At 38.5% G+C, this 288,358-nt stretch overlaps 20 protein-coding genes, 1 long non-coding RNA gene, 1 other non-coding gene and 1 pseudogene across 46 annotated transcripts in view; 12 read left to right on the top strand and 11 right to left on the bottom strand.

Moving 5' to 3' along the window:
• LOC103696628 (CAAX amino terminal protease family protein) overlaps window positions 1–3,115 on the top strand; it is a 10,134-nt gene extending 7,019 nt beyond the window's left edge. For both annotated transcript variants that reach the window (XM_008778312.4, XM_088719543.2), the window contains exons 3-4: window positions 317–388; window positions 2,118–3,115. In XM_008778312.4, the coding sequence (XP_008776534.1) occupies window positions 317–388; window positions 2,118–2,786 (741 nt within the window). In that variant the 3' untranslated portion in view covers window positions 2,787–3,115. The remainder of the gene's footprint in view (window positions 1–316; window positions 389–2,117) is intronic.
• A 9,521-nt stretch (window positions 3,116–12,636) lies between these two features.
• Window positions 12,637–15,721, top strand: LOC103696629 (ACT domain-containing protein ACR4-like). The gene is made up of 7 exons (XM_008778313.5): window positions 12,637–13,029; window positions 13,173–13,218; window positions 13,323–13,437; window positions 13,520–13,587; window positions 14,074–14,676; window positions 14,827–14,931; window positions 15,019–15,721. The coding sequence occupies exons 1-7, from the start codon at window positions 12,956–12,958 to the stop codon at window positions 15,361–15,363; spliced, it is 1,356 nt and encodes a 451-aa protein (XP_008776535.4). The 5' UTR covers window positions 12,637–12,955; the 3' UTR covers window positions 15,364–15,721.
• A 6,847-nt stretch (window positions 15,722–22,568) lies between these two features.
• LOC103696632 (photosynthetic NDH subunit of lumenal location 5, chloroplastic-like) lies at window positions 22,569–37,396 on the bottom strand (the record flags this gene model as incomplete). The annotated part of the gene is made up of 5 exons (XM_089930321.1): window positions 22,569–23,623; window positions 24,691–24,783; window positions 35,678–35,766; window positions 35,885–36,035; window positions 37,091–37,396. Coding segments are annotated over 5 exons (792 nt in total), but the record flags the coding sequence as incomplete, so codon positions are not given.
• Window positions 37,397–54,150: 16,754 nt separating this feature from the next.
• On the top strand, window positions 54,151–58,234 carry LOC120113011 (ACT domain-containing protein ACR6-like). 3 transcript variants are annotated; one of them, XM_088719542.2, is made up of 8 exons: window positions 54,151–54,429; window positions 55,151–55,196; window positions 55,319–55,433; window positions 55,546–55,613; window positions 55,796–56,392; window positions 56,495–56,599; window positions 56,685–56,984; window positions 58,106–58,234. In XM_088719542.2, exons 1-8 carry the CDS (start codon window positions 54,356–54,358, stop codon window positions 58,217–58,219), a joined length of 1,419 nt encoding a protein of 472 aa, XP_088575668.1. In that variant the 5' UTR covers window positions 54,151–54,355; the 3' UTR covers window positions 58,220–58,234. The 3 variants fall into 3 exon arrangements, with proteins under 3 accessions (XP_088575668.1, XP_038989334.1, XP_038989333.1); XM_039133406.3 differs by lacking the exon at window positions 58,106–58,234 and adding an exon at window positions 57,461–57,954; XM_039133405.3 differs by lacking the exon at window positions 58,106–58,234 and having other exon boundaries at window positions 56,685–57,356.
• On the bottom strand, window positions 57,606–57,709 carry LOC120113191 (U6 spliceosomal RNA). Its single transcript, XR_016409069.1, has one exon. It is a non-coding gene; the product is annotated as a U6 spliceosomal RNA (small nuclear RNA).
• A 39,167-nt stretch (window positions 58,235–97,401) lies between the features above and the next one.
• Window positions 97,402–99,709, bottom strand: LOC120113012 (uncharacterized). Its single transcript, XR_005514742.2, has 3 exons — window positions 99,359–99,709; window positions 99,147–99,263; window positions 97,402–97,866 (listed from the first exon to the last, which is right to left on the bottom strand). It is a non-coding gene; the product is annotated as an uncharacterized LOC120113012 (long non-coding RNA).
• A 369-nt stretch (window positions 99,710–100,078) lies between these two features.
• On the top strand, window positions 100,079–106,206 carry LOC103697712 (Tetratricopeptide repeat (TPR)-like superfamily protein). Of its 5 annotated transcripts, XM_008779625.4 has the most exons (4): window positions 100,080–101,809; window positions 103,748–104,125; window positions 104,445–104,621; window positions 105,251–106,206. In XM_008779625.4, exons 1-2 carry the CDS (start codon window positions 100,132–100,134, stop codon window positions 104,053–104,055), a joined length of 1,986 nt encoding a protein of 661 aa, XP_008777847.1. In that variant the 5' UTR covers window positions 100,080–100,131; the 3' UTR covers window positions 104,056–104,125; window positions 104,445–104,621; window positions 105,251–106,206. The 5 variants fall into 5 exon arrangements, with proteins under 5 accessions (XP_026657151.1, XP_038989335.1, XP_008777851.1 ...); XM_026801350.4 differs by lacking the exon at window positions 103,748–104,125 and having other exon boundaries at window positions 100,079–101,809; window positions 105,379–106,206; XM_039133407.3 differs by lacking the exon at window positions 103,748–104,125 and having other exon boundaries at window positions 100,079–101,809; window positions 105,271–106,206.
• Window positions 106,207–110,670: 4,464 nt separating this feature from the next.
• LOC103697711 (uncharacterized) lies at window positions 110,671–115,984 on the top strand. 5 transcript variants are annotated; one of them, XM_088719537.2, is made up of 5 exons: window positions 110,671–110,871; window positions 111,064–111,362; window positions 112,420–112,489; window positions 112,607–112,703; window positions 115,796–115,984. In XM_088719537.2, the coding sequence occupies exons 1-5, from the start codon at window positions 110,814–110,816 to the stop codon at window positions 115,836–115,838; spliced, it is 567 nt and encodes a 188-aa protein (XP_088575663.1). In that variant the 5' UTR covers window positions 110,671–110,813; the 3' UTR covers window positions 115,839–115,984. The 5 variants fall into 5 exon arrangements, 4 of the variants coding, with proteins under 4 accessions (XP_088575663.1, XP_088575662.2, XP_089786127.1 ...); XM_088719536.2 differs by having other exon boundaries at window positions 112,420–112,495; XR_015976964.2 differs by having other exon boundaries at window positions 110,678–110,871; window positions 111,064–111,406; window positions 115,796–115,810.
• A 10,266-nt stretch (window positions 115,985–126,250) lies between these two features.
• LOC120113013 (mediator of RNA polymerase II transcription subunit-like protein) lies at window positions 126,251–135,027 on the bottom strand. Its single transcript, XM_039133408.3, has 2 exons — window positions 134,286–135,027; window positions 126,251–127,345 (listed from the first exon to the last, which is right to left on the bottom strand). Exons 1-2 carry the CDS (start codon window positions 134,930–134,932, stop codon window positions 126,712–126,714), a joined length of 1,281 nt encoding a protein of 426 aa, XP_038989336.3. The 5' UTR covers window positions 134,933–135,027; the 3' UTR covers window positions 126,251–126,711.
• Window positions 135,028–135,893: 866 nt separating this feature from the next.
• Window positions 135,894–141,446, top strand: LOC120113014 (catalytic/ hydrolase). 5 transcript variants are annotated; one of them, XR_016400133.1, is made up of 10 exons: window positions 135,894–136,105; window positions 136,195–136,265; window positions 138,277–138,356; window positions 138,625–138,724; window positions 138,806–138,859; window positions 138,988–139,065; window positions 139,145–139,622; window positions 139,718–139,775; window positions 140,613–140,734; window positions 141,175–141,446. XR_016400133.1 is itself a non-coding variant. In XM_089929999.1 (10 exons), exons 1-10 carry the CDS (start codon window positions 135,919–135,921, stop codon window positions 141,317–141,319), a joined length of 993 nt encoding a protein of 330 aa, XP_089786125.1. In that variant the 5' UTR covers window positions 135,898–135,918; the 3' UTR covers window positions 141,320–141,446. The 5 variants fall into 5 exon arrangements, 4 of the variants coding, with proteins under 4 accessions (XP_088575659.1, XP_089786125.1, XP_088575661.1 ...); XM_089929999.1 differs by having other exon boundaries at window positions 135,898–136,105; window positions 139,525–139,622; XM_088719535.2 differs by having other exon boundaries at window positions 135,903–136,104; window positions 136,201–136,265; window positions 139,525–139,622.
• LOC103698016 (pentatricopeptide repeat-containing protein At1g74630 pseudogene) lies at window positions 141,327–146,024 on the top strand (annotated as a pseudogene). 2 transcript variants are annotated; one of them, XR_016400132.1, is made up of 3 exons: window positions 141,327–141,374; window positions 141,567–141,616; window positions 141,706–146,024. The product of XR_016400132.1 is annotated as a pentatricopeptide repeat-containing protein At1g74630 pseudogene, transcript variant X1 (transcript). The 2 variants fall into 2 exon arrangements; XR_015976962.2 differs by lacking the exon at window positions 141,327–141,374 and having other exon boundaries at window positions 141,561–141,616; window positions 141,706–141,756; window positions 143,266–146,024.
• Window positions 146,025–148,216: 2,192 nt separating this feature from the next.
• On the bottom strand, window positions 148,217–164,311 carry LOC103698013 (uncharacterized). Of its 6 annotated transcripts, none has more exons than XM_008779962.6 (11): window positions 163,885–164,311; window positions 163,230–163,292; window positions 162,139–162,233; window positions 159,955–160,818; window positions 155,618–155,717; window positions 155,420–155,554; window positions 154,451–155,293; window positions 152,035–154,302; window positions 151,882–151,954; window positions 148,930–149,081; window positions 148,217–148,777 (listed from the first exon to the last, which is right to left on the bottom strand). In XM_008779962.6, exons 1-11 carry the CDS (start codon window positions 163,958–163,960, stop codon window positions 148,461–148,463), a joined length of 4,986 nt encoding a protein of 1,661 aa, XP_008778184.4. In that variant the 5' UTR covers window positions 163,961–164,311; the 3' UTR covers window positions 148,217–148,460. The 6 variants fall into 6 exon arrangements, with proteins under 6 accessions (XP_008778184.4, XP_008778185.4, XP_088575654.2 ...); XM_008779963.6 differs by having other exon boundaries at window positions 155,420–155,545; window positions 163,885–164,307; XM_088719528.2 differs by having other exon boundaries at window positions 152,035–154,104; window positions 163,885–164,259.
• A 1,520-nt stretch (window positions 164,312–165,831) lies between these two features.
• ARP2 (actin related protein 2) lies at window positions 165,832–177,942 on the top strand. The gene is made up of 15 exons (XM_039133410.3): window positions 165,832–166,004; window positions 166,471–166,581; window positions 166,665–166,799; window positions 166,990–167,061; window positions 167,203–167,281; window positions 167,535–167,584; window positions 168,275–168,378; window positions 168,473–168,541; window positions 168,631–168,694; window positions 171,644–171,712; window positions 172,687–172,770; window positions 173,598–173,656; window positions 175,566–175,632; window positions 176,997–177,080; window positions 177,429–177,942. Exons 1-15 carry the CDS (start codon window positions 165,963–165,965, stop codon window positions 177,507–177,509), a joined length of 1,170 nt encoding a protein of 389 aa, XP_038989338.1. The 5' UTR covers window positions 165,832–165,962; the 3' UTR covers window positions 177,510–177,942.
• Window positions 177,943–178,639: 697 nt separating this feature from the next.
• Window positions 178,640–180,094, bottom strand: LOC103708112 (uncharacterized). Its single transcript, XM_008792892.5, has one exon. It carries the CDS (start codon window positions 179,999–180,001, stop codon window positions 178,790–178,792), a length of 1,212 nt encoding a protein of 403 aa, XP_008791114.4. The 5' UTR covers window positions 180,002–180,094; the 3' UTR covers window positions 178,640–178,789.
• A 1,744-nt stretch (window positions 180,095–181,838) lies between these two features.
• Window positions 181,839–192,102, bottom strand: LOC103708113 (uncharacterized). 2 transcript variants are annotated; one of them, XM_008792893.6, is made up of 10 exons: window positions 191,826–192,102; window positions 191,529–191,701; window positions 191,276–191,434; window positions 190,306–190,455; window positions 187,971–188,114; window positions 186,831–186,987; window positions 186,045–186,217; window positions 185,393–185,448; window positions 182,981–183,083; window positions 181,839–182,129 (listed from the first exon to the last, which is right to left on the bottom strand). In XM_008792893.6, the coding sequence occupies exons 1-10, from the start codon at window positions 192,085–192,087 to the stop codon at window positions 182,040–182,042; spliced, it is 1,467 nt and encodes a 488-aa protein (XP_008791115.4). In that variant the 5' UTR covers window positions 192,088–192,102; the 3' UTR covers window positions 181,839–182,039. The 2 variants fall into 2 exon arrangements, with proteins under 2 accessions (XP_008791115.4, XP_038989340.3); XM_039133412.3 differs by lacking the exon at window positions 182,981–183,083.
• Window positions 192,103–197,356: 5,254 nt separating this feature from the next.
• On the top strand, window positions 197,357–200,519 carry LOC103708111 (omega-hydroxypalmitate O-feruloyl transferase-like). The gene is made up of 3 exons (XM_008792891.6): window positions 197,357–197,514; window positions 197,900–198,337; window positions 199,314–200,519. Exons 1-3 carry the CDS (start codon window positions 197,389–197,391, stop codon window positions 200,169–200,171), a joined length of 1,422 nt encoding a protein of 473 aa, XP_008791113.4. The 5' UTR covers window positions 197,357–197,388; the 3' UTR covers window positions 200,172–200,519.
• Window positions 200,520–200,614: 95 nt separating this feature from the next.
• LOC103708133 (auxin-responsive protein SAUR71-like) lies at window positions 200,615–202,912 on the bottom strand. Its single transcript, XM_089929998.1, has one exon. The coding sequence runs from the start codon at window positions 202,304–202,306 to the stop codon at window positions 201,860–201,862; it is 447 nt and encodes a 148-aa protein (XP_089786124.1). The 5' UTR covers window positions 202,307–202,912; the 3' UTR covers window positions 200,615–201,859.
• Window positions 202,913–226,764: 23,852 nt separating this feature from the next.
• On the top strand, window positions 226,765–236,871 carry LOC103708108 (glutamate-1-semialdehyde 2,1-aminomutase, chloroplastic-like). The gene is made up of 3 exons (XM_008792887.5): window positions 226,765–227,074; window positions 233,413–233,586; window positions 235,558–236,871. Exons 1-3 carry the CDS (start codon window positions 226,898–226,900, stop codon window positions 236,623–236,625), a joined length of 1,419 nt encoding a protein of 472 aa, XP_008791109.4. The 5' UTR covers window positions 226,765–226,897; the 3' UTR covers window positions 236,626–236,871.
• A 380-nt stretch (window positions 236,872–237,251) lies between these two features.
• On the bottom strand, window positions 237,252–238,786 carry LOC103708107 (Pollen Ole e 1 allergen and extensin family protein). Its single transcript, XM_017843052.5, has 2 exons — window positions 238,452–238,786; window positions 237,252–238,367 (listed from the first exon to the last, which is right to left on the bottom strand). The coding sequence occupies exons 1-2, from the start codon at window positions 238,612–238,614 to the stop codon at window positions 237,478–237,480; spliced, it is 1,053 nt and encodes a 350-aa protein (XP_017698541.5). The 5' UTR covers window positions 238,615–238,786; the 3' UTR covers window positions 237,252–237,477.
• Window positions 238,787–244,951: 6,165 nt separating this feature from the next.
• Window positions 244,952–250,169, bottom strand: LOC149753596 (uncharacterized). Its single transcript, XM_089929997.1, has 2 exons — window positions 249,806–250,169; window positions 244,952–249,253 (listed from the first exon to the last, which is right to left on the bottom strand). The coding sequence occupies exon 2, from the start codon at window positions 246,981–246,983 to the stop codon at window positions 245,658–245,660; it is 1,326 nt and encodes a 441-aa protein (XP_089786123.1). The 5' UTR covers window positions 246,984–249,253; window positions 249,806–250,169; the 3' UTR covers window positions 244,952–245,657.
• A 2,102-nt stretch (window positions 250,170–252,271) lies between these two features.
• Window positions 252,272–255,542, top strand: LOC103708129 (GRAS family protein RAM1-like). The gene is made up of 3 exons (XM_088719526.2): window positions 252,272–252,683; window positions 252,762–253,423; window positions 254,309–255,542. The coding sequence occupies exons 1-3, from the start codon at window positions 252,272–252,274 to the stop codon at window positions 255,410–255,412; spliced, it is 2,178 nt and encodes a 725-aa protein (XP_088575652.2). The 3' UTR covers window positions 255,413–255,542.
• Window positions 255,543–258,633: 3,091 nt separating this feature from the next.
• Window positions 258,634–265,944, bottom strand: MUB4 (membrane-anchored ubiquitin-fold protein 4 precursor). Its single transcript, XM_008792886.5, has 4 exons — window positions 265,583–265,944; window positions 265,248–265,497; window positions 262,831–263,001; window positions 258,634–259,073 (listed from the first exon to the last, which is right to left on the bottom strand). The coding sequence occupies exons 2-4, from the start codon at window positions 265,375–265,377 to the stop codon at window positions 259,018–259,020; spliced, it is 357 nt and encodes a 118-aa protein (XP_008791108.1). The 5' UTR covers window positions 265,378–265,497; window positions 265,583–265,944; the 3' UTR covers window positions 258,634–259,017.
• Window positions 265,945–270,792: 4,848 nt separating this feature from the next.
• LOC103708104 (Pseudouridine synthase family protein) lies at window positions 270,793–282,667 on the top strand. 2 transcript variants are annotated; one of them, XM_026805028.4, is made up of 13 exons: window positions 270,793–270,837; window positions 270,917–271,010; window positions 271,100–271,143; window positions 271,273–271,350; window positions 272,147–272,247; window positions 273,428–273,515; window positions 274,679–274,757; window positions 274,925–275,007; window positions 276,983–277,048; window positions 278,230–278,286; window positions 279,351–279,476; window positions 280,513–280,751; window positions 282,120–282,667. In XM_026805028.4, exons 1-13 carry the CDS (start codon window positions 270,808–270,810, stop codon window positions 282,247–282,249), a joined length of 1,215 nt encoding a protein of 404 aa, XP_026660829.4. In that variant the 5' UTR covers window positions 270,793–270,807; the 3' UTR covers window positions 282,250–282,667. The 2 variants fall into 2 exon arrangements, with proteins under 2 accessions (XP_026660829.4, XP_038989341.3); XM_039133413.3 differs by lacking the exons at window positions 270,793–270,837; window positions 271,100–271,143 and having other exon boundaries at window positions 270,890–271,010.
• Window positions 282,668–288,358: the final 5,691 nt, after the last annotated feature.

Genomic DNA, 288,358 nt, shown 5'->3' with positions numbered 1-288,358 from the left:
TTAGATTTACTGCATGCTTGGTAAGGAATCACCAGATGTTAACTTATGGAAGAAGTGGTTATACTTTTTGTCAATATAAATGAGTCTTTCAACTTCAGGGCTTAAAATATCTGCTGAGTCAGTTTGTTTGGCTATTTTTCAACCATGAAACCCATATTTTGGGTTACAAAATCAATTCTTTTATTGATTGGTGATTGAACTAGTTCATGTAACAATTGGTTTAATCAGGTGTAGATTGAAAAACAATTTAGTTATTGGTTTCCGTGGTTGTTGTTACGCTGCATCAGGTCAACTAATATGGAGATTGCTATTGCAGGTAGCAGACAGAATCTTCACTTTACATGGCAATCCTTGGATGGTACCGTGGACAGCAGAAACCATTGTCCAGGTAAGTAGTTTCTTATGTTGTATTCTTGGGTCATGATTTATTACAATCAAAGGATTGCCGAAAAAAGGTTAACCAAAAAGAGAATTTTGATCTCAATTAGCTGGTTGCTTACTGGTTGAATTGTGTAAGTACGATTTGATCGTTTTTGTTTTGAATCTTAATACATTGAAATTACTTGCCATGTTAAAAATTAGTCGGACCAATTCATTATTTTAAGGACTCGTTTGGTTTGCAGAAATTTTTTTTTCTTATTAGAATGTTTTGCCTGAGAAGCTGAAGCTGGGGTATATGATGCCCGAGAAAGTGGTTTTTGTATCTTTGGTTGACCATGACAAAATGCTATATTTAAAAGTGACTTATGTTTGTTTGAGCATCTACTTTTCTGGAAAAGTTGTGTAAAGTACTTGTTGTGCCCTTAATAAAGGAAAAGATCTTATCCCATTCTATATAAAAGCTTAAGGGCACTTTTGAAAAAAAAAAAGCTCAATTTCGAGCCCGGGGAAAAGTGACTTTCCTGTATCTCACGTAAGTGTTCTTTTCCATGAAATGCATTCCCATAGAAAAGCTACTTTCCTATCTCTCTTCTTTGAAAACTCCAACCAAATATGAGGCATTTATTTATTTTCATGCTGACCAAACTTCCCCCCTCCTCTTCCCGCGAACCAAACAAGTCCTAAATTCAATTCCAATTTGTGATGTACATTCAAATTGAGGTTCCAGGTAGTTTTTTAATTTGTTTTTTTATCTTTAACATAGTTAGTCTTAGGAAACTCTTGAAACATGTTATCGAGGTCTGAAGAGATGTATGAGGCTATCATAGTTCACCTAAATGCGGTTGAACAACCATTTGTGCAGCTGGGAGTCCAGTCATAGTCTTAGGTTTAAGCAAGAGCCGTTCCATTTGTTTATGTAATCTTTATTGATTTATAGTGTGATAAATTAAAATCTAATTTTATTTTCCTTTTTATGATTTGTAGTTAATTTGATATCAGCTCTTTTTCTGATGGTGCTGAATTTCTGACCAAGTCAATTTAGGTGGGACAAAAATCTACAATGAAACAGAAGACGGTAGTTAAAGGGTAGGAAGAACCACCTTGTTCATTACAATCACATAACTAGGCAGCAAGCCTTCAATCTTTCCTTGAAGAAAGAGGGCAGGAAGGCAGGCTTGCTATAGGGAACTGCATTAACCTGTGGCAAAAAGTTGAAGCCTAACTGATGTGAAACACATTTTTAACATGCAGGATAAAGAAAACTTCCAAAAATTACATTAGAAGGTATACAGATATGTCCCTGCCATCTTTTACTCGATACATGGTTGTTAAGTTGTATTCTGTATTGAGGATCATTTAATCAGGATTACTATACTTTTCAACTCAGAATGCCAGCTTGTATTAGAGGATAGGTGATCGGGAGTCTCTCTCTCTCTCTCACACACACACACACATTCGTTCCTGTTCTTCCATTTAGCTAGCGAACATCGCCATGCACAAGGAGGGGGGCTTGGGAACATATAAAACCTTAATTGTTGAGTTAGGGCTCTAGTTACCTTTTTCAAAATGTGTTTTCTCCTCTTGAAATCATGTTGCGCTTTCCATTTAAACATGACCATAGTTCAACTCCATGATTTCAGTCATCTTTTGCTTAAAGAATGTTTCTGTAACCAAACTCACAGTATTACATATCTGTACTTAAAATGAAATTTGAACAATATGTTATGACTGTGCAGGTCATGCTTCTTTGGATTGCATCCTTCTGGCTTGTTGGATCTTGGATAATTCCATTTTTGGTTCATGCTGCTGGTTTCAGCAAGGAATCTTTTACTCACAGAGGTCAAGCCCTATACAGCCTCCTTACTGACGTTGCTGAAGGCCTAGCTGGGATCGCGATCCTTCAGCGGTGCCTTGCTAGATTCCACCCCCTTCCATCTGGTTGGTTCCGTTTCAGCCTCAAAGGTAACTGGCACTTTGATGTAGGCTTGGGATGCCTGCTCTTTCCATTGGTGAATCTCCTATCTCAGATAAACATCAGCCTGGTTCCGGTTCTCCCTGCCCCGCCTGTGGGGATCTCCAGTGTGGAGCAATCAATTGTGGCTCGCGATCCTGTGGCCATGGCTCTGTATGCTGTGGTGGTCTCAGTGTGTGCCCCGATCTGGGAAGAGATTGTGTTCCGTGGCTTTCTTCTCCCCTCACTGACAAGGTACATGCCACTCTGGTGGGCCATCGTGGTGAGTGCAGTTGTTTTTGCTTTAGCGCACTTCAATGTGCAGAGATTGTTGCCACTTGTATTCCTTGGTGTGGTAATGGGGGTTGTGTTCTCAAGATCACGGAACTTACTAGCTTCAATGCTCTTGCATAGCCTGTGGAACGGCTTTGTCTTCTTGGATCTCTTGAAATGATGAGACCATGTTTGTACTATTTTCTGTATATCAGGTGCTGATTCATCTATCTTGTTGATCTATGCTGCCATCTCATGAAAAAATGGTCAGATTGTTTCACTGAAGAGAGAAGCTAACCTGCACCTATTACTATACTAAAATTTCCGGCAGAACTTTATGCTTTAGCTGAAAATACTTATTCATGCTTCCCAGACAATTGATCCATAAGATTGTTGGGTTTATATTCTGGTTCCTGTGGCAAGATGCCCATTCAATTGTAATCTAGCAACATTGCATGTATCAGTTTTGACATTGAAGAGAACAATTAATTAAAAATTTTTGAATACTCATGATTTTGTTTTTGTTCACCTGCCAACTTTTTTTTTCTGAATACCAAATATTTGTTGCGTAGAACAATGTTGGGAAGCAGACATCTTATCAGATAATGCTTGAGATTTTAGTCTGGAAATAATATATGTGTATGCATGTGTGCATGCATGCATGCATGCATTCATGTATGTATGTATGTATGTACCTGTATGTCGAAATTAAAGCAGTGGGCTTGTAAGCAAGTGAACCCAACTCAATTGTGCTGGTCCGGCCTGACTCAATTGGTATCCTCTTCTCCACCACCCCACCAATCAAGCCACAGCTCTGTAGAGGACTGAGCAGGAATTGACTGATGCCTCAATTTGGTCTTGCATCTTGGTACTAGAAGTTTTGTTTCCTCTAATTTTTTCCCCTTCGCTAGTGGAGTAATATCTCTTCAAAGTAATCTCTTCCTCCTTCACTTTGGGTTTTTAACATGGATTTATTCATCCTGCAGTGGTTCTAGTTACTGGTAATGGTGTTGGAGCTTCTGATGGTGTTAGCATGAGAGATTCCCCTACTACATATGGGCAAGTTCTGATTGTCTACTCTATCAAATGGTTAATGCCTTTTATCTTTTGTTTAAATGCCCCAAAGAAGCTTCAGACCATGCATATGCAAGTTTCTTTTGTTTACTTGCTTCTGTTAAATAAACATGGGTTCTGTATAGTTGTCTAAGCACCTCAAAACATCGGTTCTTTACTTCTTTACTTGCTTGCAACGATGTTGTGTAAAATTTGTTTTTTATTATTTTTACCATCATATACAAGCTATTGAATAAGGTTATGTGACTTCTGTTTTTTTGGCAGTTAGTGTTATCATTTCAATACTTGTTTGTGCTCAAATTGGAAGCTAGAATCCTAGATTGTTACTCAAAAGTATAATGCAGGAGGCTTCTTCTTCTACCCAAGAGTACTTCCTGTGGTGGTTATGCAAGATGTGTTAATTAGTCCTTGCTGAGGTATAAAGTATAAACAATATTCAATTATCTTCATGATACCAAATTGATGTTTATAATCAACTGGACTAGTGTGCGTGTTTGTGTATGTGATTATATATATATAATATTATTTGAGGTAAGACTTGGCTATACTTGATTGGATCTTCACTCGAGATCTGTTCAGATCTAAATCGGATGATGGGAATTGCACATTGAGCCATTGGATCTAATATACTACCAATCACATATATATATATAGATATACCCACATACACACACATATATATGCACATACATACATACATACATTTGCATACATATATCATGTTGCATACCTGTACAAAACAATGGATCCACTTCAGAGCAAGAATATTTTCAGGTAGTGTTCCTTTTGAAATTATGATAAGGCAGTCTTTTACTACTGCTAGGAACTTTTTATTTGGTTTGTGCAAACTATGAATCTTGCAGTGTGGCTGGATTTCTTGGACTCTTCTTCACAAGGAAACTTTATTGTAATATATATATATATATATATATATATATATATATATAATATTTTATTAGCTAGAAGCTTTTGTATATGTCTAAACCTTGTTAATGCTATTTTATTCTTGTGTTACCATAAAATCCTATTAATGGAAGTGCAAACTGTGTTGCTCGCATGTCTGTTCTTGGTTTGCACATCCTGGATAATCCAAATGCTTAAACTTATGAGACATTTTAGAAAGACATGGCTAAATATACCCATGCTTGTTATCGTTTTATATCGAGTACGCATTTTAACAAAATCATACTTTACACGCATGTCTATTATCATTATTCATATTCTAAATCATGTCCTATGATTTTTATTTCCTAGTAGAATCTTTTGATGTAAATAGATATTCAATATCATAAATCAAATTTTATTTGTAAGTTTATTTTTTCTAGCAATCAATCAAATGTTTTGCATGTGCAAACTGCTAGCTTATCGAACTAGTGTAACTGAAAATAGGGTGGACCATGATACCTTCTCATTCACTCTAGTGTTCTTGGCAGTAGGCATCAATATGTTTTCCAATCTTATGGGATGATTCCTTATATCAGGAATTTTATCAATCTCGTTTCCTATGTTCGGCCGAATGCCAGGCATGAAAAACAACCACCTCAAGAATGAATTAGATCCACAGAGATCATTGATCTTATTCTCAAAAGAGTGTGCTAATAAACCTATTATATCCATGAAGTGACCAATTCACCATGTACTAATTCTTTGTGCCAGTATTCTTTCTTTCTTTTTGTCTTTATATCTTTTCAGTTTCCATCTCTTTCATCACCATACAGGGGATGATTAGAAGCTCAAAATGAGAGCAGGGAGCATCATAAGATATTTCATTCCTCCAATTTGAGTAGGTACCCATATCCAATTTATGCATATTTTACTTAGTGAAGGTATTTTTCCATCGTATGTGGGTTGGTTACCATCCACAAGCAGAACAATTTAGGTCGAAATGTGGGTCAAATTAGGTGCAATCTAACGCAGTCCATTTGCATCGATCCCGAACATCATTCATCTTCCAACAACCAGTTTTCGATGTGTCTTGTAAATCAACCTGCAGATTGAGAATTAGGTCAAGTTTGCCGTAAATTAGAGATAATCTCTTGTAATTCTAAGCAATATATATTTACAGAAAAGGAAATCAACATGCAGATTGATCCAAAAAGACGGTCAGATGAATAAGAAACATTTGAATGGCGACACGGTCCATCGCACGTGTCAACAAATGAACAATGTTTATGAGATGAGATCTTTGTATGTACCATAGAACTCGGTTACAAAAATGTCACTTAGGAGTGAACTTCTTTTAGGTTGGGTTAACCTAATACCGATCCGGGATTAGCAACAGTTTGGGACGGGTTTGTTGAACAAATCCCTAATTTGGACTGCATTTGGGTGGAAAAACTTGTGCTGGTGTGACTTCGACTCTTCAAGTCAATATACATACCTAGCAAGACTTGGCAACCCAAACTAAGCCTTAATTTCTATACCAAGGATTCTACTCGGCCTAACCCTAATCCTGAAAGGAAACAACTTGACATTAATGTGCCCAGTCCAATGCAGTGATTGGGTTGGAAAAATTGGAGATGTGTTGGGTCTAGGGTTTCACTGAGTTCTGTGGTAAAGCTGGGCTAGGTTATATTTGTGCATGTTATTGCTCGGGGTGGTCTATGTTAGCTAAGCCAAAAACCCATTTACGCTACTTAAACGGCCATAAAGGGTCATAAAATATTGAAAGAGAATCAGTAAATCAGTAGTGATAGAAAGATTAAGAAAATTGTAAATCAATGTCTTAATGGGTGAAAAATAAAGGATAAAATCTCGGACACTTCACATAAATCTAAATTAGACAACAAATGGCACGAGGAGTAGCTCTTTTTGTTATGGTTTTTGGAGCAAGAGTTGGAAGGCCTTCGACAACATTTGTAAATGGATATTGTTGTGGTTGAAATTTGGTGTGAAGGTGACCACGCCGGAGGAATCCGAGAAGGCGCCGATCGGGATGGAGAAAGGGAGCCAACTCTTGAATTCCGGTGTACCTGTACAAAGCCTTGGTCAGAGATTTCGACGAAGGCCCTTTCATGGCTAAGTAAGTTGATCCAGAATTTTTGGAAAAAATTTACGAGTGCTTTCAATGGCCTCTTATGGCTTACCGAGGATCCTTCCCTACCCCCTTTTTATAGGATGAGGGTGTTGGCCGTTACCTGAAATATCGGGCCGAGCTGTGATCAGCTGGCCATTAGCCGTTACTTGAAATCTCAGACCGAGTTGTGATCAGCTAACTATTAGCTGGAGGCGGCGCGAATCATGGAGATCAATCCCGCGGGCAGAGGATTTGAGAGATATTTTCTTAGATTTGTTTGAATATGAATTCTGAGGATCTGCGGGACCTTTGACGGGATCAAGGTTGACAGGGCCGAGGTCGGCTCGTCCTTCGGCAGGGTCCGAGATCAGCCTGGCTCTTAGAGGGACCGAGGTCTGGCCTGTTCGGCTCTGAGGTCTACTCGGCCGGAATTGGGTGGCTCCATGCTGAAATAGGACAATCCATTTTGCCTCCCATCAGATATGAAGATCAAAAAAGTTTCCAGAGGTTCAAACCTAATAGTCTCAGCATCTTGACCATTGGCTGCAAATGAAAAAGAAATCGATCATAATTGTAAGGTTCCTAGAGACCTTTGTTGTGGTTTGTGGATATATATGAAATCGATCACTAGGTTCCTAAAGGCCAGAATTTAATAGTATGGCCATCTTCACCATAGGCTACAGATGGATATGAAATTGATAAACGAAGTTTTAGTGGCCCCAATCAAATAATGCCTACCCTCTCCATGGGCTACAGATAAATGCGAAATCAATCGCAAGATTCCTAAGTCCGGATCTAATAATATCGCCACCTTATCTATAAACTCAATTTGGACCTCATCTATAAACTCAATTCGGCTGCAAGCTGCTTTTCTGCTCTCTCTCTCTCTCCCTCTCTCCCTCTCTCTTATTTTTTGCTAATAAGTCTAGCTACATTATGCTAGTTGAGTGATAAGAGAAGTCATGGAAATCCAATTAAAAGCATAAGGTGTCTTACGGTCCAATTGGATTTCTTGCCTTTTCATATTGGATTGAACTTCAGCACCTGCAATGTGCATAGGAACATATTGGAAGAATATTTGATGGATGGTAGTAATTAAAGGAGGAAGAATAAAATTGATTTGACAAATGGACGCGTCTCTAGGAACTCGCAATGTTTGAAGATGGGAAATCTCAATTTTTTCTTTTATTATTTTCGAAGAAGAAGAGAAGATATCGTCGGGCTTTAAGAATTTTTCATCTCTCTCTCTCTCTTTTCTACTTGCTACCTTTTTTTTAATTAAGGCTAAAAATGGATTGAATACAAATCAGATGCTATTATATTATATTTGTATATATTCATATTGGGTGAATATAAATGCAGAAATGCATATAAATCAGCTACAAAAATTTATGTTCATATTTATTTCAAATGCAGATTGATACATATCAGATACTAAAAGTAAGAATAGATATAGATACAAATCTGATTATTAAACTTTGTGACCATAAAATTAAAGATATTATTAAATGGAAGGTAAATTAAGTTAGTAATATATTCATACATTCATTTATTTCTCTTAAATTTTTTTGAGTTATATATAAGATTAAACGGGTTTACAAATCGAGCCAAATATTCTGATATGAATAGAATAATTGTCTATCCATATTCTTATCCGTTCTTCTTTGGCGGATATAGATACAGATATGAATATTAGCTAAATGTTCAAATTATACAAGAATATATCTGAATGGATATTGTTTGTTCTATCTATTTTTAAGTTTTAACCAATTAAAACAAATAGAAGACAGACCATCTACCTCAAAATTAACATAAAATCATAAAAATTATCTCTTCTCCAACTTGCAGTTACTTCTCTCCTTATATTTTCTAAATACCACGTATTCAAAATTTAAAAGAAAATAACAATTTTAAATAGATGTTAATTGTGCTTACTCCATCTCAACGTATCAAGAAAATCTTCTGTATGGATCCACTTGGCGACTTCTTTCATGGTGAAATACTGGAGGACTCACAGCTCTATTACTTCACCTATAACCAAACGTGATATAGTTGCTCTAATTTGTGGCACCATAATAACAGCTCAATTGCTTCACCTATAACCAAACATGATATAGTTGCTCTAATTTATGGCACCACATTTTATATAGATTTATAAATTATATAAAAATAAACTTAATAATACTACTATATCATTGTTATGAGCTAGAAGGTGTACTTATAAGTTATAATGGTCATTATAATAAATTTATCTATGTTCTATGCTAAGAGCACTCTTAAACCATCTATCAGCCTATTTATAAAAAAATTGTGATGAATATGAGATGAATTTAAGGGTGACTTCAAAGAGAGAGAGAGAGAGAGAGAGAGAAAGAGAGAGAGAGAATATGGTTATTAAATATTTTCTATTCAGTATAGTTCGAGTTGTGTTGTAGCTTAAGCTATAGTGCAGCTCCACTAATACAGCTCCAAACATGCTATTCTATATCTACTCAATTTTTAATAGTTGACTCTAATTAAAATCGAACACTAATCTTGGGTCAAGTGGCAAGAGATGCTACCATCTGAGCAAACACTCTCGAATGATTTTGATATATTTAGTTATTTAACTATTTTCTATATGTAATTTTGAAGAGTGGTAGACGGTCATAGAGAAATTTTAGCATATCCTCTCCACTATAGTTTTAAATAACAGGGTCAGACCATTATAATGGTCATTAAAATAATAGTTATTGAGATAAATAATATGAAAAAATAATGCTCGTTATTTTTCATTAGGTTGGTCTTTATAACACAAATAGTGGCCATTATTTTTCCAGGTTCTTTAATTCTTTTCCATGAAATAATATCTATTTCAAAATTTGATTTTTTTTTCTCTCAAAATTCCCTCCAAACGTAATTGTACGTTTCCCAAAAATATAGTAATATATCTAATAAAACAAAGAAAATATCATAATGTTATTTTTCCATCATGGGCCATTATTTCCTGGTATTATACTATAATGGTAGCCATGGTTTCAATGGTTACTCTAATATTAAAAATTCAATTTTTTTTTTAGATTAATAATAGCTGTTGTGACCATTAAAACGGCCAATGACAATTTGGGTGGAGGGTCGTCACAACGTCGTAACACACACTATTTCAAACTATGAGCTCCGCTTCTTGGTGATCAAAGAGAAAAATAAAATCCTTTAGAGCTCTTGGTCTTTATTATTGTTTGGCCATAGTTTGTGAATCGTATCAAGCTATTCATTCATAACAAAGGACGCATGCTTATAGGATTCTATCCGAAAGAAAGAGATTACAACATGATCTTATTCAAGATCCAGTCAGCAAAAAGATTGAGCCATTGTACCAAAAAAAAAATAATCCAGGCATTATAGCTTCATGACTGTTTTAGGAAAAAGAATCGGAACCCGAATGTTCCTTATTAGGCCTGGTTTAAAGAAAATTGGATCAATTTAGAACAGAGCTGAGATGACTGTTTGCTGATATTCTAACATGAGATTTGGGGCCTGTTTGAGTAATCTAGCAGGATTGAGTTAAATTTTCTGCTGAATTGGTGGATTGGGCCACCCATTTTAGCATAACTTTATCAACCAAAACACCTCTCAGTCCAAATTCTATTGAAAGAAAAAAAATTTTGGAGCCTGTTTGGATATTTCTCCAGGATTATACGGAAAATCTTATAAGATTCGTGGATTTGAGCCGTCCATTTAAGCTGGCCCTGTATCAACCAAATACCATCCAGTCCAAATCCTATGGTAAAACAAATTAAAACCTCTATGAATCTTTTTTTCTCTCCCTACAATCTAAAGAATCAGGGCTAGATTTGGACTAACTCTTAGAAAATGCAAGATAGATGGACTAACAAGCCAAATTCCTACATGCCATAGGAACATCCAAACAAGCCATCATAGGGTTTTTTTTTACTTTTCTGCAACCTAACAAGCCCATGATTGGGAAGATGTGAGTTAGGACGAGTCAACATGCCCGATTTCTATAGGATTTTTAGCCTAATCTTGCAGAAATATCCAAACAGGCCCTTAGTGCTTGTTTGGATATTCCTAGGTAATCTGGTAGGATCATAGGCCGAGCCAAGCATATGGTTACAGAATGTTTATGACTAGTTTTAGAGCAGGCAGACTCGAATCCTATAGAGAGAAAAAAAGACCTCATATCTTTTATCCTCCCTGCATAAATGGGCTGGGAAAAGTCTGGTTAGCATTAGCTGGACCAGGCCTTATATTCTATAATACCACAAATCTTGTTTTCCGAATCCTGAGGATTCAGCAGGATTATCCAAATAAGCCTTCATATTTTTTTTTCTTGACAAGGAGGAACAATGTCTCGTATGATCCATGCAAATGAAAGTTTGCCGTTGTAGCATTTTGTTTCTGTCCAATGTTTAGAGGAGAACTTCTCTAGGATTTCCCTAGTCAAGAACCTTGCCTTGAAATAAATAGCACGAACAAATACCAGGCACAGTCTTCATGTCTCAACCCAATCTTATAACATAGAGCAAAATATATCTAAATCTCAACCAAATCATAAGAGAATCATGGTTAAGTATGCATATGACTTGCCCTAAATCATATTCACCCTTATGTTTAAAATTCACTTTTTAATTGGGTTTCATTTCCATGGAGAGAGATAAAGAGTGGACCATATGGTTTTAGTTGCAATGGGAAGTTTTGCTGCAAGATAGAAGTACTAGACTACTCTAGGATGGGTGGTCTATGTTTGAAAACAAATAATTTCCTTTAATGCATACTGTGATGGCATGCTAGAATTTGAGAATGTACTTCTATTTTTTTCTTTAGAAAAACTAGCAACCAACAAGGTGCAAAGCATGTTTGGAGAAGAATAGAAGGAGAGAGTTAAGCAAAACAAAAAAAAACAAAAAAAAAAGAAAAGAAAAGAAAAGAGGGAGAGTGATAGAGTATATACAATCTATTTAGCAGTCAAATCTAGAAATCCAAAATATTTCTATCTTTCAATTTATTTATGACTTTTATGAAGGAAGTCATTAGAAAACGAGAAGAAAGTAAAATTAGTAGTAACAGTGAGAATGATTGTGAGATGATTAGTGTATTTATTTAAAATATATAAAAATGCATTTTTGATATAAAAATTGATACAAAAGAATCAAGAGAGAATGTTTTTTGATTTAAAATTATCATTTTTACATATAGCTTAGATAAAGTAGTACTGTAGTAGGAAATAAATGATTTGAATTTTTTTGTCATAACTCAAAATAAATATTTCTTTAAGGAGGGCTAAAAGCCAAAAACAAAAAGCCCAAAAGCACACCCAAATTAGCTTTTATTTTTTTTCAAAATATAAATATTTGTTATTTATGTGCAAACATGTTTGTGTGCACATTATTTGATTAGTGTATTTACATTATATTAAGTTCATCAAGTCTGTCCATTTTTTAATTGAAACTTAATTCCACTGGTTTTACGCTTTTTTTTAAAAAGAAACACATTTAAATGGAAAACTAATGGAAATATAGAAAACTATTCATTTCTTAGGCGTTAATACATTTCTCTCTTTTTAATGCATGCCCTCTAAAACCCAATTAAATTGTCAATAAACTTTAAATTGCAAAGGACCATGAACATTTAAAATATCTCATTATATCATTGCCTTATTCTTGTAGTAGTTTAGATGGCAACATAAGAATGATTCTATGTATGCAAACTTCATGAATCAAAGTTATACAAAAATAAATGATGGAAAGGAGTGGATAACCGAGCAAGGAAAGCTAGTCCACAGAATCCCACATTTCATGAGGGTTGCATGAATAAAGTGGAAAGGGATGAAATGCAGGCCACCTTACCCAAAACCCTAGGGGCATTTTGGGTACGCTAATAAATGGGGCCCATCTCTTCTCCATTCCCCCCCACATAAATATACACACTAGATGTTGCACCAGGGGTCCAAAACAAGACAAACATCTCTCTCTCTCCCTCTGCATGTGTGTGTGAGCCTTCTCTCTCTTTCTTTCTCTGGGTGTGTGTGAGAGAGCCTTCTCTTTCCTTTCCCTCTCCCCCTCTTGGGACAACTGAAGAGCCACCAAGGCTCCTAAGCACACACCAATATAAGAAGACACAGAAGCCATGGCCTTTTGAGAGGGAAAGGAGTGAGATATAACAGGACAGGAGAAGACTTTTTGTTTCACAACCTTGCTGCTCTTCTCCTTTCCTATAGTCCCTGTTCTGCTGCTATTAGCAGTTGCAGTGCTTCTCACACTATGATGGATTATGGGCCTCTTGTTGACGTTGATGATGAGTATGGGAAGCTGGTGATTCGAATGAACCCTCCAAGGTAGAACTTTCTTCCATTTCCATCTCCCCTGTCTTAATTCAAGTTTATATCTCGTAGTCTGGAGGGATTTCCAATCTATGTGGGGGGATGCTGGGAGTATTTTGATGAACAAAGGCTGTGTGTGCTCTGTTTTTTGCTCTCAGGGTCACTGTGGACAACACTTCCAGCAAGAAAGCCACTTTGGTGAAGGTCAGCTGCGTAGTTTTGGCCTTTGTTTTTGGGGGTGGGGTGGTGTTTGGGTTTATGTCTTATTAGGCTTTGGATTTGAGAGGTTCGGCTCTGTTTCAATGCAGGTGGACAGTGTTAACAGGCATGGGAGTTTGCTAGAAGTTGTGCAAGCCTTAACTGATCTCAACCTCACCATTAGAAGAGCATATATTTCCTCTGATGGAGAGTGGTTTATGGATGGTAGGCCTCTCAATTCCCTTCTTTCGTTTTTAATCTTCTTTCGTTTTTTAAAAAAAAAATTCTTTACTACTGCCATTTGTAGTGTTCCATGTTGTCGACCAAGATGGGAATAAGCTACATGGTAGCGAAGTCATCGATCGAATTCAACAAGTAAGACTGTGAATCCCATTTGTCATTTAAAATTGCTAACTCTTTATTATGTTTTCAAGAATATGTAACTTCTTTTATAGCTGTTTACTCTGTATTGGGCATACAAATGTATATTTGTCTTACTAAACATGAGGATTTTTTTTAGATTAGAGTCAAATGAAATGTCTTATATTGGTCTTCAATTAGCACGCAGATGTAAGGTTGTTCTTCTATCCAATACCTTGTCAGGAATTATGACTCAGTTGAGCTGTTTCTCTTTTCCTAAAGTTTTCTTAGATATAAGGGAATATAAACAAATATTTCAGAGCAGTGGTAATTGATGAGAACCGAGTGTTTTTTTTTTTTTTTGAGCTTTTGTTGCAAGATACTATTTTAGTTTGGCATGACTCAATAGTTCCTTCCATTTTGTTGTGGATAGTAGTTACTGATAATATGTTCCAAGCTCAGGGGATTTAACTTGTTTCAGTGCTGACCATCATCTTGCAGTCACTAGGAGCAAAAGCATTTGATTTGTGGTTATTAAGAAGAACGGTAGGTGTCCAAGCCTCTGCGGCGCACACAACGATCGAATTGATCGGCAGAAACCGGCCAGGGCTGCTCTCTGAGGTCTTTGCTGTTCTCACAGACCTCAAGTGCAATGTGGTGGCTGCAGAGGTCTGGACCCACAACTCAAGAATGGCATCAGTGGTATACATCACTGATGAAGCTACTGGAGGAGCAATTGATGATGCTGACCACCTTTCTAAGATCAAGCTACTTCTTCGCTATGTGCTGAAAGGAAATCCAGACAAACGAAGCGCGAAGACTGCCATCTCCTTAGGGGTGACCCACACTGAGAGGAGGCTGCATCAGATGATGTATGCCGACCGTGACTATGATCGGGGCGATGTCGATGAGGAAGAGTCCCCAAGTGATCGGAGCAAGCTCCTGGTGACCGTCGAGAATTGCAGCGACAAAGGATATTCGGTGGTGAATGTGAGGTGCAAAGATCGGCCTAAACTGCTTTTCGACACTGTTTGCACTCTAACTGATATGCAGTATGTTGTATTCCATGCAACCTTGATTGCTGAAGGGCCAGAAGCATATCAGGTTTCCCTCAAACTCATTGCAAACAACCCCCACTGTTTACATCAAGAGGAAAAGAGCATTCAGCATTATGATCATCATGTCATTAGCTTGCATGTGATGCCTATGAATGAAGCGACATTGAATGAAATTTATGTGTTTCATATGATGCAGGAGTACTACATTAGGCACCTGGATGGATTCCCCATTAGCTCGGAAGCGGAGCGGCGGCGGCTAATTCTTTGCTTGGAGGCTGCAATTAAAAGGAGAAACACAGAGGTATGTGATAATAGAGAATTGGTAAAGAGTTCTCTTTCACAATGAAAACTATCCTGAACTGATGTCAACATTGCTTCCACAATCCAGGGTGTGAGACTAGAGCTCTGCTGCGATGACAGGATCGGCCTACTCTCCGACGTTACCCGAATATTTAGAGAAAATGGGCTCACAGTCACCTGCGCAGAGGTCTCCACAAGGGGCTCTCAAGCTGTGAATGTGTTCTATGTCATGGATGCATCAGGGAATCCAGTTCAAAGCCAAACAATTGAGGCTTTAAGGAATGAAATAGGGGAGACAATTCTTCATGTAAAGGATGACATGTATTCGAAATCTTCGCCGCAGGATGGTGGGAAGTTCTCATTAGGTAACCTTTTCAGGTCCAGATCGGAGAAATTCCTCTACAGCTTGGGTTTTATTAGATCAGGCTCTTGAGATCAGGTAACCTTCTGATTTGCATGGAATTCGCATGTAAAAATAGCCAAGTTAAGCATTCAGCATGTACTAGTTTCCGAACATAAACTAGTTGAACTTCCTTTCATCTTGGCTTAGGCCTTGAATGAATGCCAATGGCTCTGTAAGATTACAAGGGAAAAGAATTGTTGGATGCTGTAAATAGAATGGATTCTCTTCCTTGGTCCGGTCCCCTATCGATGTGAACACTAAAGGAAAAAAAAATTCTGAAACTTTTTGTCTAACTATGCTATTTTGCAACATTTCAGAAAACTTCTTCCTTGGCTGACAAATATTAATGTAGAAAGCTTCTTATGGTTTGAGTTATAAGTTCTGTCAATCTCTTTCCCTGCCTTGTCCAAATATTTTCATGCATTTTTCTGTACATGTGGTAATGAATGGATAGAAAACAATAAGTCAGCTAAAGCTTTACTGGATCTGCTAGAATTGAACTATGACAATACCATAGACAGGAAAGGGATTTTGAGTTACTCCAGTAAGTATGTGGAATGGAGCAGAAGGGTAATGGAAAGTTAAAATCTAAAACGTTATATTCTCTGGATAAATAGTTGGAATACTTGAACAGGTAGAGACTGCGGCATAGGATACTTGAACAGGTAATTGCTGAAATCAGCAAAAGCATTGGATGGAATTTCCCTCCCCCTTCACTCCAACAAAAACACACACATGAAGTTTTTTTAAAAAAAAGACAGAGCAAAAGCATATTTCTGAAATAATCATAGGCCTTCATACTTTGATTAAAGGCTAGTCCCCCTCCTCTTAGGAAGAGATAGCCATGGAATAAATATTTTTGACCAAGGAGATAGGCATCGCAATTCGCAAATCTGTCCAGGTTTAATATGAAAAACTCGACCCCGCACCATGTTCCTATATCTTTGCTTGACATTCCTTCTTTTCTTAAGTAGCCATCTTTGATGTTTTCTAGTTATCGTCTTCAATTAAGACGGGTTAGTTGATGCTTTAAAGACGAAAAGCATGGTAGACAAAGCATGCATTAATATAACTTTTCACATTTTATATCTCCTTCTCTTTTGAGATTAGGAGTAAATTATACTTACACTCGATAATTTAAAAAACTTTCACTTATCCCTTGAGGTTTATTTTTATCCGACACTCTAACCCATAACTTAATAGAATATTAATCAAATTGTTAACCTTAAATAGAATCCAAATACCATATTAGAAAAAGATTTAAAAAATGATTGAAATAACCTAAAGTGACATAACAACCACCTTACGATATAAGAAATCGTGTGTGTCCTCCTTTTCACACAAAGCTCAACGGTTTTACTAACACCATTAATTTAGCTGGATACTTTACAAACTATCAGATGTAAGCGTAACAATTGTAAATCTCGAGGAGGTTTTTGTAATTTATGTAACAAATTATGAAACCAACATTCCAAGCAAAAAATGTGACACAATTTATTCATCAAATGAGATATCATATCCATCACCAACATTTGACAATCAATGGTATATGAAATCATGTTGATGTCATCTGGTGACCAGTGAGCATGTGAGAAACTCAAGATGGAGATCATGGAGGGGTCAAGACCTTGATATGCTGATGATTGCCAACTATGGAAGGAGGCCATGGTGATGGATATATGCCACCCTCCAGCCAATCACATCACATCCGGCTGCTGGTCCCCCATGAATGCATGTCCTCTTCATCTCGTCTCACACGTGTTGGGAAGGGTAACTTTTTTCGTGTGGCCTCTTGTGGGGTCCTTTTCCCATTATGGAAACCGACCACCTACCAAGAAGACCCCCCCAAGTCTAGCCACCTAATTGGGACACCTTATCCTCCATGCGTGCAAGTTCTCCCACCAACCACTGGGCTCTTCTGGAATATACCCTTGCCAAGGAGAGACTCGCCTTACAGTAATAAACAGGCTCCATTTTGTGATTCTCAATCAAGCTAAAAATTCTTTCTGAGCCAGACCAATTAGGATCCAAATTGTTGAACAGCATACCCCACATTAAGCTAGCAGAGAAAAAGGACTGCGTTCCTCCTGAGGTATTGTCCGCTTTGGGCACTCCGGCCCGCGCATCCAGCGCTGACAGGGGGAGACTGGTGCCTTCACGATTTTGTCCCACAAAAGGGCCCTCGAGAGGAAAGGATTTCCACCTCTCATTTAAGGCACAGAACATTTCCGCTACTAGCCGATGTGGGACTATGTTTAGGTTCCCCCCGCAACAAGTACAACTCAGGAGTTATATATACTCGTGTATAGACTCCATAAATGAAAAATAATATAGGCTGAAATTGGTTGTCATGTGATCCCTAAAATTACTCTAACAAAATTATACTAACAAAAAAAATTAATATAAGTCGAAAGCTAGCAGCAGCAAGGGCAGTGAGCAAGCAAGGAGAGCGGGCTTTGGAGAGAAGATGCCCGAGACCAAGCTCTAAAAAGGCATGTAGGATTTGCTCCCGTTGGAGCCCCTTTTTTTCCATTCTTGTTTACACAGAATCATACTGATAAAGAAAAATATTATGAGTGATGAGGTTGTTATGTGATCCCTAAAATTATTTTAACACAAACTATCATTAAAAAATAGTCACTATGATTGGTTTTCGGATGGATCACTATGATTGGAGGTAAACTGCAAGATTTCTTATATTATTACAAGTGAGGGAGCATAGTTATATATTGTCTGGTAGCCGTTGATGTGAGAAATGAGATTCTAAGTACAGGATGGCTAGAGGATTGTTCAAGTATGTCATATTTGATGATTATTTAGGTGAAGATACTACTAGTCTGTAATCTCTCATTAAGTGGTTTGAGCTACCTAATCTTATAGCCTTACTTTGAGACATCTATCACCCTTTTTTAAAAAAGAGAAAAGAAAATATATATGAGGATCCTCTTGACTAGCTGGGGCTTGTCTTGTTATCATGGCCATCCATGGTAACTTAATAGCCATGATTGAATAAAACTGGTGTTCTTCGACGAGGTGCACTGCCCATGGATCCCATCTAATCATGACAGTCATGTCAATCAAGGATGGCTGTCATTGGATGATAGATAAGCCCTCCATTGTCTAAGTTAAGATGATCAAAATCCTATATATATATATATAACAAGATTAGTTGCTAAAGGATACTATTAAAATTGACATAAGTTAATGAAATAAGCTAGAAGATTAAAGATAGGAACCTAGCTAGCCTACCATCCATAGAAGAATTTAATCAAGCACCGATATGAACTTGGGAATCAAATACAAGACTAATTTACTATTTATTTATAGGTAGGGATTGGATGTGACACAAGCAGCAAGACAAATACTGGTATGATGCATGTGTTTGTTTTTTTAAAAAAATTAGGATTTATCGAACAAATAGTAAATAAAAAGACATTACTTATGCAAATAAATGCTAAATAATATTTAAACAAATAATAATAATAAAATGTTAAGAAAAAGATTGTAACCTTCGATCAATTAGGGTTTTTACCTTTTAAAATATATAGAGATAGCAGAAACATGAGATGCAAATGCATGGAAAGATAGATAAATAAAATATTTAAACAAATAATAATGATAAAATGTTAAAGAAAAGATTGGAACCTCCGAGCTATTAGGATTTTTATCTTTTAAAATATATAGAGAGAGCGGAAACATGAGATGCAGATACGTGGAAGATGGACGGACAGAAAGATCTCATGAACACACAAATTATGAGGATTGGCGTTGCATTGGAATAGCTATATATATATATATATATATATATATATCCAAGATTGTCATATAGTTTACATAACGATATCCCCCAACTAGCAAGTGCATTTTCCTAGTTGTCACCTAATTGCTTTATGGATTATAAATAAATAACAACAATGCCATGAGAACAAATTTTTAATGAACAACTGGTAGATAATTGTCTCAAAGAATCATCCCAAGGGTCATGAGAAATAAGCACTCAAATCTTTTTACCATCTGTTTTTACCGGATCCGGGTCAATCTTAAATTAATGGACCGAGCCCGGTTCGGTTGCCCTTCAAGATCCCAATGCATAAAAGTGATATAAAGCAACAGGGTGGACCACTGTTGGGTCGGATTTGGAGAATCGGGCACGATAAGCAATAAAGATCCCGGATCCAGCGGAATCACGTGATCTGGAGCCCCGGGGTTGGGAGGGCCGAGATTGGGACACGCGTAGAGGGCCGAAAGGGACGGGTCGGACAGGGAAGCGGTGCTACCGCCGGAGTTGCGTGTCCGCTTTTCCTGTTTGGTCGATCCTGTCGGCCCACCTTTCGATCCGGTGCCACCTCATACCAAAACCAACCCAACCAAATATCTAGTGGGTGCGGTCCCTTTTTTAATTGGACCACATGTAGAGAAAGATACGAAGCAACTTGCAGCCGGATTCTTGTCTTAAAATCTAGCTAGCATGTATCTTTTTCTTGATGTGGTTTATGAAAAGTTAAGCTAACAAACCTTGTGTGCTAAGTAAATTAGTATTACTTAAGAAAAAGAGAAATTAAAGTAAATCTTCAATTAGTTTTTCACAATTTAGTTCCTAAAATTATCTATATTTGCATATTAATTCCTGTCTTTTGTATGGTTATATTTTTATTCCTAAAATCTTATAAATTATACATCCTTTGGATTAAGTTAGTTAGATGGCAATGGAATATTATATTTTTATTCCTATATTTTTAGGTCCGACGTCTATTTGGTGATCAGTTAGCAAAGTGGATCCTAGTTGTTCTGGTGCCTAAGAGGGGAGGACCCGATAGTAGGATATGAAGCTCAACTTGTAGATCTAAGGTGAGAGTTAGCGACCTTGGGAAGTTGTATAGAGTTGAGGCACCTCAGTTGATGGATGGTGCCCGGCTTTGGAGGCTCCATGTTCACCCTTGGATCGTTTTATTCCTCTGAAAGGTGGCGTGGGGTTGCCACCTAACGAGGGGAGTGTTGAGTAGGCGGGGTGTGTGCATCCATCCCACTTATGACTAGTTTAGGGAGGAGGAGGAGACCGTTGAGAATGTGCTCATCATGTGCCCAAGAGCAGCTCGGGTGTGGCAGTTGGCAGGCAGCCATTGGGGATTCTTGCAATCTCCGACGGCAGTGGCATCTTTCCTTAATTACTTGAAGGGATCCATTAGCAGTCCAGTCATGGGATTTGAGGGTGTCACTACCGCCTATGTTGCATATCGTACATGGTTCGATAGGAATGCCAAGACCTTTGAGGGTCAAAGACAGAGTTTGAGGACCGTGGTTGCTAGGACGATTATTCAAGCAAAGGAGTTTGCCCAGCCTCAAGCTATCGAAGGATCTGGGATAGCTAGGAACATTTGAGCCCCCACTCATTTCTTGGAGTGATTCAAACGACTCTCATCTTCTAGGAGCCTCCATTCTCGAGTTTTCTCAAGATAAACTTTGACGGAAGTGTGCTTGAGGAGGGAGGCCGAGAAGGGACTGGGTTTGTGATTAGGGACGCTGAGTCTAGACTGATTATAGCAGGGGGGTAGTCATCTTTATGATATTTTTGTTCTTGGAGCCGAGCTTAGAGCTGCTTGAGAAGGAATCACTTATGTGCAGGACAAATTGGGAGCGGAACGTATCCATATGGAAGGTGACTCAGCTCCTGTGATCAATGGATCCAGAATTATGTGAGAGCAAGGGACGAGCACCCGCTGCTATGGAACATCAAAGATCTCTTGAAAGATTGTATTGCTTTTCAGGTCGCTCATGCTTATTGTGAAGTGAATAACTTAACTGATTGAGTCGTCTCATTCGTTGCGCAGCACTTCGATGGCTGATTTTGTGAGAACTATCGCTCTACTCCACACACACACACACTCTCTCTCTCTCTCTTCGTTTTTTTTTTTGTATTTTTTCTGAATGTACTCACCCGACAAGAATAATATGATGTATTCTGCTTATCAAAATAATAATAATAATAATAATAAAATAGGGTAGTCAAAGTAGGGCAGGCTTCCGGCACGGTCCGGTCTAATACTACGGCGGGGTCAAACTTTCCGCTTCCTGGAAACCGATGTGGTACAACGGCAAGATATCTCGCAGGTTTTTATTGGGCGGAGGGAGAAGCGCGAGCGATAGGCTTTTGGGCCCTACACTAAGATTTCGGTGTGGTGGCGACGGACAGCTGTTCGATGTAGGACCACCGTAGGATGATGTGGGACCCCCACTAGCGGCCGTCCATCTCGTGTCACGAGTGACGTTACTTACTTGGGCCCAGATTTGGAGATCCCTCTGGCACTATCAATCATTAGCCGGACCACGGCCGTCCAACCGGGAAGCTTCCACCCCAAACCTCTTGAGTTTGGCGGCTATCTGATCCGATCTTTTGGAAAGAAATGACCTAAATGATGACAGCCGTTCCATCGATGCTTCCTCTAGGGGATAAGATCTGATAGGATGCCTAAGAGCAAGCTGTGGGAAAATAAAACAAGACAAGAAAAATGAGTGTCTCCTCAGTTCAAGAAAAGAAGTCCAAAGAGATGAACCTAACGTTCTTGCACCTACTTGCTGCTAGTCTGTGAGCCACCTCACCTATTGTTCAATTACTCATTCCCTGAACTGAGGAAGAGAAGACCTTTTTCTGTGCTACAACCGCTAAAACCAGTCCTTGACCGAATACATTCGATCATAAATGGACAAAAGAAGAGCTCTGAGCTAGTCCTGTTTGCTTCAAATATTTGTTATTTTAATAAAAGAGATTATAAGATAGGTTTTGGAAGAATATGTACGTCCGCATTGATTGAATAGTTTGATGGTAAGCATGTCAAAGATACTTTCAATCCAAAGCACCCTTTGTAGATTGATGTCGGCAGCAAGCATTCCTTCCCGCCAAAAGCTGGAAGAGCATGATTGCTTGCGGAATAAGTGAGGCGCCAAACATTAGAAAAAAAAAAATATCATAGAGGAGGAACTTATACGGTGTATAGGCCTATACAGTGTTTGTCTACCCACCAAAATGGTGCATACTTATACCTTAGAATACATCTGTTACTATTCCCTTTAATTTCCATTTTACCCTTACCCACGCCGTAAACACTGAAAAAAAGTGAGTGCAATTTAATCTTTACGATAAAATCTAAACCATCCAAATGCCCTACCCCTACAAGGAATATCTTCCAAAATCGATTCCACAACCAAATATCCACTCAAAATGTTGCAAATAATTTTAAGATAAGAGGGTTTCATTATGTATGAATATTCAATCAAGTTCAATATTCTTGGATTTCTGAAAAAAAAAAAGAAAAAAAGAAGAAGAAAGCAAAAGGCGAACCAAACAGCCCTAAACAAACGGCTTCTATTCATAAACCAATCAGAGCCTCGACAGCACAACGCATGTTCAATGTGATTACTCCAAATTCAATATTCAGTCCAACTACTGAAGCCTGGAGGAAACATAGTTTGGTTGGTTTGGCTCCAGCCTGCGATAGGATATTTGTCCCATCTCCAGAGAGATACTTTGAGAAATCTTTGAGCATTCCAATGATGTTCAATAAGAATAGTCATAGTCCAAACGATACGATATAACCGGGCAAAAAATGCAATCCTGTATCAGGAACAATTTACTATTTTACTGCTGTGAAATGCTTACGATTCATCAAACTTAAAATCAGCTGACCTCCAACATCAGTAACCGTATTTACATGGATCCAAATCCCCTCATCAGCTTCACTTCAAGAATTTGAACCGCAATATTCTGTGGGGGTCTTGGGTTCTGATGACGAATGACACCAGCTCACCAGCTTCTGTCCTCATCCATGCGTGGAACTTCCACCAGTCAACAACAGAACTATAGCAACAAAATCAAATTTCATATTTGATTTGCAATTCCAAAAGATTGCACAGTATCCCAACAGCAGGCAGCAAGTGGATCATCACTTCCAACTATGCTCAGCTTAAAATCAACAGTATTTGCATTTTGGAAATACCAATGCTAGTTCGCATGAGGCCACTGAATCTTTTGGAATGACATGCTTAGCGGATGAGATTTGAATCTAGAAAAAAATTGGAGGATCATAGGATGGTGCCCCGCTTGAATAAAGAAAGGTGGGTAGGTCCTGTACTCAAGCCTTGCTCAGACCATTGGAAGCTCACCACATTCACTGATGACCGCTTTATTTTTTGGCCGGTCCCCCCGGTCAGCCTCTTGTGACTCGATCACGCTCGCTACATCCATCCCCTCGAGTACCTGTCCAAACACAACATGCCTCTGGTCCAACCAAGGTGTCTGCACCAAAATAGTATACACAAGTTGCATTGTCAGCTTGATCAGCAGCCACCATGTGCCCACAATCAGCACAAGCACATGCTTGCACACTACTCTACCAGAGCCAGTACAGGTCCCGATAACAATGTGACCAACAAAACTGAGGCTTGAACAAAGCAAAAAAATTAATAATAAAGGGTTTCCTGTAGCCAAGATAATATGAAATTTGAAGGGAAATTTAAAACTGTACACGAAACAGTTCACTAGAGCTAGTACATGCCCTTCAAAACATGATCAAAATGTGCCTGTGCAATAAGCATATGCCAGTAATTTTTATTCAAATAGTTCTCCAAAGTCAGTGATTCAAATTTCAGGATTATTCTTTTCTCTTTCTTTTCTTTTTTTTTTAAGGAACCGAAAGCACATGCAAGAGCTTCTTGGTCAGTGTTCCATCTTTCCGTATAACTATGACATAAAAATACAATAGAGAAGTTTTTCTAGACTTATGTTTTCAAGATATTTGATAGCAGGGGAAATAAGGCTTGCATTATGGATGCTTGAATGTCTGATAAAGTGTCTTTAAGCGTCCAGAGGTAATAGATCAGCCTCCAAAATCTCAGTGGGAACCTTGGGAACCACACACATGTGCGCACACACAAGAGCTCACTTATTCTTAAATATGAACCATGGATCATGAATTTGTCAATGTAAAGTTGAATAAAACCTGCTCAGGATTGCTATTACTTAAATACAATACTTAAAGGAATTAGCTTTATAATGTGCATAAGGTATGTACACTATACTGGCTAACTTGCATGACACTACCTAAATCAGAATTTTGAAACTGAAAATTGCCGTATCATGTTTAAGTGTTGAAAAGCTGTGACGCTTAGAAAGTGACATCAAGGTAACAATATTAACCTGCACTTTACCACACCATTTAATGGTATAGTTCCCAGTCAAGATAAATTAGACCCCATAACATGACAAAACAATATGATGCATCCAAAAGTTGCTGGAAACCAGAACCAAAACTAGGATACAGATTTGGAACATAATTTCAAATGAGTAATAATATGGTCAGTTACCTTGACAGTGCAAATGAAGAACTGGCTTCCGTTGGTGTTGGGCCCGGCATTTGCCATGCTAACCACTCCAGGTCCCACATGATACAGATTTAAGTGCCATTAGCACAGGGGGGTGCAGTCAGCTGTCCAAACAGTACATATTACTAAACCTAAATATGATAAATAAAGTAAAACAAATAAGGATGGTTCTTGAGCCTTTTTGGCTTGATACTAGGACATATTGACCCAGAACCAGAACATGTCAATATGAGCTAGCACTTCATATCGAGTGGCTTGCCTGGTATCCAGTACCAATCCAATGCCAGGTGGTAGTGCTGGCATGAATTGGCATGAGCAACACTCAAAACCACGAAATGAGCTTGGAATTTTTGAGATGTTTAGTCATCACTTGCATTTCCCAGGGCATCTTAAAACTTGAGACTAATGCTGCCATTAAGATGGAATCAAAGAAAATAACAGTCCAATACTATAACCCACGATAAACGAAATAAAGGGCCATTACCTAGTTATGGTCCCAGCAATCCAAGGCCCTAGAAAGAGAGGATAACTGGATAAGGGGTATTACCCCTAGACATGTGCATCCACAAGCCTAGAGAACCCAAACTTTATCCAACATTGACACACGCAACTACAAACATTCTGAAACTTAGTTTAAAAGGAAAGATGGTAACTACTACTTTTTAATGTTTGCATGTGCATGTGTCTGCATGTGCATATGCCCATGCCCGTGTTTGTTTATGTGTGTTTAAGAGACAAACATCTGCCAAAGGCCGCATAATATATTCTAAATATGTGCCATCAAGAGCAACAGGACAGTAATATTTCGGCAAACTTATTGCATGGTTATAATCCTGTTCTCAAGTAAATGATTGCCCAAAGATACACAGATGCATACAAACATATTGTGAGCTACTATATTTGTCCACGCATAAGCTGGTTATAGTTTTCACTTTTCAGTAATAGATGCACACAACCTATAGCAAGATAGGATCAAAATGGAAATACTTGTTATGCCAGATTGTGACTACTTCATCAAACACAATGGAAAATGGACTTCAAACTTTTTAGCCTAAACAGCCCTAAATCATTAACCATTTCTACCAACTGATATAACATACTTAGCAAATTAGTGATGCAGAATCATTAGCAGATATGATGACTTGAGCAGAGTGGAATACAAAAGAGAAATGAGAAATGTCTAAATAAAGAAGATTTAACACTGAAGAAGACCATGAAGAAACGGATATATTGCTGAAGTTCTCCCAGACAAAACAATATTCTATATCTTTCAAGAATCTCAAAAGATTTCCATACAACTCTTTTCTTGACATGGATCAATAGGGGTCAATATGGGGCCTGTATCTCTTTGTGCCTGTGAGTGTTTCTTTTATCTGAAACACTGTGATTCTTCCCCTCAAGAAAGAAACAGTACGTGATTCTGACTTTGCTTTCTTTGCTTAACTTTTTTTCAAGGATAATCAAATTGCTAGATCTACGATTTTGGAGTGCGGATCCTCTGTTGCCTGGAGGTTATTACCCTCCATGTGATGTGTGTTCAATTGGAATACGCACCAGACCTCACACTGCATCAGTAAGACTGTGGGTCCATACTGGCCACTGTGCAGTGGGAGCAAGGAGGCGTGCGAGAGGGCAAATGGTGTGGGTAACAAGGGGGGTAACAACATACTAATGTGATCTAATTTAGACAGCCAACTTTATATCATGGTCTCATCCACCAAGATCTACAATAATGAGCTAGCTAATGAAACTATTTTCAGAAGGATCAAGCTTTATCAATTCCCACGCAATGAGATCAACAACTCGAGCTCCTCATGGATTTCCTTACTGATACGTGATGCATGTTGCATTGTTACCAATCATATTTTACTTTACAATTGTCACATTTGAATTCTTGTCACAAATGTAAAGTTACAACTTTTTTTTTTTTACTAAACATTCTCAGTGCATATTGCACATTGTTTCTTTGATAATACTAAAACTTATAGAATTTTACTGTTTGCTCTCTTAGATAAGTTGAGTAAATATTTTGGGTTGACAAACTGGTACACAATGCCATATAACATGATGACAAACAGAAGCAACTGCATACCATATATTTTATAAGTGGTCAACAAGAACTGAAAAACACATTCTTGAAAAAAAAATATATATACATTCTGGACTTGCCTTAACCATATTTATTTGGTTGGAACCCCAAAGAATCGGAATATTTGACTATAACATCTTTTTTGTGAATCAATAAATAACTATGATACTTGGCAAATAATAATTCCTTAAAAAATTAATACAAAAGCAATTTTAAGACATTCATAATATGACAAAGGTCGATGTTCACCAAATTTTGAATGTTATATGAGATAGACCTTAGAAAAGAATTACTGTTTACTTTCTTAAATAAGTGAAAAGCACTGTACTACCAATTTATAAGAAGTGATATTCAAATTGTTCTAATTATTTGGCATTACTCATAAGCTATACTATGAAACTTTGGAAGAGGGTGATTGAGCACATATTGAGATATAACATAAAAATATTAGAGAACCAATTTGGTTTTATACTAGGAAGATCAACTATGGAAGCCATTTTTTCGCTTTTGGAGGTTAATGTAGAGGTATAGAGAAATGGGACAAGATCTTTATATGGTTTATTGATCTAGAGGAAGCATATAATAGAGTCGCTATAGAAGTCTAGGTGTTAGAAAAGAAAAGAGCTTCCATTAAATATATTAATGTGATTCAGATCAAATACGATCAAGCGGTTGCTAGTGTGAAAACTACTAGTGATAATATGAGTGAGTTTCCGATCACAACAAGTTTACACTAGGGAACTACTTTAAATCCTTAACTTTCTGCATTACTTATGAATGAACTAACTAGGCATATTCAGAACGATATTCCTCGGTGCATGGTATTTGGGGATGATATAGTCTTAGTGGATAAAATTAGGTCGGGTTTAATTGTAGATTAGAATCATAGAGCAGTGCATTAGAATACAAGGATTTAGGTTAAGTACAACCAAGATAGAACATATGAAATGTTATCAAAAACAGAGATGAAGGTGGAGTGAAAATTGAGGATTATGAAGTTCCTAAGAGTGATCATTTTAGGTATTTAGAGTTGACTATTCATAAGGAAAGAGAGATTAAAAAGGATGTTTTCCATGGAACTAAGGGCTCGTTTGGTTCGCGGGAAGCATTTTCCTTCCTAGGAATATGATTCCTGGGAAACAAATTCCTAGGAAGAGGATGCCTAGGAAAGTATTTTTGGCATGTTTGGTTGACCATGGGAAAGTGACAAATTTCCAAGGTGCTTATGTTTGGTTGGCCATCCACTTTCCTAGGAAAGTTATATATAATTCCTATTATGCCCTTAATAAAAATTAGATTTTTAATGCCTCTTTAATGCTTCTTTAATGCTGAAGGGACTTTTTGGGAAAAAGTAAAAATAGAGTGATTCCCGCCTCATGGGAAAGTAACTTTCCCATGTTTCTCATGGGAAAGACTTTCCCATGAAATGTGGGAATCACATTCCCATGGGAATATAACTTTCCCTTCTCTCTCCTTTGAAAACTCCAACCAAACAAGAGGCATCTCATTACTTTCCCGTTGACCACACTTTCCCCCCTTCTTTTCCCGCGAACCAAACGAGCCCTAAAGCAAGATAATAAAATGAAGAAGTGCAATTAGGATATTATATGTTTATAGGATACCTACCAAGTTGAAGAAAAAAATGACAAAACAGCCATACGACTAGATATATTGCATGGTATAGAATATGGAGGAGTTAAAAAACAACATATATGCAAGATGAGTGTAGCCGAAATAAGAATGTTGAGATGAATGTGTAATAATACAAAAAAAGTTAAAGTAAAAAATGAAGTCAATTTGCAAAAAGGTAGGAGTACCAATTGAGGACAAAATGGAAGAACGATTTAGATAGTTTGGACATGTACAGTGTAGGCCGAGAGATACACCAGTATGGAGTGATTTCATATATGTAGAAGGAAAGAGAAGTAGAGAAAAAATGAAATCGCATGGGATGAGGAAGGACTTGGTATCTCAACATTTTTCAGAAAATATGGTCCTGAACTAAGCAGAATGGAGGAAAAGGATTCGTGTAGCCAACCCTAACTAGTTTGGGATTAAGGCTTAGTTGAATTGAGTTGAGTTGGGTTTCTTATATAAGTGAAATAAATACTATAGTATTATATATAAAAAATAGGACCACAACTTAGTACCATATCTATAAACAAGGGGGGAAAATAAGCTTCATTTGTGTCATGAGCAAATAGCAAAGTCTAAAAACATGCAAGAACCTCCTAAAAATATGAAGTCAAAAGGCACATACCCTTCATAAGAATTCAAACTATTGGAGGCAAGGTACGCCGTCTCGGTACCAGGCCCCGTACCAGCACTAGCTATTATTGTATCAGTATGGTATGGTACAGGGCCCGTTCAACATACCGAGTGTTGGTACACCCTTCATACCCTATATTGGTACCGAATTGGTACAACATACACTCCATACCATCCAATTTGGTATGGTACGGCGTACCATAATAGGAGGATTTACATATTTGGTTACAAAGTTCCAAAAAATCAAAAATACACAAAAAGTTCTTTACTGAAATGATATGTGATTATAACTTTGTGTCAGCAATGATTCTTAAATTCATGTAACATAAAACAAAGAAGCATGTTGAAGAGCAACATTCCATCTTATATAACAATATGAAGGGATGGGAAATATGAATAGTCACAATGTTTACAACTGAAAGAAAAAAAATACAAAGGCAAAATACAAGCAGTACAAGTACTCCAAGCTTGAGATTCACTGAATACCAAAATATGTTGGAGAGGTGTGAAACTCCTTGCTGTTTACTTCTGAGAAACAAGGTTGTGCACAACTTAAGCTGCACTCTAGTTACAGCATGTGCTCGCATATGCAGAAGAAGTGAGTACAGGAGGATAATTTGAAATTGTTCTTAGTCAAATATAATGCACATCATATTATATAGAGTATAAGGTCGTAGTGAATAAATAATCAGGCCAAGATGAAAGTGAATTACGTCGGTGGGCATTTAATCAACTATCATTTACCCAGATTTCAATTGGGACCCTACAAAAGTAACAATACCAGCTTGAAGGAGATGGGTTTTAGGTGATGGATTTAATAGTATAATCCCAAGCCCGCTGCAAGGTTTGAATCAACCTTCCCAGTAATAGGGGAATTGCATTATTCAACTAAATTAGCCAAATACAACTGGTGAAATTTTTTTATTCAAAAAAAATGGACATTAAGAAAATGAATAGGAGTTCTTAAACACCACATGGAAAACGTGTGCAGAGACAGGACAAACATAGTAAGAAGAAGTGCATGGCATTGCAAGATGAAATTGAAAGTGTATTGTACTGGAGAAAAACAAAATATCCTATATTTTTTGTGATCTAAATTGTACTTGCCACCAATTGTGAAAATTGATGCTCTTGTTTAAAGTACGGACAGTTATTTTAATGACCTATTATTCTTTATGTATTTTCTTTATATACATATATTATATACATATCTATGTGCGCACATGTATGTATAAGATACATACATACATATATACATAGTCATTGATGTATCCTAGTAGCAAATCTTACATTTTACATCTTCAAAGTTTGTCATATCGGTGTGTCCATAACATGTCATATCCGTATCTGTTATCCTTGTTCATGCTTCATATATTTCCTCATATGGCCAAGCTAGGATTTTTCCTAACTTGCACCATATTCACTCTACTGCAAAAGAAGTAAAAAGGATGGATTTTGAGATGCAACTTATGCTGGCAGAAAACAAGGAACAGTAAATCATACCATATTAGGTGCGTGTTTAAGTATGCCCATATACATGTATATGTGAATGCATATATATGTATGAACTATGTGTGTACGTGTGTCATTATATATATAAGCAAAGGCACAAATTATATATATAAGCAAAGGCACATAGGGCAAGGCTACATCGATAACAAGAACAATATGCAACAATTGTTTGCTCTGTATGCTTACAAGAGTTGCCCATAAAGCATATATTTAATGGGCTGCTGACAATATCTTGAGGCAGCTACCTCACAAGATTTTGTAAATAAGCATCAACAGATTTTTATAGAATTATTTACAATTTTATTTTAACACCATTATCATTAGACTCTTCATCCCTCTTTTCTTCCTCCTGTCACTTCTCCCTTATTCCTCATGCTGAAAAACAAAACCTTTCTCTATCCCATTTTCCTCTAAGGGCTCAGCGAGGAATTTCCAATTTGACAAGCACCACATGCCCCTCATCCTTTCATCTACCGCTAGTTACGAAAACTAACACGTTTCCCTTGTTTCTCCAAAACTTCTCCAAATCTTGCTCCAGCTCTTCCACCAGCCTTAAGTTTCTCTCTCTCTCTCTCTCTATCTATCTATCTATCTCTCAAATACAGGTAATTCCATTGCCTCTTAAGTCAGTGTTTTAAAAATCAGCTATTACAGCAGCTTTAGTGGTTTCAATGAAAACTGCTATGCTATGTGCCATGGAAACTTCATATAGGACCTATAGCACCCCAGTATAGGGAGTGAAAATACGCTATAGCAGCTGCTAAACTAATTCTCTATAATGGACACTATGTTCCATCAAGTCATAAATTGTAGGGGGCTAGATTGGAGCTAATCATGGATCAAATTGTGAATCATAAAATTTTTAATTTCTTAAAAATTTAAAAATATTAACAAATATTAAACATTGAAGAATAAGTAAATTACCATGTAGATGAATGAAAAAAAAAGGCCATCCATATAAGTAGTGTAGATTCCATCATCATAAATCCGTATGTAACATGTCCAACAGGGCATTTAATATGTCTAATTATTTAGAATTATATATATATATATATATATATATATATATATATATATATATATAACAATCAATTTAAATATCCTTTTAGGTAGAATATTTTAGAAATAAAGTGTTCAAGGAATGGTAGTAAAAATATCAAAATCGCCTCTTGATTCTATGAACTCTTAGTTTTCTTTATTTTTATTTTTAGAAGTTAAAAATTGTAACAAGTTTGCCAATTTTATAGGCTTGAATCTATTAGAGATGATAATTTATGTAAATGGATTTCCGCATGATTTCACATGCAAATAGCATGATCAGTTTGGTAATTATGATCTAAGGGACTCAAGATTGTTTAGGCCATTTTGATTTGGATCATAAGATCCTGATCATGGATCGTAAATTCTAACAACGTGTTCAAATGAGGTTAGACTGGTTCTAATAGGATTGGTTCAACAACTAAGCAGACCAGTTCAGAAGTTTATTAAAAGAAAGGTCAATTCACTTATTTGATGCCCTATTTAAAAAAAAGAGTGGGAAAGAAGAGGAGAAGAGAAGAGAAGAACAGAGGCATTCCTCCTAGTGTTGTGCCACCAAAGCTCCAAAGTTGAAGCTCCATCATTGGCGTTCCGTAGCTGGCACACCACCAAGCTCATTAAAGAGAACAGAGGAAGGCTTTCACACTCATAAGAGGTACACAAGGAGGATAGTTAGATCTAAAGATGTTGGAGCTGCAGCAACCACAACTTCATCTTCACAATCAAAGAAATCAAAGAATCAAAATGTAAAGATTGATGAGTTTGAGTTTAAGTTATCAGAGTCATGCGAGGCAGAATATGTTAAAATGGACGACCCGAATTCCTCTACTTTTGATGTTAAAGGAATAGATCTCATTGAAGTGGTAGATGATTGATCATTAAGATAGCCGACCATCCATTTGTCATTTGACTTTTTTTGTCTAGACTCCAGTGGAGTCTCTTATCCATTGATAATAATGTTTTATTTGGTGCATTATATTATATGAATATGATTGTGGAGTCGTTTCTTCTATGGTTCATGGTGTGTAATTGTGGACATCTATCTTTTGAGTGATCTTACTATCTGTGGTAGACGATGATACTTGTTATTAGATTGTGGACGTTTATATTATATGAATGTTGATATCATATTATGATATTGCATTGATGATGTTTTATAGCTTTGCCCTTGCTTTCTTGTTTCGCGCGAAGTTGATATGAACTATTGTTTTTGATAACAAAAGAAAGCATTGATCTGTTTTAACAACCTACTTCGGTTTTACAGTGCCCGTTATCCTATCCTCTATGCAACCTCCCAGCCGCTACATGCCCGTGATCTATTTTTTAATATATTGCTCACAGTTGATTTCAGTAATTTCGTGTTTGTAATGTTGGGACAATGGCTGAATTTCTAAAACCAGATATACTTATAATCTCCTAAAATTCACAGAAAATTAATTCAAGCATTGAGTTACTTCTGCGTCTCATAAACATTTAAAAACTCTTACAAATCTTAAAACAGCTATTCTGTTAAACAATATGTAAATATTTACACAAATATTATCCAATTAGAAAGGGATCACAAAGAAGAATAACGGGCTTAGTATTTTTCACAATCGTGTGACTTTTACATGATCTTGTTATTCCACCTTCTATAGCTTTTTTATGAGTCTTCTTCTCTTATTAGTTGTTGGTTATGCTTCTCTGCCCTATGTTTCTCAACCATGCCACCATGTCTTATTGCATTAGACCAAGCAACGAGAATCCAGTCTTGGGTTGTAAGTTGAGTTAACCAGTGTTTGAAAAGAGAGCAACCCCTTCCTTCAAATACTCCCCATGTCTCCTCTCTGATTGCCTTTCCTTCCCTCTTCCTCCTTTCCTCCCCTCTCTCTCTCTCTCTCTCTCTCTCTCTCTCTCTCTCTCTCTCTCTCCCCCCTCCCCTGCATCTCTCTCTCCCCCTCCCCTGCATCTCTCTCTCCCCCTCATAGCCTCTCATATCCTTCTCTTCTATGCTCAAACCCAGCAAACGGAATCCTTGAACCCCCAATGGCCTTGAGAACTCATGCTTCCGACAACCTAACATTTCCCATAATCCTAGAAACCCTCGTTGCAAAACAAGCTTTGCAATGTCAACAGCATCAGCATATCCACACAGTGGGTGTGTACGCTATGCCAACCCATGGCTAAAAAGGCATCATAGGTACTACTTTAATCCATAACAAAAAGAATTGTGGGAAAAGAGATAAACAGTGCGTCCCACTTTATATATAAGAGACAAGAAAAGAGTAAAGATGGAATACGAGAACAATGAATGCGCATTTAGAGTAGAATGACTTCCAAACAATATTCTGCTAATCAATCATCTAACTACAAAATTCAAGATTTTCCAAAGCCTTAATAATAAGATATATAGACACTCCAAAACAGATAACAACTCTCCCAACCCACTCTTTATAACCAAATGAAATCTCTGTGTATTTTAATCAATCTTACATGAACCATGGATTTCAAGCATGATACTGATGTTTCCTAATTTCTTAAAAATTATCAATTATCATATCTCAAAAGTTTCTAAGAAAGCAAATGCAATATGAATCACTAAATTTACAAACTATAACATTTATTTGAGAAACTCATAAATAAATCATGTGTCACAAAAGCAATTAGAGAAATCTTGTTCTTAACCCCTGTTTGGAATAGAGAAATAACCATCCCAAAGCCAGACGCATGACTCCCTTTCTTTTATTCTTCCTTCATTTCCCCCCTCTTTTATCCTCTTTAATCATCCCCTTTATTAAGCAACATGCATTCACAAGTAATAAGCTTACAATTGACCATTGAGTGATAAATGTCAAAACCAACTTGCCCTTTCCGTCAGACCCCTCTGGCCCTCCCACTACCTTGTCATTTTCCAACTTTTGCTTGGGAGAAGATGTTGCTCACCCCTTGCTGGTCTTAGTACCTCCACAAATCCGCATGCAACTATGCATATCCATTAAAAAACAAGAACTAGAAAGACAAATTTGAAATCCTTTATAAATTCCATGACCTGGCCAAATACCTTACAATCAAAATTCCATGAATCACACCCCTCCACTAAAGTCAAATCTAAACTGGTCCAAACCTTAAATTCCCATATGTATCTATTCTAAAAGCTCACACAACTTTAATTCAGCCAGCTAGAAACTCCATTTAATATAAGGCAGAGGACAACAGGGAGGAAAGGAGTCATTCCAATGATAATCTCATTTTTGCTTAGTTTAATTTAGAGCAGTGGCACTTTTCTTATTTGACAATAGAACATACAGAGCTATGTCATAAATTCTTTTGTTCGATGCTTATGAGAATAACAAAAGGATTGTTACTTAGAAGAAGAATAAATCCATTTGTTTTAATAAGCACATATTTTGTCAGTCCTCTCCCATCTAACATTCAACATTCATGTTATTTACATAAGCCCCCATAAAATTTCATGAATAATTCGTGCTATTTAATTTTTAATAACTAGTTAAATTGTCAGTTCTCCCATATCTAACACACCATAGACAAGGAATTCAACATTCATGAGTATGAATCATGTTGTTCTCATGATGTAGTATGACTTTCAATTTTTTTTCAAGTCCAAAGTTGTCAATTCTGAGTGTTCAGTTTTATATTTTCATGAACTAGTTATAAGAAGATGAATAAGGAATGGAACATTTACAATCAACTATTTTGTTTTTCATGATTTATCATGAAAAGATGAGGAGCATTAATTTTTCATGAATCATTAAGCAACAAAATTATATCTTCTTTAATGTTTAATTCAACAACCATAGAAATTCCATTATTTCAAGTTTATTACTCACAGCTGGAAACATAGAAGTATGTAGAAGATGAACATGATATATTAGATTGATATTCTAATACATAAGGTAGCCAAAAATATGGCAACATCTGTTGTGTCACTAAAGAAGCGATGATTGTAGTACGTGCCAGTTTTTCAATGCATTGCAGTGGCAAAAATAAAAGCTACTACCATATTTAAACTTTCTGCAGAAGCATGCAGATGAAAATCAGAAAACAGGGAAAAAGAGGATATACATTTCCCTTCTCGAAATCTCCCCCTTGGATCATGAAATCTTTGATGATACGATGAAATGTCGATCCCCTGTAGCCAAAACCTTTCTCCCCTGAACAAAACATCATGTAACTAAGAATTGCATCTGCATTTTCTCCGAAATAAATCAATACACTGAAAAATGATAAACATATGAAAAAGGTATCAAAAAACAAAAGCTAGCTTTCAACCTGTACAAAGAGCCCGAAAGTTTTCAGCTGTTTGGGGCACATCATCCTCATACAGCCCTATCACAATCCTTCCGACAAGCTTTCCCACAGGGTTCCCAATGCTAATGTCAAAGAATACTTTGTTGGTGACCTTAGGCTGCAATTCAGCTTCCTGAAATTCCAAAAAGAACAGAACTATTATCAGAACCCAAAAAACTCTGCCAAAACATTGTTATCTCTAAAAATCATGACAGAAATCAAAAGCTCATATCAGTGACCATCACCAATAAACCCCATTCTGTCATAACCCAACAAATTTATCAAAATACACCGCAACAGAATATTAGGTTCCATTGCAAATATCAGATATCAATATGAATTACATCTAATAACTCTCACGGCATTCTCATCTTACGAGACTGAAATTTTTCTGCAGAACCAGTGAAAGAAAAGGCTTTTTATTTTGTTAAAGTTTCCAAAAATAAGGGATCCCACAAGAATACACAGTTAAACTCATAACATCAGATAAGAATCCAAGTTCCGCAAATTAAAAAGAAAGACAAACAAATTAGCCAAACCACGCTCACAGAATTCCATTAAAAACCTAAAAAAGCTTTCAAGAATAATGCAATAACATATTCATATAAATCATATTCAATTACAAATAATATGCTCCGGTCAAGATCACATCAAACTCTTGCGGCATTGTTTGAAAGTACCATAATAGAATCAGAAACGGAAAAGTTTTTGTTTTCTGTGTTATCCTAATTCTGAAAATCAAAAAATAATCAAGTATGACAGCAAAGAAGAATGCAGCTTCCAACATTAAAGAAAGAAAGAAAGATTTTACAGAAACTACAATATGTACTTAAAATTCCATTAAACCCCCAAAAAAAGGTTCAAGAAAATGGCATTAAACTTCTCAAGAATACTGCAATAACATACTAAAATCCCATCAAACATGGTAGGTTTCACTGCAGATTACATCTTGTTCTCATGACATTCTTTTCTTGAACGATTAAAATGGTTTCTCTTTGTTTCAGCTTAACTCCCAGAATCAAGGCGATCAAATATAGCATAAATCAAGAATCCAATCCCCATCACTGGATAAAGAAAGAAGGGCATGTCGCATCAAGTAAAACATTACTAGAAATCCTTCTGGAAACCCTAATCCAAAATGAACAAGAAAAAGAACAGCAATGAAACCCCAAATTCCCGTACACTGACCTTCAACTCGGCACGAGCTGAGGTGGCGTAGCGGGCGCTCCTTCGGGACGAAGGAGAAGAGGACAAAAGGGAGAGGGGGGAAAGCCCATGGCCGCCGGAGAGAGCGGCGGCGGAGGATATCTCCGACGCCGGACAGGAGGTCCTCCGGATACCCAAGAAACCCGGCGAGGGGGTCGGGAGATGGGAGCGGCTGAGGCTCCTCGGCCCGGCCACCTCCGGCTGGACGCTTGCCTGTGAGAAACAAGAGAAAATGAACGCCAGAGAGAGGGAGGCAGAATAGCACTGACTCGTAGCACATGCCGTGCATCACCCAGTCTGGTCCAAGCCTCTCAGCTCAGTCCTAGAAATCGAGATGTTGTAGATCGGATTCCTTCTAGCTGCTATCACTTTAGAGTCCGAGCCCCTGATTACGAAGCCCGCACCACTTCTCTTGCCACTTCTCTTGTCACCATCCAAAACACATCTATCAAAGTTGATCTTGAAGAAGCTCGAGGGTGGAGGCTCCCAGGTAATGTACACCGTTTGAGACACTGCATGAGCAAAAGAAGAGTTTTAAGTGCCTCGAGCTATCAACAACTGGCCCGATGGACCAATATGGGTGATCTCCGTAGCCTACATTCGGGCTTTCTCCATGATGAGCGTAGGTTTCGAAATGCTCTATCCAAAAAATCAAGTATTTCTAGCCAGCCAAATGTGATAAGCAACATAAGTTACCCTGATGGCCACATACTGAGTCTGAGGCATACCAGACCACCTCCTGAGTGCCTGGGTAAATGAATTGGACTGGTGTAGTGCCTCTAGCGGATGTTAGACTGCCTCCACACCTTCACAACTTGATCACACTAGAATAACACGTGATCCACGGACTCCTCTACCTCACACCTAGGGTAGATCGACAAAATACTCAGTCTGCGCCTGCTCAGAACGTTCCTTGTCAGTGGATCCCCAAGCTACCTTTCACAAAAATAATGCAACCCTCAGATGAAGACTGAACATCCAGATCCAGGCACAGTCCATCCTGTGACGCTACTCACTCTGGAATAAGTTGTGGATATCCCTGACACTGACCCTCGGACTGCAAAAAGTACTCCAGACCCTCCATATTCGGGGTGTCGCATCTAGGAACCACCAATGAATGCACTCTATCTGCAAGGTGCTCTCCAAATAGGTGACCAATCCAGCTAGAGTCTTATCTAGTTCTATTCAGGCGGAAGAGATCACAAACCCGCAACCCACCCACGGCCTCAATATTGACCATGGTTGGCCAAAGTCTCACCAGAAGGTATCCATCCGGGGGTCCTCCACTAGATCCACACACTGCGCCTGTCTCCGATCTACCATCTGATGTTGGCCAAAATAGTAGGAATACCCCATCAGCGGTCCCAAGGTTGTACCGGGTTGTTATCACTTGATTCTATAAGCTCTATGGCTTAAGGAACAGCCTCGTGGCATGTTTGGTGACTAGTGCCTCTTTCCTCCTGAGTAGAGACTGAACACCTAGCCCCCCTCTTGAGTTGGATAGCATACGACACCCCAGGCCAGTAGGTGCACCCTGTGCTGCCGTCATACGAGCCCCACAAGAAGCTATGGAGCATCTGCTCAATCCTCAGTAGCACCGACTTCGAAACAATCGTGTTGGACATGAGGTAGATCGGCAGGTTACTGAGAACCAATCTCACGAGCGTCAGCCTGCACATCATTGATAACGAAGCAATGTTGTTAATTCCTCTGTTCGAGAGGAGAGGGAAAGGAAAATTGGCACGTGGAAATTGGAATTACCAAAATATCATTTTGTTTGTTTTATAAAATGTTATCCTTTTGTTTTGTTAAAAGAAATAACAAAGTTAATTTGAATATTTTCGTATAAGTTGTTCAACCCATAGTTTTCTAAGGATCTGCCTAAATTTTAGCTTATGAGCTTGTTGGTCCAAAGAAAAAAAAAGACCCATAGATTAAAGATAGAACTCGTAGAATTTTTTCAAAGGCTCACTGAGGTCTTTTTTTATTATTATTACTCAAATTGAACTTGAAGTAGAGGTGTTGTATTGATATCGGCAATGCCCAAGCTAGGTACCAATCGACAGATCCAACCGAAAATCTAATCCAATTATGCTGGATTATCCAAATAAATTCTAAAAAAGATAAATTTATTTGTAAATGTTTATCGATCTATGGATACGAGCTGTGATCTATGGAGGTAGTTTTTCAAAGACCCCATCTTTTTTTTTCCTTCAATAGAATTGGAGCCAAGTGGTGTTGCGTTGATATGAGCCATGCTCAAGCCGGCTACCCAATCAATGAGTATATATAATTACCTATATAGACCATAAAAGAGATAAATATATTTGAAAGTGGATCATATTTTAATACTGTAGCATATATTGGAAGGTTCAACTCTCACCCTTATCTCGATGTTGCCCAGGATTCCTCTTGTTTTGATTTCAGGTTATTATGAAAAAAATAACGCAGTACATATCGTCACTTATGTACCCCTTTTAGGTTAGGGTTGCCAAGGTGCCTACTAGATGTGTTGGGTGGGACCACTGGTCAAATAGATTGCTATAAATCTAGTCCAATCAATTACATTTAATTGTTTTTGTAACATTTCTTCTTGTCATGTATTAGTTTCATGATGCATGCTTTTGTGCAAGAAGATAATCTGTTGATTCTGCCACTTGTTCATCTTAGAGATTCATCCATTGAATGAGATGCATAATGTCACTAGCATCGATCTTTTTTAAAATTTTGCTTTTCTTAGCAAGGAAAAAAAGGGGAAGAACCTCTACTCTTCAAACCTCACCATAGCTTGCAAGATTCAAGGATGAAGAGAGAGAAAGAGAGGATTGGGCTCGGACGATTATATGTATAGAGTTTGTGCTACGGTTTGTCATCTCGTGAAGATTCTGGCGAAGGTCTTTGCCAGGCCTGCCCAAAGTTATTTGATTTGCAGAAAGAATTTTTTTTAAAATATTTTTTTAAAAAAATTTATCCCCGTACATGTTATTTGAAAAATAATTTTTGTATTGCTTATGATTGGTCAAGCATATACTTTTTTTAGACAAGTTATGCAAAATACCCGTTGTGCCCTTAATAAAGAAAAAAAAATTTATACGCTTCTATTAAAAAAAGCTTAAGAACACTTTTGAAAAAAAATACCCTAATATCTAGTTGGTGAGAATTAGGTTTTTCTATATCCCATATAAATTTTTCTTTCCAATCAAATATGAGAATCTGATTTATATGAAAAGTTACCTTTTCATCTTTCTCTTTTGAAAATTCCAACTAAATATACGGCATTTCTTCATATCTCTCTTACTCCCCTCATTTTCCGGCAAATCAAATGAGACCTGAATTCTAAACTATGGGCTTGGACAACTTGGGGCTCAATCTTTATTTAATTCTGGATTGAAGGGAACCATGCGATCACCTGTATGGCCCTATCACTTCAGTTTAGGCGGTGGTTATGTTACATAACCAAACACAAACTTAGTTTGGCTTCATAATAGGTTTGTCTTGGAAAAACTAACTCATCTGGAGCATCTCTTGTCAAGTTTTGCTGCAGCCTGAATACCCTTTGTTAAGAATCAAGCCCAAACATATTATACTAACTTAAGATAGCATTTGGTATTACTGCTAGTTTTATTAGGAAGAAAAAAAGAACTCAAAACTTGTTGGATGGTCATTTGGATTGCATTTTGCCAATGACGGTGTTGGAGATGGTGATAGGGAGCAACAATGGTAGCAGCTAGCACCTATTACGGGCAATGAGAGAATGGTTGGCGGCGGCGGCCGACGGTGATGGTAATACCAGACGATGATAGTTGGTGATGCTGGTGGTGGTTGCAATCAGTGGTGACTAATGGCTAGTACATAGCAGTCGAGCTAATGTTGGTGGTGGGAGTAGTATTTATGATGATTAATACGCCAAGAATGGCCATAAATAATTTTTATTTTAAAAAATCTTGAAAAATCAAAATTAATTTTTATGATTTTTATATATTAATAATAAGCCTTGGTGCAATAATAAGGTTATGGATTTGAAACAATTTCTATTGTCCTCAATATCCCCCCTTGTCTTTGTCTTCCAAGTGAGGACTGATATAGCTGCCCTAACCATGCCCAAGCCCATCATAGTGTGAGCAATAGTCCACAAGGACCAGTGAAAAGCCAACCTGGCCAGCCATTAAACTAGTATAAACCGACCAAAGCCCAATAGCATTTAGACAGGCCCATGTATTGTTAGTTTATGTGCCAGCCCAGCCCACCATGAACCATCAACACTAGATCAAAAACCAGCTACATGATAGCTTTTAATTCATCGATCATGCCAGAGGAACAATAGATTCACATAACTGTCTATCATGCCTTTTTTTTCTCTTTTAATCCAGTGATATAGCTAGTATCTACTTGTATCATAGTTGCACATCTCTATAGTTTGAAACTTGGACTTCCAAGGCAACCAAGTGTCAACTTATTAGAAGGAACTCAAATCATATATATATATATATATATATATATATATATATATATATATATATATATATATATATATATATATATATATATAATTTTAAAGTAAACCAGTGTTTTCTAGAACAATAAGTATAATAATTGTTGGAATCATTGTAGGACCATTGATTGATTTGCGATCGATTGTGCCAAACATAGTCGGCCTCCATAAAATCTGATTGTGCCAAACTTAATCAGCCTTACCAAACTTTATCTTGATTGATTTGTGATTAATTGTGCCAAACATAATCGACCTCACCAAATTTCGTCAACCTTGTAGTACTATATAATTACTGCTCTTATATATTGTAAAGAAAGATAGAAATACAATTCTCTTCTTTCATTCTTCTATTTTAATAATGGATGTCGAAAAAAAAAAAAAAAAAAAAAAGAGAGCAGCTTCCTGGATAACATAGAAAACCAAGCCACTGGTTTTTTTTGTTTTTTGTTTGGAAAAAAACTTTATTTGGAAAAAAAAGTAACATCAAACAGGACGAAGGTTTGTAGAGTCTGGGGCTGCTGGGAAGGGTCGATTGCAGGTGAATTGTCACTGGATCTTCGGATCAGCTTGATTTCGACCTCATATGACATGACCATCGAAACCTCCCACAAATGAAAAGGACCAGAGATTTCATTATCCACAGATGGCACTTGGATTTTGATGCACCTTCTCACCTCGCCATTGGTTGGGTGTCTACAATTATTATAGGGCGGCTTACAGGGAGTTAACATCAATCATGGTGCTACTATGGCTATTTTATCATGGAGTCCCTCCCAAGATCTGACTGCTCTCACTTTATCAGTTGCTTCTCAACTAGGAACTGTGCGCTCAAAACCCAACTAAAGTTACAAGGTCCTAAGGGATTTTCTAAAGACACTAGGTTCCAAGGGTTGGACCACTGGCCACTAAATTAGGACTTGGTCAAGACCTATCTCTTTGTTAATAACCTCTTTACATAGAAAAATTATATTCCACACCACGTGCATGATGCGGTGGTGCACTGTGCCAATCATAGATGTTTGTTTCTATGAGCTCCATTCATTGTATGCTCATCTCGATCATTGGCATGCAGAAACGAGTGTTTGTGATTGACGTAGTGCACAATTATATGGTGCATGTGGTGTAGGATATAAAATCTACTTCATAGAGGGCTCTACTGTGTCCATGCCCCCAGTATTCCACCAAGATGTAGATGAAAAGGTTTAATTTGGACCACTAGCCATTAAACCATGCCCCACTATTCCACCAAGTTGTAGATGAAAAGGTTTAATTTGGACCACTAGCCATTAAACAATGAGGACTCGTTTGGTTCGCGGAAAAAGAAAGAGAGAAAATATGGTCAACGGAAAAACAAGAAAATGTCTCTTATTTGGTTAAAGTTTTCAAAGGAGAGAAATAGAAAAGTAACATTTCAATAGGAATAAGATTCCCATAGTCCATGGGAACAAAAGTCCATGAAAAACATGAGAAAACTACTTTTCTACCAGTTGAAAATTAAGGTCCTTTTTTTTCTCAAAAATACTCTTAAGCCATCAAAATCTATAAAATAAGATCTTTTTTCTTATTAAAAGTATAATATGTATTTTATACAGCTTTTTTAGAAAAGTGGATGTTCAACCAAACATAAGCCATTCTGGAAAGTACCACTTTTTTATGAATAATCAAATATGCCAAAACTATTTCTTGAGACATCATATTCTCATGAGCCGTCTTTCCAAAAAAAATATTTCAGTTTTTTTTTTATGTGTACCAAACAAATCCTAAGTAGGTTCAGTTCCCTCTTTGTAAGTATCCTCTTGAAGGGGACTCCATCCCACCAAGGCCTTGAGAGTTAGGTGTGTGTGTGAAGGTTGACTAATCCTTGGGTAAAAGTGGTTTCTAGGTTCAACATAGAAAGAAGCTTGGGTCAGTTGGCCCACCTAGAACGCCAAAAAAAAAAATAGCAGCAAGAGATCATCCAATTCATTTGCATTTCATTTGCATTCAGCAATACTAAGGGTACTTCCATCCCAATCCTAAGGTCTCCAACTGAGTGTACTAAGGTATATTACATTCAGCAAACATCTAAAGCTATTAGTTGAGCTAGAAGAATTAATTTGTTGACATGAGTCGAAAGGACTAATCTTACTCTCTTAGTATGTTAGATTTAAACCATTAGAAATATGACTTGATGTCCATACTCTTCTAAATTTTAAGCTTGAACTGTTTTTACTAATGTAGTGCCTGTTCCGCTAATCTTAATAATTCTATTCCCATAATGCAATTCACTAATGCCCCTCTAATATCTGAACTTAATATTAATTTGAATCCAGCTTCTTACATTTTTTTTATGGGTATGTCAGATTATGAGGGATAGTCCATGGAGAAGTTCCTCTCACTTGGTCATTTTTCAAGTCAACCAGATGACCAAGAGTTCTAGGCTTAGCTTATAGGGTCCAAGACTTATTATATTTTTTTGGCATTATTATTTTCTGATCATACTCCTGTGCATAATGTATTTTATCTTTATCTCATGATTTGTTTTACTTTGCTCCATCCATTGCATCATGTCATTCCTTGGTTTTAACTTAAAAGGCTGGAGTTTGAGTTCTTGAATAGTATAAATTGGATTATTTTCCAAGGAGGAGAAGAAGATGATAATGATGGTGAGATTAGCTTATATTGGGGAAAAAATGGATTGTCTCGAAGCACGTGGATGCATTGCTGGCACGTGATGACAGGCGCTACGGCAACAATCCTCAAGACGCCCGACCTCAGGGCGTCCGACCTCAGAGGCGCCCGACCCCAATGCGCCCGACCTCAGAGCTCACAGCCTTGCGGCTTTGATCGACCTTAAGTCCGAAGAAAACCTAGTCAAAGAATGAAGCAGACCTCTCCACTCCTCTCCTCATCTCCTAGGATCTAATCTCGCAACCTCCGCCTGAGTGGCTGTCAACAATTAAATGCGCACGATCTCCACGGACCTCCAGCTTACTCAAAATCTTAGGCCATCCATGGCAACTAGTTGACTCACTCAACTCCGTCCAGTCACCCATGGTAACTCATTAATTCTCCCAGTCACATCACAGGTAACCCTGCACTTCTATAAAAATGAAACTTCTTCCTCTTTAAAGGAGAGGCTTTTGGACCTTACATGCAATCTCTCTCTCTTTCTTCACAAAAGCCCTCTCTGACTTAAGTATCGGAGGGCCGGCGCTGGAAATCCCGGCCACCGGCTTCTTGCAGGTCCTCCGGAGGACGCAGCCCGCCGACGCACCACCCGCCGGAGCTCCTCCTTCTCAGCCAGTGGTCACCCCCGGGTCCAATTTCCAGCAACAGCTTCCATTCAATGGACTTTCTAGATGGCTAAAAACAAACATAGAGAATGTCCATGACATGAAAAGAATTTAAAGAAGATTCATGACATCTCCTTACAATGCATATGTCGAGTATAATATCAACCAACCTTTTTTTCCAATCTTTTCATGAGGAAAAGGAATGAAAAGATAGTTGTAAAATGAGCATTCTTTATCTTAATTTTTGATAAATATTGTACTCTCTGTATGAGTAAGCTTTATCTACACACGCATGATACAAGTGAGGGTAGGTCGAGCTTTGCTCATATTCTTAGCTCGTAATTAATCATTGATTCTTGTAGCCACACCAACCTTAGCTCAAATCATTTTTATCGCAAATTTTGGTTTCCACTACTCAAAGTTTTGTTTGAGGAATATCATACTACTTGCATGTAGGGATCGATGATCTACTGATTGTGCCTTGTCATGTCAATTTTTGCTTCATGTATAAGTGGGCTTGTAGTTTGTTCAAATAAGTTGAGCCTCATCTTATTCAAGCTGCCATTTAGACGAGCCAAATATATCTTATAAAAGCATCTAGGAATATTGTAACCTAATGCAAGGAATCAGGTGATGGTCCCACTAGGTCACTATTGATGACTTTTTCTAACATGCGGTCGTAAATACTTCCACCAATCTTTGGATTGGCTAGAAAAAATCCTGCGAGTCATCCCACATCTCTCTAGAATAACATTATGTCCAAGTGACATATCATGAGAATATCTAGAATTTTGCAAGTCGAGATAGCGAATGCACAACGAAGATTGGCACACAATTTTACACAACAGGACAATAACCAAACAAACCCATATAGCATCCAATCTTATCTTCTTTGCACCCTGAATTTGTTTTGTTGCATGCTTAATCCTTTCCCAACCACCCTATTTGTGTGAACTCACATTTTTGCAACTTAGCCCCTATATAACCCCTTGGCCATTTCAATCCAGAGCATTTCAACTCCAATTAATGTCTCATTGTCCATTTCCCCCCCCTTGGGTCCCATGACTACCAACAGGCAAGAACTTGCACCCAAGATCCCACTCATGGTGAACAAGGGAGAATGATATATGGAAGTTAGGGCAACCTATGTCGAAGTGGTTTGGATAGACCTAAATCTAACCTAAATCTGGCCTTAGACCCAACCTCTACTCAAAGCGAGGATTCGAAGATAACCTAATTGAAACCGAACATGCTCAATTTAATCTGCAAAAATTAACTCAATTCAAATCTAATCTCCAAAACTAAATATAATCTTACTATTCAATCTTATCTTAGCTGGCTGGCATCTCTCTCTAACGGTATGCGACTATGATTCGGACCTAATAGAGACTTAAGCTTGATCCGAACCCACTAAGCCATGTTGCATACGATTTGAGTCTGGAGCAAGCTGGACTGAGTCGCAACCTGGTCCATGTAGGACCATAATAGCTTAGGTGGGACCCAGAGTAGAATCTGTTGGTCCTCTTCGTGGGTCTGTCCATTTGAAAGACAAAAGAAAAGGCACAATTCCCCACCGTCCACGTCCCTTGGAAAAAAAAAGGGTCTGGGACCCTTTGATTCCGTTAAGCCACATGACCTTCTCATGGGTTGGGCCCAGTCAATAGTTTATTCTAGATGGGCCCCACATTAAGATTTTTGGTAGGATGACGGTGGCACTTGGACTTGGGCGACGTGGCAGGATTCGGGAGGCCACATTCCTTATCTCTTGTGCAGTCTTTTGCGGTTAACAATTTGCCACGTAGCAGCTTCTCAAATGTTAGGGATTAGTTGGCATAATTTATTAGGACATGAGATAAAAGAAAGAGACATGCTGCGTGTGCTTAATCCACGTGGCTATGATTGATTGCGTGATTAATTTTATAAAGATTGAGGGGAGAGGGGACTATTTGGTGCACTCCGAAAGTTATTATGCTATGTATAATATATCTGTTTCAGCAAAAAAAATAAAAAAAATCACTACAACTTGATGGCTTTCATCAAAAAGGGTGAATAAGAAAGGCTTAGCTTGGTGGCAAAGTAACTTAATCTCAAATCGTAATCAAATCCTATGGCATTTTAAAAGCTACCTTATCTACTAGTCTATTAGTAATGAGCCTGTATTTGTTAAAGATTACGTACTATAAAATATGATGATAACCTTGCTATCTACTTCCTTTTTTATGTTGCTTGAGCCCTACTCCTCTCCATGGCCCACCTCGTTCGCACCGCCCAAAGGATTCTAGCATCCCACTTTTATAAAGGAGAATTGCTGCTTCTCTCTTATTCTCATGGTAGGAGAATGGTACTAAAGTCAAAATCCCACTATTGAGAGGTTAAGGAACCAAACCCTGATGATAGCTGCCAAAATATTTGCACCAAAAAAAAAAAAATCTCTATTCCATTATATTTGATATATCTCAAAAGTTATATATACTCATGTACAGACTCCATACAAAAAAAATAATATATGCATGATATAAAATCATACTTATAAAAAAAAATAATACTTGCTGATATGAGTTGTTATGTGATTCCTAAAATCATTCTAACAAGATTATGCTAACAAAGAAAAATAATACTGATCGATAGAGAATCACGCTAACAAAAGAAAATAATATTGACCGATACAGGATCACGCTAATAAAGAAAAATAATATTAGCTGATACTGGTTGTTATGCGATCTTTAAAATTATGCTAATAATAACACATTACAATTATATTACTCAAAAAAAAAGAATCTAAGGTTTCTTATATTGCAAAGTAAAGAAAATATCAAAACAAGAACAACAACAATAATTCCTTCATGGGTGCATAATGTGCATGATTTATAGCATGCATGAGTGATGTCCGGGCATGCTGCATATCTTTTTTGCTTATGGGTCTCACATGGAAGGAAGCAAAAAGATTGGAATTCATTTTTTATAATTTATATTGATTTTAAAGAACTATTAAAATTAAAAAAAACTAGATCGGCTAAAAAAACTAGATTCTGCTTTCTAAGTTTTCTAGAGAGTCAAAAGTTAATACAAAATTTATGAATATTTCTTAACTGAAAAAGTAGCTTCAACCAAGCCAGGCATTCTTGCATGAAATTTAAGCAGCGTATGCCTAGGTCAAAAGCTAAATTGAAACTTGTTATTATATCATGTTTCACGTACTTTGGGTTCTTTTTAACATTAAACCTAGACATATAATCAAATTCTGGAATGCGATCATATTCTAGCTCTCCTTCCATTGTCTAAGAGACATGAATAACATATGAACCACATAAAGATATGATAGTCTTTTAGGGTTGAGGAGTTACTCGGAATGCTGCGAAGATATCAGTATCTTTAGTTTCGTAGTCAGGAGTATAATAAATCAATTTGTAATCTTTAACACCAGTTTTAAATCCAACACTTGCTTTAGTCTCTGTTTGTGGTGACATAATTAAATTTGTAATATTTATATTTAGATTCAATATATCAGTTTATACCAGCATCGAGTTGCCATCAATATCATACATCTAAAATTTCAACCCTTATTATGTTGATTGATATAAATTGATGTATTCATAAACATTGACTATTAAAACTCCATATTGCATATTGATTTTACTATTTTAAATAGTTTTTTAGGATGAATAACTCACCATTTTAGGAAATAATGCAGAGATGAGTATTGATATTGATCCGCAAGAAGCTCGGCATATATATATATATATAGAAAGATTGCGATCGATTTGAATGGATCTACAAGCAAATTTGATTGTTTTTGATCCATAAGAAGCTCAGCAAGCTATATATATATATATATAGAAAGATTACGATCGATTTGAATGGATCTAGAAGCAAATTTGTTCGCTATTGGAGCTGTCTGATTCTTACATCAAAAGAAAGGAGCCATCCGATTCCGAACCAATCTTTAAGTAATAAAGGTTTGGGTTAATTGGTCAACGGGAGCGGTTAAGAAAAAAAAAGAAGCATTATTAAGCTGCTCATACAACTCTCTTCTTTTCTTTCGTGCCACAATTCAAAAAAAACTTCATTAATTGTTTGGATAGCAGTGCCACATTTCAAAAAATAAAAAATACTTCATTAATTGTTGGGACCTATGCCTTTGATATGTCTATGGTATTTCTATTTATTGCCACAGACTAGGTGCTTATTTTATATTTTTTGTCTATTGACGAGATGTTAGTATTTAGGCCCTGTTTGGGGGAGCTTTTGGAGGGCCAAAAAGCATTTTTTGGCCCTTCAAAAGCACTTTCAGATAAAAAATGGTGTTTGGTAAAATTTTCGAAAAGCTGCTTCGGCTTTTGCGGGAAGCTGAAAACAGCTTTTGGGGAGAAGCTCCAATTTGGAGCTTTCCGAAAACGCTGTTTTCAGCTTTGTCGGGAAGCTTTTTTTTTGACCAAAATACCCCATTTAAATCTCACTTTTTTCCCCCAAAACCCTCATCCCGCCTCTTCCTCTCTCACCCATCTCCTTCCTCTCCTTCTCTTTCTTCTTCTTCTCAACGCCGCCGTCACTGTTCCTTCTTCCTCTTCTTTTTTTTTTCTTTTTTTTTTTTGTTTTGGGAGCTTGTGGTTGCCCATGGTGGCAGCCACCATGCCGGCCACCACCCATGGCCGGCGACCCCTCTATATTTCAATGAAATAAAATAATAAATAAATAAATAAAATAAATAAAAAGAAAAATAATGGGTGAGTGGCAAATAATCTGATCTAAATAAATAAATAATATTAGTAATTATTTAACCAATTTTATCACCTAGTTAGAAAATTTATTAGAGAGATAAATGGTTATTAGAAGGATGAAAAATTAATTTACATTAATAATTATAATATTTTATATATTTATTATTGTATTATTCTATAAATATAATATTATATTACATTATATCATAATACATTGATATGTTATGTTAAATAATTTAATATTATATTAAATTATTATTCTATACTACATAATGCTATAGTACTATATTATAATAATATTATATTACATTACATTGATATTATACATTTATGTATTAATACATATTATATTTTATTATGCTCTGTTGTATAATACTGGTAATGTCCTTTATGGTTATTTTGTCACACAAAAGTACTTTCTCAGTTTGTTTACCAAACACATGTTAAAGCGCCACAGCACTTTAGAAATGCAGTTACCAAACAGCAAACAGCTTTTTATAAATGCTCTGCTTCAGACAGCTCTACTTCCAACAGCTTTACTTCCAAAAGCTCTACTACTAACAGTTCCCCCAAATAGGACCTTATTCTTCAGGTGTTTTTGGGTATTTCTAGAGAGAAGTGCCGGAAAGTAGCAAACACCTTGGAGGTTTTTACTTATTCGTGGCCTATTTGTATTTGTTTTATATTACTTTATATTTATTGTATCTGAATTTTATGTTTATTCTCTATCTTTGTTGTTTATCATAAGTGAGTCCTAACTTGACCAAAGGTGGAAAGTTGAGTTTTTGTTTATTTCTATGATATTTTTATTTATTAACATGAACTAGATATTTATCTCAAAGATTTGTGTTTATCCTAAAGAGGTTAATTGTCACGACCCCCGCCCCGTTCCCGGCGGGCCGCCGCGACGGTCCTAGGGTGCGGGTAGGCATAAGGCCACCAGCCACCGCGTAGAACCCTACTACCTATCAATCATCAATAGATCTTGAAAAATTTGGCATGATACATGCACAAAATGATCACTTTTCCTATAGTGACCTGTCAGGATTATCTCAATACATACAACACACTACCTGTCAGAGCAGCAATCACATAATCCGTCACATAATGAACCTGGACAATATATATCAATACATTATCTCAGGCATATAACTCATCTGTATAAAAATCTGGTTCCCATTCCATCCATGGTCAAACCCATATCTACAACAGGATCTATGACTGTAACTATGCACTATATACAATAGAAGGTTTATAATACACCAAAAGGTATAAACCTCTATTTACATTATACTATACTATACTATGGAGCGGCACAGCTAGCAGGCAACCACTAATCCTGCTCTTATCTATACAATACCTGCCCTGCAATCAAAAACACCAAACTGGGGAGTGAGTATATAAATACTCAGTGAGTGGAGTAGAGAGTACTATGCACATGAGACAGAATATAATCATGGCTCGATGTGAAATCTCAAGATCAATAACAAGATGAACATGATCTCAACATAGAAAATATGGAGTAAGTCATCAATACCACCACAATCAATATCAACTCATCTGAAGCATATATGGAATAATCAAGTAAACATATATGCTACTCATGAATATGCTCAACAGGTCATAGTACTGAATCATATAAATCAGGTGTCAATAGGCTGAATCATCAACAAGACAGCTATCAGGAGGTGGGTTTTACGCCCCAGGCGAACCAGCAACAACTCCCTACTGCCATATGCTTATATCGAATATGACACCACACCAATATGTAAATCATCACTAGACAGCTGTCACATGCATATGCAGCAACAACTCCCTACTGTCACATGCATATGCAGGATAAGACACCATATCGATAATGTAAATGCTAGACAGCTATCGGGAGGTGGGTTTTACGCCCCAGGCGAACCAGCAACAACTCCCTACTGTCACATGCATATGCAGGATAAGACACCACACTGATCATATAAATGCTGGCCAGTATCCAGAACAGAAATCCATCTCACATCTACATACTAAACGGCACCTCGCGGGAATTCTACATCCGCGGAAAGCCATACTGCACCTCGCGGGGTCTTACTATGCCCGGCGGCAAGCAGAATATAAGTCGTAGGACCGGCCGATCCTACGCCTAGGGCCGTGTCCCCCCTAGGAAGGGACTGGGCTCCGCCCACCCAGAAGGCTACTATGTGCACAAAGGCCGATGTTCAACCCCCATCGACTATAGGTGTCCTGCAGATACTGCCAAGCCATGCATAAATGCCATAATGCACCCTCCCAATACTCTACTAAAAAGGAGTATGATCAAGACTACCACTCACTCGACTCCGACCCAATCATAAACTAACATCAGGGTTAGGAGTGAGGGTCAAGGAAGTGCAATACAACTCAATATACCACTAAGAAGGCTCTACAAATCTTTGAAATGGAGGAAATGAAATCAATTTACAAAAGAAGTTATTTCACAATTTGGAACCAATTTAATTACTCATAAAAGAGTATAATCAAGCTACGACTCACAAGTCTTTAAAATAGAGGAAATGAAATCAATTTACAAAAGAAATCATTTCACAATTCGGAATCAATTTGATTACTCATCAACCCCTCGTAATTCCTCTCAATGTTCCCTCAAATGCATGTACAGAATAATCAAGCATGGAGAATCAAGATTATAGAGGAATTTACTACAATATCAATCAATATGCTCAAGTGGAATCAATTCACACTTGGCGACATTCATGAAAATGAATTAAGAATGCTCATAGTGCAAAGTACATGACTCCCACTCACAAGTCTTTGAAATAGATGAAATGAAATCACTTTACAAAAGATGTCATTTCCCAATTCAGATCCATCGTAATTCCTCTCAATGTTCTCTCGAATGCATGTACAGAATAATCAAGCATGGAGAATCAAGATTATAGAGGAATCTACTACAACAATTAATCAATAGGCTCAAGTGGAATCAAGTCACACTTGGCAACATTCATGAAAATGAATAAGGAATGCTCATGGTGCAAAGTACATGACTCCCACTCACCTGTCAATCTGGCACAGCCCTGATACGCCTCCAAAAATCTACAGCTGGCAGTGGGGAACTTCTTCTTCTTGCTCTCTAACTTCTTGCCCAACTGTGACATGCATTTATAATACATTTAGTCCTGTATCAAGGGCTATAATCTACGTGCCATTTATAATATAGGAAACTTTAATTGATTCAACTCCCCCGTTCCCTAAATCTTTTCTTTTCTTTCTTCTTTTCCTTTTTAATTAATTAACTTATCATTTATATGTATTAGGGACTCCCTTGCATGAGTACAAGGTCCCTTTTAGCTTGATCTAGGCTTAATACCCTATTATAGCATGAAATCCCCTATTTTCCACCCGGATGAACAGTAACTCGAACCGACAGCCGGTTACTTCATCCTGGGTTTGATCCACTTTCCAAACTCCAAATTTGATGAAATTTTTACCTAACATTCTACACTCATAGAGGATTCCAAAGAGATAACATGCATCATCATCGGAGGCCGTTTGACCCCCTAAATAATTCGCCAAAGTTGGGACTTCGACACAGTTTTTCCGTAGTGCCGGAAAAATTTGTCAAAATCCGATTCTTCTTCTTTTAACCGCCTCTACAACCCTTATCCGACCCCTCTAGACTATATCCACCCTTTGTATAGCCTAATGTCATCAAAAGACTAGATAGAGACGGATATTTACCTTTTTCTTTTTGGAAATCGAGGTCCTTGCGTAGAGGGGAAGGAGATCTACGTTTTTCCCTTCAGCTGGAAGTGCAACCGGGATCCCCCTCCTCCTCGAATCCCCTTCCTCTTCTTCTTTCTTCTTCTTCTTCTTCTCCTTTTCTTTCCTTCTTTTCCTCCACGCCTGAGAACCCCCTCTCTGTGACTCTCTCTCGGTTTCATTCCCGTGAGCCACCAACCACCCCATTTAAATCACATCAAAGCACTATTCACCTTTGTTTAATATTATTAAATTCCCATTTTGCTCCTAACACTTCAACATATCTACAACTATGCCATTATCTTTTGATTCCTTCCAATTTTACCCCTTATATCAATTTTAAAGGACTATTCTATCCCTTTTTATATAAAAAAAAAAATTTGGGGTTATTACATTAATGCTTATTTTTTAAATTTTTTTATTTATTTCTGAAAGAAAATTCAGATTTGTATTTATTCATAACTAGTTTGTGTTTATTATTAGAAATTAGTGAAGTGGTAAAAGCTTCCGGATTTATTTGAATGGAGCGTATATCCCTACAATATAATATAAATTTAGTATTAAAATAAAATAATAAAATTATAAGACGGTAAAAGCTTTTGGGTCACAGAGTCCACGTGGCGCGGGAGAAGCGGTCGCTCACGCTGGGGCTTGCCGCCAAGAAAACCGGCAGCGGTCCGACCAGCCCACGCCTGATACGTGGGAGCCGACCAGTCTTCCCACGTGGACTTCCACTAAAAAATTAAAACAAGAAACCCAACCATGATATCTCCGTTCCCCAAATTCAACAACCCACTCCTTCAGTTCGCCTCCACTGACCCTCCATATGAAGCCTGGACCTCAATCATCAGAAAGAAAAAGCGTACCCATATCAAATCAGTAAAAGATAGTTAAAAAGTTCCGCATGACCTCAGGTTGACAGCCCTCGCAGCTTTTCCTTCTCCTACTCTCTCTCTGTTTCTTCTCTTGTGCATATATATGTGCAGGGAGTTGGAGTTCTCTCTTGTTTGGGGGTTGCATGGGGAGTTCTGCAGCTATGGAGATGGATGATGATGAGTATGCTAAGCTCATTAGAAGGATGAATACGCCAAGGTATGAGATTCCTCTGCTTGTCTTTCTTTCTGCCCTTCTGCTGCTTGGAAATTGGTTCTTAATTGGCTGGGGGTGTGTTTTCGCATGGGTCTAATAGTTTTCTTCAAGGGTATTAATCTTTTTGTTTCTTTTTTAGGGGGTTTTGAGTCTTGGGTAGGGGCTAGTTTGTGCTTGTGATTAGTTGGGGATAGTTGTAGCTCTCCTCAGTTTGTTTTATTTTTCAATTTTTGTTCTCTTTTTTTGTTGAATTTGATGCTTATTTTGAAGGGTTGTATTAGTCTTGGTTTTTTGGGCTTTGAAGGTTGGGTTGGGGCTTGTTCGGTTTGTGATTACTAGGATCAGTTTTTGTACAGCTTTTTCCTTCTCTGATTTTATTCTTGCTTGGTTTTGGTGTTTTTTATTTTGTATTTATAAGTTCTTTTTTTTTTTTTTGGAAGTTGTAGGTTGTTCCAAGGATTATTTTGGCTTCCACCTCTCTCTTTCTCCGTCTCTCATATCTTTTCTGGGTCTTCTCTTCCTTTTGGAATGGTGTTCCCTTTCTGTTTTTTTTTTCTTTTTTACATTTTAATGCCATTTTTTTTAATAATCTGCGTCAACTTTTTTTTTTTTTTTTGTAAATATTTCCTTTTAGGTTCTCTAGTTCTCTATCTCTCTCTGGGGAAATCTATGGGTACTTGTTCTATGTATTGCTTCTAAACTATACTTACTGCTTTTGCTGCAGGGTTGCAATAGACAATGATTCTTGTGAAAATGCGACTGTTATTCGGGTAAGGTTGAGTTTTTTCTCTAGTGTTTAAGCCATCATCCTCCACTAAGTCCACTCTATCCATATCTATGGAGGTCTTGTTTGTTGTATTTTTTCTTATTGTCTTTGTCTTCTGAATCATAGGTGCATAGTGTCAACAAGCATGGAATTCTCCTAGAAGTAGTCCAAGTCCTCACTGATCTGAACCTTATCATCACCAAAGCTTACATATCCTCAGATGGGAGTTGGTTCATGGATGGTAAGGCTTGGTACCAGATCCAATCTAGATGATAAAAGAAACAAAAATTTGAAGTCCTCTCTAACTCATCTATGGGCTGAAATTTACTCACTAAATTTTCTTATGGTTTTAGTCTTTAATGTGACGGATCGTGATGGGAATAAAGTTTGGGACGAAGAGATCATCTCCTGCATACAAACAGTAAGCTTGAGCTATAATTAAGGACTTCTAATTCTTCAAACACTTGATATAAATTTGTGTTTAAAGACTTTTGATGCCTAGATCTAGTTCACTTCTTATATTTTCGCTTCCTCATAGATTTAAGTATAGGATCAAATGGCAATCACCTAATTATCTAGTTCTTTGTTTGAATTGTTCTGCAGTCCGTAGAATCGGATGCTTGCTTCTTCCCCACCCTCAGGAATTCGGTCGGCGTGATGCCCTCCAAAGAGCACACATCAATTGAGCTAACAGGCACCGATAGGCCTGGCCTACTTTCTGAAATATGTGCTGTGCTCACGGACTTGAATTGTAATGTGGTGAAAGCTGAGGTCTGGACTCACAACGCCAGAGCTGCGGCGGTGGTTCATGTCACCGATGAGTCCTCAAGGGGTGCAATCGAGGACCCTCGGAGGCTCTCCACAATCAGGGAGCTCCTCTGCAATGTTCTCAAAGGGGACAACACTTCAAGGACTGCCAAGATGATGGTCTCGGCAGGGCTCACCCACACAGAGAGGAGGCTGCATCAGATGATGTTCGATGATCGGGACTATGAAAGACTCGGCGCGTCCGGGGAGGGAGATGAGAAATCTAGGCCTCAAGTTGCAATAATGGACTGCTCTGAGAAGGATTACACTATAGTTATTTTGAGGTCGAAGGACCGGCCCAAGCTCTTGTTCGACACTGTTTGTACACTCACAGACATGCAGTATGTTGTGTTTCATGGAACAGTCCACACAGGAAGTGCAGAAGCTTATCAGGTGAGACATACCAAGTTGCTGATGCTCGATATCGATGTGGTTTGCTGCTCCTAATATTTTTCCATGCAGCTTCCTCAATGTTTTGATCTTGTTGCACTGCAGGAATACTACATAAGGCATGTTGATGGGCTTCCTATAAGCTCAGAGGCTGAAAGACAGCGCGTTATTCAGTGCCTTGAAGCAGCTATTGAGAGACGAGCATCAGAAGTATAATGCTCTTCTTCAAGCCATGATGAACTATGTGCAATGCTTTCATTTGGTTTTCTAAAGTCTAATCTCTGAATCCTTGCAGGGGTTGGAATTGGAATTGAGGACAGAGGACAGGGTTGGTCTTCTCTCAGACATTACTAGGATATTCCGAGAGAATGGCCTGCGCATAAGGAGAGCAGATATATCGACGATTGGGGGCAAAGCAGTGGACACCTTCTGCCTTTCTGAGATGTCAGGCAACCCTGTCGATGCCGAGACCATCGATTCATTGCGTAGGCAAATTGGTCAGACAATTCTGAAGGTGAAGCAGAATCCCTGGCCTCCTACTAAACCTCCTGAGGCTGCGAGCACCACCGGATTCCTCTTGGGAAATTTCTTCAAGGTCTGTTCATTTCAGAGCTTCTGGTTGATTAGATCCTACTCATGAACTTGTTTCGCACTCATCAAACATGATGCATATGCAAAAAGGAATTTAGATGTATAGCCAGCACTACAAACAATAGCCATAACACCACTCTGTAAATAGCTACACCTTCCAAATATTAGACATTGGAAGCTGGATTCCAACTATGGAGAAAATTGTATAGGAATGTGACCTTTATCCTTTAGTTCTTAATTGCACACATGTAAATAGATACTACATGGTTTGTAATCCAGAGAAAAAGAAAAAAGGAAAAACAAAAAGAAATGATTTACTTGGCTTGTAAATGAAATATACATTTGTTAATATAACGTTGTATCAGTTTATTATTTATTCATGTACTTGTATGCTGTTTTATTGCTTTCACTAAGTTCAGTTATGCCTATGTGGGATGGAATAATTCAGTGTAGACAATGCTTGGAACTTCTTTGCTGCAGTTCTAACCATTAAACAAGGGAAGCTAAATTTATTGGCATTGGAGGGATCAAGTTTCTTCAAACTACAGCTCTAATTGATCAAGGAATAATTTAGTCAGAATAAGTGGCAAGTATTAAGCGCCTATGAGAATGATTATGTATGGATTCTAGTTGGTTAGAGCGCGCTACACACCCTGTGACATCCTTGCCTACGGGCTATGCTAATCGTCTCTGTATCGTTTCAATTTTATCAGACGTCTTCAAGGAGACGAGCTTGTTCAATGGTGCATTAGGAAGTGATCGTACATTGCATTTATCCTGCAAATAGAAATATAGTTCCCATCATGCTTAGCTCAGCTGGTTGATTACAATATTTGTAAACTTACATGTAGTGATAATGTAATTATAGTCACCCATCAAGGGAGGCAAACACTTAGAACCTTTCTCCATCTTAAAGACTAATCATCTGAACTCAAGGGGGCTCTTTATAAATAATCATGCTTGCAAGCTTGAAATCATCCAATTTTTATACTTACAAGGGGTTTCTCATCATTAGTTCCATTTTCCTTTCCTTTTCATTGAAAATTCAAAGCTTTAGATCCTTTTATTCTACGTGTCTATTTCCACGGCCAATACGACAAATCAACATTCATCCATGTTCACCAGATTCATCTTCTACAAAAAAAAATGCCAATTGGAGAACTATTCATGAACCTCCCAACTCTTGCCAGCTCACATAGACACCATCAAAGCACAGTCATTGTGCCACCAAGGTGGTAGTCTGATGGTAAGGGGGCGATAATTCCACTCGAGTTGTCCGGATTTGAAACGCGTGGGCGTCGATTAAATTAGAGGACCGGATGTCTCACGCTCGCTGGCGGATATACTTTTTTTCCATTTGTACCAAGGTGGCGCTAGGATGATGTACCCACACGGCGGTGAGCTCAGTGGGGTGAGCCCACGGGTTGGGGAAGGCACGTGAGGCGGTGAGCATGCACCCCCCCCCCCCCCCCCCCCCAACACACACACACACACACACAAAAAGCACAGTTATTGTAGGTTTTACTTAAATTTTTGCTCTAAATTTTGCCATAGCAAATTCAAGATACCTAACCCGCAGAGAAAGAATGTCTCATATTTGATAAGAGTTTTTTAAAAGAAAAAGATAGGAAAGTAGTTTTTTTGTGGGATCAAAATTTTCATATTTTATTGGAAAGAAAAATCTATGTGAGATATGGAAAAATCTAATTTCCATCAACTAAAAAATAGGATATTTTTTTTCCAAAAATGTCTTTAAGCTTTTAGATAGAATGGAGTAAGGTCTTTTTTTTTTAATTAAAGAAATAATAGATATTTTGTACATTTTTTTTAGAAAAATAGAAATTCAACCAAACATAAGCTATTATCAAATGGGCTACTTTTTATGAACAATCGAACATAAAAAAACTATTTTTTGAGGCATCATGTATACAGGCATCAACTTTTCAGAAAAACAATATTTCAAAAGAAAAAAATTCTTCTCACGAACAATCTGGGTGCTTTAATATTTTTATTTTCTATAGAATATTTCCAAAATATACCAACAGATTAGCGTGCTCGACCCTTCCCACATATTCCAAGTCAAACATATGAGACCATAGCCGGCACCAAAGACAACCACGCGTCATTGACTTCAAAAGAAGAAAGGAGTTGGTCAAATGCATGGTCGGATGCATGCATCTATGCCGAAGAAATGATACTCCAATAGCCAACAATCAGAGGTCAACGAGTCAATGATCTCTCCAAACATTTCCTCATAGCAACAAAATGATTCCAATACGGACACCAACTTTGAGAAGAGGATTTAAGAAAGAGACTGGAAAGCAGAAGTCTCCGGTTCAAGTGGCAAAGCTTTGACAAAATTATCAGTAGTTGTTTATCCAATCAAGCAAACAAGTGCTAAATCACAATAGCAGATGGAAAACCATAAAAGAACAAAGGTCATGTGGTACTAATGAAGGCTTCATTAGCTTGTATGTAAGAGCGGCTTAATACATTTGGGAGCCTAAGACGAACTCACTAAAAGGAGCCTTTTTTCTTTTCGTTTTGTCTTTAAAGCTTTTTCTACAGTGGCCCGGCCTAAGGTGAACTCACTAAGGGGATTCTCCAACATTTGTATTAAAACGGACTTAGGGTGCTAAAAGGCATATATATCTTAGGAATCCAGCTGCAAAAACTCTAGTGAAGCATGAGAATGCCAAAATGCGAGATTCATAAATTGATCAAATCTTCCACTTACCAGTCCACGAGGATAATACTTCCCTAGAATTCATGGGAAGAATCATGGCTGCTTATTTTGTTAGTTCATGTTTTAGTTGTTTTTGGATTTGCTATTTACAATTCAGTCTTTTAAAACCAATTGGTAGTACGTTTGTTAAGAAAATATTTTCCTGCAAGCAGAAATTTCTTAATTATTTTAGAAAATATAGAAACTCTTATTAATTATTTTAGGAAACATAAAAACTTTTCTTATTTATTTTTTGCATAGCCCTATTTAGGAAATGCACAAAGTATTTGAAACCGTCTATTTAGAATCCCTCACATAAGCCATTGGAAATATTACCATGCACTGCACTCTTCTTAATTATTTAAAGCTATCCATTTATAAATTTCTTAGAGAAAAAAATTACTTTCAGAAAGCCTGTTTCTTAATTATTTTATAGGATATTTTTTCCACATAGATTTTTTTATTTTTGTAGAAAATACAGAAAATCTTGTTAATTTTTTTAGGAAACATAGAAACTCTTTTTAATTACTTGGCCAAGATCTATACAAATTTGACATAATAAAAAATCCTTTAAAAAAATACATGCCAGTTGGGCAGAAATTTTTTTATTATTTTAGAAAATATAGAAACTCTTATTTATTATTCTAGAAAACATATAAACTTTTCTTAATTATTTTTTGCAAAGCCTTATCTAAATTTGTCGTGCAAATTTTTTTAAAAAAATAACATTCTAGCCGGCAATCCAAGTAAATGGAAGGTTTAGAGTGCCCGTTGTTGCCACAGAATAATCATTGATTATTAAATACATTCTATTTATAAATTTATTTTTCATTCTATTTTTTAAGAAATTATTTAATTTTCGATGAAATAAATTTGTATCTAGAATTTTATTATCTTGCCGCATATAGCATGTCAATCATTTATTTCAAAATTTAAAAACTTTCCATCTTTTTGAGAAACACATAAAAGCATTCCTTCAAAGTCCTAAATTCTCAGGCAATTTTCTTCTATATAAGCAGCCTCCTGCCTTCGTCGTCGAGCACAGAGTCAAACATACTCGCGTAAAAGATAAACATGGTAGCCGTTTGAAATCTCCTCGCAGCTTCTTTTGTTTTCCTCTGCATCTTAAAAGTCCCTCTCCCTCCCTCCCTGAACATTTCAACCATTATTTTTGTAGCAAGATAGCTATGGTCCTGGTTATAATGTTATGAAATCCTAGTCTCCATAGATAATCAATGTGAGGACCCGTGCGGGCGTGTGTTTAGTCCCACATCAGTTATTCGCTGGGGATTAGGATTTATTATTGCTGAAGTAGTTCTCCGCCAGGTCTAGGGCCCTAGACTAGCCGGAAAAGTCTGAAGTAAACTAGTCTCAGGATTTACCGACTGGAAATCTCTAAACTGGCTTGGTCTGACTTCTTCGCCAGCTGGCTCGCATTCCAGTGTGGAAGTCGAATGAAAAGCAATTTCAATCTTTCTTATTAATTACCCCTCCGGGGGCCCCGGTTGAAGCACACATTGGAACTTAGATCTTGGGTACTTATACAGAATCAAGAAACCCAAACAATACCTTCCGGCTAGCCATTTTGGGTGAGGTCCTGGGTTGTTAAAAATGGTATCAGAGCGGATCCGGCCCATAACTTATGTGGACTAGGGGACTCTGCAGCACGGATCCATTGAGGTTGACCACGAACCGATCGTGGTGTTTGTGATTAGATTTGAATGGATTTGAACCCTTAGCCTGACGAGAACGTCAGGGCTTGAACGGAGGAATATATGAGGATCCGTGCGGGCATGTGTTTAGTCCCACATCGATTATTCGCTGGGTAGATCTTGGGTACTTATATAGGATCAAGGAACTCAAACAATACCTTCCGGCTAGCCATTTTGGGTGAGGTCCTGGATTGTTACATTCAAGTTACCAAATCATAGACTAACAGTATTGTTGTCATTGTGGGTTCTGCACAGTGCACTCTATCCAATATTGCAGTAAGCCAGTCAAAGACAGGAGCCAATGTGCAAGGAAAGCTCGAGTACCAGGTGGTGATAGCCAACAATTGTATATGCGGCCAATCAAGTTTGCTCTTGAAGTGCAGCGGTTTCAAGAGTTCTGAGCCAGTAGATCCTTACATCTTCAAACAGGTGGGAGGAGGTCAATGTTCTGTCAACAATGAACAACCTGTTTTCCAAGGCTCCAATATCACATTTAAATATGCCTGGGATACTCAGTTGGACCTCTCGCCAGTTAGCTCTCAGATCAATTGCTTATGAGGTTTTTGTTTGTTTGGTGAGACATGAGATCAGATAAGCTGTTATCTGATAAGTAGAGTTTTTTGTTGATTTAAATCTGATGAATAAAGTTGATATGCAACGGGTGTGAATCATGATTTCGTATTGTATTTGATGCAGTGAAAACAGAGTAGTGTTGGGAGTGTTTTTGCCCGATAACTATATTTTGGTGTTGAAACGGCTATCAACGGCTATAATATTAATGGTTATATTAATATCATCGTCATCTTCCCGTTCTCATCTTTTTTTTTTTTTTTTTTGGTACACCGGCTGCTCATCCTACTCTTAGTATAGGTACAACCAACCGAATCAAGATCAAGAATTCGACACAATAGTGTACGAGGGACCCTCTGAAGAGTCCAAAGAACCCCTCTGGAATGCTGAGTAGCATAGGTAGCAACCTAATTTGCAGGTCGGTTTGCCTCTTAGTAAACATGCACAATCCGAAAAGCGCTGCATCCTCTCATCATCTGTCGGTTGTTGAGGAGTAGAGGGCTCGCATCCCCCCTCCACCCCTTCTCTCGTATCCAATCAATCACTGAGGCCGAGTCCCCCTTCAGGATGATGCGCTTCGCGCTCAGCCTCCTCGCAAATGAAATGCTCTCCCAAACTGCCCTGAGCTTCGCCCTTGCCGCTGACAATCCGGCAATACTTCGGTCTCGTGCTGCAATCAGCTGTGAGTCATGACTCCTGATCACAAATCCCACACTTGCTCTGTCTTCTTCTCTGGCAACACTACCATCAAAGTTCACTTTAAAATGGCCGGAGGGTGGGGGCACCCAAGAGACAAGGACGAATCTAGTTGCAATATCAGCAGAGCGGTCGTCTCGGCCCACCGCAATATACTGCAAGGATTGGAGGTTCGGGTTGTACCTTTCCACGAAGCATGATTCATATTTTTTTTGTGATATGCACCGTTGGATCGAGCAATAGCTACTATGAGATCTGTGCAGATAGATGAAAGAGAGTTCGGAGTGCTTCCAAATCTTTGCTTGAATTTGGTTCCGGTTACCGCCGTAAGCTTACCACCTCCAGTAGGGATGGTAGGCCAAGCCCAGTACTATTTGGACCATATAACTGTTTATCATTTTTTTTTAAAAAACATGCACTTCTTGAATTATCCTTAGTTTTTTAGGTAAAATTTGTCCCGATATATTATGGATAATGAACTGACAAAAAATTGCTAAATTATGAACGGATTTAATGATTTTTCTAATTTTGGCCACTCTTTTCAATAGTGGGATGGGCGGGCAACAAGTCTTTGGTCGAGACCGGCATGCCGAAAAATCTGGATATTTTTTACTTGCATCCACGTAGGTTGATAACTCCCTTGACCTTTTGACACCCTTGACTGGGCCACTATTTTTTCTTGTCTATTTTTTTTCTTTATCTTCAAAAAATGTCAAGATTATCATGTTTCATTTTTGAAAAGTTTCTTTTTTAACTTTCTTTGTTGTCGAAAGAAGATAAGAAGGGTCATATTATAGTTTTTTTTTTAACAAATTATTGCTCTTCTAATCCTCTTGGCAAAATGATAAATTGGACACCATCAAGTAGGCCGTCATTTTTTCTCTTCTATTTTTTTATTTTTATTTAAATCTTTAAGCCTATCTCCAGTTTCCATTTTGCATGGTCTATGTTTTTCAAATAAAAATAATTAAGGTGATGTTGTAACTATAGATTTAAAAAATTCATGCTAACAAACAAGTTCAACAATTTACGCAGGATTTGCTATATTTTGCAGTACCTCAGATATGAAAATAAGCCAGTAGAAGACAAGAGTTGTCATTTTTTATTTTTTATTTTTTGTTCAAAACAGAAAGAATTCAGTTCAGATGTAGGATACCTATCCAGATGTTTTCGCAACTCAATTATGTATGATGGAATCATCGGGGGGGGGGACCTTACCCGCGTAGCAGCCCCCACTGGGTCCCGCTCCCACCAGGAAATGTTCGATATAGGCCGTAAGTTTCTGCATACCTTTTCCAACCCATGAGCTCCCCCCACTGGGATCAACACCCATATGTGAGTACGTCACCCCAGCGTCACCTTAGTATCGATGGACCAGATAGCGATTTCACCAGGTAAACCAAGCAGGAGGCATCCAATTCCCACATGTAATCGACATCCGCGCATTTCGAATTTGGATCACTCCGGTGAAATCAAAGCTCCATTCTCACTATGCTACCACCTCGGTGGCCAAGAGTTGTCATTAAAGGCAAACCAAAGTATGAAGTAGTTGTCGATAATACATGTCAATATCTTCAATCAAATGTTATGGTGTCAATATCTTCAAGATCAATTTCGACGGATCTGTCTTGGACGGAGGTACGAGGGGCGGTGCAGATTTTGTTATTTGGGACCCGTCTGTTAGAAGCGTGGCTGCAAGGGGCAGTCAACTCTTCGACATATCGGTTCCAGACGCGGAGCTGCAGGCCGCTTAGGCAAACCTTCGTCATGCCCGGTGTGTCTTACAAGCCAGTTCCATCATCCTGGAGGGAAACTCGACCATTGTCATTAGTTGGATCCGAAGGGCCCCAAGGGGCAACAGTTACATCCACCCTCTGCTCCGAGACATCTAGGCAATGGCAAGGGATGAAGGGGGCCTTTCAGGCCAAGCATGTATTTCGTGAAGCTAATGGGGCTGCAGATTGAGGGACTCCTTATGTAACCAGTCACTCCGATAGTATTCTATGGGCTGGTGATGGGGAGTTGCCCCTATCACTCTAAGGTATTCTGTTTTTTGATTTTATTGGGTGCATCCATACTCATCAGGTATGATCCACCCGTCTTGGCCAAAAAAAAAAATGTTATGGTGTCGTGCAATGGGTTTGATAGTACCGAGTCAGTGAACCTGAATATTGTTAGACCAACCGATGGCCAAAATTGTATCCTTAAGAATGGAGGTCCCATAGTTCAAGATCATCCAATTACATTCAAAGTATGCTTTGTCTCCCCTTTACAATTTTCAATGGACTGGCTCTTTAGTCAACTGCATGTAAATTGGGTTAGAGCAATTATCGCAAAATGTAATTGTAACTCTCTTGAGATCATGTTGGGGTAGAGATGGGCACTGGGCCGGGCCGCCCACGGCCCGGCACGGCACGGCACGAAGCGGGCCGTGCCTGGCACGGCCCGCCAGCTACAGTGCCGGGCCGTGCCTGGCACGGCCCCTTTGAGAGGGCCGTGCTGGGCTAGAGGGTCCTGGCCAGCGGGCCGTGCCTGGCACGGCCCGCTTCGGGCCTGGGCCGGCACGGCCCGGTCTAGGCCCGCGGGCCAAGCACGGCACGGCCCGCGGGCCAGCACGGCACGGCCCATAAGGGCCTGGGCCGGGCTGGCACGCGGGCCTGGCACGGTCCGGGCCTGGGCCCGACTCGGCCCGATAAAAATTAATGCTTCATAAATTTTTTTAATAAATTAATAAATATTAAACACTAAGAATTTATGATTTATGAATATAAAGCCACCTTAATGGTGGGGGGTTTGGCATAGACCCCTACCAGTTTATTAATTTAAATCAAAATGGTACATGAAGGGAGGTTTGGACCTTGGTCTGACCTCTAGAATACAATAAGAAACTAAGAAAGGGCCGAGGTTTGGACCTTGGTCTGACCTCCAGAATACAATAAAAATGTACAATTATAAAAAATTAAGAAATCTTACTAATCATCAGTGATTCAGTGAATCAGTATTCACTCTTCAGTCTTCAGTCTTCAGTCTTCAGTAGTGTTTGTATCATCATCATCAGAGGATGTTGTATTATGTCCACCTTTATCTTGAAGTCTTGCCTCAGCATCCAGCCAATCCTTGAAGCAGAGAAGCATCTCCACCGTTTCGCCCGTCATCCTACTTCTCTTTTCGTCAAGAACACGCCGACCTGCACTAAAAGCGGATTCCGATGCTACCGTGGACATCGGCACAGCTAAAATATCGCGTGCAATTGCAGACATAACAGGATATTGATTTCTAACACTCTTCCACCAAGATAATACATCTAGATTCTCTATTTGATTTTCATCATATGCAGAATGAAGATCATTTCATAAATAAAATTCTAGTTCACTACTTAAAGATGAAGAAGATGAAGAGGAACTTGAAGCATGTGTGTGTCTTCTCTGTGCAATGAATGAAAAAATAGATGACGAACGAGAACTACTAGAAGGAGAAATAGAGGTTTGTATTTGTGTTCTAGATCCACGAATTTTTTCATCATATATAGCATAAATATCATAAAGAAGTTTTTTTACCTCATCTTTAGCAGATTCAGCATCTTGATTCATATTTTCAGAGTATGCATCAAGTAAAATTAGCACGCCATTTAATTTAACTCTAGGATCAAATACAGCAGCTAAGTTATGCATAGGACATATCCTGTCCCAATACTCATTCCATTTAGATTCCATTAGGTCAATAATAGGCATTAAAACATCATCATATCTATGTTCTGCAAATTTTTGACTAATTATATATGCTTGTTGTAAAAATGAACATGAAGTAGGGTAATAGATACCAGAAAGAACATTGGTAGCATTATAAAAACTAAGCAAAAAATCTTCCAAAATTTTTCTTTATTCCAATCAGTTTCAGTCAATGTAAATCCTAATCCACGATCATTAATATATGCACTTAATAAATTTTTATATGGGTATGCATCATGTATCATGCTATATGTGGAGTTCCAACGAGTAATTACATCAAGTTTAAATTTTTTAAAACATTACCATGATTTATGCATAATTCCTTAAATTCTTGAAGTCTTGATCTACAAGCATGAATAAAAGAAACTGCATTTTTAATTTTTGAAATCACATCTTGAATCATGCCCATGCCAGCTTGAACAGAAAGATTTAAGATATGACATGCACATCTAATATGCAGTAAATTTCCATCTAATATGGGATGCAATGAGTCTTTTAATAATACAACAGCAGAATTATTATTAGATGCATTATCAAAAGTAATAAACATAATTTTATCATTAATATTATATGAACATGCAGTTTGATAAATTATATTTGAAATTTGTTGCCCAGAATGTGGAAAATCAAAAGCACGAAAAGCAAGAATACGTTTATTTAATTGCCAATCATTATCAATATAATGAGCAGTAATGGCAATAAAACAATTACTACCTACAGATGCTGACCAAATATCAGAAGTTAATGAAATTTTTACATTTAAAGTAGAAAGTGTTTCAATTAAATTTTGTTTTATTGCTAAAAAATTGGTCATAGCTACTCTTCTAAATGTACGCCTACTAGTTCTTTTGTAAGCAGGTTGTAGGTTTAATTGAACATATTCTTCAAAATTAAAAGATTCACATAAACTAAAAGGTAATTCATCCTTAACTATCCATTTTACAAGTGCTTTTCTTTGATTTTCATGATTATATGCAAAATTACCTACAAGTAATCCCCCTTGTATATTAAGGGTACTTTGAGTTTGAGCATGAGAATCATGCATCCTATGACTCTCTTGATGTCTTTTTAAATGCCCTGTTCCCCCACTACTACTACAACTATAAAGTTTGGCACATTTTTTACATTTAGCTTTCCAGACTCCCTCAACCATAACTCTATCAAATTCATTCCATACAGTACTAGTCCTCTTACGAGAAGAGGTTTGACCTTCACTCGGTTCACCAGTTCTAGAGGAACTAGGAACAGGGGGTTGGGGATTAGTTTCTTCTCCCTCAGAAACAGGAATGCCAAACTGACTTTCCTCAAAAGATGACATATCTATGATTAATTCAAAAAATAAAAACTAACCGCAAGGAGGAATTGAGTAGAGGGTCGGAGGGCAGAGGCAGAGCCGAGATTCCGAGCTTCCTCTTGTGCTCTCAACAGAAGCGACCTTCTCTTCTCAACAGGAACCTCCTCTTGTGTAGCACTTGAACAAACTAAAAATTAAATTGCTAGAGGAGCACTTTAGAAGAGAGAAATAATAGCAGTAGAGAAGGAGAGAATGAGAGGTTTGGTGTGGTGAGAATGAGGGAGGAATGGGCTATTTATAGAAGCCCAAAAATTTTTTTTTCCCCAAAATACCCCTCAATTCAGCCGTTATTGGACTGTTGGGAGGGGTAAAAGGGTCATTTTCACGAAAATAGCCGTTGGAAACGACTATTTTCCTCCCCCCTCTCCAGACGGGCCGTGCCTGGCACCGCCCGTCTGGAGCCGTTACGGGCCGTGCCAGGCACGGCCCGTTTGGAGACGTTGCGGGCCGTGCCTGGCACGGCCCGTTTGCGCCCGTTACGGGCCATGCCTGGCACGGCCCGTGGCGTGCCGTGCCCGGCCTGGCCCACCAATAGAGGGGCCTGGGGCCGGGCCGGGCTGGCCTTCCGTGCTGGACGGGCCGTGCCAGGCACGGCCCGCTTACGGGGGGCCTGGGCCGGGCCGGCCCGGCACGGCCCGTTGCCCACCTCTATGTTGGGGTTTGAAAGTGCAGCCTTAAAATTCATAAGCGAGTATCAGGCCTTGAAATTCTCTATCCCTAGCAAATCTCTCCCTCTCTTTATATGTTGGACAATAATACAATAGTATACTAACATTTGCAAATAACTGAAATAATCTAAAAAATAAAAAATATGAAGGAAATAAGAAATGCATGCCTACAACTGAGGAGTGTAGGAGCACTATCCTAAGAATGAATTCATTGTCAACAGAAAAGAAAGGAGGTTAGATTTATAAGGTTCATAAGGTCTACTGTCAGCTTTAGAACTTTTTCTCTTTTAAGATTTACAAGGAAGCTCAGATTCAACAAGATCAGGGTTACAAGAAGTAGAAGCTTTGGATCATATTGGATTAGGAACCTTGTTTCTAAAAGGAAATATATTTTCAAAGCAAGTTGGACCTCTAGCCTCCATATGTATATTATTTGAGTTATCATTTATCTCGGATTTTATCACTAGAAATTTATGGGTGTTACTATTTACGAATATCCTATAAAAATAGCATATAAGATTTTGGGTCCTATTTTCTTTCTTTTAGGTTAATGTACTCCTACCTTCGCCTGGCTTCCTCACATTTTACAGTAATTAAAACTTAGAGTTCTATCCTAGCAAAGATCAAAATGTTGTCTTATTGCTTTTCATTAAAAGGTATTCTTTTCGGGATATAATAGGCCAAAAGTAAAATTTTCCCTCATAAAATTCTTGGGTGCACCAGAATTGATTATTATTGAGTTAATGATATCCATTAGAGTTTGGTTTTTTTCATTCACCTACACCATTGGACTGAGAGGAATAAGGAGGAGTACTTTCATGAATTATTCCATATTCTTGATAGAATAAGCTTATTTCATTTGAAGTCTAGTCACCACCTTGCCCAGACCTAATTTTTCTAAGATTTTCTTGGTTTGGGTTTCTGCTTTGACTCTAAAGATGTTAAATCTATTTAGTGTTTCATTCTTAGATTACATTAGATATATTACAATATCAGGAGAATGTTATAAAGTAGCGATTACCTCTTTAGATGAGTAGAGTCATACGCATTGCACGAAAAAGATCAAGAAAATTTGCACCTCTATGCACAAACTTGAATAGTGTTCCAGTACTCCTTTGCCTGCACACAAAGTTTACATTTGGATTTTTAATCAAGATATACCTTAGGAATTCGACTTAAGTTTGTCATGTGAAGGATTTGATCACTATTTATATGACCAAGTTTGTGAGGCCCAATAGTCCCACATCGGAAAGACTCGTTCTAGAGCCTGGGCATATGAGGCGAGTGTCTCCAAATCCTGCGGACGCGTTTTGGATGGAAAACAAAACTTGGGAGGAGTGAAGGACGCTTGCATGAAGCCTCGGAACCGGACAATTTCTGGCAGGGGAGCCCCGTGTTTTCTCTCTCATGTGGCCCCCACATGGGCACTGGATGCCTTACGTGCCCTGTGCAGGCGGGGGCGTGACATTTGGTATCAGAGTGTAATAACCCCAATTTTTTTTTTTTTATATATAAAAAGGGATAGAATAGTCCTTTAAAATTGATATAAGGGGTAAAATTGGAAGGAATCAAAAGATAATGGCATAGTTGTAGATGCATTGAAGTGGTAAGGGTAAAATTGGAAGGAATCAAAAGTTAATGGCATAACGGTAGATATGTTGAAGTGTTAGGGGCAAAATGGGAATTTAATAATATTAAACAAAGGGTGAATAGTGTTTTGATGTGATTTAATTGGAGGGTTTGAGCTGGTGAAACCGAGAGAAAGAGGGAGGGGGTTCTCAGGCGTGAAACAGAGGAAAGAAAGAAAGAAAAAGAGAAGAAGAAGAAGAAGAAAGAAGAAGAGGAAGGGGATTCAAGGAGGAAAGAGATCCCGGTTGCACTTCCAGCTGAAGGGAAAAACGTAGATCTCCTTCCCCTCTACGCAAGGACCTCGATTTCCAAAAAGAAAAAGGTAAATATCCGTCTCTATCTAGTCTTTTGATGACATTAGGCTATACAAAGGGTGGATATAGTCTAGAGGGGTCGGATAAGGGTTGTAGAGGCGGTTAAAAGAAGAAGAATCGGATTTTGACAAATTTTTCCGGCACTACGGAAAAACTGTGTCGAAGTCCCAACTTCGGCGAATTATTTAAGGGGTCAAACGGCCTCCGATGATGATGCATGTTATCTCTTTGGAATTCCCTATGAGTGTAGAATGTTAGGTAAAAATTTCATCAAATTTGGAGTTTGGAAAGTGGATCAAAACCAGGATAAAGTAACTCACTGTCAGTCCGGGTTACTGTTTATCCGAGTGGAAAATAAAGGATTTCATGCTATAATAGAGTATTAAGCCTAGATCAAGCTAAAAGGGACCTTGTACTCATGCAAAGGAGTCCCTAATACACATAAATGGTGAGTTAATTAATGAAAAAGAAAAAGAGAAAGAAAAGAAAAGATTTAGGGAACGGGGGAGTTGAATCAATTAAAGTTCCCTATATTATAATTGGCACGTAGATTATGACCTTGATACAAGACTAAATGTATGGTAAATGCATGTCACAGTTGGGCAAGAAGCTAGGGAACGAGAGGAAGAAGTTCCCCACTGCCTGCTGTAGAATTCTAGAGGCGTATCGAGGCCGTGCCAGATTGACAGGTGAGTGGGAGTCATGTACTTTGCACCATGAGCATCCTTAATTCATTTTCATGAATACCGCCAAGTGTGAATTGATTCCACTTGTGCATATTGATTGATATTGTAGTAGATTCCTCTATAATTTTGTTTCTCCATACTTGATTATCTTGTGCACGCATTTGAGGGAACATTGAGAGGAATTACGAGGGGTTGATGAGTAATCAAATTGATTCCGAATTGTGAAATGATTTCTTTTGTAAATTGATTTCATTTCCTCTATTTCAAAGACTTGTAAGTGGTAGCCTTGATTATACTATTTTATGAGTAATTAAATTGGATCTGAATTGTGAAATGACTTCTTTTGTAAATTGATTTCATTTCCTTTATTTCAAAGATTTGTAGAGCCCATTTCAGTGGTATATTGAGTTGCATTGCACACCCTTGACCCCTCACTCCCAAACCTGATGTTAGTTTATGATTGGGTCGGAGTCGAGTGAGTGGTAGTCTTAATTATGCTCCTTTTAGTAGAGTATTGGGAGGGTGCATTATGGCATTCATGCATGGCTTGACAGTATCTGCAGGACACCTATAGTCGATGGGGGTTGAACATCGGCCTTTGTGCACATAGTAGCCTTCTGGGTGGGCGGAGCCCAGTCCCTTCCTAGGGGGGGACACGGCCCTAGGCGTAGGATCAGCCGGTCCTACGACTTATATTCTGCTTGCCGCCGGGCATAGTAAGACCCCGCGAGGTGCAGTATGGCTTTCCGCGGATGTAGAATTCCCGCGAGGTGCCGTTTAGTATGTAGATGTGAGATGGATTTCTGTTCTGGATACTGGCCAGCATTTATATGATCAGTGTGGTGTCTTATCCTGCATATGCATGTGACAGTAGGGAGTTGTTGCTGGTTCGCCTGGGGCGTAAAACCCACCTCCCGATAGCTGTCTAGCATTTATGTTATCAGTATGGTGTCTTATCCTGCATATGCATGTGACAGTAGGGAGTTGTTGCTGGTTCGCCTGGGGCGTAAAACCCACCTTCCGACAGCTGTCTAGTGATGATTTACATATTGGTGTGGTGTCATATTCGATGTATGCATATGGCAGTAGGGAGTTGTTGCTGGTTCGCCTGGGGCGTAAAACCCACCTCCCGATAGCTGTCTTGTTGATGATTCAGCCTATTGACACCTGATTTATATGATTCAGTACTATGACCTGTTGAACATATTCATGAGTAGCATATATGTTGACTTGATTATTCCATATATGCTTCAGATGAGTTGATATTGATTGTGGTGATATTGATGATTTACTCTATATTCTTTATGTTGAGTTCATGTTCATCTTGTTATTGATCTTGAGATTTCATCTCGAGCCATGATTATATTCTGTCTTATGTGCATAGTACTCTCTACTCCACTCACTGAGTATTTATATACTCACTCCCCAGTTTGATGTTTTTGATTGCAGGAAAGGTATTGTATAGAGAGGAACAGGATTAGTGGTTGCCTGCTAGCTGTGCCGCTCCATAGTATAGTATAATGTAGATAGTGGTTTATACCTTTTGGTGTATTATAAACCTTCTATTGTATATAGTGCATAGTTACAGTCATAGATCCTGTTGTGGATATGGGTTGACCATGGATGGATTAGGAAGCAGGTATATATATATGTGTGTGCAGATCAGTGGTGTGCCTGTGATAATGTATTGCTATATATTGTCCAGGTTTATTATGTGACAGATTATGTGATTGCTGCTCTGACAGGTAGCGTTGTTGTATGTAATGAGATAATCCTGACAGGTCACCATAGGAAAGGTGATCATTTTGTGCATGCATCATGCCAAAATTTTCAGAATTTATTAATGATTGATAGGTAATAGGGTTCTACGTGGTGGCTGGTGGCCTTATGCCTACCCGCACCCTAGGACCGTCGCGGCGGCCCGCCGGGAACGGGGCGGGGGTCGTGACAGAGGTGGTATCAGAGCAAAGGTTAAGAAGAGTCCTGTCAGAGCAATAGGATGAGTCAGGATTAAGTATAGGATTATACTATGGAGCATAGAATTTTTCTGTATGTTATTTTATGAGTCATTTACAACTCAGTAAAATATATCATGACTCAGTGTGCAGCGACCGTCCTCTCTTTTTGACTTTTTTAGAGAGATATAAAGAATACTTCCAAGGAAAATGGAGCCAGATATAGCATTGGATGCGGGTTCTGCACATGTCGAGCCCCAAAGAGAAAAACCTCCTCCTGCTGATAGACGGAGGGTTGATGATCAAGGAGATGTAGGAAGTAGAGATGCATTGATGGAACAGTTACTGGCGGAGAATCAGGCTCTGAGGGAGCAGATTGCTCGGGGGAAATCTCCTGCCCCGTCAGTAGTATCCATTCCACCTCCTGTACCTGTGCCAAGAAGTTTGGCCAGGCGAGCTCTAGATGATGAGGGAATTACTGTACAGAAATTTCTGAGGCTCAGAACCCCAGAGTTTAAGGGGGAAGAAGGTGAAGATCCTCAGAGATTCCTGGAGGAGACTGAAAAGATGATACGGAGACTGCCCTGTTCTGATGCAAGGGCAATAGAACTTGTAGGGCTCACAATGAAAGAAGATGCCTGGGGCTGGTACCAGAGACAAGTGGAGGACAAATTGTACAGTAGGAATCCTCCAACCTGGGAAGAGTTCAGGCAAGCAGTGATGGATGAGTTTTTGTCTCCGGTTGAGAGGCAGAATCGGGCTCTTCAGTTTGAGAGGCTGAAGCAGATGCCCGGAATGAGCGTATCTGAGTACGCTCGTGAGTTCACTAGATTGGGGAAGTATGCTCCTTACATCATCCCCACTGAAGCTGCCAGGATAGAAAGATTCAGGCGGGGTCTGATTTCCCCGCTTTATAATGCAGTACTGGCAGTAGAGGTCCCCACCTTATCTAGGCTGATTGATAAAGCAAAACAGTGGGAGACCAGAAACAAAGAGGAAAGAGCTGAAAGAGAACAGAGGAAAATGAGTATGGGGAAAGGGCAAAGCAGTAGAGATAGATCTGAGGGAGTAGATCTCTCGGAGGGCCCGATGGAGCAGTCTGTACGCTTAGCTCCACCTGTCCCACGTAAGAGGAAATGGAGGAAAAGAGGTCAATCACAAGATACTTTTCTACCATCAGTACCTCGTCCTCCAGTCACTATGGCCAGAACTGAATCTAGGTTCCAATCATGGCCAGTATGTGGCATATGTGGGAAGCAGCACCCTGGCAGATGTAGAATGGGTCAGGGAGTGTGCTACAGATGTGGACAGCCGGGTCATTTTGTCAGAGAATGCCCGCAGGGTGCCACCCAGCAGTTTGTGCCTTTGGCATCCTATCCTTCTGTGCAGATGGACAGGCCTAGTAGTAGGGAGCCTGTAGGCAGAGGTAGAGGTCAAGCACAAACATCACAGCAGAGTGCTGGACCATCTCAACTGTCAGCTCCAGTAGGCAGAGGGCAAGGAAGGGTGTTCACGGTAAATCCACAGGAGGCACAGACATCGAATGCAGCTATGACAGGTAATTTACTCTTTTAAATTCGAGGACGAATTTTATATAAGGGGGGGAGGATGTAATAACCCCAATTTTTTTTTTTTATATATAAAAAGGGATAGAATAGTCCTTTAAAATTGATATAAGGGGTAAAATTGGAAGGAATCAAAAGATAATGGCATAGTTGTAGATGCATTGAAGTGGTAAGGGTAAAATTGGAAGGAATCAAAAGTTAATGGCATAACGGTAGATATGTTGAAGTGTTAGGGGCAAAATGGGAATTTAATAATATTAAACAAAGGGTGAATAGTGTTTTGATGTGATTTAATTGGAGGGTTTGAGCTGGTGAAACCGAGAGAAAGAGGGAGGGGGTTCTCAGGCGTGAAACAGAGGAAAGAAAGAAAGAAAAAGAGAAGAAGAAGAAGAAGAAAGAAGAAGAGGAAGGGGATTCAAGGAGGAAAGAGATCCCGGTTGCACTTCCAGCTGAAGGGAAAAACGTAGATCTCCTTCCCCTCTACGCAAGGACCTCGATTTCCAAAAAGAAAAAGGTAAATATCCGTCTCTATCTAGTCTTTTGATGACATTAGGCTATACAAAGGGTGGATATAGTCTAGAGGGGTCGGATAAGGGTTGTAGAGGCGGTTAAAAGAAGAAGAATCGGATTTTGACAAATTTTTCCGGCACTACGGAAAAACTGTGTCGAAGTCCCAACTTCGGCGAATTATTTAAGGGGTCAAACGGCCTCCGATGATGATGCATGTTATCTCTTTGGAATTCCCTATGAGTGTAGAATGTTAGGTAAAAATTTCATCAAATTTGGAGTTTGGAAAGTGGATCAAAACCAGGATAAAGTAACTCACTGTCAGTCCGGGTTACTGTTTATCCGAGTGGAAAATAAAGGATTTCATGCTATAATAGAGTATTAAGCCTAGATCAAGCTAAAAGGGACCTTGTACTCATGCAAAGGAGTCCCTAATACACATAAATGGTGAGTTAATTAATGAAAAAGAAAAAGAGAAAGAAAAGAAAAGATTTAGGGAACGGGGGAGTTGAATCAATTAAAGTTCCCTATATTATAATTGGCACGTAGATTATGACCTTGATACAAGACTAAATGTATGGTAAATGCATGTCACAGTTGGGCAAGAAGCTAGGGAACGAGAGGAAGAAGTTCCCCACTGCCTGCTGTAGAATTCTAGAGGCGTATCGAGGCCGTGCCAGATTGACAGGTGAGTGGGAGTCATGTACTTTGCACCATGAGCATCCTTAATTCATTTTCATGAATACCGCCAAGTGTGAATTGATTCCACTTGTGCATATTGATTGATATTGTAGTAGATTCCTCTATAATTTTGTTTCTCCATACTTGATTATCTTGTGCACGCATTTGAGGGAACATTGAGAGGAATTACGAGGGGTTGATGAGTAATCAAATTGATTCCGAATTGTGAAATGATTTCTTTTGTAAATTGATTTCATTTCCTCTATTTCAAAGACTTGTAAGTGGTAGCCTTGATTATACTATTTTATGAGTAATTAAATTGGATCTGAATTGTGAAATGACTTCTTTTGTAAATTGATTTCATTTCCTTTATTTCAAAGATTTGTAGAGCCCATTTCAGTGGTATATTGAGTTGCATTGCACACCCTTGACCCCTCACTCCCAAACCTGATGTTAGTTTATGATTGGGTCGGAGTCGAGTGAGTGGTAGTCTTAATTATGCTCCTTTTAGTAGAGTATTGGGAGGGTGCATTATGGCATTCATGCATGGCTTGACAGTATCTGCAGGACACCTATAGTCGATGGGGGTTGAACATCGGCCTTTGTGCACATAGTAGCCTTCTGGGTGGGCGGAGCCCAGTCCCTTCCTAGGGGGGACACGGCCCTAGGCGTAGGATCAGCCGGTCCTACGACTTATATTCTGCTTGCCGCCGGGCATAGTAAGACCCCGCGAGGTGCAGTATGGCTTTCCGCGGATGTAGAATTCCCGCGAGGTGCCGTTTAGTATGTAGATGTGAGATGGATTTCTGTTCTGGATACTGGCCAGCATTTATATGATCAGTGTGGTGTCTTATCCTGCATATGCATGTGACAGTAGGGAGTTGTTGCTGGTTCGCCTGGGGCGTAAAACCCACCTCCCGATAGTTGTCTAGCATTTATGTTATCAGTATGGTGTCTTATCCTGCATATGCATGTGACAGTAGGGAGTTGTTGCTGGTTCGCCTGGGGCGTAAAACCCACCTTCCGACAGCTGTCTAGTGATGATTTACATATTGGTGTGGTGTCATATTCGATGTATGCATATGGCAGTAGGGAGTTGTTGCTGGTTCGCCTGGGGCGTAAAACCCACCTCCCGATAGCTGTCTTGTTGATGATTCAGCCTATTGACACCTGATTTATATGATTCAGTACTATGACCTGTTGAACATATTCATGAGTAGCATATATGTTGACTTGATTATTCCATATATGCTTCAGATGAGTTGATATTGATTGTGGTGATATTGATGATTTACTCTATATTCTTTATGTTGAGTTCATGTTCATCTTGTTATTGATCTTGAGATTTCATCTCGAGCCATGATTATATTCTGTCTTATGTGCATAGTACTCTCTACTCCACTCACTGAGTATTTATATACTCACTCCCCAGTTTGATGTTTTTGATTGCAGGAAAGGTATTGTATAGAGAGGAACAGGATTAGTGGTTGCCTGCTAGCTGTGCCGCTCCATAGTATAGTATAATGTAGATAGTGGTTTATACCTTTTGGTGTATTATAAACCTTCTATTGTATATAGTGCATAGTTACAGTCATAGATCCTGTTGTGGATATGGGTTGACCATGGATGGATTAGGAAGCAGGTATATATATATGTGTGTGCAGATCAGTGGTGTGCCTGTGATAATGTATTGCTATATATTGTCCAGGTTTATTATGTGACAGATTATGTGATTGCTGCTCTGACAGGTAGCGTTGTTGTATGTAATGAGATAATCCTGACAGGTCACCATAGGAAAGGTGATCATTTTGTGCATGCATCATGCCAAAATTTTCAGAATTTATTAATGATTGATAGGTAATAGGGTTCTACGTGGTGGCTGGTGGCCTTATGCCTACCCGCACCCTAGGACCGTCGCGGCGGCCCGCCGGGAACGGGGCGGGGGTCGTGACACAGAGCCGAGGATAGCTCTTGTCCGATGGTGGAAAGGGTGTGAGGCTCAATAGTCCCACATCGGAAAAACTTGTTCCAGAGCCTGAGCATATGAGGCGGTATCTCCAAATTCTGCATATACGTTTGGGGTGGAAAACAAAACTGGAGAGGGGTGAAGGACGCTTGCGTGAAGCTCCGGAGCCGGACAATATATGGCAGGGGAGCTCCATGTTCTTCCCTCATGTGGCCCTCATGTGGGTACTGGGTGCCGCACGTGTCCTGCAGAGGTAGGGGCGTGACAAAGTCCACCTTGCTGGATATATGAATATTCAAGATTAAGACGAACATAAGAATCTCTATTCACATTTCTAGAAAGTACTCTTACTTTGAACAAACCCTTAGATATAACAATTTTTTGCCACATCATTGGTTCGTCTACATTTGAAGTAGAACGGCTCCTTTTGATTCTTTGGCATTTGACTCAGATATGGAGGTCCAGTTAGGTTTGGCCAATTTTGATTTTGAGGATGTTTGGAGAAAGGATTCTTGGAGTTCTTTCAAAGGGGTTTGCTTAGCTTATGTCAGTGTTCTTCCTCTATCGTCGTGGAATTAATAACTTTCATTAGGGTTATAAGTCACATTGTTTATGACTTAGCTCTCACGAAAAGTTTGACCACGATAAAGGAAGAGAGTTAGTTAGGACTTGAACCTTATTGCTATCAAAAAAACTGCATTCAATCAATTCAATTTTATAAAAAAATCTTGAAAGTCATAGATTTGGACATTAAAAAGTTTAAAATCTAATAATATAGTTTGGAACTTAGATATGGTGAGCCAATCTAGACTAGCATTATCCACTTCATACTCAACCTCTAGAGTATCCCCATGTTCTTCAACAATCTTAGTGGGAATGTATATAAAGAGATTCAGATCAAACACTAAGAATTAGATGTAGTCAATGAAAATCAACTTCTTGAGGGTTAACAATTTAGATATATTAAAGTTATCTAAGTATGTTAAACATATCTACATATGCTAAAGTTATCTAAATATATTAGAAATATGTATAGAAATATCAAAAAATATTTTATAAAAATGTAGTAATGGAAAGGCATCCATTTATAGTCCCCATGAAGAAATACTTTAGAAAAAAATATTTAACCCCATACAGAAATTATTTTAGTGTAGTGTACAAATTATAAAGAATATTTGAAGCCATCTATTTAGAGTCTCCACATAGAGTCCTCATGTATCGGACGCTGTTAGAAATATCACCATGCATTAAATTTTTCTTAATTATTTGAGAAAAAAATGATGAAGAAAAAATATTTGAAACCACCTATTTAGAAATTTCTTAGAGGAAAAAGATTATTTTAGAAAACCTGCTTCTTAATTATTTTAAGAAATATTTTCCTCCAAGCAGAAATATCTTTATCGTTTTAGGTAATTCAAAAACTCTTTTTAATTATTTTAGAAAATGCAGTTTATTGTTCTAGGAAACATATAAACTTTTCTCAATTATTTTTTGTTAAACCTTATCTAAATTAATCTGACACGCAATTTTTTTTTTAAAAATAACATCCTAGGTGGCAATCCAAGTGAATGGAAGGTGTTGTTGCCACCGAATAGTCATTGGTTATTAAATACAATCTACTTATAAATTTATTTTTCATTCTATTTTTTAGGAAATTATTTAATCTTTGATGAAATAAATTTATATCTAGATCCAAGGACCACCACCTCTTAAACAAGCAATTGGCTTTCTCTTCTTCCGTTGTTTCCAGATACGGTTGCCGGTTGACATCTCTTCTAATTCGTTGATACGAGAAGCAAATTGTTGTGTGGAGGAATCAATATCAGGAAAAAATGCAGTCAAAAGAAGCCTGCCTTAGTCTCAAATAGGGTATTTTTATTATCTTGCCGCATATAGCATGTCGATCATTCATTTATATTTATCATTTATTTCAAAATTTAAAAACTTTCCATCTTTTTGAGAAACACATAAAAGCATTCCTTCAAAGTCCTAAATTCTCAGGCAATTTTCTTCTATATAAGCAGCCTCCTGCCTTCGTCGTTGAGCAGAGAGTCAAATATACTCACGTAAAAGATTAACATGGCAGCCGTTTTGAATCTCCTCGCAGCTTCTTTTGTTTTCCTCTGCATCTTAAAAGCAGGTCTCTCTCTCTCTCTCTCTCTCTCTCTCCATTCAGGCTCCTGCTGTTCTCCTTGATCATTTCAACCATTATTTTCGTAGCAAGATGGCTATGGTCATGGTTATAATGTTATGAAATCCTAGTCTCCACAGATATTCAAGTTACCAAGTCAGAGACTAACAGTATTGTTGTCATTGTAGGTTCTGCACACTGCACTCTATCCGACATTGCAGTGAGCCAGTCAAAGACAGGAGCCAATGTGCAAGGAAAGCCCGAGTACCAGGTAGTGATAGCCAACAATTGTATATGTAGCCAATCAAGCTTGCTCTTGAAGTGCAGCGGTTTCAACAGTGCTGAGCCAGTAGATCCTTACGTCTTCAAACCAGTGGGCGGAGGTCAATGTTCTGTCAACAATGAACAACCTGTTTTCAAAGGCTCCGATATCACATTTAAATATTCCTGGGATTCTCAATTCGACCTCTCGCCAGTTAGCTCTCTGATCAATTGCTCATGAGGTTTTTGTTTGCTTGGTGGGACATGAGATCAGACTACCTTTATGAAGAATAAAACATTGGATTTGTTTTCCAATATGTGAAAGTTGTTATAAGATTTATCTGATAAGTAAAGGTTTTTGTTGATTTAAATCTGATGAATAAAGTTGACATGCAATGGGAGTGAATCATGATTTCGTATTGTATTTGATGCAGTGAAAAACAGAGTAGTGTTGGGAGTTTTTTGCCTGATAACAATAGAAAACATTCATGCATGAACCACCCATCTTTGATCAATAGAAAATGAAAATCTTAATGATATTCCAAAAGAGAGGCTCAAAGAACTCAAAAAAAAAAAAGATTATAAACTCAACTTCAGAGTTTTGAACCAATCATTAACATTAGGGCACCAAATTTTAGAGAATATGACTTGATCCAATCGAAATGGGATAACCAAAATGATCTTAGATCACTCGTGATTCTTATCTTAGTGTAACCTAATCTCCGCTGATCTAAGATCGCCATGTTAGGTATGCAATGTTCTAGTGATTCAATATTTCTATGTATCCACGAGTTTATTTCATAAAAATATATTAGTAACCACATAAAATTTATTATAATAAAATCCAGTATATTTATTAATATATTAACAATCCTATAAAGATATATTAATTCTATAATAATTATTAATATATCTGTGCAGCATTAATAATTTATAGGACTAATAAATATATTTTCATAAAATATATTAATAAATATATTAATATTTTATTATAATATATTTTATATGATTAATAATATACTATAATATATTTGGCAATTGAAAAGATTAATTTAGGTGCTTGAGAAGATTAATTGCTGAACCTAGGAACCCATTTTAAATATCTAATTAATTTTGGACTAATTACCAGCAGTCCAGCCTTACCCAACTGGTGATCATTTTTAGACAAAAAAAAAAAAGGCATTTGGATCTCCTCGATCCTAGTTCATAAAAAACTTCTAACTAAGAAAGTGCTATTGGAATGGTTATTCTTAGCATATTCATTTATTTCATAGTTACGAGAAGATATGCCTTCATGGCATCAATTATTATCTGCCAAAAGAATGATAAACTTCCATCAACTATTGGATCTACTCAATACTAATCCATTAAAAACTTCACATAGTCGGTGTTGATTCTAGCCCCAATATGGGGTCATATCAAACCCTTTCATAGTTGTTAAGAAACACTTCTCAATTGTTGGCTTTTCTATTTCCCCTCTAAAATTAGGACAGACTCCATCTTCCTCACCACAGAGAATCAAAGACAGCCAGCATGAGAACCACCCTCAACATCTTCTTAGCCATTCTTCTACTTTCCATCACCAATGGGGTAAACAAATATTCTCTTCTCTAGCCAACCAGGCTCAAATTTATATCTGTATGATCTCATTTGATCTTCTAACGTGTTCGCGGTCAATGTAGGTTGCGCAGTGCCATAGTGTATCGGATATTGCCGTCAATCAGGCGAGCATCGGCAGTATGGTCGAGAGGCAGTCGGAGTATGAGGTGATAGTGTAACAACTTAGAACCTTACCTAACATAGCTAACCAGATGGTATTATTTGAGTTCGTTAATTCTATATAAGTATGAAAGATTTATCCTACGAATAACGGATGTGGAACTATTCTGTTTGTTTTTTGGTGTAATTGTCATAAAATGAGAGCTTTTTCTGTTGTATTTGACGGTTGACATCGGTCAAATCTAATAAACAAGGTTTTGGAGAGTAAAAACATACCTGGCCAATCACGCTGGAGTAGACTGCTGCCAAATATGAAAGTGGTGAATTAAGCATGAAATGAACCAGTTTGCAGTATGCTTATGCTTCATATTGTAAAATAAAGAAGCTATGAAGCTCGAGTATGAAGTTCTCATGGCTTTGTCTTCAAAACTTTGGTAGTTTCATATAACAATATACCTCAAACACATATCTGCAGAAGCATCAACATATCATACATCCTGGAAGTAGGCAACACTAACAGGGATGCATGTACCGGTGTCCGATCAATGGAAGGCAAACCTTTTTTTTTTTTTTTATGAAGAGGGAGGCAAAGCTACTCGGCCTTTATTAGAAAAGAAAGAGTTTACAGAAACTATTTATAAAGAATTTGCATTAAAAAAAAAACATAAAAGAGCAATAAATTTTTTTTACAAAAGATAGTGGTTTGTAAGGAGACATGTTAAGTTATTCAATAAGCTGAACAATCTCATAAGTGATTTGAAGAATCTTTGTATCTTTAGTATGCAACTATATGAGCTCTATATCATGATGTGAATCACCTTTTTCCTAAAAAATAGATCAACATTTCTTAATGTGTGGCGCTAATGCTGCAAGATTATTCTAAAATTTGAGATGAAAAACAAACATCTTCTCTGAACACAGATCAATGAAAGGCAAACCTTAATTTAGGCAGTCGTGATGGTACAAAATTATTCTGGAAACCATGCATTCACTAATATCTATTATGAATATTCATGTGCAGGCTTGCCTACTTGTTATTCCCTATTCTCTCTTTGTAACCTGTTCCAGTCCCTCCCCTCCTCCCTTCTTCTACCCTGGCCCTCCTCTTAATCTTCTCTTTTTGTGCTTCTATTTTTGTCTAATTATTTCATTTCTTAATGGATTCTGGGTGCACTTTGTCAACCCTATTCTTTGGGGAAAAAAAGAAAAGAAAAGAAAAATAAGAATAGAACAGAGACTTTTGTCCTTTCAGCTTAGATTCTACATTAACTCAGACCATAGACCCTACATTTCTCATCAAATTGCAAGTTTGAATTAACAATGAGATGAACCAATATGCGCTTTCATATTGTAAAAGAAAAAAGCTATCAAGTTTGATTCTGAACTTTCAGGGACTTGTCTTCAAAATTCATGTAGCTTTACATAATATGGAATTTTTTTTTTGTTCTTTGGTGCCTCATGGATCGTATGAATTTTAACAAAAGGAAGAGTCCATAATACATGCAGTCCATTATCTTTAATTCGAAGAAGCTTACACATGGACATCCAGGAAAAGGTCAAGTCAAACATGGAAAGATGTACGAGTACCAATGGAATGAAAGCTTGAAAGGTTGTCAAATATATAGTATTATTTGGCGAGATATCCTGAGCTAGTGATCACTAGATCACCAACACAAACAATTCTGAAAAGCATTTCATACCTGAATAAAATGAGGGATCATTAAAGAAACTAAGAAATGGTTGTGCATCGGAGGTAGCATTATAATTCATCACCATCAAGCAACTTTCGTCACCTAGGACCACCACTGCACGAGCTCTAATGGCTGCTTCACGATATTCAATTGTTTTATTTGGCTAAGTTTTTGAAAAGCTTGAAAGCATTTTCTAATCCTCTAAAAATACTTTTCAACCAATATATCCCGACCCTTAACAACAATCTCAAACCACATTCTGACCATCTGAAAAGATTTATAATCATAAGCTCAAAAGCTCAACTAAAGATTGAAAAAGAAGAACGAATACTTGATGGATGTTGCTGCCATCTAATAAAATTTGGTGGAAGAGTACATCCATCCTCACTCTCTTGCAGGGATTTCTCCAGGAAATTATATTGATGGATATTGCTGCCATCTAATTAACTTGGCCTACCAAATAATTCACAAAAAAATCCAAAATAAAAGAACGATACTTTTGGGATCAATCTACAAGAGGGACCAGGAGGAGGAGAAATGGTCGAGGATTTCCACCGGGGAACGGTATTCTTGGCCACGGTGTTATCCATCAAGGCATCCACTGCTGACGAGGCAGGATTTTGTTGCCAAAGATTGGTGACCAACAATGTATTTTGCTTCCTTATATCCGTAGTGACTTTGAGGACCTTGAAATAATTAGTCCATCATCTGCCCACAATTTGCAGTATCTACGCAACAAGTGAAACAGAAATCCAACAACATGTTGTAATGTACATCATCCACACTACTATGACAACTTCATCCGGGACGGCTAGAGACATCTGGGACTTCCACTTCGTTGCTGCAGTGCCCAGATTCACTTTTGTCTCTTGGGAGCCCCCGCTCCCCAGCCATCTTAAGATGAATTTCAATGACAATGTGTTGGCAGATGGAGACAGAGGATATATGAGTTTTGTGATTAGGGATCACAACTCCAAACTAATTGCCGTGGAAGGACGTCGCACCTGTGACATAACAGCCATTGGAGCGGAGCTTAGGGCAGCATGGGAGGGCATTACCTTCGTGAGGCATATTCTAGAGGCTAACAAATCTTCCTAGAAGGGGATTCAGCGATGGTGGTCGAGTGGATTCGGAATGAGGAGTAGAGGGGCGATGGTCACCCACTGCTCAGAAATATCCGTCGGATATCGAGAGACTATAACTCATTTCAGGCTGCTGATGTCTATTGGAAGGCGAACAGAGCTGTAGACTAAGTTGCCTCCTTCGCTGCTCACCACTTAGAAGAGGTCCTTTGGACATATTTTGCAGCCTCCTGCTCAGCCTTACGCCGTCTCATTTTCATCGACTTTGTTGGTTGCACTCACCCTAGAGCAGTGTGAGCTGCCATTGTACCAAAAAAGTAATAATAATAATAACTCGCTCAGTAGAACACAATTATTTAAGTTCATTTTTCTAAATTTTAGCTAGATACTGCAAAGGCCATGCCGCGAGGTACTTGCCATTAGTGTCGAGTCACACCCGAGGGCTGATAGGTGACGGGCGTAGCATCGACGTGGCCGGGGACCCGTGGGTCGATGGCCTTCCTCTACGGCTTTGGCCGACTATGGTTAGTGTCGAGGCTGGGGAGGGTCTACTGGTCTGTGATCTCATGACTCCCGGGGCGGCTGGCTGGGATGAGATTCGGTTGGCTCGTTACTTCGGGCAGCATTTGGCGGAGCGGGTCCGCTCACTCTCTTTCCCACAGAGTGGTGGACCTGATGTACGTGTGTGGAGGTCCTCGTCCAGATCCAGGGTCAGGATGAGCGATCTCTCCCGCATCCTTAGGCGGGAGTACGAGCCTGGCCCAGATTGCGTCTGGATCTGGCGATTGGAGCTTCACCCGAGGGTAGCTTTGTTCCTTTGGAAGGTGGTCTGGGACCGTCTTCCTATGAGAGCTGTACTTGGAGGTCGAGGTTTGAGGATCCCATTGGTGTGTGAGGATTGTGGTGTGGCCGAGACGGTGGACCATGCCCTGTTTCAGTGCTCATGGGCTAGGAGTACTTGGCGTCTGGCAGGGGTCCCACAGGAGGTATGGCGCTGTAGGGACCTGTTCTTACAGGCCATGCGTCAGGGCTCGGAGTCCCCGGCGCTTCGTCAGGAGGCTGTTCAAGCGAGCTGCACTGCCTACCAGATCTGGCTGGCTAGGAATGCTCGCACCTTCGGCGAACGACGTATGTCGCCGCGATTTGTGGTCGAATATGCACGCGTTCAGGCGACAGAGCTGTGTTACACCATCCCTGTTGAAGGGACCTTGATAGCTCGGGACATCTGGGGTTTCCATTCTGCTTCGGCAGTTTTCCGTACGGTGTTTTTCACCTGGGAGCCCCCACCCCCGAGTTTGTTGCCCAAGGTGACAAGCCAAGAGGGGGGGTGAATTGGTTTCTTTTAATTTTAACTATCTTACTTGTGTTAAATGATGAGTTAGTGAACTTAAACAAATCACAACAACAAGAAGTATAGTGGTTCGGTGCTCTCCTTAGCACCTACGTCCACTCCCCAAGCGACCCCTTGGGAATTCACTATAATCCCGCGGATTACAGTTGGATTGTTTTCCGGGCTCACAATCCAAAAACCTTTACACTTTGGTTTTCCGGGTTCACCAAAAACCTATGTTGGTTTTACGGGCTCACCAACGAACCTTTGTTGGTTTTACGGGCTCACCAACGAACCTTTATAATTGGTTTTCCGGGTTCACCAATCAACCTATGTTGGTTTTACGGGCTCACCAACGAACCTTTACAATTGGTTTTCCGGGTTCACCAATCAACCTATTCCGTTGGTTTTGCGGGCTAACCAACCAACCTTTACAAGTAGTTTAATAAACAAAGGAAGAAGATTTAAACTCCTAGATGAGCAAATATAACAATATAATCTACAAAGAAGAGTTTAGAGAATAGTTATCGCTTGATGTGACTTCTCTCTTCTTTGTCAAGGATGCTTCACTCTTCAAGGGTGGAAGGAGCTCTTAATGACTCTTGGAATCTGCTCAACCACTTTCTTTTTACTCTTGAATGAAGCTCTTGGATGAAGCTTGCTTTGCTAGGGTTTTCTCTTGAATGCACTTGATGTATTTTCCAAAGCTTGCTTCCTCTGATGAATACTCCCTCTTAAATACTTCTCCAACCTCCAAATAGTCCTTCCTGACCGTTGGATTGAAGAAACTAGCCGTTTATAGCCGTTGGGAGTCCAAAAAGCACTTCTGCACAACTAGCCGTTATGCTGCTGCCCGTGCTTGGGTCGACCCAAACTTTTCTTGGGTCGACCCAAACCACTGTTCATCAGATTTGGGTCAGCTCAAACTTTTCTTGGGTCGACCCAAACCACTGTTCATCAGATTTGGGTCAGCTCAAACTTTTCTTGGGTCGGCCCTCTCAGAACCACAGAACCTTGCATTTCAGCCTTCCTTCACTTGGGTCGACTCAACATTTCTTTGGGTCGACTCAAGGTTCAGTTGGGTCGACTCAACTTCTTCTTGGGTCGACCCTAACAGGGTTTCCAGAGAACCTTTTCTGTCTTCTGTTCTGTCTTGCCTTTGGGTCGACCCACTCAGGGTTTGGGTCGACTCAAGCTTGGGTCGACTCAACTTTATCTTGGGTCGACCCTCTCAGTAAATCCAGAGAACCATTTTCTGAGTTGTTTGAGGATCTTGATGTTTGGGTCGACTCATGCTTTCCTTGGGTCGACCCAACTCACTGTTCATCTGTGCCATTTTTGCAGAAGTGTGCCAAATACTTTCTTGATGTGCCGGGTCGACCCAATCATCCTTTGGGTCGACTCAATCCACACTTTGCTGCATCTCAAGGTTAGATTCATTCATATAAACAATGAAATGTATCTATATCAATTTATACAAATATACTGAGAGTAATAGACTTATAAATGAAGTATCGATTTAACTTATAACATACTCTAGATAATTGCTTGTTAATCATCAAAATAACACTATCATCCTCAATCTCCCCCTTTTTGATGATTACAAAATAAAGAGTATGAGCCTATTGATACTTATCTTAAAATCAGTTTTTGAAAGGGCTTAACTTGCTGAATTTCAGCTTTTCATATATAAGAGTGAAGTCTCCCCCTATATCATTCAGATGTTGCCAATTTGACTTTTTGAATTGCTCCCCCTTTCATTTATAATTCATTAAAGATGAAACTCAAAAAATTTGAGATAAAACATGAGTTTCAGGTTATGTATCGAGGTGTGAAAGGTGCGTGCCAAATTCTGAAATTCTATGTGCCAAATTCTGAAATTTGATAGGAATTTTTTATTTGATCATTTTCATTGTTGCAAATTGCTCCCCCTTAGATGTATATGCTTTCCTATATGATATTCAATTTGGTACAAGTTATTTCTCTTTTCTTACACAATTTCTTATTTCTTTTCCTTTACTTCTCCTCTTATTACTCTTTTCTTTACTTCTTCTTTACTTCTCCCCTATTACTCTTTCTTTACTTCTCCCCCTTTTTGTTATCATCAAATAGGTGCATGAGAAAAGACACAATAAATAACAAACATTCAAACTTCATTGATCAAAATAGGAACATTTTAGTACATTCATGCCAAAAACAAAAGCAAATACAATGTTCCTTAATCAAAGTTTAAAGATACATGATCAACACAAAATACATATGAGAATTAGATACATATCCTAGGCTCTAAACAAGATCGTGACTCTCCCGGATCGCTTGGCTACGACTCTCTTGGGTCCCATTTCTCCAAGATCTTGAAGTAATCTATTGTTTGGAGATGATTGGAGAAGATTTGAGAGTAGGGAATAGGATTTTCGGAAGAGGACAAAGGGTAAACAGTGCCTTAGATAGCTCACGGGTCCCCCTTTTAACAGTGGGGTCCCGACGTTGGGTCGACTCAAGAAATTTCTTGGGTCGACTCAACGTTGGGTCGACCCTATTCTGGGTTGGGTCGACCCAAGTGCAGAATTTTTCTTTTCTCTTCCTTTTTGCTTTTAAACATTTTCCTTGCTTCCAATCCTTATAAATTCTTTCTGGGACAATGATACATGAGTAAGGAATCTATAGATAACAAGTTTGACTCATGTTTCATGGATTTTTAGAAATTGGAGGAATGTATCATGAGACTACTTGCTCCCTTTTATATTTCTTCAATAAAAAGGATCACATATGCCTAATTCCCTCCTTAGCGTGCAGAATCTATCTTCACTCAAGGATTTTGTGAATATGTCGGCTAATTGTTTTTCAGTGCATATATGCTCAATACATATGTTTCCATTTTGCACATGATCCCTAATAAAATGATATCTTATTTCTATGTGTTTGGCTTTAGGAATGAGATATTTAGGATGTAAGCCAGAAGTGATCTCTAAATGTAGATTCCAAAGATAGTTTTGAAATCAAGTGTAGATGGAATCTTTTTCAAGTTATTTCAAGGAGTATCAAGAATAATATTCAAAGAAAGCACGAATGAAAATCCAATACCCCCTTTTTTTTTAATATATTAAGTATATAGCAACATGAGAGCAATCTAATTAATTTTTTTTTTTTAGAGTATAGTATAAGAGCAGATAAAGATCAAAACTTATATACTCGAAAAATATAAGATTATGTTGAATCCTTAATTCTTAATGATTTCAAAGTTCTTTCATGATATAAAAATATTGGAGCATAGATACCAAAATATGAATTTATGCAATGTAGGATACATAAAATTCAGAGCTTTGAAAGTTCTTTTATAGCTCTCTTAAAGACTTTCTTTTACTCCTTTAAAGATCATAGCATCAAAATCAATTAAAATGAATTGGCTCAGGATTGAAACACTAAAGTGCAAGCCAATAAGAGCTCATTAGTAGATTCCAAAGTAAATTTTCAATACTAAGACAAATGGAATCCTTTTCACTTAGTTTTCAAAACAAGTGATTTACCAATTAAGTACAGATGAAAATCCAACTTTCAAAAGATATTCAATGAAGCACAAAGTTTAATACCACTTTACATTTAGTATTCTTTCTCTCATCTTTAGTTGTAAATTTACATGATTAAGTTCTATATGATCTCTCCCTCTGAAATTTTCTTTCTCCCCCTTAATTAATCATTCCATTTGAGAGTTTTAGAATTTGAAGATAATGTTCAATAAAATTGTCAATCTCGAAAATATATTTTATTTTCATAAGACTCAAGGTTTGAGATAAGACAACCTTTATAGAACTCATCTCAAGGTATAAACTTATTATATAATTAAAGCAACTCTTGCAATATAAGGAGGTTCATCAAAATCAATCCATAAAATTCAAGGTATGCATCAAATTAAAGTAACTTTAGGATAAGATACTGAATATCTAAAGCTCCCCCTTAAAAGATGCATTCTTCTTTAATTATTCTTATCTTTTGTTGAATTTCAGATTTTAATGATAAACGTGAATAAAACTGAAACTTTATGATATCAAGAATGTAGAGTGATCTAGAATTATTCAAAATTTATAGCAATCACTCTTTTTAATCTTTTAAGAACAAGTTATGCTTCCTCTTAATCTTTGAGAAAATGTACTGAAATATTAATCAGAAAATGATTCATTTGAAGCTCAAATTCTTTCAAAAGTAGTTACATTTTCTTTCCTATAAGAATTATTGAAGTGAGTTGAAATATTTTAAGCTTTAGGATCATTAACTCTCTTCTTAAAAATAGCTTTTCTTTTTAATGATAGAAGCATTTAATTATGTAGGAGTGTATATTCAAAATATTAATTTCTTAGTCATAGTTTTTCAGCAATGTATATATGAAGCACCATAAATCTTTTTAATATCAAAATAATATCATATGTTTAGAACCATTTATTTGCAATCAAGATCATTGAAAAACACATCATTTAGACCAATTTCAGTACACTTATAAGATAAAAAATGATATGTTTCAGATGCGTATCGGAGCAAACAACCAAGGTATCCAAAGTAATTCTATTTTTCTTAATCCGTAGTTTTCATCTAGAAATCATATTGAGTTATTCCCCAAAATGATGCAATCATTGAAGTATATAATGAAAGTTACAAAAATGCAACGATAGAAGCATTTTTAAATTAAGTTTAAGCTTTTATCCTTAAGGTGTGTTTTCAAGTGATCGAGACTTCATTTGGCTTTTCACAAGCTTTTTATATACTTTCATTTATCTTGTCATTCATTTCCTCATTTTTGAATTTCTTCCTTTAACCACTCAGTGAATATTCTAATCTTCATTTCTTTTGGTTTTACTTTTCTATGCTGTATACTCTATTTGCTCCCTATCCGGTGGAGTTGGAAGGGGCACGAGGACTACCACTAGCCTCCCTCTTGTGCCGTCCCTAATATGCCCTACACCGAATAGTTGGGTCAAATAGTGCCGGGTACTACCACTAGCCTCCCCATTGGCACCATCCCTATGATGAGCAATATAGAAGGGTTAAAATGTTCACTTCAAACTTTTTCTGTAATTAATTACGGATTTTATCTCTTCCAAAAGGAATATTCATATTAGTCTCACAAATGTGCCAAATATATTATGCTTGTTTTGCTTTTCCTAAAGATTGGAGTATTTCCTTGAATAATTGTTCATTTTCTTTTCTTTATATCTCTTTCTTTTTATTATTTCAAGTAATTACATGAAAGAGCAGAATAAAAAATTAATCTAATATGCTGCATATAAATATATACCATGCAAACAGCATTTTCATTATGCCCAATGATTCATAGCTTATCACAAGTTATTTTGAATTAGAGGTTTGAGGCATAAGCTTGTGTATTTCATGGTTATGCATTATATAGGAAAAGGTAGTTTAATCACACCATGAAACAATTATTACTAGCATGAGAATGAAGCATGATATCAAGATGATCAGCAATTAAAGGTTTAATCATGCTACCATATAATTTCAGACTATTGATTTTGCTCAACTAACTCGCAAGAGAAGAGTTTAGATTACCAGTGCATTTAGCATTCTTCAAGCCAAATACCTTTTAGATTCTTTACACCCTTGGCTGAAGAAAATCTCTCCCTTTTTTTTGTTTGCAAGGGAATGTTTATTGTATCTTTCATCGATGTGTCCTTCAAGTTGAAATTTCTTGCTCATAAATTCTGTATCATTAGCAAAATCTTTTTCTTTTCTTGAAGGCAATTCATTAGGTTCTCTAGGATACAAAAACATTCATACAACATATTTCTTAACTAGATGACTCAACATGAGACATGACAATAATTGAATTTGAGTCACTTTACTCAAGAGATTGCCTAAGTATAAGCAAGCACAAGTCACTTGAACTAAAGAGATAACTTCATTAAGTAAAATGGTTCAAGGACAAGCATGTGAGGCAATAGAAAGATTCATTAAAGTTAAATCAAATTTTTTTTTTTTTGTTTTCAGAATCAATTTAACTTAGATTCTATTTGCATAAGATAATTATCAATAAGACGTGCTAGCTAAGTTTTAATCAAATTATCTTAAACAGTTGTTTCTATCAAAATTCAGATTGTTACATAGAATCAAAATGATAAACTACATTCTCAATAAAGGATCTAGTTTTAATAAGAATAGTATGAATTGATATTTCTACAACTAGTATCTTTTCATTGAATTTTCAATATACATTGCTTGAAGAGTGATATCCAAAGAAATATTTGTTTTATCAGATTTGACATTATTTTCATAAGAACATATCAAGCATGACATGTATGACTGAAAAATATAAAAGATATACAATATATCATTTTCTATTTTTCAGAAGATCAAAAGGAGTTTTCTAATAGAAACCATATGTATGACAAGCAATGATGATAGCTTTTAACAGAAATCATTTAAGTAGATGACTATCATACAACATTGTCTTTTTCATTTCTTCAAGGATTCTATCAACCCTATTTTATTTATGGTGTTCTTGGTGTAGAAACAATTGTATTTAATATTATTTTCTGTGCACAACTTAATAAGAAATTGGTTTTCAAAACTATGCCATGATACAATTTTATTTTCATAGTTTGCAAACCTTTTTCATTTGAACCCTTTTTGTGAGTTTGTGCCAATGCAGAAAATATTTCAATTTAAGTGCCAAGAACAAAGCCAATGTAAGCTTTTGAAAAACTCAATGATGTAAACAACATCTTTAGATTTAGAAATTATTTTTTTTTTGTTTGTTTGTTTTCTTAGTTAACATGCGTAGCAAACTTTTACCTTGCAGAAATTAATCTAAGTAAGTCAATGACAAGGTCTTTTGAGACTAAGTACATACTAGCATGAGTTAATGCCAAAATAAAGGTTTCTTTAATCTTGGTATTCATAGTGCATATATGAGACTTATAAAGCAAATCATAATACATTTCAAATAATCATATAAGGAATGAATGGTATAATAACATGATGAATTACATTCATACCTTCACGAAGGATAACCTAAGATTTCATAAGTATTATGCTCAATAAAGTTTTAGCATGAAATCAGCATCAACCATTTATATTAGAGAAGAAATTTAGATTTTGAAAAACTTAAAGGAGAAGGTTATACATATTCATTCATTGTTTTCTTATTATCATGCAAGCACTAGAAGAATTTTATGCTAAGATCGTTGAGATAAAAATTCAACATATGAGGCATTTAAGAACTTTGATGCAGAGAGTATCGTAATTTCATAAAAAGATAATTTTGATACACGATGTAGAATGTTAAACCTTATACTAGATTTAATGAATAAATTGAGACTTATTTTTAATTATGTGTCAACGCACCCATTTGTATGAAAGTTTCATTTGTTCCATGGGTAGCTTGGCACACTTATATCTACACCCTCATATTTTCATTTTGGGTACCCAAGCTTGCTTGGGTCCTTGAGGGTTAGTGCATATGGTTCCTTTTGGAACCCAAATCTGTTTAAACGTAATAACTTTACCATTTGATTTATTCGTATTAGAACCATAGGTAAAGTTTTTATGCCCAATCTTTTTATGTTTGAAATAAGTTATCTTATTTAATGGTTTGCTTGGCGAATTGATAACCTTTTTCTTTAGGGGTTTATTGTTGAGCAAAGAAATCCAGCCAAGTCTTGATTTATCAAAAACAGCATGTTGACTTTCAAACATCGTTTTTAATCTTTCTGAACTTACAGTGAATTTGTTAATAAAAGATTTCAATTGGTTAACTTCTTCACTTAAGTTTTGATTTTCTTTAATTAAATTCTGATTTTTCTGAATCAATTCTTCTGAATTTAATCTTAAGCGTTCATTCTCAGAATTTAATTTGTCTTTCATTTCAGCAGTAGAATTTCTTTCCTCTGACATTTTCAGATGTAGCCTTTTATTCTTTAAACTAAGCTTCTTATTCTTTAAATTAAGCTTCTTGTATTCTAAGTATAAATCAGAAAATGCATCATGAAGTTCATCAAATGTAAAATCAGATTGAGCTTCAGTATGTACTTGATTTTTGAATGAGAAATCACTTTGTATTCGAGTACATACCTCATCTTCATGTGCCACAAAGCATAGATTTTCAATTTCAGTTTGCTGCTCTTCTTCTTCGGAGCTAGTTTCAAATTCACTAGAAATGTTAGTGCATTCATATTTAACTTCAAGTATACTCCATATTTCCTTAGCAGTCATGCAAAAAGATATGTTATTAAGTTCACTATCATCCAATGCACAATATAGAATATTCATGGCTTTTGCATTTTGCTGAGCCATTTTCTTATCATGATTAGCATTTGTATGTAGCCCATTGACTATGATACTCCATAAATCATAGTCATGTGCTTGAATGAAAATGCGCATGCGTGCTTTCCAATGTGTGTAGTTTATACCATTAAATAGTGGAGGTCTATCAATTAATTGTACCTCACTCATAGAACATCCCACTTGGGTTGTCATGATCTTTAACTCTTGATTGTGAGATCAATAATTACTATTGGAGCACCTTGCTCTGATACCACTTGTTGCCCAAGGTGACAAGCCAAGAGGGGGGGTGAATTGGTTTCTTTTAATTTTAACTATCTTACTTGTGTTAAATGATGAGTTAGTGAACTTAAACAAATCACAATGCAAACAACAAGAAGTATAGTGGTTCGGTGCTCTCCTTAGCACCTACGTCCACTCCCCAAGCGACCCCTTGGGAATTCACTATAATCCCGCGGATTACAGTTGGATTGTTTTCCGGGCTCACAATCCAAAAACCTTTACACTTTGGTTTTCCGGGTTCACCAAAAACCTATGTTGGTTTTACGGGCTCACCAACGAACCTTTGTTGGTTTTACGGGCTCACCAACGAACCTTTATAATTGGTTTTCCGGGTTCACCAATCAACCTATGTTGGTTTTACGGGCTCACCAACGAACCTTTACAATTGGTTTTCCGGGTTCACCAATCAACCTATTCCGTTGGTTTTGCGGGCTAACCAACCAACCTTTACAAGTAGTTTAATAAACAAAGGAAGAAGATTTAAACTCCTAGATGAGCAAATATAACAATATAATCTACAAAGAAGAGTTTAGAGAATAGTTATCGCTTGATGTGACTTCTCTCTTCTTTGTCAAGGATGCTTCACTCTTCAAGGGTGGAAGGAGCTCTTAATGACTCTTGGAATCTGCTCAACCACTTTCTTTTTACTCTTGAATGAAGCTCTTGGATGAAGCTTGCTTTGCTAGGATTTTCTCTTGAATGCACTTGATGTATTTTCCAAAGCTTGCTTCCTCTGATGAATACTCCCTCTTAAATACTTCTCCAACCTCCAAATAGTCCTTCCTGACCGTTGGATTGAAGAAACTAGCCGTTTATAGCCGTTGGGAGTCCAAAAAGCACTTCTGCACAACTAGCCGTTATGCTTCTGCCCGTGCTTGGGTCGACCCAAACTTTTCTTGGGTCGACCCAAACCACTGTTCATCAGATTTGGGTCAGCTCAAACTTTTCTTGGGTCGACCCAAACCACTGTTCATCAGATTTGGGTCAGCTCAAACTTTTCTTGGGTCGGCCCTCTCAGAACCACAGAACCTTGCATTTCAGCCTTCCTTCACTTGGGTCGACTCAACATTTCTTTGGGTCGACTCAAGGTTCAGTTGGGTCGACTCAACTTCTTCTTGGGTCGACCCTAACAGGGTTTCCAGAGAACCTTTTCTGTCTTCTGTTCTGTCTTGCCTTTGGGTCGACCCACTCAGGGTTTGGGTCGACTCAAGCTTGGGTCGACTCAACTTTATCTTGGGTCGACCCTCTCAGTAAATCCAGAGAACCATTTTCCGAGTTGTTTGAGGATCTTGATGTTTGGGTCGACTCATGCTTTCCTTGGGTCGACCCAACTCACTATTCATCTGTGCCATTTTTGCAGAAGTGTGCCAAATGCTTTCTTGATGTGCCGGGGTCGACCCAATCATCCTTTGGGTCGACTCAATCCACACTTTGCTGCATCTCAAGGTTAGATTCATTCATATAAACAATGAAATGTATCTATATCAATTTATACAAATATACTGAGAGTAATAGACTTATAAATGAAGTATCGATTTAACTTATAACATACTCTAGATAATTGCTTGTTAATCATCAAAATAACACTATCATCCTCAGAGTTTTCTCAAGGTCAACTTTGATGGGTCTGTCTTAGAATGGTGGCACACGAGGTGGCGCAGGTTTTGTTATTCGGGACCCGTCTGCCAGGGTTGTGGCTGCCGGTGGCAGTCAGTTATTTGACACTTCGGTTCCGAGTGCGGAACTGAGAGCAGCCTGGGCGGGCCTTCGCCATGCCCGGTATGTCTTACAGGCTAGGTCCATCATCCTGGAGGGTGATTCAGCCACTGTCATCAGTTGGATCCAGGGGGTCCAAGGGATGGCGGTAGTGATCATCCTTTGCTTCGTGACATTTGGGCTATGGCGAGGGATGGATGGGCCTTTCAGGCCAAGCATATTTACCGTGAAGGTAATGGTGCCGCGGATTGGGTAGCTGCGTATGTAGCTTGTCATTCCGGAGGCACCTTGTGGATTGATGATGGGGCGTTGCCTTTGGCACTTCGAGGTATCCTATTTTTTGACCTTATTGGGTGTATCGGTTCCCGTCGGGTATGATACCCCGTTTTAGCCAAATAATAATAATAATAATAATAATAATTAAAAAAAAAAAGGCCATGCCGTCTCCGTGCGGAACAATTTGAAATAAAAAATAACAATTGGTCCCTCTCAGGTCTCCTTATTTTATTTCTGTCCCTTCTTGTCGATCCTCTCACCTAGGGGTGGCAATCGGGTCGGGTCAGATATAAACGTGTCGGGTCAGATGCAGGTCGGGTCAGAAAATCATAAATCTAAACCCGACCTGTTTATTAAACAGGTCAGAAAATCACAACCTGAACCTGACCTGTTTAATAAACAGGTAACCTGACCCGACCCGTTTAACCTGTTTAATAAACAGATAACCTGTTTATCCAATCCGACCCGACCTGTTTAACCCGTTTAACCTATTTAATCCGTTTAACCTATTTTCTAAATCGAATAGTCATCCATTAATGCTGCCATTTCATATAGACATAATGAATAAAAATCAGGTAAGCTGCCCATTCAATTACTGCTATATTACTATTTTAAAACAATTTTTGCAACAGTTTTTGGATTTATACATACTTCATAAAGACATCCAAACACCCATACAAAAGGAATTTATTAAGTATCAAAGACAAAATGCAAAAGAGGCGCAACAAGGATCTGCCGTAAGGAAGGTTCTAGCCAGATTATGCCAGCAAAAAAGAACCAATAGTAGAATAATCCCATAGCTAACAACTTCAATCATCCACGGCGAAAGCAATATCCTGACAAGCGAATGCATGCATATGTTGGAATCACTAGATTATAAAAAGCAAACACTGCAGGAAAAATTAATATGATAGACAGCAGAAAATTGAACAACTATCATTACAACCCAAGTCAGTAGGAGCTTCTATTCTAAAGTATACAGATTTCTTTTAAATACGCCATGCATCAATCATAAGAAACACATTAAGGTCACTGCACACTGTAAACGGTAGCAGAATCAAAAGCTTGCATTGGTCCTTTAAAATATTGCTCCATATCTTCTGGAAGAGCCTATATTCTTCAACAACCAACTTGCTATAACCAGAGGTTCAAATCCCAAACCACAACAGATTCAAACAAAATGAACAACCAATCCAAACATGCCCGCTTCCTTCCCTAACAAATCCATCAATTCAGTCCATGAATGGGCTTAGAAGAGCTTGTAGGGTGATGAAGCATCCAAGGGGTGGATGAGATAGGTGAGGACTAAGGCCACTAGCATCAGCACATAGGCAATTCCTTGGTCAATCGATGTCCCTGCATAGGAGCAAAGAAACAAATCATTCAACGTCATCAGTTCAAACTAAACACCATGGATATCGGTGACTCTACAACAACTAAAGATAACAAAGTGGATAGTCCAAGTCCATGATCATGATTCATTTCAAGCTTCTTGATCATGGTTGAATTTATAATGATTTAAGAAAATAAGGTACACAAGCATATTCAGAAATGTTATACAGTATAATACACCAAATATCGATGCCACGTAAATAAATTAAAAATTACACCAAAAAATTGTAATATTTTCACAAAATTAGAGCTTCAATCATTTGAAATAGCACTATAATACACAAAGAAACTAGACATATATATAATCAAGAGATAGTAACATCTTAGTGTTTTTCTTAAACAAAGGTAAGACTATAAATCCTAAAATATCTATGTAAATTAAAAAAGTACAGCGGCACGAAAGTTGATGTAACCCTAATATGATTTCTGCTAACTGATTTTAGTTGCTGCAGTGAATCTGAAATCAAGCAACCATGAATCTGCTCCATCCAAGAACAGTGACAATAGAACCAGATAAGACAAAGAACATCAGAGACACCACAAGAAAAAAACATTGGATGCATTTATGCAATCAACACTAACTTCATGAAATAAAATCTCAGAAACAGAAATCAATCAGCTCCAGAGAACAGCAGTGAAAATCTCGTCAAACATAAAGTACTATATTTATTCAAAGCTATTAATATTCAGAATTAATACAAGATTCTGTGGTCAAAAAAGAAAACAAAAGAGAGAACAAATAGTAGAAAAACAATCACACAAAATTTCAAAGAAATAACTGGAAAACATAAACCACACCCTGTTTCACCAGAGAGAATACCATGGTACAGATTCAAGAAAAATGGTTGATATTTTCAAGAAGAAAGCTTTTTGTTAGAAAGCTTTTGCTGATACTTAAACTTGATATCTTCATTTCCCAATATCAAAGAGATGATTTTTGATGGGCTGTGAAGAAGAAGAAGAAGAAGAACAGATCTCCTTTCCTATCCATTATTTTTTTGGGGGGTGAACCAACCCTTCTTTTAATCTATAATGGATCACAGACACAAATATGTTCGTCTTCTATACTACAAAAGAAAATATGAATCAACTCCAATGAGAAATGAAAACATAAGGTACATCATTAGATCCTAGATGACCGGTACATCATTAGATCCTTCCATATCTCCAGACAAAAATGGAAAAAAAATTACAAAAACGAAGAAGAAGAAGAAGAAAAGAGCAGAAGCAACAAAAGCACTTACAACTGCAGATCCCCTCACGGTAGATGAGATCTATTCTCCACAATAAACCAAATGAGAATCCACCACCAACTTCATGACAATCCCCTGGATCACCAAGTAAATGAGCGAAACTTCATGCTGGAGCACAAGCATCCAAAATATATGAGCTTAAAATGACAAAAAGCCAAAGCATAATCAACCATCCGAACCCTAAATAGATGGATCTTTCTTACCTCGGTAGAGCAGAGGATCCGACCTCGCGTCGATGAGATCAAACCCGAACCCTAAATAGCTCGCACGCACGGAAGACTTCGAACAGAAGAGGGAGAGGGAAGGCGATGAGAGCCAAAGAAATCCCAGGGAGAGGGAATAGATGAGATCTTCTTCCTTTTCTTCTTTTCTTTTATTTTGTTATCATGGGGTAAAAGGAAACAGGGGTTAGGGGGGTGTGATGTAGCCACAGTCGCCATTGACGGGGAGGAGGAAGTAATCGGAAGGGGGAGGACCGGAGGAGATGGGCGGAGGCGGAGGAGCGGAGAGGGGAGAGGCCGAGAGGGACACTGAGGGAAGATGGGAAGAGAGCTCGGCGGCGCTTTAGACAAACCCTAAGTCCCTAACCCTAAGCATACCTCGCGGTGAAAATTTGAAATCGGGCCGAGGGGAGTTGGGCTTCACTTCTCAATGCGATGCGGGCCATGCGGCTGACAGTTGGGCCGGCTTAGGCCTTGTGGGTTATAGCCTTTATCTTCTATCAGCCCAACAGTTAAACGGGTTATACGGGTTAAACGGGTCAGACATGTAAAACCTATATCCGACCCAATTAATAAACAGGTTAAACGGGTCAACCTGTTTATGACCCGAACATGTTTAGGCCAAACCCAAACCTGTTTATGGCGGGTCGAACACGGGTCGGGTTGGCGGGTCGGGTCATATTTTGCCACCCCTACTCTCACCCCGCTTAAAAGTTAGAAATTAAGCTTCGGGTGCCGTCCCCCAACGGCCGGAAATGGCCCCTCCGCCGCCTGCCGTCGCTACCGCCGCCCGCCGCCTCAGCCGCGCCCTCCTCTCGGCCGCGAAGCCCTCTCGGTCCTGGACCCCTGCCCTCGAGCAAACCCTCCACCGCTTCCTCCTCTCGCCTCCCCATCGACCAGCCGCCTTCCCCCTCACCCCGTCCCTCGTCGCCGCAGCCATCGACCCCCACCTCCTCCGCCACCACCCACTCGCCGCCGGCCTCTTCCACTGGGCCTCACAGCAGCCGGGCTTCTCCCACTCCCCGGAGTCCTTCCACTCCCTCCTCAAATCCCTTGCCCTCTCCCACCAGCCCCACTCCCTCCAATCCCTCCTCAAACTCGCTAGAGCCCGAAAAGTTCCTCTTTTTCCCTCTTCCTACCATCTCGCCATATCCTCGCTCTTGTTCTGCGGCAAGACCCTTGAAGCCGCCGAGCTCATCGAGCAGGCTACCGCCGACGCCGGTGAGGACCTGCCCTCAGCGATATACAATTCCCTACTCGCTGCGGTTGCCTCCGATGGGTTTCTACATCTCGCAAGAAAGGTGTCTGATAGAATGCTCAGGAGAGGCATTAGGTTTAATGATGTTGGTTTTGGTGTTTACGTTGGCAAAGTTTGTAGAGTGGAAGAATTTGATAGAACTTTAAGTTTAGTCGAGCAAATAAAGCAGCGATTCTGTGAGATTAATGGGTCGGTCATTGCTGCTTTGATTGTAGATGGGCTTTGCCGGGTGGGGAGGATTGAGGACGCTTGGCATGCTTTGGAGGAGCTTAGAAGCCGAGGCTGCAAACCTGATTTTATTGCGTATAGGATAGTTTCAGAAGGATTTAGAGTGGTTGGTAGGGTGGAGGAAGCCATGAAGATTTTGAAACAGAAGAGAAAGCTTGGGGTGGCACCGAGAGCAAATGATTATAGGGAATTCATTCTTTCTTTGATATCAGAGAGAAGAATCCAGGAGGCGAAGGACTTGGGTGAAGCAATAGTGGGAGGGGATTTTCCAATTGAGGATGATGTGCTTAATGCATTGGTTGAATCGGTTTCGGCCATTGATCCTGACTCGGCAGTCTCGTTCTGCATGTACATGATTGGGAAGGAAAGGTTCCCAAGCCTCACAATGCTGTGCAATTTGAGTAGGAATCTTTGCAAGAATGGGAAGAGTGATGAAATGTGGGATGTGTTTAAGGTCCTTTCAGAAAAGGGTTATTTTTCAGGGGTGGGGCAGTACAATGTGATGGTGTCATTTCTGTGCAAGGCAGGAAGACTGAGGGAAGCCTATGACATGTTTAAGGAGATGAAGAAGAAGGGATTTGGTCCTGATATTTCCTCTTATAATATGGTGATGGAAGCTTGTTGCAGAGAGGACCTTCTACGCCCTGCTAAGAAGCTATGGGATGAGATGTTTGCGAATGGGTGTAGTGCAAATCTGCAGACTTATAATATCCTTATCCGAAAATTACCAGAAGCTGGGCAAATTGATGAAGCTCAGCACCTTTTTCATCACATGTTGGAGAAAGGGGTCCCCCCTGATAATGTTACCTACACATCACTCATCAAAGCTTTGTGTCTGGAAAAGAAGTTAGAGGAGGCAATTGAGATCTGTAACAGGTCCATGAAACAAGATGTTGTACTTGCTGGTTCCACATTGAATATGCTAATTCTTACTCTCTGTCAGGAAGGTATGTTCTTGACCAAATATGCAGTTTACATGTGCTGTTTGATGTTTCTTCCTACTTGTCATATATGACATATTTATTCATAAACTATATGTTGCTTGAATTTATAGATTCTTTATCTTCACTTTTATTTTTAATTTCTTAAACATTATTGGATATAAAACTAGATGAGCTTGCGGTAAGATTTAAGTGTTCCTTCTGAAAGCAAAATTGTTCAACACATGGTCAGATGTTCCTGGCTGTGCCATGTACTACTCCAAACTTGGAGAAAAGATTAATCATAAAGATAACCAGCAACATGCCTTACCAAGCCACATGTGCTTGGTTTTATATATTATAATTTATATGGTAGAAAAGGACCCAAATATATGCTAAATATGGTGACCCGTATGATAATTAGTCTTTCCCTTTAGAATTAAAAAAAATAAAATCTTTAGACTGAAACACAACATTCTTTAGATTAATGATGGTAGTTATACATCAGATGCCATTCTAGATATGCAAGTCAGAGCTCATAACCATAACAGGAACAGAAAAATATTATATAATTTTGACTTTTCTAAGCTGTGAATGCGCAGAAAATATATATTGTTGCACAAGTTATATAATCTATTCTGTAATGTGCTTTAGGTCAAAATAAGATATAAAGATTACATAATTCAAAACTTTTTCACAGGTCAGTCAAAATAGATTTTGACCTGATTGTGGATGTCAGTACAATTCCTCCAAGTGCTTTTAAATGATGATCCATTTACATATGTCTATCACCACTTCTAGCCCTCTTTATTTTGTAATTAGAATTTTTACATGTTGATTTATTGAAGTTCAAATCCTCTTGTTCTTCACAGCTAATGATGTGTCCTCTGTTGCTGAGTTCTTTGAGTTCAGGAGGTCCATAATATTTCAGTAGACTTTAAGCTAGAACTTGCAAACTTGGTGCAAAATTCAAATACTTGTAGGAGTTTGGATGGAGTTGATGCATGTGACACTTGTCAAGCCCAAACAAGACCATATAGGCATACAAATTGATCTTAATCTTGATGGCAACCCCAAATTTAGTTTGCAAGTGGGTGGGCGAGCAATGGATGGATAGATAGCCAAAATTAAGTTTGCAAGTGGGCAGGTTAGCGAGAGAGATGATGTGAGTGCAAACATTGTTCAATTGATTGGGAAAACATTAGAGAATGTGATGTGGCATATTTGAATTGTGAGCATGAGAGGGATAATGGCAGCAGCACTAAGTTGCTGGTTATAGTGTAGGACAGCAGGCAAGATAGAGGAAGTGATCAGATTTACTAAGATGAGAGAGGAGAAACTGATTGGGAGGTGGTGGTGGGTGGTTGATTGATTGCTGCATGCATCCTAGAGCAATAGAAGATTAAGAGAAAGGTTTCAAAGTAAGAAAAAAGAACATTAAACAATTGAATCTTGTAGCTGAAGTATCTTTTTATCATTTTTAATCTTCAGATATGGCTTAGTCTAACCTGCTCATTGTTAATAAGGCCTTGACAGGCAATCAGACCAAGGCCAGTTTAGAAAGCAAGAAATAAAGCTGGCCCATGAGCTTGTGTTACTCAGTCCTTATCTGGACTTTGTGAGTTTTGGCTTGTAAAGCGCTGGCACCTTTGGCGCGTCCTAGTCCATTGACAGCCCACAAGGTGTGGATTTTACCATGACATCAAGCCATAAAAACTGATAAACATGCATCCAAAATAGCCTTCTTGACAGGAAGCTGATGTATTCTTAAAGAAAGGCCAAAATGTGGTCCGTTGTGTAGTACACCAGGTCCTCCAACCATCATTCTCATGAACATGACTTCCTGAATGTGTAGTAAGATGCAGGATTAGTCAAGTCAGTTGATGTTGGTTGTTGTGTTTGATCACGTAAGGTTCAATGTTTGTGTTCTTTTTGTAATATTTGCTTTTCCCCCCATTTGTACAGGTAATTTTGGTGCAGCTTCTTCTGTGATACATGGGCTGCCTTCTAATATTGAAAACTCTGACTCACATGTCATTTTGCTAAAGAGCTTGACAGATGCCGGAGAAGTTGAGATGGCTATTAAGCACATAGAATGGGTCGGGAATAACTCTCCTTTCAAGTTACAAGCAATATTAGATGAGCTTTTGTCATCTCTTTCTACAGCCCCAAACCTAGAGCCTATTTTGCAACTTCTTCGAACAATGCACGACCATGGCCTTGTTTCTGACAATAGTCCATGGGCAAATTTGTTGGACGGCTATTTCATCTGAACCGAAGTATCCTTTCGGATTCTTGGACTCTTTAAATTGCAGGTCGAATGTTTGTTCTATGTAAGAACAGGTAAAGATTTATCCAGCACAAGATTTTCTTGTGTACTTTAAGGATGATTGCACATATCAATTTTTGGTTATTTGGTAACTGATATAATTCTTTACCTTTTTCTGCGAATTCGCAATGCTTATGTTTCTCTACTGAATTCTGTCTTTATGACATACATTGACAAGAATGGATTTCCCCTCTCAATTTTTACCATCTCAGTTTCGTCATGTGTCGAGTTTCTGATCCATGTCTTCCTGTCAGTTGCTAAGTATTTTTGCTTGTAATTCCATAAATAAAATCCATTAACGCTTCAGCTAATCTTGGTGGGTGCATGATGCAGGACCGAATGGGGACTTGACCAGTTGGAACCACGTTGTACCTTTTAATAACTTGCTCTTAGGGCCTATAGAAGAGCTTGATTTCTTTTATTGAAAAGGGAAGTTCTATAGAAATTAATGGCTGATGTTATTCTGCTTGAGGCATGGATATGGTGGGTGACCAGTTGGCGTCCCACAAGGTAATCAAGCAAATGATTTTTTTTTAATACCTGAATAAACCATGCTTATACATAAATATGAAACAAGTTGGGTTTAGCTTTTTGTGTCATTCAACTTGGTTCCCATCATGCATAGCACCGATTCTGTGATTGCATATGCTGCAAGTCACCAGTCATATGTTAGCATCATTCCAAATGCTACTGAGTTTTAGTGCAACCTAAAAGACCTAAAATTCAAACTGTTACATGATCTTTATTGTAGAACTCTGATATGCACGTAATAATATGGCTTTTCCTTTTGAAGAAAAAAAAAATAATCTGGCTTTTCTTTTTTAAAAACAGAGACTTAGGATCATGAAAAATATATAAAAATAAAAAAAAATTACCATGGAATCACTGCTGTTATTTCATTCATAAAAAAAATAGCATTTGTGGAGGAGGAGGAGATTCGCATGAAAGATCATTTGTGGTGCAATCCTGTCACCGATGATCTTTTAGCTCTCCCAGAGGCTCCTAATCCCACAGAACCCCGCAATCATTCTGTTGCATTGGGCTTCCGTCCTTCTACCAGAGAATATAAGGTCTTTCGAATTTCTTTTCCTCCAAGGTTTCCTTTACATGATTATGTGCATTATCGTGCGTTGGTTCAGGTTTACACTTTGGGCTGCAGTGCATCATGGATAGAAGTCAAAGTTTTGGTAGATCCCATAAGTATTCGGCAGGCCGCTGCATGTTGATGGACAGATATTCTGGGAAACTGATGGAAACTATTTTCCAGGGCAACCTCATATCACATCAGTTGATGTGGAGAGTGAGACATGCAGGATGCTGACGCTTCCGAATTGAATTGAGTTTGGTCCAACAATTGATGACAGCAATTACTTCCATTCAAGTTTGCTGGAGGTGGAAGGGCGTTTATCTGTCGTTGGTCATGATCCATCCCATTCCATCGTATACTTGTTTGTGCTCAAGGATTGCAACCAGTATCATTGGGAATGGTGATACACTTTCATCATACTCCTACCGCGGCTGGCAAGGAGCAGGAGAATTCCGAATTTCCGTAGGGTGAAAAGTGCATGGTACTGTGATTGGGATTCTATTTCTTTGGGTCCATTGATTGTGTGGTGCTGTATGATACTCGATGACCTGCCTTCAGGAACGCGTCAAAAGGAGTACACTGTGATGTTACTTGCGAGCCATTCAGGCCGAAATGGGAGCTATGTGGGGGCTACAGCCTGAGCTTGGTCTCTCTGAAGAGATTTGGTTCTTGCTGGGGGGAGCCCAGCTTCTGCAGCAGCGAAGCTCTTTCGGCGGCCAGGCATTGCTTGCTCTCTGATGGGCAAGACATGGTAGAGGCGTTGGATGCTATGATAAGACAAGCAAGCAGTGACTTCCAAGGTTGTTCCCTCAAGGTGGCTCCGTCTATTGTTGAAGGACCATCTGAAAAGAAGCTACTTATAAGGAAGTATTTCTCTTGAAACTTTATTTGTATCATGGAACTTCTTCCTGACATCAGGAGATCCTGCATTGCATGGAAAGTCGACACAACCGTTCCTAGCAATCCTCTCTAATTTTTATTAATTATAGTTTTCTTAGCAGATATCAATTATCGTGCAAAGGCTTATGCTTCGCTTTCCTCTCGTAGTTGTTTTCTACTTTGATTTCCTCTCTAACTTCGGTATTTCAGAAAGTTGCTGTGCACGATACAAATTGAATCCTATGAAACTTCATGAATTTTCTTTCCTGAGCAGTCTATGCTATATTGGATCACTGAGGGTAGAGGATGTGTATGTTGAAGCTTTTCTTTTTTTATCTTTATTTTTTTATGCAATCCTCCTTTATCAATAAGAATGGACTTTCTTCCTCAAATCTATCAGCTTGGTCGACCCTCAGTTTGATATAATCTTCGGTATTTATTTGGGAGAAGAAATGATCATTGTTTTGCTTGACAGGAACTTTTAACATATCCAATGTGTTTGCATTCTTTTATATGCTTCACATCAGTTCACCCTTTCATGATTGCCAATCTATGCAAACTATCCTGTCTCTGGTTCACCTCATTTTTCCCTTAAACTTATGCATAAGAATTGCTGACTCATCCTGGAAGAACCAGATCTTTTGTAATTCTCACTGCAGGAACCTCCTGTTGTCATCATTCAGAAAGTATCCAAAATCTATCAGCATACTATGTGTCTGATCCTTAACCTTTTTATCGCACCAGGTTTATTTTGGTCCCATTGCGTCGTATAACCTCACTTAGTTCGAACTTCACTTAGAATCTGATTTATCACTGATTTCTTGTATCACGTCGTCTCTCACCATTGCATGAACTATCAAACTATCATCATGTTTTTCAGTAATCTACCTGCACTATTTTCAGATGAGAATGAAAAATGCTTTGAACTTAGGATTACTTACAGCAACTTTATTCACAAATTCATGTCGAGAACAGACTGGAAGAGAGAATACAAATAGCATCTGTCGAAAGTTAATCTGCCAACCAGACGAAGAACAGAAGAATATTTTTGTTGGCTTGATAGCACAAACAACCTTATGTAGACAGGTCAGCCTAATAGATCCCACTGACAAAAAGTAACTAAACAAACAAACACACAGCAGGTCATCCAAGGGATCCCATTGATGAGCCCCGAAGAACCGTTGCTACATATCAATAGATCAAACATCAAAACTCTAATTGAGATAAAACAGCAAAGATGAAGTAAATGAAACTACTCGCAAAGGCATTGATTGCACACTAATGCCGTAAGCCCTGCATGTTTCATGTTGCTTTTGCCTCACGAGAAGCCAGAAGTCAGTTTCCTTTTGTGATGATAGAAGAGCTTCTCTTAAAACCGCTTTTTTGACTTCTCTTCACCCAAAATAAATTTCTGAGCGAACCAAATACAGAAAGTGCATTTTTGCTATGCAAGTCACAAAAACACTTTTTTTTTAAACTACAAGACAATCCTACTCGAGAATGACTAGGCCATGGTGATCGGTTGGATCCACAGGGATACCGGTGGCGTGGATGGGTGCCACCCTCTTCTCTGAAATATTCAGACCATAGTTAGTGGCGATATTACTTTTCAGACTGAGCATGTTTATGATTGGGTAGCCTCGTACATGGCCGATCACTCGAATGAGCCCTATGGGTTGGAAAAAGAGAGTTATCTAGAGCATTTCGAGACTTGCTATTTTTTAATTTTTTTGGATGCATCCATATTAGAAGTGTATGAGTTATCCGCTATAGAAAAAAAAATACTACAAGATAATTACTTGCAATAAAATTTAATTTTTTGAAATAGTTGATTTTAAAATACAGTATAAATCATTTTAAAGCAAAGATAGAATGTAAAAGAAGCTGCAAGATAGATTGGACATTAAAAAATGTGTGTAAAATGTCCAAGAGAGGCATTCTGCAGAATCTTGCAGCCAAATCATCAACAAAAATTAGGATAACTAGGATTAAATAGTCTAAATAAAAGCATAAATAAGGATCGCATACCCTATACCATCCGGTAAAACAGAAAGGCCGGATGGTGTGCTAAGACGACTTCCATATCCATATGCTTAATCTACCCCACAAAAGAAAAAAAAAGAATAATGTTGATTTTCTAGATTAATATATTGAAATTTGTATTTGATGAATTGGGTCGATACCTTGTCTTTGAAGAATATTTTCCATATAGTCTGGTCATGGATATAGGTAATATGTGTAGGATCGTCATGAAAAATCAAGGCAGTAAGCACATAAATCACATCTTGTCAAATGATGAAGTTCAGAAATTAGGGTCCAAGACTCCTTATTTACAATAGCGATGAAGAAATGATCCACCTAAAACTTCATGATCGACTAAGTTAATATTCAATTCATTAGCTCCTTTTGCAATATATGACCCTGGCACATGCTCACTTTCATACTGTTACATTGAGAGACAAAACGAGAATACCTAGAAATAATTCGAGCTAATAGATTTAACACATATAATCATTAAAATATCTTGTGGCTTCCACTTTTTACTGGTAAAAAAGAAAGAAATGGTAATCATAACCACATCATCACCACCGCCTCCACTGCTTCAATCATGGTCTCTACCACACCACCGCCACTCTCGGCATCGTCACCCCCACCACCACATCATTAGTATCTATCATCATTATTGTTGCCGCCACCGCTGCAACAATTTCTACCATTTTCGCCACCACTATCACTGTCCTGACCGCCATCATCATATTTATAATTTTAAAAATAATTAACTCTACCTACTCATTTATATTTTTAAATTTTGGAAATAAATTAAAATAAAATATTTTAATTTTTTAAACAAATGAAAGTGATGCAAACAATGCTTTGTTTCAGCAGAAAAAGGAAGCTGCATTTTCTTAAAGGTAGTGAGACGAAGAAGAAGGTCAAATTAGGCAGCGCATGAGATGGAAAAACTTGGAAGGTGATATGCAAATAGAAGCAGCACAGGAATCACATCATGGATTTTGAGTTGGTCAAGTGTCACATATTAAGCATCCTATCATCATTTTCTAGTCAAGAGATATGACTTGGGTCACCCTGTTCATATGGAGGGTATAGATAAATCCATGGCCTGCTTTTATGGTGAACATTGGAAATCCATTTCATATGGAGGTAACTATAGCTTAAACTAATTCTTATGCATGAAAATTTTATCAGCTAATACTGTAATACATTAACTAGTAGTAGCTCAGTGGAACTGGGCGTTGTCTTCTAACCGCATGATTCCAAGTTCGAATCGCCCTGCGCGTCGATTAAAATGTGGTAACACTACTTGGACATAGGGCCTAGAAGCGCTTATTGGTCCACTGGTAGCCTTGGTAATGCTGGGTGTGACGTACTCATATGGAGAATAACCGTACCGGGCCCAGAGGGGTAACGAGCTGGGCTCACAGGTGGAGAGGGTATGAGTAAAACCGGCCGGCGTATCCAATACACGGTCATTTCTGCCCACATCGAATATTCTCCTGGCAGGATGGGGGCCCAGTGGGGGCTGCTACGCGGGGGTGGGCTTGTCCCTTCCTCCCCCTTTCCTCTTTTTTTCTAGCAAAAGAAAAAAAACATTAACTGATTTTCTTAGTGCTGTTGCTTTTTTTTTTAATGACACATGAAATACATATTTTCTTCTTTCTTGCTCTTTTTTTTTGGCGGCTCACACAACAGGGTGGCCTATTTTTCATTTTCTTGATCACTTCCTATAGCTTTTGCTAATTGACTTGGCCAAAACTTCTATGTTGACCTTAAAAAAAAAAAAAAAAATCTGCGGTTGTGACCATGTACCTCCGAAATTTGGTTGTCCCTTGGTCTTACTCATAGATACAGCAAATCTAGTTGGATTCCAACCTGCTGTCATTGTCTGGTTAAGGTTTTCTCGAGTCTCTTCACCTTTTTGGGCTAGTTTTGGTCAATAATAACGGATCATGAAAATTATCTCAGTGGATCTACAGCCGGCCAATTTTATTCAAAAAGCCATATCCTGATGGTTCAATGCATTCAAGGCTTGTGTTTGTCACCCTTAATAATGTTGAAGCTGCCCTTGAAAGAGATCCCATTGTTAATATGCACCGACCTTATCTGGTGAGTCTCTTTAACAGAAACCATTCTTTTTTTAAAGTAGAATAAGAGAAGCCATTATGTTTGATCTGGCCTAGGTCATTCCTGGCTTGTTCATCGCATTCCTCAGAAGGACATCAAGACTAGGTCACAAAATTTAGTCTCAAAGTTCATCATTTTTAATCTGTCTTTGGCTTTTACTTGCCAACATACTCCTTTTTCTTCATAAAGGTAAAGAGTTTTGTTTGATTGTGATGGAAATTGTGGTGCACGCATTGACTGACTTTGGCTTTTGACTCAAATGGGGACAGGATTGGCTGGAAGACTTATCTGTGAACTTGGAAGACTGGAATAAGATTAGGTTGCTCCTGTTCATTAATTAAAGACTAATGTCGAAGACTTATCCATGATACATGGCGTTGGAAAGGGTTCTTGTCACATCAGAATGTCATTCCTTTTGTCCTAGACGAAAATGTTTTTAGTTTCATGAAGGAAACTTCCTCTCAAGTAAACCAGTGGGGAAAAAAAATTAAACAAAATTGACCAAGTGTGAAATGGGAAGGAAAACCCATTTATACTCCTTGTGAAGAAGTTCATCACCATCTTCAAACCACCCAAGAAGCAAGCCCAGAAAAATGGCAGCTGCTGCCAAGCTTCTCTTTGTTGCGCTTTCTTTCTGCATCCTTGTAACAGGTATCTTGTCTCTTCCTCATCTCTCCATCTCAACAAGCATCATATAGTGTGCTTTTGCACCAAGAATGTTGTGATGACTTGTTCAGTTCCATTTTGTGGTTTTGCATGGATATGTAGTTTATCTTGATTCTTATAATCTACTTTAGTAAACATCAATGCAAATGAATTCCTGTCATTCTTCCTGAATTGTAGGGAGGAGCCAAATCTGCAACCTCTCAACTGTTCAAGTTCAGCAAACCAACACTGGAGGGAAGAATGGCTATGATCCTATATTTGAGGTGGAGGTGAAGAATCTCTGCCGATGCGAGCTGACGAATGTGTTCTTGCATTCGGAGGGATTCGCCAGCTCTATGGCAGTTGATCCCAAGTTATTTCGACAAGAGCTTGGTGGCTACCTTGTGAATGATGGAAAGGGAATTCCCAGCTTGATGTCTGTCAAGTTCCAGTATGCATGGGATAGGGCCTTCAAGATGGCTCCTTCAGCCTTGCAGGTTAGCTGCCAGGAAAGTAGGAAGGAATTATTGATGGACACAGTGTAAGGGATGATCCAATTAATGTTCTTATAGTTGTCTGGGTTCAACACAGTAATATGAACCTAGGTTTGCTTTTTGTTGCTGTCTTATCTAAAGTTTGTGACAAAGTTAATCTTGTGCAAACAAAGTTTGCCCTATGTGATTTTCTGGTCTTGCGAATGGGGTTATCTGGATTTATTAATCTTAGTATAAACTGAAATATGAAATATCTGTAACATTGAATTATATAAGCAAAAGTTGCTTTACATTGCATTCCATAGAAAAAATTCAGGAAACTCTATATCTAGTAGCTAGTGAGAGTATAGTGGATAAGTTTCTTTTAGTGAATCTCTTATTCTTCTAAAACATTTTTCAGTAAAACTGTTGTCCAAATCTTAAAAACCAAGTAAAATAGAGGAGCTCATACATCACATCTACTTCCCTAATAAATTGCCTGTTTTGCTAGTTTTACATTTCACAGTGCCGGAAGAAAGGGAGGTCTATTTATCAACCCACATAATTCATCCAGCTCTTAATGCGTTCATGTACTGCTCATCATAATACTGGGGTGGGCAACAACCAGATGTGTTCATATGAATCATGATAGTTTATTAAGTACATCTGGCTTCCAAATTTGTGAATCACACACAGGGGAAGTGCTTGTGGAATGTTTGGCCACTTGAGCACTGTAAATTCATGGGACATATCCACACAGGATCAAGATTGAAGAGAGGTGGGAGAATGTTGGACAAGTTTTGAGTATTGGAAGGTGGTCATGATCTCACATTTCTGATATTTTTGGTGCTAGAAAACATCTTGTTGAAGGGGGTTGTGGCATCTCAAATGAATTGAGCAAAATATCTCAACCCCCACAGACTACTCTTCTCTCTCCCCTCCTCTCCTCAACCTTCCTTCACATTCCTTTGCTTGGCTACACCTCCATAGGAGTTGGATATCAAAAGATTGCTGCTACCACCTCTAGTATGTGTTGAAGTAACTCAAGAATAGAGCATAACACTGTTTCTGGATTGGACAGGAGGATTGCACAAGTGAAAGAAGCGGATGGGGAATGCTATTCCATGACAACCAACGGCTACTGGGCATAGATGATGGTGGATGAATTCTGGATTTGAACTATTTTGCTGCCTATGTCTTCATGGCTTGATGATATCCTCTGATGTTCTTGATTTCCCCCTTCTTTTTTGTTCGATCTATATATGTAGTTGCTTTGGTGGGCGCTCTGGTTCTTCTGTTTTCCCAGTGTTGCGAGGGTCGTACTCGTTGGCTGGTTCCGGATGCTTGGTTTTTGATGCAGAGAAGGTAAGGAGCTTCCCAAATTTATTAAAATTAAAATTGAAATATGTACAAGATAACAGAAGAAAGAAAGAAAGAAGAAGCAAAAGCTAAGAGACAATTTAAAACAAAGGACAAAGTATCAAGATGATTACTTAAGACACTAAACATGCCAAATCCATTCGTAGATTCCAATGCACAAATACTTCCAACTATGAAATGTCTGCAGAGTCTTATGAAGAACAGAAAATATAGAAAAACTCTTATTTTTGAGAAAAAATTGTAACCAAATCCTGTTCAGCTTAGCAAAAGCTGCATAACTTTGCTCTAGCTTGTCCACATGGCACCCACTTAGGGCAAATATCTAGATTGCCGAGATGAGGTATAAACAACCAAATATATTTTTTTTGCATCATATTTCATGTTTTATTTTTTTAAAAAAGGAAATGTGATACCAAAGAGGACCTGAGTTAAGTTGAATGGTAATTTTGTGTTCTTGGAAACAGAGAGTGAAAATATACATATCTATATGCATATATTTTGTAGATATGTTTATCATTTATTTCAAAATTTAAAAAAATTATTCTACTATGTATCCCAAAAAAAAAAAAAAAAACTTTCCTTCTATTCGAGAAACATATAAAAACTTTCTTTCAAAAAGTTTTATTAAAGTTATTTTTAAAAATAAAAAATAGAAATATGGGAACTAAGAATATCTTTTGCATCTAATTTCATGTTTTAACTATTTAAAAAATAAGAATAAAAAGTGACATTAAATAAGCCCTAAGTTGAATAGATGGGAGAGTTAAAATATACATTTCTATATAAATATAGAAATTTTGAGGATTTTTTTTCTTCAGGAAGCCTGTTTCTTAATTATTTAGAATATTTTCTTCCAAATAGAAATTTCTTAACTTTTTAATTGAAAAAAAAGCAAAAATATTATTAATTATTTTAGAAAATGTAGAAGCTTTTGTTAATTATTTTTTGTTGAGCTCTATTTAAATTTGACATGAGAGAAAATCCTTAAAAAATATATATGCAGGTCTAGCAGAAATTTCTTAATCATTTTAGGAAATATAGAAACTCTTATTTATTATTTTTGAAAATATAGAAATTTTATAAATTATTTTTTTCTAAGCCTGATTTAAATTTGTTATGCATAAAAATTCTTCAGAAATTACAATCCATTTGGTGATCAAAGCAAATGGAAGGGTTAGAGCGCCTCTATGTGTCATGGAATAGGCATTAATTATTGAATATATTCTACTTATAATTTATTTTTTATTATATTTTTTGAGAAAGTATTTGTTCTTCTATTGTATATATTTATTTTCACATTTTCGTTATCTCACTGCGCATTATGTGCGGGTATCATTCTTATATTTATAGATATGTTTATCGTTTATTTATGTTTATCATGAGTTTTGTTATGCACCTAATGCAGGAAAAGCAATTCCATAAAGCTCTAAAATGACAATATGCAAATAAATCCACAACATAAAATCAATCCAAAATAAAATCAAGCTAACTGAACCGGCTGGATCCGTTGAACTAGCTGGATCCTGTGGCGACCGGCTGATCTGGCACTGATGTCCGCACTAGCACCAAAATAAACCTTTCCTTCTATTTGAGAGTCATATAAAAACATTTCTTTAACAGCCTAAATTCTTGGCCAACTTTCTTCTATGTAACCTCCTACCTTTGTCCTCAAGCACAGAGGCAATTGCACAAATCAAAATTGTCGAAGCATGGGGCATGCTCTGAAGCTCTTCTTGGCTCCTTTGCATGATGATCCATTACTTTCATCCACACGCAATATGCTAGTCATCAATAAGCTAAATAATCTCATCAATAGGCTTACATTTTAGAGGTAATATCTCTTTTTTTTTTTCAGGGACTAATTGATTAGATTTTTTCCCCAAATGTCCTTATTATAGGTAATACCGCTTAATGCTATAAATTTCTAATCATTAATCTGTATGATATGAGAAACAAAAACCAGTAATCAATGAATCTATAATATATAAAACCATGAGCTTTAAAATCTTGAGGTATTCCATCCGGATTCTGTTTATTCTTTTGCATCCTAAAATATACCTCAATTCTTCCAGGATCACTTTTACAATCGTCGCCATATACAAATAAAGAAACAAAAATAAAAAATCCCACTTTACACAAATAAGAAAATACATCTAATTACAATTATGGCAATAGATAATTGAAAAAAAGCCAATACTGTAGCATTCTAAAAAATAAATAAATAAATAACAGTTACAAGTATGTAAAGAAAGGTCATGCCAAGAAATATAATGAAAAATAAATAAGAAATACCAATACAAGTAAACAATTAAAAATCCAACAGAATATTTTCTTTGGTGAGATCACACCAAAAGAATCTTCTATATTATTCTTTTACTTCCATTTCATAAGATTAAATAAATAAAAGACAAAAATGGAGTTGCCAAAGCATGAAAAGGAAAGTTCATAAATAGATGATATATTATGAAATAGAATGAAATCTTAACCAATAAATAAGGGATCTTGTCCAAAGCATTTAGACTGAAATTAATGGAGTTGCCTATTTCCCTCTATAAATACTGTCAAATGAGAAGAGGTTCCTCATCCAGTCCAAATACAAGAAACAATCCCAAACTTCAATGGCAACTGCTGTGAGGCTTCTCCTTGCTATGCTCTTGCTTGGCATCTTTGCCATAGGTACTCTTCTCCATCGCCAACTCTAGTCTCATCAAACTTTAAGTTTTGTCGACAATAATTCTTCGTTCTACAGTGTAACATATTTTTCGTGATTGATTGCCAACTAATATTAGCCCTCCACATTTACATCCAAATTTGAGGACACCAACCAAAATTCACCATTTCGATACCGAACTCTATACTGATGCCACATTAGCACTATGTCAATATGATCTTTTTAGTCCATACGCTATCCGTACCGAATATCGATACCAAATCGGTATTATATGATACGCTCTATACCGTTTAATTTAGGCCGGTGCGGCAAACTATGGCAGCAACAATGCACCATCGGTGTTATACATCATATAACATGCCATCATTGAAAATTATAATGACCTTTTTTTGGCTGAATATTGTAGGAGAAAGTCAGCGCTGCGACACTTCGACCATTCGGGTTCATAATATCCAAACTGGTGGAAAGCATAACAACCTAGATTTTATCTTTGAGGTGCAAGTGACGAATTTGTGTCGTTGCCCTCTTTCAAATGTCCACCTGCGTGCAGATGGGCTTAGCAGCTCAATGCCTGTCGACCCAAAAGTATTCAGAGAAGACGGCACCTCCTACCTTGTGAATGATGGGAAGCCCATTGCGAGCCATGCCAGTTTCAAGTTTCAGTATGCCTTCGATAGAGGCTTTCATATATTTCCTACAGATAACTTCATGGTTAATTGCTAACGAGGTGCAGAGTCATCTAACTGCATGCTTATCATTGAAAGAAATAAAAGAAAGATTGTTGCTTTTCTTTTTAGAACAGCAACAAGAAACAATTAGTGAAGGCTAGTGAAAGGAGTATGGTAGAAGTGTGATAAATATTCTAGAATGTGGTTCTAACCAAAGCAGTTCGGGTGTAATCCTTGGCCGCATAAGGCAAAGTAATAATATAGATCATCCTGGTGGTAGTCCAGTTTCTATCATTTAAGCATCTTGTTTTCCTCCTCTATTTTATAGTCTTCTGATCTTATATGTGGATGTGGATCATTTTGGTTTATTTTATAACTAAGATGTCACGCCCCCGGCTTGAGATCGCGAGCCGAGGGTCCGCGCCAACCACCGCACACCCGTAGGAAACTCTCCCCACGAGCATGCAAGGCGTCTTAACCAAATCTCAAAAATATAACTAAAATAATTCAACTGAAATAAATGCAATCTTATTCCATTGTCTGACACAAATTATAAAGTCTCATAGTTCTAAATACGCAGCGGAACAATAAAGATAAAACATCAATCTAAATAAAACCTAATCTAAGATAACTTGTGCCATAATTCTTTTATTCGCTCTCCCATATTGTAAAACCCCGGATCGAGCTAATTCTTCGGATCTGTAAAAACAGTTAGAAATTGTATAATGAGCTAGACAGCTCAGTAAGTAATAAATACTTTAACTAGACAACTCATGTAATAACATAAAATATAAATACAAATTACGATGAATCAGCAAAAAGACAATCAATTTCTTTTCAAACATAAATCCATTGAAATCCGTATCTTTCAAATATCCATATACATAATCATAAATCTGATTCGAAACAAATCACATTCATCTCAACAGCTTTTAACTATGATCATACTTATACCCTCTGGCTAGGCCAGAAACAAAACCGCACTTATACCCTGCGGAGTGGGCCAAAATACCGCACTTATACCATGCAGAGTGGGCCAGAATACCACACTTATACCCTGTGGTGGGGCCAGAATTGCCAATGCATAACCTCCAATTGGCAAGGTTCAGAACATAGTCAGGCTGAGAGTTCCAAATCTGATGCACATCAAAATTCTTTTGTAACATAATAAATATATCATAATCCGATCTAAATATGCATATACGATGCAAAAACAGTAAATATATCCGAAAAATATTGTTCCAATTCATCTATCTATCTTTCATTCAAATCATCATCTTGTAAAATTCATAAATCACATATAAATTCATTAACAATTTATTCGATGCAAAAATAATATTATATAAATGAAGAGTCTAGAAAAGGCAGTTCATTACTTACATTAAACGCGATCCACAATAAATCCAATTAATCTCACAAATCCCTCGCAGAACTTAAAATCTAAAAATCATATTTTTCTTTTAAAATTCATCACAATATATATATAAAACTTAAATTTTAACATTCTCCCAGGGCCGACCTTACAGAAGTATCTAGCACCCCGGGTTCGGGTTCGCATTCAGATTCATACCCGTAAACCACCCCCCTCCTCTCTCTTTCTTTTTTTTTTCTTTTTCTTTTCTTCTTTTTTTTTCTTTTCCTTTCTCTTCTTCCCTTTCCCTCTTCTCCTGACTCCTCTCTTCTTTGGCGGAACAGGGGACCGTAACCCCCCCTTTCTTCTTCTTCTTCCCTCCTCGGTCAAGTCCAAGGGCGGCCGCGGTGGCCGGCCCTGACGGCGACAGGAGGTGGCGGAGCAAAGCCGACCACCCCCAGCGGCTAGCGACGGCGAACACGGCCGGCGGCGAGTGTTCTCCGGCGATTGACTGGCTCAAAAACCATAATAAATCATGGCTAAACATCACGGAAGGAAGGGAGGAAAGTTGGGAGTCCTTACCTCGGCCCCGACGATGGTCCGGTGGCTTTCCTCTTCGGCAGCAATGAAGTAAAAGGGTCACCCGTGCTGTGGCTCGGCTCTCCCTCTTCCTCTCTCTCTCCGGCAACGCGAAGAAGACCCTCCCCCTTTCTTCCTTGGTGTGGGGGCTCTCCTTCGGTGGACTCAAAGGAGAAAGAGGAGAAGCCCTAAAACAGGGGCTCCTCCTTCTTCTTCGGGATGGATCTCTCCATCCCGCTGCCTCACATGCGGCATCCATCCCGCTGCCTCACGTGCGCCGCACGTGAGGCTGAACTCTGGGACTGGGCCGGTCAAATGGATCGGGCCCAGTTCCAGGGTCTCACATCCTTCCTCCCTAAAAAAAATTTCGTCCACGAAATTTTCATACATGCAGTTCAACAGTAGAGAATACTTCTTCCAAACTAAGTTATAACACTCTTCAAATCAAAGTCGTCTTGTCTGACCAATGTCAAATAATTCTATTCATCACACTTTCTCTGCACACTCTGATTTAAACTTCAACATACCTGTGTCAAGTCTAGATTTTTTTTTCTAGAATTACTTACTTGTTGGTACATTCATTATTATGTCTTAATCCGTATGAACACTTTCAAAATTTAAAAGTTCATATTCTTCTTTTGACAATTAATCAAAAAAATGTTATGTAACTATTTAATCTTTTCTAGCAGCATAATAAGTTGTCTAACAAAGAGCAGTGGGCATGGCAAAATAATAAATAGAAATAAATATTGGGACTAGATTAATACCTGTCGTCAATACATCAGAAGCCTATGCATCTTGCTGTGTAAGTGCAAATACTCTTCCTTGAGTCTTTGGCCCCGGCTTCCTTCCATTGCCTGAGTAGATCTATTCTCGTTTCTTTGTGGGCAGTCTGCAATTTTATGACCTATCTTACCACATCTAAAACAGGCACCGGTGTTCCAATGGCAATCCTTGTCAGCATGAGCCTTGCCACATCTGGAACATTTATTGCTATTCATCTGTTTAGGGTTGTCACTCGTAGATTTCTTGTTTGAACTTTCGGCATTTTCATTGCTCTGCCCCTGGAATTTATTTGACTTGTTCCTCTTCTTTTGATTTCTTTCCCTTTCTAACCGTTCATCATTAACTTTTCTTTCAATTATCAAAGCCTTATTTACCACAGCTGCATAGGTAGTCAATTCATAAGGGACCACTTGTTTTCTAATTTCAATTTTTAGTCCCATCTCAAATTTATGCGCTCGATCTAGCTCATCCTCGACTAACTTTAGAACAAATTTGGCTAGCTCGGTAAATTTAGCTTCATATTCTACAACAATCATATTTCTTTGCTTTAGATGAATAAACTCCTGCTCTTTCTGCGTCCTTACACTCTGAGGAAAATATTTATCATAAAATGCTCCTCGAAATCTTTCCCAAGTGAATGGCCCCCTATCCTATTCATATTTATATTCCAACATCCGCCACCAGTTGAACGCCTCACCTTGCATCATGTATGATGCAAACAAAATCTTTTCATCATCCTGGCATCTCAAGACAGCAAATGCTTTTTCCATCTCTGTAAGCCAATTATCTGCTTCCAACGGTTCTGTAGTCCCCTTGAAAGCTAGAGGAGCCAGCCTCTTAAATTCAGCTATATTGCTACGTTGTTCACATTGTTCCCCTCGTCCTTGCTGTGGCTGTGTTTGGGGCAACTGCGCTTGTTGTTGGGGCAACTGCGCTTGTTGTTGGAGCAACTGCTGTTGCATCTGCATAAGGCCTGAAAGAGTAGATGCCCTATGAGCCAATCATTTGATGGGTTTCTCTTTGTAATCCTCCAAATCTTTGACACTTGATATATATCAATAAAGGCATTGTGTTTCATCATTTGCTGCTTATCTGTTTTATTGTTGGATGATGAACCTCATAAATTAGGACATTGGTTTTAGGGTTATGATGAGATCATACCAGTGAGACCTAAAATCTTAAAATCCTAATTTAGAATATTTCCAGTCAAATTGGTATATTGAGTCGGGGATCAATATTACCGGAAAGAATGGCACATCTTATGTATGCTCGATGTAAAGGGTGATTGATCTCACAATCACTTGTATGAGACACTAATATAAAGATGTGGGTGCTCATTAGAGGAATGAGTTCACTAAAATGACCAGCCACGAGAACATCTTATGGTTTCTTACTTAATTGTCAAAAGATGGTTCTCATAATGGGAGTTGTGCAAGTGATCCTTAGACCTGAGATCACCATGGTACCTTGTGCACTTGAACCTATGTTTTGGTTTACCCTCATTTACGACATTGCGTTGTATACGGGGTATTCTGGATATGGTGGATTTTATACGAAGGTTGTGAGTAGGTCAACAAGGAATCAGTCACTTCTACTGAGAGAAGGTAACATCCTACTTACTCTAATCTTATGATGATTCAAGAAGCGTTTGATCAAAGCAAAATGAAAATTAGAAAGAGTTTCTAATGTTTCATTGTTTGAATTATCGTATAAAAAATTGAGAGAGACATGAATAAGTGATTGAGTTTGAAATTGAGAAAGAGTATGATATAGTATGACTGAGGGATTGAATTGCACGGTAACTTGCCACTGAAGGGTATGTTTGGATCTGTCCATTACATTCCTCATCTTTCGGGTAGACATGATACGTTGCTAGATGTCAATCTTGTCTTGTGGGTTGATCGGATCAAAAAGTTTGATTAGATCAAAGCATCAGAAAGGTTCTGATTGCTAAGTTAGGTTTAGCACTAAATTGGACCTAAATTGGATTAGAGGTATTCTAATCAGGTTAGGTCAACTTGCACTTGCACCTACTGCTGGCTAAGATAAGGAACCTAATGGGTCACACACAAGGCAATTGATCAAGGGTCTAATTGGATTAGATCATGTTTGCAAGATGAACATGCCAGCACGTGTTGCAAACCCTAGCTCCTGATTCAAATTAAATTCGAATCTGATTCTTAGATTAGGTTGATCTAATATGATTAGATCATGACCTAATACGGGTTAGCCAAGAGTTGGAACCCATTTGGCTTTAATTAGAGATGATTTGATTAGGTTTAATATTTTCTTTAAGTTGGTTAAACTCAATTGGATTGGGTTTAATAGGGCCTTCACTTCTCGACCATTGGATGGCTTCCTGAATGAAGGATCTAGTCCACTGGTTGGCACCTTATTCTGGACCATTGGATGGCTCCCTGGATGAATAATCTGTACCATTGCTCAGCGCCTGAATCTGGACCATTGGATGGCTTCCTGGATGAAGGATCTAGTCTACTGGTTGGTGCCTTATTCTGGACCATTGGATGGCTCCCTGGATGAATAATCTGGACCATTGGTCAGTGCCTGAATCTGGACCATTGGTCAGCGCCTGAATCTGGACCACTGGATGGCTCTCTGGATGAAAGATTTGGACCATTACTCAGCGCCTGAATCTGGACCATTGGTGATGACATCTTGCTTCTGGACCATTGGATGGCACCCTGGATGGTGATGCCTTGATCTGGACCATTAGATGGCGCCCTAGATCTGGATCATTGGCTTTAGTTCCCTGCATTTGGGCCCTTGGATCATCAGGATTTAAGAGGAAGACGTGAGAAAGAAGCGTATCATTAGATACGGCTTTTTCTAAAGCTTGATACACCTTTCTCCTTAGCGCCCCATCATGATGGGATGCCTCTCTTGGCACATGCCTCATCATGTGGATGGGATGCATCCCTTTGTGATGCATCCCTCCATCTCTTATAAATAAGGAGGTGCCTCGGGGTTCTAAAAATCATCCGAAAAAAAGCCTCTCCTTCTCTCTCCCTTATCCCTTCTTTCTTACAAGCCTCTCTCTTTTGTCCTAACGCAAAACAAGAGGGTCTTCTTTAGGACAAAAAGGCTAGTAAATATTTTAGAGGTAGAAAGGAAGAAGGAAGTGAAGAAAAATTAGCTAATTAAATCCTTTGGAAGGATTGAACAACTAGAATCAAGTTTTAGTGGAGCTAGAGTCTTGAACCCATTCCTGTGTGGATCAACATTGGAGGGTGAACATTTGGGCACCTTAGGACATCTTCAGACATATTGAATATAGTGTGACAGATATTCTTCTATACCAAGATTATATTTTCTACATTATTTGGTTATACTATTAAGGTGATCTTGGCTTATTAGGGTTTCATAATGGGTATTATAAGAAAATTTTATAATCCCGTATCTTCCGCTACGCTCTAGAGTACTGGAAAATCCAACAAGGCCCACTATGGTCGGCATAACCTGGCCTAGGCCCGATTCTTGTTGTCCTGTTTGAGTATCACTAGCAGGATTGACGTCTCTCTCCTGCTGAGGGGTGTTACCAACTTGTTGGGGTGTGCTGTCATTTTGCGGGTTGGGTGCCTTATCAATAGCTCCGCGAGTAGTCTTTTTCATCCGACGTGATGGCATCCTGACTTATATCTATCAAATAGCAGCATGCCAATAATAAGCTTACTAATTAATTACAAGTATATAGGATGGTTGTTGCAATCAAACTAACGTCCCAATGTCCCTAGTGTCTACCCACCTACACTCATGTCATATCAGATTTTCTTATCTTAGAATTTATCCATTCATGCTCTGATACCATTTAAGTAACAACTCAGGACCTCACCCAAAATGGCTAGCCGGAAAGTATTATTTAGGTTCCTTGATCCTGTATAAGTACCCAAGATCTACCCAGCAAATAACCGATGTGGGACTAAACACACGCCCACACGGGTCCTTACATAAGATATGAAATATACCAGCCATCTCCTATTGCATTGTTTGTAGGCCAAAGGTATATGGAAGAAGCTACAGCAAGCATCGGAGATCAAAGGCAAGGTGGCTTCGGTTATTTCACTCTGGACTTCATGGAGAAGGAGGAGCGAACCAGTTAAGATCAGGAAACTTGGGACCTACTCGTGCTGGTGATTACATGACCGGCAATATGCGTCGCTCCCTTCTGCCATTCGTGCGCTTGCAAGCCCAAGGGCTCGCTTGCTCCATGCCGATCAAGCCCATGTTAATTCGAAGAGCTGGTGATAGCTCTCATGGAAAACAAGGCCAACATTGGCTTCTTATATTGTTAGGGCAGAGCCTTCACCACGACATGAGAATTAATTGGAGGAAGCATTATGGCACTCTTGCTGCTTGAACAAAAAAGATATTTTTGCCCTAAAAAATATATATAAAAAAAAGATGTGTTTTTAAAGTCCTGAGATATTATATCCTACATCCAGTGTATCAGCACAATGGCACATCGGACCAATAATATGCCACCACATGGACTCCCATTCCAAAACCCTAGCCTCTTTCCCTCTAGCCCTAACTCTCCCTCCCTTCCCCGTCCCTTCCCCCCTCGCTCGCTGCCATGTCCTCCGCCATTGCTGCCATGCACCTTCTCGTGTCTTAGCCACTTGACGGCGACATGGACACTGACCGATCCAAGAACCGCCACTAGTCCTATGTTGTCTCCAAGCGTGCCGATCATTAGACATCCATGGCGGTCCCATTGGCAAGTGCACTCCTCATCTCCGACTTCATCCGGACCGGCGACAACACCCTCCTCTTCTCCTCTGCCAACTCCTCCACCCAATTGTCGGAGCTCATGGTGGTGCTCTTCCACTACACCACCACTAGTATCATCTTGTAGTAGTCCTTGTGCCGAGATCCACAACTCCTTTAACATCCTCCACAACCATGCCCCTGCAATGAAGACCCCAACATGGTTTCGATCTATCACCAAAGACTCCCCTGCCCTCCATGCCCACGCCATCTGTGTACGTACCTCATCAACACTAATGATCTCCTCAAATCCTACTAATCTAAGACCTACTACCTCCTGCTAGTGGTAGCACATCTAAAAAACAACCATTGCTGCCTTTCAGCGGCAACGTGGGATGCGAGCAACAAAACCAAGAGGGGGGTTGATGGGGGACCGTCCAATAAAAAATCCAAATGCACTTTTATTAGGCACAAGTATAAAAATTAAAAATTTTGTTTTATTTAAAAATTAAAGAATTTTATTTTTTATGTGGACTCCAAGACTAGATTTTTATGTGCACCATAGTATTCTATTTCTATGTGGACTCCTATTAGGATTTTGGATCTCTATAAAACTATTGCTATGGAATTGAGAATATAAGTCTATGTTATTGAGATATGAGAATATTAAATTTCTCTCTCTTTTATCTTCTTCTCCTCCTCGTCTTTTCTTCAGTCTTCTTCTTCCTCTTCTTCTCTCTTTCTCTTCTTCTATTCCATGATAGTTTGGTATCAGAGCATTTAATTCTTTCTGCCTCTTGAGCTTGTCCTGCATAATTTGGTATAAGAGTATCCTATCCTCCCTCCCTCTTGAGCTTATCCTGCATCAAAGGTGGAGCATTCGATATCCGTGTGGCGGCATACTATTGGCATGACATAATTTCTCAAGTGAAAAGAGCATGATATGGTAGTGCGGTAATCCCATAGGTGCATATGGCTCTCTCTCAACTTCGACTTAGTGTGTTTTTGTTTTCATATAAAATTGATTATCCTTAGGAATAAAAGTGCACAAGATAATATTATCCAAGTTCTGGATATGAATAAAAATTTGAGCATCCAACTACTATGCATATTCATATTGATATTTATAAAAAAGCGAATATAGATATGGATAAACAACTATCTCATCTATATAATTCTATTTCTAATCCTATTTAATTTTATATAATACTCATGAACTTTTAAGAAAAATGAATAATTACATTAATATACTATTAACTTTATTTATCTTTCATTTGGTAATATTTTTGATTCTATGGTCATAAAGTTTAATTATTTGACTTGTATACATATTTAAATCCGTACTGTCACTATCTGATTTGTATTTGTATTTGTTTAAAATAGTTATAAATATAAATTTTTGCATCTAATTAATATTTGTATTTATATAAATAAAATAAATATGGATATGAATATACGAAGAAAGATAGGTCTGAAATCACGATCACATTTATATGGAAAAATTTAAGCATGTTAAGATAATAGATCTTTTTGTTTCATAAAGGTCCTTGTTCTACTCTGCAGTATGCTAGTAGCAAATCATGAATCACTGAAACTCTTATGCTATATTTTATACTAACGAAAATAGAGATAAGGGGAAAAAAAACAAAACAACCATGAATCTAGAACTGCTAAACTGGCAACCAAAGTTGAACATAGAGGCTTATCATGTTGCCTAACTAGTATCTATCAAAAAAAAAAAATGGTGAAGTGGTCTATAACTCTATATACCGGCACAATCAAGAAGGCAGCAACGAAGGGCCAAAAGAGGATAGCACCGACATCCAAAACATGGATAACAAGGATAAGGATTATGCGGTTTTGGAATGTAAGTGGCATTTTGATTAGCAAAAAAGTGAGTTCAAGAACCAGCAGCAAATTGCAAATTGGATTGCAGATGATTGGTCACATTAGACCATCTCCAAATGAAGGAGGTCATGGATTTGAAACTTGGAAGTTGTTTTCTCAAAAACATCCCACAAAATAAAGAAAAATAAAAATAAAAAGATAAGAAGGTAAAGAAGTTTTTAAAAAAAATCTGCCGAAGAGATGAGTTGGGATATGCCTGCCACAACATACATCGAGAAGAATGTGGTAGAGGCAGAATGAAAGCATCTCTGCTTCTAAGAAAACAATTTTAGAATGAAAAATTATGGATGGAATGACTTATGGTCGATCAGGCATGATGTATTCAGCACATTAGCAACAAAAAAATTTTCAATGGAAACCAACAACAAAGTAAAATAGGAAATGAAGAGTAAATCTATATTTTATGGTATTAATCCAAAAGATAGCAAAGAGAAGACTGATCGATTACACCTTTGTTCTACAAATTCTCCAGGGCAGATCAGACCTCACCAAAGACAAGACTCCTACTATAATACACAATTTTCTGGAATGACAATATCAGCAGTAATTTTATGACTGGGGGAGAGGAAACACCTCCATTTCATGATCTCTTACAGTCAGAAATTCCAAATCCAAAGGACAAACATGAGATCGACGAGATGCTTTTGGTCTGCTCCCACATCATACAAGGCAGAAAGTGCAATCAATGGTGCACCAAACACAATAGTCTAATAAAAGCAACCTTCTTGTTCCCAGCTGCCAGAAACAGCCTTGATGGCTGATGCGGCAGGTCCTTACCAACCAAGATGATACAAATGCTCAACAGGGCAAGATATAAGAGAGAAATGATAAGGCACTCCTAAAATAATATAACACAATGATATTGTGCACCTTTTTTCTGCCAATATTGTCCAAGAAAATATGTAACCTGTTTGCATCATAACAGATAAATTTGATTATGAAGAGATGTACAAGGTGTAACCTTGCTCAGTCTTACCTGCCATGCTAACCGAAATTGGTAGTGGGCTCAAAATAGCTGCTCATCATAGGCAACAAATTAAAGCATTTTTTGATGCACATTTGCATTCTGATAGTTTGCTACCATACGGTTGGCATGAAAAAGCTGTTGGTTTTTCCTTGGCGATGTAACAAACCATCACTAGACAAATCCAAGGTCATAGACAGCAAATACATGACATCCCAGGTTTTGTGCTTATGATAAGCTTGAAGAAAGTGCCGATCACCTTGCATCTCAGCAAACAACGAAAACAGGAAAGGCTTTGGATTTTCTAGGATAGAACAGCAGCCATCTTCAACATAGTGATATCACCTAGTGTTCAAATCCAATTCCCCAACTTCTCGCCATTCATTCTGCATCCCTGTCTCCCCATTCTCAGGCTCATTCTCATCATTCAGAAAATCTTCTGATGGATCTTCATCATCTCTTTGAGCATTTCCCCACCCGTGAATCTCTTCCATGTTCCCCCCCTGTTCCTGACCTGTGTCATGGCCAGAACCCTCATCACCTTGGGATGCAGCAGCACTTGCCTTCATTGGAGCACGAGCAATCATCTCAGCATGGGCTTGAGCCTCTGCCCGAGCATGCTCAGCTTGAACCATTGCCAACCGCATCTTAGCCACTGCTGCTTCCCTGCCAGCCTTCTCTCTGGACTCGATCTCCGCTTTTATCTCCAGCAAGGCTTGCTTCTCCTCTTGCAGTAGAGCTTGTTCTATCATGAGTCTCTCCTCTGACCTAAATTCTCCAAGGGCTCTCTTCCTCGACATAATGTTGAAGGCAAGGACTTGTTTCTCGAAGGTACTGGTGAACTCTGCAATCTTGGAAAGGATGTTGTGGTCCCATTGCTGAAGCCGAGAAGGAATCTGACCAGTGGTGTCGCTGTCGAGAATCCTGTCATCTTCTTCAGCCTCATAATCAGACACCACATGATATGGCAATAGCCTGAATGGTTGCATGAGATTGAAAAAGAGAAAATAAGACGTAAGAAAGATATTTTACAGATAGCAGGTGCGACCAGTAAGAAGAGCTGCATGCTACCAGTCAAAAATATCAAAATAGAAAGGCAAAGCAGTATCAGCATGAAACAAAAACTCAATCCAGTATAAGTGTGAGCAAGGTAAGTCTCAGGCAGTCACAATTATCTTTTATAGACATATAGAACCAGATTACTCCTTTCCCTTGCAGCTCTTGTCAAACATGGGAATCTTTGAAGAAAGAGAAAAGAAGGATAATTCATTGATCACCCGCAAACAATAGATGTACCTTACAAGTTATTAGAACATATTCACTTCAGCATTCAACCATCTTGCTACTACCTTTGGTTTATTCTATTAATATCCTTGTATACATGCTTGGACCCCTTCCAAAATTTTAAATCACCTTAAGCAATCCCCATAACATTAAGCGGAGGTAACACAAATATATCGTTCCTGTTGTCAGCTGAACCTTGTGGTTAAAAGGATTAATTGTTAGATGCAAAACAAACTACTTTCTTCCAATGCTTATTCTGCTCCAAATGGACATGGAGAAAACAACCACATCATTTTCAGATAAAATGTGACGAGCTGGCATGAAGACCGCAAATTTCTGTCAATGTGCATTCCATGCAAATTAGGTTACCATAATCATAATGTACAAATAAGGTATGCACTAAATGTTAACACAAATAAGGTATGTCTGGGCCTCCCCAACCCGGAACCTCCATTAAATTTTTAAATTTTTTTTCTTTATACACACATATTGAACATCCTAATGACCTATAGGTATTAACATGTTTTTCTGACTACTGTAGGTCATAGTCATGAGGTATTCTAGTGATCATTTATGGTTGCTGCAGGGCTTCTACTATTTTGTTTTGGTCCTCGGCTTTTAATATTTGGCATTTTTGGACTATGGCTTTATGTAAGCATGGCCCTTTACATATATGGGCTAACCTAGTAAAAGAGACAACAAAAGCTGATTTTTTTCCCTCTTCTTCATTCACTTTTTTTTTCAGATTTCAATCTTTTCAGCCTTTTGGTTGGAGAAAAACACATGCATTATGTAGTATGTTGGAAACATCTGTGCAACATTATAACCAACGCAAATCAATTTTGAAAGAGCTCCACCTCAATTTTTTTGCATTAAGTTAATATTCTGCACTGGATGTAATATAGACAAGTAGCCCTACTAGGAAAAATTTCCCCTACATTTATAGCATTATATAGCACAATAAAAAATAGAAGATCAACCCAAAGAAAGATAGAGGCAAGGCCTGCAAGGGTGAAAGATACTAAATATGCTACAAAAGGAATTAGCCGTTGAGACATCATGGACTCAGGCATGAAAGGCATCATCTAATGGCAATATCTTGCTTACCTCATAAAAATACAGAATCTACAAGCTCATTTTCTCTCAAATTATAATTAACCAATATCCATCAAATTATACTGGTTGGTGGAAAAAGCTCATATATATAGACAAGCACATGAAATAATGCACATATAAGCATATCCTAGTGGACTAAAATTTGAAGTGCTTTAAAAGTCAAAAAACAATTAGAAAACTCATGATTGTCATAATCTGCTGGTTCTTTAAGAGGTAGCCACAGGCTGCCTAAGTGGCTGCTTATGTTTAGGGCTGCTCACGTAGGTTCAAGTACCTATATGCGAGCTAGCCACCCAGAAGGTGCCCAAACATGAATATGCGCCAAAACATGCATGCACAGGGCCTTAGGTAGAACTTACAAAAAGCAAACCTAAAGAGGGAAATAAAAGTTCTTAAAAAACTAAAGCTTGAATTCAGAATATGCAAGCTAGCCACACAGAAGGTGCTCAAACATGAATATGGACCAACACATGCATCCACAGGTCCTTGGGTAGAACATACAAAAAGCAAACCTAAAAAGGGAAATAAATGTTCTTAAAAATCTAAAGCTTGAATTCAGAATCATGACTGAAAGTGGGCCCAATCCAGTGGAAAACTTGTTCACTTATATACAAAGTTTAACTTGCCATTCCCCAAAATTCTGCATAAGAGCTTTACATCACTCCCGCACAAGAATCTGGGCTCAAGATTAACAACTTTCCATGTGGCACAAAATATGATTTGCAAAACCAAAGGAGCACCTAAATCCATCTCCAACATTTTAAAATCAAGCATGTATTGTTAAATGTTCCGAGAGATAATAGAATTCTTATTGGGGGGAAGAATGAGGTGCAGATCTCGGATGTTAGCCTCAACTTCCATGCAACATATGGAACAAAAGAAATTGACAATAAATGCAAATCACACTTCTACTATTGAACAATTGTCATGCATCTATGCAGATAAGTATGTTCAGATTTGAAATTTTATCACTGCTTGCTACTGTAAACTGCAGAAAATCGTAATAAACAGATTAGTTTGAGAGAGGAAGGCTTAGAGGAGGAAGAGAGATAAATGGAGGAAAAGAAGTTGAGATAAAAGTAGAGATAGATATTGGCAGAGATGTGTAAAAATCTTTATCATAGTTCGCCATACCGGTCCAAACTGGGCGATACAGGATGTACCATATTGTACCCGTTTGGTACCGGCATCCAGAACGGATGGCATACCAACACTCGGTACACCGAAAGGATCCTATACCGTAAAATACCATACCGACACAATGCTAGCGTGGCACCAATATCGGGTCCGGTACCGAGACGATGAATCTTGATCTTTATGAAGAAACTAATTCATTGAATCATTCATAATAACCAAAAATTATACAAAAAATCATCACTTATTTAATAAAAAAAAGTTTCATGGATCCTTATAAATAGATAAGCAAATACAAAATGATGTTTTCAAATTCAAATTAACAATCAATTTATCTATAAGACCCTAAACATGTATTACTCCAAATATGGCTCCTAAATCAAGGAATCCTAAATCTTCGAGGGTTAAGTAAATTTCACCAAATATAAAGCAAATAATAAAAATTCAAATATTCTACTTTCCACATCAAATTTCATTCAAAATTATATTAAGGTGCACGAGGAAACTTTAGCAGTCTTAGCAGCCAAAGTTTGTATAATAAGAATATCGCATGTCATTGACTCCAGTCAAAATGAAGCAAACATGCCACTGTTACAGAGATAATTACAGCAAAACCTAGTGACTTGCGTATTAAAAGCAGATTGGAGGAATTCAAGGTTTCCAAGGTAGTCAAGAAAATGATGAATCACATAAGCAGTGTTAAAAAAACATATGTTATAGAAGATTTAAGGAAATGTGTCAGGAATAAAAGAAAAGGCTAGGATATGATAAGCCAATGCATCAAGTTATAATTAAGATGAGCAAGAAATATGCTAACTAATGTAAATGTGGAAATGATGATTGAGGCAGTGGATTATTCTTATTCAAAGGGATCTTGGAAGTGACTAAACGTCAAGGCAATGGAAAAACCAGGGTAATAGTAGGGTTTAGGAGAACCCTATGTAGCAAAAACCAGGAATCCGCTAGGAGTTGATTCTTCCTTCCATTTATCATCACATAATGGTGCTTTGATATTTTAGAGAAATCGAGTTGTTTTTCGCTCTTCTTGTCCGCTCAAAGTCCTGAAAGGACAAAAACAAATAGATAGGTTTGCCTTTCATTGGAACGAGGGCTAGCTGTTACCTACTTATCGTCTTTCCCCTGTTTTCTTCTACTTGTATATTTTTCTTCTATTATAAACATGATCAGATTTTTCCACAGCATATCATAGCAGGAGGAGCTTTCATTTAACCCTTAGATAACTACTAGACCTTTCACAGCCCAAAAAATAGAAAATCTAATCACTGTTTTCCCCTACCAATTTTGTCTTATCCCATTTAAGCTTCAAATTTGAAAAGATATATGCTGCTAAGAGACAATTTAGCACAGGCACATCCATTTACTCCTCAAAATTTTAGATTTTATTACACAATTAAACTTATCGATCACAAGTCCTAGAATCTCTATGCATCCCCAAGCCCCACTTCCATACCCTTATAAAAAGGTCGTTGCTCATATAGGTTCTAAAGACAGCTTTTTGAATAGCAAGATTTTTTAAGCAACTTTTTCCTTAATTTTCTATCCCTAGACATCTAGTGTTGTGTCAGAACAACATGAAAGCAAGTTAGACGTACTGAGGATTTTTCTTCCTGTAGCTTTAGACCAATAACTACTATTGAAAGATCTAATGCATTAAAGTGAAGAATAAAAACTTCAGGAAAAAAAGATTACCTAATTGTAATAAAATGAGCCTTACCCCATGATTGGCTGCATTTAAGAATCAAGGGATGATCCAGTTTTGGAGTATTTTCTTGATTGGCTCTGTGAGGACCCGTGCAGGCGTGTGTTTAGTCCCACATCGGTTATTCACTGGATAGATCTTTGGGTACTTATATAGGATCAAGGAATCCAAATAATACCTTCCGACTAGCCATTTTGGTTGAGGTCCTGGATTGTTACAAATGGTATCAAAGCGGACCCGGCCTATAACCTATTTGGACTAGGAGACATTGCAGCACAGATTTCTTGGGGCTGACCACGGGCCGATCGTGGTGCTTGTGCTTAAATTTATATAAATTTAAACCCTTAGCCTGACCAGGACGTCGGAACTTAAATGGGGAGAGTATGTGAGGATCCGTGCGGGCGTGTGTTTAGTCCCCCATAGATTATTCGCTAGGTAGATCTTAGGTACATATACAGAATCAAGAAATCTAAATAATACCTTCCAGCTAACCATTTTGGATGAAATTCTGGTTTGTTACAAACTCTTAATGTAACCTCAACCCTCTAAGTTGGTGGCAAATTTAAGGTTGGGAAGAAAGTGTGCGCCATGAAACTTTGATGGCCAAACAAAGTCCAGATGATAAGGAAAGAGATTTCAATAACAAGAATGCACATGCATTACCATCATGAACAAAGTACAAGATATGAAGCTAAATTAATACAAGATATGAAGCTAAATTAATACAAAATCCTGTTAACGAACAGGATTGATTATCTCTTCAAAACATTCTGAAGCTGCATGATGAATATTGAACTGGAAATTCATCATCTAGTGACATGCTTTATTGATGGAGCTCCGTGGAGCATATTGAGGTTGTTTTTGTTTTGTGGCTGCTGTGGGAAACTCGTAACAAGATTATCTTCCAGAGAACCAGGTCTTCAGTAGACAGATTATTCAGGTCAGGATTATTCAATGCCAAGGAATGTTTTCATGTTCACAATTTGGGTGTATTGCTGACAGAAACCAGTGGTGAATAACATGGCTCACTTCCCATAATCTTATTCATCCTGCACTAGTTCAATCATCACCCCCTCCATCAGGCTGTCTGAAAACAATTTTGATGGAGCTCGTAGGGCACCAGATATGGCGGCAGCCGGATTTGTGGTATGTGATAGGGAGGCCCCCTCTTAGCTGCTGCTTGTATGCCTCTCTTGGGGGTTTATGGTACCTTCAGTTGAATTGTATATAGCATGGATAGATATCTCATACATGCTAGCTGCCACCCTACTAAACTATACATAGCCATTCTAATATTGTTATCATTTGGCTACAGAGTGAACCCTCATTGACTTATAACTCCTGTCTTTTGCACACAAAACCTGTGCTATATCAGCTACAGGAGGCCTCCATCAACCATGTTTTCCAAGAGGGCATCCAGCTGACGGCATTGTGAGATATGGCATCTCTCTTGAGTCCACCAGGATTCAGACTCCAATTTTCCTCCAGGCCTAGTTGCTCTAGCGTTATATGATGTAACAGGTGTTGGTACTCCTAGAGAATATCATCCCGAAAAGGTGCTCTATTTATGAAAGCAAATCCCCAGAAGTTGCAAACAAGAAAGAAGCATCAAGAGTAAACACTCGCTCCTGCAAGTGGGCATCTCTACCTTCTCTTTTATTGTCCATCTAAGATTATTAAAGACTCCCCCAAGACCAAGAGAGATCCTAAATAGAGAAGATCATAAATAAGTATTTTTGGCAGAGAAGGACACACCCACCATAAAAATCCAGATTGTGTACCTTGTTAGGGATGAGAAAATAATGGAAAGAGTGCCCCTAGGATAATGATTACATGTAAATCAAAATTTGTAGCCTTATGATTGATGGTGTCAGCACAAAATAGCTTCATATTAATCAAATTAATTAGATAAAACCTATCAACTAGCACATTCAGATGATGAAGAAAATATAAAAGTTAGAAAAATATACATGATCAAGAACCACTTGGAAATTTTATGTTGGGAGAGTTAGTACTGTAGAACCTGGAGTAACCACGAACTTGATTTGATGATCAATCTACAACTCATGATGTCAGAGAGAATAAGTAATCTTTTCATTTCAAGAACAAGCATATGAAATTCATATCGATGATACACAAAATGACATAAAAGGTCTTAGATGTTTGATAAGACTATAGAAGCCAACAAAACTTCTATTCTGCATTTTTCACAAGCTAATGATGCATCACAATCATAACAGGTACCGTAAACAAGTGAGTTTCAATTGTTCTTCTTCTATGATGATTAAAATTTGTCCCTTTTCTCATAATCTCCCAATCTTTGACTTTTTTAATTCTATATCACATGAGACCTTCAATTCCTCCACCCCTAGCCGCAATGACATAAATGTATCCTCCCACCTATCCAAGTTCTCAAGACCACGAACCAACTGAGACGAAAACAAATAGCTTTCCTCGACTTCGGGCAATCCAGATTCCACATTTCCCAAAATCTAAGAACCACCAATAGAATAACCGTAAAAACCCTAACCCTAGGCTTTCCAAAACTATCTCAGAGAAGTAAAACAAACCCTAAACCTCGTTAATCAATCAGATCAAGAACAGCATCACGCGATCCTATAAATCTGGTATAAGATTTGAGAAAGAGCGAAGGAAGCGCACCTGAGGACGGCGTCCTCGATGGAGGCGAACGGGCGCTTGATATCGGGGTTGCAGACCTTAATGGCGTCCTGCTGCGCCATCTCCACCTCTACCGGGCTCGCCACCGCCGTCCTTCCCCCAATCCCCATCCCCATCCCAATCCCCGCCCTCGCTTGCTGCTGCTGCGGCGGCGGCGGCTGCTGCTGCTGCTGCTGGGATTGAGGCGGCTGGCCATGGTGGAGATTCGAAATCAAAGACGCCGGCTGCTGCTGCTGCTGCTGCTGCTGCGGCTGCTGAGGATGCGAGAGGGAATTGATAGGCGGGGGTCGGAAGTGGAGGGAGCGGAGGCCGGGGGCGCGGAGATGGGCGTCGATGTTGGAGGGGAACCGAGAGATCGCCTGCTGCTGCTGCTGGAGATGGTGTTGTTGCTGGAGGCTGAGCGCTGGCTGCTGAGCCGTGCTCGATGGCTGCTGCTGGGCTTGGATGGGATGGGATTGTGGCAGCTGCTGCTGCTGCTGCTGCTGCTGCTGCTGCTGCTGCTGGAGTTGGTGTTGATGGTGTTGTTGGAACTGCTGCTGCATGAGGAAGAGCTGCTGCTGGTGCTGCTGGAGGAGGAGCTGCTGGTGCTGCGCCATCGGATTGTTGGTGCTGTTGTTCCCTTCCTCCATTCTCTCCTCTTCCTCTCGCTCTAATTTTCTTTCCTTTTTCTCTCTATGTGCACTCGGCCATTGCCCATGCTTTTGGAATGGAATCGATGGATGGGTCGAATTTATAGCGTTATTCTCTTTCTACGGAAGCACTGCGTGAGACTTGAGTGATAATGGACCGCCGGCTCGGTCCATCTAGGTCTGTTGGGAAAGCTGGGCTGAGCCCATTAAGCTACTCCAAAAGTGCAGGCTAGAAGCCTCCACCTCCGAGTTTTCTTAGAATAAATTTTGAGGGCAGTATTGCTAAAAAAGAAAATAGTAAGACTGTGAACTTTATTATCAAAAATTATAATACTAGACTTGTGACGATCGAAGGACGGCAGATCTTCGACACCTCTGTTATTGGTGTCGAGCTTAGAGCTGCATAGGAAGGCATCTCTTATGTAAGAAATGTTCTAGGTACGAACTATATTTACCTTACAGAAAACTCGGCTATAGTGATCAAGTGGGCTTGAAGTTGATATAGTAATATGGGCGAGCAATCATTGCTTCACGACATTCAGAGACTAGTGAAAGAGTGTGATTTTTTTGGGCAATACATGTTTACCGGAAGGCAAAAAGTGCGACCGATTAGATAGTATCTTTTGCGGCTCATCATTCTGGAAGTTTTCTTTGGGAGAACCAAACGGCTATCCCTTCTTTTCTTCATCAGAGTCTCTTTCTCGATTTTGTTGGTTGCACTTATGTACATTTTGTGTTAGACGTGGTTGTATTTAAAATAAATTAAAAAAAAAAGGGCCACTTAAGATATCTGTGTCCGGCCTCTTAATCCCGGACATTATAAGATTGGATCTGGATCAAGCTTGGTGCAGATGCAGCCCAATTTACCGGCGCCTGGGTCCATCAAATGGACGGTCTACAATGTATCATGGTCCACCACAAAACTGCCTGGTGCAGCGGCAGGGGAACCACAGAGAATACAGGGTAGCATTACATAAGGAACTCCCATGGCCATTGCTACGACTTCCTACTTCATCTCACGAACGCTCCTCTTCTCCTCCAAGAAGCTCTCATCCACCATGAGTATGGCTTCCAAAACCATACACTCCTCGTCACAATCTATTACTCCTTCTTCCTCTCCTTCCCTGAAGATTGTGGACTCCCATCTCCATGTCTGGGCTTCTCCCCAAGAGGTGATGCCATATAATCTCTCAAAGTCCCAACGTGTAGAGACTAGATAAAGCTCATGTCCACTTCTCTGTCCTTTTTTTTCTCTAATTAATCTGCAGAGAAGTATCCTTATTTTCCGGGCCAGGAGCCTTCGATCCCTGGAGACGCTGATTTCTTGCTCAAGGTAATTAAATTTTATTTAGTTTTATTAAATTGTGGGTATAATAATTTTTTCAGGAATAATTGTTACGCAATTGAACAATTTCTAGCCTAAAGGCCTCTCTTTTAGCTATCCTATGGAGGCAATTGTTTCATAACTCATGTAAACGCCTTCCTATCTCTCTATATTGGTTCTTTCCTTCGTTGTTTTCATTAACTTCTCAAGGAAATCAAATGTAATCTATATTTTGGTTTTTTTGGATGATTAGATGAAGAACAGCAGATATTAGGGCAAATTCCAACCTAAAGATCTCTTTGGTAATTATAGGAGTGTGTTTCGGTTGGAAGTTCATGTATCGGCACCTTTGAGCACATATATTTGAATATATGGACATTTTTTGAAGTTAAGCAAACATTTAGTGAAAACCCTTTAAAATTACATGGTTGCCTGAGGATTTCTAGACATTAATTTAGTCTTTTTCGCCAATATGGACCTTGTCTGAGTTATCAGGTGAATTCTTTTTTTGAATCTCTAGGATGTTGTGGGATATAACGCATAACAAACATTAGATGCTGAAATTGCTGTATAGGGTGCAGGGAAAGGAGTATTAAAGTTCTTGATCATGCTCTTTATTCTCTCATCATCTGAAAGAGTTCATACTTTCTTCAACATGTTTTGTACTAGACCTCCATCGAAGGACAGAAATGTCTCAACGATCCACACATTACTGGCAATCCAACACTTGATGCTTAGACATTTAGTCTAAATAAGATGTAAATGATGCCATTCTCTTCTTTTGCTGCAGAGGCCTGATCAAGTTTACGGTCTTCTTAGATAGATATTTGCATGTATAAAATGCTTGGGATCCAATGGAGATTCAGACTTTCCAGGTTACCCTTCTCAAGTTCTCATGCCAATTGATGGAATCGATTCTTAAAAATGGGGAATTCTTGCAGGAGAGGATCATGTGGGAAGTTGATTTCTAGGAGATGACTAGCACCCTTTACCTTTTGTATATGTCCTTCATTATTGGGAGGAGCGACAGACTTGCCTATCCCATTATTGTTAACTGTTCAAAAATAATTCATTCACCAATGACCACTTGTTCGACAAGACTGAAAGTAAACAGGTCTTCTGGGTAAGATGATACCCATTAAAGAGACCCACCTATTTTCAGAACCTCAAACCCGTGGGTTCTTGCTTACACATCGCATATAACGAGTAACAGATCTTTGATCTTTGTCACATATCCTGGTAAATAACGAATATGTCATATATAGATTCATAGTAATGTTTGTAAGAAGTAATCAAAGAAAAAAATCATTTGGGGCAGAATGATTTCAAAATAGAGGTGGATAAAGTGGAACTATGGCTATAATTTCCTGCAGTCTCAAAAGGTCTGGTGCCAAGGACATCATAGTAAGTTTGATCATGAAAAATTTGTAATTATAATGAGAGAGAAACGAAAACAAATCTAATATTCATTATCTCCTTGTACATGGGGCTCTTCTCAGAAGGTAGACTATGTTTAGATAGCCTGAGAATAATTCATGAAGCCTTTCATTATTGATAGCAGAACTGCCTTCAGTTTTGTGTGTACAAGGAGGATTTGGAAATTATAATACTACATGGAACAGGACTTCTTTTTTTATAATATAAGCAAGAAACAGAAAATAGTAATATTCGAAAAACCCTTAAGGGAATGCAGGCAGGTACGCAATCCAGTTTTTTATGAGGTTCAGTCTTTTTATTTCTTGGTGGTATTATTCTTTTCATTTTTTGTTTCTTATGTAGGGGGCCATGCGCGCGCACACTTTATGATTTACATCATCGTGCTTATGTTTTCCCTTATATACCCCGGCATCTACATAACATTCCCAACAAGATGCCTATATTAATATATGTTCTTTCAATAACAAATTTTCTGAATCTTGTACTTGCATATTGAATCTATTCATGAACATGATAAAACATTAATATGCACAAATGCAGTAATGCTAAACAACAGAATCATTTTGTCTCTTTTTTACTTCAGTGTATGTCGGAAGCAGGAGTGGATGGTGCTCTCATCGTGCAGCCCATAAATCATATGTTTGACCATTCTTTAGTAACTAGGTTAGTACCTCATTCTCAGATACAGCTAAATTGTATTCCTGTTTATTCTATTCATAATCATGTAATCTTGCAAATTCAACATATGGACACACTATAAGGAAGGAAAACATGATACTGTAGCATTAATAACTTATTTCATTTGATTTAAAATTCTTTCAGATTTACTGTTCTTTAGCCAATATTCTTTTTCCATCTATTACCTTACCAACAGGAAGGCATTCTCCTCTTTCAACCCATTTGCCTCACCATACGTGTTTTGATCTGATAGTGTTTTGAAGAGGCAGCCATCAAAATTCATTGGTTGTTGTCTTGCAAATCCCGCGGAAGATGGAAGTGGGATTAAGCAGCTTGAAGATCTAGTTCTGAAGGTCATTGAGAAAATTATCTTTTCATTATCACAGAATTGAAACCAGAACGTTTATTGACTGTCTGGTTCTTCTCTTCACTAGGATGGATATTGTGCTGTTCGTTTCAACCCATATTTATGGCCTTCTGGTCAAAAGGTATGCTGACTGCTTCCATTTGGTTATTTAGCATGACATTGAGCCCCAGAGCACCTCTATGTCCATTTAATTTTGGACCATCCCCTCTCTCAATTGTAGCAGCAAACTAATTCTCCTGATCTTACCAGATAACAAATGAAATTGGTAAAGCAATGTTTTCGAAAGCAGGAGAACTTGGCATACCAGTTGGAATTATGTGTATGAAGGTAGTATTACCTACTCATTTTTCTTATGCTTTCTAGTTCATGCATGGGCAATCAAAGGTGACAATTTACATTCTTACAGATCTCAATGTGGAAGCAGAAAATGATGAAATATGCAGATATCTTTCTTTAAAACGATGTGAAGTCATTATATTGTTAAATAACTTTGAATTGTTACTGTCTGATTATAGGATTCCTGCAGCAATCACTACTATCCATCTGTAATCACCAATTTTTTGCATTTGCACTTGGTTTTATTTTGCAATAACTCTTAACTTTACCAAGCAACTATTTGCGGAAGGTTGATATGGTGGAATTCTGGTGATGGAACCTGTTGCAGTATCTACTACACTGATAAAGTCCAAATTTGCAGATGCTTTCATTTACACCTAATCCATCAGGTTAATCGAAAATATAAAGTACCATGATGATGTTTCTTCATGTAATGAAGGTTTTCTGCAGGGTCTTAGTTTACACATTTCAGAAATAGAGGAGCTATGCACAACCTATCCTTCAACTGTTGTGTTACTTGATCACATGGCTTTCTGCAAACCACCAGTGTAAGCTCATTTTCGTAAATTTTCTAGAGATAATTGGTCTTCAATCATTAATACACTTTATAAGTGCTTTATTAATGGTATGTGTTATATAACAGAAATGATGGAGAACGAGAAACCTTCTCTGCACTGCTAAATCTTTCCAGATTCCCACAGGTAATGCTTTGGATCTTTCTGAAAAAAAAGGCCTACACTTATGGTTGAAGCTTAGTAAGTGGATTACCTCTGCTTGTTGCAGTAGCATATGCGGTGTCTTGCTTGGTGATGTTAACTTCAAATTCTATGCCTTTCCTTATCAAAGAAAGACTAATTTCCTATGCATTCCTTTGCCAAAATAGGATTGCAGTCTTGGCATAGATGTAGTTGCACTCTGTTAGATTTCAAAGTAAAATATAGTAAACCACTCACCATGTGGTAATAGGGCATGTAAACCCTACATAAAACAAAGATGTGGAGCCTCCTTATTTTTAGATAAACAATAATCAAGTGATTACTGATCATCGTTGGTACAATTTTATCCTCAAAACACATAGTTCAGTTTGTTGCGGAGCCATTGGAAGAATAAACTGCCTAATTTTTAAAATACTAGTAAATTAGGTCTAAGTCAACTAATGTCATGATTTCTAAAATATCCCCAGTAAAAGAAGAAAACAAGGAATAGAAAAGAAAGGAAAATGAAAACGAGCGATGGCCACAGCAATTGCTGAATAGCTTCACAGTGGTGACTGACACTTACAGTTGTTATCTTGTTCCTCTATATATACCTTGCTGTAAAATTTTTCTTGTCTCAAATTCTTTGTTTTTTATCATAGTTCTCAAACTATGCTTTTCCAATGAGCCTAGGTTCCTGTTGGACATAATGTAGGTACTGCTTGTATTTTTTTTCACCTCATACTCTCAAACCACCAGAACTGATCTTCATAAACTTCTTCCATAAACCTATAATTTGGTTTTTTTCACAAAATGCATACATATGTTCTTCGTTTTCAACAGGTTTACGTGAAGTTCAGTGCCCTTTTCCGCTTGTCAAGAAAACCATATCCATATGAAGATACTGGAGAACTTCTTTCCCAAGTGATCTCCAGCTATGGGGCGAACCGAGTCATGTGGGGAAGGTATTTCCATTTCTCCCAGGACCTAAGTTTGTAGTTTATATTGGTGATTAGATCATGCAGGCTACATTTGGAGCTCTCCGTCATGTTACTAATTTATTTCCTTAATTTATTATTTCAGAATTTTCAGATATTCCATTTCTTAGTAGGAGATATTTAGTTGCAAAACTAAAAAGGGATAATAAAGGAAAATGACGTGAAAATAGTGGATCAAGAAATTCTGCTTAAATTACAAATTTTCAGTTTCATGTTTTAATGATTTTAGAATTAAACAAATCCAACATGTTTCCTTATAACATCTAGCCTTGCTTTAGCTTTCGCCCATTAACAGAATTTTGCGATGATTCATACATCCAAACAGGCTAAAATCGGAAATTCTATGCTTTAGAACTCTTTTTTATTTTTGGTAGCTCATTCACTTTCATGTATATATATTGCTGCAGCGATTTCCCCTATGTGGCTTCAGAGTGCGGCTATAAAGAGGCAAAGGAAGCTGTCTCTCTTATTGCAAGTCAGATACATGTTTCATCATCCGATTTGGAGTGGATTATGGGCAGAACGGCGATGCAACTCTTCGAACACTCCTAGAAATATTGAACAAAATTGAAGTAATTATTACAAAAGAAAGAGGGAGGGATATTTGGTATGTATAGAATTTTAAGCATGAGTAAACAACAATATTTTGAGGAATAAACACTCAAGATAACAAGCTGAAGCAATTGCCACCAAGAACTGCAAAAGATCGATTAGTTTGCGAATAAGCCCTTTAATCATTTCCTTAATAATCAAAGAATGCTTTGGACAAGGATGAAATAACCAGAAGGTAATGTGACAGATGCGCAAGTTCACAGCAGGAGGCGAAGTAATAATAGCTTCACTTTGGAGGTAGATAACACCATCTTTAACCTAAGATTGCCTTGAGACAAAATCTTTAAAGCCAAATCTTAAGTAACAACATTTGTCTTCCAACATAGGTAAGCAATATGATGATGGATTCGCGCGGATCTTGGAGCTTCTAGACATGGGTAAGTGGATACAAAACCATATCAAAAGAAATAGGATTTATGAATCACCACTGACTATCTATATTCGATATCTTTTTGGAATAGAATGATACCTATCTATCTATCTATTGATATTTATATCCTCTATGATCAGACAATCGGAGTCTCGCATCCAAGCTGTTTGATATGATCTATTATCTCGAAACTACTTCATAACAAAAATTATTTAAATTATTTATTTTTTAACCCCAATTCCTTCTTTTTCTTTGTTAAAATAGCTCTCTTAAAGTCCTAAAAAACCATAAGTTAAGCTACCTCATTCTTTTACTACGATACTTTACATTATATACGGTCAAACTCAGGCCCATCTTTGAATCCGGCACCTAAATCAAAAGTACTTATAACGTGGAACTGAGATCACGATTTGCTTCCTTATTAAGCCCTAGCAAGACTCTAAAACCACTTATCATTTCTTCTTAAAAGATATCTATGTGTGCATGATGAGAGACCATTGCATATTTGTTTCAGAGCAGCATGGGTGCCATCCTAGTTAAGATAATATCATCTAAACTAACTTCAAATTCTACTAATTTACATTATTAACCATATTAAACAAGATTTGTTATTATTAGAATGTCAATTTTCTTTATTAGATAGTACAAATCATGGTTAGATATAATTCTTTTACAACTTTATTGTTTTTCCTTTGATATTTATATTTTTTTCAAATGGTATAATCATGCATTGCAAATGCTTTACATAGATGATCTTATAACTTAGGTTTTCTGATACCAAAAATATTAAGCAAATTATTTTTCAAAACACTTGGTTATTGTAACATGGTACCTTTTAAATCATATTATCTTTTTTTGATATATATATATATATATATATATATATATATATATATATATATATATACATGATAGGTGGAGCCTTTTGGTGGAACCCAAATTGACTAAAATTCTATTCATCTACACCATCCAAAATTGAACTCTTGATCTCTCATATAAGAGGCGAGAGGTCACACCATCCAAACTAATATTCGCTGGTTGATTTATAGCAAATTTTCTAATAGAAAGTTGATTTAGTAAGTAAGTCAATAAATTGTTTTGAATTAAGGTTGGGATTTCAAATTTTTGTATTGAGTTATGACAACTTAGGTAATAAAATTTTATAGATTGAATCATATTTTATTCGAGACTTTGAATTCTGATTTTCACCATCCAGTTTGATTTCTCTTTGGCTTTGATCCAAAAGTGATAATTATATGAAATTACAACAGCAATTACATTGTCTTCTAATAATTGATTCAAGACAAAAAGAGGAGTGCCCTTTAGACAAATAGATTCACTTGTAGCTAATTGAGTATTTTTAGCAAAAAGTTGTGCAATCATATTTTCTCCTCCATTTTTACACAAAAAAACATCATATTTTATAAATCTTGATTTTGATATCTTCTACTATATTGCTCCCACTAAAAAGATCAATTTCATCTTTATTACTAAGTTTTAAATCCTTTTCAAATAGAAGGATGCAATGATAAAAATGTAGCTAGAGCAAGTTGTAACCAAGAAGAAAAAAGCTAGAAAGGGAGAGTTACAGCTAACACTGAACCCAGCGAACACCGCCATGGCTTCCTCCATCTCCCTTCTCCCGTCCCCAACCGTCGTCCCCGCCGAGCAATGGCCCCAGAAGTCCTCCCAAACCCTCAAATCCGGCGGCGTCGGCGGCCGCGACCGCCGCTTCCGCGCCTCTTCCCTCTCCGGCGCCACCACCGACGAGCTCCGCCGCCTCCTCCGCTCCCTTCCCGACCCCTCCCCTCCCTTCTCCTACAACACGCTCATCAAGGCCTTCGCCCTCTCCGGCGCCCACCTCGACGCCCTCCGCGCCTACGCCCTCATGCGCGCCCGCTCCGTCCCCCCCGACCCCTTCACCCTCCCTGCCGTCCTCCGCTCTGCCGCTGCCTTCCCCTCCCTCGCCACCGCCCTCGAAGCCCACGGCCTCGCCGTCAAGTCCGGCCTGGACACCCGCCTCCCCCTCCGTACTGCCCTCGTCGGCGCCTACTGCTCCTGCGGCCATCCCGATTTCGCCCGCCGCGTCTTCGACCGGACCGACGGCCGCGACGCCATTTGCTACAATACCATGATAGCCGGCCACGTGAAGTGCGGCGAGTTCGAGCTCGCCCGAGACCTCTTTGATCGAATGCCCGAGAGAAATGTGTCTTCTTGGAATACCATTCTCGATTTGTACTGCAAGATGGGTGATGTTCGGGCTGCAAGGAGGCTTTTCGATGAGATGCCTGAGAGAAACATCGTCTCCTGGAATGCGATGATCTCTGGGCATGCTAAAGCTGGCGACTTTGTTGCTGCGAGGGAGTTGTTTGATTTGATGCCGGAGAGAAATGTGGTGTCTTGGAATGCAGTGATTGGTTGCTACTTCCACTGTGGGCTCTTCTCTGAGACTTTGGACTTGTTCAGGATGATGCAAGCTACGGACATGAAGCCCAATGAGGTTACCGTCGTCGCGGTGTTACCAGCCTGTGCTCATCTGGGGGCATTGGATCTTGGACAATGGGTTCATGCCTACATTCAGAAGCAAAGGATAAAGATGGATCTCTATGTGACTGCTGCACTTGTTGACATGTATGGCAGGTGTGGCAGTTTGGAGGATGCTCGAAAAGTTTTCGACCATGCAATGAAAAGGGATGCATTTTTGTGCAGTACAATGATCGAGGTCTTTGCGATGCATGGGAGAGCACAAGAGGCATTTCAGGTCTTTGATTTTATGAGAAGTGAAGGGATTTGGCCGAATGATGTTACCTTTATGGGGATCTTGAGGGCTTGCGCTCATGGCGGGTTGGTGGAGTTTGGGTTGAAATACTTCAACATGATGATGGCGCAGTTCAAATTGATGCCAAAGGTGGAACATTTTGGGTGTATGGTGGATTTGCTTGGCCGAGCTGGACATCTGGAAGAGGCTCATGACTTGATTTTGGGCATGCCAATGGAACCTCCTCCCATGGTGTGGGCATCTTTGCTCAGCGCTTGTAAAATCCATGGGAATGTGAAGTTAGCAGAGGAGGTGGCATTCCATCTCATAGAGTTGGAGCCTCAAAGTTGTGCAAACTACGTTGTGCTGTCTAACATGTATTCTAAAGCTAATAGGTGGGAAGATGCAGCAAAAATAAGGAGGATGATGAAGGAGAAGGGAGTTGTAAAGAAGCTTGGGTGCAGTTCAATCGAGGTGAGCAATGGAGTTCATGAATTCTTAGCTGGAGACAAGCATCATCGTCATTGCAAAGCAATACATGAAATGCTGGACCAAATGGCTGTGAGATTGAAGAGGGAGGGATATGTGCCATGCACTTCTTCTGCGTTGCATGATATGGATAATGATGGAAGGGAGCAAGTACTCCTCCATCATAGTGAGAAATTGGCTCTTGCTTATGGACTAATAAGCACGGATAAGGGAACTACCATTCGGATATTTAAGAACCTACGTGTTTGCGATGATTGTCATCAGTTCTTGAAGCTGGCTTCGAAGCATTATGATAGGCAAGTGATAGTGAGGGACTGCAACCGCTTTCACCATTTCGTTGGGGGGTCTTGTTCTTGCTCAGATTATTGGTGAATGCTTGTCAGAATTTATCATCTATTGTTTGCTTATGGATAGTGTTATTGAATAAGATATCCATCATTACAACAGACCATCTAAGAGAGAAGGTTCTGAGAAGGGATTTGGAAAGATTTGTGGCGACAACGGAGGTTGCCTTGATAACAATGTCACCAATAAGGATTTTTGAAGATGATGCCAAATAGTTGGGACAGGACTGGACGGTGATGTTTATGGGCATGATCCTAGAGTATCTAAAATATTTATCAAAAAACTTTATTCATAGATATAATGGTGATTCTTTCAATGACAAGCAAAGAATTTGCTGCTCAAATAGTTTGTTTGTGTTAGCATCTAATAGATGGGAACAGTGCTCACCTCCGGTGTGGCCAATTTGTCCCTAAGCATCCACTATGTGGCTAAGTGGAGACAAGCACCAAGTAGATAGCTTGTATAGAGATAATTTTAGCTGAATCTTGTCTGCCGACCGAGACGTATATATATTAAGAGCTTGCCACTAACTTGGAAGGACAAGTTCTGGTTAGAGGTTCTGTTTGACATTATTGTATGAGCCACATGTATATTATCGCATACCTGGTAAATGCATTCTGTTTGTATTCTTTATTCATGAATTTGAGCGAGCAACAATGCCTACTAAGTTTACTTTGGAGGAATTTGAGTATCCGTTCTTTGAGATTGTTTTATCCGGTCGAAGTTCTGAGTTCTTGTTTCATCCTCTTGCTTCACCTGCTTCTGCTTGACATACACAACCAGTTGCAAAAGATCTACAAGAAACAGGCATTCAAAGCACAAAATCAGGAGCAATGTATTCATTAGCAGTGATCGCCACAAGAGCACATTGCATCCTCGAAATTGCATTCATTACAATTATCTTGCAACCATAGAACTTTGAGATCAACTTCATGGCTAGATGACAGTCCTCAAATGCTCAAAGATTTTTCATGACTCTCAATCTTGTGAAGACCTGTGCCAAAGTTCACCGTCTAAGTGTCGGTACGGTATAAATTTTTACCGAGTGTTAGTACGCCAACCATACTGGATACCGGTACTAAACTTGTACGGTATGGTATGCCTCGTATTATTCGGTTTGGGCCAGTATGATGTACCATGATCAGTACAAATTAGGCTAAATGCAATAGCCAACTTCTCGCTACGATGACACAGCGCTTTTCTCATCCTCTTCATTAATGTCAAGCAAGACATGGTTTTTGGCACATGACCCTCAGCCTTCAACCTCATGGATATGTCATCATAGCATGGATCTGTTTAGCCCGAGGATGGGCATTGCACCCAACGATAAATTCATTCACCACATTGATGACCTCAATGGAACTACAAGCTGCAGTCTAAAAGTATCCCTCAATCCTTGATGAATCTCCTCACCTTGGCCACATCATCCTATCGTCCCGTAGAAGCATGTGTTTGACACAAGGACATTGTTCCCGTCATAGAAAGGTTCGAGTCGACAAGGTGAAGGTCACTGTCCCAGCCAGCTCAACATTACCATGAGCTGCACCACAATGTAGCAATGTCCCCTAAAGCACTCCATCAGGCTCCAATTTAGAGTTGCAGCATTTTTAAAATTAAAGGTTGTGGGTCATACATCAATGCTCCGAGCTATTGAATTGCTATTTCTAAACTACTTATACACCAAAAATCATGCGATCTATTAGTCTATACATTAAGGATCAGATTAAGAGAGCTATTTTGTATGGTGTTAAAGAGCATATGGTGACTTCATATATGATTTTCTAGTATTTTTTGATGAATTATCTGATTTTCTACAAACCTCTCTGTACCATATAATATATCTCATTTTTTAAAGTATTTTATCCATGCATCAAATAAAAATAAAAATGACCATTTTATAACATGTATAAGTTTGATCTTGATTTAAAAACATTCAGATTAGCTGAAATTTTTTAATTGCATATATTTTAAAATATTTAGATTAAAATCACTGGTTTAGAGTTGCAAATTATATGTTTTATGCTATATTTTTTGTACTAGCTATATTTCTACCTTTCATTTTTTGTCAGCTCAACGAACAGACAAGATATCTCTAAAACAGAAAAGTTTATTTTCCTTGCACCATGACTATCATATATTATCACCAAAATTGCTGAATTTCTTTTTACAAGATCTTTCATTGGTTTTGATTAGAAAGCATTTGGAGAGATACTCTGAGAAGCATCTTAACATAACTCTGTCTAAATATATGGAGATAAGTTTTTAATTTTATTATATTATATTATAAAAAAATTATGAATATATATTTACAAATACATCATAGAAAAAGAGTAATTGTCCCATACCCATCTCAACGATTCACTGTTCACCCGTTGGAATGGTAGAATCTATCAGAGAGCCTATTGAACGTGAAGACTGCAGACTCGCATGCTAATAGGTCAGCCAGCCTTGAAAGTTAATATTCTTCTGGCATGTAAAGCATCACTTCTACTTTCTGATTGCTTTCTTACAAATTAAGAAAGCAAAAACTATATTTCTCTGTCATTTTAACAACTTCATTAATAAACTATTTTTATTTAAAAGTTACAGAATATTTTTAAATAATATTAAGTATGCCTTTGATTTTCGTATTTTATTTTAACTTCATCAAGAATGAGTGCATGCAATGTTAAAAACGCATTCAGGCAACCAAACTTGCAATTTGTCACGTCACTTTCTTGTCCAACTTAGATAGAAACTAATTTTGGTCACTTATAAACAGGCTAGTTCGTGAACATGAACTGGAAACCAAGGGTGACCCTAAGATTACTCTCACATCAATCTGTAGAACTTATTAGATGATGAGGTTCGAAATGCTCAAGCAAATGAACATGAATGATAACAATGAAAGAACCAACTTTTGTTATGATAGTATCCTGTACAGAGATATACTCTCTAACACCGACATCTGATCGCTCACAAAGGGTTCTACCAATCTCCAAAATTGAACCCCTGATTTACAGTTGAGAATGAGGAGAAGAAATGGCATTCTCTATGTAAAATAAAATCCAGAAAAAAACTAAAAAAAAATCCGAACGAACCTGCATGAGATGTAGAGTGTAGAATATACATAAAGATACTTAATCACCGAGGCGTTGGATCTCGCCCATCATGATGCGGTTGCTATGAACCTTAAAGCCAAGAAGAGAAGGATCAATATGCCTTCCCTTCTTACCTTTCTTCTTGCCACTCCTGCCTGGACCAGCATCGGCAGATCCTGGTGCTCCTGAAGCAGCAACAGCTTCTGATGAAGCAGGCTTCTTCAGCACATCAACGAATGAAGCTTCTGGCACTTCTGCATTGCCACATGAAGATGTCCTGAGAAATCTCATGTCTCTCTTATCAGAAGCTCTTGCCTCCATAACCTTGGCACTTCCCCCAGGTTCGCCTCTTCCTCCTGTAATGTAAATGGTTTTTTGGAACAACAAACAATCAGTTGTCCTACCTGCATTAGGTTTGGCGAACAGAAAGTACGGAGGATGCAAATATAGAAGAAATTTTGTTCATAGAAAAGTGGGGAAGTGTTACAGGTGAAAAAGAATGGCATACCTTCAGAAGATGCCAATATGGCAGGACTCTTCCTTCTGGGTGGGAGAGCAGAAGCAAGGTCGGATAGCACTCCCTGGGATGATACAATGTGCGAGCCATAAACATGGTTCAATGATGAGCCATCAGCCCCTTTTAGATGGATGGTAGACATCCTGCAAAAGGAAATAAGAAGAATACAATGGCATGAGCACATATAGTACAAGGTATTAACCTAAAGTATGGTAGACTACCAGCTAAGTTCAGTGCCTAAAATGCAAGCAGTCTACCAACTTAGTTCATTTGACATCACTGAGACATGCATGATTACATGCAAAACTGCAAATGCATGAAGAGAAAAATGAAAGAAATGGGCTGCAACAATGAAGTAACATCATTGACTGGTCAACCGACGGATTTTCCAGTGGTTTTTTTTTTCACAAACAAAACCTGATTGCATATAAGATCACAACAACAGGCCTCAAGTACTATAACCAACGGCCCTTGTCTAATTTGTATAGGATCACTCTCATGAGAACTTGCAACATCCACCCACACAGACACACGCATACGTAGGGACAGACAAGTGTATCATAGAAATACCAATAACCTTACAACTCTGTTTCTGTCAATTTTTTAAGTTTTCTGAGTTCTTCCTGAATTTGTATTTTTTTCCAAATTCAGAATCACACCTAGCTAAATTGTCCCCACCAACCAGCTTGTAACCACAGCCTCATCAACTCTCCAAACAAATGTCGAAAGCAAGGCAATGAAATCATCAGTGAGGCTGGTAAAATATATTACCTAATAACTACAGCATAAGTAAACCAGTAATCATACGTATCTGTTTCTATTAGCTTGTTTTAATTATCAAAATTGGTTCTGAACTTTTTATGAATTCTTAATTTTTTTCCCAAATGAAGAATCGATTTCCCTAGCTAAATTGTACCCAACAACAAAATCGCTACCACTGTCTCACCAAATTTCTAACAAAGGTCATAATAAAGTCACCGCATTCATAAGCCAGGTTTGTAACTATGTTACTTGCACCCATCAGTTGTCCACGCCAGATACTTAGACATGGGTATGGGTACGGAATCCAGGCATAAGTCGTCAAGAGGATATTTTTGAACAATAAAAAGATGGATACTTACTAGTGCACCCACACACAAGACTCATAATGGATGTTGGCTCAATCCAAAGAAAATTATGCAGAAGCTTCATAGAATTATTATGATGCTAAACAACCAGAAATTGATCCCTATGATTGAAGTGATATACTCTATAACATAAGCCTTATACACACAAGCAGAAGAGTGCATACAAAGGCTTTGGAATATTATTTCCAGGCACTAGAATGAAACTCATTTCTACCACAAGCTTTTAATAATATGGCCGTGATCTGTCACTATGTGCGATTATCTCCACTATAGAAAGAAGGAAAAAAATATCAAATCAACTAGTAAATACTAGAAAAAAATAGGCTTTCTACATATGCATCGTTCAAAGCAATAATCTTGATCAGGTGTAGCAAGGAAAGAGACTTCACAAGAACCAAAATAGGAAGAAATAGGTACAACTTATATATTCTATAGATAAACGATGGAATTGATAGAGAAAGCACCATAAAGATCAATTAGCGAGCTATTAGGTTGATATAGTTAAGAACTGCTTACTTATGTCATGATACGGAATAAATGTTAGGAATCAACTTATGTAATAGAGTCGATCCACTAAGGTATTCAGCAGCGGTGTAGCATCGGATCCCAAAGACAGTAAGTTCTTTTTGTATCTTATCGAGGAAAAAAGTCTTTTATAAAGATTCTATATGAATTTCATCCATGAAACTGAAATGGTTACTTTTAGAAAATTCTAACGATATAAGGGAATATCTATATTTCATTCGTCTGAAGGTGAGAAAAAAGATAAAACTAATTACCGATTAAAATAAGAGTTTGAAACCTAATATAATTAACATCTTTTATTTTTGTTAACCCAAGAAAAAATGGGATAGATTTATGAGAAATCTAATTCAGTTAGCATAAGATAGATTAAGATAGGACGCAAAAAGAATCAGTTGCCAAGCCGTAGGAGGTAGGAAACTCTCAAGTATGATTCTAAGGAAAAGAACCACCTATTCTGACTGTAGAGAATGAGCTATTCTGCAGGGTGAATCCGAAATTGCGGAGGCTTGGTCTGATCAAGCTGTTGAGTATTGAAACAAGCTATAGTGTGACTCCAGGTAATTATATTGAAGGACATAATTGGTTGAAGATCAGAAGGCATTTTGAATTCAAATAAGACCGCTCTTTTGTTTAATTCATTAAAATTGGTTGTTGGATCCATCAATGAAATAAAATAGATCGTTCCTACAAGAAGATCCATATCTGTGTGCACATAAAACAGTTTTAAACAAGACCAAATCTACAGACGCAATAGAAAAGCTAAAAATGAAACACAAAGGTTGGATATAATGACAAAATTTGCATTATTTGAAGAGAACAAAAACTGAACATGAATATACTTGAGAAAACACCAATGCATGGAAGGGTATCGCTAAAATACCCTCTAAGGGACTAGGGCTGTTTAGTACCATACTATGACAAGTTTAAGTCCTAATTGTGCCCATATGAACGCAGGCACGCATGCGTGCACGCACACACACAGAGACCAGTGGCATGCTTTCAAGATATTTAGATTCTGTTCGCATGAACCATTCAATACTCCAAACTTATTAAGAAAACAGCATACATGGCATGTCAATCACCAAACAAACAGGAAAAAAGAATGCACTTCTGGAAGTGTAAATATGTGTATTTGGAGATAGATAGTCGCATATTGTCAATACCAAATATCCATCAATAAAATATACAGATAACTTACAAAACCTGAACTAGCTTAAAAATAGCAGCTTTTGAGTTTCATGTTATTTGCCATTTTTTAGTTGTAAGTAATAGCATAAGCAAGCAGTATTACCTGTCATTAGCCACTGATTCATTGTAAGCATTGTCAACTCCCAGCTGATAGTTGTAGGTTTCCATACTTCCACCTGGAAAAATATTGCAGATTAATGTTTCATACAATTCAACAAAAACATAACTTTAAAATTCCAAGCTTCAATCCAACTACCAGTGCTTCCAAATGAAGAATTTCTGATAGATGCAGTGAGTTTCAGCTCTCCATGATCCACAACAGAGTTTCCAGCCCGATCTATGCGACTTTCCAGGGTGTCTATATCTAAAACAGACTGACTCATCATCTTAATAGCAGAATCGCTTCCACACTGCTTTGCCAGGTCCACAGTCTCATTTCCATCTAAAGAATTTGCACGAAGAATTTTTTCAAGCAGATCCATGTCCTGAAGTTCGAGTTCATCCAATGTTTCATGGCTTAATGGGAAAGCCAGTTTTCCACTAATATTGGTGCCATTGACATGATCTTTCATTCCAGCATTCACCATTTGGTCCTTCAAGTTCTTTCCTACATGAGATAGGTGAGTACCTTCTGGATAAAAATCCTCCATGCCCACATTATCTGCAGGGAAATTATATGAATTATCCATTGCAGACCTAGAAAGAAGCCAAGATGGTTCTTTAATTTCATTAGGAAATGTAGGAGGGTCATCAACCATTCCTACAGATTGAGGGCATTGACGGGTTTGGCTTTGATGGAGCATGCTGGCTAATGAATGCCTCAAGTTTTCATCTTCCCTTGCAAGTAATGACCATGCACTTGCATCCTTGAAAGAGAAATTCGCATTCATATCTTTCTTCTGCTGCTCTGCTTCTAGATGCAACCGACTGAATTGTGATTCTATCAAGATATTCTGTAGCTGAGCATTGGACTCAGATCTGCAACCCTCAGTTGCATCTAAATGTGAAGCAGAGAACTGGTTAGCAATCTGACGTCGAAGGGGATGCACACCAGTATGTAACTGGCCAATTTGGCCTGAAGAATACATCTGACCTTGTAGTTGCTGTACTTCCTGCTGTTGAAGCTGTGCCATAATGTTCACAAGGTCACCATTTGACCCAGGATTAACTGCAGACAAAGGGATTGACCTCTCAAAAGGGTGTGAATTAGAGTCATAAATCCCTCGCTGCATTCGCTCATGCAACACCAAGTCATGTTCAGGGTGACTTGGTTGCTCATAATATGAAGGCCTCTGATGAATTTGAAGAAGATCTAATTGGCCAAGTCCAGCAGTCTGAGTCTGGGGTGGACAACAAGCTGTCCTGATAAACCGACCAGATTCATCAACTGACCATGCCTCCCCCAAATGTCTTCCTTCTTCTATGCCTGGCAGCTGCCCTGATAACATGGAAAACTGCCGTGCAAGCAACTGCTCCTGCTGAAGATCTAAAAGTTGTTTTTCTAAAGCAAGCATCTGCCTACGTGTGGCATGAGATGGGACATCCAACAGACCATTGTGATGTCCATGATGGAGGTTGTGTCCTGCTTGATTAAGCTGCTCTAGTGATGAATCATGCTGTTGTAGACCATGTTGTGAATGTTCCTGCAATTCATGCAACAGGCGTTGCCTAACCAAGAACTCATCAAGCACATTATTTTGCCAGAGAGGATCTGCATGTGATGTTCCAAAACCAGTTTCACAAAACTGTTGATGCTGCAATTGCTCAAGAAGTAACTGCTGTTCTAGTTGTCGCTGCTGCTGTTGTTGATGCTGCTGTAGCAACTGCATCTGGCGATGTTGAAGCTCCTGTTGTGGCTGCTGCAACTGCTCAAAATGTCGCTGCTGTTCAAACTGACATTTTATACGATGCTGCAGTTCTGGCAAAGATTGACTTATAGAGCGTTGATGGCGAACAGAACCTTCTGACTGCTCAAAAAAGTGTCCGTTCAGATGCATAGTTTGATGAGGAAATAGTGAATGCTGCTGTTGAAGCTGCTGTTTTTGCAGCTGTTGACACAGTAGCTGCTCTTCTAGACTCAATTGGTTAGAGTCTGTTTCCAAGGGAGACAAGTAATGAGAATCATCCGGAGATACAATTCCACTGGCATTTATTCTATGGTTATTAGACCACGAATCACGAACAACAAGGGAATTCGATGTTAAACTGAATGGTTCCTGTTTGCGGCTGGAAAAAGAGGCATCACCAACCACTGAAGAACTGGACTGGCAGCTCTGGTTCCCAGTGTTGGATATATCCAATGATAGGGAAGGCTTCGGATAAGTTCCTTCAAGCATAGAGAATGACAATCCAAGAGGGTTCAAATCATTACTTTTTGGAAAATTATGATTAGTCAACTCAACTTCTCCAGTTTTGGTTGCTAGAAAATGGTTTCCATAGGGAGTATTTAACAGATCGAGTTTATTAGCAATCTTGTCTAGAGGATTCTCAATGCTACTTACAGCCCTTCCAATACCCAAAACTTCTGCAGAACAAGAAGTTATTTAAGAAGAACTCAATTAATGGCTAACATAAAAATACCAAGAAAATACAAATTGTTATGTGTCCGTTATATACATGTGTGTGGGTGGGTGGGCGGGTGGGCGCTAGATGTGCATATCAGGAAAACTAACCTTCAGCATCTTGAACCGCAAGTTCATTTAACTTCTGCGCTTCAGCCCTCATAATGCCTCCTGAAGTCTCTGAGAGTGCATGAGGCAAACTTCCATAATTAGAATCCACGAGGTCTTCACATTTAGAAATACTTGGCTGAATTTGACGATTCTCAAATTCCGATTGTGTCAATCGTTGGTCATTTATGGAAACTGAACCAGCAAAATCAGTGGCAGAAGTACTAGCTGAAGCTTCTGATGGATCAATAGGTTCAACTGCAGTGATTGACCGACACCTATACTTCAAGTGTGGCATTACCTCACCAAGTTGCTGGAAATGTGTGCCTTCTGGAGCATCTGACAAGCACACAGGTAAATCCGTACCATAAAAACCCTCATCAAACCATCTGATAATGTCAGCACCTGAAAATGGGCCTTGCATCTGTCCTTGTGGATCTTTATATATCAAATTCAGCTCCTCAGGAGGAACAACCTGTTCTGATATTTTTGCTTCACCATAACTTATTTGACATGGCCCATTTGTATTTGAAAACTCTGAGATAAATGACATTTCAAACAAAGAATTTGAATCATCAGGTAGCTTAGCAGTAACATCAAAAGAAGCAGTTGAGTTCATGTCCTCAGTAGCATTCTTCAGATATGCATAATTATCCCAATTGTTATCAGCATTTAGCACATCTATTTCAGCAACCTCCAACTCAAAGCCAACATGATTACTTCCTGGAACTCCAACAGCATTATGTGCATCATCCTTGGGGACTGTTGGAGTCATACCATCAATGCTAGCACCATCAGTCAAAGCATCGACCTTAGCTTTACATTCTCCAAGAATAGATGCTCCATCTGAAACAACACAAATCAACAAATTCAGTGATCAAATAAACAGGCACGACTACCACTTGCACCCAATACATAAGATAATGTTGCAAAAAGAATCAAGCCAAAAGACTGAGGAAGACTATACTTTACCATTCAACAGATCTTCAACTTTTCTATGAGAAGCACCATAACCGGCAGAATAGGTGTCTGATACCTCTTCAGCAGAAATCTTAGAGAGCATGCATTCCTTCTTGGCCATGCTAACATCCCCAGCATCTGGACAGGCTAAAAAAAATATATCAACATAAGTAAGCCCCTAATATAAATATTACATGACAAGCTCCTTACCTGTTGCGTTGTCATTGACTCTTTTCATCCTATCCCTACAGGGATTATTGAATACTTCACTACTGGTAACCTTCCCTTTCCAAATGTCTTCCAGAATAGCCTGAGAGCCACGTCAATTAAATAGATAACTTTCAGAAGACACATCTATCAATTCCAGCAGAGGCAAATAAACAAACTATAATGTAACATCAAAGCACTCAGCCCATTACATGATTTGACAATGAATACTGGAAGTTGTCCTGAAAATGTAAAGATGGAATACTAAAATGAATCATATGAACTTTGGAATCAACTTAGGACTAAAATGCATCATATGAACTTTGTAATCAACATACAATATTGTAGAGGCGATTGCACAAACAAATCAGCTCACAATGAGGATTGGCATTTTCTGGCCAGGGTATGGGATAGCAAGGAATCAAAGTATCGAGTTAACTACTTGGAACAAGAACACATCTCTTTTATTAGGTCCTGTTTGGATGCAGGATAAGTATAAACAGGAATTAGTTAAAGGGGAAGCCTGGAACAATCTGCCCCCAACCCACTTTAACCTGAAGGCTCTCTGCCCTTTTAATGAAGTAGCTTTATCCCCAGTTATCCAATTAGGTGGGAAAAAGTGGGTTTCAACTTTTCATAACACTCCTTTTGCACCTGAGAAAAGTGGGTTGAAAAATACTGTTCAATAATGTCTTATTGCGCCTCATTATGCTTTAGACTTAGGGATCACCTCCTTGACCCTGAGAACACTAGATTGGGGCCTCCATGAACCAAGCAACGACGTTCATTAGCGACTAATAACAAACAGAAATAAATTTAGATGTTTCCCTAGATGTAATATCTGCACCCAATATAAATTAAGCAAAGGAAAAAAAGGTAAATACAGCCACTAGTACGAATTGAGGGTTACAACAAGGGGTCAACAAAAATTCTACTTAATTATTTGTTCTAGATGGAATCTTGCTGCCAGTCATGACTCCAATTGCAGACATTACAGGCAAAGAACGATTGTCACAAAATACACTGAATCTTTTTCGAATCCCACTAAACAATCTTAAAATTAAATGGCAAAAAAATTAACAAGAAGACTTGTGTCAGTTATATTTCAGAATTATAACCAAATGATAGCAATCAGCTCACTCACTCAGACTATTATTGAAGCATGCAAAGTGCTCCTGAAGAGCTGTTACCAAGGCTAGTGGACCAGGATCCAACCGGGACCCTGCAGACAATTTGAACGCATGGACCTAAGTGTCGAGTATAAGATCAAGGTTAGATTCATAAATCTTTGCAAGTCCAGGTCCATATCTAGCAAAAGTATACATCACACGAACCTGACCCAACTCAAACCAATTATATAATAGTTTAGAAAATGGGACAAACTTTTTATGAATCTGACCAGTTCTGAACCTAAACATGATCCAGTCTCAACAAGTTACCCAGTGTGATACAGTTTTACTCCTATATCCTTCGTTGTAAAAGTTATTAACCGTACCATGAAGCTAACATATTAGAGAACTTTTTTGAGAACACGATGGATATTTAGCTAACTGAAAAATGGTAGCTGCTTTTGACTGGACCAATGCATAATCAGAACCTGATGAATCTCTGGTACGGTACAGCTCTTAACATAACCAAAGCCAAAGCATAAACCCGTTGGTCTTACAAATTTTCTCCTATCCAGATCCAAACTAATCCTTGGACGGGCATGGCTTTTGTAAAAGTTTAAACCTAGAATCCCTAATAGGTGCTGGTCCAGGTTCGAAGGTATCCAAAGCTAACCCAACTTGTTAGCAACATATTTCTAAGAGCTAAATATAATTAACTGAAAAATTGGCCACCTACAAACATTAAGTGCAACTTGCTACCAAGGTTTTAAATTCCATAAGATAGGGCCGAACCAATTTTTCTATAGAATGGGACGCACCACTATCCCACCCCATCCCAACACTTGGGATAGAGGATGTCCCATACCAATCAGGATGTTGGGACAATGACAATCCTAAAATTGGGACAGTGCCCCATCCCACGGAGCATCCTACCAGGATTTGAAACCATGCTTGCTACAATAGTTACTAACCTACTATGCCCACTAGGTCTCCAAATGATCCAAACTACTTGTGAGCAACTCAGGATTGGCTGGATAAAAGCTCATCCAGGATCAGCTCAGTTAGAAAATGGGTTCAGGTCAGCACTGCTCATATGAGCCATGCTTGAAGATGAGCTGCTTGCATAAATACAAAGAAGATCGTCTCATCTTGATAAAAGCTTAGCTATCTTAATGACCCAAGCTTGAGCAGCTCAAGCCTACATTGAGATTAAGCCAAGCTCAAGCAACCATTTTATATACCACAAAAGCCCAAATAACCTGATACTTGGCTCAATTCAGCTTGTTTGCACCCCTAATGTCCACAAGGCTCCTCCATTAAAGAAAAATAATCCTACAATGAGTTGTTTCAAATAGAGAAAAATTGCTTATAAAGTAAGTACATGTTCCCTAAGTAAAACAATATTAACAAATGGGCATAAAGATAGCACAGACCAGTAGTCATGAAAGTAAAAGGAAGAACAAAATAATAAGATAGAGCACGTAATGTGAATAGTCCCACAATACATGCTTTAGTTATCGAGCAAGTTGACTTAAAGAAAAAGGAACATTATTTAGACTTTAGAGTACAGTGACAAGAAGTAATCTACACTAAGTTCATCTGCCATAGTCAATCTATCATGTCATAAATAGAAAGTAACGCCTTATGCAAGTCCAAAGTATAGGCCTAGAAAAGGATCAACTCAATGAAGAACTCTATGCCATACTCAATTTATGACGGGTAATGCAATGAAGTCTAAAAGGTTAGTTTGCCTCTTTATACAGGAGTATTTTAGAGATCAAGTGTTGAGTGATGTTGCTATGACTAAGTGCAAAGGTATTAATGCCAATGATATATGACAAAGGTAGTAATGCCAATGATATATGACAAAGGTATTAATGCCAATGATATATGACAAAGGTATTAATGCAATGATAAATGAGCTGCTGAACTTTCATGCCTCAGGAAAACCCAGAGTCGACAAAACTCAGAGCAGTCAGCTGCGCATCAATAACATAGATTTGAGAAATTATCTCTTAATGAACCAAAATTCCATTTCAGCCAATAAAAGTTGATGTGGTGCAGTTTGAAAACTACTGTTTGTGGAGGATAATTGATAACGAAAGGGCATAAAAAAGAGCAAACAATAAATCAAGATGCAAGACTGCCAGTAATAACAGCATGTACATCAATACATTTTTGGGTCCTACTTAAACCAACACCAAATTTGCTTCAGATGTTATGTAAGTCTTCGAATGAACCACTTTCAAAGCAACAAAAGGTCCCAATCCCAAGAGACGTTGTAGTCATTTTTGTTTCAGAAGTAACAGTTTTTTCCATGATGTTATGGGAATTTTAGATTTCTAGACATAGAGCTTTAGGATATGGAAGAAATTTCACTGAAATAAATGCACAAAATTAAGGCAGGAAATAACATCTACTGGTAGCAACTGTATTTTGTTTTCATGTTCATTTATGGAAAAAGTCCTCACAAAACTCAAATATCCCAATTTATAATTCACGACTCCGTATAAGGGAATGAGTACTATTTCACAAAAGAAGGGGTTTTTATACCCCTATACTGCCAACTGATCCTTAAGGAAGAAATAAAATGAATTCCCCCCCCCCCCCCCCCCAACACACACACACACACAAAAAAACAAAAAAAAAAAAAACAAAAAAAAAAAGAAAACAAAAGTGAAGAAGACCACGACTCAGGAAGGAAAAGATTAAAGCATAATTTTACAGATGGAATTTTGGGAGGGGCAACAGGTGATCTCTTGTTGGAATGTTGTGAGGGTGGTATGTCAACACCACTTTCTACCACCTCAGTAGAGTTGATTGTTTTTTTTTCCTAATTCACTTTAACAGAAATGCAAGTCGACACGACACCATAAAAAGAATATTATAGGCATATGTTCTCATGAGAAGGTTACCAAATCCATCAAGCACGTGCTTGACAATGATAGATATTTGGGTTAGCCAAGCAACCATGTTTGTTCTGATGAAATGTGTCCCTGCTTTTAAGAGTACAGAAAAAATAAAGGTACCACTAAACATAGTCCTTATGTGATTGAAAATAAAAGAGAAAGCTTTCATTAATCCCCTTGGCTACTGACTAGATTTCATAATTGACTAGATCCTTCACTTACCAAAATCCCCAAGTTGATAGAGGAAGAAATAGTTAATATAACAATAGATGAAAAAAGTTTAAAGAATAAACAAACAAAAAAATGCTAACATGAGAGCTACCTCTTCATCCATGTCAGGTGAGACAAAGGCCAATGGTTCTATAGAACTGGAGTGTACTATTGGAGGAACTTCCTCAAAGCCATCAGGGGTGATGTCAAAAGATGAAATTATCTTGTGCTTCCTATAAATGTCAAGAAGCTTTCCCCTTGGATAGCGAAATTCCTCAGCAGATAAACCACATTTTCCAAGCACAGCAGCACCAATTAGGCTGGTAGAAGGAGGCCTGCTGACTGCTAAATTTCCAATGGCATTTGACCTACCCCTTCCAAGGGCAAACCCAACATTTGTGCCATCCCCTCGCCCTCTCTCTAGTCCAAATCCTGGAGCAGCACGATACACTGATGACCGACTAGAAATAACTTCCTGACGATGGCGTGACCTCCATTTATCACAGAATTCAGGTTCAGATGCCAGACGATTGCTGGCAGCAAAAGACTGTTTCTCCTTAGGAGCATCCTCCTTATCTACGTCCAGCTTTTTATCAGTCCAGGCATCCTTTTCCTTGTCCTCTGGACCCCACCGAGAAGACCATTTGCTGTCTCGCCGACTTTCATGTCGAAGGTTATGACTACTAACATCATGCCACCGATCTGATGACCTCGAGTCAGTAATTTCTCTCATGGAAACATTATCAGACCGGCGACCATTTTTACGGTATTCATTTTCTCGGTCCCCTTCCTTTCTGCGCTCTCTCCTGCTAAGTGGACCAGCTTCCCTCTCCTCTTCATGCCAATGACGACTATTTTCAACATCAAGCACATTTCTTCTCCATTCTTTCTTCTCCAAAGATCCATCTAGGCGCCAAATGTCTTTCTGAATAGAATCAGGAGTCCCATGGGGCAAGGAACTTGGTGAACCCACATCCTGTCAAAAGAAAGTATAAGAACAACCCATGTCAAGAGCACCAGCATTACAGAAACTATAATAACTTAATAAAGTTCCCGCCCACATCCCCACAGACAGACATGAACAAGCCACAATAGACAACATAAGACGTCATAAGAAAAAATAATCACCCAAAATCAAAGCCCTCCTTCAGCTTTAGCATAACAATGTCAGTATAACAGGAAATTTACATGTTTTGAGTAACAGGAGAAAAAAATAATGTCTAGCCTAGAAAGAATAAAAGATGACTCTTAAACAGAGAACTGTTGAAGCAAAAAGAGCTCCCTTTATTCTTTACTACCAAGCATAATCCATATTGATCAACGCATTAAAAAAAAGTACTTTGGTCCACATACATGCGTACAATGTAAAAAAGGTCAGATTAAAATGGATATAGAATAAAAAATCACATAAACCACAGAGACAGCCAAGTTAAAATAGAACAACTTCACAAAAATTGACTTACATTTTCATATTTCCCATAACACTTGAGTCCAGTCCTTGGACTCGAAACTAACCAACGAAGCAAGAGACTTAAGACAAAGTTTGCTGAAATCTTTTTTATTTAATTTGATCCAGAAGAGTTATATGTGTGTGTGTGTGAGTGTGTATGTGTATTCTACCTAGCGGACATTATATCAACTTTCTCCCTTCAATGACTACAAGGGATCAGCAACTTCAAGATCCATGTCAAGTTACCAAGTCCCTATCAAAAATAAGCACTACAAATATGCAGAAAATGAAAGGGGCATATCATGTCGCAAAACAAACATAACATCCTAAATTTAGTTTTAAAATTTTGATGAAACTAATAGTAAGTTGACATGAAACTTAAGGAAGAGTTAATGATAAAGCAAGCAGAATTATGTTCCAAAATATCGTCAAATAAAACAAACCATCTAGTCAAAAAAGTGAGCATTCTTTCATTCAAAAGACCAGTAATGGGTGCACTGTACTGTACCCGTATGGGACTACAGTGCACCAGCATAGTACCGGTAGGGGTTCAGTACCAAGATTGCAAACCTTGAAACCAACTTCCCATATCTCAACTGAAGAAGGATGAGGTATGCAGCATCTCAAAATAGGTAGTAATATCCAATGCTCCACATAATTACAACGAATGCTTCTATTTTATTTTCTATAAACAATAGGATTTCAATGAAAGAGATAACTAAACAGTTATCACAAAGTATCACTCTTGCCAAATTAATACCATGCTGCAAATTCCTAAATACCCAACTTAAGGAAATATAAAATAAATTGACCACATGCATGGCTAAAAACAAGAAGTATTTATACCCCTGATGCGGCGGAAAGGTCAGGCTTGCTTTCACTAGGTTTTGCATAGAGCCACTGAGGAGACAAAGGTATTTTATTATCAGCAGTTATTTGATCTGCAGCATCCAAACATACAAATCATTAAGGGAGAAAAAGGTTTGATGAAGATAAAACTGAATAAAGGTAAAGATTGATGCACAGAAAATAATTAGGTCTTCATGTAGACAGGAAACAAATGCATTCCAGAAAACATACCATGTTTTGCACAAACAGGGAATAATTTGCTAAAAAAGAGAATAACAAGCACATAGTAGGGCAAAGTTCTCATGCATACTGCTGCTGGCTGTGATGATGAGAAAAAGCTCTGCTGAAAATTTAGAAGGATAAGCTCAAAAAAGACAAGCTGCAGTCCAGGACCAATGGGACTGTAGCAGAGACAACTGCACTGCACAAAGTAATAAAGGAATCGTCCTAATGGTGGCAAAAGCACATATGTAGGATAGATCATGACCAGATACGAATTTGAATACCACATAAACACCAGATGTTTGCCCCATATTGGCCTTCAGGGATCATAACATGCACTGCACATGAAAGGCCGCACGATTGCCCATACAGTCATGTACCTGGGCGCATCAGTGAGAAGGAAGAAGCAGCTTGCTGAGAAGGAAAAAGTGGAGTGATGGATATTTTTGGCATGAACTTCAAATTCAACTCCGGGGTGGAGATGCACCCGCAGAGTTTGCCCTATATATAGAGAGACAAGGATACAACTAACAAGCATACAAATGACTGCATCAGTAAGATTACAAGAGAGAGCACTGTGATGGAGGTCGGGACAGGTGATGAAAAAGTAGGAAGATGTTACAATGTCAGCAACGAGGGACAGGATTGTGGATATGGAAGTTCTTGTTACCCCTTGTGAACCCCTCTCCCACTACTGTCATAGGAGAACGGGGTTTCCATTTCATGAGCTCCTAGAATTTGCTAGTAAAGCAGGGGAAATGCGAACAGCCAAGACCCACATCAGCCATCTAATGGGATTGTTTATAACACCACAGCAAACTAATCTAAGGACACTGATCGAGAACAAATGGCAGATAGATTATTACCTTTTGAATCTTCCACAAACCCCAAAAGCACCTTCCTCTCACTGTTTCCTCCAGATATGTCATCTGACATGAACGAATAGAAGGATCACTCAACTACTAATCTTATAGGCGAACAGCATAAAACACTACCAGAATATTAATAATTTTTAGAAAAAAATCCAAAACAAAATGACCATAGACATCATTAATGGACTATAATTATGACAAGATATCAGGATAAAACCATCAGACTTTTATTTATAGAAGAGATTAATGGCAATAGGAATATAACTAAAATAGAGAGCACTCAGAGTTGCCCGTTAACCAACTACTCCCATCATTGCCAGATGAACATCGTATCAAAACAAGAGGAGAGATTTAAAAAAAATCCATTTGATGTTTGATAGCTACTGGTTGCACACAGATCTCAATCAAAGCAGCAATTTTCGTCAAGAAACCGAAACAGGGATATACTTCTCAAAATTTCAAAAAATGTAAAAGATCAAAAACGAAATGCTCAATCGGATCCAATATAATATCGAAATAAAAAGTGGAAAATTTCAGCGAAAGAGGACTTGAAAGAAATTTAAAAAAAAAAAAACCGCTCAACCCGATCGATTCTATGAGAACGGAAGAGCAACGCGGCAAATACGGGACGAAAAGCCGAAGGAGATACCTTTCGCCGCCCAGGGCTCCTCGGCCGGCTTGGATACGATGAGATCCTCTGGGCGATCAACCCTGCCTCCCACCATCACCCTGGTCGTCCCGAATCGGCGAGTACAAGGATCCAACGAGAACGACACGAATTAGGGTTTCCTGGCGACGGGTGAAGAGCAATCTAGGGTGCTCGGGGAGAGATGAGGCGGGCTCGGAGGCAATGAGGGGGGGGGGGGGGGGGGGGGGACTTGGGAGCGTGAGGGTTCGGGTGGTCAGAAGAGCTAAACGAGAAGGGTGATTTTGAGAGGGAAGCTTATCAAAAAAAAAAAAAAACAACAAATTTATTTTGAGAGATATGGCAAATGCCAATCTATCCATCAATCAAACGACCAATCCATATTGATTTATCGATCGATCTATTTATCTATCGACTATCCTAAGGTTTCTAGGTATCTGATCTTGAGATTAAAAGTTTTTTTATAGTAATCACGAAGTGCCACGTGTTTGATGTTGAGGTTAAAAGGTTTTTTTTTTAAGGATATAATTTGATAGGATTAGGTGCCATTTAGTTGACTTGATCTAGTGATGATAGCGGAATTTGATCACAAGTTTTCCGCGTAGTAAAAAATATTATTAAATGCTTTTGTTGCTTTGGATATGTGTAACTCATTTTAATTTAATCTAGAGTTTTTTTTTTTGCCTGAATACTTTTTAAAAATAAAATTTTGTATGAGTATTTTTCCAAACTTGATATTTGTGTACTCTTGTAAAACATTTGTTTTACTATTCTATTTTTTTATCCTTATTTTTTATATATATCCATACCATTTAATGCCGTTAAAAAATTAACGATTTAAAATTAAAATGACTAAAATATTCTTAATAGGTAGATATGTAAAAAAAATATTTATAAGACGATCGCGCTGGAGGACAAAAAAATAATTTCAATTTTTTTTATTTTTAATTAAAATATATATAATTTTAATTAATGGTGTTAAAAGAACCAAGGGTATTTGTGTAAAAATAGTATTTTATGAGGGTACAGAAATAAATATAAATTTTAAAAAGGTATTTATATAATTTGAATATTTAAAAAGATATTCATGCAAAATTAAAAAAATATTTTTTTTTAAAAAAAGCACGTTTAAACTTGTAGAGCCCGTTTGGTTCGTGAGAAAAGAGGGAGAGAAAGTGTGGTTAATGAAAAAGTAAAGAGATGCCACTTGTTTGGTTAGAGTTGTCAAAGGAGAGAGAGGAAAAAGTTGTATTTTCGTGAGAATATGATTCTCACGTTTCATGAGAAAGTTTTTCCTATGAGAAACATGAGAAAATTACTTTTTCATGAGTTACGAATCAAAATATTTTTATTTTTTACTAAAAAGGCACTTCAGTTATCTTTATTTGATCCAAAGCATTAAATACCTAATTTTTATTAAGCGTATAATAGAAATTGCATCTAACTTTTTCAAAAAGTGGATGATCAACCAAACATGAGCACTCTGAAAATCTGTTACTTTCCCATGGTTAACCAAAAATGCTAAAAGTACTTTTCCCGGTATTCTCTTTCTAAGAATCTGTTTTTCAGATATCATATTTTTATAAGAAAAAATGCTTTCCACGAACCAACGAGCCCTTAGATAGAACCAAATGAAATTTTTTACTTTATTAAAAATATAATAAATATTTTATATAATTTTTTAAAAAAATAAATGTCCAAATATGTAAGGAACTTGCTAGCATTATATATCTAGATATCAGTGTTTAAAAAATATATATTTTAGTAAAAAAAATTATGAATCTTGAGCCCAATTATTTTGTCTAATTCAAAGGGGTAATATTTGCCCAACGAAAACTAATTATGAACTTTTTTTTTTTCGTAACTAATCATGAACATTGGTTGTTGGAAGCATAGACATTCATTCAAAACAGCTCTCTCATTAATATTAGTCACGTGCTCCTCACGTGCAGGATGCTGCTCATCACTCCCTCTCACCATTTCGCTGCGCGCGCAAGCGTGCTTCGCACGCGCACCATCCCCGCTTTGGAGTTTAGAAATTAACGAAGGGAGGGGGGTGGGGGAGAGAGAGAGCGGCGAGGATGGACAACAGAAATGTCGTCGTCTGCGACAATGGCACCGGGGTAACGTTCCCTTTTTATTCCTTTTCTGTAATTCCTTTTGGCGCAATTCGTCCAGTAGATCTTTTTTTCGCTTTTCTTTAATTCTTTTTGGCGCAATTCGTCCAGTAGATCTTTTTTTCGCTTTTCTTTAATTCTTTTTGGCGCAATTCGTCGAGTAGATCTTGGTCAGATCTGCAGATTGGATCCCTCTAGACATTTTTTTTTTTTGGATCTATATTACAGGTTAAATATTTGAATCGAAGAACGAACTGCCGATCCTTTGTAAACCCTATCTGAAAATTTATGAACCATTTTTTCCCGTAGCTCAAAATTCTTGACGAGAAACTTCGATTTGCAGTAGAACGATCCGCACTGCTAGTTCTCAGTCTGTCCACTTTCTTTTTCGAAAAAAAATCGTGATTTTTTAGGTAAAACTAGTTTAAGATAATAATTGAGTAATTTGGAGCTGTTCTTGTATTTGATGCAGTATGTGAAATGTGGATTTGCTGGAGAGAACTTTCCTACCTCTGTGTTTCCGTGCGTGGTCGGAAGGCCGTTGCTTCGTTACGAAGAATCGCTCATCGAACAGGAACTGACGGTCCGAGCTCTACTGCTTTCCTATTTGATGCACAAAATGCTTACATTGTAAAAGGTGCCGATCCTTTTCTTTGGTCTATTCAGGATATTGTCGTGGGAGCAGCTTGTGCAGACCTTCGGCATCAACTAGATATATCTTATCCTGTCAACAATGGAATTGTGCAGAATTGGGAGGATATGGGCCATGTGTGGGATCATGCCTTTTACAGTGAACTAAAGGTATAATTTCGGTACATTGAGTGATGATTGTAGCATGTAATTATGACAGTAGGCTTTGGTCAGTTCTCCCGGTAGATCACCTTAAAAAAACTCATGCTGTATGATTGTCTTCAATTATTAATTTGGCTCACCTCATTTGGTTGCTTCAATAAAAGTGATTGGTGTTGCACTCTGTATTTCCTCTCTCCAGATAGATCCATCTGAATGTAAGATATTACTTACGGATCCGCCTCTCAATCCGTCCAAAAATCGTGAAAAAATGGTCAGTACTAATTCTCAATTGCTAATTCTGGTGTTTCGTATCACCATGTCTTTTAGCATTATCTCCTGAATAATATATAGCCAGTCAATGTTTTAGTTATATCAAAGTTCGTTCTCACAAATTGAGCTTCATGTATAACAGATAGAGACCATGTTTGAGAAGTATAATTTCACTGCTGTCTTCATTCAAATCCAAGCTGTTCTTACATTATACGCTCAAGGTGCTTATATAGATTTTATATGCTTGCATCTCAATAAATCTTATTCTTATGAGTCACTTCTGTAACATGGACATCTTTAAATGAGAATTGATAAATCTACTGACAATCATGGACTTGGATGTTACAATTCACTAATTGAACTTTCTTGGATCCATCATGGGCTATTTTCAACATTTTTATTTGTAATTATATGTTGTCTAGTGTGTTCCGGCTATTATGCAGTAAATTACCCAACATCAACTATGCTTGACAGGCTTGCTGACTGGTCTTGTTATCGACTCTGGTGATGGTGTCACTCATGTGGTATGGCGGCTTTCTAGAGTTCCAAAATTCTTTATTTTGCACATGAAATGAGTTATTTGTGATTTGGAGAAGTTTTATCCTTTTACTTTATGATGCACCTTAAAGTTACTCTATTTCATCTATTTTGGTTCTAAATATGCTTCTACATTCATGATGCCTATCATGGTTCTTGATTTTATGTATTTACGGATGCAACTACTCAGCAGGTAGAGTTATTCTTTTTATAGTAAACTATTTTTTGACAATGTATCTGAGAATATAAAACTGCAAGAATTTAAAGTGTACAAAAGAAGTCCACTATCTGATTCCAGTTGTTCTTGTCAAATTTGACTTGCACTTCCCAAAATGCAATTCTTATACTTTTACCTTTTTTCTATTATTTTGAGTCCATTTGCAACTTACTTGTGAAGAACATACACTTTTGTTTGCATATTCTGGAAAGTTGCTTCTACACTCGATGCTTCTAACAAAGTTGCCACTATCTAATTGTTTCTTGGTTGAGTATCATCGATCAAGTGTGAGATTTGAGGTGGAGAAAGTATATCTATTTTATAGTTCACCTTTTTGTTGGATGCCAAAGCCAAATACATATCGGCCTAACATAAATTATGATGGAGTGGTGCTGCAGACTTTACACCGGGTCTTTACTCAGGTTTTGATATTGTCTAACATTAATTAAGTGGCATGCAGGTTCCTGTAGTTGATGGCTACTCATTTCCCCATCTAACAAAGCGAATGAATGTAGCTGGCAGGCATATAACATCTTACCTTGTTGATTTGCTCTCTCGTAGGGGGTGAGAGTTACTTATCTGAACCAACACTGCAAATGATTAGACATGTTAGTGGAACGAACTCATTTCAGTAATATGATTAATTGTCACTGTGCAGGTATGCCATGAACAGGTCTGCAGATTTTGAAACTGTAAGGCAAATAAAAGAAAAGCTATGTTACATTAGGTGAGCTTTTTCTCTCTTCATGAAGCTAATTGGCTAGATTGGTAGATATAGGCACTCCAGAATTTTTACCAACATCTATATTTGTGCAGCTATGATTACAAACGTGAATACCAGTTAGGACTAGAAACTACTATTCTTGTCAAGAATTATACTGTAAGTAAATTGTCTTGTTATCTTATATATGCCACCATCTATTAGCTAGAGTGATTCTGTTTTATATATTTCATTTTTTTATGGTTGAAGATTTCTCCCTTACTGGAAAAGAAACAAAAGTGTAGTATGCAGCAGTCAAGTTTTGGAAGAATGACTGTACACCTGTAGATGTAAATGAGATTTGAATATGATGTTTTGTCTCTTGTTAGTATTGCATTGCTTCGGCTGGTGGAATGGGCAAAATGCTCATCACCAACGATTGCCATTAAGTTGACGGTACCATTTGTTTGTAAACTAGTCCTTTTGGTAAACAAATGCACAATCACCTTTCTAATATAAGTATACCTTAGTACAGTACATTCAACCAAGATAAGTATACCTTAGTACAGTACATTCAACCAAGATTGTTAGCATCTTTTCTTTTGTTTTTTTGGAGGTAAACCAAAACTGTTTAGCATGAAACAATTTATTTCTCATGTCAGACCACCTTCGTTTGTGCTTCCTTTCAATCAGGGAGGTTGTACAAGATATTTAATAGGTCAAGAGATAAGTATGTCTTCATAGCTCATAATGTGCAGTTATGTACTTCATTTGAATGGTGTTACTTAACAGGTTGTAGACTAACAACTGGTTGAAACCTAAAGAGGTTATCATATGAGACAGCTATTGGCTGGAACAGTACTTTAGGCAGATAGTTTCTTATATCTTGAGAACTCATCTGTTTTTCCTTTTTTTTGTTCCTTTATATGACATATGTAGTCCTCTGTCCACACCCATTCTTCTTTGTCAAATATTTGTCTTTATATTGCATATTACATGTATGAAGCACAAGAGTTTGTAGGAAGTTAAAACTAATATGTAGCATGCTATATTAAAATTTTCTTGAAAGTTTCCAGTTTGGATAGCAAAGGCCCTTTGTTATGTGTACATACAAACAATTGTGAGAATGTAGCTACATTTGTGGTGCACACCACTCAGTTATTTTGTGTATCTGACATCCAATGGATCATGTGCTGCTTAGTGATTACGTCCTAAGAGTTCCTTTAACAACTTCAGTAGGAACCTTCTTTTTTTTTGACCTATGTTGCAGATCCAGTAATGAAGTTTTTCTTTAGTCTCCCATCCTTTGAAGTTAGATTATTCATGTCTTTCATTTAGTAATATATTTTTCAAGCTTTCTTTATTCCAAACTCCTATTTCTTCTTGCATGTATCGGTTGTTTTCATGTGTTTTTTTTTTATCTAGAAAATACCTGATACATTAAGAAACTTTTTTTTTTTTACTTTAAACCATCATGACACCATTACAGGAATTCATATCTTTAGTCTCAGTGATCAAAGAATAGTTGGACTTTATGGGTTGGTAGTTGGTACCAATTAATTTCTGCCTGTTCTAGAGACCAGTTCATGTGTTCCGTCTAGAATTTCATCTTATGTCAACTGCCACATTCATTCTCCAAGTAGCAATTAATTTAAGGAGGAATATGGACACACTCTGGTATTACTACCAGGCTCTGCGTCAATGGTTACATTCTGTCAAAGACACCACAATGCAAGATAATGTAGAACTAGTGTGTAGGAGAGTCACCGCCTTGAAAGCTACTCAGATACAATTAAAACTATTTTTCTGTTGCATGTTTGATCAAGATATTGAGGACGGATTGGTGTGTAAAGTATTCATCTATTTATTGTGAATTTTCAAAAACTGGAGCAGCTAGTTCCATTAGTGATCATTTAACTGTATTCTTTTGACTGGTAGGTGTTTAGGAGCTTATTAGATAAGCTCCAATTCTAATAAGGGCCATTAACATAAAATCGCTGAAAAAAAAAGCTGTTAAAGAAAAAGTTGTCATAGTCCCTTAAAGGGCAATTCCATCATGAAAGATCCTCAAGGTCATCAGCAAAGGCTATTTATAAGATTTTATGGAATTGAGTCCATTAGTAAAAGAAACACTGTTATGATGCTATTGTGAGGCTCCTTCCACTTTCAATGCTCCTAGAAGATTCCAGGGAATTGCATGTTGTACCATATCAAAATTAACTTCTCTGGGCAAAACATCATCACATTATCCAACCCCCTAGCTTACAGAGGCATGGTCTAAGGGAGACCAGGCGAGTCCTAACAACCAATCAAAGTCTAGTTCAATATATAAGGAATAAACGAAGTGCCTTATCTTGGGTAGAAAATGATGGCTTAGCAAGAGATAAACTCACTCAGGAAGATTGCATATGAAAATACAATAAAATACTAGCATTTCTAAAGGTATCTGGACCTGTGGTGGATATATGGGTTCTACATCTATCTTTGTGCCTTCAGGTGTATGTACAGAAATTGTAAAAATGACAGTGCGAGATGATGCCATTGCAACACATGACAAGCAGGACACGAATGGTATTGTGTTAATGCTTCCAATGCTTAAACGAAGGGAGCAGTTAATAAAATATTAAATTCTTCTCCGGACATTCAATATTTCAATCTCACCTAGCTTGACTTGTCCTGCAGGAGAGTGGTTAAAAAAACAAAAAACCTCTTTTCCTCTATCCTTTTAGCCTTTTCTTTACTTGCTGAAAGAAACATTAATGAGAGACTGATAGTCCACCATTGCCTAAGACCGCTGTATGCAGAAAGCAATCATATAAATTTGGTTCTCAACTCTTGATGGTATCTCACCTTGTTTGAATTTCTCTTAAGGAGATAAAGGAGACAAAACATTGTTCCATGTATCCTCAATTTTTCACTTTCTAGTTAATAAAAATGTTGCATCTTGTAGGATTTTTGTCTTCTTGAACAGGAGGATGTCATCTTATAAAAGTGAAAATTCTATGTGCTGATAACCATAAGATCTGGCATCCATGTTTAATTGTGGCTGTGATTCTTTTTACATATATCAGAACAACTATAGTTTTCCTTCCTTTTTCATATTATCAGTTCTAACCTTCATTTGATCAGCTTCCAGATGGAAGAGTTATTAAAGTTGGTACTGAACGATTCCAGGCTCCCGAGGCTCTTTTTACTCCGGTATGTGAGTTACTATTAATATGCAATTTCCAGATTGTAACATGCTCTATCTATTTTATGGAAGAATTCTTATTATTTGTATTATTATTACTATTATTATTATTGATGTAACTGAACACCCTTCACGCAAAGCTTTTAAGATACCTCAGGTTAGTCTTGACCCTCACCTACCTATATTATTGTTGAACTCAAATTGTAAGCTGATGACCAATAAAACAATGGAAAACCTTGAAGTCAACCAATGTTCGGCACTTCATAATTCGATACCAATAGGAAAGAGAACAGTAAATTGGGCACCTCTACCTTTTCGTGAAATGTTCCTTAGAGTTTAGAGCTCTCATTACCTCTAGTAGTTTGACTTTCAAAAAATTAAGGTTAATGAGAGAGTGGGGTTCTCTGTTTTCAGTTGTCCTTTATTTTTTCTGAACATGCCTTTCCTAAATGCAAGTCCTCCTTAGGCTAGAAAGTGATAGCAAAATAGAAGTGAACTGATGGATTTCTCCTTTCTATATTATATTTTTTCGGCTTATGTTCTTCGTCTTTGCAAAATAATGACAAAGCAGTCATATTAAATGAAACAAGGGCTCTTCTTGGTATATGCATAGTTCATTTCATAATACACATGCAGATAAGATGATATGAATGTCTGAAGTGTACATGAATCCTTGCCTGGTCAAATGTATTGAATGAGATTGCTGAGTTATCATAGTTAAAGCTCACATTAGTAACATTTGTTACTTTACATGTGCACCCATTTTCTACTCATATGATCAGTATTCTTGTCCCTTGTTTCCTAGGATATGTCTAAGATAACGAGCGAAAATGATTCGGAAATCATGTATAGTTTCATCTATATTTTAGTTGCTTCCAACTAGGTTTTTTCAGTCCATACGACGACCTTACTGCATTTTCTTTAAAACCAATTGAAAACTTAAGCTCGATTGATATTTATTGACATTATTTTCTGGATACAGGAGCTTATAGATGTTGAAGGAGATGGAATGGCGGACATGGCATTTCGTTGCATTCAGGAAATGGATATAGACAACAGGATGATGGTAATTGAATTGCTCCGTAGGCCATTTGTGGGCAACTGTTACTTCAAATGTTTGCATGATTATATTTAATTTTGAAATGATGTTTAAAAGATACTGGTTTTTGATGGTTTGGTCAGTTTTTGTTTGCCTTTGACAATATCTGAATTAGGTTGTTTCTGAAGACCTTAGAGCATTTGCGATTTTAAGTTATATTGGGTTCACACATATCAGTTGTATATGTATCACCAACCTTTTTCCAGGATTAGCTCTTTTCATCTGGGAAGCTTCCATCCAATATCAATATGAGGAAATTTAAATGTCCTTATTTGATTACAAATAGAAAGCATGAGCTGGAGTTCCTAGCTGCCCATATAGACAGAATTTAATTAGCAAGCTAGGGTCATATCATCTACACATTAATTCATGTATCCTTTCTGGAAAGTGAAGAATTTGACATAGTTTGAGTATTTGTGTGTGTGTGTGTGTGTGATTACCGCAGCCCATTTTAACTTAGTCTTAAATTTGATATTAGAGCCTCCCCTTATTCTTTTGCTCCTCAAAATTTATGTGGATTCCCATCGTCAATCTTTATTGCAGAATGAGAGGTATTTATGAGCATATCTTCTCATAAATCAATGCACTCTGCTCCTTTTGTAGATCTATGTGCTATATGAGGGTGCAGAATCATTTAGTTGTCCTTGTACATTGAGCAGTTGTGCATGGTAGACAGTATTTTGGTTGTCTGATATCCTATATCTGTTGATTACTTTTAGTATTTAAAACTATATCCTGTTGAATTGAGCTCTGTGGTCATGCCTTCTCATATGTAGTTTGTTTGATTTTGGCAGCTGTACCAGCATATTGTTCTGAGTGGAGGGAGTACCATGTACCCTGGATTGCCTAGCCGGTACAACCTAAAACATTTGAAAACAATCATGCTTTTACTTTCAAGAAGTCTACTTACTTAAAGTTGGCTTTTACATGAAAAGCTTCAGTTCCTTCTAATTTCTTATTGATGACTGGACTATTGGAACGTAGGTACATATTAGATACTTGGTTTTAATTTGTGATGAATATGTACAGTTTAAGAGAGAAGTACATGCCAACCAGGAATATAGGTTACTTTAATATCACTTTTCTTCAGCAGAAAATGTGTGAACTACACATAACTACTTAAACATATGCAAGTTTTATGCAGTCTCTGTTCATATTATTAGTAATTCTAATTGCTTTGCTTTATTGCCTATCATCCCCCTTGCTTTTTGCATTGCTTTTGTCCTCATATACCATGCAATGTTGATTATGTGATTTCCTTTTTCACCTAGAAATGATGACAGAATCAAATCATGCTTCATTTACCTAAAATGAGAACGTTGAAGAAGTGAGATTAGTAACTGAAAGGACAAAGTTGCATATTACGATTGTTTTTTGAGTATGAAGAATTTGATCATGTTTTGGTTTATAGTTGAGCTTTAGTCACAACTCACTTGTACTAGAAGAGAAGTGCTGTGGCTGAAATTTGGCTGTTTATCGAGATTATGATTGATTTGGTACAGGGGTAGGAGAATATGAAGAACATTCCGTTCAGGGAAGGGTATTGTGGAAGTCAAAATAAAGATCGCTAAATTAAATAATCCATCAAAAAATAATGTTAGTTTTTGTATAAAGATATGTGCATTCTTGAGCGACTCTATAAACTTACAAAACAAAACTGATTTTTGCTTGACGGTGACATTACTATTGAATAAGCCTTAACCAGAAAATAAGCCGTTAAAATAATCAACACATAAAATTCATCTTCTTCATGTGGAATGCATAGAAGAATTTATTATAGACAGGCTAGGACTACATCAAAGATTAGAATAATAAGGTTATAAAGAAGAGTTGTACTAATAGACTCCCCATGCAACTCACAAGCTAGGGTTGATTTTTATCCTCTTTTAGACATGAGCAATATCTTGCCAACCTTCTAGCACACCAACTCATCTGATGGACTTGATGGACATATGGCCCATGAAGCTTAGCGCAACATCCCCCGATAGTTCAATATCGTCTGCTGTTGTCTTATGAGAATAACCAATGAGTCGAATAAAGAGAATGAGAAAGAAGACATAAGCAGGAGAAAATTAAAGCAGCTTTGAGTGCCCACCATGAGCAAAGGGAGAGGTTCCAACAAGTCATCATAAATATAACAAAAATTTCATTGAGCCAGAGAAGGTACATGATTGGTTGATCGCTCTTTTCAAACTCTTCTAAGATAAACATAGAACAAAACATTATTTTCATGATGCTGGGATATTTTAGAAATATCTCTAACAAGTATATTATTCTTTTTTAGTTATTACGAATTTCAATCTTTTGACACATCTTCAAGCATTGACCTCCTGCTATGCAGCAACTCACAAGTATCTCCTTGTAGCTGACGTGATCCATGGACAGGGCCATTTCCATGAGGCCATATCAAATGTCTATTTCAAGTTTTCAGCTTAAATCCAGAGCATTAGAAACTTGTTATCATGTTTCCTACAAGTCTAAGTTTTGAACGTATTAAGATATGCACATAGAAAAATGAATTTTATATCCCACTTAGTTCTTGAAATCTTATATTACAGTTCAAGTAGGATATACTATAGTACTAATCATTACTGGAAATTCTAGTTATAGTTCCTTACAAGATGAAACTGAAATTTGTCATGTCTACCGACTATGAACATCACTTGAGAACAAATGGTTAAATACATTTCGACTGACTTCCAGCTATTTTGGAAAGGCATTGTGGAGTACAAATCTAATATTTGTCCATGTTATCCAAACAGCTTGGAGAAGGAAATTCTTGATCGCTATCTTGAAGTGGTTTTGAAAGGAAACAAAGATGGATTAAAGGTAATATTCTTATCTCTGTTTTCACTGCATTAATCATTATGGCTATCACCAGTACACCACTACCCATAACTTTCTTTCCTAGTTTGATGGGACTGTTAATCTAATTGCACTATTATATGATTTCTCAGTTTCCCTGCTATAGGGATTTACTTTGTTTTGAGTCCTTAGACTTCTTTTTTGATCATATTATACATGATGAAATAGAATTAAGAAAATCATCTACTTGGACTCTGCTCAGTTATGGTTGCTTCTTGTGTACCTTCAGATATTCCTGAAATGCTAGAAAAGTATAGTGCAGTTTAGCTTTCATTGTGTAGTAATTCAACAATAAGAGTCTAAGAGGACTCTAATTCTCTTTCTTCAAACTTTTCTGTGTTGCCCACTGTATATTGAATAACATGGTTAATATCGAGGACAAAATTCCAATAGAAACTGCTTGCCGGAGGATTGCCAATCTCATTGATTTTAAATGTCTAAAAATAGTGAATTCTTCAATTTAGGACATGCTGTGCTCAATAGCTGGAGGTAGTAAACACAGATCGCAATGGCCCTAGTCATACATTTAACACAAAAAATAGAAAAAAGGATAAACAAGGAAAGTGCAGAAGCATGCTGCAGAATGTAGTAAATGGAAATCCTGCTGCCATATTTGTCTCACATGACAGTGTATCCAATTACTTTGCGTTTCGGAGTTTAGATAACTGAATATATCATCTAATACTAATAAAAAGAGAGTGCACAATCTGCAATCAAAATAAAACACTGTGTCATTCTTCAAATATGGGAGATCTTAAAGATATTCTGGCAAATATGAATGAAGGCACCATCTCATTGTTGCATTTGAGTGGGTTACTTACCAATGCCCCTGAAATTATCTTTTGGTACAATATAGGTTTTTGATTTGCATCAAATATGTTATTGCACATATATCACATGGAAGGATTCTTGACTAGGGTTGCACATATCTCACACAGAAGGATTCTTGACTCGGATTAACGGTAACACAGTCAACAATCTCATCTACTGCGTACGCATGCACAAGATAACAATGCATAATGCTTTTGCTGAATCTATATGGCACTTCTGATTCCTGCTGCTGCTTTCATACTGGAGAAGTGCTCCAGTGCCAAATATACTACTTCAAATTTGTTACCTCATATACCCATCTTATGATCGCTTGCCTGAGGAAACTAACACAGGCCTGTGTGCTTTTGACTGCAACATGCCTAACGGCATGTTGTGCATTGTGGAACAGATATTTGGTTAACAAATCTGTTTTAGATGATGTCCTCAAAGTTCCAAACTAGCTGTTTTTTCAGCTGACAAAATGAATGTCTACTTCCCTTGTCTCTATGCTTTGACAGAAACTACGGTTGCGAATAGAGGATCCTCCACGAAGAAAGCATATGGTTTACCTAGGAGGTGCTGTCCTTGCTGGAATCATGAAGGTGCCACCCCTTCCTGTCCTCTTTCATTCATGATCTCTCTCTCTCTCTCTCTCTCACTCACTCACTCACACACACACACACACACATTTTTCTGAAGCCTAGAATTCTCTGAACTAATATGTCATTACACGTATGGAGGTGGGACAGTTCATATCCTTCCTCAATCTTTTGCTTTTGAAGCTTAGAGAGCTCAACTGAAATGGCATTACATGTCATCGCAATAACAGCACTGCCCTAACTGTATTCACTGCACTTGAAAAATATTTGCGGTTTTATTTTTCTAATGAAATCTCATTCAACTTTGTCTAATTTCGAACCTAGTGCTGATCAGTTGGTTTGTTTGAGCAGGATGCACCGGAGTTCTGGATTAGCAGGCAAGAATATCAGGAAGAAGGAACTGCTTGTTTACGAAAATGTGGCCAAGTGTGATTAGCACAAGAAATGCATATACTTACAAGTCTTTGGAGGAGTGGTGTCAGGAATTGTAATCTCTATGATGATACAGACAAATGGGAGGCACCACCGCTACCAGAAAATGATGCTATAATCATTGTCCATCCACACAACAAACCTGCAGGCTTTCTGTACTGGAAACCACTAGTTTATACCTTTTTGTGGGATACATGTAAGTCGCAATGATGGTCAACCAATCCTCTGTCGTAACTATATTGATATATGTAACAAGTTTTATATATGTTAAGTTTGACATCAAAGTCTTTACCAGGAAGCCTTACCTGAACAAACAAGTATTTGTAAGATCCTGAGATCCTTGCAGGATCGTTATCTTTCTGGTGAAGAACATCATCCTGTATCTACAATATGCACATTTGTCTCCTTAAATTCCAAAATTGACTCCCATCAAGACAAAGCATCACATGTTACTGCCAAGATTTCAAAGTTTAGCTGTAAGAGCAATGTTACAGTAACTCAGAAAAATCATTTAAATAAGTCACTCAGGTGTTTTGCACCAATCACTTTGCTTCATTAGATGGCATTTCAATGGGAATGAAGAGAATGCAGCAGCCGAGGCAGTTTCTGAGTGATGTTATTGAGTTAGTTTAGATTTTTTTTAGCTCTAAATATGCGTATCAACTCACTGCAGCATCTGACTCAGATTATCTTTGGGATGGAAAGGGGTAATGCCATTGAGATCCATTATATGCTGATCTTTCCATCTTCAAAAAACATGTATCCAATCTTTCTCAAAAAAAGTTACATGCATCCAACGACAACCCAAGAAAAAAAAATTCTATACCCAGTCTTTCAGGAAGGAAAAATGTATGCCCACTCAATACTAAATCAATACTGAGGTTGACATCAATATTAGGCATCCAGCAATCATTGACCACTTCCACTAAGTTTGCTATCCGCCGAAACTCTCGATCTACGATTGCTACCAAATTAACGACGGTGAACCAAAAAAAAAAAAACCAGCTTGAGTATAGATCAATGGTTTACCTAAATAAAATTTTTAAAATAATGAGCCGTAAAAAAAGCAACGTAATCTCCAAGATCATTTACCTACATGCATGGCCCAAAAAACAATATCACACAAACAATTTCCTCGAAACAATCCATAATCTTTATTACAGGCCGAAATTTGTTAATCCCCAAAGAAACAACAGAGTTTGAGAAACATATATCCGCAAAAAATGCAACAAATACACCATTCTGAACAACAAAAACATATGCTTCTTCTTCGCTTCTTCTCAAGAGCAGAGGTGATATTTATTCTCGGCAGGCCTTCTCTTCGTGTTCTTCTTCTTCTTCTTCTTCCTCCTCTTTTCCATCCTCCTCTCCAAGTCCTCCACCGTCTCCACCAGCCCTCCCATCAGCCGGCATTGCTGGTTGCTTCTCTCGCAGAGCTCCGTCACCAGTCTCTTCAGCCTCTCATTCTCTGCCATCACTCTCTCCATCACCTCCATCATCTGATCCGAGCTCGTGCTCCCTTCTTCTGCCCCGATCCCAGTCATCTTACTTCCACTCAGTGTTTGATCATGGGTCCTCTCTTGCTTGATTGGATCGAAGATGGTACCTTTCTCTTCGACCTTGGATTCCTCCACTGCTTCCTCCGTTTTATCCTCTGTTCCCAGTGGAGCTGTGAACTCTGGGGAGTTTCCTAGGGTTTCCTCCATGGGATCTCCAATGTTGCCTTCCTCGACGCTCTTCGATTCTACCAGGACAGAACCTTCAGCAAGATCCTTGCTTTCTGGTGCTTCATCCTTCGCTTCTAGGGCTTCTTCGACGGAGTCATCCAGGGTTCCAAAACCCTTAGGAGACCCACCACGAACCTCCGAGATCCCATCTCCACATTCTTGAGGAACAGCTTCTTCATCGATATGGTGCTCCCCTACCTCCTCCGGCGACTCAAGGGTTTTGGCCGGTGCTCCATTCTCCGCGTCTAGGGCTTCCCCTCCGACTTCCTTCTCATCCCTAGCGGCGGCGGCGATCGAATCCACGGCATCCTGCAGCGAGATCACCCTCCGGATCACTTTCTTCCGATAATCCCTCACCCCACGCACCGAATCCAATCGCAACAACAACGCCATCAGCATCTCATTCACCCTCAGCCGCTCCTTCCCGTCCCTCCTTATCAACTCCTCCTCCGCTCTAATCTTCCTCTCGATCTCGTCCACCTCAGCTGCGACCTTGTGGACAACCCTCACGTTCTTCCGCACCAAGAACCCGCGGACGACCTTCTGGACCTTGACGGCGGCCACATCCCGGTCGACCTCCCCCGCCTGCCGCGCCGCGGCGGCGGCAGCAGGCCTCTTCGCCGTCCTCTCTTCCTCCTCGGAGCTGACGAAGCGGACGGGGATAGAGACGACCCGAGACTTCGCCGCCGGCGGGCGAGGTCTCGGCTGGGGGACGTAGCCATAGCGAATTGGATTCCATGGGCTCGCGAAGAAAGGCCTCTCCATCTTCCCCTGTATCTCTCTCTAGAACGATTGCGAGGTTTTCGAAAGCTGAGATTTTTTTTTTTTTGGATGGTTTGTTTTGGAGTGGGAGGTTGGCTTTATATAGGGATTTGGGTTGGGGACATTTTGGGATCGGGAACGTTCGAGTGGGATCCGGAAAGGGCCGGGAACGGGATGTTTCTGGAAGACTCTGTAAGGTTCTTCGTTCACCACGCGGGCGGGAGCGTTTACCATTGGTTCAGTAGAATGCAGCAAAGAGCAAAGGACAGACACGAGCGAATCAAGAGCAGACACGTCATATCCGTTAACTGGCCTGGTTGAAGCATTTCAAGAATGACATAAAAGTACGTGCCCGAGCGAATATAATTTTTAAAATCTAAATTTTATTTTTACCCATCCTAAACTAAATCCAAATATATATAACTTTTCAAAATTTTTCTACCCAAGATAAAAAAGAAACTTTGTATGCAAATAAAAAAAAAATTATAATGTTACCCAACCTCCAATCAGCCCCAAGACTGCACCTATCCTCGCCATTCTCTAAGGTAGGTATTGATGATGGCCAGCTTGATTCATATTCATGGTGTTGTCATCCCTATTAAAAACATACACAATTTAATTCCAATCTATCGTAAAATATGCTGAGTTTTTATTTTTATGGATCTTGTTCAACACTAACCCAATAATGATCAATCTCCAATAATTTTAGAGAGAGAGAGATTATAATATATACAAATGTATATCCACTTAGATCCAATCAAATCATGATTGGACGACGTGGGTTCAACATTGACGATCCAAACTGTTGAATATGATTTAATATTTTTATCTTGCTTACACAAAAAAAAAAATCATGTGATTTAGAGACTCTCAGCATATATATATTAAATAATTTAAAATTGAATAATCCAAATAGCATAAAATAATATATATTTTTTGACCATTTAATGCATAGGCTATGTCACGCCCCCGCATCTGCGAGGCACGTGAGGCACCTAGTGCCCACGTGGGGGCCACATGAGGGAGGAACACGGGGCTCCCTTGCTAGATATTGTCCGGTTCTGGGGCTTCACGCAAGCGTCCTTCACCCCTCCCCGATTTTGTTTTCCACCCAAAACGCGTCTGCAGGATTAGGAAACACCCGCCTCATATGCCCAGGCTCTGGAACGAGTCTTTCCGATGTGGGACTATTGGGCCTCACACCCTTCCCACCATCGGACAAGAGCCGTCCTCGGCTCTGATACCAAATGTCACGCCCCCGCCTCTGCGAGGCACGTGAGGCACCTAGTGCCCACGTGGGGGCCACATGAGGGGGGAATACGGGGCTCCCCTGCCAGATATTGACAGGCTAGAAGTCACCAAATTATATGATTTTTAAGTATATAAATAGTTTAGAAATGGTAGATGACCATCCACATTCAACCATGACTTAATTGGAACTAAGTAGAGATACACCCGAGTATATCTTAATCTCTCTCTCTCTCTCTAATATAAATATAATACTTTAAAAGTTATTAACTATATTTTGGGCATATATTTTCAGATTATGAAGAAAATGTATTTTCTAAATAAGTGTACCTACTTAACTGATCCAAGTTGGACATAAACTATAGCGTGGACCATAGTTGGACCTGACCAAACTCAATAAAACCCTAGAAATGAATAATGTCATAGACCATAGAGCTGTCAATTGAGACTTTAGCTTGAGTTAGACATGATTTGATGCTTGATCCTAGCTGCAAGGCTGGAGATCAATTTAAAGATAAATTGGAAATTAACCTAATGCCATATTTGAAACTAAACCACCATGATCAACTCGGATCAATAAAGCTCAAAAATATCGTCTAACATAATACTATTTATATTTTCAGCATGAAATGTTAATTATTTTATTGAGCAATACTGTAGGGACATCATTACCAAATCGCCATAAGTTCAAATACTGCAGAATCTCAAATTCCAAAGAGGGTACAGAGAGAGGATACAAAATTGAACCTGAGTTGAGTGCTGAGCTTAGAATTTACAACAATAGATGAGAATATCATACATAGTTCATCCTTTTCGGAAGAGTAATGCCTGCTCGGTTCAAAAGGTCACTAGAAGCTTGCATTGCCATTGAAATAACTTCTTGCTGTTTGATGAGGAAAAAAGAGAGAGGGTGTCACTGTTAAAAACAAATCATTTAAAGCCAGTAATTTATATAGATTGCTAATAGGCTTGCATAAAATACTTTAGGCTTTGAAATAGAATAAGATCAAAGGAAGGAGAAGCCAGGAGTCATTTGGTACTTCATTGGGAGGGGGGATTTCAGCCATTGATGCTAGATTTCATTGGCAAGAATTGTTTGAATCTCCTCAATAAAATGATTAAAGTCAGTTTACCTAAACTATATTTAAGCAATGTCACCTACATTCTTGCAGCCTTCCACTATTTCATGCATCCTTTCGATATTCTAAAAAAAAAGAACAGGTCCATTCCATATAAGCTAGGGATCCAATTCCTTCAGGATCAAAATATTATCAAATATAGTACTGGATATCATTCGTAATAGAAAGATCACATATGCTGAGAGTGTGAAAGGGCTCAAGGTCATGATTACAAATCAAAATTCAATAACACAATTCATCATATTTTATACCATTAGATTTCAGTATAAACATATTAAATTACTAATAACATATCAGCTTATCGAATTTGTTAACATTTTACCCACAAGAATTTGCAGGCTAAGCCTATAAAAATGAACTTATGGATACTAGACTTCAACATTGAAGTTGGGTTAATATTCGACAAATTTGGTATCACAAGATTCATATATAAGTTGCAATGAACAGGACTGGTTTATTACTGTCATCTTGTAATTATATAGCATCACTTGAACCAAGGGATTCAAAACACTTGATTTGCAACAAGCAACACCACGGAATGTATTAAATTAACTTTATGTTCCACATCTTGGAGTAATATTTAGTGTCAGATTACCTCATTTACATTCAAGATCTTCTGATCTCTCATAATCCATTGACCATTGCACATGACAGAATCAATATTCTCTGTTCGCATACAGTAAACAAGGCTCGAAATACTGCATATTTCAACAAACAAGTATCAATAATTACTTCCTTATTTCATTGAATTGATAATTTTAGAACTGAATAACAAATAATAGCGATAGACAGAGATCAGGTAACAGTTTGAATGTTTAAGGTTTCTAGATTGCATCAAAGTATGAATCTGTCTCCTATAGAACAAACAACTAGTTGAAAGCTTAGCCACATTATGCACGCATTTGCTAATAAGCTCTGAAATTTGGTTGTGCAAGCAGTAAGGCAGTCCTTTAAACATTATTTTGATCATCAATATTATGGAACAACATAACCATAAACCCCATTCATATGTAGAGTTCTATATCTCTGGTAAAGAAAATTATAGAAAACTACTAACTTTGCAAGCAGAAAGCTTTCTCATCTTTCATCTAATATTAATAATTTTTACACCTTGCAGTTTTCATTTCAAGATTTTGATGCCTTAGAGCTGTAAAGTCAGGTTCACCTTTGGGTCTTATTCACACCTATCAGTAGGGCCATGTTTTATAATAATTGGCTGAGAGTCATGGAAAGAATTACTTACACTTCTGCTTCATGTGCAGATTGTGGATTAGAAAGCTATTTTGCTATCCCTGCCAAATGAAGAACTGTTGAAATGGCTGGTAGGCAGGAAGTTCTGTTGGTAGACAGGCCTCAGGACACAAAAAAGCAATCCCCACCTACACTGCCACAATGCCATGGGCTACTGGTTAGGTTTTAGCACCTACCTATGCAACTGAGCGATGCATAGGCATGTTACTTTTTACTGAGCAGTTGCTTGTTTTTATATGAGTGTGTGTTTATTTTGAGATAAATACCCAATGCATTTTGGTTTGCCTTTAGAGTGCAGTACGCTGCATCTTACTTGCGTTAGCACTAATATGTCATTTGTAATTAAAAAAAACAAGTTTTTATTTTATGACTTAGTATCAGATGACTGCTAAGCAGTTACATGAATTAAACACAATAGTTGACCAACTGGGTTTACTTTTCTACCAATTGACCTTTTGTGGTAACTGACTATCGATATCCCCTCCTTCAAAAAGACTAATCATACCCCTTCTTCTGCATTGACCAGGAATTTGACAACAATCAGTAGTAGTCAATATTAGGTTGAGAGCCGATCAGTAGAAATTCTCAAACCTTGTTGATTCATGCTTCGATGAGTTTGATCGCATTACTTACAGAGGGGATAAGGCTTTCTGATTAAGATAATGTTGTGGAATAAAAGTTTTGTTATTCTTCATTGCTAGTCCAATACTGTGCTTGCTTTGCAATTCTATTAGATTTCTATCTTAAGTCTTAAGACTGATGCATGAAAAGATAGGGCTAGTCTATACATGGTAAATCAAAACAAGAAAGTGTAACTTTTTGCGCCATAGGTGATGAAGTAATCACAGGATGACAGCCAAACGTTCTCTATTGCCTCCGATACCATGAAACTCATCCAACAGCCAGGGCCTTTAAAGGATGTAAAATATTTACCTATTACTCCAGTAATGCAATTAGACAGATGTTGATACTGATGACAGTTTGGAAGGCTGTAATTCGGAGCATGGGCTAGTAATCACCAATCATGTTGGCATACAATATACCCCATATAGGTCATTAAGGAACAGTGCCAGCAATGAGCCTATGGTGTATCAATCCTTAAATGCATGTCCCATCGAATATTAATGACATAAGGATTAGTCAGGCCCTAGTTCATTTCAGATGCTCAACACCTATAAGTTGCATGGAACACGCAACACCTTTTCTTAGATCAAAATGATCCTAACCAATAGCTGAAAAAAAAAAAGACTGGCGCTGCACAGCATTTGCAATCAAAAGACTGGTTCTGGGAACAGGAACCAAGTTGAACAACTCCAAAGCTAAACCTAACTGCTTTCAACTTTATAATAAGCATTACATTTCCAAGAATAGACAAAATGGTCATGTGCTTGACTACCACCAGCATCAAAATCAACAAGTCTTGTCTCCACTATTGGGATCTAGCAATACAAACTGCCAATCATTCCTATTAAGTACAAAACTAGTGTTCTATAAGTTTCTCCAAACCTTTAACACAACTTCCATACAGGTTAGCTTAGGGTACTCCACTTTTCTAGAGGGACAAAAATGGGGCTCAATTTCTAAATTGCATATAAACATAAGAAAGATTAAATATGAAGTTACAAAAAAACTATGAGGATGTTAACCTGCAAATGTTTTGTTGCTAGAAGAAATTAACATTAGCAAATACATCATGATATTACTGTGAGCATCTTTAGGTGAAAAAGATAAAAGAGATTCATGGATGGGTCCTTACAGATCATGGAGTGGCACCATGGACCATGAAAAAGGATTCACAATGATCATGTCAGCCTGAAAAAGGTGAAAACAATAGTCAACTACTTTTCAGGATTCACAAGAAGTCACAACAAAAACAAAGCTTCTTGTTTTCAAAAAAAAAAAAAGAAAGAAAGAAAAAACAGGTGTCATCCAGTGAGGTAAAAGTCAAACAGTCTGTGGTAGGCAGCATCATATAGCAGGTTTGGAAAAGATTATTGTAATAATTAATTTTTAATATGATTCAGCCTAAACATTTTTAGGCTGAATTTTGGTGGTGGAGGGAACTCCTGCATTAATTTTTTGAAGAATCTGCACTTTGGAAACCTTAGACCTTCCAACTAAACATGGGAATGTTAAAAACCTGGGGCTACTCACAGCTATTCATTTGGTAGAAATGAGTTATGAAGTGAAGGCAGATGTTTCAGTTTGCTATGTTTCGTGGTCAAACAAAAAATAGTTTTTTTTTTCTTTCAAAATGGGCAAAAATGGCTGATGGGACACCACTGCAAGATAAGTTATACCTCTCCATCCTTTGTTAATAGGGAAAACTTCAGAGTTCTCGGATAGCAGAGAAGAAGATATCAAACAGCAACAGGGAACAGGGGAAAGGAAATAAACAATATTCTAACCTTTTTCCCAACTTCAAGGGAACCTATTTCATTGTCCCATAGCACTGATTTTGCGCCATTTACAGTCGTCATTTTTAAAACCATTTCAGCAGGAACAGCAGTTGGGTTGGTTGTACCTTGGATGTATGCTTCCCGTCCTTTGTTAATAAGGGAAGCTAAATACATCTCATCCACTGTATCCAGAATATATGGATAATAAATATAACACAAACATATATATAAAGTATTCTATGTCAAAATTATTATGAAAGAGAGATGATATAGTTCATACTATTCTCATGTAATGACAAAATGATAATACATAGAGGATAAAAGTATCACATCACAGCTCAATTATGTAGAATTTTTAAGTATCTCAGCTAGTGAGGGTGGTGACTGTCACCCATATTGCGCCAAAACAGGAAAAAAGTAACTGAAAAGCCTTTTCTTTTTTACTTGAAATAGGATTTTTAGATAGTAGTTTTACTCAACCCAGAGACTCATACAACTAGCAGAAATTTTGTTTGCAAATTCTGAAGATAAATAAGTCAAATGACACCTCAATAAGTACCACTTACATAGACATATGAAGACTCCTTTGGATATTTGATGCTGTATGGATCCAAAAGTACAAAGAAATCAAAAATACCTATTTACCTTTAGATGCTCTACTAATCGTATGTGCCCAAAAGGAAAATACGTGCTATGTCTAAGTAATCTTTACGTCATACCAAGGAATAAATATCTCATGCTCTAACCAAAGATGAAATCTCATCAAAATCAACTGACATGAATCTTGAAACTAACCAATGCTCATCCTATTGTTGGAGGGTGCTCCATCTGTACCAAGGGAGACACATACACCGGCATCAAGCATTTCCCTTATAGGAGCAAATCCAAGCATGCGCATTGCAGATGCAGGGCAATGAGAAACTTTTACACCAGCCTTTGAGAAAAAGCCAATCTGTGAACATTTAGCGAACCTTCAGCAATCAATTTGCAGCAAGTTTGAGCAAGTTATAAAAATAGTACATACTTATGAAGGGCATGACAGAAGTTATCATGTTTTCTATTTTCTGTCATTTTTATGAAATGGGCTTCCATGATATAATGCCTATGAAGCTACCCAAGCCTATGCTTAACAGATAATGATATGGATGTCAAAACAGATAGCGATAAGAAATTTTATTTTAATTTTTTATGAAAAGATCGTTACCTGTAAAGAGTTTTTGCTTTAGAAGGAAAAATGTTTCACAATGAATGTTTTCACTATCCGTTAGCTGCTTAAAGTTGAATATATCTGTAGAGGTAGAATACAAGCAAATATGGTAGCCATTTAAGAACTGACTCATGATGACAGCTGTTAAAAATATAAGAATTCTTAACTAAGCATAGTGGTTTTTCTCCTGAGAGTGCATATTTTCAGAGAAGTTCAAAATGGACTTTAGCTATATTGACACAAAATTCTTGAAGGCATTTCTTGCAAAACCATGACCCTTGATAGCATATAAATCATTACAAGCCCATATCAGTGATAACATGCACCATCAAATTGCAAAACAACTAAAAACTATAATAATATATGTTAGCCCACTATATATGGCTAGTCCAATGAATCCCCCATATTGGTGTTTTTTCCTTCCATTTTTTACACAAGCTGCATCAAACTGCCTGCTATAACAAATATTTTTTCTCATGGTTTGTGCCTGTCCTGCCAGTACTATGTGTGTGACCAGCAGTTACAGTGGATATCATGGGCATCTTGTCTTTTTCATGTAATCTATAACATGAATCAAGAATGAGAAATGGTTCAATTGACTAAAATTGGCCAGAATGCTAATAAGTAGAAGAGAACTAGGGAAGATGAAAAAGAGAATGAAGCAAGACATGTAACCTAACAAATTTATATCAGTTAAATTCAGTTATAAAAATAATCTTTGTGCTAACCTCAGCATCATTCAACCAAACAGAATGGGCTGCTAACAAATTGCTCCGCAGAAGTCCTATTTTCTCCAAGTATGTTGCTGTACCATGATGAACTCCTCTTGTATTTGTTACCAGCTGATTTTCATAAGGGATTTCTGCAACATGCTACACAAATATAATATAAGTGAATGATGGAAAATACTGGATAATTTTATTTTTACCAAAATAGTCATACACTGATATATGATTGACAAGTCAGATTTCATATCATCAATATAAGATGGATATTAGCTAAAATACCAATATGAGATGAACATAATATCCAACTTTTTTCTACATTTCTTAAACCCAACCAGAAAAGCTAAAAGTTCTATGATTCTCCTTATAGATCAAGAATTAAATATATAACAAAGTGAAATTCAGAAATAAGGTGTTTTAAAACCTTAAAATCCAATTTAATGATAGCTAACTTCATAAGGTTAACATCTATAGATATCAAAGAAATTAAAACCTTATATAATCTCCTTGAAAAGCCTTATTTAATTATCAAATACAGCCTATTTCAAAGATGTAATTCTTTTTATGGGTAAACAGTGAATTTACCAAAAAGATAACAAATAAAGTTTGCAAGACTAAATAAAAGGCAAGAATGTTGAGCAGTCCCGCAATAAGCCGCTTCTTAAGCAGGGGATTCTGCCTTCCTGTGAGCACTACAAATTGAAAGTTGATTGTCACAACTCCTTTCTCAGCAGCCATGTTGCTAAGTAGCCTATTCGATGATTTATTACAAATCAAGCTTTCAGACTAACCCTATGTTTGGTTGGGGTCATGAGAGGGAGGATGGATGAGGTTGGAAGGATGGATGGCCTCCATCTACCATTTGGTTTGAAAAATCTTAGGAATGATGGATGAAAAGGAGGGATTGCCCATCCATCCTGACCCACCAATTTGCATTCTTCCAAATTGGGAGGATGCTAGGATGGATAGATGGAGCATGTGAGAGCTGGGTTTGTACTTTAACAAAATTATCTCCTCATTAATTTTTTGACAAAAACCTAATACTTCTTCACTTTTTCATATTATATATATATATATATACCTATACTATTAAGTATTAACCCTATATTATTAAATTTTATTACTAATTGTTTTAACTTTTGTACATAATTTCCATAATTATAAGTAAAAAATTAGAATTGTCTTATATTTTTCTATTTATATTCACTACTTTTTAGTCAACTATTTATATAAAATTCATTAACTACTTAAATTAAATTATAATTAATTAGTTATTTATATAATTAATATATAAATAAATTAATTCATATATAATTAATTTATAAAATTATTTACTAAATTAAATTAAAATTAAATATTTATATATTTTTTGTATAATTATAAATTATAAAGATTATAAATTTATATATTGCCCTACTTCTTTGATATAAATAAGTGTTATAAATTGATAATAATAATACTTTTTACCAAAGGATAATTTTGTAAAAATATTATGCAAATATCATCCATCCTCCTTTTCATTCCTCCTATACCAAATAGAGGAGAAAATCATTCTCATCCATCCTTCCATGTTTCATCAAACACATGGGAGGATGGATGAAAGACCCATCTATCTTTTTCCTCATCCATCCTTCCTCCAATCCATCCTTCATACCAAACATAGGGTAAGGGAAACAACATCTCTCACCTTAATTCAAAAGCCTTTGCTTCAGAGTGTGTTCTTCTTTAAGTATTCTAGAACTACATAAATCAGATTTTTATTGTTACCTGAGAAAAAATAATCCAATATAGAGAACCTGGAATTCAAGCAGTCTACCATTAAAGCATATTATTAACCACTTCAGAAGTGACCATGTTGGTTTATGGTAAAGGCTTCGAGCCATACTGGGATATGTACTCTCAATCATTCGTTCAATGTGAGGTAATGAACTAAATTATTATTTCTCACTAAGCCTACCAACATTCATATTACATTTATTTATATTGGAGTCCAGCATTTGGTTCAGAGAACCCAGTGCCAATACCAAAATCTAGCATCAACTAACCCAGCATAGCTCCTGATGGAAAACATCCCTATTTATGCTACACAAATTGGTTTCTTGTCTTATTTTCATATTTCTAGAAAAAGGACATGGAGCTTTTAAAGTTAGAGAATAGAGATAACACATGGTAAACATTGAAGAACAAATACTTGCATTCTGTGAGCTTGAAGCACTACGTAGAAAAATTTTAAGGACTTTGTCAAACTCAGGCTTTTTTCCCCATGATACGTATATGAGAGAAAAGAAAAGCTGATTATAACAATACAATTCAGAGCATTTGCAAATTACACCATTACCATATGGATGCCTGTATTCAGTTCTTCCGCCACATCTCTTGTTTCAAGTAGTAAGTGATCAGTTGCATTCATGATCTGTCTCAATCCAAACCATATTCTGATTCGACCATCAGCTGTATTATGATGCTTCTTGAAGAGTTCCTTCTGAGACTGCACCCCAGTCATGCAATGAGTAATAGTCAATTACTTTAAAGCTGCAAATTTGTCTAGTAGTAGAATGATACGACCCAAAATGTCATACAGTATTATTATTAGTCCTCATAGCTATAGAGATCAAAATATTTTCCTGTGGAACATCTTTTCCTAGACTAATGCATGCGTAATGAAGAAATATAAAAGGTTAATTTGGATTTGTCGGAACTCAATAAAGAACATGCAAGGAAAAAAATCCATATTTCAAGCTATTCACTAATGAGGCTATTTACAACATGGTGCCCTGTTACTAAATCACAAGATTCACAGACTAGGAAGTCTGTAAAATGCTACATTTCACCTCAGGATGTTCAGAATTTTTCTCATCTCCTCCATGTAAGTCTTTCTTGCAACGTTACCAAATTATTCACACTGTTTCCCAAATTCCAATTTATACCAACATTCTCTCTACAAATAGAGATAGACTACAACATTAATTTATAAAAATTAATAAAAAGTAATTTCCGCATTCTACTCTAAGCAAACTGAATACATTCACAAAGAACAAACTGGCCATCTAGCATCTTCACGGAACATTCTTGTTTAGACAGTGCCTACCAATTCCAGTCTGTATAAGCTTAGCATACAAACACATCAACGCAGACTTGACATAAGTTGTATGGTGAATAATCAGATTGAATATATTCAGAAAGCACGACAAACACCAAATCTCAATCATCAGAATGCAATTCTTTGTTTTTTTTTTTAAAGAGAAACTGTCAGAAATTTCTGAGCACAGAACATCCGAAATCAGTGAACAAAAGTTGCAGCAAACCACCTGAATACAAGAGTCAGTGGAGTGTACACTCCAATTTGCCGGTAAGCCCTCGCCTGAATCCATAATTGACTGGGTTAAACATGCACGTAAACCCAGTAATTCCACTGCTCTTGCCATCCCAGCAACATGCTGTCCACCAGCCTCGGCAAAGCACGTCACCTGCTTCCCAAAAAAAAAAAAAGAAAACACTCACTATAATGGCCATTGCTTTAAACCATTGCATTCATTAACTAAAGCGAAATAAATCACTCACTCCGGAGTGGATTAACTCGATCCCACACAGAAGCGTGGAAAGGTACGAGTCCTCCTCGGTCATGTGCGACTCGTACGGCCAGATGCGCTCGTGCAGCCACGTCACCAGATCGACGTCGTCGGCGATCCCCCTCGCTAGCTGCTGCGACGTGTGGACGTGCGTGTTCACAAACCCTAATCCCACCGCCCCACCCAACAAAATAAAAAGCAGCAGAACTCAAAAAAGCTGGAAGGAAAAAAAAAACGAAAAAAGAGCGGACTGATGTTGATCAAAGTGAGGAAAATTGGGGGTTCGGACCTGGGAGGACGAAGCGGCCGCGGAGGTCGAGGACGTCGTCGGCGAGAGGGGAGAATTCGCGGAGGATGTCGAGGGACGGGCCGACGGCGCGGATGCGATCGCCGGCGACGACGAGGGCCCCGTGGAGGAGGACACGAGAGGCGGGGTCCATCGTGACGATCACGGCATTGTGGAGGACAAGGATGCCGGATTTCTGGGTCTTCTCTCCGCCGCCGCCGCCGCCGCCGCCGCCGCCGCCGCCGCCGCCGCCGCCGCCGTCCATTTTCTTCGGCCTCGGTCGTAGCCGCAGAAGCCTGGGAAATGGAGAGATATAAAGAAGCCAAGATACCGGGCTGAGTCCGGTGGTCGGCTGGCTTTTTTAAGTTAAGCGCGACCTGGATTCTTTTAAATATTAGTAAGTTTTTGAAATAACCGTCCATTTTCTTTTTGCCAAGTAGGACTTGTTTGAATATTTTTGTACGATTAACCTGAAAATCTGGTAAAAATTAAACCTGACCCATTTAGAACATATCTTCTAAGTAATACGCATAGATTATATCTAATGTTACTAAATATGGAGCCTAACATAGCTCATATCACTTAGATCTCTTCTAGTTCATTTATGTTGAATGGAAAAAAACAAGATCCGGTAAAATCATTTTTCCCTCTATAGAATTCGGGCCGGCTTACTTTGTAATAATTCTTGTAAATACTGTGAATCATCTGTGATCTTGTGAATCTTTCTAGATTGCACCGAATTATCCAAACAGATGCTCAAAATAATATGTTGTATTATTTTTTTTGTTAAGAAAAAAAAGGTAAATGTTGTGGTTGAAATCTGGCCTGAGGGTGACCACGCCAGAGTAGTCGGGGGAGCCGCCGACTGAGAAAAGGTGGCACCTCTTGCGCTTCGGAATTCTGCACAAAGCCTTACTGGGGAATTCGGTGAGGATCCTCCGATGTTTAAGTTAGAGTGGATCTTAAGTAGGTTCAAAAGTTCCAGACGTTACCTGATATGGGATATTTATAGTCCTTGCAGAGGTGCTCAGGTAGCGGAGGTATGGCCCGTCCTCATCTTGGGAGGAGATGGTTTTAGCTAAATGACGTGCAGCCACGGCATGTTTTAGGCATATGGTGTAGGCCGTTCTTGTGAACGGCATGGCGTTGGCAGATGTGGCAGGGTATGGCCCTTGACAGCAAGCATAGCTGGGGCAGCATAGTGCCGTCCTTGGTTGATGCGTCATGGCATGGCCAGCAAGCAAAGCATAGTGCGGTGAGGTTGTAATGCACGACCGTGTGTACGGGCGTAGGCACACGCATAGGTGCGCACGTGGATGCAGCCACGGGAGAGATCAGGCTCGCTTGGAGGCCGCAGTATATACTTGGCGAGATTAGCTCAATGGGCACTGAGATCGGGCCGATTTGAGGGCTGCGACATATGTTTGGTGAGGTCAGCTCGGCGGGCTCTGAGGTCGGTCTAACCTCCTCAACTCTAAGGTCTGCTCAGTAGGGCACCCCGAGCTCGGGCCGGGGCGTCATTGTGGTACCTGCGGTTGACGGGATCTCTTTTCGGCTCTTGGTTGATCCTACAGGGCGCCCCGAGGTCATGGCAACAGAGAGATTTGGCCAAAGTCGGCTTGGCCTTCGAGAAGGTCCGAGGTCGGACTAGCTCTCAGCGGAATCAAAGTCTGGCCTGCTCGGCACTAAGATTTGTTTGGTTGAAATTGGATGGTCCTATGCTGAGGTAGGACGATCCATTTTGCCTCCCATGAGTAAAAAAAATAAAAGCTCCAGTAACTTATAGATTATGACTCGTTAATTCTATTTAATAATAATATTTAATTCTATTTAATAATAATATTTTTTTTGGTTGGTCAAATTTTATGATTTTAACTAGTTGATTGTGTCACCCCTCGTCACTTACTTCGATAATGAGACGGAGTTCAACTCCAGCTAGAGTAAGCCTTCCAAAGGTGAAGTGGTACTATAAGGGTAGAACGATGGGGCTTAAGCCTCATCTGACAGAGATGTCGGTAGTAGAGCTTTTTAAAATAGAACTTTTTAAAGTAGAACGTTTATAAAAAACTATTTGCTGTATTTTTTTTTGCTATAGTGCCATAGTGGTTACTCACACTATATATGTATGAGTGCACCCAATAAAATCAGAAAAAAGTACATAGCATAGGGGAGAAGGCACCGAGTCTTGATCCACCCAAATAATCTCAACTGCATTTCTAAAGTGCTATGAAACTTTAATATGTATTTGTTAAACAAACTGAAAAAGCACTTTTGGTATGACAAAATGACCATAAAGGATATTGCATAGTATTATACAATAGAGCATAATATAATATAATATATATTAAGACATAAATATATGATATAGTATAATATTATTATAATGCAATATAATATTATTATAATATAGTAATATAATATTGTATACTATAGCATAATAATATAACATAATCTGATATTATATAACATAACATATCGATATATTATGATATAATGCAATATAATATTATATTTATAGTATAATACAATAATAAAGGTATAAAATATTATCATTATATATTAATATTTTATTAATATAATATTTTTAGGAACTAATTTTTGGAACAAAAATATGGAGGCACACAATCATACTTGCAGAAGTAAAATTCTACGATTTTTGTAATATAAAGAGACATTTTCTATAATTATAATATTTTATTATGGCATTTTGGTCTAAAAAAAATATAAATTAAAATAACTTTTCGACGCATGCTAAAAGTGTTTTTTTTGAAAAAGCATCATTTTAAAACTTCTTTTAAGAAGCTGTTTTAGCTTCTGGCAAAGCTAAAACAGCTTTCAGTTTTTTTACCAAACACCCATATTCTATCCAAAAATACTTTTAGAGAGTCAGAAAGTATTTTCTGGCCTACCAAAAGCTCTGCCAAACGGGGCCTAAAGATGTTTGAAAGCTATTAGTGAAATGTAGATAGATACCAAATAAAGAATTTATTTTAGTGAAAAAAATAAAAGAATTTGATAGAAATATTTTACTATTTTCTCTTGCATTTTTCTTGGCTCTACAACTCAAAGAATAATTTAGACTTTATTGCAACTATAGCAAAAGAAACATAATTTGCAAAAAAAAAAAGACAACTTATCATTTTAAATAAAATTGTAGAAGTGCCCTTAGGTGATAAAATGCAATCCATTGTTAGGGATAGCATAGTCGAGTGCTCAGGTCATAGTGAAGATAGGATACGCTGAAAAATGAGCACTAATGCATGTAAGATATGTTCCTTATTAATTTAAACTTATACATATTATTTTTTTTTAACAAAAATTCCCATAAAAAAACTCGGGCTTTTAGATTCCTTTCTCTTAAGCTAATTAAACAAATATTAATAAGTTCAACGCTCCTATGTCTCCCCTCCCTCATTCTCTCTTTCTTTCTCCCCCTCAAGGCCATGCCTTCTCGGACTTGAATAATTTTTCTAATTAAAACTTCTTTAACTTTGTTTAGTAAAACAAATTCTTTCCATGCTGAGATTTTTTCAAAAATAAATATAAAACTTAATTATAATCTCATGCTAATAAATCTAAATCTAAAAAATAATAATACTAATTGACCTTCTAAAGTATACATATACCTTTTGTACAACTACGTAAAATCCAGTATTACGAGTAATTATTAGTCTATATTCAAAATACATATACAATTATAAGGAACCTAGATATGGTCAAAAAATACCATCATACCAGTTAAGAGATTTTATAATAATTACAATGCATCTTGCATAAGTACATACAGGATTTGTACAATCACTAAAAATCACATACTATACTACAATTTATTGTTTTTTATAAATACTGAAATTAATACATGTATGATTAGGAAGGGCCAGTACAACCACAAAATATCATAGCATAAAAATGTTAATTAAAACGACAATAGATTTCGTATAAGAATGGATAAACCTTGTTCAGCCACTCAAAATCACGTACTACTACCGGCAGTTATTATGCAGATATTAAAATGCATGTACGAGTATAAGAGAACACGGTACAAGCATAAAATATATTATTACAATATAAGAAAACTAATATAACATAATAATAGACCTTGTATACACATGTATAGACCTTGTATGATCACCCTAGGGCATTGGCTACTCAAGATTGAATGTCATTGTGTGGTTGCTATCATCTCATATCTCATAATGAATTAATCAAGTTTGATGACTTACTGTAATAACCCAGAAAAATATTTTTTGGGGAGCTCGTGGGCCGGCCCAGAGTGGCTAGGCTTAGCCCGATCTTATGCCCCAGTATGAGCATGCACAGTGGCATGATCCAGTTGGAAAACAAGACTTCGATGGAAGTTTTCTTCCTCCTTCGATTCCAACGGAGTTGGAGACTTTCTAAGATTTATGTGTGGACCCGTACGAGCGTGTGTTTAGTTCCACATTGGTTATTCATCACGGAGATCATGAGTACTTATACAGGACTAAGAAACCAAAAAAACCTTCCGGCTAGCATTTTGGATGATATCCTGGGTTGTTACAAACGATATTAGAGCGAACTCGGTCTATAGCCTACGTAGAATAAGAAACAATACAATATGAATTTATTAAGGCTGATCATGAGCCGATCATGATGGTTGTGATTAGATTTGAATAGATTGAAACTCTTAACTTGACAAGAATGTTAAGGTTTGAATGAGAAGAGTATATGAAAAGAATAAAAGACAATCATGATACTTTCCTCACAGTAGATATGAATGGAATGAAATCAGTATAATTAAGAGATCATAGTTCACATGATATTATTTTGATAAACACGTGTCGTGTGTGATGGAGGTCCCCCAATCAGATAGAATCACCAATAAAATAGTAAAACAGCCATTATTTTAAGAGTAATGTCATAGGGCCCTACCCTGCCACCAACATGTCCCCTTCACTACTGGCTTGTCACATGCCAGGAGATTGGTGCAAATCATATGATGGCGGCAGGGCATCACTTAAAATAGCTAGCTAGAAAGTATTTTTTAGATTTTTTGTTTCTATATAAGTACCTAAAATCTATCCGACGAATAAATAATGTGAGAAAAAACATACCTTTGCACGGATTCTCACACTAATCCTCTAGTGACACGTGACCTTGTAACTTGCTTGGTACCTATGTTGGGTCTCAAAGCATTTCCCTACAATGTCGCAGCTTTCGGCGGCATAGATTTGGAGGCCAAACACACCTACCAAACCCCACAAAGATTTTTGTACCAAAAAAAAAACCCCGCAAAGATTTTGCTTTAAAAACCGTTGACCGGTAACGTTTGGTCTCACAGCCGGTGGCCAACCCCAACCATATGACATGAGACAGAACATAAATTTCCCCAGAGAAAATTCCAGTAGCCTCCTCACATTGTCCTCTCCCTCTCCCTCTCTCTCTCTCTCATTCAACTGCTTGGTTGCTTAAATCCTCCAACCCCAGCAGTCACTGATGACTGGACAAGTCGCTTTCATACATTTAGTTAACTAAATTATGTTAAGAAGTTGCGTGACGACTGAGTTCTTTGCTTCTCCCTCTATATATGGCTCCCTTCCATGACTCAGCGGAACCATCTCCACCTTTTTTCACAGAATTCTTGGCCTGTCTTCATAGGTGCTGTCTTCCATCTAGGTTCCGAGACCATCATTTGCCTCAACTACCAAAGATGGTATCCTGTTTCTCTAATCACTTTCTCAATCTTGATTCTTCTTATACTCTTCTTATGTTAGCTAATTGCTATTGTATCTGTTTGGTAATAATGCAAATCTCTAAGCACTTCACTTTAAGATATATATTTTTTTGAAGAGACAATATTTCATTTTGAGTCGAATAGCATCTTTCTTTGCTAAATCATTTTAGTGGTATGCTAAATCTCCAGCACTTCCTTTTTTAAAAAAAATTAAAACATAACTTCTTCATTGGATTCTTCTGAATAATTCTCATAAGAAATGCTATTATTATCTTTTTGAGGGATTCTACATTTCTAATCACTTATTTATCTTCGGCTAACCAACATGATGGCCTGATGCTATTGCATTCCTTTGGTGTTTTAGATTGCAGAGCTAAAAGAGGAATTTGAACTTAGCATCAAGCAAGGAGAGCCAAAACTGGTCCCCCCAGCAGAGGAAACAGAGAAGGGCCTCTACTACCTCTCTAACCTCGACCAAAACATTGCTGTCATAGTTCAGACTATCTACTGCTTCAAATCAGAGGACAAAGGAAATGAGACAGCAGCTGAAGTCATCAAGGAGGCCTTGGCCAAGGTTCTCGTCCACTTCTATCCACTTGCCGGTCGGCTCACAATTAGCCCTGAAGGGAAGCTTATAGTAAATTGCACAGGAGAAGGCGCAGTCTTTGTCGAGGCCGAAGCAGATTGTGAGATGGAAGACATTGGAGACATCTCAAAGGCTGACCCCCTGACACTGGGAAAGCTTCTTTATAACATTCCTTGTGCTAAAAATCTACTGGAGATACCTCCTCTGGTAGCTCAGGTCAGGATGTCGCTCTTCTCCTCCTCCTACTTCTTCTTCTTGCTTCGTGCCTTGGAATTCATCGTTTAGTAATGAACCTGTTGGCAGTGATGGTTGGCCTAAGCTGAATGCTAATTAGAACTACAGGGAATTCTTAATCCTTTTTGGTATGTTAATTGTTAGGAATATTATAAAAGATGTCTATGTAACTCCAAAAGCTAAATCACATTTTTTTTGTTTTTGAGAAAAGTTTTTTTTTTCTATGATAAGGATCTGGTAAAGAAATAGAAAACTCTTGCTTTACTAGGGGGAATATATATGGTACTGCTTCGGAAAGTCATTACAAGGCTGGTGACAAGGTCGTAAGATTAGATTTTATGTGATTTTTGATCCCTAGTAGAATTAACTCAATCTGCATAACTATTAATTTTCCTGTATCCTCAAAGAAAAAAAGAAAAAAAGATTGCAGGTTTATTGTCCTGAGAAAAATATAAAGTAGGCCTGCTACTGTCAGTTGGCCTTCATTTTTTCCAAGCTAACCTCTATTGCCAAAATAGCCAAGGCCTAGACTTGGTCATATTCAGGGTGTTTGGACTAATTCAAAGTGTTGACAACAGTTTGAGAGCTAGTTATAATCATTTTATAACTTTATGGACCATATCTTGGTTTGCAGAGCAAACTCATTTAGATGAGATGAGCTTGTCGCTTGATTCAAGTCAATAGCTATAAGCATTTTCTCTTCTTCCATAAAAGGATGGAACTGAACATTGGATTGATCAATCTCTGAAAAAAAAAAAATTCATAGAAGCATTCCACTTAATAACATATATCCCATGGATTCCTATTCAACCCTGTGCTGTAATCATCTCACAATAACCACCATGATTGGACATGAAATAAATGAAAAGTACTATCCTAATAAGTTGATGAAGTTATTTGTAGTCTCATTCATGTGTTAAATAACCCAGAATTAGTCCTGTCATATTTTCTCTTCCAGGTTACCAAGTTCAAGTGTGGAGGGTTCATCCTTGGGCTAGCCATGAACCACTGCATGTTTGATGGGCTTGGCGCCATGGAATTCGTGAACTCATGGGGAGAAACAGCACGAGGCCTGCCACTGTCCATACCACCGTTCATAGACCGGAATGTACTCAAGGCCAGGAATCCTCCTGCCATCAGCTTCCCCCACCATGAATTTGCTGAGATTGAAGATATCTCTGATACCAGCACCCTGTACCAAGAAGAAATGCTTTACAAATCCTTCTGCTTCGATGCTGACAAGCTTGAGCGCCTCAAGAGGAAGGCCATGGAAGATGGAGCTCTAGACAAGTGTACTACCTTCGAAGCACTCTCTGGCTTTGTATGGAAAGCCCGAACTGAGGCATTGAAGCTCCAGCCCAGTCAGAAGTCTAAACTACTCTTTGCAGTGGATGGGAGGTCAAGGTTCAATCCTCCCCTTCCAAAAGGCTACTTTGGCAATGGCATCGTGCTTACCAACTCTCTCTGCAGTGCGGGGGAGCTTACGGAGAAGCCGCTCTCCTTCGCAGCTGGGCTGGTCCAGAAGGCAGTGCGCATGGTCACCGATGAGTACATGAGATCGGCGATCGACTACTTTGAAGCAACTAGAGCTAGGCCTTCTCTGAGTGCTACTCTTTTGATAACTACTTGGTCTAGGTTGTGCTTCCATACTACAGATTTCGGGTGGGGGGAGCCAATTCAGACTGGGCCTGTGGCTCTTCCTGAGAAAGAGGTGATCTTGTTCTTGTCTCATGGAAAGGAGAGGAAGAGCATAAATGTGCTTCTGGGTCTACCAAGCTCAGCAATGCTTAAATTCCAAGAGCTGATGGAGATATAGGAATAGAGGGAGAGAACTGTTTGTCACTGTGGTGTTTGTGTTTTTCATCTTATAGCATGAATGCTCTATTGTTTCTTACTAGGCCTCTTTGAAGCAGGATAGTGTCTGAAATTAATTACTTCAGGGCAAGAGAAGCAGTGATAGCTACATTGGAAATTTGAGATTGTTGATATTTCTGTACTTAAATGTGTGTGGTGATCTTATCTTTAGAAACTCATGATTAATTTCATGAGACTAAATTATGCATTGGATTCTCTCTTAGTGATGTCTGTCAAATTAGAGATTTTGTTAAATGGACTGCAGATCATACATAATAAAGTTCTCCTGATTGCAAGCTTCTGCTAAGAATATATATTTAAATAAATATTGAGCAATAGTACAGATCAAGATTATCTGATTTGATAATTTCATGATTTACTCATATATCAATCTCACAATTAATTCAGGAAACACTTATGAATTAAAAATTAATATGCTTGATGTTGTCAATGATGGTGCTATTTTTGCTAAAGCCTTTGTTCTTATCTCTTCCATGATTAGCTTTACATTGGTAAACACATAATCTATTAACCATTTTTTTTTTAAATTTATGTTAATCTGATTTTAAATTTTACCTATCCTTTTTCTTCCACAAACTTTTTGGCAAATGCTCTGGATGTTTCCTTGAGTTTGGGATCTTTGCCTCTGGCTGAATTGTTCACTTGGTTGTGCCCAAACAGAACTATTTTAAATTTTCTTTACCTTAATCCCAAGCTTAAAGCGAGCCCATTGCCTACAAAAGTGGTAGGATAATCCATGTATATATTAATCTTTAAATTCTTCAGAAAAGGGAGAGGAATTTTTTTTTTTATAGATGGTAGGCTCGATCAAGTCTCTATTTGTTGCATTGAATTCATAAATCAAATCCTCCTCAGATAACACTTGCTCAACATAAAGCTAAGAATTGATTGGAATAAAACCTGACATTTTCAACACCGATTAAAAGCTCCAATTAATTATATCCTAACATTCATCTCAGCCTTTGGGATTCAATGAGTCAGACTCCAGTTACAACCTGAACAATTTCATGTTTTCAATTCATTTGTCAATAGGCATGCATATAGCAGCAGCAGAGATAATACAAAGATCTATTAGTGTGATGCATTTTTGTCCTTTTCATCATTAACCTAGAAAATAAGATATTATGGCCAATATTAAACAATAGAATACAAAAAAAAACTTTAATTTATTTGTTCTGTCATTCCATTGCATGGAATTGGACTTCACAGAGCAACCAAAAAATATTATATCACTTGCTGAAAAAAACCACATATATATAAATGATAATTTACAAAGTTGTTTTCCCTTTCCAAGATAATCTTGGCTCTACTTGATCCTGATGAAGTATTGGACTCTCAGATAAAATAATCTCACCTGTGACCAATGATTACATACAACCTCAGGAAACTAACTAGAAATAGCACAGTCATCACATATAAGAGGAAAACCTATATAAGAAGGATATATACTTGCATGGAATTCTTTGGCATGTAAGAAAACTGATGTCTGGGAAAAAAGAAACTTTCTAAAGACTAATTAACCATCTCACACTAAATTGACTGCTTTCTCCGAAACCCAAAAACACTAAATAGAACAGCTAAAAAAAAGATCTTTGACAGCATCAGAACACGCTGCTGATCATGATCATGCTAGAATTGACCCATGACCAAGAGACGAGAAGGACTGAAAATCCGGTATCCACTAGAACTTCTGGCGAAGCCACACTTTGGTGAAGCCATCATCTCTTGGTCGATTCCGCGCAAGACTTGGTAGAAGAGCTCGACGTCGCATGGAAGCTCCAATGGCCCTTCACTCTTGAAACCATACTCCATCTCAGCCTCATCGAGGAGGTTCTTGAAGAGGGGGTGGTTCATGCACTCCATCTTGATCACGAACCGTTCCTTGTTAGACCCGACGTACACCGTGAAGTAGCCTTCTGGTGCAATTTGGTGCTTCACAGTGGACCTAGACCGCTGCCATGATTTGCTCTTCGGCATGGAAGTGGGGTGGCTTCTTCGATGACCAAGTGAACAACACCTTTCTAGTGTCTTTAGAATTAGACCTTTCTTCCCCTTGTAATTTTGCACCCTCTCCATTTGGAGCTTATAGAGATGCAAGAATGGAATATTACAAGAAGTATATGAACTCCTCAGACACCTTCTTTCAATAATAAGCTTACCAAATTATTACCTATGGTTTTCTGTATAAAAGCAAAAGCTTTATTTGGAAAGAGGTGGCTATTCTCCCTGTCCAAGATCAAACGAAGCCTAGAAATCACATACTTAGAAGCGAGTGCATCAAATATTAGGGGACCAAACACTACCTTAATTTGGTCTTTCACCTCTGACCCCTACCGCAGACTTGGTGAATTATTACCTTGGCCCTCGGCAGAAAGTGGTTCCTCGTAGCTCTTCAAGCTTCCAAAGGACAAATCATTTCTATAGGAAGACTTCAAAGGAACAGAAAGGCGTCCCTTGGGAGCCCATGAACCGAGGAAGGTCATATAAAGAGGAGGAGAAAACAGCTGAACGAGATGATGCTTCATGCTTGCTTCTATGGGGAGGAGATCGTCCCCAGTCGGTAATATGTAATCCATGACTCCAAGTTTGTCTTGAAGCAATTAAATAATGTCAACGACTTAAGATCCGATAGCTGCTTCCTTTTTCAATATTTAAACCAAGTTGACCAAGCAGCATTCACCTAGAGCTAGCTCGATCCTACCAATATCACGGTAATTTTTTTTTTTAGTACATTATTGGATCATTATTTTAGTCTGGAATCTTTTTATTGTTGGACTAGTGACCTTAGTTATTGCCGAGTCTCAAGAGTACGTAAGCTCCATTATTGGTCATTAACAATATTAAAAGATAAAAGAAAGCCCTTCCAACATATAAAAGTTAGCTATATTTATCAACGTATCTATCCATCCACCTATATATATATAATATTAGTCATTAACAACAAAACTTCTTTGGAAAAAAAAAAAAAAAAGGCTCTTTTGGAAATATAGAAATTAATCATATAAAGGTTATCATAAACTAATTAATTATTAGATCGATGCAAACCATCTATGAAACATGACCTCAGCCACCTGATCCAGCTCAAAAGATGAGAAATGAATTACGTCACTACAGGAAAAACTACATTTTCCGATTTTTGGTTGCCGGCGCTAAGTAGAAGCATCGATAATTTTTGCTAAGCGTCAAAATTTGCCGACGATTTTAGAAAGCGTCAGTAGGTCTGGCCTAAGATGACGCTCGCTATAAGGCTAAAACGACGCTTATAAGCGTCGTCGGAAGCCGTTGTGGGTAAAGATCTTGCTTGGGCCGACGCTTTTAAGCGTCGGCGGAAGCCATCTCCCTTTTTTTTCTTTTTTCCTCCCAACGACGCTTTAGAAAGCATCGTCGGAGGCCATTATCCCCCCTCCTCGCTGCAAATTCCTAACCCCTTGCCTTCCGATCCCTCACGCCTCCAGCCGCCTGCCTCTCCTTACAAATCTCTAACCCCCTCCCGATTCTCGATCAGATCCCTTCCAAGAAGCGAGAGAGAGAGAGAGAGAGCGGTCATGCTTCATAGACAGTTCGATGGAGCTTCTTCCCTCTTCTCCGGCGTCGGCTTCATGCCTTCTCAGGCCACCCAGGCCCCCGATCCCTCCTCCTTCTCCCCCGCCAAGGTACCCATTGCCTCTCTCTCTCTCTCTCTGCAGAGATCGCGATCTCGATGTCCTGACCTCTGAATCCTTGTTCTCGATCGTGCTCTCAATCTTAGATTCGCGGGGCTCAGGGCGCCGTCCCGCTGACCGTGAAGCAGATCGCCGAAGCCTTCTCGCCTCGCTCGAGGACGAGATCCGCGCCCTCCGGTCCTGGCAGTCCCGCCCGGAGCCGGAGTCCGGCTCCCCGGATTGGATCTGCGCCGGCCTCGCCCAAATCGAGCTCCTCCACACCTCCCTAGACGACCTCCTCCAGCTCCTCCAGGCCCAGGACACCCTCCGCCACCGCTCCTCCACCCCCTGGACCGACCGCCTTCTCGACGACTTCCTCCGCTTCGCCGACGCCTACGGCTCCTTCCGATCCGTCCTCATCTCCCTCAAAGAAACCCAGTTTGAGCTCCAGACCGCCATCCGGCGGCGCGACGAGGCCCGGGTCGCGTCCTCCATCCGGTCCCAAAAAAGAATCCAGAAAGATCTTGCCAAGCTCGTTGTTTCCATTCGAGAAGCATCCAGATCGCCCGCCCCCGCACTGGCGGCGGATGCGGCGGAGCGAGAGATGGCGGGGATCATGAGGGAGGCGACGGCGGCCACTACGATGGCTTCGGCGGCAGTTTTCTTGGGGATCAGGGCGGTTTCCTCCTCCGCATCGGAATCCAAGAGATAAAGATTTCGCTTGTGGGATTTTTAGATTTGAGAGGCAAGAGATGCCCCCCCTCAGGTTGCGGTAAGAAAATATTTTTTTTTTCTTTAAAAAAATTTATAACGACGCTTTAAAGCGTCGCTAACTTGAAAAACATGAGTTAAAATTGACGCCTTAAAGCGTTGCTAGACGGATTTTAGAGACGCTTTTAAGCGTCGCTAAAAATAACCTTTGGCGAAGCTTTCAAACGCGTCAGCAATTTTTTTTCCACCCCGACATAGCCGATGCTTATAAGCGTCGGTAAAAGCCTTAAAAAGCGTCGCCAAAGCTCCTTTTTCTTGTAGTGTGCCCTTCCTGGATTTTTAATCAATTTAGCTGTAGATCTGAATCCAACTAGTTCATGCCTTATGGCTGGGTTACCCAATAAAAATTGTACAACACATTAGATTTCCTTGTCCCAATACTTGTGTCATGCCCCAAACCCGTCTCCTGGGTCAATCACATGACACGGCTACATAATCCCTAAAGTGAAGCCCTAAAAATCATGCAAGGCCTAAAATAAAGAATATTCATAAAATAACAATAATAATAAAATCAATCCAATAATAGCACTAACATTCAATAATCAACTAGATTAATTACAGAGTTACAAACGTCTATCGGTTTCAGCAAAATAAAATAAGAAAAAAAATCTACCTAACTAACTACTAACAGCACGAACTCTTCGTCCCTCCCAATCGAAACTATGCCTTTCGTGATTCTAAAAAAATTGCAAGGAAGGATATAAGCTTTTCTAGCTCAGTAAGAATCCCAAACTACTACAACACAAGTAATAATCAATGAACAATACCAATAAAATAAATACTATACCAATTATTGGAAAGCTTATACAACTAAACATGCACATAAGCCCTCATAATCATCTTACCAAAGAAACACACACACATATATATCAATTTAACTAATTATTCTACAATAGTTTGTTATGTCATAACACCCATTTCCATTAACTTGATTTCCAATTTCATAGCAATACATTTTTCCCTGCTTTGGACTAACCAAGTTAATGACCCAGATCAATGACTAACAAAATCCCATGCATAAGCCCATGGACGCTATCCCACACACAAACTCGTGGAGGCTATCCTATGCGTAAGCTAGTGAAGGCTATCTCACGCATAAGCTCGTGGTCGCTATCTCATATGTGAGCCCATGGACGCTATCCTACGCGTAAGCCCGTAAAGGCTACCCCATGACAAGGTTAGTCCAAACTATATTTCATCTGTCTGATTTATATATTACTCTTGTCGATATATTTTTCTCAAATTCCAAGTATATTTATTCACATACTCATACTTTTAATAACTGATACATATAATGCCTATACCAGCATATTCATACTAGAAATCAGATAAATCATACCATCACATGCCAAACCAAATTTATTGATATAAAACTCACGATGCAAATCCAGCAGTGCAAATCAATAACATGTATATAAATATATAATGATCATCCAAGTACAAAGACCCTTACCTCTATCGAAGATTGACTAAATACAAAAATCACAGACCCCGTCAAGATCTACGAGCTGGGGTGTAGAGTATCTCGATCAGAACCTTCTTGCGTAGAAGACTCTCCCCCTATAGAATCAAACTCGAATATTAGACGAAAAATATATATGGACTAGCAACCTAGACCACCTACTAGTGTCCACTAGGGGATCCATCACTGTAACAACACAGGACCTCACCCAAAAAAAAGCTAGCCGGAAGGTATTATTTAGATTTTCTGATTCTGTATAAGTACCCAAGATCTACCTAGCGAATACCAATGTGGAATTAAACACACGCCCGCACGAGTCCTCACATACTCCCCTCGTTTAAGCCCTCACGTCTTCGTCAAGCTAAGGGTTCCAATCCATTCAAATTTAATCACAAACACTACGATTAGCCCGTTGTCAACCATAATAGATCTATGCTGCAGTGTCTCTTAGTCCACATAGGTTATGGGCCAGTTCGCTCTGATACCATTTGTCATAACCAAGCCTCACCCAAAAAAGGCTAGCTGAAAGATATTATTTTGGTTTCTCGATCCTGTATAAGTACCCAATATCTATCCAGCGAATAACTGATGCAGAACTAAACACACGCGCGCGTGGGTCCCACATACAAAATGAGGGCCCGAGACACTTGACCAGCTCAGTCTTTTGGCCTAAATGAAATGAAAAAAAATACAAAGAGGGAATGAAATTTTCCTGTTTAAGTCAGAAGAGGAGACCGACTTCGGCTCCTCTTTGACTCCGTCGAAGGCTAGAAAACCCTAGCCTTCATGTTTATTTAAGGGACCTCACCCCTCCTTCGAGTCTCACCATTGATCATCGAGTTCGCTACCAATTTTGAGGGGATTTTGAGTTTATTACTATGGGATATACTCAAAGATTTCACCGTCAATCTGGCTGGAAGAGCTCACTAGAGGTAAGTCCTTGCTGCTGGTCCCTCTTTTCTCCTTTCTTTTGGTTATTGGGCCACCATTTCTCCCTTGAATATGGCCGGCGAATCGCTGGATTGATTGCAGACAAGCCTCTCATGTTTCGGTATTTTTCTTTTTTCTTCCATTTTGGCCGGTAGTCGTTGGGCATGGCACACTGCCGGTACCACATGGGTTGTCAACCAGTGTGGGTCATCAACTGCTGTGGGTTGCCGGCCACGAGCACCTGCTGCCGCCAAGCACCTCCCATCCCTCGAGAAGAAGAAGAAGAAGAGAGAGAAAGAGCCTCATGGTTCTCTCGTCTCTTGTTTTTTTTCTCCTCTCTAAAAAGACCCATGGATCCATGAACCGAGTTCCATCGACTTTATCTACGAACCCGAGTTGACCCCTGCAAAGAGTCCTGATCTGCCTTGGTGCCCAAGTCACCTACTGGACCAATCACCTCAACCCTATTGAATATTCTTGAAACTCCTATTGATGAACTCTATTGTATGATCTTGGCCTGATTGAGTCTGATTCATTGAGTAAAATGTTTAGACCTAGCCCACATGAAACCACTATACGCTTGGTCAAGTCTTCCCAAATTATTTACTTAAAGTTATTAATTAAACATTAATTTTGCTGTTAATATTTTAAATAGGTCTAGTAGAGTTGTCTGGCGAGTCTGACAGTCTAAGCAAAAAAAAGTAAGTAGCTCTTGCACTCCTTATTGTTTTTTAAATTATCATATTTTTCTTGTATAAGATTCGCTCGTGGAAATCATATTTGTCTTAAAATTATAGATCAACATATGCATTATGAAAATCATGCTTAATTATAAAAAATAATTTTATGAATATTTTGATGAAAATAGTTTTGTTATGAAATATGAATCTGATCATGCCATTTAGTATTTTTTTAATTATTTATGTGTATGTTTTAAGAAAAATATATAAACTTTTTAAAGGTTCTCAAATTGCTATATATGATCCATAGAATTGAAAATATCGACACCCGGAGCTAGCACCTATACAAACACAAGCCTCGCCAGCGAGTATAAAGCTGGCATACGAAATAAAAATCTATGTCAATTACGAACACAGGTCCTAACATGGGTATAAAGTGACGTAGTATGAATATCTATGAGCAATATTTTGAACTATATAATATGGCTAAATGACAGAAAAATAATTTATGTATTTATTTACAAAATAAACTCGGAACTATGTTTATGAAATATGGATGTTTTGTTCATGCATAAATTATTTTATGACTTATTTAATATATTATAGTATAAAATGCTTTATTTTGTAATATTTGTTATTTTTTAAAATGATGCATTGATATGAAAAAACTTATACCTGATCTGATAAGATAATATAAGATTTACTTACTGAGCTGTATCTCTTATATATCTCTATTTTTATTTTCTCTCTAGACGAATAGGGTCGATAGGAACGAAGGATGGTCCAGATTTGGAGTTCATGCTAGCAAGTTTGGCAATTTTGTAGAAAAATTTTAATATTTTAAATAATTATGAATATCTAGTTAATGATTTTTTGAATATCGAGAATTATGGATTTTGTATTTATGTTTGAAATGGATGCTCTAAACCAATATTGGTTGCATAATCAAATTAAACTTCCCTTTATTATATTTTCTTCGAGATGAATTTAGAAGTTAAAATGGATTTGGAAGCTAAATGAAATGTTTGGTTTCGTGTTATCGTGGGTTGTACCCCTCGATAGCATGGTCATGTCATGCTCCGAATCTAGGGCGTGGCAATCGTCAATCCCCTAAGTCCCTTCTACCAAACACCTAAGTCAACTTTAGAGAGAGAAGACACCAAGAGAGAGAGACTAGAGAGAGGTATAGAGAGAGGAGAGAGAAAGAGAGAAGGAAGAGAGAGAAGAGAGAAGAACTTCCTTCTTCTTCCTTTTTTTTCTTTCTGAAACAGGGGAGACCAATCCTTCTCCCCTGTAATAACCCCAAAATTTTTTTTTTATATAAAAAGGGATAGAATAGTCCTTTAAAATTAATATAAGGGGTAAAATTGGGAGGAATCAAAAGATAATGGCATAGTTGTAGATAAGTTGAAGTGGTAAGGGTAAAATTGGAAAGGAATCAAAAGTTAATGGCATAACAGTAGATATGTTGAAGTGTTAGGGGCAAAATGGAAATTTAATAATATTAAAAAAAGGGTGAATAGTATCTTGATGTGATTTAATTGGAGGGTTTGAGCTGGCTCACGGGAGTGAAACAGAGAGGAGAGGGGGAGGATTCTCAGACGACACAGAGAGAAAGAAAAAGAGAAGAAGAAGAAGAAAAAGAAGAAGGAAGAGGGATTCGAGGTGGAAGGGAGTCCCGGTTGCACTTCCAGCTGAAGGGAAAAACGTAGATCTCCTTCCCCTCTACGCAAAGACCTCGATTTCCAAAAAGAAAAAGGTAAATATCCATCCCTATCTAGTCTTTTGATGACATTAGGCTATACAAAGGGTGGATATAGTCTAGAGGGGTCGGATAAGGGTTGTAGAGGTGGTTAAAAGAGGAAGAATCGGATTTTAACAAATTTTTCCGGCACTACGGAAAAACTGTGTCGAAGTCCCAACTTCGGCGAATTATTTAGGGGGTCAAACGGCCTCCGATGATGATGCATGTTATCTCTTTGGAATCCTCTGTGAGTGTAGAATGTTAGGTAAAAATTTCATCAATTTTGGAGTCCTGAAAGTGGATCAAAACCGGGATGAAGTAACCCACTGTCAGTTCGGGTTACTGTTCATCCGGGTGGAAAATAGGGGATTTCATGCTATAATAGAGTATTAAGCCTAGATCAAGCTAAAAGGGACCTTGTACTCATGCAAAGGAGTCCCTAATACACATAAATGGTGAGTTAATTAATTAAAAAGGAAAAAAAGAAAGAAAAGAAAAGATTCAGGGAACAGGGGAGTTGAATCAATTAAAGTTCCCTATGTTATAATTGGCACGTAGATTATAGCCCTTGATACAAGACTAAATGTATTGTAAATGCATGTCACAGTTGGGCAAGAAGCTAGAAAACAAGAGGAAGAAGTTCCCCACTGCCTGCTGTAGATTTTTGGAGGCGTATCAGGGCTGTGCCGGATTGACAGGTGAGTGGGAGTCATGTACTTTGCACCATGAGCATCCTTAATTCATTTTCATGAATGTCGCCAAGTGTGAATTGATTCCACTTGAGCATATTGATTGATATTGTAGTAGATTCCTCTATAATCTTGATTCTCTATGCTTGATTATTCTGTACATGCATTTGAGGGAACATTGAGAGGAATTACGAGAGGTTGATGAGTAATCAAATTGATTCCGAATTGTGAAATGATTTCTTTTGTAAATTGATTTCATTTCCTCTATTTTAAAGATTTGTAGAGCCTTTTTAGTGGTATATTGAGTTGTATTGCACTTCCTTGACCCTCACTTCTAACCCTGATGTTAGTTTATGATTGGGTCATGATCAAGTGAGTGGTAGTCTTGATTATACTCCTTTTTAGTAGAGTATTGGGAGGGTGCATTATGGCATTTATGCATGGCTTGGCAGTATCTGCAGGACACCTATAGTCGATGGGGGTTGAACATCGGCCTTTGTGCACATAGTAGCCTTCTGGGTGGGCGGAGCCCAGTCCCTTCCTAGGGGGGGACACGGCCCTAGGCGTAGGATCGGCCGGTCCTACGACTTATATTCTGCTTGCCGCCGGGCATAGTAAGACCCCGCGAGGTGCAGTATGGCTTTCCGCGGATGTAGAATTCCCGCGAGGTGCCGTTTAGTATGTAGATGTGAGATGGATTTCTGTTCTGGATACTGGCCGGCATTTATATGATCAGTGTGGTGTCTTATCCTGCATATGCATGTGACAGTAGGGAGTTGTTGCTGGTTCGCCTGGGGCGTAAAACCCACCTCCCGATAGCTGTCTAGCATTTATGTTATCGGTATGGTGTCTTATCCTGCATATGCATGTGACAGTAGGGAGTTGTTGCTGGTTCGCCTGGGGCGTAAAACCCACCTCCCGACAGCTGTCTAGCATTTATGTTATCGGTATGGTGTCTTATCCTGCATATGCATGTGACAGTAGGGAGTTGTTGCTGGTTCGCCTGGGGCGTAAAACCCACCTCCCGACAGCTGTCTAGTGATGATTTACATATTGGTGTGGTGTCATATTCGATGTATGCATATGGCAGTAGAGAGTTGTTGCTGGTTCGCCTGGGGCGTAAAACCCACCTCCCGATAGCTGTCTTGTTGATGATTCAGCCTATTGACACCTGATTTATATGATTCAGTACTATGACATGTTGAGCATATTTATGAGTAGCATATATGTTGACTTGATTATTCCATATATGCTTCAGATGAGTTGATATTGATTGTGGTGATATTGATGACTTACTCCATATTCTCTATGTTGAGATCATGTTCATCTTATTATTGATCTTGAGATTTCACCTCGAGCCATGATTATATCTGGTCTCATGTGCATAGTACTCTCTACTCCACTCACTGAGTATTTATATACTCACTCCCCAGTTTGGTGTTTTTGATTGCAGGACAGGTATTGTATAGAGAGGAGCAGGATTAATGGTTGCCTGCTAGCTGTGCCGCTCCATAGTATAGTATAGTATAATGTAGATAGAGGTTTATCCCCTTTTGGTGTATTATAAACCTTCTATTGTATATAGTGTATAGTTACAGTCATAGATCCTGTTGTGGATATGGGTTTGACCATGGATGGAATGGGAACCAGATTTTTATACAGATGAGTTATATGCCTGAGATAATGTATTAATATATATTGTCCAGGTTCATTATGTGACGGATTATGTGATTGCTGCTCTGACAGGTAGTGTGTTGTATGTATTGAGATAATCCTGACAGGTCACTATAGGAAAAGTGATCATTTTGTGCATGCATCATGCCAAATTTTTCAAGATTTATTGATGATTGATAGGTAGTAGGGTTCTACGCGGTGGCTGGTGGCCTTATGCCTACCCGCACCCTAGGACCGTCGCGGCGGCCCGCCGGGAACGGGGCGGGGGTCGTGACAAAGCTTGGTATCAGAGCAAAGGTTAAACAAGAGTCCTGTCAGAGCAATAGGATGAGTCAGGATTAAGTATAGGATTATACTATGGAGCATAGGATTTTTCTGTATGTTATTTTATGAGTTATTTACAACTCAGTAAAATATATCATGACTCAGTGTGTAACGACCATCCTCTCTTTTTGACTTTTTTAGAGAGATATAAAGAATACCTCCAAGGAGAGGACCTGCTCGTCCTGGAAGGAGGATGGAGCGAGATATAGCATTGGATGCGGGTTCTGCACATGTCGAGCCCCAAAGAGAAAAACCTCCTCCTGCTGATAGACGGAGGGTTGATGATCAAGGAGATGTAGGAAGTAGAGATGCATTGATGGAACAGTTACTGGCGGAGAATCAGGCTCTGAGGGAGCAGATTGCTCGGGGGAAATCTCCTGCCCCGTCAGTAGTATCCATCCCACCTCCTGTACCTGTGCCAAGAAGTTTGGCCAGGCGGGCTCTAGATGATGAGGGGATTACTGTACAGGAATTTCTGAGACTCAGAACCTCGGAGTTTAAGGGGATAGTATAAAAGCGAAGTATGTGTATCCTACCTGTGTGGTAGAGATAGAAGGTAAAACACTTCTAATTGATTTGATTTCCAATACCACACCGAGCAGAATATGAAAAGCAGATACACTCACCCCTTTGAGTAATCAGGTGATTTACTCTTTTAAATTCGAGGACGAATTTTATATAAGGGGGGGAGGATGTAATAACCCCAAAATTTTTTTTTTATATAAAAAGGGATAGAATAGTCCTTTAAAATTAATATAAGGGGTAAAATTGGGAGGAATCAAAAGATAATGGCATAGTTGTAGATAAGTTGAAGTGGTAAGGGTAAAATTGGAAAGGAATCAAAAGTTAATGGCATAACAGTAGATATGTTGAAGTGTTAGGGGCAAAATGGAAATTTAATAATATTAAAAAAAGGGTGAATAGTATCTTGATGTGATTTAATTGGAGGGTTTGAGCTGGCTCACGGGAGTGAAACAGAGAGGAGAGGGGGAGGATTCTCAGACGACACAGAGAGAAAGAAAAAGAGAAGAAGAAGAAGAAAAAGAAGAAGGAAGAGGGATTCGAGGTGGAAGGGAGTCCCGGTTGCACTTCCAGCTGAAGGGAAAAACGTAGATCTCCTTCCCCTCTACGCAAAGACCTCGATTTCCAAAAAGAAAAAGGTAAATATCCGTCCCTATCTAGTCTTTTGATGACATTAGGCTATACAAAGGGTGGATATAGTCTAGAGGGGTCGGATAAGGGTTGTAGAGGTGGTTAAAAGAGGAAGAATCGGATTTTAACAAATTTTTCCGGCACTACGGAAAAACTGTGTCGAAGTCCCAACTTCGGCGAATTATTTAGGGGGTCAAACGGCCTCCGATGATGATGCATGTTATCTCTTTGGAATCCTCTGTGAGTGTAGAATGTTAGGTAAAAATTTCATCAATTTTGGAGTCCTGAAAGTGGATCAAAACCGGGATGAAGTAACCCACTGTCAGTTCGGGTTACTGTTCATCCGGGTGGAAAATAGGGGATTTCATGCTATAATAGAGTATTAAGCCTAGATCAAGCTAAAAGGGACCTTGTACTCATGCAAAGGAGTCCCTAATACACATAAATGGTGAGTTAATTAATTAAAAAGGAAAAAAAGAAAGAAAAGAAAAGATTCAGGGAACAGGGGAGTTGAATCAATTAAAGTTCCCTATGTTATAATTGGCACGTAGATTATAGCCCTTGATACAAGACTAAATGTATTGTAAATGCATGTCACAGTTGGGCAAGAAGCTAGAAAACAAGAGGAAGAAGTTCCCCACTGCCTGCTGTAGATTTTTGGAGGCGTATCAGGGCTGTGCCGGATTGACAGGTGAGTGGGAGTCATGTACTTTGCACCATGAGCATCCTTAATTCATTTTCATGAATGTCGCCAAGTGTGAATTGATTCCACTTGAGCATATTGATTGATATTGTAGTAGATTCCTCTATAATCTTGATTCTCTATGCTTGATTATTCTGTACATGCATTTGAGGGAACATTGAGAGGAATTACGAGAGGTTGATGAGTAATTAAATTGATTCCGAATTGTGAAATGATTTCTTTTGTAAATTGATTTCATTTCCTCTATTTTAAAGATTTGTAGAGCCTTTTTAGTGGTATATTGAGTTGTATTGCACTTCCTTGACCCTCACTTCTAACCCTGATGTTAGTTTATGATTGGGTCATGATCAAGTGAGTGGTAGTCTTGATTATACTCCTTTTTAGTAGAGTATTGGGAGGGTGCATTATGGCATTTATGCATGGCTTGGCAGTATCTGCAGGACACCTATAGTCGATGGGGGTTGAACATCGGCCTTTGTGCACATAGTAGCCTTCTGGGTGGGCGGAGCCCAGTCCCTTCCTAGGGGGGGACACGGCCCTAGGCGTAGGATCGGCCGGTCCTACGACTTATATTCTGCTTGCCGCCGGGCATAGTAAGACCCCGCGAGGTGCAGTATGGCTTTCCGCGGATGTAGAATTCCCGCGAGGTGCCGTTTAGTATGTAGATGTGAGATGGATTTCTGTTCTGGATACTGGCCGGCATTTATATGATCAGTGTGGTGTCTTATCCTGCATATGCATGTGACAGTAGGGAGTTGTTGCTGGTTCGCCTGGGGCGTAAAACCCACCTCCCGATAGCTGTCTAGCATTTATGTTATCGGTATGGTGTCTTATCCTGCATATGCATGTGACAGTAGGGAGTTGTTGCTGGTTCGCCTGGGGCGTAAAACCCACCTCCCGACAGCTGTCTAGCATTTATGTTATCGGTATGGTGTCTTATCCTGCATATGCATGTGACAGTAGGGAGTTGTTGCTGGTTCGCCTGGGGCGTAAAACCCACCTCCCGACAGCTGTCTAGTGATGATTTACATATTGGTGTGGTGTCATATTCGATGTATGCATATGGCAGTAGAGAGTTGTTGCTGGTTCGCCTGGGGCGTAAAACCCACCTCCCGATAGCTGTCTTGTTGATGATTCAGCCTATTGACACCTGATTTATATGATTCAGTACTATGACATGTTGAGCATATTCATGAGTAGCATATATGTTGACTTGATTATTCCATATATGCTTCAGATGAGTTGATATTGATTGTGGTGATATTGATGACTTACTCCATATTCTCTATGTTGAGATCATGTTCATCTTATTATTGATCTTGAGATTTCACCTCGAGCCATGATTATATCTGGTCTCATGTGCATAGTACTCTCTACTCCACTCACTGAGTATTTATATACTCACTCCCCAGTTTGGTGTTTTTGATTGCAGGACAGGTATTGTATAGAGAGGAGCAGGATTAATGGTTGCCTGCTAGCTGTGCCGCTCCATAGTATAGTATAGTATAATGTAGATAGAGGTTTATCCCCTTTTGGTGTATTATAAACCTTCTATTGTATATAGTGTATAGTTACAGTCATAGATCCTGTTGTGGATATGGGTTTGACCATGGATGGAATGGGAACCAGATTTTTATACAGATGAGTTATATGCCTGAGATAATGTATTAATATATATTGTCCAGGTTCATTATGTGACGGATTATGTGATTGCTGCTCTGACAGGTAGTGTGTTGTATGTATTGAGATAATCCTGACAGGTCACTATAGGAAAAGTGATCATTTTGTGCATGCATCATGCCAAATTTTTCAAGATTTATTGATGATTGATAGGTAGTAGGGTTCTACGCGGTGGCTGGTGGCCTTATGCCTACCCGCACCCTAGGACCGTCGCGGCGGCCCGCCGGGAACGGGGCGGGGGTCGTGACATCCCCCTCCCTCCCAACTGAGTCTAGAGACTCAATAGACGCTGGCCACGGTAGCGCCCCTCCACCCGATGGCGACGACGACCCACAGTGGCAATCCTTGCCGGCGGCGGTGGCCGGCCAAAGCAAGGAAGATAGGAGAAGAAACTGAAAATAAAAGGATGAGATCCACCCAATCATGGCCAAGATCGCCTTTGATCTTTCCGGCCAACACCAGCACGAACACCGCCAACCTACTCAAGTTGAAGCCTGGCCTATCCGGTGGCCAATGGTGCCACAATCATGAAGAAGGAGACCGAAACAGGGCACCTCTATTTTGGTTAAATTTTTGGCGATTCGCCCAACCAAATGACCATAAACAATGGCTAGAAAACCAAGAAAGATGGTGAAGACAACAAGGAAGACTTACCTTGCGAGGGGGTCCAGTGGCTTCTTTGGTGACAAATTGAGAAAGAAACATCCGGAAGAGGAGCTTGAGATCGGCAGCTCGCTTCGAAGGATTTGATTGATTCAATAGAGGAGAAGACTCTAAATGGAATTGATCCCAGCCGGTGGAAGGATCACTTCGGACTCTTGGAGTCCGGCGAAATCGGAGAGGAAGAAGACTTTGTTGGAGTCTTCTCCTCAATGCAATCAACAAAATTGTATTCGAACATTAGTGGGCCTGGCCTCTTCGGGCCGGCCCACTAGCCCAAAGGGGTTTGGGCCATTACAACTTGGGTTGGCAATTATAACATTGCTGGCATAATATATTTTTGACATGTCTATTATATTAAAATTTTTATCATGAACATGTATTGACCTATAAAAGCTTAGGTCATAGGTGTTATAGACATTAGGGTATACATTTGGTTCCAACTTCAGGTCAATACAGAGTTAGCTCAAGGGTAGCAAGCTTGAGCTCAATTTGACTCTAGACACTTTCTCAGGTCATATCGAGTCCAAAATTAGATAATTGTTTATGTTTTTTCAGAGATTTTGAAATAAGTGATATGGGGTAACAAGCGTAAGAAAAGGTTTTGCAAATTTGAAATAACATCACATGTGGAATTGGCGAATGAGAATTCATTGAGCCTCCAAATAGTTTGGACAAATCAACAATGTTAAGCTTACCCACGTCTAGTTATACTAATATATAATGGACAAGACATGCCCCATCTCACTACAGGAAAAGCAGAATTTCTCGACTATAGGAAACCAACACTAGGTAGAAGCATCGGCGATTTTGGCCCTGGTGCCAAAATTTGCCAACGCTTCAAAGTAGCGTCGGCAAGCAGAGGGAGTAGACGACGCTGCAGATCGTCATCAGAGTCAACCAGTCTTAGACGCTTATAAGCATCGTCATAGGTCTAGACCTAAGACAATGTTTATAAGCGTCGTCGAAGACAATCCCCCACATGGCCACCTGGTCTAAGACGACGCTTATAAGTATCGTTAGAGGCCTAGACCTAAAACGACGCTTTTAAGCATCGTTAGAAACCACCTTCCCTTAAACCCAGCCCGATCGACCTGAGACTTCATGTCCATGCCCTAGCCCCCTTTTCGTCCTCTCCAGTGCCTACCTACCTAGTAGAAGCCTCGATCTCCTCCTCCTCCCTCCTCTCCGACGCCGACCGACTTGCCCTCTAGTCTTGATCGAGCTTCGCCTCCGCTTGAGGATCTTCTCTTCCTCCCTCCTTTCCGACACCGACCGATTGACCCTCAAGCCTCGATCGGGCTTCGCCTCCGCCCCAGAATCTTCTCCTCCTCCCTCCTCGCTGGCGTCGACCGACCAATCCCATGCCCTGATCGAGGTATTGCACTATGCATTATCTTACTTCCATGGATCTTAATTTATATTTTAGATGAGATTGACATATATCTACATTGGTTTAGATATCTGCATCTGAAGCACGAAATGTAGTTGTAAAAAAGTATAATTTCTATTAGACTTTTTCCAAAATGTTTCGAAACCAAGAAGTGAGTTATGTGCGAGTGGATTTCCAAATTGTGATTCTAATTCCAGATATTTGGCATGATAAACTTAACACTCTAAAAATGTTAGAAAAAGCGTTAGCAAAAAATATTTCCATCCTACGCCTACCGATGCTTTTGTAACATTTATGAGAGCATCAGCATCGAAATTACCGACGCTTATAAGCGTCGGAAAAATTTTTAAAAAACCACCGAAAAAATAAGTTTTTTTTTAGTATCTCTATAACAATAACAATAACAATAACAATAATAACAATAACAATAATAATAATAATAATAATAATAATAATAATAATAATAATAATAATAATAATAATAAACTATCTCCTCCCCCGCCACCCCTTGGTGCACCCCTTGGCGCACTTTCATTGAATTAATTTTTATTGGGCCCACCATATAACGTAGGCCCGTGATTGAAAAAAATAAAAAAAAACTACGTGCACTGCGCATGCAAAACCGTGGTGGTTACGGTAGCAAAACCTTAAAATATAATAAATTTGCACATACCTTTGGTCAAAAACACTAAAATATATCTTGAAAAAAAAAAAAGGAGATGGAAGTCAAATGGAACACAACGTGAAAGAATTTCTCTCCCATTTTGATGTTAGGTGCAACCAATATATGAATCTGAAGGTGAAACCAAACTTCGTACAATAAGGTACATTCTTACAAAAAATTTATTAATTTTTCTTTGTACCATGCTCTTACTTCTCTTTTTAAATGATATTTTTAGAAAATATTTGGTGTGCTTGCATCATACTACAAAAATGAATATATATTTTCCTAAAAATATATTGCCATGGAGCACATGCAAGTGGTGAAGAGGCGGTGTCTTTGTTATCTGACAAAGAAAGAAATTTTTTCAATTCGCTCAACTTAAATTATTTTTAAAAAATAAAAAATAAAAATTAGTAAAACTAGAGTTTAGGTTACTTTTCTTTCATTGATGAATAATAAAATTGAGTTACAAAATCTCTATTTATACTAGTGAGATCTGTCCTTGTAAAATTCAAGTTAGATTTCTTTTCTAATTTTTTGATAGACAGATTCTCTCCTAGCTAAAAAAGATTAGACATAATTAATAGAAACTATTATAAAAGAGTTAAAATCTTAATGAAGGTAGATTTCGATTTCTATATCACTTTTGTCTTCATCTACTTATCTATTTTTTTATGGATTAAAAGATATAGTTGATTAAATTTTTGAAAAGAAAATTTTTAGTTTGATCGGTCTATTTTAAAACCAAAAAGACAGAATTTGACCTCGATCACTTGGTATGCTATACCCCTAAGAGGTGGTATCATATTGTAGAGCTCAAATAGTTATCCAAATTCAAAAAAATACCTTAATGTGATGTTGTGCAAGGATGTTAAGTCTCCATAAGTTTGATGCATGATCTAACTTCCTGATATGAGGGATCTCGTTCTTGTATTCTATTTAGTCTTCCCTGTAGCGGCGAAAGTGGTTTATATTAAATTTGATGATGCTCCGAAACTGGTTTGATTTGATATAAGCGAGCTAAATTGAGCCTACTTTACTAAAATTGGCAATAACTTAGTTCAGCTCCATTTTAATAACCAATAACTCAAAAATGGCTCTTGACACAGATCATTAGCCCAATCTACTTCATCCCTACCATGGTTAGGTATTTAGAAAGGAGTAAATCTAGCCGTACTGGATCTTTTTATATCTCCAAATCAAATGACACATAGTCTTTGAATATTTTAGTGTGATTAATTTCCTTGTGTGCTTTTTTTTTGCACATGCATGTAAATTGGTTTTAATACTTAAAAATAATCTATTTGCCTACATTTTTTGTACGTGCTTGCATTTTTTTTTGTATGACCATATGCCAAATTTCTTTTGAAACATGACTTCCAAAAATATGAATTTAGTACCTAAAAAATTTCTAAAAATGTGAATTACTTTATTTGTAAAGTAATTAATTTTTTTGTGCAAAATTTCTTTATATTTTTGTAAGTGTGAGTACATAATCTTTTTTTCCTTTCTGGTGTTTGTACAGATTTTTTTTTTGTTTTTTACATCAACATGCGCAAAATTTCTTTAGTAATATAACTTACAAAAATTTTAATTTAGTACGTACAAAATTTCCTTATATGCTAAAACTTAATTTCCTTTCATGCATAAAAACTTATTTTTATTTGATTTTTTTTTTTTGTGAGCATGGAGTTGCTTGCATTTTTTGTGCATGCATGAAAATATATTTTTGGTGTGTAAATACATGTCTTGGTGTGTAAACATGTACATATAATACAAAGATAATTTTCTTTGAATCTAATTTAATTATCTTTTTTAATGTGTATAGAATTATTATTATTATTATTATTGTTATTTGTCCATAAGCATGTTTAAGGGGAGGAGACCTTGGTGACCATGAAACAGGGGAAAGGGAAGAGAAAGGGAGAAGACGCTGACAGTTCCCGGCGATCACGCATGGCCGCCGCGATCCTCGCACGCGTCCGGATTTTGGCGATGAATCTGAGCTCGACAGTGATGCGACTCGCCGAGAAAGGAAGGTTGGCTCGAAAAAGAAGAAGGAGTCGATGCCGATCTCTGGTAGGGTCGAGGATGGAAACCGCAGCCGAATTTGGAGAGGCAAGGCAAAACAAAAGATGGAAGGAAGCCGGAGTTTCGAAAAGAAAATAGAGGAAAGGGAGTCCTCTGTTTCTTTTTAACCGAGCTTTACAGGTATAGAGACCCACAGTCCCTCCATAAGCAATACCTGTTCGTGCAGGCGATCCCTCCCTCAAACGCTCCCAAGCGCCGTTCCCGGGGACATGAGAAAAAGCTTTTAGAGAGGGAGGTTCGATCTCCAAGAACTCTCCTTTTCTTCGTTTCCTTTTGTTTCCTTTAATTTGTAGCCATTCGTTGCTTGCGTGTCTCTGGATCTCTATTTCTCCTTGGCTTGCCTCTCTCCTTCGTTTAGAAGTACTCATCTGCAATGGTTTTCTCGGTGCAGGCTATCGTCTGCTATTCTTCTTCCAGCCATTAGTCGGAGCTCGGGAGCTCGAAAGGAGTAAGGGTTTCAGGCACCAAGCTAGGGTTACGGTTCCGGCCGCCGGAGAATCGACGATGAGAACAGCTCTCTTGAAGCGGCGAGCGGTTGCGATTGCGACGGTGGCGACTGCAGCGCTTTTCGTTTTCGCCACCTTTAGTTCCGGTCTGTACGCAGTACATCGATAGAAAGCAGACTTTTCTTCTCTTTCCTTTTAAATTATTTTTTGAGATTCCAACTTCCGCACTTACGTCGATATATAAAACTAGAGTAGGAGTGGTTTGTGAGTCCGCAAAAAATAGAGAGGATGATGATTTATTATTGTAGTCGCAGGAGGGGATCCACCGTCGTGGTCGTCGGAGCAGGTGGGGGGATGCCGGAGGGACGATATCTTGGTGCAGCAGGCGGCGGCGACGCCGCTGCCGAACGGGATCCCGACGTACACGGTGCGTGTTCTGAACGTGTGCTCCGGGAACTGCAGCATCGGCGGCATCCACCTGAGATGCGGGGTGTTCAGCTCGGCCCGCCTCATCAACCCCCGCGTGTTCCGCCGTCTCCGCCCCGGCGACTGCCTCGTCAACGACGGCCGCCCAATCCGTGCCGGCTTCTCAGTCTCCTTCCAGTACGCCAACTCCTTCAAATTCCCCATGGACGTCTCCTCCGCCACCTGCCTTCCCTCCTCTTCCCCCTCTCAATCCCCATAATCTCGGGTGATTTTTAGTTGGAGCAGGTCAATCGCTCAGCAACGCATGCAAGGATGCAAGGGCTTTCATGCATGTTGTTTTTTTCGTTGAGCTAGTCCACCAACCCGGCGGGGGATTTGAATCCAACTAAAAATTATACCTTAATCTTTTTTTCTATCTTTAACTTAAATAATGTGTTGATGCATGTGAATGCACTGCTTCTCTTTCTCATTTAATGAATTATATCGGATGCCAGCATTTTCCTCTTCTCTAAAGAGAAACCTTTGATAGCTCGGGACACCTGGGCCCCCATTCTGCTTCGGCAGCTTCACATAGGGTATTTTTTACCTGGGAGCCCCCACCCCCGAGTTTCCTCAAGGTCAATTTTGATGGCTCAGTCTTGGATGGAGGTAGGAGAGGAGGGGCTGGTTTTGTTATCAGGGGACCGAGCTCTGGTGTGGTGGTGGCAGGGGGCTGTCAGATTTTTGACACTTCGGTTCCTGGGGCAGAGCTGCGGGCAGCCTGGATGGGTATGTGCTATGTGCGGCGCGTGCTTCAGGCGACTTCGGTCCTGTTAGAGGGAGATTCTGCTACTGTGATCAGCTGGGTCCGAAAGGGCTCGTGCAGCTATGGGGGAGTTCACCCTCTGATCCATGACATTTGGGATATGGCGAGGGAGGTTAGTTTCCAGGCCATGCATGTATATCGCGAGGCCAATGGGGCGGCCGACTGGGTGGCGGCATATGTTGCGAGCCACTCAGGAAGCACCCTATGGTCAGGCGAGTGTGAGTTGCCCAGAGCTCTTCGGGGCCTTTTGTTTTCTGACTCTATTGGGTGTATTCGTACCCGTGTTGTATGAAATGCCCGTTTCATCAAAAAAAAAAAAAAAAAAAAAAAAAAAAAAAAAAAGAGAAACCATTAATTTCTATTGCCAGGAAGAGTGCAGCTAGGTAATATGCATTAAGCTTCCGTATGACTATTATTAGAGAATATGAGGAAAGATTTTCAACTGATACCGCGGTATTGAGAATATCAGAAGGTAACAAAGAGATTTTGAGCCAATATAATATATTCAAGAATATAAAAAATAGCAGAAAATATCATAGAGATTTCCCTAAATCCTCTCATGTGTGAGCGCGCGCGCTATCCTAATGGATGCCAAAATATACCATATATTTTTACTTAACTCCAATATGATTCATCTTGCAATCTCAAATCACTAACAACATAATGATTCAATTGCAACCTACTTTTGAACATAAAATTTCCAATTCAACAATTTCTTTTAGGATATGAACAGTGTAATTACTCTTTTTTTAATATAATGTTCATAGTTCCACTTAGACGTGATCAGCTATGTAGCTAAGGCTACAAATGGGTCGGCTTGACTCATGACCCAACCTGATCTATTTTGGAGGACTTGTGGGGCTAAGTTGGGTCTTAAAATTGGACTCGTTCTATTTTCTGGGTTGGGTCTGGGTTTATTGAATTCAGACCCAACTCCAACCCAACCCGACTTGACTCGATCCTACTCCACCCATTTGGAATTTGAATAATTTTATGTTTTCAATCTATAACCCGTCCCGACCTGAATCTGTAAAATTATTTGGGCCATGAATGGGTTGACTCGAATCAGATCCAAAATTTTTGAGTTGGGTCTGGGTTATACATGGACCTAACCCGAATGACCCGTTGGATCAAAAATTGTAGCGGTGGATCCGACCCAACCTGATCCGATCTTCTATTGGGTTGGGCCTGAGTTTAAAATTAAGATCCGAAAAAAAACCGAGTTGGGTCGAGGTCGCTTATGACCCGACCCATTTGCACCCCTAATGTACGTAGCTAACACATTATCTTTCTACGTGCATGAGTAACCAATCTCTAGATCAAGTTGGGGCCCCTCTTTTAAGCACCAACAATTAGAAAACACAACTAAATCACGAACAATAATAAGATAAAAATAATTTTCTATTACTAAATAAAATTGTTATCAAAAAATTAGAGTACTAAACCCTTTCTTAACCAAGAATATGGAAAACTAGTTGACTAGAGTACTTCACACCTTTAAGAGATCCAAAAATAGGGTGCTCGCCACTAGAGACAAGGCACATTTCACTGCTTTCTCGTAGCTCCTTATAAATACCTCGGACCACCCCTGCCTTTCTAGGAGTCGCATGGTTGTGTATTTGCCATGCGCTGTAACTAAAAGTTGCTTCCATAGTTGCTCTCAGACATGGTTCAAGTCTGTAGATCACTAGTAACTCATGCAAGTAGTATATAAGCTTTCTATATGAGATCTACTATTGCTTGGACAATACTCATAGCTATACCAAGAACTCTATGTTCCTTTGTAGACTCAAAACCCACTACTAAACTTGGGATATTGAAAATAATAGAAAATACACCCTACTAATAAATAATTAACTAAAATAATCCTAGTAGAACTAGGACAACAATAGGTAGGTTCATATGGGACTAAATTCAGATGTGTGAACAAAAGTCTGAGCATTTTATTTTTTTCCTTTTCCTAATAGAACTCATCCTTTCGATCCTTAAGGTTTATGAAAGAAGAAAAAAATTCAGTGTGTTCGATCCGGAGTGTTTACAACATTCTGAAAATAATTGAAAATGAAGTGTTTGCTAGTTTGGTTAACATGTTCACCCTTGAGTCTGGGTGGAATGTTGCGTGCAAAATTTTGAATTCGCCTGACCCATTGACTCAGCTCAAAATAATGTAGAAAAACTAGATCTCCACATATATAATATATGTAAAGTAAATAAAATATATGAGAGAGAAAGAGAGCATTAATTTATGATGAATCTCTCTTGGCTAGAGTTTAAGCAAAGAATGTAACACCTCATTTTAGTAACAGTGGAACATTGGTGATATGTGTGGAAAAGGAAGTCTAGGATGAAAAATGAGAACAGGAAAGAGAGCTCGATCCATGTTTTTTAGATTATGGAGTCAAAGAACCCGATGAACTTTAAACTAAAGCAGTCTATGGAGGTAAGACATACATCAATTTTTTTGGCGAAGAAAAGAGAAAACACGCTATAGGAAAAAAAAAAAAACACTCTTTCCTATGATATAAGAAACTTAGAAAAAAATACTCAAGCGTTCTATATCAAATTAGCTCTCTAGAAACACTTCTGAAGTTGGCTTTGTTATGTTTTCCCATGAAAGAAAAAAAAAACATATTTGGTGGGTGCAAGATCTGTTGAAGGTGAATGCCACAAATATAAAAAGTTCTTCGCTTGCAAGATACATCATATGAGTCATCCGGATGCACCTTTTTTGACATTGAGCTCCATATATACACAAGCAAATTCTTAGCAAACATGTTTCAATCAAGAATCCTAAATTCACACTTTATAGTTCTAGACAATGAGATGATGTGATAAAAAATTTGTCAAAGGTGGATATATAATGGGGCAAGATAAACACTCATGACAAGGATTTTGGGGCAAGAACACTTTGTTCGATCCAGATCCATGCGAGAAGATGAGAACAAAGCCATAGTTCAATTTGTTGCAATAAAAAGCAGATTGCATCCATCAAGGCCATCCTTTTTCAAACAAAAATACAAGCAATTATCTAATCTTCCTTCTGGAAATCCAACCATGCCTTCACCACATGACGGTGGATCTAAAGAAAGAGAATGGGGGAATAAGTGATTATGATCACATGGTTTGCAACAAAATGAATCCTACGCAAGATCTAATTGAATCCAACACAATAAGCACTTCAGCTTAATAAACCAATCTACTGATAGTTTATCAAATTGCAATTTGGTGTAAGTCGATCTAATTAAACAACAAACTACCAGGATATCTACTAATATTTAAGCTGCAATTTAAGATATATTCTCATCCTTAATTCCTTACAAGGAATTCATTGATAAGAATTTACGAAAGGTATGTTGGTGTTTTTGGGGTTTAAAAAGGGGGATTAGTGCAAAGGAATGGGGGTAGAAAAAGGAGAGGGGAGTTCCACTAGTAAGGGCCTCCAAGATTTGTTTCACACTTGAAATCTTTGGAGGAAAAGAGAAGTCACAATTGAAATAGTGACTGGATTTCTCCCCTAACCGATTCTAACATCATCCTTGGTAGATTTTATTATTGTAGTCATTTCCTGTTGCATAATGACCTCCATTTATCAAAATAATTGAGAGCCAATTTAGTACTCCTACATTTCACCAATCTTGCAAGAAAAGAGGAGTAGCCCAAGTGCATAGAACCAAACCCTTCATGCAACATGGCATGCAAGTAATCAAAGAAAAAAATAATTGGTTGAGCCGCATTACATTTTTATTAGCAAATCGAGTAATACTAGATAGACACAAGATGCTAACACATATTTTATCTCTTTTCTACTTTTGAAGTCAAACTAGTATGGTCCTTGCAAGTATAGTCCTAACAAGTAGAAAAACACCATATATATCTTTTATGTAACAACTCAGTACCTCACCTAAAATAGCTAGCTGAAAGGTATTATTTGAGTTCTTTAATCATGTATAAGTATCCAAGATCTATCTAGCGAATAACCAATGTAGGACCGTTCAAGTCCTGATATCCTCGTCAAGCTAAGGAAACAAATCTAATCACAAATACCACGATCGGCTTGTGGTCAGCCCTAATAGATTCATGCTGCAGTGTCCTCTAGTCCACATAATTTATGGGCCGGATCTGCTCTGATACCATTTGTAATAATTCAGGACTTCATCCAAAATGACTAGCCGAAGGTATTATTTGCGTACTAAAAATTTATTCGGCGAATAACTAATGTGGGACTAAATACATGTTCGCACGGATCCTCACAATTTAGCACTTAAGATGCGGAAGCATATATAATATTAATTTGGTCAGATTTCAATATTCTCATATAATATTATTTTGTTATTATATAAGTTCGGAAATTAGGTTCTCGAAGTCTCCATATATATATATATATATTTTCCCATCTCTCAACTTCCATCTTTCCGTATAGGTTTGGACTTATATGTTTCTGATTGATAGCTGAATATCTAGAGCAAGTTGATGATCCAATGGATCACATTAGAACGTTTTTAATAAAATTTTAAAAAAATATTTCGAAACTATTTTGCTGCTTTATTATTATCAAATTTTTTCGGCCTTTATAAAACGATCATGTTTTGCGGTTTGTCTCGGTTTTAACCATATCTCTTGTACATCCCAGCATCCAATCGGCGTCTCTGATCAAACGCCTAGTTTATCCCAGACCTCTCACTCATCTCCTCGCTGGCCGCCGCGAGCGAGCCAGAAAGAGAAAGCGCGAGAGATGGCGGGCGTCGCAGGCGTTGGGTTCTCCTGTACTTGGAGCCGTTCTCTCGTCCCGCCTTCGAAGCCCTCGCGCTCGGCCTGCCGCGCCTCCTCCGTGGCCGTGAGGAATGCCGTCTCCGTGGAGAGGAAGAGCTATACGCTCCAGAAATCCGAGGAGATCTTCAACGCCGCCAAGGTCCCAACCCTAGTCTCTCCCCCTCGTTTCAATCTGAAAAGCATAAAATTCGTCAAAAAATTTGCTTCTTTGCAGCGTAAATTTTGGTCCATCTGGTCAAAGTTTTGACTTTTTTCCGTTTGTTTTTGCTGAGGAGGTGTGTTTCAGTTCTAAATCTTTAAATTGAGTTTCCTTTTGTTGTTTAATTGACGCATTGATTAGATTTTGTTATTTCTGCCTGGAAAGGTGGGATTTGTATCTCTAATTTTGAGAGGGTTGTTGTTTAATTCGGCCAAAGAATCTGGTTTCATGTATTGGGAAATGATTTTGTGCGAAATTTCCATCAAAATCGTGATTAGATTTATAGAAAAGCCCATATTTTGCTATCCTCAACTCTAGAATGAATCTGGTTTTCGTATATTTGGATGAAATGAATTTGTTAATTTAGAACAATCGTGTGACTCACGGCAGCTGTTGACTTTGTCTCGTTCGTTGTATTCTAAATCTAGGACTTATTGGCGTCTTGATTGATATGACAAAGCTTAATGGAACATGAGGGCACTTAGAAGAATTCTGAGGTTTTAGTAATTGAATGATTTTATCTATTTTTTAATAATGTCTTATTAGCTTATGCCAGGATGTACAAGAATGAAATTGGAAATGCTTTAGCTCCATTAGGTGGTGAGTGGTGAGTTACAAATGATTATGTTTTTGAGACAACGTGAAGGTCTAAGAAGCATCAAATTGATAGTTTTGGGTTTAAATGAGAGATCAACAGTTTACAGCAAGTATTAATTCCACCTCTAAAGCCTAGCATGAGTTTTTCACCCAACCTATGACAGATGCTACTGTTCCCACTAGTTGCTCTTTCAGAGTCCATCTTCTCGTTTTGTTGAGCACTGAGCCTTAAACCTGATCTACTGTAACAGTATTGAACTGTCGAAACCTTGACAATTTTCTGCCCAGTCTCATAGGTACTGTCAAGCTCTGAAGCATGGTTCCCATGTCTTATTCTTGTGCATAAAACAGGGAGCAAAACCCTGATTCTCATCCTAATACAACCTTGTTTATATCTGCAGATACTTGGTTTGTAGAACTATACTAAACCTCATTTGCAATGCACCTGTTTCAACATCTAGATCACCTTAGAAAATCAGCGGACAGAAAGTCTTCGGAAACTTCGAGTCATTGCACCCCCACAAGCAGAATCATGGACCTGATAGTCCAATGTCCCTTTGTTAGAGAATAGCATGGGGGACAGTGGTTTATATTCTCTTTGTGCCTTTGTTTGTGTTCCGTGGTAATCTTGCTTTAAGCTCTAAGCATCAGCAAGGCTTATGCTATTTATTGGTTATGTAAGTATTTATGTATGTTGTACGTATGTATGTATTCCAGTTCTGGTTTGGGCAATATGAAAACAACTTGGAAAGAACTAATATTGATGTTTTCCCAAGGTTGTAGTCATTGCAACTCAAGTTTGAGTTGGGCTAAAGATTATATAGCACTAATTTGATGATGGGATAGAAAGTTGGGATTAGATAAACTAGAGAAGATTTAACTGATTAAGTATGATTAAAGCTTCACAAGTATTTCGTGAAATGCTTGGGTATTAGGTTCATTTGGTTTTGTTGCATCCAAGGAAAGTGTTAAGAGTGATGGACAGAAATGTGTGATTTAAAGGTTGTCTTTGGGTGACTTGAGCATTTTGTGATCACTATGGAAGAATTTTTGCTTTACTATAAAGATCTAATAAATAGATACCAACATGTATTGGTAGTACTTCTAAGCGGAGGAATTGCTTATCCGAGGACTAGTTAGCCAGAAGTGACATGCTAATGTATGAAGAAATTCTAGTGCAGATTGAAGCTTTGTATAAGGTTATCATTTGTCATTACTATAAAGGCTTGGTTATCTTATAGTTCTTTCTAGATGGCGATTGGATTTCTTTTCTTTTTTGTTTTGTGTATGTTTATGTTTCGCTAACCAAAACATCCATCTATACTAAATAGGGAAGAAAGCATTTATGACTGCAAGAGTCATTTTCTGTATCTTCCATAAGCAAAGCCCTTACCTATTGATCTAGGAGGATCATCAGACTCGATGTGGGCCACTCTTGCCACTCCAAGTAAGCGTACATAGAGTTCGGGCCACATCTATGACTTAATCATAAACCAAAACTTCAGGAAGCTATAATTTCTAATCTATGAAGAATTTAGCAATACAATTGAAGACAAATTGATGGAGGATCGGAGATCTAGTTTCTTCCTAAATTTGAAAATTTTTGAAATATTTTTGTTATTTATGGTTATTTGCATCCTCTTTCAATTAGGAGAGAAATTCGATTCGATTTTGATGGAATTTCACTAGCATAAAAACTTGGAACTTTTCATCCTCTTCTAACTAGAAGAGGAATTTGATTCAAATAAAGTGAGTGGACCTTTAAAGCATAATAGAGAATTCCACCTCCTCTTTCTATTAGAAGAAAAATTTAGCTCAAATAAGGACCTCACTAGTATAAATAGAATGCATATGCCGTGATTTGGAGAAGGGGAATAGAGGAAGTGAAAGCAAAGAGTATAGACACTATTTTCCATCCATGATATGCAGCACAACTTGTGGATCATGAAAAATTAATGAAAGTAAAGGGTTTAAAGCCCCACTTTCTAAAATTCTTATTGTTTATTATTTTATTCAAGATATTTGAGTTAAGTGGGTTAAAGAAACTCCTTCCTTCTCCCTAATCGGAAAGCTTAGAGATTCAACAATGGAACCCAAAAGCAAGCATTTACCTGACTTTGATTTTAATTTAGCTAGAGCTAAATTCCCAAGTTGGGGGAGTTTTGATCCAAGAGAATTGCCAAATTCGATGTGAATTACTTTAGCGATTATAGGTAGATCCGGACAAAGTTCAAGAGGATTCACTAATGTCCATAACTTAATCATGAATCTGAAACTTCGAGAAGCCATCACTTCAATCTAGAAAATATTTAGCATGTTACTGAAGACAAAATTGACGTAGGAGTCGAGATCTAATGTCTGTCCAAATGTGAGGATTCTTAAAATATTTTTATTATTCTTAATAATTTGTATCTTTTTTTAGTGTGGACTATACTTTACTAGTATAAAAAGAGGAAAGTTTTCATTCTTTTCTAACTAGAAGAGAAATTCAACTCAAATAAAATGTGTGGACCTCTATAGGATGGTAGAGAACTTACACCTTCTCCTCTTTTTGTTAGAATAAGAATCCAACCCAATAAGAAAGACTTCTTTAGTACAAATAGAGGACATACACCATGGTTTGGACAAGGAGAATAGAGGGAGCGAAAGCAAAGAACATAAACTCTACTTTTCACCTATGATATGTACTATAATTTCTAGGGTATGAAAAATTATTGCAAGTAAAGTGCTTAGAGCCTTGCTTTCTAAAATCTTATTGTTTATTATTTTATTTAAGAGATTAGTGTAAGTGAGTTGAACTAAATCCTTCGTTCTCCTTGATTGGATTACTTATACTGAAAAAAATAATTACAGTCCTTAGGCACCAACCTAGAATCATAGGAAAGCTCTAAGCATGGTCATTATGTGCCATATCATAAAATTATAATAGTTATATAGACGTACTTTAGATTAATTATGATTGAAAACCTGATCTCCTTCAAAGGCCTAGAAGAACATGATAGGGCGATAAAATATTTTTTTCTTATCTAATGCATGTGAATGCATTTTTTTAGGAAGGTTGCATTTCCACTTTTGTTCACAGATAGCTAATCAGTTCATCTTCTCAGTTAATCTCTCTCAAATGTTACTTTGAGGATCCGTATCGACGTGTGTTTAGTCCCATATTGGCTATGCAATGAGTATATCCTGGGTCATCGTTCGCCGTATCGGCTTGAACCGAGTGGTACAGAGTGTATCATACTGTATTGGTTTAGTACCGATACATGGTATAGAAGGTGTACCGACATACGGTACGGAAAGTGTACCGACACTCGGTACGATACACAGTACAGAAGGCATACCAACACAAGATACGCTGAAAAGATCCCATACCATACTATACTGACACAGTGCTAGTGTGGCAAGAAACCCAAATAATACTTTCCGACTAGCCTTTTTGGATGAAGTCATTGGTTGTTATTATAGGATCAGAGCGAACCTAGCCCGTGGCTGATGTGGACTAGGGGACACTACAACACGAGTCTATTTAGACTGATCACGAGCTGATCGTGGTGTTTGTGATTGGATTTGTAGTACTTGTGACTAGATTTGAAGATTTGGACCCTTAGCTTGGCGATGATGCTAGGACTTAAATAGAGAAAGTATGTAAGAATCTGTGTGGCGTGTGTTTAGTCTCACATTGGCTATGCAATGAGTAGATCTTGGAAACTTATATAGGACCAAGGAATCCAAATAATCTGGCTAACCTTTTTGGGTGAGGTCCTGAATTGTTATAGTTACTTTCAGATATTCCTTGATGACTCTATACCTTTTGGTTAGTAATTGTGAAATTCAAGGTTTATGATTACTAATTAAGGCTTCTCAACTCTCACATTTCTTCATCGATGTCTCCATGCTGGAATATCTAGCTTCAAGCAGATCTAGAGAGAGAAACTATGTAAGCTTCCCTCACCAATAGTCATGATCTTAATAGAAAAGGATAGTTAATATATAAGACTTAAATGCAGAAATTGAAATGGCCACAAATTTATAATAATTTTGTGGGATTATCAACTAGTTTGATATCTCTTCTAATGTCTAACATTTTGTTTAAATTCTCTCTCTTTTTTTGCCTGATTAAACTATGCAGGTAATGACGTGTTATGGTACTTGACTGAAATGTGTGATTTAAAAGAAACCACTTTAGGTTCATCTTACATTTAGAAGTGATCCTTCATAGTTGTTGGAGTTTCTTTACTGGGAAGTTGTGTTCTCAGTTTAGCATAGAGAATGACTTTGTAGAAGTGCTTAAATTTCATTTGGGAAAATGTTTTTAATTATGCTGGTATTAGTTGTAAGACATTTATTGCCTCTGCTGTATATTTTGTAATTTTTATAAAGCACTTATTTACCAAATTGTAGTACATGCTCAATATGATTTAATTAACACCTTCCAGTTTCTTTATTTTTTTTTAGTTATTTGCTGGTAATTTTTCCCTTTTTTAGACTCTAGACAACTAGACCTCTTTTTACTTCTAGATATGACCCGTTTCAGCCAAAACCTCTAGGATAGACAGGATGTCCACCTCAGGTTGGACTGTGATCTGGAACCACATCTTGGGCTTCATGTCAAGATGTTGCACCATATCTTGCTTTCCTTCAACCTTATATTTAGTTTACAACATCAATACTGGCCAGTTAAATAGCATTGCTTCATTCTATGTTTCAGGTTCCTTTTGTCAATTTTCATTTGGTATCATCATGTCTCTTTATGATTCACTTCAGAAGTTTCATTGTTGCGACAATCATTTATGCGTTGCTGAAAAGAAGGGCACGTAGATATTCAATATTCATTCTTATCTATGTCGCAGTTATTTTCATATCAGTTCACCAAGTAGATAGTGAAATGTAATCTAACAAGTCCTTATTATCAAAATTTCTCATTAATATCTTGCACAACTTCAGTTTTAGCAAATGAAAAACCATTTTAACATGTCAATATATTTTCAAAACCTTCTAATGCTTCAGAAAGGTGTCATGGCTCTTGTTCCTTAATTAATTTGCCCGTTGAAAAGTGTTGACTGGTGCTGGTCTCTGGAAATAGCTTGTTGGGGGCACCAAAGGAGATTGTGTGTGGAAAGTAGCTTGTTCGAATTTATACATGTTGTCTCTTTGTTTATCTACAAGTGTATGCTAGTGGCTTTTGTTTTCAATCTATCATATGTTATGGTGTTTTGACTATAGGGTGCTTAAGGTATCTTCTTGCTGCATTGTCATTCTTCTATGTACCACAGTTTTTATATGTGTCATCTTATTCTGCATCAACATGGTTAACTAATGGCTGGTATTATTAAAGGACAATATTACGCCATTCACCTGATATCTTCTATGTTTCCTTCGCCCTTCCTTATTCATGTGTGCAGCTTTGCTGGGTCATAAACAAGTATTCGCCTTTAAAATATAGTTGCTCACATAGGAGCAGGAGTCATATTTTAGCATAAATCAAATTTTGCCTCTGAAGAGGCATGTAGATACCTGTCATATATTTCTGTGGTTTTCAAACATGTTATGGGTTTATTGAAGCCATGGAGCTGCATGCATACCCTTCGATGAATATATAGCAAATTCTTTGTCTTGATATGAAAGCCAATATTTGCATGCTTATTTATTTCCTTTTACTGATGGAGAATATGTGGTGTTAGGAATTGATGCCTGGAGGTGTAAATTCACCTGTTCGTGCCTTCAAATCAGTTGGTGGACAGCCCATAGTTTTTGATTCTGTTAAGGGTTCTCACATGTGGGATGTTGATGGTAATGAGTACATCGATTATGTTGGTTCATGGGGCCCTGCTATAATTGGTCATGCAGATGACAAGGTGCCATCCCTTCTTTATACATGCTTATTCCATAAATTTTTAATAGTCCTTAAACTTTCATTTGGAGCCACTCTTTCGAGACTACTTATCTTTAATATGCTGGCTTTTGAATGTCAATCTAAGTTGTAGCTTCGATGGAGACAAACAAATAATTGATATAGTTATTGGAGTCAAACGTCTCATGGTTGATTTTTTCCAAACTTCGAAAATAAGCTTCCTCGAACTGTTATTTGAACTTTTGGCAAGACGTCATGGCATATCAGTTGATCATACAGTTGGTTGATATATTGACATATACATGAGTTCATAAGGTACGCTGTCTCGGTATCGAGCTCTATACCGGTGCTATGCTACCACTATATCGGTAAGGAGCCGGTTCTGCGTACCGAGTATCGGTACGTCTCCCATACTATGTACTAGTACGGTATGGTATACTCTGTACCATTTGGTTTGGTACGGTACGGCATATTATGTATGTATGTATATAGGTATGCATGATGTATGTATGAAAACTTAAATGAAGGTAGCCTATCAACATACATTATAAAGATAGGAAAAGAGTTACTAGTCAGTGTCATACAAAATAACATGTTGCTCTTATAGTCATTCTCTCGTTTTCTTCTTGGAAAAAAGTTATCTTTTATTTTTATTTCAAATCACGGCCGAGGGCAAACCTATATCTGAAAAATTCCCTTTGAGTAGACCTTTAAGTAGACATCAATTGCTGTAAGAAAAAGGCATGGTAATGTATTGATTTAAAAAATAAAAAGAAAAATACTCATGTGATATTCAGGACTTTAATGTCGACAATTAATTTTTACTCTTGTACAATTGAAAATTCTATCAGAACTTTTAGTGTTGGGTTTCAGGATTCTTGATTGTGGAGAATCTTGAGGTGTTAGGTAAGAATCATTGATACCTAATGCGGGTATGGTATGCCAGCAACAGACATGGTAAGTAAATCTAGAAAACTCACTCTCCTTCAGATAAATATTTTTTAAAGATGAGCATTGAATTAACATTATGCATGTGCAGTTTCATGAAGTTCAATTCTACCATGTACAACACTTCTAGAGCTTTTAACTAGTATTTATTTTGTGCAAGCATAAAATGGTTACTATTAGATCTCCATATGTAGGAATAGTTTCTTGAGGCCAAGGAAGTAGCTGCCAAAAGGTAAGCGACTAGTAAATAAAGTTAATTAGCAAATGAAATGACAAATTTGCATGATGAAATTGCAACTTAGGCAAGGGCACAGTCACATTGGTAGACATGAAGAGGAAACTTATTTTGTAGGCATCTTATAAGTAATGATTTTGATATTAAAATTATATTTAATTGGTTGATTTTCTTTACTCCTCTCTTATAGTAGATTATATATTAACAGTGGAGGGAGACTGCCAAAAGAATTGAATGCTAGGGTTTCATGCTATCTCAGATACTACATACTTTTCACTGATGAGGAAAATACAATTCATTTGTGTATATTAGGAATGTCATAAATGTGAGGTATTGCCAATTCGTGGGAGACTTTGGGAACTGATTGGAAGAATTAAAAAAGCATATGCTGTAATTCACTTTTCATACTTACTTCTGGTTGTGGTTATTTTCCACGATCAGATCTGAAGGAATCTTATGCGTGTTTTACTTAAGAATCTAAGTAAGCATTAATCATAAGCAAGTTTTAGTAATATGCTTCACTGATTCCAAATTTTGTTGATGGAAAATGAAGTTGGTAAAGATTGCATGCAAATTGATGAAATTTTCCTGTTCAAACGAACTCGGTGCTTTGGAATTATAAGTTGAACATTGTAGATTCGGTATGTATTGTAAATCATATTAATGTATCTATATGTTGGACCAATAGTATTGCTATGCAGTGTGCAGCATTAACAAGATTATATGGAAAGTCACACAATAATATCTTAATCTGAAAATATTTTTGTGTTCTAACGGTATCACTATATGCAGGTGAATGCTGCACTTATTGAAACGCTGAAGAAAGGCACAAGCTTTGGTGCTCCCTGTGTGTTAGAGAATGAGCTGGCAAAGATGGTGATCTCAGCTGTGCCAAGCATTGAGATGGTCCGCTTTGTTAACTCTGGAACTGAAGCTTGCATGGGTGCACTCCGCCTTGCCCGTGCATTCACTAGCCGAGAAAAAATCATCAAATTTGAAGGCTGCTACCATGGCCATGCTGACCCTTTCCTTGTAAAGGCAGGCAGTGGGGTTGCCACTCTTGGCCTTCCTGACTCCCCTGGCGTCCCGAAAGGTGCCACCTCGCACACTCTAACCTCCCCGTATAACGACATTGATACCATAAAGCACCTCTTCAGCACCCACAAAGGCGAGATTGCTGCTGTCATCCTTGAACCAGTTGTTGGAAATGCTGGCTTCATTGCACCAAAACCTGAATTCCTGGATGCCCTCCGTGAGATTACAAAAGAAGAAGGTGTTCTTCTAATCTTTGATGAGGTGATGACTGGGTTCCGTCTAGCCTTTGGTGGAGCTCAAGAGTATTTTGGCATTACTCCTGATTTGACTACATTGGGAAAAATAATTGGTGGTGGCCTTCCTGTTGGTGCTTATGGTGGGAGGAGGGATATTATGGAGATGGTGGCTCCGGCAGGGCCAATGTACCAGGCAGGGACCTTGAGTGGGAACCCTTTGGCTATGACTGCTGGAATTCACACTCTCAGGCAGTTAATGGAGCCTGGATGTTATGACTACTTGGATAAGATAACCGGCGAGCTTGTTCGTGGGATTCTGGATGCTGGGAAGAGAGCCGGACATGAGATGTCGGGTGGATATATCCGTGGAATGTTTGGGTTCTTCTTCACAGAAGGACCAGTCCACAATTTTGAGGATGCAAAAAGGAGTGATACTGCAAAATTTGCAAGGTTTTACAAGGGGATGTTGGAGGAAGGTGTATATTTTGCTCCCTCACAGTTTGAGGCAGGGTTTACAAGTTTAGCGCATAGTTCTAAAGACATTGAGCAAACAGTCGAGGCAGCTGAGAAGGTACTCCAACGGATTTAATAATTGCAGCTGGCTGCCGACCTTTTAGGTTTGCTTTATTCTATTTCTTTGCTTTTCTTTTCATCTTTTTACTTTTTGTTGCTGATTTTTGTATGTGTAAGGGTTCCCATGTTCAAGGTTTTTCTTGGTTGGAAGGGGAACCACTGCTGTTAAATTATAGTCTTGAGGACTACTATATCGATTGTGAAGTTCATTTTATCTTCTTGCAATTTTATGATATGAAATATAAATTCCTAGCTTGATTCACTTTTTTTTTTCATATGCTATGTTGCATCTGTTTTTAGGAAGTGGTGGATTGTGTGATCATAATGGGTGCCTTTCTTTGGAAGCATTCTATTTGAGGATTGAACGCCTTCTATTAACGAATCACCACTGTATCATGTTAAGCAAACTTCATCAGGATTCTGAAAAAACCAAAGTTTGCTATTTGAAACCCTCCTAAAATGTTTTTTTTTTGGTAAGGTGGATTACAAAAGCTTGTTGAACTTTGAAAAAGGAATGGGATCGTAAGGGCTTTTCTAACTGCATTAAATTAAAGAACTGCTGCTTTTATATTCACTTTATTCAAGAAAGCAGTTTGGAACCAAATGTCACCAAAAAAAGTTGGTCATTGCATGGATCCTGTGAGACCTTCCAAAGCAGGTAGTTGTTCATGCTTTATTTGTAAGTTACACCAGAGCAAGTAAATTCCATAAACTGCTGTGACATTGTAAACTAACAAAGTATGTTGTAATTCTGCCATTGTCGACATTATATGATAAATAACTTGTACAGTGACTCACTTTAAATAAAAAAAAAAAACTTTGGTAATTAGTTAAGAAAGCTACAAGGTAACAAGAGTGGATGGTGGTTCTATGGTTTATTAGGAGGGGATGGAGGAACGGAAGGAAACCAAGTCTTTGGGTCTCGAAGCGAAAACACGGGTGGGGGTGGTGATGGCTGGCCAGTTGGTGGACCAGGAGGGAAAGGATGAAATGGGAAAGGTGGGAACGGCCAAGGAAAAGATGGTGGTGGAGGTGGAGGTGGTGGTGGCGGAGGTGGTAATAGAGATGGAATTGGAGTAAAGGGAGGCAATGGTGGAAAGTGGATTGGAGCTAAGGGAGGAAAAGGTGGCAGCGGAAAGGGGAATGATGGCGGAGGCGGCGGCGGTGGAAAGAGGAAGGGTATTGGAGGGAAAGAGAAAGCTGGTGGCTTCGGTGCCGGGGTGAAGGGAAGAGGAAAAGATGGACTTGGAGATGAAAACCAAGGGGGCAAAGGGAAAGGAAAAGATGGTGGTGGGGTGAAGAATGGTATGGGAGGGAATGGGAAAGGGAATGATGGTGGACTTGGGAAGGGAAAAGGAAGATGTGGGAAAAAAGGAGGCCAGAAGAACAATGAGGAATTCACAGTGCTAGATTCCTGTCCAGTATTAGTCCCACACAAAGCAGGATCCTTCTTGGCTGGCCTATAATACAAGGCATTCAAGTTATAGAGACACAAACCGGCGTCTCTAGATTTGACGGCCACATGCTCGGTTGAGCTGCTCAAGCCAGGGACGTTGCACAGAGAAGATGAGCTTCCCATCAAGGTCGCCCGGCAGAAGGACTCCATCTCCTGGCCCTCCATGCATTCAAAGCCATCGACTGGTGGGATGTTGAGCCTATAAACTCCATATTTGTCTGTGGTTCTGTCAACCATGATCGATATGTCTTCCTTCGACTTGGAATTCAGTATGAAGTTGCATTCAACTCGCACTTTAACACCTGGTGGAGATCAAATGCATGAGAATAAGCTTCTAGTGAGGAACTTGAGTATTGGACTATGCATGTGTTTCTTTTTTTCGATACCTTGCAAGAAGTAGCTGTGCTTGGAGAAGGTGTTGTTAGAGCAGGCATCACAGAAGACAGTGCCCATCACAGTGATGTTGGAGGTGGGCTTTGAATCAGTCTCAAGGGATAAGCTCTTGGTGAAAAGAACTAGAACAAGAACAACGAGGATTCTGGGATTCATGATAGGTTGGAGTGTTGGAGTTTTTAAGAATACAGATGTGCAAGCAAAGCTTGGGGTTGTCTCTGAAGCACTTTGATTTATGGTTTGGAGATGAAAGGGTTGTAAAATGTTGGGGCCCGTGGGTAGCTGGTATTGTAGGAATTGGTAATGCAAGGGGATGGAAAGGTTCTGTCCACTCACAAGAAACAAAGACATGTGAAGTCCTTCCTTTTGGAATTATGTATGGTATGTAATGGTTGGGAGTTTGTAGCTGTGTGGTCACGGGTGTTGTGAATTATTCTTAAGTACAAAGAAGACTCAATGTTTGCTACAGGACATGAGTACTGATGGATTAGAAGATTGGGATTTGGGCTCTTGTGTGGGAGACAACTTATCATGTTCCTTTTCCACCTTTCCCATTTCCTCTTCTTTGATAAGTAGGGTTAATGTTTTGGGTTTACTCCTTTCTATTCCAACATATATGAAGCATCTCATCCCAAAGAGACAAAAAAAAAAGAGATATTGATGAAGAAACTGATCCTTTGGTTTTTTTTTTTTCAAGTGATTCTACTTTTTTCGTTCTAAAGCTAGGATAGCAACTCAGAGCATTGGATAAGAATGAAAGATTATAGAGAGAATAAGACACTTTACTATTTTGAGAGTAAAGGAGGAAGATTCACCATCCAAGAATCAACATAAAACTACTCAGCAAAGGAGTGTGACCACTAGGATAAGGCTATAATCTTATTACATTGTTCTAGTTGCTTGTGACCTCAGCAAGCTTATTTTCCATCAAGCTGCATGAGCAGATGTGAAAACTATGGTTAAAGGAATAAAACTTCGATGGTATATACAAGATCCACTACCGCCTAGACTAGTGTTAGCCCTAATTGTCTTGACATTATTCTTCCAAGTTGATGTTTAGCATCTTGGAAGTTCGACAAATTGTTCCATGTAAACCTAATCATGTGCTGGATTCGGGCACAGAAATGTCAAATTTTACATAGGCTCAGTCTGAAGTCCGCTTAAAAATAAATATAGTTTAGGTCTAAAGTCCAGCTCATGATCAACTCTAGTACCATGCAATGATGCAAGGAAATCAAAGGATTCTAAGTTCAATTTTTTTTTGGACTTTGATGTTGATATTGGTGTCTCCTTGGTGCGAAGTCAAGTTGGTTGCGTTTGCCTCTTAATTGGGCCAGCATAAGTGGCGGTCCCACAAAGCGCATGTGAGGGCACAGCGTACCATGCATGGCCTCCACTGACAAATTAACAAATGAAGACAAATTCTATTTCCATCAACTCGAGCATAATTTTTATTTTCGAATGTCAAAAAGTCAATAGAGAATCTCAAAAGATGAATAGTGAGAACAAAAATGTGGATAACACTCAACATTATTCAAATATATAAATAAGCATAAATAAATATTTAATAAAAAATAAAAAGCTAATGGTAATGAAAAAAAATCTATAATATTAAAGCTTTAACCTAACAAAGAATGTGTGCGCGCGCGCACATTGTTTTTAACCTAGATCCAAAACCACTCAAATCAGGTTTCGAAAAATTAAAACCCAAACCAACCTAACCGTACCAAACCAATAAGATTGGTTCGATTTGGTACTCGAGTTGACCCAAACCTATATGTATCCAGAATACACATGACCATAGTTATTGACCAAAAAAAAAAAAATCTTTGAACTCCAAAATACTAGTCCACCTCATGTCTATGCAGGAAACAAGATAGCAAACAGGTTTGGTGCAACACGCAACAGACTAGTTGATGGTCTATGCAGCATAGATCCTTGTATTGCATCAAAATAGGAAAGCATCAGATGTGATGCATAGGAGCATCACATGGAAACCTGTACTTCATGAGAATCTCGATGCATATCGAAAGGCTGATGTTGCATTAGTCCATCAAATAGTCCGACTAGCGTTGGATCAATGCCCTTCCACTGCTAATGCTGCAGTAACCTTGTTCTGGCACTTTTGCTCATGTTGCCACTGCAGTGTTTCTTAGGGAGTAATTTCAGTGTGTTTAACATAGCATCCTAGCATGAGCTGGCACGGGCAATTAGTTCAGTCCGAACCGGCGAATAGTACAGTAGATTGGATTGTCTCCGGCACTCCGAAGAGTTTTTATGGACGTCCACACTAGACACACCCCCTTCTTTATACTTTTTACTTTCTCTTAATTTGGCAGGATGTACTCATGTTAGAGCTATATGAATTGTCATTTTCACAAAAAAAAAAGGGTTAGCATGAATTTGCTCGGAACAATTTTGGTGATCTAGACATGGTCAGGTGTAGTTTTATTTGGCAAAGATTGAAATGATTGGCATTGTATTGCCTATCTCCTTGCAAGAGTCACAATCCAGAAAGAGTAAAGAGAAGCTTTTATGGCAAAACATATTCATACCTCTCATAGGGTAGGCCTCCTTAGCAACTCAATACCTAAATTATCTGATGAGTCTTTTTAAAGTCATGGTGATAAAAAAAAAAAAAAAAAATGTTGGTTCCTGTTGTATCTTTCGCACAAATGAATGATTGATCTTTTTTTTTTCATGATGTATGGATCTCAAAGTACTTCGAACTTTTTTGCTCATCTATCTGCATAAATCTCAAAATAACTTGGATTCTTATGAAAGAAGGGGAATCGTTCTTCTATGTAAAAGATACGACCCTGTCATCAAAAAGGTTGCACTATATCTCCTGTTACATATTTAGGCTTCATGGACTTTGGTTCTCTAGCAGCGCAGCATCATTGTGTAAAGAGTGCCATCAACATGCTTGTCTCAAGCGATTTGAGTTGGAAAGCCTGTTTATGTTGCAACAATCAAGACACTCATGTACCTTTTAAGAGGTGCTCAGGTTGCACTGCTTCCTTAGCAAGAGTTACTGCTTCCTTTAATATAACTCAACTCGATTGCAGGAAATTTATTGAAGGGGCATACAAAGTGCTAGAACACAAATATGGCTAGAGATGGGCATCGGGCCATGCCCATCCCGGTCCGGCCCAGGCCCACCGGGCCACAGACCAAACGGGCCGTGCCTGGCCCGACCTGTTACTAAACGGGCCGTGCCTGATACGGTCTGCTGAACCTAAAGGCTAAGCCTAGTACGGTCCTAGGCCCGTGGGGTGGCGGGCCATGCCCGGCATGGGCCGTGCCGGTATCTAATCAAGTGATGTCAAGATAAGTTGGAGAACCAATCTAATCATGCGACATTAAGATATATACGTTGGAGATTTTATCCAATCAACCAATATCAAGATGAGTTAAGAGATTTTATCAAGAGGCATATCACAGGAAATATTCTTATCTTTCCTTATTTACAAGAAATAAATGTGGGCATCTTTATGGAAAGGTTTAATGGGTTCTACAACAATAAATATGGGTGCTTAACCAACGTAAGGAGCATTTTCCATTTTGAATTGAATGAAATTTCTAGCTTTCTTCTCTATCATTCTGTGAGAGTTCTTTCTTCTTGCTTCTTTCTCCTATCTTGCTACTCCATTCTTGGATAAGTCTTCTTCCTTGAGGAGAAAGGTCACCTATGCACTAAGATCTGATATAACTAAAAGGAGAAAAAAGCGTGTTTGATCATTCAACTCATCACACTCTCATCTTTTTTATCACCATGATAGAAAATATCACCATTGTCACGACCCCCGCCCCGTTCCCGGCGGGCCGCCGCGACGGTCCTAGGGTGCGGGTAGGCATAAGGCCACCAGCCACCACGTAGAACCCTACTACCTATCAACCATCAATAAATTCTGAAAATTTTGGCATGATGCATGCACAAAATGATCACCTTTCCTATGGTGACCTGTCAGGATTATCTCAATACATACAACACACTACCTGTCAGAGCAGCAATCACATAATCCGTCACATAATGAACCTGGACAATATATATCAATACATTATCTCAGGCATATAACTCATATGTATAAAAATCTGGTTCCCATTCCATCAATGGTCAAACCCATATCCACAACAGGATCTATGACTGTAACTATACACTAAATACAACAGAAGGTTTATAATACACCAAAAGGGAATAAACCTCTATCTACATTATACTATACTATGGAGCGGCACAGCTAGCAGGCAATCTCTAACCCTGCTCCTCTCTATACAATACCTGCCCTGCAATCAAAAACACCAAACTGGGGAGTGAGTATATGAATACTCAGTGAGTGGAGTAGAGAGTACTATGCACATGAGACAGAATATAATCATGGCTCGAGATGAAATCTCAAGATCAATAACAAGATGAACATGATCTCAACATAGAGAATATGGAGTAAATCATCAATATCACCACAATCAATATCAACTCATCTGAAGCATATATGGAATAATCAAGTAAACATATATGCTACTCATGAATATGCTCAACAGATCATAATGCTGGAACATACAAATCAGGTGTCAATATGCTGAAATCATCACTAGACAGCTATCGGGAGGTGGGTTTTACGCCCCAGGCAAACCAGCAACAACTCCCTACTGCCATATGCATATATCGAATATGACACCACACCAATATGTAAATCATCACTAGACAGCTGTCGGGAGGTGGGTTTTACGCCCCAGGCGAACCAGCAACAACTCCCCACTGTCACATGCATATGCAGGATAAGACACCATATCGATAATGTAAATGCTAGACAGCTATCGGGAGGTGGGTTTTACGCCCCAGGCGAACCAGCAACAACTCCCTACTGTCACATGCATATGCAGGATAAGATACCACACTGATCATGTAAATGCTGGCCAGTATCCAGAACAGAAATCCATCTCACATCTACATACTAAACGGCACCTCGCGGGAATTCTACATCCGCGGAAAGCCATACTGCACCTCGCGGGGTCTTACTATGCCCGGCGGCAAGCAGAATATAAGTCGTAGGACCGGCCGATCCTACGCCTAGGGCCGTGTCCCCCCCTAGGAAGGGACTGGGCTCCGCCCACCCAGAAGGCTACTATGTGCACAAAGGCCGATGTTCAACCCCATCGACTATAGGTGTCCTGCAGATACTGCCAAGCCATGCATAAATGCCATAATGCACCCTCCCAATACTCTACTAAAAAGGAGTATAATCAAGATTACCACTCACTCGATCATGACCCAATCATAAACTAACATCAGGGTTAGGAGTGAGGGTCAAGGAAGTGCAATACAACTCAATATACCACTAAAAAGGGCTCTACAAATCTTTGAAATGGAGGAAATGAAATCAATTTACAAAAGAAGTTATTTCACAATTTGGAACCAATTTAATTACTCATAAAAGAGTATAATCAAGCTACGACTCACAAGTCTTTAAAATAGAGGAAATGAAATCAATTTACAAAAGAAATCATTTCACAATTCGGAATCAATTTGATTACTCATCAACCCCTCGTAATTCCTCTTAATGTTCCCTCAAATGCATGTACAGAATAATCAAGCATGGAGAATCAAAATATAGAGGAATATACAACAACAATTAATCAATAGGCTCAGGTGGAATCAATTCACACCAGGCGACATTCATGAAAATGAATTAAGGAATGTGCTCATGGTGCAAAGTACAAACTCCCACTCACCTGTCAATCTGGCACAGCCCTGATACGCCTCCAAAAATCTACAGCTGGCAGTGGGGAACTTCTTCCTCTTGTTTCCTAGCTTCTTGCCCAACTGTGACATGCATTTACAATACATTTAGTCTTGTATCAAGGGCCATAATCTACGTGCCAATTATAATATAGGAAACTTTAATTGATTCAACTCCCCCGTTCCCTAAATCTTTTCTTTTCTTTCTCTTTTTCTTTTTCTATTAATTAACTCATCATTTATGTGTATTAGGGACTCCCTTGCACGAGTACAAGGTCTCCCTTAGCTTAATCTGGGCTTAATACCCTATTATGGCATGAAATCCCCTATTTTCCCACTCGGATGAACAGTAACCCGAACTGACAGTGGGTTACTTCATCCCGGTTTTGATCCACTTTCAGGACTCAGGATTCCAAAGAGATAACATGCATCATCATCGGAGGCCGTTTGACCCCCTAAATAATTTGCCGAAGTTGGGACTTCGACACAGTTTTTCCGTAGTGCCGGAAAAATTTGTCAAAATCCGATTCTTCTTCTTTTAACCACCTCTACAACCCTTATCCGACCCCTCTAGACTATATCCACCCTTTGTATAGCCTAATATCATCAAAAGACTAGATAGGGATGGATATTTACCTTTTTCTTTTTGGAAATCGAGGTCCTTGCGTAGAGGGGAAGGAGATCTACGTTTTTTCCTTCAGCTGGAAGTGCAACCGGGATCCCTTTCCTCCTTGAATCCCCTTCCTCTTCTTCTTTCTTCTTCTTCTTCTTCTCTTTTTCTTTCTTTCTTTCCTCTGTTTCACGCCTGAGAACCCCCTCCCTCTTTCTCTCGGTTTCACCAGCTCAAACCCTCCAATTAAATCACATCAAAACACTATTCACCCTTTGTTTAATATTATTAAATTCCCATTTTGCCCCTAACACTTCAACATATCTACCGTTATGCCATTAACTTTTGATTCCTTCCAATTTTACCCTTACCACTTCAATGCATCTACAACTATGCCATTATCTTTTGATTCCTTCCAATTTTACCCCTTATATCAATTTTAAAGGACTATTCTATCCCTTTTTATATATAAAAAAAAAATATTTTGGGGTTATTACATCCTCCCCCCTTATATAAAATTCGTCCTCGAATTTAAAAGAGTAAATTACCTGATTACTCAAAGGGATGAGTATATCTACTCTTCATATTCTGCTCGGTGTGGTATTGGAAATCAAATGAATTGGGAGTGTTTTACTTTCTATCTCTACCACACAGGTAGGATACACATACTTCGCTTTTATACTATCCCCTACATGTGTACTAATAGCTAAGGGAATATGCACTAATATCTTATCCTTAGCTAACTTTTTAGCAAAATAAGGGGACTGAATGGGTAGCTCCAGAATCAAATAACACTCTAGCTTTAATCTTATCAATGAGGAGCATACCTGTCACAGCTGCATTCGATGCCTATGCCTCCTGTGGATTTACCGTGAACACCCTTCCTTGCCCTCTGCCTACTGGAGCTGACAGTTGAGATGGTCCAGCACTCTGTTGTGATGTTTGTGCTTGACCTCTACCTCTGCCTACAGGCTCCCTACTACTAGGCCTGTCCATCTGCACAGAAGGATAGGATGCCAAAGGCACAAACTGCTGGGTGGCACCCTGCGGGCATTCTCTGACAAAATGACCCGGCTGTCCACATCTGTAGCACACTCCCTGACCCATTCTGCATCTGCCAGGGTGCTGCTTCCCACATATGCCACATACTGGCCATGATTGGAACCTAGATTCAGTTCTGGCCATAGTGACTGGAGGACGAGGTACTGATGGTAGAAAAGTATCTTGTGATTGACCTCTTTCCCTCCATTTCCTCTTACGTGGGGCAGGTGGAGCTGAGCGTACAGACTGCTCCATCGGGCCCTCCGAGAGATCTACTCCCTCAGATCTATCTCTACTGCTTTGCCCTTTCCCCATACTCATTTTTCTCTGTTCTCTTTCAGCTCTTTCCTCTTTGTTTCTGGTCTCCCACTGTTTTGCTTTATCAATCAGCCTAGACAAGGTGGGGACCTCTACTGCCAGTACTGCATTATAAAGCGGGGAAATCAGACCCCGCCTGAATCTTTCTATCCTGGCAGCTTCAGTGGGGATGATGTAAGGAGCATACTTCCCCAATCTAGTGAACTCACGAGCGTACTCAGATACGCTCATTCCGGGCATCTGCTTCAGCCTCTCAAACTGAAGAGCCCGATTCTGCCTCTCAACCGGAGACAAAAACTCATCCATCACTGCTTGCCTGAACTCTTCCCAGGTTGGAGGATTCCTACTGTACAATTTGTCCTCCACTTGTCTCTGGTACCAGTCCCAAGCATCTTCCTTCATTGTAAGCCCTACAAGTTCTATAGCTCTTGCATCAGAACAGGGCAGTCTCCGTATCATCTTTTCAGTCTTCTCCAGAAATCTCTGAGGATCTTCACCTTCTTCCCCCTTAAACTCCGGGGTTCTGAGCCTCAGAAACTCCTGTACAGTAATCCCCTCATCATCTAGAGCCCGCCTGGCCAAACTTCTTGGCACAGGTACAGGAGGTGGGATAGATACTACTGGCGGGGCAGGAGATTTCCCTCGAGCAATCTGCTCCCTCAGAGCCTGATTCTCCGCCAGTAACTGTTCCATCAATGCATCTCTACTTCCTACATCTCCTTGATCATCAACCCTCCGTCTATCAGCAGGAGGAGGTTTTTCTCTTTGGGGCTCGACATGTGCAGAACCCGCATCCAATGCTATATCTGGCTCCATCCTCCTTCCAGGACGAGCAGGTCCTCTCCTTGGAGGTATTCTTTATATCTCTCTAAAAAAGTCAAAAAGAGAGGATGGTCGTTACACACTGAGTCATGATATATTTTACTGAGTTGTAAATGACTCATAAAATAACATACAGAAAAATCCTATGCTCCATAGTATAATCCTATACTTAATCCTGACTCATCCTATTGCTCTGACAGGACTCTTGTTTAACCTTTGCTCTGATACCAAGCTTTGTCACGACCCCCGCCCCGTTCCCGGCGGGCCGCCGCGACGGTCCTAGGGTGCGGGTAGGCATAAGGCCACCAGCCACCACGTAGAACCCTACTACCTATCAACCATCAATAAATTCTGAAAATTTTGGCATGATGCATGCACAAAATGATCACCTTTCCTATGGTGACCTGTCAGGATTATCTCAATACATACAACACACTACCTGTCAGAGCAGCAATCACATAATCCGTCACATAATGAACCTGGACAATATATATCAATACATTATCTCAGGCATATAACTCATATGTATAAAAATCTGGTTCCCATTCCATCAATGGTCAAACCCATATCCACAACAGGATCTATGACTGTAACTATACACTAAATACAACAGAAGGTTTATAATACACCAAAAGGGAATAAACCTCTATCTACATTATACTATACTATGGAGCGGCACAGCTAGCAGGCAATCTCTAACCCTGCTCCTCTCTATACAATACCTGCCCTGCAATCAAAAACACCAAACTGGGGAGTGAGTATATGAATACTCAGTGAGTGGAGTAGAGAGTACTATGCACATGAGACAGAATATAATCATGGCTCGAGATGAAATCTCAAGATCAATAACAAGATGAACATGATCTCAACATAGAGAATATGGAGTAAATCATCAATATCACCACAATCAATATCAACTCATCTGAAGCATATATGGAATAATCAAGTAAACATATATGCTACTCATGAATATGCTCAACAGATCATAATGCTGGAACATACAAATCAGGTGTCAATATGCTGAAATCATCACTAGACAGCTATCGGGAGGTGGGTTTTACGCCCCAGGCGAACCAGCAACAACTCCCTACTGCCATATGCATATATCGAATATGACACCACACCAATATGTAAATCATCACTAGACAGCTGTCGGGAGGTGGGTTTTACGCCCCAGGCGAACCAGCAACAACTCCCCACTGTCACATGCATATGCAGGATAAGACACCATATCGATAATGTAAATGCTAGACAGCTATCGGGAGGTGGGTTTTACGCCCCAGGCGAACCAGCAACAACTCCCTACTGTCACATGCATATGCAGGATAAGATACCACACTGATCATGTAAATGCTGGCCAGTATCCAGAACAGAAATCCATCTCACATCTACATACTAAACGGCACCTCGCGGGAATTCTACATCCGCGGAAAGCCATACTGCACCTCGCGGGGTCTTACTATGCCCGGCGGCAAGCAGAATATAAGTCGTAGGACCGGCCGATCCTACGCCTAGGGCCGTGTCCCCCCCTAGGAAGGGACTGGGCTCCGCCCACCCAGAAGGCTACTATGTGCACAAAGGCCGATGTTCAACCCCATCGACTATAGGTGTCCTGCAGATACTGCCAAGCCATGCATAAATGCCATAATGCACCCTCCCAATACTCTACTAAAAAGGAGTATAATCAAGATTACCACTCACTCGATCATGACCCAATCATAAACTAACATCAGGGTTAGGAGTGAGGGTCAAGGAAGTGCAATACAACTCAATATACCACTAAAAAGGGCTCTACAAATCTTTGAAATGGAGGAAATGAAATCAATTTACAAAAGAAGTTATTTCACAATTTGGAACCAATTTAATTACTCATAAAAGAGTATAATCAAGCTACGACTCACAAGTCTTTAAAATAGAGGAAATGAAATCAATTTACAAAAGAAATCATTTCACAATTCGGAATCAATTTGATTACTCATCAACCCCTCGTAATTCCTCTTAATGTTCCCTCAAATGCATGTACAGAATAATCAAGCATGGAGAATCAAAATATAGAGGAATATACAACAACAATTAATCAATAGGCTCAGGTGGAATCAATTCACACCAGGCGACATTCATGAAAATGAATTAAGGAATGTGCTCATGGTGCAAAGTACAAACTCCCACTCACCTGTCAATCTGGCACAGCCCTGATACGCCTCCAAAAATCTACAGCTGGCAGTGGGGAACTTCTTCCTCTTGTTTCCTAGCTTCTTGCCCAACTGTGACATGCATTTACAATACATTTAGTCTTGTATCAAGGGCCATAATCTACGTGCCAATTATAATATAGGGAACTTTAATTGATTCAACTCCCCCGTTCCCTAAATCTTTTCTTTTCTTTCTCTTTTTCTTTTTCTATTAATTAACTCATCATTTATGTGTATTAGGGACTCCCTTGCACGAGTACAAGGTCTCCCTTAGCTTAATCTGGGCTTAATACCCTATTATGGCATGAAATCCCCTATTTTCCCACTCGGATGAACAGTAACCCGAACTGACAGTGGGTTACTTCATCCCGGTTTTGATCCACTTTCAGGACTCAGGATTCCAAAGAGATAACATGCATCATCATCGGAGGCCGTTTGACCCCCTAAATAATTTGCCGAAGTTGGGACTTCGACACAGTTTTTCCGTAGTGCCGGAAAAATTTGTCAAAATCCGATTCTTCTTCTTTTAACCACCTCTACAACCCTTATCCGACCCCTCTAGACTATATCCACCCTTTGTATAGCCTAATGTCATCAAAAGACTAGATAGGGATGGATATTTACCTTTTTCTTTTTGGAAATCGAGGTCCTTGCGTAGAGGGGAAGGAGATCTACGTTTTTTCCTTCAGCTGAAAGTGCAACCGGAATCCCTTTCCTCCTTGAATCCCCTTCCTCTTCTTCTTTCTTCTTCTTCTTCTTCTCTTTTTCTTTCTTTCTTTCCTCTGTTTCACGCCTGAGAACCCCCTCCCTCTTTCTCTCGGTTTCACCAGCTCAAACCCTCCAATTAAATCACATCAAAACACTATTCACCCTTTGTTTAATATTATTAAATTCCCATTTTGCCCCTAACACTTCAACATATCTACCGTTATGCCATTAACTTTTGATTCCTTCCAATTTTACCCTTACCACTTCAATGCATCTACAACTATGCCATTATCTTTTGATTCCTTCCAATTTTACCCCTTATATCAATTTTAAAGGACTATTCTATCCCTTTTTATATATAAAAAAAAAATATTTTGGGGTTATTACAACCATGATCTGATATGGGTGCTTAGTTGATATTTGGGCCCGGTTCAGACCCTTATGGGCCGTTCCGGGCTAGCCCGCGGGCCGTGCCGTGCTTGGCCCACGAATCGTGCTAGTCCAAGCCCTTATGGGCCGTGCCGGGCTCGGCCTGCGGGCCAGAAATCTTTAACCCAGCCCGGCCCCCTTTTATGAACTGTGCCTAGCACGGCCCGTTACTGTAGCAAGCGGGCCGTGCCAGTGCCGGGCCATGGGCCCGGCCCAATGCCCACCTCTAAATGTGGCCAAGGGCCATGCACTGAGAACAACCTGCATGCACCTTGTGCATCTTCCTCCTTCCCTAGAGTAGTACGGCCACATCAAAATCAGATGGGTCATGCAAATCCATCAAGGGCCGGGGTGTATCTTCAGCATGAAAAAAAAGGATTCGCCTTCCTTGGCACGAATCTACCTAGGGCTATAAATGGGTCGGGTCGGGTCTTGAGTGATCCCGATCCGATCCAATTTCTTGTTCGATCGGATCCTAATTTTAGATCCAGATCCGACTCGGTTGAAAATCAAGTCGGATCGGATCGAATCCATACCTACAAATTTTGACCCGACGGATCATTCGGGTCGGGTCGGGTCAGGTCCGGGTCCGGGTCCGGATCCGGGTTTTGGTCTATGTATTTTTATATTCAAAGTTCCACTATATAATAGTAAATAACATCAAGCAATTATTGCTCTAATTCTTTTTAGAAAAGGAAATAGACATTTTACTAGATAAGCTATATTCACATGTTCAAATTCAACATTCTCTAAAAAAAAAAAAATCTAACCCAAAAAAAAAGGGTCGAATTGGGTCCGGATCGAGATTGAGTGGACCCGACCCGATCCGAAAAATAGAACGGGTCCAAATTTAGGATCTGATCCGTCCCCACGGTCCTAAAATTCGGATCGGGTCGGATCTTACGCAGGTCGACCCGATCCATTTACAACCCTAAATCTACCATTAGATCATCCACCGATGGCTTGAGATCTATGCAGATGGATGAATGATCTGTTCGGAGCATGTTGAGAGTTGTGCGGTGGACGACTCGTACGAATGAAGGTGAATTCTTCTTCGACGCAAAAGACAGAACCCCGATCCACCGATCAGCATGTGCTGTCCGCGGTACATGCGGATGATTTGAGGATGGTTCACTTGTCGAGTTCGGCTCTCGTTGGTGCAGTTGGAACAATAAGCAATTGTGGGCCTGAAAACGCTATCACAAGATTTCTTATAAAATAGGAACACCTATTTGTTTTGTATTTTAACAAATATGCTTCATCTATAGAAGCATAAACCTAACTTAGGTTTTTCAAATATATTTTTAAAAGAAATAAAATAAGTGAATAGAGAAACAAGTGCAGCAGATGCCGCCATCGAGGAAAAGCCCAAGAGGGGCAGTTCCAAGGACTCTGATCCTTCGGCAAATCCAAGGCCCAGGCGGCGCCACCGACGACGCTGCTACCGACGACATCGCCGAAGCTCCTCCTCCTTGTCTCTCCTCCATGGCTGTCATGCTCATCCCACCTTCTTTAACCCTCCATGAAATATCCCCTAAACCGCGTCCCTTGTCATCTACTTCTTAGGCCGGCCCACCCAATGCCAGTGGGGCCCCACCCCCTCCCCCAGGCGACAGAAGGTAAGCCCAGTGTAATCAATTCCAAGGAGATAAGGGGCCCTTGGGTGGCCAACCAAAGGGCTTGTGAGCAATTTAATAAGGTACCGATGCACCACCATAAAAAACTCCACACGCTTGAAGTCAAGAACCGGATTTCTGTCACCAAATTCCCCTCCCTCACCTCCGTTAAAAAAGTTGTACGTTAAGACAAAAACCTTTCGATATCTAATATATCCGTGTCTTTCCTTTCTCTTTATAGCACTCTTGTCCTCGAGGTATGAAGTGCAATGACAAGAGCTTCCATGTGGAAGATGATAAAAGAGTTTCTCTTATCGAGTTTTTATAGCTATAGAAGATGATAAACTCTCTATGTGGAAGCATGGGGAGCTTAAAGAGCAATGGCATCTCTAGCACCAATCAGCAACTGTCTTCACCGACGGCGTCGGTGTCGGAATCCAACGCGGTTGCCTCCTTTGAGCCGGAGACCAACAACCAGACCACCTTCCAAGGGCTCAAGTACGACGTGGACATCGACGTCGAGATCCAGTCGCCAGATATCTCCTTATGGGAGTCCTTGTTTGCCGACCAGATCGATTCAGGCACTGACTTCATGATCTCCTCCCCGAGGAGAGACTTCATGATCTCCTCCCCGAGGAGAGACTTCATGGTCTTTTCCCCTAGGAGAGACTACATGATCTCTCCTAAGAGGGACTACATGATCTCTTCCCCTAAGAGGGATTACATGGTCTCTTCTCCAAAGAGGGACTGCCTGATCTCTTCTCCTAAGAGGGAGTACATGTCATCTCCTCCTAGGAGGGACTCCATAGTCTCTTCTCCTAAGATAGATTACATGGTATCTTCACCTAAAAGGGAGTACATGGTGTCATCACCTAGGAGAACAGGCATCAGCTCCATCTACAGTACTCATCATAGCAGTAACGGCTACGTGCATGGGATGCATGGGCTCTATGGATGCACCTCGCCTCCATATAACTCATCCAACCATAGCAAAGGGAAGTCACAGAGCCCACTCCACAAGGTCTTTAACAGCTTTTCTTCTCCATATTCTTCTTCCACTCAGTTTGCTCATGGAGAGTGCCTCGCCCTGCCGGCGATGGACGCATTCTTGGATGAGTACGGTAGGGAGAACTACAGCACGTATACATCATCATTGAATGGCACAGGGGGGATCGAGTGCTCTTCAGAGCCCCTTGAGATGCCACCAACAACGACACTGCCATCGCTGCTGGACTGCTTGACAGTGGAGTCAAGATATGGAGATGGTGTGGGTGAAAAGATGGCCGGAGGGCTGCAGATCAGTGGAGAGGGGGATTTGTATCAGATGAGTCAGTTTGGGGTTGGGGGAGCGGCACAGCAGCAAGGCCAGCAGCAGCAAGGGAGGGATATTGATCATGGATTGCTTGGATCAGTGAGTAAGACTGAGTTGGTAGAATCTTCATACCATGGCTTGTTGAGTGGCCCTATAATACCTTCGGAGTCGGAGCAGGTGCTAGTCTTTCTCCTGATCACTTTCATACATGCATGCACGTATGCATACATGTGCATAAACATGCATGCATGCACAATAAATACTCACACACATGCAGATATACATATATGTAGTTACATAGAGGAACATATGCGTGTTTGCACGTATGTTGAGGGATAACGCTTCCCACGACTCAAATAATTCTTGATGCCTGACAAAACTTCCCTCCTGCGAGAGAGAGAGAGGGAGGGAGGGAGGAGGAGGAAAGACGGGTGCAATATTTTATAGAGTGGATTTGCAAGGTCCAAACTTTAATAGCTTCAGTGTGCATGACATACAACCATTTTAATGATGATGAAAAGAACCTTGTTAGCAACTGATATTAGGGCTCATGTCTTTCATTTAGGCAACATAAACGTTACATGCTAAAGACTAATTAAGACAACGGTACTACTAGCATGATGTCGCTATCGAGTTCACATCTAAAGCTTATCCATCTTTCTGAGATCAGTATGCATGTATGCACTATAATTTAGAGATTAAAATTTGAAATAATTTATGAGCAGTTGTCATCTAGCCGTCAACCCTCTACAAATCGATGCTAATGCCAGACGTGCAAACATAACTTCAGACAAGAGAAGAGATTATTGTCTAATATGATGATGTGTTGTCTCTTTCTAAAGGTGGATACGTGCGACTGTTGTTATGTCACCCATGTGTTGTCATTGTAGGATCGATTATAGATTCGAGCAATATAAAAGTAAATGTTATACATCCATTGTTGTCATCCCTCAGTTTCTATCCGATTGTTCATAATTTCAATTAATTAGTTTGAAAGTCTGACTTAGTAGAATATATTATTGTAAAGAATTATCTAAATATTTTGCTCGATCCATTTATCAGGAACAAGACAGTGGGTTGCAGCTGGTGCACCTCCTCCTGGCGTGTGCCGAGGCGGTGGCCAAGGACGACTACCTCGCCGCCCGGCGCTACCTCCACCACCTGAACAGCGTCGTCTCCCCACTCGGCGACTCCATGCAGCGCGTTGCCTCCTGCTTCGCCGACGCCCTCGCCGCCCGCATCTCTCCCTCTCCCTCCTCCTCCTCCTCCCCCAGGCCCTGGTTCCCCACCCTCGACACTCTCAAGATCTACCAGATCCTCTACCAGGCCTGCCCCTACATCAAATTCGCCCACTTCACCGCCAACCAGGCCATCTTCGAGGCCTTCGAGTCCGAGGACCGCGTCCACGTCGTCGACCTCGACATCGTCCAAGGCTACCAATGGCCCGCCTTCCTCCAAGCGCTCGCCGCCCGCCCGGGGGGGCCGCCAGCCCTCCGCATCACCGGCGTCGGCCACCCGGCCGAGTCGGTCCGCCAGACGGGCCGCCACCTCGCCGAGCTCGCCCACTCCATCCGCGTGCCCTTCGAGTTCCACCCCGCGGTCGCCGACCGCCTCGAGGACCTCCTCCCAGGCATGCTCCACCGCCGCATCGGCGAGGCCCTGGCCGTCAACGCCGTATGCCGCCTCCACCGCGTCCCCGGCGCCCACCTCGGCCAGCTCCTCTCCATGATTCGCGACCAGGCGCCCAAAATCGTCACTCTAGTGGAACACGAAGCCAGCCACAATGGGCCTTACTTCTTGGGGAGGTTCTTGGAGGCATTGCACTATTACTCGGCAATATTCGACTCGTTGGACGCTACTTTTCCGGCGGATTCGGCGGCGAGGGCGAAGGTGGAGCAGTACATCTTCGCGCCGGAGATCAAGAACATCGTGGCGAGCGAGGGAGCGGAGAGGGTGGCGAGGCATGAGAGGCTGGGGAGGTGGAGGAAGGTGATGGAGGGGAGAGGATTCAAGGGGGTGGCGTTGAGTGCTAACTCCGTTAACCAGAGCCGTATATTGTTGGGATTGTATGCCTGCGATGGGTATAGGTTGACGGAGGACAATGGGTGCTTGTTGTTGGGGTGGCAGGACAGGGCAATCATCGCCGCTTCGGCGTGGAGGTGTTGATGGGGATCGATGGGTCTTGGATTTGGAGGTCGTGGTGTTTTTGCCTGCGTGTGCTTGGGTTTGGTCTCTCGTGGTATGGCCATGAATAAGAGCTCAGACGAGGGATTAAGTAGGTAGATGAAATAATAAGGTATACGGTTGAACTTATGGTATATATTGTATGTAGATAAAGTTAATTATATGTATGATGATGATGCAGTTATTTTTAGAGTAGGTTGGCAGGAAGGAGAAATTATACTCTACACCGATCGGGTGCACCAAGCTTAGAATGCATAACGCCAATCAAATCTTTCGTTCCTGTGGATCCCATTACACCACTAACATATATGGTGCACCTGATGTAAGGTATAATTTCTCAAGAAGTATGATGATTTGCTATGATCTCAGTCTAAACAACTGTGAGAATAGGCCTGTATTGGATTGGAGTCGTCAAGCCCAACCGACTTCAGCTCATAGCAAAGGGAAGAATCAGAATAGAGGATCGCGATCCTCTGCCCCCTCTTCCCCATTCATTGAGAGGATAAGACCGTGGAGTCGTGGCTGGTGACGACTCCGCGGGCCGTTCAGTCGTGCTCATCCACCGCAAAAATCACGGGCGATGCAACAATTGCCGAGTTCATCCTCTCCCAAAGTTCTCTATAAATTCTCTTCATCCCTTGGCCGAGCACCTCCGCCAAGCCCTTTCCTTCCTCTTTCTTCTTCTTCTCCGGTGGCCGGCGTGGTACGCCGGCCGGGCACCACTATCCGAAGCCTCTTCTCTTCTTATTTTCTTTTGTGTGCTCTATTTCACTATTTTGAGACCCCTATTTTCATCGGAAGTTGCCGCCGCCGCCGCCGCCCGAGCTGCCTCGGTAAGCTTTCTACCTCCTATTCCTTTGCTCTAGACTGACACTAGAGCCCCTGCCTGAGATCATGAAGAGAAGGGCCAAAATCGCTATTTTCGGCTCTTTCTTCCATTTTCTTTTTTATCACCAACTGTCTTGCCACTGCAATGGTCTTCGCCGCCTCCGTTGCGAGCTCTTCCCTCTCTTCTTTTCCCTTCCGTCCTACCTTCTTCTTCTATTTTTTTTATTTTCTTTCAATTATTTATTCACTTATTACTTATGGATTAGTTCACAAATCCTCTTTTACCTCCTAATTTATGGTCGTGACATGATGATCCAGGATGGCCTATGCTATCAACGGACCAAACCCAAACCTCTGGCTAAACCCGAGCAGAGATTCTCTATCCTCTCCCTCTTTCTCTCTCTAGGCAGGCTCAAGGATCCTAGTATAAGCCTTGCTTTTCTTATTGCTTGGATCTAAGTTCACTTAGTTTGGAGACCCGCAACCGCCTCGGTATTAGGATGGTAGACCAGCCCATTGCTTCAACTCCAGCTAGATTTTTCGAAATTTGGCCACTATTGATCTTCATCAAACCAGTTGAATTCTTCTTGCATGGACTCCTTGACTGGCCTGATTTGGAGGCATGAGGTTGTTTTCTAGTAGTGTTTAATTTTTGACTTCTTAGCTTATGAAATGATGATTAAATTAATAATATTTTAATGATATTAAACTAGGTGCACCTGATCTGCCTAACTGAAGTAGAATTTTTGAAACGAGAAGAGGTAAGTAACATATTGCTTTAATGTGTGCTTTCCAAATTTTTAGTAAAATAATAGTTAGTTGATTAAATTTAATTATGATATCTATTTTATACTTAGTTAAACGAGTCAGGCATATTAATGTTATGATATTGATCATTTTAAATTATGATATGTGTTATAAAATTTAGAAAATATGACCGAACAAATTATGAAATTAGTTTTTATATCTATGTATTCTCAGCACGGCTATATTTTGACCCATCTAATAAAAATTATTCGTTAGCCCTGTCGACTTGTAATCTGAGAAACTGATTTTGACACCGCACCACAGTGATTAGAATAGTAGTATTTGGACACTATATCATCGATAGTTAAGAATAGTCATATTTGACACTTTGTACGTTCTGACCCATGCCACTGCTTACGTGGTCATAGCTTATTATTAGATTTTTAGTATTATTTGAATAAGTTCTTGATTAAATAAATTTTTAAAAATTATTATTGCTTTGATATGATCTATAACCTTATATGCTTGTATGGTCCATTATACAAGTATGCAGCTATTACGTTCTAGGTTCGGAGCATGGCAACAATAACTTTTTATTTTGGTCAATGCACTTCCCTTGCTTCTTTACAGTATTACCCTTATAAGGGTATGAAAATCATATCAGCACAAAATATCCATGCATCCCTAGTCTTATATAATACATGATATACAACCAATACCATATTAAACTAGTAAGGACCTATCTGGATGCCAGAAGATCTTAAATCTTTCTATGAAAAATGCTTGGGTTGCCCATAAATTACACATGAAAAGTTTATTTGGGTTACCGAAACCCTATTTGACAAGAAGAGTGATCACATAAACCACGGGCACTCTACTAGCATAATTGGAAACCAAAAACTATACTGAGATCTTATCACATGAAAAAATAATTCAGTTTATCACAATTGTTATGAGAAACACCAAGCAACACCAAAGTGATCAGCTAGATAAAGATCATCAAGGGAGAAAACAGCACTGGATAATTCGTCTTTTAAGCTTGGTGAAGAACCTATTAACTAATTATTCTGAGTTGCAATTTAGGAACTAAACCGAAGTGCAATAACAACCAGCCTCAAGCTTCCGGTGGCCTCACTGAAATTAGATCTTTCTATTCAAAAGAAAGACCTTATGGACTGCAGTCCATTGTTTAAATTTCCTTGGGAAACACCAGATATACACACCACAATCTCTGAATCTCCTGCTGAATTATGCACCATTTTTATAGTTAGACAACAAAGTATATCACAAATTACAACTGTTCAGATCCTGGTATGCAATTGCTTAGCACTCTGAACCTCAGGTCACCATTCAATGTTATTAAGATATCCATCATTGTAAGTGTAATTAACTTATCTCACAAGATAAATTTAAGAATATTTTTTCTTGACATGCAACACAAATACAAACAGTTCTTATGATCAATTAGCAGTGTACGTATTGGGAATCAACTCACTTCTATCCTCCCTGATGGTACAACAGATTCATCTTAGCCAATAACCCAAGCATTCTCGTTCAAGACAATCAGTTCCAAACCGTGGATTAGCATCCATGGATGTCTTGTGCACAAGGCCCATAAGAATAATGGGTTGAAGAACAGAGAGGCAGGAGGGATGTCACTGACACTCTTAAATGCTGAGTTAATTCAGACAATATACAGAACATGATTGAAAGAAAGAAGAATTAAATGTCTGAACAGAAACACTGTGAAGAACCATTTCATATATATAACCTGTGATCATATAAAGGCCTCCTCTTCCTATGTCATGAACCTGGCTCACAACAATACCACAAAACGTAAACCAACTCTTGACTGGCACAACAGCATTCAGGCAACAATACATGGAGGACTGCATTCCTCCAATAACAGAACTACCAGAAGTGATTATGATGTTCTCCTATTCCCCATCAACCCAATGGTATGTAACAGTACTCTTGCAGCTGGACATGAACAAGATAGGCAGCTCCTGATTCTACAATATTGTGCAAGAACAGGTCGTCTTCTTTGGCAAGTCATCAACCTTCTTTTCTGATCAGAAGAAAGCAGAAAAGTAGTTTAGACCATAGGAAACACCATGCATGCTAAGATATCCCATCTCTGGCTGAAACTAATTCCCAAATGGTTGCATATACCCTAGATAAAATCAGGACATGGAAGAGCCTTGGGCCAATACTATATCTAGAGAGATGACTACAGTTCATGATTTTGAAGTTACTGAGAAATTAAACCAGGAAGAAAATGGCTAAGAGATTTGGCGGAAATGTAAAATAACAAAGAAAGTATGATGCCAACAGCCAATATTGCAGTGTTAAGTGCAGGCAAAAGCATATTATCAGTCAAACACACCATCCAACAGCCTTTCAACCGCTTGTTGTTAAGAAACTCTCGGGTTTGTAATTCCTTAAAAACTTCAAGAAGGTACAGATCCCAAATGTTAAAAGAAAAACTTATATCACAATGCAGATGCATGCTGCCCAGATGAATAGTGTAATATAGATTCAGTTTGGCAAAGTGTGTTGGTGCTAACAAGCAAAAACATGCACCATTTATAAACTTTATCTGAACGATAAAATGAATACGCTCCAAACTCATATTTAGCCAATTCCACTTAATACTTCAGCAGGTTAACATGCTGGTACCAACCAAGGCATGGTTATATCATATTAAAAATCAAAATTACAAACCACAATGCAGATGCATGTTAACAATGCTTGCTAGTCCTATTCAAGGAAGTTCATGCGATGACATGGTTGGCATTCAAATTATAACCCTCAAAAGAGGAAAAGAAAAATCTCATGTGATGACATGATGAATTCAAGTCACAGTCACATCATCTAACCCTAAAATTTCTACCAGGTTAGTAAATTAATACAAACCAAGGCTTTGCCCAACCCCCCGGCATCCACATCCTCAACATCACAGAGGAGGTCCAAGGTTTGATTCCCCATGATGTGATCTGTTAGTTCTCATTTATCTTTCCGTGGGAACACCAAGCAAGATCAATCTTCTGGATCTACAGAAGTTCTTCATCAACAAAGAATTGCTCCTCCACTTGCACGATCTTGTGCTACGTGTGACATCCAAAAGGTATCTGAAGGAGCTCCATGCAACTCTAAAAGTGCATTTAGAACCCCTTCGTGGGGATTTGGTGGGTGCATCAGTCCATAAGTAAAAGTTTGATAAGTACAAAGCTCGCATATGCGGATGTTCTATGGGGCTCTACCAAATGGCATGTGTCATGTCTGGTGAAGTGTTATGAGGACAAGGCAACCATGCACAACCAACACATGTCAAACCTACGCAGTACGCAAGGTGTCACCAAACACGTCAGGTCTAGCAGAGCTAACAGGCCAGTGCAGCACGAGTTAAATCTACAGCCATGTACCTGCCACCAGATATGGGCATAGGCTAAGTGGAGGTGTATACATTTATGCCCAGTCAAGGCACGCTAATCTAAAACTTATGGTATGACAAAGTTTCTCAGGCAAAACAAACAGGATGATTCCAACCCAATGATATAATACACATATCATACAGTGATATTATATATTTTCATATGTTAAAATCCAACTTACTTTAGTGTTTTATGCCCTTATTCCAGTGTCTCTTCTTCTCTCTCCACTCTTCTTCATTTTCAAAGGCAAGGCGAGCAGCAGGAGACATGTCAACTGGAGGACCAATGAAACAAATACAAGGTCACCCTGATTTGACGGTGGTATGACCACATGGTGGAGATCTCCAAGAGGTGGCGAGAAGAGAGACTCAAAAACAAGTAACAAGTCCTTCCCCAATCAATTCATACCTCCTCCTCAGCAAGGTGATTTCTCTCTAATCAATAGCCTTAATGTTCAAATTAATGGATTTACCAGACAGGGAGGTTTCCAAAGGTTGCCCGCCCCCCCCCCCCCCCCCCCCCCCCCCCGTTTTTCTATTTTTTCTCTCTGCTATATCCATCAGTTAGGCAGCGATGGACCAGACTTGGACATTGATGATATCAGACGAGTCCACTTTCAGACCTAGAATGTAGTTATCATGCTAGGCCCAAGCTAGAATGTTATAAATTGATGCTCGAATGTAGGCCCAGCTCGAAATCAGCTTTGTCCCAACTGGTATACCAGTTTACCTAACACACAAGGCATGCTTGGCTTGGAAGGTTGTGCTACCTTTATGTGCATAAGCTAATGGCTAACCATATATAAGACGTAAACAGATCTCACAGCAAATGATGGTCTCATACCAATCATTCGAGCCTGTTTTCCTGTATATGAAAGCAAGATCAGTTACACATTCAGCATGCCTGATCTTGGTCTAGGTTGATGCAAGCTTCATATTTTTGTTATGCAAAGAGACAATCTGTAAGGACCATTGGCTTGGCATGTACAGCCCATTCTTGCTCTTCACAAATAAACATGGCTTGAGTTTTGAGTCTTAATGTTGGAACTAGTAGCTTTAAATTGTGTAGATATTTTTGTAGCACATACAAAACCTACTTGAATGCATAAATTTTATGGTTATCATACCAAGAACCTCCACATATGAAGCATTTGACAATTCTATTACATATTTTGTAACAACCTAGGATCTCACTCAAAAAGGATAGCCGGAAAGTGTTATTTGGATTCCTCGGCCCTATAAAAGTACCCAAGATCTTCCTAACACACAAATGATGTGGTACGAAACACATGGTTGCACGGGTCCTCGCATGCTCCTTCCATTTAAGCTTAGGCATCCTCATCAGACTAAGGGTCCAAATTCAATCAAGCCAATCATAAGCACCATGATCAACCAATGACTAGCCCCAAAAGGGCATGTGCTATAATATCCCCTAGTCTATATAGGCCATGGGCCAAGTTCAATTTGATAACATTTGTAACAAACCAGAACCTCACCCAAAAAGCTCGTTGCAAGGTATTATTTTGATTCCTTGCCCTATATAAATACCCAAGATCTACCTGGTGCATAACTGATATAGGATTAAACACATATAGTTGTGTATTGGAGTGTTTTTTGGTACTTATATAAGACCAAGAAACCCAAATAACATCTTACGACTAGCCATGTTGGATAAGGTCATTTGTTGTTGCAAATGATATTAGAGGAAAGCCGACTCAAGGCCCATATGGACTAATGAACACGCAACACGAACCCTTTTGAGGCTGACTACAGACCGATCATAGTGTTTGTAATTGGATTTCAACCCTTAGCCTAGCAAGGACGCCAGGACTTAAACGAATGGAGTAAGAACCGGTGCAAGCATGTGTTTAGTCTCACATCAGTTATGCACCGGATAGGTCTCGATACTTATATAGTGCCAAGTAACCCAAAAAGTACCTTCTAGCTAGCCTTGTAGGCGAGGTACTGAGCTTGTTACATATTCTTTCTTTATGTTTGCACCAACCAAATAATGCTCACAAACACTTCATATTTGGTGGATATTGATATCCACTACAACGCACATTCTAATAAATAGAATTCCTGGAAACCCTTTGGAATCTCGATCATTAACCAAAATCTCAGGCTCAACATGTGTGGAGAATGGGTCACAAGATTCTAGAATTTCAATAATTAATTTTAAATGAAAATATCTGGCAGGTGTTCATCGAGATCATTTTTTAACCTATGCTAAAGCTATCTCTCAAGAATCAACAAACTTGTCATTTCATCAGAGAAAGAAAGACAGCATTGAATTGGATAATACTCCACCAAACATTGAATTTGAGAAGAGGTTAATCAAAGAAATTTAGAGCTCATGGCCTATAGCATCAAACAACAAGATTGAACTAACCTGTTTTTGTCTTAGCAGATGATGGTTGAACAACAACATGCATGGTGATACCGCCTCCAGGAAGCTCGCCAAAAGGTGGCTTGCACTGGGCAATTGTTTTGTTGTTTTCTAAAATCTTCCCCGCACTTATCAACTTTACATCATTAGCCACCTTTGGTATAATCTTCTTATCTACACAAAAATAATAATAATAATAATGAAATGCTAATGGAAGTCAACAAAAGATAAAATAACAAAAAATGTCAAATAGTCCAAATATCAAATGCTAACATAAATGTACGTTAGATAAACTAACAACGCTATGAAAGTTTAAGTCCATCCTAGGAGCAAGAATTGCTATATTTATTTGTGCCAAGTGACATAAACAGCATGTGATATATTTACTTTTCCAGATAGCTTCCTTATGTTGATAAAAGAACAAACATCCTGTTCATCCAATCAGTTCACAACAGCAATATTGCCAGTAAATGTTTAAGTCCTAGCTCAAAATACAGAATTGCTATTTTGTCTCAAATATCAACCTTCTGCAATGACAGTTCAAACTAAATAGCACAAAAGAATTATGTTCCATTATCAGTTGCACAATAGCAGCATAAATTACAAAAGCAATTCGACATTAGCGGTACTGGTCTTCGACTCCAATTCTAGCAGTGAAGATAAACTTATTTACATCATCTCATCTATTCCTGTTGCACTTCAAGCATCCCGCCTCTCTATTTTCAATATCAATAAAATGCAGCAACACAAGCTTCAAGTAACTTGAATTAGTTTTTCTAAGCCTGCCCTTGGTTCTCTCTTTTCAAATGATTCAACATGAAACATAAAGGTTTTGTAGAAAATGACTATCTCATCTATTCACCACCATCAAATCCTTTTTGGGGTCCAATTCCTCACTTCTCATGAACACACTCACTTCTAATTCTCATTCCCCATGCCTTTTGATCTTCCCCTCATCATGGTCATACAACTATGTTGAGCATGTCTCTAGGGTCTCCCTTGTTGCTCAAAATTTTAAGCCATATATGTCTATTGGGGTCTTACAATAGTTTTATCCAAACAAGTGTTGCATGACTGAATGTATCATCCAATTCACCTAACAAATATGCAAAACACCACCATCTTGTGTAGTTATATAGAAACAGATACAGCAGATTCTATAGCAGACATATTTAAAGGGTTTCCTAAAAATATTAAAAAGAAAAAGAGAATGACATTAGATTCAGATACTAAGGTGAAATCTGAGCATACGAGATGCACATCACCTAAGATATTAAACTTTATAGTGACCAACCACAAGACAAAAAAAATTGTCAATAAGATAATAGGATAACAAAAGCATGAGAATATCATGGGCATTCAAGTACCACAAGTCAAAGTTTTTAACCAATTTTTTTTTTGGAGTACAACGGAAACCTGCATATATGGCTCCCAAAATTACACAACATGAGCAAAGAAACACATAAGAACGAAAATAGGAAAACATGCAGGGTATGTCTTTATTTAGAAAACATAACCAGAGGATGCAAATATTGTCTTTATTGGCATGACACAACATACAAGCTTAAGGGAAGTAGCAACTCATGAAATACCAGAATGTGAGTGCAAAAACAAATTATATGCCACAAATGATGTGGCAGATTGTTTCAATAGAAAAACTACTAAATATAGTAAGCTCAAAATTTATAGAAGTTAGCAATCAGTCATCTGCAACCTATAGCTTATAGCTTGTGACATCAACAGAAAGTAGCCATCAAAAATTTAGAAAAGCACATTCAAAAAAATTGACTCCGCTCTGACATTTAGCTACCAGGGACCCTTAAAGGCATGATAAATTGTCGTAATATCATAAGGAACCAGAACAAACAAGAAATTGTTTGGTAAAAGAAAGGCCACTACATCACCCCACCACCAGCAACACCAAACAGGCAAACAAACAAAAAGACACAGAATTTATAAAGATCAGCTTAATTATACAAAAATTGAAGCACTTAACATAAGTTATCATCGATTATGCAGCAAACAATCGTAGGAGAAGAAAATATAGTGGACATGATTGCAAATGTTCTGAATTCTAACAGCACAAAAACTCATGGAAAAATTTGAACAAAAAGGTTCCATTCCGATGAAACTGCTAGATTTGGCATATAACATCACAAACAATATCATTAAGGTGACTTGAAATCATAAAATAAGCAAGTTAAAAAAAATGGGAATTTGAAAATACAGCACCTTGTTCTCAGAGCCCAGCAAGATCAACAAAATTCCTATTTGTAAAAGTGTAATAGAAGATGACAGAATTTCTTTTTCTTTTATTGCTCAGTATAGTCTACTAAGGAATCCATAATTGAACTAATTAGAGAAATAAATTGCATGATGAAAGATCTGAGAACCCAGGTCTAGGGAACAGAGACTCCTACCTCGCGGCCACTCAGAGATTATTCTTTCTTTGAGCATGGCAACCGTGGAGGAGGAAGAATACCGGATCGGACCGATGTCCGATCCATCATAGAGTCGGAATTTAAGCTCGACCAGATCCTCTTCCGGCATTTGATCTCCTCAACCCCTTCCCAAACTCCGAGCTACCACCGATCACCAAAAACCCAAGCCAAAGATCACGAAATAAACGCCTCCAATTCCTCTTCTCCAGCGAATTAGGAGCTCACCCAACTAGCAAAACCCAATCAATTCAAAGGAGACATCAAACAGATCAGTTGAACCCAAAAGGAAACGGAAAAACGAAGAAGAATCGCACCTTCGGTGATGAAATCCAGCGAAGAAGGCGAGATCGGCGGGAGGCGAGTGGATCTTGTGATGGATTGCAGAGAATCGCTGTTATTTTGAAGTGATCACCGGGAATCGGCGAAGGGTGGAGCGGGGCCAATCCGCAAAACCCTAGAACGGATCGTGGGAGATTATATAAAATAATTTGTTGGCTTCGCCAGGGTTAGGGTTCGAGAAAGCGTGGCGGCTCCGTGGGAAGATGGAGGAGAAGAAGAAACGAAGTGAGAACAGAAGTGGGTGTAGGAAAAAGAAGGTCGATTTGTACACGGCAGCGAAAGGAAGGGGAAGCGCGTTGATAGTTTCGGACCCTGCTCTGCTTGACCAAATGATTCCATGAAACACGTGACGCTTGCTCAAAATTTTAGCACATCACTTTTTACTTCCTTTATTTTATTAAAAAATTATTAGTTAAAAATAAAATTTGTGTAGATGAGGGTCCAAGCTTCTTGTTCATGATTTTTTTTTCTAAATATAGGCGCTTCGTACGGATACATCCAATAAAATTAAAAAATAGTTTTATAAAATATTTCGGAATGATAGACTATATAAAAAGCTACTCAGTCCGCAACCTTATTAGCCTCCATAAATATATGCCTAGCTTGAAAAGCCACTTCATCACTTACCATAGCCCAAATATAAAACGCAGTACCATTATTTTGACAAATCACTTCAAATAATTCAGCATTTAGAGCCGTTCACGACTACATAGCTTGCTCATAACTCTTCAACAATACAAAAAGAGCCATTCATCTTTGCACCATGTAAATGTATGGTACATGCCATATTCTAGCATGAAATTTTTCTCTAGGAATCATCTATCTTTATATTAATATATTGGTTTTAGCTTGGTTAAGATGACAAATGGTTAATCCTTTCATATAATTATGATTATTTCTATGCATACTTATGTGCTGTTTTCTTGGGTAAACATACTTATGTATTATGTATTGTTTAACTAAGACGTATAATTTGACTAAGGATTGAAAATAAATGATGTTGGAAGTTGAAGTTTTGAAATTAAATTATTGATTAATAAGGCGAGTTGAGCTTTAGCCTGTTCATGATTGATTTAAATGTGCTAATAATGGTTCGAATTATGGCTTACCCTTAGTAAACTTGTTCAAGTCTTGCATTGCTCAACTTTTCCACATGAATATTAATCTTAGTACATATTGAAAGTTAGCATAAATTTAAACTTCGTTTCGACCTTAGTAATCGATAGATGCACCATAGATTGGTCACAATTATACCTCCTTCGGCTAGAGTACAATTTAAACTCGTAAAAATCTTGTATCTAACCACAATATTACTAAGTTGCTTGCAGTATGTATAAGTTTTCATGCATCATCGAACTTTTGCAAGTTAATGGTAGATGGGTCTCGCACCCTAGTCTTGGTAGAATAATATTTCATAATAACTTCCTTGGACCTGATTTTGAGTATTAGAAATAACTTCAACACATAGAAATTGGTTAATAGCACCAGAGAAAAGGACTAAAAAAAGGTGAGTGGATAAATTCTGTCCACGTAAGACGATAGGGGGGATAGGTAAAGGGGGGCCCAGGGCCCGGCTGCTAACGCTAACATGAGGGCCGACCGGGGCCCTTGGGCTTTGGACAAAAGAGAGACGTAGTGGATGACGTTGATCATGGTGCCCAAGTTGGCTTCCCCTGGGCCTCACGGGTTCTGGCGTGGGATCCACAGTTTGGACGGTCTGGATTCATCAAGATCCAAGGAGTACCCACAAGTTCAGCAAGATTCGAAGAGGACCCATCCTCCGTTGTCCTGTGTTCGGCGAAGCGCATCACGTGGCGGATTTTCTGGCACATTTAGTAAGCTTTGATCAAGACCTTTTAGGATATATATATATATATATATATATAAACTACAACGGGCAATGTGGTGCAATGGTGGAGGGGTAGCTATATAACAGGCCCATAAGATCTCTTCTGAGTGCTAAGCCGCAAAGAAGGTGATTCAGTCTGTCGTCTTATTTGTCTCTTTGAACACGTGCACAGTCTGAAAAGAGCCACAGTCCCAGATTATTGCCATGGGGGATTTTCTTCTATTCTAACTCAATTTGTTATTGCGGATGCAGAGAGCAATCCTTTCGTTCGGATACAGAGATTCTCTCTCTATGTTACTAAAAAAAAGGAAGAAGAAAGCAAAAGAAAATCACAGGTTCAGCATATGAAACCATTTATTTAGAGGTAAAGCTGCAGAATTTAGAAAAGATAAAAATATTCAGAAAAAGCTACACAGAGAAATTAAAATTTATGGTGTAAAAAATGTTAGAAATCACTTGTCATATAAATATCAAGCTTAATTAAGGGGACATATCCGGATGTTGGGGGTTGGTTGTGTGATATTGGGGGCGGTACTCCTGTGCTATTATATAATAGTATACTTATCTAAATATTGTTTGCTTCTCCCTCATTTTATATTGTTTGCATTTAGAGGTGAGGTCAGTATACTAAAAGTGAATCCAAATCTATTTGAAGAGGCCCACAACTGGCCATACTAGATCTACCAAAAAATTACTACAACTTTCATGATACTTTTTTTTTTATTGAGACAATAACATTTAGGATACTTGCTCTCATAAACAACAAGAATTAATAAATAATAGCAACAAGAAATATCGTTAAGAATTTTCAGTGACTTGTGATTAAGCTTTTAGTTATATTGCTTTCGAATATATGGTTGCAACTGATGATGTAGAGCATAGCATGGCATGTACTAGTATGCAAGCCATCAAGATACATTTGGAGATTTCGTGATTATTGGCTTCGCATGGCATATAATTTTTGTTGGAAATTATATTATTGAACACTATTTAGCTTTCATTTAGTATTTTAAACACTTAGGGCTCGTTTGGTTCGCGGGAAAAGAAGGGGGGAAAGTGTGGTCAACGGGAAAGTAATGAGATGCCTCTTGTTTGGTTGGAGTTTTCAAAGGAGAGAGAAGGGAAAGTTGTATTCCCATGGGAATGTGATTCCCACATTTCATGGGAAAGTCTTTCCCATGAGAAACATGGGAAAGTTACTTTCCCATGAGGCGGGAATCACTCCATCTTTACTTTTTCCCAAAAAGTCCCTTCCGCATTAAAGAAGTATTAAAGAGGCATTAAAAACCTAATTTTTATTAAGGACATAATAGGAATTATATATAACTTTCCTAGGAAAGTGGATGGCCAACCAAACATAAGCATCTTGGAAATTTGTCACTTTCCCATGGTCAACCAAACATGCCAAAAGTACTTTCCTAGGCATCCTCTTCCTAGGAATTTGTTTCCCAGAAATCATATTCCTAGGAAGGAAAATGCTTCCCGCGAACCAAACGAGCCCTTAGGGCCTGTTTGGATGATTAGCCAAAAAATTCTATGGGGTTTATAGGTTGGACCAGTACAACGAACAAAATTATAGGATTATAGGCTAGGTTAGACTTGTATTCATAAATACCCATAAGTAGCTTTAAAGTAGATTGGTCCGACCTAGATTTTTTTTTCTCTCTCTCTATGGGATTTGGGCCGGTTCACTTCAAAGCTATTTTTGAATATTTATAAATATAGGCCTAGCTCAGCTTGTAATCATATAATTTTTCCCGTTGTATTGGCTCAACCATAAATCCTATAGAATTTTCAACCCTACAGCCTTTGTTCATAGCTTTAAATATTTTTAGTAGGAAGAATGGAGCCTCCTCTTTTCACTATCCCTGTAATATTCTTTATAAGCGATGTAGTTTTGATCACCTCTAAATGCTAAATGCTAGATTATTTGAAACTATTTGTCAACAAAATATCACTATGCTTTGTGTAGCTTTTTTCCTTGAAGGATTAGGATGGGAAAAAATCCATCCAAAATTGAGACAGGGGTGGGATTCAAACCTACAACCTTGGTGCCCAATCCTTAATGACAAATGTTTTTGCCAACAACACTAATAAGAACTCTTTGAAAGAAAAATTATTAATATTTTTAAAGAATTGTGATGGGTAAAAGCCTAGTCAAAGATTGTAACAAGTGCCAAATCAAACTCAACATTCTTGTATTGTTACATAAGAAAAATTTACCAACCTAGCTAGTTGGTACTTTGGAAATCTAACAAAACCCTTAATTATTTTCCATCCTAATATTACATAAAAGCAGTTATATTTTCCAATTTTCAATTCCTGGGATAACTTTAAGTAATTTTCTTGTTTAAAAGTTTTAAACTACTTCCATATGAAAGGACTCTATACTCCAGTATTATTGGTCTCCCAGGAATCCTGGAGAAAGCTCTCCTTGAGCTGGAATTTCTAGAGTTTCCCATCCTACAAAATCAAATATATAATAATTCATCAATTATAAAAAATTAAATATTTTAGAAATATTATATGTTGAATAAATTTATAAAAAGTTAATATATGTATTAAGAATATAATATCCATAATTTTTAATGTGAGGAGTTTTTTTTTTCCTAATATCTTGCGAGCTAATTCTTATTTTTCTATCGTTATTCGTTTTCACTCCAAACAGCAACCCATCCCATTCCTCAGGACGACTTCAACCAAAATCAAACCCTCGATTTTTTGTTCAAGTGGCAAGAGGTAATACCATCAAAAGTATAGCTTCAACTCTACCCTAGCATTTAACTCCATTTTAAAGAGTCCATATTTTTGAAAAGTTTCACTAACTCAAAATTTCACAAAGAGAAGTTTCCACACCAGCTGATAAAAGAAGTGCTATGTAGATTTATGTGCTTAGGCCAGTCGTTCACTCAATAGTTTAAGCTTTTAGGTTGTAGGTTCATGATAAGTGGTATTAGAGCCAGCTTAATATGATATAGGCTTCTCACTATAGGATACTTTGTATCGCAGAGAGCTGTGCATCATCATATAGTCGCCACATCATCTATCTCGGAAATGAACAGCTACATTGTTCATATCTAAAATAGAAAGCATCGCAGCATGGGCCTTACTGCAAAATGCTGCATATTCTTGGATGATCGCTATTAGAAGATGGACAATTATCAAACAACATGTATCGTATATGCACTATGAATTATTTTGTTTGATGGTTATCCATCTCTAAATAACAATCATCTATTTCACCAAAAAAAAAAATAACAATCATCCATAGATGTACAGTACTTTACAGTGTATGAGCTGCACTGCGGATAATCCGTGCTTGGATTCGGTAGGGCTGAGGAGGACTTGGGCATGGGCGGGCGGAGATTGTCGTGCTCCCACGTAACATAATAGATCTTGACGTTTTAATAAATCTTAAACGAAATATTTCGTATCGATAAAAATCCTACTCTATCCTTAGTGTCGGGAGACCAAGGACGATCGAGAGAGAATGGAGATCGTGTGGCAAACCCCGGCAAACCCACCGGAGCCCCATGACTACATCATCCGCAACGGTAAAACCCTAAACCCTAAGTCTCTCTGCGCCAAAAACAAAAAACCTTAGATCTCTCTCACGCACCATTGATCAAATTCGTCCCCGCAGGGAGGCGGTTCGTGAGGCCCTACCACTTCGAGTTCATCTCCCACGTAATGAATGATTCCATCCCCCTTACCTCCGTCCCTCTTCCAGCGGTTCACCTCCCCGTCGCCTCTTATTCCAACTCCCACTGAAATCTCCGGTGGATTTGATGTCGAAAACCGTCTTAATGCTTGTAGGTGAAGAACAGATGGGCGGGCAAAACCATCGTCGATCTCTTCACCGAGGAGTTCAAGGGACGACCTCGAGACTACTACGTATGAATCCCTCCATCCCTTTTCCTTCTCCCTCTGCAGTATGTAGTCGTCCGACATACATCCACCACTAAAGATTCGATCTTTTTGAGATTTGATGCTTCTGTCTAGTAATAATAGATTCATGTTTTTGTAAATTCCCTCTCAGTATTTAGTCTTCCAAGTTACACTCAGTACTAAAAATTTATTTATTTATTTTATCTTCGACGCGCCTGAGTAGGAAAGATTAAATTTTTATGCTATCTGCAGCCAGACATTTAAGTTATGATTTGTGTGAAAATAATTTTTAATAGGGTAAAAGACATGTAAAGAAGTTCTGCTTTCAGATGTAAAAAATTTGATAGATCTCTGACTAAATATTGGCACAATCTGTAGATTGGTTTGCTTGAAAGAAAGAAAAGAATATTAAGAAGCGTCTAATTAAAAGAAATGCATAATAGTGCTGAGAGGAAATATGAATTATACCCAGGCATGTTGTTGAAGGAATTTCATGTCCTTTGCATCCTTCGGTGCTCCAAGACCAAATTTTTTTAAATTGCCTACGACTGCTTTCCTTCCAACAAAACTGCTTGCACTTGGTTCCAAGTTTTTAGTTTGCCATGTAATTTAAGCATTATCATTGCATTTTTTTTAGGTGCATATGAAGCTCTCTAAGGTCTAACTGTCAGATAATGGGACATTTATATTTTATGGATGCAAACATGTATCATAGAGAGCATCACCACTGTCAATGTTTTGCTCTTTCTTTTCCCTTAAATTCCCGTATTATCCGATCTGAATTGAATATTGGTTTCACTAGGTCAAAGCCGTCAATTCTGGAAGGATCCAAGTGGATGGAGAATTAGTTCATGCATCATATGTCGTCCGGTCATCACAAAAGATAAGCCACTTTGTGCACCGGTTTGTTTTACTAAGTCTGCCTTTAATCTTCATTGCATATGAATTAACCCATCGAATCAGCATTTGATTTACTTTACCTTCCCATCGTTTTGCTTTTATATTCTCCATAAGGCACCATTCCTTAGTACATACCTAATTCATGGTTGTAAGGTTCAAGAGATGGCACATTCAATACAAAGAGTTGAAAAATAAGGTGTTGTTTGGCATCAATTTCATTTTTGTTATTTTCAAGAATAGAATTTTTATTGCTATTTTATTTCTAAATTTTTAAAAGTATATATATATATATATATGTTTGGTATAGTCATTTACTTTTAAAAACATAAATATGATGTGGCGGCCGAGGCGGTCATCGTAGTGGCAAAGATAGTGGAGGCTGCAGTGGTGGCGGTGGGGGGCACCAATAATGTGGCGGCGGCGGCGATGATGGTGGTGGTGTGGTAGATGCCATGGTAACCGTGTTTTCGTGGTGGAAGTGATGTGGTGGCAGTGGCGGCAGTGATGATAGTGGAGATGAAGGTGGTAACGGAAGCAATAATGGTGGTGGAAATATTGGCAGTGATGGTGATGGTAGTGGAGATGACGGCGGCGATGGTGGTAGCACCGCTAGCAATAGTGGAGGAGGTGGTGGTGGTGGTGAAAGACAAAAGTTTCTGTATTTGAAAAAATTGATAACAAGAATTTTTTACTTTATTTTTTTCTAGAAACAATGAAATGATTTTGAAAAATAGAAAATAAAAACAATAACATCAAATATGTTTTTTAATTTTAGTTTATATGATTTTGTTTTTAAATAAAAAATAAGAAGCAAAAGCGATGCTAAAGAGGCCCCGAGCAATTTTTTTCCAATCATTTAGCTGTGGCCTCTTAGTATGCATCATGTGCAATAATTGGACCTTCCGTTTCTAGAATAACAAAGATGCATTTATGTTGCAGTTAATGCGGTTATGTAGAAAAAATTGCTGGATATTGTGCCCCATGTTCATGGTTTTCCCAAGTTATTCTAATCACAGACCATATTTTATGCTCTCGTCAATTATTTTGTCTTAGTGTTTTATTTATTTTTTGTGTCGATGCTTCTGTATTTCTTGTTTACTCATAATCCAATAACAAATTTGATTCCAACATGCCAAGGATTTGAAAATAACACTCAAAATTTTAACATGAAATTATTTGTTAGGCATGAACCGCCAGTCTTGACTGAAGATGTGCTGATCCTGCAGAATGAAGCTGACGTATTAACTGTTTGCAAGCCAGCATCTGTTCCAGTACGTCAGTTGGACTACCTACCATTAAAATGCTTCGGTCCATGCAATGAAGTTGCATTACAATAGGATTTGCATTCTGAGCATCTCTTCTTTAACAAAATTTATTTGGGGATGTTTTCTGATCTTATATACTTGCTATTTAGTTAGTTATGCATGTCCTAGTTATTCCATAGCATGGAAGGCATGCGGGATTTTTTGTTCATATCTAATATATTTCAACATTTTCATTAGACATCATTGATCACAGAAATCATATCCTCACCAGAAGAGCTAAGTTAACACAAGATAACATTAGCATTTGAACAAATAAGCACTCTCAATGGGATGCTTATATCATGTTTGTGTAAAAAATCCTGCTGTAAGCTAACATGATATATATGTGGTCGATTCAACGATTTGATCTCAAATACCAATTCATTAGATGGGAGAAAAAGTCAGATGTTTGAGATAAAGGGCAAAAGTTTGAGTCCACTTGGCATAAAGGATATTTGAATTTTTGGATTCTTCTAACGTTTGTGATTGCTTGTTAGGGTGATGGGTTGACATAAGCTACCTTAGACTTTCAGAGTATTGCGTTTCATTCTTTGCTAGGTGGTTGTTGCTGCCTGCTAGGCATACTGGTACTTTGTTGCAAAGGTGTTGTTGACATGTCTCTATGACAATACCTCATCTTTGTGGATTGATCTCCATTGATCTGCCTATTCAAATCATGATAGAGAGAGAGAGAGAGAGAAACAATGGATGTGTATCTATGACAAGGGAATTTGTGTAAAAATCCCAATAAAAAATCCTTTTACATAAGAGTGAAGTTCTTTGCACAATGGAAGACAGTTCTTTCAAGATATTGATATCGTTATATATGTAACTATTGAGTTTGAATGTCATAGGGTGTAGCTTGGTCACTGGATGCAATTAACTTGTGTGGCTATGTTATATTGTGACTTTGAAGGGTTACCTTTTTGTTGATTTACTTTCTTTTTTTATTTTTAAAGCCTGTTCATTCACTGTGGGAATTATTTTTTTTGGTAAAACTTGGATGCTTTTTCGTGTGTTTTGATCCTCAGTCATATTTTGCTCTGTTTAAATTAGAGAAACTTAAATTTCTGAATTTTCTTTTTTTTTAGTGATTTAAAATATCAATTTCTGTCTCTTATTATATGTAGGTACATCCATGTGGCCAGTATCGTAAGAACACTGTTGTTGGCATTCTACAGGCTGAACATGGCTTGGCACCTTTATTTCGTATCCTACTTATTTGGACACATACTTTAAATCAATCTATTAATAGAGTTGTTATCTTTCTTCTACACTTGTATATTCATTTGTGGATAATGCTATTACTTCTGAACCATTTTCCTGTTTGCTCAGGTCAGGAAGCCTTTTCCTTGACTATTAACTTATTCCGACAGCGGTACATCGACTAGATCGTCTTGTTTCTGGTCTTCTTATCTTTGCCAAAAATGCGGATAAAGCGGAGCAGTTTAGGCAACAGGTATTATGAATACTTCTACTGCTTTCTCAGTGATAACATATTGTGAGAAAAAAGGTACAGTTTTCAATTTAACCATGATATTATATTCAAGCAATTCAAAGAGGTTATTGATGGTCTTATTTCTCGTGTGCTCTTTGTTTGTTGCCTATATGCTATATTGGATGATTAACTTTTTAGCAATCAATCAGAAGCTGATGGCATAACTATAATTAGAGAAATCATTTCAAAATTTTCTCCTATATAATCATATTCATGAAGGATGTAATCTCCATCTCAAATATGTTTTGGGCAGGAGTGTCTGTACACAAAGAAAACCATAAATGATATTAACTGTCAAGTTATTGTTTAACCTTTGATCTGGGACTAATTTATTTGTTAATTGTCCTCTTCCTATCCATTATCTCTAACAAATCTACTTTCTATCCTTCCTATTTTAATATTTGTTTTAATTGATTTACTTAATTTATTAAAGGAGTGTACAACTAAAGGCTGATGCATCCTGAGAAATGTTGCCTAAACTGGAACCTCAATTGGACCTGAAGCAGTTGGGTTTCTCCAATTTTCTCTATGATTCAGCTTTTCATGTTTAATATGTATTTAGTTTCTCTTTCATCGAGGATCTTAATTTTTTTTGTTGTTTATTATCTTTTCAACTGTCTGACCATTTGAACCTGTGGGTATGACAGAACTCCAAACCAGCCACATTTGTGGTTCAGTTACTAACCCATTTTAGAAAATGATACTTTTTCTGACTAAAAGAATACAGTTACTTAATGGTTTGAATTTATATTGATTTAATGGTTTAATTGTATAAATTTATTTCTATATCTGGTTCGTCTTTAGGAATGCTTATTTGTCAATAATACTTATCAAGGTTTTACCTCCAGGAATATGTGAGTGATGCTTATTGAACCAAGATATAAGATCCATTTGTAGCTTGATTTTCTTTCTAGAATTGGTTGATAACTATTATAAATTCTCCACCTTTCTCGTCTAGAATTGGGACTTGTATTGGTGGTTTTATACATAAATTTAACAAAAGTAACATGTTGTATTTTAGAACTTTTCTCATCTTCTGCTTCCACTTGTTCCTCTGCAAGTGTCATTGTGCTGAATGTGAACAGTCTGCAAATAGGTTTTAGATTCTTTAAATTTGACATATATCATATATTTTGACAAAGATGTTGTTTTTGAAATTTTCACCTGCCTTGGTTCTTATTCCATGCTTGTAACACATGATGGACCTTTTTTTTATGGGTGATATTTCATATGCAAGCATTGTACTAAGGAAACATAAATACTAAATATGGAAGATTAAGTTTTCCTTCTGCTATTCAAATTGTTCTGAATATGCAGCCATACAAATCTAGGGGCTGATTGGAAGCGTGGATTTCTTATGGATTGATAACTTATGTCTGGCATTTGTCACCATCTTAAAGAGATCAGAGAGATAATAGTCAGAGGATGCCACACTTGTGAGCCCATAATTTTTGATATAATGGAATCCATCTGAAACCTGATTTTCAGGATCCCTAAAATTTAGAGATTTGAGAGCCCCAAGGTTTTACAATGGGGGGAACAAGCTCTATTCATCCTGCTATGCTATTTCCACTCTTAACTATAAAGGGACTATTTGATGTATTACCATTGCAGGCATTGAAATACCCCTTAGGTCTTCTTATCTAGCTCGATATGATGCCTGTCAAGTGTATTGTGCGAATGAAATCTTACAAACTGCATGCATGCACATGTTAATATGTGTATGTATTGTTCATGACCATCTTGAATCCTAGTAATTGTCGGCATGAAATTCGAAAGCTAGTTCTACTTTCTAACTTTCTTTTGTAGCATTACTAACTGTATCTTAAACTTAATAACTATAGTTCCAAAATTGCCTTTGATATGCTTTGATTCTTTTTATTGTTTGGAAGTTAATTGGTCCTTTTAGTACCAAGGAAAGTTGCACTTGCTGCAGATTGAGGCTGGGTTGCTGCAAAAAGAATACATTGCCAAGGTTGTTGGGATATTTCCTGAGGGAGAGGTATTTAGATGCTTTTGAAATCAAAATTAGATGCCACTTTTTGTATTTTTGGTCTCGTTTGAACACCTTATCTTTTGAATAACTTTTTGAATACAATATTATGCCCCTCTTAGTAGCTAGCATGATTTAGTGATGGATTGTTTCTCTTGTGATGCCCTTTCCATGTTTTATGCAAGAATTTGACACCTTATGAACAAAAAAAAATAATCTTGCATGAAAGTTCTGTCTAAACCAGAACAGCTTTATTGTATGTTAAAACATTGTAACATCATCTGTCATATCTTTAATATTTAACTCCAACTATAGGAGGCTTAGTCAGCTAATCTAACATTACATGAAATCATTGGCTAAAAATAATGCTGTGGTTTCAATCTATGTTCACCTGCTTCATTGGGTATTTATTTCAAGCATCTATTATTATCAACAGAGAGGAAGCCTATGCATGTTTTGTGTAATTTCTGAGGTAGAATTAGTTGAGAAGTCAATCCAGTGACAAACAACAATTGGATGGGATATCTAAATACTAATTTTGAAAAAAAAAGAACAGGCCAACTCTCTCTTTGCTGTTTTCATGTGCCAATTCTCCTGCAATAAGAGACTCTTTGTATGATCCTACAATATGATTAACTCAACAAGCTTCACTTTCATGTTAGGGCTCCATGATGTATAAGGAGGTCTTAATAATTGCATAAGCCCAAAAAAGATCAATTAATATTCTAGAAATATTTATCTTGCTACCTGCAGATGCAACAAGCTGCTGAATTCTGACAGCTTGTTTGGAGTTGAGGCTGCACATACATTAGTGTAGGATTGTGTGCCGAGCGGATGTGTTTTTGTTTATGAAGCTTGAACTTGAAAATAGATTCTTTTTATTTGCACACTCATTCCATTAGGATCTACTGATCAGAATGTGTATTGAATTGTTGACTCTTTAATCAAAATGCATGCTGTTCAGATAATATAGCAAGCATGTTCAGATTACGCAGCAAGTGTGGCCGTTATCATCTTCCCCTTTCTCTTCTGGATGTTAAAATTCTGAGAGAAATATAGTATTTGTAGAAATTCTCAAAGAAACTTCTTCAGGAAGTTGAAAGTAGCTGACAGTTCACAACTAAAGGCAACCTTGATGGATACAATATAATCAATTGCTCATTTAAACAACTTAAAATTTTCCTTTTCAGCAAGTTGTTGATGCAAATGTGAACTATAATGCACGGGAAGGAAGGAGCTCTGTGGAGGTATGCTAGTTTATTTTTCCACTGCATTTCATATATTTTGATGTTTGCTTACTTCATAGAGGTAGGAGGAGCATTTGCTTTTAGAACTATGACAAGCTCTGCGGAGCAAGCAATCTTGTTTGTTTACACTGTCTTGCACATGTATAGTTTGTCTTCAGCTAGTATGTCTAAAATGCATGCCCATAATGCATATTCATTTACTTGCCTTAAACATTCGTAGTGTCTGTTTTGTACTGTTTTCTGTATATTTTTCATAAGAAAGGTGGAGAAGATAATTTATAAGAGCCTTTACTCCTCATTATGCATTTATGCGGCAGTTAGATTTTACGTTTTATTTATTATGTTAGTGGACCTCTTTTACTTCATTGTAATGCATGTGCTTGTTATTATGTGATATATCTACTTGCCTCACCTTCTTTTAGATCAGTTAATCTGTATTTCTGATATTTTGTTGTTAATTATGCGCATATAATCCATCTGTTATTTATTTCTGAACATAACTGACAAACCTTAACCAGCAATCCATCCTTGCCATCTAGAAGCTATTTATGTGAGCAATATCTGTATGTGACATCCAGAACAATTGTCACTTTTCAATAGTTAAGACTCCTTAAATCTGGTTGGGAACTGATGTTGCTCATGTTATCCCAATTCGTAGATGAAAGTGGAAGGTTGGCATCCTATATAAAGGACAAACTAAAAATGAACACTGATTTACTTGCTTTTAGATGTTCTATACTTGGTCTTGTGAGGTGCCATTATGCCAATCGACTGCCTATTTACTTGCTTAAGTTTTGTGCTTGTTGAGGGCATCTAAGATTAATTCTACTCGTCATTTCTATATTGATGTTGAATCTAAAATTTAAATGCCTTCTTATATTACCTTTCATGTTTGGCATATTTTAGATAAAATAATTCTATAGGTTCATTTTATGTATTCATAATCATCATTTAGTGTCTGACTTTTTTCTTTGTTAGGTTGATGTAAACATGCAATGTCAGAAACTCTCATCAAGTTTCATTATCAGATTTGTAAGAGATAATCCCTGTACTTCTCCACGCAGGTTGGTGATCAGAGCATAGGTAAACATTTGAAAGGAAAGCCTGCATGCACAAAGTTCACTAGGATAAGCACCAATGGAAATTATAGTGTTGTTTTATGCAAACCTGTCACTGGGCGTACTCATCAGGTAATAGGACATTGTGTTTCACAAGCTGCTTAAATATTTAGTAATTTTAAGTTAATTCTATTCATTGTAAAAAATTGGGAATCCTTCTGGCATGTACACATTACTCAAAACTGCATGGGTTTTCTAAAGATTGCACATCTTTCCTTTTCTTTCGTCAGGGCTGACAGACATCTCTTAATTTCATGGACATTGTCATTTTCTCTTCATCACAAAAATATCCAGAACTGGTTTCACTTTTGCTATCTAAAATTTCCTTCAGACTTGACCTTCTGTACTTCAGTTCGAACTATCTAAAATTGCCTCATTCAATTTATTTTGTTAGCTCAGCACCGTATAGGACTTACAAGGTACTCCAGCTGATGTTTTGTGATACATGAAGCATGAGTTTATATTTGAAGAATATAAAATCTCACACAAATTACAAAAGGAGAAATATTTATGAACTTTGGAACATGGCATCATGATTTCTTGGTTACTGCCTCTAGTTAACCTACAAATACGCATCATGCTGCATAAAAATGATGTCAGTCTTCTTGTTGCTGTTTAACAAAGCTTAGATTTTAATGTTTTAATATATGAATTAATCTTTATATTATTTATTTCTAATTTCGTATGTGACCTATGTATAATCTAGCTATTAGATTAGAAATATTCGTGGCTTGATTAACAATTGCTTACAATATTTATGCAAGTTTTAAGTTCTTGATACTAGTATCTATACCAGTAAGGTAACAATACACACCACTCCGTTCTGAATGGACACACGGTAAGGTAGTTGTTGGTGTCAGCACAGATATCAGAATCTTTTTTTTCTGTACCACTAATAAAGGGCACCTCAGGTAACGGCCCGGTATGGTATGGACCAATATGATACAATACTTCAATCCTAATATGTGTATGTACACGTGTGCGAGTGCATGCGTGTGTGTCCACTTCTTGTTATCTGTTTAAAAAGAGTAGATATTGGAAATTACATTGTTGTTGAGTTATTGTATTAAATACTAAGTAATGTTTATGTACATTCAAAATCAAGCAGATACGTGTACATCTACAATATACAGGCCATCCCATAGCCAATGACATGCTATATCTCTCTGAGGATGTTGCTCGTTCTCCTGGAAGAAGTGCTGATAGAGCTGCCTCAGACATGTATGAGCCACCAGAGACTGATTCATCCAATAATGATCATTATGCTAAAGATAATGCTACACATTCTGATGAAGAGTTCAGCATTGATCCCATGTGTACTAACTGTCCGAATTTGGCTCCTAAAGGGTAAGACACTAGTGGTTCTTATTAATTGCGACACACGTACGGCTTCTATACCATGAGAATTATGGTCCCTGTTCTACCTTTTTATTCTTTGATCAACAAAATCACGCCATAATAGAGCTTCAATATCATGAGATATGGCCTTCTTTCTACCTTATTTTTGTTTCTTTGACCAACAAAATAACTCCACTTTTTTACCAGACTGACATCTGTATGAGAAAATCTACATGCTAGAGCTCTTTTATTTTTTTTAAAAAAAGATTTTGTGTGAATGTATTGATGCTATAAACTCGTAGCATCTTGTAGAAATGGCTAATATGCCACATCTTTCTTTTTGAACCAGAGAATGGATACTATAGTTATTGGAAATTATTTTTTTTAGATTCAAGAATCATGGTCCATTTTGACTCCTTGTATGTTAAGATTGCAACTTGAATATGATTAGTTGATATGTATAACGTTAGTCTTTGTCAAGTGACTACTGTATTCTAGTAAACTAAAATTATAGGGATGATTGTGCTTGTTGGGATGTTGAAACTTTTAGTCCTAATGAATTTGCTAGTATCAAGGATGTCGTAATCTCCTTATTACTCAATAAAAGTGGCTGAACAACCCAGAAATTTCCAAATATTCAACTGATTTCTGTTATATTCTGATTGTTAAGACGAATCCCATTCTTGATGAATTTTATTGATACTGCAAGTTTTGCTGAAATAACTTGTATAAAGAATGTTTCACTAAGTCTTATGTGTCTTATAGTCATACAAACTCAACCTGTATTAACAATCATGATATTTGTTTGCGTGTCTCTGTGTGACTTGACAAAAGTAAGAAAGTAATGGAGACTTCCAAGGGTATTTATGCAAAAATCTGATACAGAAAAGGGTAAAATTCTGAAATTTGTCGCCAAGCGGTGAAACAGGTTTCTAGCTGTCAGAAGGTTTCCTTCTTACAAAATATAAGGTGACTGTTTCTTACCTAGAAATCATTTCTGTAGAAACGGAATATGACATCAAAACAGATTAAGCTACAAGACTGAAAATGGAGCCACAACCAACAAATTGACCTCCTGTTACACTGTTAGCTTTGTACCTGTAAAGCAAAGGCATTGTCTTTTGACTGACAACCAATGTTAGTCAGCTGCAATGTTAACTAGACAACAACTTTGGCCTCCTAAATGTATCTTTGGTCAATCAAGCAGATAACCTCTCACCAGCATGCACAAGATGAACAAGATAATCATCCACATACCTATTTTTGATGTTAGCTTTCCGAGTATTTCCATATTTGTGTATTTGCCCCCCTCATCCTCTATTAGCTCTCTGTTCTAACAGTTTCTTATGTCAATCTCCATTGTTACTTATTTTGCAGTTATGATGGTGATGATGAGGGTCTATGGCTGCGCTGCGTGCAATACTCAGGACCTGGTTGGAGTTATGAATGCCCCTATCCTGACTGGGCCTGTCTTGGTGGATCACTGGGAAAGAAAATCAAACCATAGTTTGTCTCATTACATTTTTGATTTTAGCCCATTGCTGCTTGATACCGGAAAATTCTTCAGATGTTTCAGTGGGCCAAAGTGCTATGAGTGCTCTGATCTTATAAATGATCTGCATCGAGGTTATTAACCTGTGAATTTCGTTGTCATTCACCATCAGATTTAGTCCCGAAACCTTCAAGATCTTCATTTTATGTGAAAATAATGCTTAGGGGATCAAATCTGTGCACATATGGTGGCAGCTGGTGGCGCGCTTTTCTGACTTACAGGACTTCAGCAAGATTTATGATTGTTGCTTCTAACTTATGGTAGCATAGAAGATTATATAAAAGGTTGTTTATATGTACCATATGTACTAATTGTTTTCTTTTTCTGTTATGTTCTTATTTATTCTAATAAATTCGTAGATTATTATCTAACAGCACAAGTTGGTCTGTCAAAATGTCATTATTTTTTTTGAAGCACAAGCATGCGTGCATGCATGTGTTTGTGCAGTTTGGTACAAGCATGCCCCCAAGTTGGACATAAAGCTTTGGATAAGTGGGCCTTCTGTCGAGTTCTAGTATGTGAAAGTATACTTTTTTTTTATTAATTAACTTGCATCTCTTGATTCTCTCTCTCTAAGACTAATAAGAGAATGCACTTGTGATGAACTTCATGGCTCTTATTTGTCATGCATTGTTTCATGCTATTCGAACTTTTCATTTTTGACTATTTTGATGCGCAGGTTGGGAGATTTCCTAGTTACATAATTTTTGGTATCTAAGCAATTTAGAGAAAGTAGATTAATTCAGCAGCTTTTTTTCATTGATATTGGATCTCCATCATATGGCCAATAAAGGTGAATTAATGAAGGGTTTATCGAAATGAAAATCAGTGATCCGTGATATATAAAATGATTAGAAGCTAACAAACATGAATATCTGATATCTTTTACTTAAGTATCAAACAAAAGTAATGCCGATAATTTAAATAGTATGATATCATGTTTTAGTTTGATCTATAGTTTAGAAATATCAATTGAAATTTAATTTGCATATCCTTTAAAATGCCTAGATCAAGATAAATAGTTTGGAAGTACAAATTAAATAGTTTGGTTGCGATCTTATTTGTGTGAAGCGGAATGCAAATTAGCTGGGGTTGGATTGAGGATGAGCAAGTTTTTCTAGGGGACAGCCTTTATGCCTTCTGTTCAAATTATCTAACATTGAATTAGCCCATTTGCATCCTTAAATAAGAGAGGTGGGTTGTTATTTAGGGAATGCCCGTTATGAAAAATTGAGATATTTCATTTTTTTTGTGAAATTACTAATAATTATTTTGTAATGTGGGCTATGCGATTGTGCAATGAGATCCCTAGAAGATTTTTGGAAATCATGCAAGAAAAATTTGGCTTTGAGTAGAATTTTTTCTAATTCATGTTTGCACTTCTTTCTTGTCTTTCATTTCTCTATTTTTTTTAACCAAACAAACATATCCTAAATTATTAACCTTTAAAAAATTGTCAATAAAGAAACAAAATCATTATTTTTAAATCTAAAACTTCCAAATTCAGCTTCATCAATTTTAAATTTCACTGAAATCCATGAAAACATGGAATATTGTGGCTCACAAACGCAAGGTCTCTTGAATAGATGGTAGTAGCACTGCTTTGCCACCTCTCACCAATTACATGACATGTCTTAATGCTACTATATGCTTGTTGCTATACTTCCAAATAATTGGAGTTTCTTCTGATCAATTCCTTCCCAATAGGATATGGCTTTATGAATTGGCATGTCTTCGTCCGAATAACCCATGAAGCGAGTCTACCAACCACATCGAATGCATGAGATGAATTATATCGAGACCAAAGTTGAAAGCGCATGATCTCGATCACCTCGCACAATCTGTGGCATATTTATCATAGATGTTACCCACACCATCTTAGAAAGCAGCATCTTATCTTAATGAAGATGACCAAGTTATCATTGTACGAAAAGAACACATGCAAATCAATCATGCATAGATGTCGCAAACTCGATCGACACTAACTATTGTGTTTTATTTTGTTTGCCTTTGTTGATGTCATGCTTGAAGGCTTTCTCCTGCCTTTGTAGGAATCCATCATGATGGTTGGTGGCACTTCGCAAGCTCAGAAAGGTCACCCTCTAAAACCATCTTTGCAAGCTAATGTAATTAATTCTTGGGCCATAACCCAAGAGTGCTCCTTTCTTAGTCTCACAACTAATCTATTGTGTCATCTATGGCTTCCACATGGATGTCTCTTCTCTTGCCTTAATGCTAAGGAACCAAATCCAGCATCCTAATGAAGGGGAGAGCCTACACAATGCTGGCAGTCGGCAGCCATTTGATTCGATCGCCGGCCTCATCATGTCCCCATGATTATGGCATGAAGCCCAACCTTGATCTCATGACAACATATGGCACAAACATATTTTTATACAGATATTTGGGATAACAGATTGAAATTAAAATTGAAAACCATGTCATACAGATATTTAGTTTGACTGTCATTTTACATTCAGCACACACATATTTTTATATTTTTATCTTCAATAGATATGCTCTCATATATATTTAAATATAAACCGGATCGAATACGAATGTATATCAAAATCAGCACACAGAGATAAAAAATTTGAGTCTTCATGAACTAAAAGTAAATATAGGTTACCCTAGGGAGCTCACCTCGAATTCTCTCTCTTTTTTTTACAAATATTTTCTATTAGATAACTAGCCCAGGAAAGTATAGTATGATATCAAAACACAAGAATGTATGTACCTCCCCACTGGACCAATGGTTTCAAGCTTGGGACAAGTATTTGATATACAATAAAGCAAGCAACACCCAATGGAGACTTAGGAAACTACACCCCCATGACCACATGCAGCCCCACTTTAATGGTTTTCCTTCTCATAGCTAGAAGTGGAACGAAGGTGGCGACACCATTCTTACTTGCATCAAAAGCTTGGCTGCCATGGCGCCCACTTGGTACCTTAAAAAAAATGGAAAGGTTGACACTCTCTCCTGCAATACCCTAACATCACCTAAATTCGAAATGGCAAAAGCTTCAGAGAATGAAGAGATTGAGGTGAGTTAGGTTAGCAGTCAACGGGAACAACGTCAGCCTTGGGGGGATGCTGTCATGTCCATCTGCCTCTTTTATATATATATATATATATATATATATATATATATATATATATATTTGATGGCTCGTTATTACATTCAAAGCTTAATGGTTTTTTGGGGTGCAACGATGATTAAAAGAAAGAAGGGGTTGGGTTTGCATGCCCACCACCCCAACACGCGGGAGACCAGCAAACAAAACGTTCTGACACAACTGTGTCTTTTTCTCCATTCTCTATATGATGTAATTATTATTTTACAAGCGTCCTGCCACCCATATTTTGTGGTGATCTACTTTGTCCTTCTCCCCACCTGGTCCTCAAAAGCTGTGTCCAACGAGCCACTGTAGCTAACCCTACAGTTTGTAACATATTTGTCGAAGTGTAAACTTAAAAAAAAAAAGAAAAAAAAGAGAAGCATATTAATTTGTGAAAGCAGAACAGCCTGGTATGGCCAGGGTGCCATGCTTCTTTTCCACACTTAAAAGCATTGCTAGTTTAGCTGCTAGCTAGCAAGAACTTGTGCTTTCTTTGATGAAACAAGGATGTCTAATTCAATAAAATTATTTCTTTAGCTACAATTGAAATTATTTCTGCATTATAAGATATGTTGATACTTGTGATAATTCGAAATATTGAAATATCATTCAATTGGCTGGCAAATGTTGTGATCATTAACTGACTAGCTCTTTAGAAATTAAGATCATTTAAATACTAGTTATTTGTTCTTTTTATTATATGATAGTATTCATTTCTTAATTTAATTCTTGAAAATAAAAATTTTATTTTCTGCACCAGAAGTGCAAATAAGTCGAGCATCTGATTTTTGCTTGCAAATAAAAAAAAAAAAAAAGGGATATGCCTAGTTTCATCTGATATTTTAGAAGGAAGGCGATCGGGGTGCAAAGCGTCCACTTATACGAGCAATGTCATTCGAAAGAGTATATTTTAATTAATTTTTGATTATTTTAGTATAAGTAACTTTTGTATTAATAATTTTGAAAGAATAAAAGAAATGATATGAAAAGAAGGGAATGATCCGTACCGCCGCCCGTGCCGGGTGACCTGCCAGATCCTATGTCTGTTTTGTATTCGCGGAAATGTCACCGGCCATCTCGCCTCGGAAAACACCACAGTGGAAGGTACGCTGCATGCGCTTGTTTCCTCCCTCCCACCTCGCTTTATTCTCGTGGCTGCCCTGCCTCTTTTTCTCTCCCTTGGCCTCCGTGTGGAGTGGACTCAAGTCCAAAGTCACCACCTTTTCCTCTCCCATCACCAACCACACATCAACTGATCCCAACTCCTGATCCAATGGCCGCACCACCATCATTGGGACAGGATCATGGGGATGAGAGATGTCTCACTGCCACTGCAAAAGGATATATAACAAGTTCGAAAGATAACGTTATAGCAAGAAAAAAAAAAAACTAAAGAATTAATGTATATATAGTTAGGCAGGGCAAAGCTTCTAACCGCACCACACCCATACACTTCATCTTGGCAGCTGCAGAAAGCAATGTTTTTAGTTGAATACATACATCATGAAATGTAGGAGAGAAGTAATTTGTGTCTAGCCAGGTGTCTGTTAACCCTAGGATGGAATATTATTTTAATGTTCTATGATCTTGTATGTAGAGTTGCTTTTATGTGGTAAATTTGGTTGTGTTCTCTCGGGTGTCAGAGAAAAAGAGATGACAGGAAGGAGAAGAAACAAACACGTGGTTTTTCCACAAGAACAGACACTACTGATTGTGTTCTCCTTTGCTTGATATTTTATATGTCATTTACCTGGTCAGGGTTGAGGTATGTAGGTTAGAGATGTTCTTCTAGAGGATGACTCTACAACGGTCATTGGATGGCTAGCTTCTACATGATTCAGATGGGGTCAGCGACTACCACCCGTTGGTGAGGGACATTCGGGCCATGGTGGGGGATGGAATGATTATTCAGCCGAGACATGTGTTCAGAGAGGCAAATGCAGCTGCGGATTGGGTGTCGTCCTTTGTCGCCAACCATTCCAGAGACCTCTTATGGATGGGAGAGGCGGAGTTGCCTAGTGCCCTCCGTGATATTTTATTTTTTGATTTTTTTGGCTGTATGCATATACGTTATGTATGATTCTTTCATTTTAGCAAAAGAAAATAATAAATAAAAAAAAGCTTTATTTACCTACTAAAGCAGGTGGAGTTCTACTCTTCATTTTTATCAAATAATAAATGCATCAAGACAATATCAGATAATAACCATTATAACATACTAATATTTATTTTGTGAATGAAATTAAATTTATCTATATATATACCATATAGCATAAGTCATTTTTATACATATCGAGGCTTCCCTAATCGTCTCAAAACCTTTAGGAGTTTTATAACAGAAGTAGAGTGTGTGTGTGTGTGTGTGAAGAGGAAATGGGCAATTGATAAGTTTTACGTGGATGGTGTGCACGGGAACCGGGTCTTTTGTCCCCCTTGAATTGGCCCACCGTCTTTGCGCGGCGCCCTGCTCACACGTGCCGCATTCTACGCCGACACCATCATTCCCCTGCCTCCCACGTGCCCCCACCCCTCCATCCCCCCACCCTCACTCTTCTTTCTCCTCTCCCACGCGCGAAGGCAGGCCATCTCCTCCTCCTCTTTCTTTTTTTTGGACCCCCCCCCCCAGGGTGGTCTGAGATCCGGGTTCTGACGGACCGCTCTCCAGCGGGTCCCACCCACGCGGCCGAACCAGACATTTGACCACGGTCCAGACTCGTACCAACATTCCATGCATCAACCAACCAACCAAACCACTATCTGACCTTCTTCTGAAAGAGAGAGAGAGAGAGAAGAGATTAACTACAAGTATAAAGAAAAAAAAAATGAAGACACTTATATAGATGAGGTCTTTGTGCCAAGAATAAATTACATCAATATTTTTTTTAACATAGTTATTCTTAGCATAAGCAGGTTCCATGTTCAAAGTTACGTAAGCCTTAGAT

Source organism: Phoenix dactylifera, chromosome 4, assembly GCF_051530095.1.
Source record: "Phoenix dactylifera cultivar Ajwa chromosome 4, Ajwa_hap1_PhDact_Kaust_v1.1, whole genome shotgun sequence".
Lineage (NCBI taxonomy): Eukaryota > Viridiplantae > Streptophyta > Magnoliopsida > Arecales > Arecaceae > Phoenix > Phoenix dactylifera.
This window is presented reverse-complemented; position numbering and strand designations above follow the sequence as displayed.

Coding starts and splice junctions, on each gene's coding strand:
- LOC103708108 (XM_008792887.5), top strand. CDS start 226,898: ATGGCGGGCGTCGCAGGCGTTGGGTTCTCCTGTACTTGGAGCCGTTCT. Junction 227,075..233,412: donor AGATCTTCAACGCCGCCAAG/GTCCCAACCCTA, acceptor ATGTGGTGTTAG/GAATTGATGCCTGGAGGTGT. Junction 233,587..235,557: donor TTGGTCATGCAGATGACAAG/GTGCCATCCCTT, acceptor CACTATATGCAG/GTGAATGCTGCACTTATTGA.
- LOC120113011 (XM_088719542.2), top strand. CDS start 54,356: ATGGGGAGTTCTGCAGCTATGGAGATGGATGATGATGAGTATGCTAAG. Junction 55,614..55,795: donor TCATCTCCTGCATACAAACA/GTAAGCTTGAGC, acceptor ATTGTTCTGCAG/TCCGTAGAATCGGATGCTTG. Junction 56,393..56,494: donor GAAGTGCAGAAGCTTATCAG/GTGAGACATACC, acceptor GTTGCACTGCAG/GAATACTACATAAGGCATGT.
- LOC103708112 (XM_008792892.5), bottom strand. CDS start 180,001: ATGGAGAGGCCTTTCTTCGCGAGCCCATGGAATCCAATTCGCTATGGC.
- LOC103708104 (XM_026805028.4), top strand. CDS start 270,808: ATGGGCGGGCGGAGATTGTCGTGCTCCCAC. Junction 270,838..270,916: donor GGAGATTGTCGTGCTCCCAC/GTAACATAATAG, acceptor CTCTATCCTTAG/TGTCGGGAGACCAAGGACGA. Junction 274,758..274,924: donor TGGCTTGGCACCTTTATTTC/GTATCCTACTTA, acceptor TTATTCCGACAG/CGGTACATCGACTAGATCGT.
- LOC103708133 (XM_089929998.1), bottom strand. CDS start 202,306: ATGGAGAGGGTGCAAAATTACAAGGGGAAGAAAGGTCTAATTCTAAAG.
- LOC103708129 (XM_088719526.2), top strand. CDS start 252,272: ATGATAAACTCTCTATGTGGAAGCATGGGGAGCTTAAAGAGCAATGGC. Junction 252,684..252,761: donor CTCTTCTCCAAAGAGGGACT/GCCTGATCTCTT, acceptor CTCCTAAGATAG/ATTACATGGTATCTTCACCT. Junction 253,424..254,308: donor TACCTTCGGAGTCGGAGCAG/GTGCTAGTCTTT, acceptor TCCATTTATCAG/GAACAAGACAGTGGGTTGCA.
- LOC120113014 (XM_089929999.1), top strand. CDS start 135,919: ATGGCCATTGCTACGACTTCCTACTTCATCTCACGAACGCTCCTCTTC. Junction 136,106..136,194: donor CTGGGCTTCTCCCCAAGAGG/TGATGCCATATA, acceptor TCTCTAATTAAT/CTGCAGAGAAGTATCCTTAT. Junction 136,266..138,276: donor ACGCTGATTTCTTGCTCAAG/GTAATTAAATTT, acceptor TTTTTACTTCAG/TGTATGTCGGAAGCAGGAGT.
- MUB4 (XM_008792886.5), bottom strand. CDS start 265,377: ATGCCGGAAGAGGATCTGGTCGAGCTTAAATTCCGACTCTATGATGGA. Junction 263,002..265,247: donor AATCTCTGAGTGGCCGCGAG/GTAGGAGTCTCT, acceptor ATTTTTGTGTAG/ATAAGAAGATTATACCAAAG. Junction 259,074..262,830: donor ATCTGCTAAGACAAAAACAG/GTTAGTTCAATC, acceptor TCTTCTGATCAG/AAAAGAAGGTTGATGACTTG.
- LOC103698013 (XM_008779962.6), bottom strand. CDS start 163,960: ATGGTGGGAGGCAGGGTTGATCGCCCAGAGGATCTCATCGTATCCAAG. Junction 162,234..163,229: donor GTTTGTGGAAGATTCAAAAG/GTAATAATCTAT, acceptor TGGATGCTGCAG/ATCAAATAACTGCTGATAAT. Junction 154,303..154,450: donor TGCGGTTCAAGATGCTGAAG/GTTAGTTTTCCT, acceptor CTTGTTCTGCAG/AAGTTTTGGGTATTGGAAGG.
- LOC103708111 (XM_008792891.6), top strand. CDS start 197,389: ATGGCTCCCTTCCATGACTCAGCGGAACCATCTCCACCTTTTTTCACA. Junction 197,515..197,899: donor TGCCTCAACTACCAAAGATG/GTATCCTGTTTC, acceptor TTGGTGTTTTAG/ATTGCAGAGCTAAAAGAGGA. Junction 198,338..199,313: donor TACCTCCTCTGGTAGCTCAG/GTCAGGATGTCG, acceptor TTTCTCTTCCAG/GTTACCAAGTTCAAGTGTGG.
- LOC120113013 (XM_039133408.3), bottom strand. CDS start 134,932: ATGGAGGAAGGGAACAACAGCACCAACAATCCGATGGCGCAGCACCAG. Junction 127,346..134,285: donor ATCGAGGACGCCGTCCTCAG/GTGCGCTTCCTT, acceptor GCAACCATTCAG/GCTATTGCCATATCATGTGG.
- LOC103696629 (XM_008778313.5), top strand. CDS start 12,956: ATGATGGATTATGGGCCTCTTGTTGACGTTGATGATGAGTATGGGAAG. Junction 13,219..13,322: donor AGAAAGCCACTTTGGTGAAG/GTCAGCTGCGTA, acceptor GTTTCAATGCAG/GTGGACAGTGTTAACAGGCA. Junction 13,438..13,519: donor TGGAGAGTGGTTTATGGATG/GTAGGCCTCTCA, acceptor TGCCATTTGTAG/TGTTCCATGTTGTCGACCAA.
- LOC103708113 (XM_008792893.6), bottom strand. CDS start 192,087: ATGGACGGCGGCGGCGGCGGCGGCGGCGGCGGCGGCGGCGGCGGCGGC. Junction 191,435..191,528: donor TCGAGTTAATCCACTCCGGA/GTGAGTGATTTA, acceptor TTTGGGAAGCAG/GTGACGTGCTTTGCCGAGGC. Junction 182,130..182,980: donor AGATCTTGAATGTAAATGAG/GTAATCTGACAC, acceptor CTCATCAAACAG/CAAGAAGTTATTTCAATGGC.
- LOC149753596 (XM_089929997.1), bottom strand. CDS start 246,983: ATGGAGCCAGATATAGCATTGGATGCGGGTTCTGCACATGTCGAGCCC.
- LOC103708107 (XM_017843052.5), bottom strand. CDS start 238,614: ATGAATCCCAGAATCCTCGTTGTTCTTGTTCTAGTTCTTTTCACCAAG. Junction 238,368..238,451: donor GCACAGCTACTTCTTGCAAG/GTATCGAAAAAA, acceptor GATCTCCACCAG/GTGTTAAAGTGCGAGTTGAA.
- ARP2 (XM_039133410.3), top strand. CDS start 165,963: ATGGACAACAGAAATGTCGTCGTCTGCGACAATGGCACCGGG. Junction 166,005..166,470: donor TCTGCGACAATGGCACCGGG/GTAACGTTCCCT, acceptor TATTTGATGCAG/TATGTGAAATGTGGATTTGC. Junction 168,695..171,643: donor TTCTTGTCAAGAATTATACT/GTAAGTAAATTG, acceptor TCATTTGATCAG/CTTCCAGATGGAAGAGTTAT.
- LOC103697711 (XM_088719536.2), top strand. CDS start 110,814: ATGGCAGCTGCTGCCAAGCTTCTCTTTGTTGCGCTTTCTTTCTGCATC. Junction 111,363..112,419: donor TGGCTCCTTCAGCCTTGCAG/GTTAGCTGCCAG, acceptor TGGATTGGACAG/GAGGATTGCACAAGTGAAAG. Junction 112,496..112,606: donor GCTACTGGGCATAGATGATG/GTGGATGAATTC, acceptor CTATATATGTAG/TTGCTTTGGTGGGCGCTCTG.
- LOC103697712 (XM_008779625.4), top strand. CDS start 100,132: ATGGCCCCTCCGCCGCCTGCCGTCGCTACCGCCGCCCGCCGCCTCAGC. Junction 101,810..103,747: donor TCTTACTCTCTGTCAGGAAG/GTATGTTCTTGA, acceptor CCATTTGTACAG/GTAATTTTGGTGCAGCTTCT.